The sequence below is a fragment of the Megalops cyprinoides genome, chromosome 4, assembly GCF_013368585.1.
Source record: "Megalops cyprinoides isolate fMegCyp1 chromosome 4, fMegCyp1.pri, whole genome shotgun sequence".
NCBI lineage: Eukaryota > Metazoa > Chordata > Actinopteri > Elopiformes > Megalopidae > Megalops > Megalops cyprinoides.
The window spans coordinates 30,213,979-30,502,336 of record NC_050586.1 but is presented as its reverse complement, the minus strand read 5'-3'; the positions used below and the strand labels follow the sequence as shown (position 1 = coordinate 30,502,336).

The window sequence follows — 288,358 nt, the reverse complement described above, 5'->3', positions numbered from 1 at the left end:
AGTTACAACAGTGATGGCGAAGAAAGGTGCCAGCCAGTTACTATGTGACTATAATACATTAAGAAAACATAAGATAACTCAACTGATATCATATTTGTCTTTTGGCTATCAAACAGATCAGACACTCAAAATGCTGCTTCAAGTGAAGAACGATAAGGTTAGATGTCAAGTCAATTTGAATAGCATGGTGAACCACATCCATAACCACCACCTCCCCAGCCCCTCCCACATCTAACTTTGTATCCTGTGACTAATACATTTCTAACAACCCACCACCCCACCCCCACCAACCCCACATTTACAGAACAGGAAGGCTGTCTAGTTTGATAGATTTGATGTAGTGACACAGGCATTTTACAGACAAAACACAAGTCATATATTGTTAAACTGTTTACAGATTCTTGCAGAGAGACACATAAAGAATTACTTTTCCTTACACATTCCTTGACTGTTACAGCTTTAGTGGAATCGACACTATCCAACATAACTGTGTACCACAACAAAAGCACAATTAGCAACCATTACAATCAATGGTAGGTCAAGCTGGCTTTGGTTCTTAGTAGGCTTTAAACCCATGTAACTATGGTTAATGGAAGGTCAATTCATTTTAGAAGGAATATTCACTCTTTTAGACTTCATTTCTGCAGAACCCTTCAATAAAGCAGCATAAACTCTGTTAATACACTAGCGAGCAGCAATGCCCTTCTATCATGAACCATGCAAATAAGGTCATTATTAGCAGTAGACAAGTAAGACTTCTGCTCGACAAGCATGGAAGATCTCTCGGATAGTCTGTATGGGAGCAAAGATGACACCACAGATTCAGTTTGAATTGCAATGTCTGGCTCCATACAAGAGTTGATCTTTCTTTACAGTCGGCCAGCCTACATTGGTTTGTTGAGGTCTCTTTTACATAATTTTCTGCTAAAATTCAATTCAAGGGATTCAAGTTTGCCTCCTTGTTTGGGTAGCACATTACACTTGCCACTTGCAGGAGCAGTGGGAATGAACCTGAAAGTGATTATCTAGTTGGTTGTGTGAAAGCTGCTCATTTTTTCATACTTGCATCCCTACACAGTTCAGTTTCTTCCCTTACACAATTTTCACGATATTTCAGCCTGCTCTTGAATATGTGGTCACCATTTAAAGCCACACAGAGAGTGAGCAATAATTCTGACGTTAACGTGAATATGTATACAGGACTTAAAGCATATGTCTCCAAGGATTTTCAAGTTCAACACCGTTTACACAGCAGTGCACAGCACGTATTACTCGCCGGCTGCAGCACACTGCGTTGTCCGTGTGTCGGTAGAGGGTGTGACTGTCTATAAAAGGAACAGCCAGTTGTTGAAAATCCTTCTCGGGCGGTTTCAAATTCCCCCTTGCGCTGGGGGAGGAGAGGCGAGCGAGAGCAGGGAGGGAGGGTGTGTGAGAGAGAGAGAAAGAGAAGGAGAGAGAGAGACTTGTGTATGTGTATCTGTGCTCGGGAAAAGAGAGCTCGCAGGCGGCGCGCGTTCCCAACAAGCCTAACCAAGGCGGGCGGCATGAAAGACAGAGCGAAGACGGGAGAGGGGGGCAGTGGGGGGTGTGTTGCAGTAGGGGGGTTGTTAGGAAGGGCGGAGCGAACCGGCTGTCGATCATGGCGGTTACCACGGCGAATGGGCGTTCTCTGTCAGCGGGACACCCAATGGAAAGTGACGCTCCTTGTGTCGCTATGGTGACGGGGTTGTGCCCGGGGAGGCTGTGATGGGTTGACAGGTGCGTGACAATCGGAGCTCTCTGCAAGCATGTACGCCAAAGGCAAGAGTAACAACGTACCGTCCGACAGCCAAGCCAGGGAAAAGTAAGTTTTATTTATGGGGGGGAAATCGCTATAATGAAGAGAGTGCACCAACTGCGGGGCGGCCAGACGCGTAGCTGCAGCGGGAAGGCGAGGTGCTGTTACAGCAGCAGCAGCGGAGGGACTGGACTGCCTTTGAAAAGTTGTTATTGTCAGTTGCCAGCACAGGGCAAAAGAGAAACTTAACACGCTCGATATGAACTTTATGAGATATATTGTGCCGGAGAGCCGAGGGAGAAGAGACAGCTAGTCAGTGTTGTAGCTTGCGAGCTGTATATTAAAATTTCACTGGTAATCGGCATTTTAGCAGCAATACTTACGGACGTATTCGCTTGTTTGATAGTTAGCTATACCTCAGCTGTCTGGTCCAAAACAACACATTAAGGGGTTTTTCTTGGTAGTTATGTACAAGTTGCATGTATTTAATGGATAATACTCCGTGATTGTAATTTTTATAGGTAGTTGATGTTGCTGCTGTCTTGGAGGCGCGATTCGCTGAGAGCACGAACTTTGCCTTGCAAGCCTTTTTCGTTTGCATACTTTATGTTGTTGTGATCTGGCAAACTGGTTAAAATATCTCGCTACATAGGGTTTTCGCTGGCTAGATATCTCTGAAAGCTACGTTTATGTTAGCTGTCGGCGAGGTAGTTCGTTAAGGAGCTGTACACATGCAGGGTGGACGGCAGAGGTATGGTTTGAAAGCGTATGCCATTCTTATTTTACTGAATTCAGAGATGCGACCATGCACGAGTCGTTTCGGTGAGGCTGAAGTTGGGTGTTGTGCATTTTGAATGTTAAGATTCCGATTATAATGTACAAACGGTGTAAGGGAGTTAACGATGTATTGTTTGAAGTCAGTAAACTAAAGGTGGGTGTTTAGGGTTAGCTGGCTGGTTTGCTTTGTATTGCAAGGTTTTCAGCGTCTCAGACATGTAGCTTTAAATTGCCCTGTCATGGAAATTGGTTGACTCATAGCGAGATGCATTCTTGTTTTTATTTGACTGTGTAGGCTATTACCAGGTATGTAGTGGCTCACCGTTTACACTTACGACCGTGGACATGCAAGGAGAAAGTTCACTCTGCGTTAACCATGCGATTTTTTCAGTGATATAAAAGGCACAGTTCTGATTTATAGTATTAACAAAACTCTTGTTTGCACTGGTGTATTTTAAGACACGGGTCTACACGGGTCAGACAAGCGTACATACACCGAGGCACCTTCACTCACGGCGCATCAAACACTATAGCCCTGCGGCATGTGTGAAAGATGTAAAAAAAAAAAAAAATGCCGTCGCGGTTTAGATCAGTATATTGTCTGTTGTCACGGTTCAGAAATGTCTTGAGAAATACGTCTTGTTTGGAAAATCTGTGGTGGCTCTGAAAGTGTGTCAGAACTATCCGTCTACTTATCCTGAACGTCTGTTCCTGATCATTGCTCCTCTGTACTGTACCTTGACACATGTGCTAGCAGACTACTGTGGGTTTAAGACTGCATGGCCAAAAAACATTCTGATGAAAGGGGGGGTGGAAACGCCAGAAACCGCTGATCGTGAACATCTGTGTGGATTTTTTGTCCAGTCCACACAGCGACCCGCATTTTAATCGAGATCGATTCCAGGCTGCAGCTCTCTCAGACACTAGTTTTGCATAATGACGTCTGTGGAGTTACGGCTAGTCTGAAGGCAGTACACATGGACTGACATTCGTATACAGATGTGCTACACATGCAGATATTTTGAGCTAAATATAATAATGTTTTTGTTTAATGTATTCAAAGTGTATGGAGGATTTAAGTAAGTTGAATGCAACTAATAAAAAAGGACATTTAGCGCGAATAACAGCGTAAGGAATATGCGTTGTAGTTATCTGAATCAAATCCAGAATTTGGCAGTGTTGAACAAATAATAAAAATATATTCCATAACATAGCCTTAATAGTTTGTGTAGGTATATGTGAAATATGTGGTATGTGTGAAAATGTCGATGTCCACGTGGCAGTTGTAGTTAATGTAAACAGTAATATCACTTTATCACTATACTGTTGTGCGCAGAGTAAAAAGTTTAATCGCTGAACTCGACTACTTTCTGCAGTGCTGTTTATGTTCAAACAGGTGCGCAGGGTGCACTAGGTGTGCGTAACTGGCACGCACCTATCCTGTTTGAGGCTCTGACTGATCTAAAATCGACAGAACCCATAATGTGCCACGGATAGGAATCTAGCCCAAGCCTTGTGGCTCAATCTGTACAAGTTCACAGAATGTTTTCGACCAACGACATGAAATGTCATTGCTCTTTGTTGAGAAATTGGGGAAAGGCAAACAGGTACTCAGCTACTGAGAAGAGCAACAGACTATCACAATGTTCTCAATTAAATGATTGCGCTAAACAAAGTTGCGCTAGTTATTGGTGTAAAGGATGAACGGCTTGTTGCTTAGAAAGGACTCCATGCGAACGGAAACAAACACATGCAAATGTGACATGTTTGACAGGCACGCTGTTGTATGAACAAGAAGCAGTTTTTTTTTTTTTTTTTTATTAAACTATAGTTTTTCTTAAGTTTTTTTTTTTTTTTTGCTTGATGCAATGTCTGCAAATTATTTTTTAAATGATTTTTGAAAATCTATTGGTAGAGTTAGCATGCTGTATTCATTGCCAAATAGAGACGGTGTTTTTAGTTGTGTCATGTTGTAAGCTCAACGTTTTCATTTAGTGTAATGAACAGAAGCTTGAACTGGATTCCAGACATTAATGTCCATACCACCAAGCACTATAAGAGGTGAGGGGTAGCAAGCAAATAGCTAGCTAGCTGTCTTTGTAGCATCCAAATTGTCTGAGTCTCAATGTAGAGCTATCAAAATACCTAGAAAGTAACAGTTAAGCAAGTCTGTGTATAACGTTACAAGCACCTCAAAGTTTAACTTTAAAAAAAGCTTTACTGAGGCATTGCGTGGGGATGTACAACTCTTCCTGTGTAGGCCGTGTCACTGTTGATACACAGACATAGAACTTTGTTTTGTTGTCATATCCATTCTACTGCAATCCTCAGAATATTGCATAGACAAAGGGGATCAGCCACAGACAGCAGCTTGCAGGTGTTTAACTAGATTTCACTGGTTTTAGATGGGGTAAAAACCATTATTCTGCTCCTCTTTATGGTCACAACTGAGTATGGGATGGCGCCTCTTAGGAACAAAATGTGGATAATGTAGCTTTGAAATTGTTTGCTGAACTGTCTCCTATCATGAGCATTTTTCTAATGACATGTGTAAGCTTTAAACCAGAAGGAATTAGGCTGAAATATCATTCGAAATCCCCTAGATTCACCTGGAATTAACACTGAACAGGAGACCTATTGTCAAACTTGCGCTATGGAGAGGGTGGAACATGCGCTTGACAGTCATGCTATTTCTTTATCATCAGGTATACAACCCGCAGGTTCACTTCCAGCCCTATAGGAAAAAGAAGCACTTTATAGTTGTTTAGCTTTGAATTTAGATCCTTGTTCACAAGGTGTTAAATGCCACCGGGTTTGAGGATACCCTGGTCAGGAAGACATCTATGCATTACCTGGACAGGTTGTCCCGTCATGGGACCCTGTGACAAAAAGTGCAGCGCTTGTAATGCTGCCAGCGTGAAGATTAACAGGCCGTGAGCCCCTTTCCGTCCCGGTCGTCATGGTTTCATCTCTGCCAGGCCTTCACTAAGCGGACACGACGAGGGAGGCAAAGAGATTAGAGGAAAACGCCTGACTCTGGTCACTTTGGCGTCTCCTCTGCTCCACCAAAACAACAACATTGAATTAAAAGGTGCGCTGATGATGCAACGATGGGGTGGAGAAGACAGACAATACCATTAAATGAATGGGAGAAAAGACGTTTTATTTTCACAGAAATATTCCCCATGCTGTTTTTTTAATCAGTGTGAACAGAGTGTCCCCCAGGGAAAACATTTGAATAGGGATATTTGAAAAAATAATAATATGATGGTTATCAAAAGGATACCAAGCACTCCACAGTGCTCCTTCACTCACTGAGAGATGCAGAGTATTCTCACATGCCACTAATCCTCTTGGTGATGTCATAAAAGATTTCTGCAGTTTTGGTTGAATTGTGGGTTAAAAATGTCAGGGAGTAGTAAGAATCAAATCCAGGGGAGGTGTTTGGATGTAAATGCCAGTTAGGTAGAAATCTAACTAATAAATAGAAATAATTTCAAGCCGATATGTAAAGGAATTTACTGATAATTTTTGGAAGGAGCAGCCCTTGGTACCCATTATGACTGCATATTGTGCAGTGGGAGGGTGAGATCCCATGACTTGCACTGATAATGTATGGAGTTTCCATATGCTGTCGACTTCTTATTCATATGAACCAATTAAAGACTTTGCTGTCCATAGCAAAACAGTACAATAACATATCAGTCACTGTTAAACATGACAACTCCACCCATTTTGGGGTTGTTAAGCCTTACTGTCACTAGTACCACGGCCTGAAGTGCTGTGGAGAAATGAAGTTGTTGCTCTGTTCTGCAAAACACCTTATGACTACTGTGTAAATAGTTTACAAAGTAAGGAAGACATGGACATAGAATTGCTGATAAAATGCCCAAGTTGTGGGTAGTAATGCTGTCATCGGTAATAGATGTGCATTTTTATAAAGAAAACATAAGATCCATATGTGCAGTGGTTAAATAGGAAAAAGGTGTGTGCATTGCAGTTGCTACTCAACAGACTAATAAAACTGAGTAACTTGCATTACCTGATCTGGAGTTGACTGCATAGTTCAAATGGGGAGAAAGTGTTCCAGTCCTTTTTTGCTTCTTATATTAAACATTCCGGTTTTTAATCTTTTCCAGTTTTAAAGAGACACTAAACATGATGCATTTGAAAGGAACGAAAGAAAAGTTTTGACTGTGAGAACTACAAATGAGAGTATCAGGGCACGGTGTTGGTGTCCATCTTATCTTGGACATCCTGATGCGCATTTCCAAGATCTATATTAGTTATACCAGTTTTTTGTCGTTTCATTTGTTGTTTTTTTTTCTGATTCACAACGGGGCCCCTCATGGTAGAGGGAGAAAAAAGTCGCAGACTCGTTAATTTGCAGTGTTCATGGTTTTGACCTCCAGGCGGTCGCCCCACTGAGGCTTGTGTTCTGACACTGTGCCTGTGCAGAAGTCTATTGTGATGTTTGCCTGCGCATGGCCTCCCACACAGCACGGAGCCAGAGGAAGCCCTCGTTTGAAGCTCAGAGATGAAACACGCACACAACAAGTGTTTATTCTCGAGCGTGGGCCCATGGCCTGGTGCTCTTTGATTTTACCGAAGCCAAAGACCGCTGTCTGTATTGGTCTTTAACTCACGTCAAACAAGCAGGTGTTAACTGAACATGTTCTTTCAAGTCTCACATTTAGATCAGTTGTCATTGTTTCTGTGTCTTTTTTTAACTCTTTATTACTTGTACGTCTTATGTGCTGTTGTATAGAAGATTGTTCTCGTTTAATGCTGCCTCCTTATTCTTTTTGCATCAAAATACACAAAGCGCACAGTTCTGGGAGACTGGATGACTTGAATGAATTCTTGAACTTGAACCAGAAAGAATGAATTCTCTATGTGTGAGCTTCAGGATGGGCTGCAGAGAACTCTGTTTGACAGCAATTCTCAACCTGTTTGTGGTCGTTTTGCGTGATTAACTAGCATGCCAATGTAAATAAGGGTCATCCATTAGCGTTCAATTGATTCCTTTTCACTCGATTGAATCTTAATGAGATAACATTACCATTACATTACATTTGCTCAGAAGACGCCCTTATCCATTGTGACTCCCATAGCTTACAATTTTTACACATTATCCATTTATAGAGCTGGATATTCACTAAGGCAATTTGGGTTAAGCCCCTTACCTTAGGGTACCACTGCAATGGCCTATCTAGGAATCAAACCAGAGACCTTAAAGTTACGAGCCCTCTTCCTTCCCTCTTCACCGCACACCACAGGAAAACATTTAGGTTAAAAGAAACAAAAAAGTGGTTGGTTATGAGTTAAACCTGATAGCCAATCTCTGACAGTCAAAGAATTAATGTAACACAGTTCCTTTGTTGTAATTGTAACTACATATGAAATGCACAAAGGCAAGTGCTGCAAATTTTGAGACATTTGCCTGTAAAGGGATGGGCTGATGGGTGGTCCTTCCTGAAACTGACAAGCTCATTAATCATGAAGAAGATGCCCAGACAGGTTGAGGACAGTTATCAGTTTAAAGTTCGCGACCTTGCCTGTTTCTTTCCCATGGACTGCCCCTGCCGGCCGAGCTGAGCGGAGCGCTGGACGCAGACGCAGTGTGACCATTAACCAGCGCAGAGCACAATTGGCAGGTCCACCTGGTGGATGGACTGTTTGCACGCTATTCATTCCACGCGAGAAAAAGAGAGAGGTTCAGGTGTTCTTAGTGTTCTCAGAGGCTGGGCACTGCATTTCTGAGAATGATGGGAACACCGATGTGGCTCCCCTCCTCTGTTGCATTCCGAACTGGCCCCACATTGCCTCCCCCTCTCAGCAGCTCCAATCCCAGTCTGGGGCGTGGCAGGGCTGCTCTTCGCCTGTCACTCAGAGCATATGGGTGCCGGAGTAAGCAAGCTGGGACAGAAGGAGTGGTTTGGAATTTGACCCGTGTTCCAAGGCGACAGGGGTTATTGGAAGCAAAAGCCAGAGAGAAAAAGCGAAATACCATTAGGCCATGATTGGTTCAGAGTAAGGTTTGGGACCCAGATGAGGGGGATAGTTTCAGTGAAATGGAGCACTGCTGCTAGAACAATACTTCTGAATTCATATTCACCCAGAAATATTATACACTGTTCAAAAATGTTGTTGGTTCATGGGTGCAGGGATGTGTGTTTAAATGACAGTCTTACATTCAGATGCATTGAAGGTGGTGGTGTGTGGGGCATCTAGAGTTAGTCCTCTGTATAATGCAGCCCACTTGCAGTGCATCGTGGGCAGGTTATTCCTCCTGCAGCCAACTCTACCAGGGCTTCCTCCATCCTCTCTACAAGACCTAGCTGCGCCACTCTCATGTTCGCTGTGGTTGCCATGTTCCCAATCTGCCCCCCGTTTCGTGACACAAACGGATGGCGGCAGCTCTCCTGGACAGATTGCTGCACGCAGCTCAATTACGACGAAGAGACACTCAGCAGCTCGAAAGAGTCCGGAAAATCTGTGATTCCAGCGCGAGTGGCGGAACTCCCGCTGGGCGCCGATCGGGCCGCAGTATGTTCCCTTCTGCGGTACACAGTCACGCTCGCGGTGGGAAGGAGATTTGGGTAAACACACAGATGCTGCAAGGAGGGCGTCTCAGGAGCAAGATGGCAAACAAGCACCGTGAGGTGAACTGGAGTTGCGGCTACCGTTTTATTTAGGTGATTGTTCCTCTTTTCAGACACGTCTGTACACGTCCAAGTCTCTGCAGTGAACCTGTTCCTGTCATGCCATTAACAGCAGTGAAGAGATTCCTGCACATTCCCCTCAGTCTCACCTTAAGGAGCGTTTCCCCCTCACAACCTCAAAGCAAAGCCTGGATATGAAGAACTGACCCCTGCGAATCCTCGGTAAACCGTGTCCAGCTCATAGTCTCAGTGTAACTTATTCCAGGCATTGTGGTGTGAAGGACCCTGATGTACGGGTCAGACCAACACAGGGCTGCTCCTCCAATCCGTGTCCATTTGACTGAGCGCCAGACGAAGACGCGGCGACTCAGAAAGGGAGCACAAGGCCGATGAATTGGTTTTCCTGTTGGCTTTAGGCACAGACATTGCTGTAGGATTCATACTCTCACAGAGCTGTAAGTGACTCCTGGTCTCTGCCCTGTTTCGCCTGGTCCTCTGCTGTCCTGTAGCAGCTCAGCTCTGTGTGCCTCGCCTGCCCTGTGATCTGGGCAGTGATTTTGCACCTGCAAACCCCTCATCAATGAGCGTGCGCTCAGCCTCCATCTGTGTGTTGCTAATTAGGGACCAAGGGGCTGCCTTACATGGCCGGAGTTGAGTCAGGAGCAGGGATCTGGTCGGCCAAAGCCGGGCCAGTTAGGACCCACTGAAGGCTTGGCAGCTGTTTGGCAGTCTGCCCTGCTTGTTCGGGACCCGCTAAGTTGGGCTTTGTTTGTTCTGGAAACCAGACGGTACACTTGTATCAGATTTGCATGTGGTGTTCTTCTGAGTGTAGAAGGGGACCCACAAGCCCTTATGCATTCACACACACACACATTCACAGGCATGCACAGGCACGCACACACACACACACATGTTCACACAATGTTCAGGAGACATTTCAGGCTTCATGTTATATGTACCCTGTCAGTCGGGGCTGGGCTAGTACTCTGTTGCTAACAGTGAATTAAGACCTTTGATCAAAAAATCAGGAGTGCTTCTGAACATTCTGTCATGTTAAGAGGCTCATTATTTACATTTACATTACATTTATTCATTTAGCAGACGCTTTTATCCAAAGCGACGTACATAGATTACAGTTCTTTACAATGTTATCCATTTATACAGCTGGATATTTACTGAGGCATTTGTGGGTTAAGTACCTTGCCCAAGGGTACAGCAGCAGTGTACCAGCGGGGATCGAACCGGCAACCTTTCGGTTACGAGTCCTGCTCCTTAACCACTATGCTACACTGCTGCCCATTATGAAGTCTGATGTAAAGTTTATTAATATAGCTCTTGAAAAAATTATTACTGTATGTCCACAGAGCACAGACAGTCACTGATGGCTGCAGGTATTGGCTGGAAAATTGGAGAGGCAGTTTCAGGATAACAATCCATACTCACAAGAATGTGTTGCAACCAGTGTTTCAATATTTACATAAAACTTCTACGGAGAGTGTAGAGTATCAGTTCATTCATTGTTCACACGAGTCAGACTGAATTGACAATCACAGTGCGATTATCTTACATAAGTGGTGGTTTATATAAGTGATATAACACTTACATGTAAGAGTAGTAAAGAAGAGGCACTTTGACCTTTGCTGTCACCACTTAAACAGGGATAAAAGCACAGTCTGTTGAGCATTTCTCTAGTCTAGACTCAATCCAGGCATTTCTCAAACCCCGATTAGCACTAATCTTGGATTACCTCCTTTTTAATTCCTGCACGTAAAAGAAGAAATTTACAAAATTTCAGCATGTAACATTGTGTAAAATCGCAGCACTCTTGTGCTGACAACATGACAGCTTAGAAAAAGAGAGGACGATTGTATGGCACCAGAGTGGTCGCTCAAAAGTCAGCGTACATCTAAGGAATTAATTTGTCACCTCTTTGTTGCCGAGAGGATGTACCACTGAGGCAGCGCAGTGTTAAATTCTTAAGGAGGATCTGGACCTGTGTGATAGAGAGAAGAGCTGAGCACTGTGGATTTTCACAGAAGGCCTCAGGTCAGGCTGTCTTGCGGGAGCCCGGAACATGACAAAAGCACCCCTGCAGTATCAGATAACATGAATGGAGGGGGAAGAAAAGGAGCAGGAGCAGATGAGACAGGAGTAAGACAGGAGTGTAGAGGCTGAGAGACTGCCAAGAGGGCGCGGAGCCCTCCGCTCCCTTCAGTCAGGGATGGTTCTGCCTTCTCTGTTCCTGGCTCCCTCAGAACCACTACCTCAGTCATCCAGAATCCATGCCTCTCCACTCCTCTGCCGTGCTGACTTCTAAAAGCCCGACTTTCACCTCTGCCTGGTTCGCGGTCCCTCCATCTCAGCATCCGTCTACAGCTTCCAGTCACACTCACAGCCTCCAGCTGTCCACCCTGCACACATCCCTACACCCATGAACCAACAAAACATTTTTGAACAGTGTGTAATGTTTTGGGATAAATTTGGATTCAGAAGTATTGTTCTTAAGGGTAAACTGTCATTGCCAACATGAGGCAGAATGCCGTATGGGGTTAATATCTCCTTACCTTGTTACCTGGTTGCTTTTCATCCATATACATCTGATGCTGATTGAATCCACTGTTGCATGTCTTTCAGTGGTCGGGTTATAGGTCCAGGATCTCTGCAAATCATTGTGATCAGCAGTAAATGCTTTTGTGGGTTATAGTATAAAGTCAAACTGTGACACAAGGCATAGGTCATGGAATGGTACTCATTGATGGACATTAGCTTGTTAGAAAAGGCAAAAAATGGGCCGTGCTTTTTAGAAATTGTAGTGTTTGGCCTGACTCAGGTGGGTGTGGATTGTGGATTTTGTTCTTAGCCATACTAGAATTAGTAGAATATGTGGACACAGAGTTCATGGCCGATTGGGTTGTGAATCAGTCCTAATGTGATTTAAGTTGCTTCTGTCATGCAGCACTCCTACAGATTGCACTTCATCTCCAGTCCCCTCAAAGATGCAGAAGGGTCTGAGGCTCTGTGGAAGCATGTGCCTCTTATCATGCCTGCACATCTGACTTCCCAGCAGATGTTTGCAGCAGAGCTGCGTCTGATTCACATTCGCGGATTGCAAAATATTCACGGACTGTTCTGCCCAACGTCAGGCCAAGCTCAGGTCAAGACTGTGTGCACCAGTGTCTTCACCTCGAGCGTAGTGCTATTCCAAAGGCGTTGGACATATTCAGAACATGTCAAACACCCCCCCCCCCCTTTCAAGTAAGCAAACATCAACAGGAGCTTTACAATGTTCAAGTGCATGTTGCCAGATATAGGAACATGGAACAGGTAAATGTCCAGCCTTAAACATGGCCTCAGACAAATGTCCCTTAGAAACCATGTAACAGTCATTAAAACTGAGGTGTTTCCATTCGTCGTGTCCTGAGCGCTGGCAGCAGGCACTGGCTGTCCTGGTTGTGGCAGGAAGTGTGGCCTTGCCCACAGTGACACCCGACACCCAGAGAGGAGCCGAGCACGTAGCACTCCGGCAGGGATGTTTCCTGTAACTGAAGTGTGGACTAAATATGAACACTTTGGTGAAAATGTACACCAAACAGTGGGCCGGTGTAGGGAACCCCTGAGGAAATGACAGCTTTTTGCAGAAGTAGTTATTCATCGGTCTGTTCATTATACGTCACATTTTAAAAGCTGTTCCAAGAGTGAACAAAATGCATACAACACCTGCTTTTTCAACACACACACACACACACACACACACACACACATACACATATGTACAGTATGTGTGTATGTGCATATACATGTGTATATAGTTTACAATATATTTTTAGCTCACTCAATATATTGAAAGCATGTAAATTGGTATATTGCAATATTTTTCTTTGTTGTATTAATATGTTGTAAATGTGTTTACGATATATTCTTGGGCAGAACAACATATTTCTCAGCATATTAATACATTAAATTACATTATCATGTGGGTCTGCTACAGTTGTTTATAGTATTCTTTGAAAACATCTATTACTAAATTATGTTAAAAAATTAAAATGGTCTTAATGTGTAGTTTATGTGTGTGTGTGCTTGGATATATGTATGAATTTGTGGAAATGTCTGTTTCTGTCTTTGTCTCTGTATGTGTGTGTTTGTGTGTGTGTATCCCTGTGCTGGAGCTCTACTCTCTGCTCACCCCTGCAGCGGCTTGGGGGGGGGGGGGGGGGGGGCTGGTCTGTCTTCATATTTTGCTGCATTGATATGCAAGTGGCACGGTCCAGGCGGCAGTGCAAGGTTAAGCAAGCATGACGGGGAAGCTCAGACACTGCTGGAGAAAACCGCTCTGTCCCTCCCGGTCCCTGATATCAGGCGTGTCACTGAGGTCTCTGTTTTAATTGGCATAAACTTTACCCCTAGCACTCTGCCACCGTTGGACATTGGAACAAAGGATATATCTGATCCACATAAATAACTCTGACAGCCCCCCCCCCCCCCTCCTTCTCTCTATACCACAGACTCATAGGCACTGGCTGTTTTTCAGTCTTTGTGCTTTGTGGCATATAACACTCACTGGGTATTTCAGGTCCACTTAATGTTATTTTTTTTTAATAGGACAGGGATGGCATCAGGGCCTTCTTGATGCAGTGCTATCCACTGGTGGTTAACTGGTGGTTAGAATAGGCCATCAAAGGCCATTGTCCTGAACTCGGCTCCTAAACAGGCTGGCTGTCACTCTTGTCTGCATTTTAGGGAAGTGTGTGAAGTATGCTACTCATAGCCTTTTGTTTCTTATGTAGGCATAAATATGGATCGCAAAGAAACACACATACACACGCTCTCTTCCTCACACACGCACGCAGACAGCATGACGTTATATGTGCATTTTCCCCGTCATGAATATTGATTATACTGAAGGACTCGCAAAACTCTCCGAGCTCGTAGCTTTTGATGAAATCGAAAATTCTTATAGGTCTCATTTTCTGCCTCAGGGAAGGTTTATCATATATCATGATTTCCCATACACATCCTGCCAAAAATATTAATAACTCGCCCACCTACTAGACGCCTGTATCCAGGGGGACTGTATTACGTTTTAACCATTACCCATTATGTTGAAATTTACAGAGGTAGCTTAGGATAAGTCCTTTCTTCAAGAGGGTGCTCTTTGGGGATTTGAGCCTATAACATTGTGGTTGTAGCTCTGGTTCGTTAATGACTCCTGCACCATGCATCTGCTCCTGCAGATTGAAAGCCTAATTGGGAGGGGGAAGCCGCATTGATGTTGTACCTGACAGAGGCTTGAATCACACCTGTTTGAAGAGTATTCATGGAACCTAACTGACTTTGACCCTGATTTCTGGGGTCAAGTTCACTGGGTCACAGACGGAGTCGTTTGCACACGCAAGGGATCATAATGATGATAATGTCTCATATGCATATATCTCACAGCAGTTTATAAAACGTGGCCTAATCATATTCAGAGTGACTCATTCTTTCTCTGTAAATTCCCCAGACACCGCAGTGCATCCTTCTCGTTCAGGGTAAGAGATTACAATAACCTCAAGGGTGAGGCTTTGATTTGCACCGCTTCTCTGGTGACCTTGGGAGAAACGTTGCATTGTAGAAACTCTGTGCAGGGAGTGTTGTGGCAATGGTTTGGTTTTCAGAGTTACCCGCCAGCCAAACTCCTGGTTCTAACTTCAGAGACACAAAGGCCCCGGTCGAGGTCAGACCAAAGATGTCCATAAATATCCAGGACTTTGGGCTTGTAACACAAAGATGAGAGGCAGAGAGGAGATAGCAGGTCTGTATACAGATTTAAGGGTGGATTCAATCTAACCATTTGGACACCCTGCACTAAACTTCGATTATCAAATGTATATAGTCCAGCGCCTATAATTGTATATTGGTTGACTGTATGCTCTTATTTACTTCATAGTATGCAGCTGGTCCTATTTTAACCACATTTACTTTCAGGGCTTGAATTTCAGTGCGAGATTGCGGGTATTGCGCATAATTTCATTGATTCCCACAAATCTAGCACATGTACGTTTCTCATACAGCAGCCTTGAAAAGAAAGTGTGAGGCCGATTCAGCAAAGAGTGTGATGGTTAATGCTGTTGAAGTTGCACAGTTGCAGTGTGAGGAGGAAACGAAGGGGCTTCTCAAAACTGCCTACTTCATAGCAGAAAACTATTTGGCTAATTCAAAATTTGGTCATCTGGTTAAATTCATGAAAGAGATGGAGTGTCCTTCTTTCAAACAGCTGAACACAGACCCATCAAGTTAAGGAAGCTACCTTAATGAGAAAGGTCTGTCAGAAATGCACCAAGCTATTGCAAGTACACTTGTGGAGGATGTTGACAAGGCTGTGCTAAAAAGTCCTGTGTTTTCCTTAATACACAGACATAAATAGACATAAGTAGTCCACAGACATAAGTAACAGGATGTGACTCATTACATATGTAAGGTACATCAAGACAACAAGATTAAAACAAAATTGTTATTACAGCAATGTATATAGCTCAGAGAATCCCTTAAGTTGGAGGAGAGCGATGAAATGCAATCTGAGGTAAGAATAGGACAGCGTAAAACCTGTAGTTAAGCTCACAAGTTGTATCCCCCCTATTTTGAAAAATGAATTTCAGGCCCTGATGCATGTTGCTGTTATATGCATACTCTGGTTAACTGCATGTCACAGCAGCTGCCAGCACATGCAATTATCAGGTGTTGAGTTTATTCTTTTTTTGCTCATTACATGTCATGTGTTATCCCATGACCACACATGTCCTAACAGCAAATTAAAGAGCAACTCTTTGAATCCTTCCTCAGTCCAAACTGAGACTTCTCTTGTAGTCTCCCAGCAGACCCCGTAAAGCTGTCAGCAGACAGTGGAGAAGGAGCAGAAATTAATGGTGGCATTCATTCTGGAGAGTAAGTGCTGTAGCTTTTCTTGATTAGAGTGTCACCAGATTTGAGTGTTAAGACATTATCACTTTTCAGTATGATTTTATTACATTTATTTCTATATTTGAGGAGTCATAGCTAGTCATAAACAGTGTTTGTGAGTTTGCTTGCTTGTGTGTGTGTGTTTCTTATCAATTTCAATGTCATCAAGAATTTATAGCATGTCAGGTGTAAATCTCAATGTTGTAAACTGTCTTAAACTATAAAAAGTGTCCAGTGGTGTTTGCTTGAAGATGGTGTAGCTTGGTAAATTGAAGATATGGTTTGTAGTTGACATGTTGTGCCACTCTTGATGCATGGATTTGCCAGAGGCAGACATCTGTCCAAATCTCTACAGGTTTGGGAGGCAGCTATTCTACAGACAAGTGAGAGGCATAGGATAATCATTTATTTTCTTAGCAGACACTCTTTCCCAGTCTGACTTAACTTGGACATCGATACCCATTTATATGCCTGGATCAGGAAGCGATTCAGGTTAAAGCCATTTGCTCCAGGGTACAGCTACAAATCCCTACCCAAGATTTGAACCTGAAACCCTCTGGTTATGAATGCAGTCCCATGAACAAAACACTGCGTAATTCCAGCTGTTTGCTTTTCTGCATATGATTAACTGTAATAATCACAACAGACTCAAATAAACTAACAAACCCGCAAACAAACAGATGATGAAAAGGATTATGTTCTTTGGACTGTTAATGGTAAAATGAACTCCCTAGAAAAAGATCATCTTGACAGTCTAAGCAAAGCATCGAAGCCGGAGTCAGACAGACCGTCATTTGGACGTGTTGTCCTGTGTTTGCTTGTCTGTTTGTCGTTTGTTGCTTTGTTTGTTTGCTAGTTTCATCTTGAAGTGCCGCTGCTGCGGCATATAGCCAAGAAACGCTTTTCCTCTTGTCACAGAGCCAGTGGGCCCAGCTTGCGGTAATTCCCCCTTTAGTTTTTCATCGGAGATTCGGCTCCTCCTCTCGCTGTTTGATAAGCTGGTGGCATTTCCTGTTATCCCAGCGAAGAGCGCTGCTGTCCCCGCTTGTTTCGCCGGGCTGCTCCGAACGCCGGATTTGGAACTTCTCATCGCTGTTCATTTGTGTGCCGCGGTCATGTCTGGTTCATGAGGGGTGCTGCTGTTTTTTAATCACAGCTTTGGGGGGATTTATTTTAATTCCCTTTATGGAGGACAGTCTCATGGTCCGACGCTAAAACTGAGAGCGCTCTCCTTTTGATCAGGCTCATATAACAACACCTGCCCAACAAGTTGCAGTGTGTCAGTGCTTGATTGATCGTCCTTGTTGATTGGTCCCATTTAAAAGGTGCCGACTCCCGATTGGCTCTAAAATGGGTCCTGAACGAATCGTAAACAGATGGCACATGTGCAACATTGGAGAGAACGTGTGCTTTGGGAACTTTTACAAAAAGAAAAAGACTGAGACAAATGTACTGTTTTGATGAACAGGTAACACAGTTCTCTGAAAGATCTTCAGTGGTTTTCCTTTCCACAACATTTTGTTACAGATAGCTTATTTGGAATTTGAGATTACATTTAAGATCTCTGGAATAACTAAAAAAAGTCAAAGGTCACCCTAAGGAAATGTTTTGTGGGATGTATCATGAACACACCAATCAGTGGATCTGATAAGGCTGATGTACGAGTGCATGATAGTCTACATGTTGTTATTTATTTAAATCTCACCAGCAGATGCCTTTATGTGGGTTGACTTCACATGTAGTCTCACAATTTCACATGTAATCCCTACAGCTGGCCACTTGCAAATTCAGTTCTGGTTAAGTCCCATGCTCAAGGGTACAGGGCAAATGCCTGTTGTGGTTAATGAACCCTTGACGGTTTCACAAGAGTAGCTCCATACCCATGCCAACCAAGCTCCTCCTCTGGTTTTGTCTTTTTTGGCCTGGTTATATGAGGTGCCCGTTAAGTATGGATGTTAATGGTTATGTGGGTGTTCAGTTAAGAATCATTGGCTGTCTTACAAGTAACATTTAAATGATCAAGAAATATCACAGGTTATACAGTACCAGTCAAAAGTTTGGACAAACCTACTACTAGAAGCGTTGTTTTTTTTTTACTGTTACATGCCATTTTTTACTATTTTCCACATTTTAGAATAATAGTAAAGACATCAAAACTATGAAATGACGCAAATGGAATTATGCAGTGACCAAAAAAGTCTTAAACAAATCAAAACTGTTTTATATTTTAGATTTTTAAAATATGTTTTAAAAGAGTTTTTTTGGCATCAACTTTGCAATTTATATATTTATATTATTTATATTAAGAAACAAATTTTGAACATTTAAGCATAAGTCTTTAGATCAAAATGTATTTGAATACATGTTTCCCAGGATCTTAATCAGGTGTGTCCAAACTTTTGACTGTTACTGTATGTCAAAATATATGTTAGTCTGAGATATCCATCACACTGGTAACATAACATGCTTCCCTATGAAGGGTCTGTGTTTTCTGTTTGGTCTGGAGGGGGGAGTGAGGCAATAGGTTTTCATATGCTGTAACCAGAATCCAAACACCAAGAGATTACAGTTACTGCTAATTAGTATTAGTAGTAGTAGTACTAGAAGAGTTCTAAGCTCAGAACTGTGGTGAATCATGGACCCATGTCAAATTCTTTAGTTATGTTACATTAAGTTGCATAGCAGATGCTGTGAAACAGAGCAACTTACGTAGGTTACAGGTTTTGCAGTGATGCAAGAAAAATTTCAAACTTGTCTGACAATAAAGTATCATCATCATCATCATTTTACTTGTCCATTTATAGAGCTGGATTTTTACTGAGGCAATTCTTGGTTAAGTACATTGCCTAAGGTTACAACATCAGTGTTCCAGTAGGGAGATTGAACCAGCAACCCCAGGGTCATGAGCCCTGCTCCTTACCACTACAAATCTGATTGATGATGCCGGTGGTTATTTAGGGGACCCATTTCACTGGGTCAAGAGCAATGTTACTTGTACAGGAAGCATACACTGGACAGACCGTCAGGAGGAAAACTGAGGTAGAGACTAGACATGAATAGAGAAAGTAAGGTTAATCTGGCTTTTCTTTTATTATTTTTGGTTTAGTCATTGCACAGTTTGTGTAAACAGGGGCCTCCAGAGGAAAATAAAATCATTTTCAAGCAATAAACCCTGTTTTTCTGTTCATTCCCTCATTTCCATTCTTCTAAGGACCCTGCAACTCTACGATGTTTTCATTGCCACACTTCTGATAACGTAAATTGTCTGCATATTCACAGAGACCCAATTATCTGAATGAACTTTTAAGCAAATTGTGTTTGGAGTGATGAATTTACCCAGTACAAGGCTGCACAGTTGCTTTTGACATAGTTTGATATAAGAAAGGTTATACTTATCACAAGAAGCATACCAGCACCTGTTGTCTGAAAGAGGCCTGGCTGAGACAGATCTTTCAGTAATCCAAAGCACAAAGCCATCAAAAGGCAAGTGGAAGGGGTGAGACATGAAGGGAACTTGAATATTGTTATTATATTATCCTGTATGCATGTTATATGTAAAATTGACAAATAGTGAATAACATATTGATTGCCAAAGAGGAGGAAGGAGAGTGGAAAATCAGAAAATTCATGAAACAGTTAAGTCAAAAACAAGAATATGTGTAGAAAATTTAATCTGCATTTTGATTTTTCTTATATATTGTCCTCCCCTGAGGAGATCCTATAGCAGGTCTCTCTGAATGGCAACTGTGCATGAACTTTGGCCAGAGTTGGACTCACCCCAGGCCCACGATCAGGGAATTAGAATTAATTAAAGGCAAACATTAGGTCCTCAGAGGTACGCCAAAGAATACTGCCCTTGCTCCTGGGAGCAGGATATGAACTTTATCCCTGTCCTTACCTCGCAGTGCTTAACATTTCTCGCAGACTTTTTTTCATTAGGAAATACTTAACTTTAACTAGAGTGGCCTTGAAGCAGTTGAACAGGGTTATGTTTTTGGTGGTTTGTTATTAATGATCCTGCCAATCAGAAAATTGGACTACCCCGCACAGACAAGTGTACACCCTGTTCTATACCAGTGGGGTAGGACACCAGACGGCAGTGCCAGTGCCAGATAGCTGCTCGAGGTTTAAACATGTTTACGGAGAGCATTAGTGATGAACCGTAATGCAAACATTTACAGAGGAGAACACAAAAAGATGCAGAAACAAGTGACACAGGGAGGAACACTGCTTACGAATCACTATTAATTTTACCACATTTCCCTGTCCTTGAGCACAGTTTTATTACTAAAATATTGCCATGTGAATTATGCGTTCATAATTTTTACGTTGTACTTCCCTTTGCTTTTATTCTTACATTTTAAAGCCCAAGGCTGAACTGAAATGTAAAACTGTAACAATGTATAAAAAGTATGGAAGAGTAAAAGGTCTCTAAAGCAGTTCCCTTAAAACCAGGGCTCACATTATATGAAAACCTTGACCCACAACAGCAGTCACAAATCCCCAGCGGAGCTCCGTTGGCAGGTTCCTCTGCTTGCGGAGAGAGTACTCTCTGGCGGTGAAAAAAAGGCCATGGTATTCACAGGTAGCAGATTTATATCTTTACGTATTTTTGTTTGCATGTTTGCCTCAGAGGTTCACCTCCAGCTGAACCTCTCAGAAAAAAATGCACAGGGATACAGGTGGGTAATGAAAAATAAATAAAAGCACATGGGCACGTGACTTGCGGAAAACGGCCCAATCAAAAACGCATCAAGAGATGAGGCTGCGGCCAATTCTGACATTAGACACGTACCGAGAGCGGGGGAAGACTGGCGGAAGTTCCCAAGCGGCGGGGTAGTTTGTGGTTTTTATGTAGCGGGATAAGGATAGATTTTCCATTTCTAATTTTTTTTACTTTCTTCTCTTGCCTATGCTGGATATTTATGGCCTGCCTTTGCATCTGTTAAAACTCTGCTCCTGAAAGCAGCACTGGCTCATGGGAATGATTTACACATGTTTATTTGAAAGCTGCAGGTTACCAGCAAAGTATTACCCAGAGTGCTCTGCTGGCATTGTGTTTCTTTGCCCCCTGTGTGAAACCCAGCAAGATGAAGGTGGTGTTAGGGAGATGGCTGAATCTGAGTAAAACAAATTAATGTTTGACCATTACAATAACAGAACCACAGACTATTAATATATGGACGAGACAGTAAGTTTGGTGTGTGTCTCATTGAAAATTCTGTCTCTGCCATTGTTGAAGCTGCAAATGTTTTGAGCTTGGGTGATTATGAACATTTATGAACTTTTTTCATGGGGCTTGGTCTAAAACAACCAAATTTACAATGATGGCAGCACTAGATCTTCCTGTTACTAGCTGGAACCTCCTAGCCAGAGGACAGAAGGAAAACAAGCGAAAAATATCTCATGTTCATATCTCATCCCATTCCTCCTACAACATTTTCTGTCCCTGGGTGTTACTCTTCTTTGTGGTTGTGCTCATTATTTCTAATGGAGCCATCATGGTCCAAGGTGAACAGCTTAATGTGGTGGTGTGCTTGGTCCACACTGAGTGCGCTGTCTCTGCTGTGGTCTTCATCCAAGCGGAACACCGTGGCTGACCGCTTCAGTCCTCTGCCATTAACACGCCGTGCTCAGCAGTCTGTTCAACTGATATAGTCCTATCTTGGATCTACCCTGTGGCCCTATAAGGCTTAGATTGCCAAGCTAAAGACATAGCGCCCTGGAAGAAGAGAGCCTTCAGGTTCTTCTCTTCGTTCCGGAGGGTGGCGGTGTGGAGCACTGTTGCATCAACTCTGAGGTCATCTGCTCTTGGTCCTGCTCTGTGCCCTCTTGCATATGTGCGTTTATCTCACCGAGCTTGAAACAGGACACACTTGTGTCCCACTTCTCAAGTGCAGTGCTGAATCCAGGCTAGCATGAGGTGGTGCCAGTGCTGGCTGGCCAGGTGCAATAGGATTGCGCTGCCCTTGCATCACCAACAGCCAGAGCTATAGAACATGATGTCACAATGACTGCTGATATTTGACAAGTCTGGGACAACTGAAAACCTGTGAAAAAGAAGAAAGCAATAAAAACTAGACTTTGTATGAATTCTGTCAACCTATGGTTGTGTTCTGTAGCAGGAGCATTCGGTGTAACGAGATGCCTCACTTTCAGCTGTGGGTGTTTTTGGATCATGGATCATGAAAAACCACATAGAACCTGAACCTTAAGTGGGCCAGTCTGGCCCCAGCTCCACAGTGGAAAAGGAATATAATGACTTTGCCTTGCTCCAGCTCTGTAGTGTAAAATGAGTATAATGAGCCAGCCTGGCTCCTGTGTTGCAGTGGAAAAGGGCTATAATGAGCCAGCATGGTTCCTGCATTACAGTGGAAAACGGCTATAATGAGCCAGCCTGGCTCCTGTCTTGTGGAGGAATAGGGATATTAGAGTCAGTCTATTACCCTCGTCTTCATCTGGTTGACATGAAGACTCCCGCAGCATCCTTTGACTGTTGTAGGGCAGTTTTCTTCAGCTATTGTTTTTTTTTGTTTATTTATTTAAGAAATGCTTGGGGTCACTCGGAGCATAGCTGTATTTCTTTCCTTCCTTTTTGCTGCTCTCTCTCTTTTTTGGAGTGCTGAGCTGGCATCGTCCTCAGCCGCTCTCCCCTGCGCTGTGCGCCCGTGGGGCATGGAGGCTTCACCACCCCCCAACCCTCAACATAATGTGCCCCCTCCCCCATCCTCTGCCTCTGCTGACTGGCACAGCCGAATCTCTCCAGCAGGCTGCTGATTAAAACAATGGGAGCTAAGCGGAGCTTGTCCCGATCTGCACAAGTCTGCACAAAACCCTCCCCGACACACACACACACACCCCCACACACACACACATTTTCCTGATTACCTGGGGAGGATAGATCAGACACCAGTGAGCCTAGCGTCTCAATGGAGCAGACTGTGGTGTTGGTGATCATGTGCTGCTCCATGCATGTTATGAAGGTGATTTTTCTCTGTGATGTACTGTCTGTAGACTCACAAGTTCAGGGTTGTTAGGGTTTTTTTTGGTTTGCTTTGAAAGGACCCCTGTGTTTTCCTCCGAGCCATGCCCATGGGGGTGGCCTCCCGGAGCAGAACATAGCCCCAGGGGACAGAGCGGGACTGCTGGCATAAGGTCTTTTGAAATAAGACAAAGCTAATCCTCAGAAATATAGAAGAATACAACATTAAACATTACAAAGACCTAATGGATGTTTCAGAAGGTATAACTGCGGACTTCCTGGCTCCAGGTTAAGTCTGCACATGCATACTTACCTGGTGGCGGGATGTCAAGCAGCCAGGGTGCGTTTGAGTGCATTTGACCCGCCTGCCCCAGTACGTGGGTGGGTGACTGAGATGTAGAGGGCCTTTGGCGCAGCCAGCTGACGCACATCAGGAAGATCTGTCGGAGTAGGGGTGCGGTTTAGAGCGCTCTCTCAAAAGGCCATCGTTTTTTTTTTCTTCTTTTCCCAAGTCCCTCTGCACACCAGCTACCTAACGATTCCTTTCATCCTTCACCCTAATCTCGCTCGTCCGCATCGGCAGCCCTTCTTTTATCAATCATTTATGTTCCTTCATCTTTCTCACTCTTTTTCTCTCTTACCAACCCCCCTCCCCGTCACACTTTCTCGCTCTCTCTCTCGCTCGCTCTCTCTCTCTCTCTCTCTCTCTCGCTCACTCTGTTGTTTTATGTCTGGTCTCTAAGATAACAAGGTAGATCTATATGAAGACAGTTTCAGAGGTAATTCTCGCTAACGGGGTGAAGTTGGACGGGGTAGAGCTAGTTAGCCAGGCATCGGGTGTTTGTTTGTTTGCTGTTTACCTGACCGCGGCATACCCTGTGAGCGCCTTATTAAGATGTGTCTGCTCTCTGCTGAGAAGACGAACGTGCTAATCACATGAAAGCAGCGTCTTGTTGAGGGGTTTCTTGCAGTCTTCTTGTCCCACTTCCTTTTCTTTCTCAAGTGATTGTATATGAGAACCAGCCCGAATCTTATTTTATGATTGCACCCATTATATATTCATAGGTGTACGGGCCTGTGTTTACTGTGTTTGAGTGTCTTTCTTGTCTGTCTAGCTCAGTAAGAAGAGTAAGTCGTAAAGCAGGTCAGTGAGACTTCTACAGGAAGAATTTCTGCATGTCTTGGTCAATGCACTTCAGGTCACAGAGTTGCCCTTTCTCTGTATTCTTCATTATTAGATCAGCTTAACAAAGGGAAAGCCTGCTGACAGTACACACCATGGGCTGCCCTTGGCCCTGCCTTGAAGAGCTGTCCAGTCCGAGCGTAACGTTTCAACCTCACTGACATAAACCAGTATGATGTGCAATCTGAACTCCTCATTTTTTTGTTGCATACAAGAGGCTGAATTAGGAGACAAGGAAATAGTGATACAGAACCTAGTGTTCCATTTGGGCTCCAAATTCCAAAAGCTAGACTCTGCCTAATCCAGAAAGCCCTGGCACAAAGCTAGCGGGAGCCCCAAGTAAAACTGCATTAAGGTTTTTGTTTTTGTCTTTGTGGTATTTTTTAATGAAAACCCCTCTTCAAGGGCACCCGCTTGTCGGCCTCAATGACGAGTTAAAAGAGCTTTACCAGAGCATGCATTTTGAAGTGCTTTGTCCATCCTCGCAATGGGCCAGGCGTGTCAACTGCGGGTCCCAGATCTCTGGAAATGATGAGCGGGGAGTCACAGGGGAATTGTTTCTCTGACAGCACGGCACCCGGAGATAACAACTCATTTGTGTCTGTCACTTTGCTTTTAGCCTGTTGTGGAAGGAGGCGCTATTCCATGATATAGAAAACACTGCCTGATGTCGATGACAAATTAATCAATAACCCATAATGATAGTTGTCTTCTGTATGCATGCAGTGGATTTCTCTGTGTGAAAGAGTTAGGCCTGAAACAAGCTACAAAAACTTCTAATGTTTTTTATAATATTCCTCATAACACTGTTAATGAGATGTTTTCCTCTGAAATGTGACCGCTTTCACAATATAAACCAACACTGAAGTGTGCTCATAATATGTCTTGCCATTGTAACTACCAAATATGATATATATTTTCCAAAAAAATGTTATGTTATGAACAGCATAGATTTTAGTCTAACAGACAGTCAAGGCTGAACATCAGTGCATTTTAATTATAGTGTTTAGTCACCAAGTGTGTCAAAAAAGCAAGTTTTTAGTTGGCTCTGTGTTTGATGTAACAGCACTCTCTCATGTGTATAAGTGCATGTTTTTTACACTACTGACGCAACAGCACCACTCTACCCATGAGTAAATTCTAAATCCATTATTAATAAAATTGGATCGCGTTTATTTTTCGCCTTTAAGTTTAATAACCAAGGTATGTACAGTAGATCTAAAGAACCTCAGTAGCTGTAGTTCTCAAACATCCACGCTCAATATTTTGTAGTAACGATGAGAGCAAAGATTCACATGTTTCTGAGTGTGGCCTTCATCTAGCGGATCATCAATAGCACCATTTCAATGATGAACAAAATACCCCCAGAGTGTTTGCATCTTCTGTGCATTAGAGAACTCTGAGTGCTGATCCGTTGTGAATGTAGCAATATTTGAAATTCACTGAAAGTGAGGCATGTTCTGTCAGCATCCCTGGTTACTAGTCACAGCCTTTCCGGTGCACCGTACTGTTGTGCCACCTCTCAGATGCTCTATAGAGTGTGTGTTTTTGTCCTTGGCTGAGTGCGAGTCCCTGGCAGGGCACCTTGAGCGGTGCGTGTCCTGCATGCTGTTGTGAAGGGAGCATTTTTCATGCACTCTGTGCACTGTGCTCTGTGCTCTGTCGAGGACCCACTGGAACCCCGTTGCTCATAATCCCCCGATGGAGTGGTCTTTTCCTGTTGATCATGATGATAGTGATGAACATGATGGTAGTAATGATAAAGATGATAGTGATGGTGATGACAATGATGATGATGATGGTGATGATGGCGGTGATGATGGTGACTGTCATAGCCCCGGTCTCCTACAGTAGCTTTTAGTTGATACAAACATAAACATAAAATGACTTACTTTTGGTCGATTATCGCAAAAAAGGTAATTTTTTTGTATGTATTCAGTGTCATCAGAATTTTGGGAAAAGGTGTGGGAAACAGTGACATTCAAGGGCGTCACAGTTCAGGTATGAACTTGGTCGAGTGCCAGTGAAATGCTGGCCATAGCACCACGCCACTTTGTCTGGGGTCTGTATAGAGAGAAGAATGTTAGCTCGTTATTAGCTACGCTTTAAGGTGGTGAATTATGCACGAAGGGGGCGGAGCGCGGAGTAATGTGTGGAGTAAAATTTTTGTTTGTATTACTTGAGGAAGGGAAACCTTTGTAATTAGTGACGGGCATTGTTTTAATGCCAAGGAGGAGGAGCGCTTGTACCGGAATACACTGGCAGCATCAGGACGAGTTTAAATTTCCCCCTTCCTGTAGTCGTGCCCAAGCTGGGGGGAAAGAGGAAGGTTTACTGGCACGGCGTTTTGGGGGGAAAGATTCTAGAATTATTCCAGCGGTAGCCTAGTTTCCTGCCAATTCCAGCCTGGGTTTGTGCAGATTTGTGGAACGAGGGCACAGTGGGGGGGCACCGTGCCGGCTGTGCCTGTTCTGTCAGATCTGACAACATTAGAATATGAAAGTTCCCAGACCTCTGGAGTATTAATTGTCACTCCCCCCACCCCGCTAACCCCCCTCAACATACCAACACCCCCCCCCACCCCCCAAACACTTTCATCTTGGGTACAATTCTCTTAAAGATCAACTGTCATTATTTCCACTGTTCAGTGTCACTGTGTTTAGTCCTCTCGTTCCAGCAGTTTTTTCTCTCTCTCTCTCTCTCTGTCTGTTATTCTCTTTCTGTGTGTCTGTCTCTCACCAGAGAGAGAGAGAGAGAGAGAGAGACATTCTACATATGGTTATCCGTATCTCATGGTTGAGCAAGAGAGAAATGCAGGTCACTTTGGAGATCTGCAGGAATGCGACATTTTGAATAGTATTGTTTTGGCTCCTTGGTGCATTGTTGTCTAAACTCATGCAGTTTCTCTTTGTGCTGAAAAAAGACTGTGGAGTGCTGGATTGCAGATGAATAACTTTGGCCTGCAGTGTGCTGAATCTCACTTTCTGGATTGTATAGGCAAACCCATTTACTCCATTTCTTTCTCACGTGTAAGCAAAATACATCATTAATAATAAAATAATAAAACATTTTGAATTGCGCGTGTCATTCGTTTGGCTCTCTCTTTGTGTGCTGCGTAGCTCCTGTGTGCTGGGTGTGATAATGGCATCTGAGTGCTTCAGCTGTCACCGGTGGCCCAGGTGTCATTGTTTGAAATAGTTCCGTTCGGTTCTTTCCAGGTCACCAGAAACAGAGCCGTTCCTCCAGCCCACCTTCACAGATGTGCCTTGAAGGCTGCTAAATTCATAACAGACTGCCCGCCATTCAAAAATATCTTCCTGTATTAGGGTCAAAAGAGAATGATTTCATTTCGGCACATATCCACTGAATGAATGCAAGTAGATTTGACAGAGGGGAAGGTGGTATGAGTTGAAGGGAGTGCTGTGCCTACACATCATGCATGCACACACATGCATGCACGTGCACACACACACACACACACACACACACCCACCCACAAACACACACACACCTTTTCACACACTTTTCATGAATGCGCTGAGCTTGATGAATTGAAAGCAGACATCATTTGTCACACAGATTTCCTAAGGTACATTAGGCTATCAGCAGACCAGAGTCAGTGGAGGTTTTCAGACCTCCAAAAAAATCACTACAAAGGCTACTGCATTATTTTGGCAACAAGGACAAATACTTTTGAGGAAAAAAATTTGAACAGGACCTAGAGAGGCGAGTGTTAGGTTAGAGTGATTTGACGTGGTAGAGTGGGCTGTTTTTTATTATTTCGTCTTGCCATTTCAAACAACTTTTATTCAAAAAAGGAAAAAAGAAACACAGTCTGTGGTTGATGTAAGGGTCGAGAGCTTATTCATTCCTGGGATTGAGTCAGAACCATTATGTACACTGTCAAGTGAAAGTTGAGACATTTGAAGCAGAATTTCTCTACCACACACGGCAAACTGTTCAGAGGTCCTAAATCTATATTTACTGTCCAACTTGAAGATTTATCTCAACATGGCTTTCCCTTTTCAGACAAAAGTTGAGGTCTGACTGTAAAACAGAAAATGCATGTGTATGCTCTGGTGGATATTATAAAGACAGCTGCACATATCTAAAATAAAAAGTGGAATGTGGCAATGAAGGAAAAAATACTTGCACACTAATGTGTAGCTCTGAGAATTTGTAATTTCATTGTCAGCAAGCCCAATATTTTGACCAGTCTTATCTTCATGTGACGAAGATCACTGAGTGACAGTTCTATATTTGGAGCCATTCTTCAGTGTAGAGGTTTTTTCCCCTTTATTACCTGCATGAGCTGCACTGCCAGATTGGAGTTAATGTAAGGGTCAAGTCTGGGATGTGAAAGCATTGTTTTGAGTGCTGGCAATACACGTGGAGCTTTGCAGTGTGCTGTTGATACGAGTCTAAACCGGAATAAGGTTTGCTTCTGCCTTACTGAGGGCTGGGGCACTTTCCCTCTGGGAGGGTGTGGGCAAATAGAGATGTGGAGAGTGGGTGGGTTTTGAAAAAAGGAGAGGTCACTGAAATGAGAGCAGAGAGCTTCATCTGGCCTCTCAACCTGTCTGACTCGCACAGGGAAACCCTCTGTTTCAGCCGGGCGAATTCTACTCGGGATTATCAAGCATCCGTCACATTCAATGGGCATAAAAGACTTTCTGCGATGTGATTGGCCCCTGCCTCACATCCTAAATCAGCCCACCCTCATTTCTTTCCCCCAGCGGTGGTTTTCCCTACACCAGGCCAGACCCCTGTTTGTCAGCTGTGCAGAGAAACAGCGATCAGATCACCGCACAGCAGTTAAAAATCAATGCTTTTGACACCCAAACCTAGGTGTCTCAAGATAGCGGCAGGTCTGTATTGTGTAACAGCAATGAACTGTGCATTGGGGCTCGAGCTAACATAAGGATTGAGAGGACGTGCACGGGGGTCATGTCCCGTGCATACTGTACATTCTTTCGTGGGAAGCAAGTGGCCAGATACCTATAAACAGATCTGACGTATTTCCTCCACTCTGAGCTCAGAGTGCAGCGCTCCTGCAAACAGCAAATAAAGCAGTGAGCAGTGCCCATGCAGTGGTGCCACTTGCTGTTATTAGCTGGTGGTGATCATGTTGTTGTTGTTGCCTGTAGTTGATGATGATCAACCTTTTGTTTGTAGTTGACTACGATCATGTTGTTGTTTGCAGTTGATCTTGCTGTTTGTAGTCACTTTTTCAGTTGATGTGATCATCCTGTTCTTGTTTGTAGTGTTTTGATCACTCTGTCTGTTTGTAGTTGATGGTGATCATGTTGTCATTTGTAGTTGATGGTGATCGTGTTGCTGTTTGTAGTTTATGGTGATGAGTGACTGTGTTGCTGTTTGTAGGTTTTGGTAATCACTCTGTTGCTCTGACAGTGGCGGAGGTTATGAAACCACAATATGCGTGTGATCTCACTGTACCGTCCGCTAGCCAGCAGGTCCCACAGGAGCTGGTTTGAACCGGATGGGTAGCGCATGCCTCCTTGACCCGGTTGTACAGCAGACCTTGCATGCTTCTCAGAAGCTCTGTCCTCAGAACACACTCACACACGCACATACACACATGTATTGGCAATCTGGTGGGAAGAAAATTAACGCAGTCCTGGGCAGAGATCTGCAACGCAGTTAACTTTAAACAATGCCTGTGGCGACATCTTTAACTGTGCTCTAATCTGAGAGTAACAACAGCAGTAAGATAATAAGTGTGATTGATCTCTATCTATACAGATTTCCCCAGTGCATTTAGAGCCCCTCTATCCAGTACTTTAGCTCTCTAACCACTCTCACAGAGAATAGTAAGCAAACCAAATAGAATAACTCACTATGGGCATTTGAGCTGGGGTGGATGACGTTCCACGTCCTCTACAGGACAATTCAAGAAGCCTCTACCAGAGAGCTATAGCAGTCATGGGCCCATTAACAGAATAATTGAAAACAATTAGTGTTTATTTATTTATGTTGTGAAGTGCTTGACATGCACTAATATCCAGTGAAAATTTCATTCATGTACATTTTGTACATATGTTTACTTCATCAGCCCAGGTTAGGTTCCTTCCTCAAAGGAGTAACACCTGTGCCCCAACCTGAGGGTTAACCCTGAAACCCCCAGGTCCCATGTCCTGTATTTAAACACGTATGCCACCCCGCCACCAGCTAAACAGCAGCTCTGTACCTTGTCACCAGCATCAGGGGATCGCTTGGTGAACTTGACCCCTCTCAGACAGGGTCAGAGGGAGCTGTGTTCACGGCTCTGTAACAGGCAGCGATGCACACCTCCCACTCTCTGGGATCAAGGTCCTCTCTGTTCTCAGAGGCCCGTCCAGTCATAGCCGAGCTCTTGTTGGCACTGCGCATTCCTGTTTCTTTGTGAAATATGTCGGGTGAGTTAGGGGCTGAACCAGCCTTGTGGCAGACTAGTGACAGACTGTAAGGGGCTGCAGCATCCTGCATCATCAGAAGGAGACATCACAAACCCCACTGTCAATAAGAAATGTTTGTGAAATAATAAAAATTGTATTTAATTACATACGCTTCTCATGATGTGGTACTCTTATAAGGATGCCCTCAGTTGACTGTGTGTGTGTGCGTGTGTGTGTGTGTGGTTGTGTGAGAGTATACCGCATGACAAGTCTGGTCAAAAGTTGAACTTCTGTCTGTGCCGAGCTGGGGAGGACAGGGAGAGGAGGGGAGGGGGGTGTCTGGGCACTGGCGGGGTCAGACGCAGCCCCGCTGAGCCAGACAAGAGTACGGCTACGAGAGTGCCGTTCCCCTCTTTGCCCACCCCCCCGCCCGGCAGCACGACCAGCCGGTCACCGAGGACAGGGGGCCTGAGGAGGAGATCTGGAGAGCGAGTGGACAGGAGAGGGGCTGGGGTGGGAACAGCTGGCAGGAGACAGAGAGATGGAGAGAGAGAGGCAGAGGGAGAGAAAGAGAGAGGCCGCAAAATATGCTTGGAGAGGGAGGAGGGCAGAGCCTGCGTACAAGAACAAGGGATGATTTATTCATGCTCTGTCCTCGAGGTGTCAAGAGTTTTGTCAAGTTTCCAACTGTTAGGTTAACCTTGCCGTCGTGGCGGCTTTGAAGCCGCTCTTCGCTAAACGGTGGAGCGGTGGCGATTTGTTTTCTCCCTCGCTTTGTTGGTGTTACTCTTTTATCATCAGATGTAAGATGCTTCCGACAACAGAACAAGAGAGAGGGATACCTGTGGGAAGGGGTTTTGAGCGTAGCACTAGGAAGCAGTTTGAAGTTTTGCCTTACAGGAGGACGAGCATTTGGACAGACGGATGGAAGAGGCGGATCCTGAATTCAGCCACTAGCAGACTTTTATCCCCCCCCCCGATAGGCTAGCTGAAGATCAGAGAAGAAACAAACAGCCGCGGTTTTAACACTCTAGCACTCAGAATACACTAAAACACATCCATTAGCCTGTTTCGACCCGGGTCCATTTAATACTGTTGAAAAGCTCCTTCTTTGCTGGATGCCAGAATGCAGCTGGCACTCTGACAAGCATCTAGGCGCCTGTCATAAACTATGAGCTGAAGGCAGGAGCTGCTCTCATTCCTCCTGCTCTGCTGCGGAATCTCCTTTCCACAAGGGTTCCAGCCTGACAAAAACATCACAGGAAAAAGAACAGGGACACAGGGAAAAATGGCAAAACGCAGTGGCCTCCGTGTGTATTCATATCCCTGACTGAAAAGAAACAAAAAAAACTTTAAATGGAAGAAATGTACATGTTGTATATTTTGTATATTTTCTGCCTAAAATTATTTAAAATATTTTGCCTTAATCTTAATTGCACTGCATAGAACAAAGTCATATTATTAACAAATAATGGGTTTTATTCCAGAAAACTGAAAGGTCAGAGTTCAGGACATCTGTGTGGTTAGTATTTTGTCAGCCTTTTTCCTTGCAGTCAAGCTTTGAATGCAGTATTCATGTATGCCAGTTTGAATGGTTCTTTTTGACACACTGTAACCTGAGGTTGCCAGTTTGTTTAGGGGATCTCTAACCGCTGCCTCTGGAGTTACGATTGTCTCTTGAGCTGCTTGTTTCCCACATTGGCAAGATAGACACACATCCTCCTCCTGCCAGGGCTTCCACAAAACCAGTAGCTTAAACATTTCTTAATAATGGACATTAGAGTGGAAAGTTGTGGATTCAGCTTTTTGTGAATTCCTGTGTAGCAATCTTACCTGCATGCTACTGATGAATCTCTTCAGTGTGTTACCTTGTTTTAGACCACAGAAAAACAGGAAGCCTTTAGACACCTACACATAATTCCAGAATCTTCCACTGAAGTCACAATTAGCAAATTGTTAGTGTATGTTTTGTTTTGTCAGATTTCTTGAAGATTACTTGAAGGTGTGAATAAGTATTTCCTGCATGTTTCTTTTTTCTTTCTGGAGTGAAATTTGTTATTTGTGAACAGCCTGACTTTTCTCTGTGCACAGCTATTAAAATTAAAGTACCTTTGAATTTTGAGCAAACCCCCACCACCACCTGCATCAGCAGCAGTAGTCCTACCTATATGAACGAATGTACTACAGTGTGTTATGCCTTTAAAGGTCAGATAAACAAGCAAAGAAGCCGAATCTGAGCAGGAAAGGACAATGTCTCACTTGGCCGTCGACACCCTGGTGTACACCACAGTACACAGTGACCCGCCCCGGAATAAACAGAGCAAACAGATCCCGAAACGGTCTCTCCGGCTGGCTGTGTAGAGCACTTCACAGCTCCAGCTCTCGGCTCCAACCCCAAGATGTTTTTCTGATTAAATTTTCATCAGGGCCGTTCAGTTCTGGCCTGCACTGTTTATTCGGAGAGAGACGGGTGCAAAAAAAGTATAGAAGATTCGTCTGAATTTTTAGGGATGCGAAGGTGTGGGGGGGGGGGGGGGGGATTGGTGTCTGAGAGGGGAAGGGGGAAGAGGGGAAGGGGGAAGAGTGGAGGGGGGATGGGGGCTCTTGCAGATGTTCTGAGCCTGGTGCAGCTACCAAATTCTGCCGGGTGAACAACAACCTGAGGTGAACCCTGCTATCTGTTCAGATTTCATTGTTCTGTTACTACTCTAACAAAGTAGAACAAAATAAAGCAAAAACGCTTTTGCCCAGTTAAAGCAGCCTTCTCCACAGCGGACCACGTGTCACCTTCTGTTTGTCAGTGAGCTTTAACAAGCCTTCAGTGCAGGGGTCGATGTTCAAAGAGTAGAAATGGCTGCTGGATTTTGTCTTAAACCCATTTTCCATCTTATTTCTACATTCTTATATCAGATATTGTAGGTTGTATTGTAGGTTGCACATTCCTGTTTAGCAGATACCTATGTAATTCAGTTGACACCTGTGTGCAGACGCATTCCTCTGAAGCAGTTTAAGTGCCTTGATCAGTGATCCAACAGTGTCACAGCAAATGTTCCTCCTGGGATTTGAACTCATATGCCTCAGGTCTCAAGTCCACTTCTGTAAATGATGTATAGCCCATGAGAAACAGGAGTAATATAGAGAGTAGATTGTTGATATAAATGGTTTCTTAATGTTTTGCTGAAAACCATTCAGTCTTTAACATACTGTAGTAGGAGTTTATGGCATCAAACATATAACTGCAGCAGCATTTTCGCTGGCCTGTCTTATCTGTTCATCTGCCATACCCAAAGTGAGCTGTAGTCCTTACCAGGGCAAAGGGATAAAGGCCAACATCCCAAGAGAGGATAGAAGGTTACCACAGAGGATAAACGAAGTAGGTGTGCCTATGGCTTAATTTATGAAATGCAGAATGTTTCTTCAGTAATACTTACGGTACCCCCAGCTAGGTGGCAAGATTTTATTCATACAGTGGGTAGATCAGTCTGGATCATTGACAAACCTTTGCCTCCAGTGCCATATGGTGAGTCTGCAAGTCTGCAAAAAATTGATTGTCACAATTTTTTTATTGTGTCACCAAAGCCGAGATTAAGAAAACCACAAGCATGAGGATTTCTATCTCTGTCGTAACCTAGTGGAACAAAGTGTCATACAGTGTATAGCCCCCCTGATTTGTTTAAGAGCTAACGCAATATTGAGGGATGTAGGCAGTTCTGAAAGGTTGTGACGCCAGTGACCAGATTCCAGGGTTAGCAGGTGCGACTCGTTTTCGGTTCATTTGAGCCTCGGGTGACCGCACAGGGCCACACTGGAACAGCACTAACACAGTCAAGGTGGATCAGTGGAAACACCTCTCACGTCTCTTCAGGGGAGGGATGTCTTGATAAACAGAGGGAGAGAGAGAGGGAGGCAGGGAGAGAGAGAGGGAGAGAAGGAGAGGAGACTCTGTGATGTGCCATGTTTTTTACACTGGATACTCTGCTCCTGTGGCGAGGAGCAGCTGGATCTGGCTTTGGTCTGTTCCTCTTCCTGCCAGTTTGCCGCTCACAGCTTGAGTCCTGAGCTACTGCGAGAGGAGAACATTAATGACACATGGACAGATTTACAAAAGGAGTTGCACACTGCAACAAGTTCTGATGAGGGAAAAAAGCTGTAAAAAAAGGAATTCAAATGTGCACTTCTGGAAAGCCTACCAGCACAGTGGTCTAGACTGTTTCATTACGTCATCACAAAATACAGTGAACATAATTGCCGTGACTATATTTTAGTCGATCTCTGAAAAAAAAAAAATCTTTGAAAAAAAAAAAAACTCTTTGTAGTGACTGTCAGTGTGTGGCCTGGCTCTTGAAATGAAATGTTTATTCATCACTCAGGGATGTGGATTGTAACATGGACCCAATTCGAGCAATCTAGTGCAGCAAGCCTGCAGTGTGTTGCAAGGCAGAAAAGCAGTGTTACTGCTGAACTGTTGTGAATTCTTCTCGGCACTACCGACAAAATGAATGATCAAGTATTGATTCGAGGCTGGGTGCCTTGTGTTTGCGATGGGAGATCCCTTCTTCAACTAATTGGAACTAAGAGAAAAATACAAGGAGAGCGCTGATTAATTAATTGCGCCCTTAATTAATTCTCCTCGTGATACGACTTGGGTGGAAAGAGAAGCCTGAGGAAAAATTCCGGAACATCTTCCTCGGGTGCATACTACTGTGCAAACTGTTTGTATGAGTAGTCATTGTGTGTATTTGGGTTTAGCATAATTTCACGAAGGCAAAGGGAAAATGTACGCTCCCTTTCTATGTGTCCTACTGGCTCTGTTGGCATTCGGTTATGAGCAAGCCTGCAGGGGTTTGCCACCGTGAATGTACCATAGGTTGGAGGATAGACTGAGAGGGTGGGGCACAGTAAATATCATACAGATGCGATAAGGCTGACCCCCTGTGGCCCCCATTGGTGGCTTTGTAAGGTCTCTCCAGTAAAGGTGTTGCTGACTGTCAGTGCTTTAAGCATGAAAGTATGATTTGCACCACCCCCCCCCCCCCCCACAACTGCACACAAGAGGATAAGTGTGATTTGTGTCCCCTCTAACCACACACAAGAGGACAAGTGGATAAGCGTTAAACTGTGATTTGTGGCCCCCCTAACCGCGCACAAGAGGACACGTGTTAAGCTGTGATTTGTTGGCCCCCGAGCCTCAATGCCGCAAAGCCTACACTGATGACATCTGTGGGGAAATAAGGGGATACTGCGACAGGTATTATGCAGCATCACACCTATCTACTCTGTGACGCTTGGCATTCTGGGTAAATGGAAAAAGAGCTAGGTAGCCCCCAGGAGAGCAGTATTCACCTGCTAGTCCTTCAACATAAAGGAACAATAAACTCATGACATCTATTAGTACTTGTCATACACTTAAGCACATCCCACTGTTGATATGTAGCCTATGTATGAAATATTAATGTTTGTGGATTCACCCCATGGTTTTACTACATCTGAAGCTATGCAGGTCCATATTTTCATGCTACATGAACATGCCTTGTACCCTGTGCTCAGGATGAAGGCAGATGTAGTTTCCTCCTGGCATTACAGAGTATCCATAGGTTCCTCTGTATCTACTGCTGTTACACTCCTTTTTGTCTCTCCCGTTCTCTCTCTCTGCAGGTTAGCGCTCTACGTGTATGAATATTTGCTGCATGTAGGGGCCCAGAAGTCAGCACAGACCTTCCTGTCAGAGGTAAGCCAGAGAGTTTTATTTATGGCCCTGGGGGTGGGGGAAGGGGGTGGCCAGGGGGTGGCCGTGCCGCAAGCGCATGCCACGGCCAGCACTCCGGGACCCGCCGCTAATTGAATTACACACAGACGTAATGCTGAGCTGGCCGGACGCATCTCTCATTTACTGTCCATCTAATGGGATTGGATGGGAGTTGGAGCACAGCGATGCTTTGCAGTAAAAAAAAAAAAAAACAGCAAGCCGAAGAAGCATTTTCAGCAAAATTCTTGTTGTCAGACGGTAGAAAATTCTGGGTCTTCGAAGTTCCGTGGTGTGTTTGCATCCACGCCTGCGGTTTGAATGACACAGTAGTTCCTTTCCTATTGTTGTAATCTGTGATATGCCTGGCCGTCAAATTGAGGCTTGTAACAGAGGAAAATGGATAAAGCCACTTTGCTTCAGATGCCTTGCTCCTCCCCCCAGTAGTCAGTAGCAGCGACCATTTGACTTTTGACTCTGATGACGTGCAAGGAAATTGCCTCATGCATCACGCTATGTCAGTTCTCAAGTCCAGTGTTGCGTTTGTACTTGTGAACAATATGAGGTAAACCTCCACACCTTGGCCTTCTCTTCAGAATCCGACAGGGGCTGTAGGTTTTATATGCGCTTAGCACGCCCTCAGGTTTTCGGACTGAGCCCCCGCTTGCCTTTGGGGCTTTGAGCAGCGGGCGTGTTGAGACAGCAGCCCTGGGGCGTGTGGAGGCTGTGGGCGAGGTGATAAGTGGGTGTGATGTCACCCTCGGCGCGCCGCACGCCAGCCACTGCACCTGAGGGAGGGCTCTCTTCTCGCTGTAAACACTCCACTGGTCTAAGGTCTTGGAGCACGGCACTGCCTCCTGTGTAGTGTTGTTGCAGGTGGAGGAAGGAAGGAAGGAAGGCTTCAGTAAGAGTGTCTGACTTCCACCCATCTCCCCTGACTACCGTGGGTCGCTCTGAAAACCACCATCTCACTATCACTACTATAACCACATCCACTGGTAACAAACATTACTGTCATTTTTCATCGTATTGCTGTCATGTAGCTGATGCTCTTATCCAGAGCAACTTACATAGGTTACTATTATACCCATTTATACAGCTGGGTATTTTGTGAGACACTTGTGGGTTAAGTATCTTGCCCAAGGATACAACAGCAATGTCCCAGCAGGGAATCGAGCCAGCAACCTTTCAGTTATGGACCCTGCTTCATACTACTGCACCTTACTGCTGCCCCTCACAATATGCCTGGCTCACAAACACAATATGGTCAGCTCCACTTCACCTCCAGTGTATTAACTTCTTTTGATTCTTTATTAGTTTTGGCTGAGACTGGAGGAAGCAGCCCAGGATACAATAATTTCACTCACTCTCTCCCCCACCAACTCACTCACTCATTCATTCACTCACTCACTGACTAACTCTCTGACTAAGTGACTGACCAACTCAGCAGGGCCCACAGTCAAAATTTTATTGAAAGAGACTACCAGGCCAGAAGAAGAAACCTAGCCATTCAGCAATGCCTGTGCAGTTCTGTTTTTTAATTCCCACATTGTGAAGCATAAGGTAATCTATACACAGAGTGATATGCCTTTAAATGGGAACACGGAGTGCACGGCTGTGCTGATTCCCCTGGCTCTGCGCGGCTGGCTCCACAGGGGTATTTAAAGTGTAACATCAGCACGGAGCGTAAGTGGAGGTTAACGCTCTCACTTTGCAGGAGATCAGGAGATGAAAGTGAGACGGGCCCGTGTTTGTGTTCAGAGCACATTAGCCCAAAGCCGCAGCGTAAACACTGACGCACGTTAAGAATTAAAACGAGAATAAATAGTTCCATTCCGATTGAGCGTGCGGGGAAGGGGGTGGAGGGATGGGAGGGGAGCAGTGAAAAATGGCGTTTTAAGACTTTTATGTACTTTAACTGTACTTCTGGTGGAGATCTGTTTCCACTTCATGGCAAAAAAATGCACCCTCGAAGCAACAAAGTAAGACAAAGACAAAGCTTTATTTAAACATTAAAGATTCCAGCGGTGCAACTGTATAATTGACTTTGTTCTTTCTGAGCAAATAGACGTAACTGAGACAATGCAGACAAATAAAGGCAGGGGTGCTCCAAAACACCTGGTGAAGTGCAGGCTGTTTTTGTTCTTTCTCTGGCTGCCAAAACCAATTTCCTCTTCTTTTCTTGAGAGAAAGAAGAGCAATGAAGCCCAAAGTTACGTCACTTCAGCATTAGGAGACAGAAGACTTTGGGAGAAACGGCTACAGATTTAGTGGGCACAGTTCACCAGTTGTTCACCTCTGCTCAGACTGGTCACGTGACTCGAAAATGTGACATACCCTTTTGGTACAGTCAATGTTCAGAATGCTTCGAAATATGATGAAACCTCTGCGAAGGGGCCTACCAGAACAATGCGTGTTTTCTTCGGGATGAAGGTCGACACGCCCTTGTTATTTGCCTGCGGTGCTGATTTGATGGGGGGGGTTCGTGAATCAGGTTTACATAGTGAACAATATCTGGTGACCTCACTGTTTGCTCGTGAGTCACACCTTCTGCGAAGTTGAAAAACAGACAATATTCCAAGATTAAAAAAAGGAAGCAAGGTAATGGATGACAGGCCACAGACAGTTCAGACTGCTTATATAGAAGGCCTAAAGGTTTACAAGCAGATACTCATCAGAGAGGCCACGGACAAAATTAGCGGAGAAGGGATTTCATGGCATTATAAACTCACAATGGTCAGGATAAACCCGAATAGACTGTGTTGACATCACACGTGCCAGTGTGATGAAACCATAATCATAATTTATAAGTAATTTACTAGTTACTGATTTTTTTTTACAATATTCAGAAATGCCTTACATAATGAATAAAAGCCTTCAGACCAACAAAAAATGTGTATAAAATATCCCTAGACATTGAATTATAGTTGTAAAAAAAAAAACCAAACATCTATGTACACTTTAGAGAATGAGAGTATACAGACCGAGAGAGGAGAGTCATTGTAGCACCAGAGTTGTTGATGTAAGTGGCACTTAATTGAGATGTATTACATTCCCTCTCACACATTCATGTTCAGGAGAGCAGGTGACTAATTCAGTGTTAATGTTACATTATATACACACAGTGTGCAGGCAGGTCACTCCAAATAAATCAATGCGGTTAAAAGAACAAATGTATTTAATAGGCGTCTGGAGGAGCTCCAGTATCCTACTGTAGGGGTTTTTGTCCTGCCTCCTTATAATTGCCTTTCTAATTACGCCTCATTAAAGCAAATTGATCTCCCTGAATTTGCTCTCTTAACCATGAGTGAACACAAAGTGCAAAGAGGCACTGACTGCCATTTGAATAGGACTTCTTTTTTTCTTTTTCTTTCTCTTTTTCAAAAGCTATCGTAGTAGCTTAAGGTAATGCTGGACTGACTCAGTAGACATGTCTGGGGCCAGCGGTGTAGCACAGGTGTTGTGCTCTGGAGGTTGAATGTTCAAATCCCAGCTAAGTTATTGTACCATAGTACCCCTGAGTGAGGTATTTAACCTGAATTGATTCCTTAAATCTCCAGCCATATAACTGGGTAATTGAGAGAAAGTGAGCTTTGGGTAAGCACATAAACAGGCATGTGGTGCATTGCTATGTACTCACTTTATGAACACGCTTACATGCAGAGCTATGAAATAACTTAACATTATCATGGTTTTACGTTTGTTAGAAAATATTTTTCCACTCCGGCAGTTATCCCAGCACTGAGTAGTTTACCAGTATTCACAGCGGACCAGAGATCTTTGGAGTGTTCAAGACCAGGCTTGACACAGTGCTGAATAAGCTGCAGACCATAGGCAAAATGACAAGCCTAGTTAGGCATGTTCTTAATACTAAATGTCATGTGTTCTTATGTCCTTTTTTCACCTTTCCCATGCCCCACAAGGGAATCAAACCTGCAACCCTTAAGATCACTTGGTCAAGATATTGGTCATGAGCTTAAGTGAGCCACATAGCTAAAACTATGTTCCTTTCCCCATCCCCACCCCTCGATGCTCCCAATCATCCCACTGTGTGCAGCTGTGTGACGTAGTGGTAAAGAGCAGGGCTCATAACCCGAAAGCTGTCAGTCTGATTTGCAGGTGAGACCCTGCAGTTGTACACCAACTGCCTTAGTAAGTCTCTAGCTGTGTAAAAAAGATAACATGTTATAATTGTGAGCGATGTAAGTCACTCCAGATAAGAGTGTCTGCTAAGCAAAATGTAAAGTTATCTGTATCCATTCATATTCCACAGAGCTGAACCGTTTTCCATTCACCCCCACTGGCTTCACATCACATCAAAAAATCATGAAACCGCAGTCTTTCTTCTCCTCACTCTCTATTCTCTCTCCTGCTAAGATCCGATGGGAGAAGAACATCACGTTAGGGGAACCTCCGGGATTCCTTCACTCGTGGTGGTGGTGAGTGATTTTTTTTCTTTTTTTTTTTACTTTCCTTTTCATGGAGGAAAAAAGCAAACAGCAAATAGTGAGAGGGAAAAAAAACAACTTTTTCTGTTTGTGTGTTTTAGTGAAACTTGATCTCCCTCAAACAAAGGCAGAAATGCTTCCAAACGGGCATGGTTATGGGATTGTAATTAAGCTGCTCGTCAGTGGATTAGAGGCTTTCTGCATCCTCACATGTAGCTTTGTGTTTCGCATCATATCTGTAAGGGGACGACGCAGCAGTCAGGTAAAACGACAGCTGTGTGCAGAGAAACAGTAATTATTAATCATGTGTTAGCTATGAATCCAAAGGCGCTATGTCGTTTCACTGCCCCCTGAGCCTGCCTCTGATACTCATGCTTTCAGATCAACAGGTGCCGGCTCAGTGCTCAATAAACCAAGGAGTGTCTGTTTACCACTAGGGTATTCAGTGTTTACATTTACATTTATTCATTTGGCAGACGCTTTTATCCAAAGCGACTTACGTAGGTTACAGTTCTTTACAATGTTATGCATTTATACAGCTGGATATCTACTGAGGCAATTGTGGGTTAAGTACCTTGCCCAAGGGTACAGCAGCAGTGTTCATTAAAGGTAAAAACAACCAGTAGAATCATTCCCCAGCAGGTGGTGTCTGTCTGACTGGAGAGCTGTGCGCCTTTCCTTCCACCTGTGTGCTCACTCGTCCTCCTGTGTGTTTGCAGTGTATTCTGGGATCTGTACTGCGCGGCTCCTGAGAGGAGAGAGACATGCGAGCACTCCAGCGAAGCCAAGGCCTTCCACGACTACGTGAGTGACTTCTTTTTACAGTGGTCGAAAGGAGGGAGGGGGCCGGGGGCAGACATTGGCCCGTAGTTATTTGCAGATGTCTTGTTGGGTGAGTTTCATAGATAGTCATGACAAAGGAGCTTGTTAAGGATGAATGCTTTCGTTTTTGTAGTTGGGTGGTCACATTCTCAACAGTGAGTGTGGTCTAAGAGGAGAATGCTTGTACTGCTTGAGATTTTAGTGATATGGTTTGGAAAGGCTCTAATATCAAGACACAAAGCTGGACAGATCTGTTAATTAGCAGATTGGGGTCGACAGACATGTGAATGTGAAAATGGCTGGAGCTCAGCCTGTTCAGAATCGTGAAGTTGTGAATGGCAGGACTTGGGGCTTGATAAAGAGTGTGAACATGTTGATGGTACAGGGTTGGGATCGGACGGAGTTGTGAACATGTGACTGGCACGGATTAGCTCAGGACAGAGCGTGTGAATGTGTGAATGGACAGAGTTTTGAATGTGTGAATGATATTGCTTCATTTTTGATAGAGTTGTGAACTTATGAACGATACAGGGTTATTACGATATGGGGTTTGTTGTAGATAGAGTTGTGAATGTGTGAATGATGCAGGTTTATTGTGGACAGATTTGTGAATGTGTGAATGATACGAGTTGGCTCTGGACAGAGTTGTGAACATATGAATGATATTGGTTCAGTCACATTACTCCACATTAGGCTGCTCCATTTCACGCTGCACTGTGGCAGTCCAGTGAGTCTACAATGGCTACTCCTCCAAGATGATCCAGGATCAGTGAGGCCAAGCATGGGCCCAGCCTGTGTACTTCCGCTTGAAACCACACAAGAACTGGATCTTCTCTCTTGGGACCATACAGATCCCATTTTAGTTCTTAATGGACTCTGTGGCTTTGCTTCATCTATCAGGGGCTACATCAGTCCGGACAGTTTATGCTCTGTAAGGTCTTTGGGTTGCTCTCTTTTTAACTCCTTAAACAAAAAGTGGCATTGCTCAGCAGTGTAAGTGATGGACCAACCACTGTAATAAGCTGAAGGCTGTGCTTTAAGGTAGTAAATTCATTTTTTGTAATGTATTTATTGTATGACTGACTTTTAACCTCCTCCAAAATGTCTTCTTTTTTTCTTTTGCTTGGCTTGGTATACTAACAGTGGATACAATGCCCAGCCTTGGATATATACTTTCAAAAGGGCGGTCTGTTGGGCGATCTGTTTGTCTTGACCTGATTGGTGCAATTGCTGTGTTTTGGGAAACCTGGAAAAATCCGTTAGATATCCTCACGTTGTCCTACGTGAGTTAGACCCACCCCTGCGCTGCATAAATTTGACCCAACCCCCCCCCCCCCCCCCTTAAGATGAACTACACTACAGCAAGGTGTGATTTAATCCCCCATAGTAGTCGCAGCTGCCTCCTTGAGCAGGAGGGCGCCGCGGCCTCTATGTGCTGTGAAATACCGCGGCGGAACTGGCTGAGTGACACTGCGTGTCACCATGCGGTTCCGCGTCTGTGCCGATGAGGGGTGCAGGAGAGAAACCCCCTCGGTCCTCGCTGGGGAGACACAGATTGGTTTCTCCCACTCTCTGCATCCTCACATCTTAATAAACAATTACACAGGCACACTGGTGGGGCTGTCTCCAGGGCAAAAGGTGAAAATACTAAGAACACTTAGTGCCTGTTCTGTACTTTGGGCACTGCTAATGCTACGATTCACTGCTACCCCTGCCACAACCGCTGCTCATAATATTACAACTGTTACTACTACTGCTGCTGCTACAGGTACCACTGCTACAACCATTAGTACCACTGATACTACTGTAGCTGGTACTACTACAGTATTGTTACTACAGCAGGCACTTCTACAGTTACAACTACTACTAATACTGCATGTAATAATCCATTCATTAATCAATGACAGAAACACCCATATTCACAGGTTGTGAAAGCTGCATTTATACTCTTAATTCTTCATTCTATTCGAAGGAGTGTAATCTGCTAGTTCTAATTAGACCCTGGGTCAGTTCAAATTTAAAATAATAATTTGGGCATCGTTTTGTGATTTAATCACAATTCCACTGATATTTTCCACTTAATTAAAAGTGATGAGGGTACGATTATAGCCAATGTTAAAAAAGAATGAGCACATGAAATGGAATATTAATGATGTCGTTAGGTATGCAATATCTACATTGAATTTTGAATCAGTTTGGGCTTTACGTGAATGTAACTTGGTAATGATGAATTCATTCCTGTAAATCCTAATTATTAGCACCATAACTAATTATTACTAACCTCAGGAGGGTTCACTCTTTATCATATATCCATTATCTGTATTTAACTGTCTCATTGGAAGGACACCAGCTCTCTTAAACGGTCATGTTGCAGTCTTTTGGCCTCTGCTTTTGGGCCCACACACTGTCTGCTCCCTAGGGACCGAGTGCATTGTGGACTTACACATGGTAAATTCATACCCATACACAGGACTCACATAGACAGATCAGAGCTATTTCTGACCACCTCCACAACCAGGAGTCGATAAGAAATAAGCACCCTTGCTGTTACATCACAATGGATCCATTACTAAATGAAATTTGCTTAGTTGGATGATTGACTGGGTGATTGGCTAATGGGTTGTTTGAGATCACAATCCAGATTGCTAAACATACATACATACATACGCACAGAACCTGTCAAAAGTTTGGAAAGTTTGGAAGTTTGGACACCTGTTAAGATAATGGGAAAAATTAATTCAGAGACATGTTGATGTAAAGACTTATGATTAAATGCTTGAATTGTGTTTTGTAGACAAACATAAATAGTGAAGTTAATGCCTATGTATGCATTTCTTTCCAAACCAAATTAATTTAAAAAACATTTTTGGCTGTTTTGAAGCATCCAAAATATAAGATATTTTTGATTAGTTCATAACACTTTTTTGGTCACTAAAACATTCAGTTTGTGTTATTTCATAGCTTTGACGTCTACTATTATTCAAAAGTGTAGAAAATAGTAAAAATAAAGAAAGAAAGGTGTGTCCAAAGTTTTGACTGGTACTGTAATATATATATATACATATATGTATAACACACACACACACATTCACAGACAAGCATTCCTGGAGTTGCAGGTTTTTGCACTCTTAAGACTGACTCACTTCCTACATACTGGGAATAACAGCAGATGGGGAGGAGGTCGGTGACGGCAGTGATGTGTTCCTGTCACTGTTACTGGAGAAGGCTTTCCAGGAACACCGGGGCACAGGCTGAATGGGATCGGCAAACAGGCCAGCCCTGCCTTACGAACCTACCGTAAAAAATTGTGCCGTATTGATTTTCCTCACCCTGCCTTCTGAGGGTTTTCAGTCGGGGAATATCCCTTAACGTTCCGTAAGTGCTCTTTTAATGTGTTCTCAGTGCTGGCCCAAAGCATTCCACTTAAGCAGAGACGAGAAGTCATAAACAGTGACTATTTTTATATTCATCTGAGGCGACTTCGGCTAATGCGCAGTCAGACAATAACCAGGAGGATATTGCTTTCCTGTCCTTTAAGAAAAACACTGCATGAACTTAACCTGGAAGTGAATAAAACAGCCGAAATCAAAATTTAATCCGGGGCACTGATTTATTGTATTAACTGGCTGTGGTGTTGAAGTTAGTGATGAGGTGGTCGGGGGGTGCTGGGTGAGGGTGTATGAGGGTTTAGGTAAAAGGGGTTGGGTAGGGGGGTGGGGGGTGATATCAGGCTGATATTGCAATGTAGTCGAACAGAACAACAGATAATGCATGCATTCGGCAGTGAAGAGAAAGCTCTATTTCTGAAGGGCCAGAGATCATATCTCCTCACCAGGGCCATGTGGTTTGGCCCTGAGCTGTTCTTTTTCCATTGCCAATTAGCTGCATTTCCTCAGAGAGCGACAAGACTGGAGCAGAATGGGACTAATTATAGACTAAAGGCACAAATTAGAAATTTTCAGTCCCAGAGATTCTCTCTAATGCGCACTTCTAATTTGTTCAGCCTACAGTGCAAGGGCCGAGGATGGATAATTCAGCGCTGGCAGTGAATTCAGTAAGCACATGCGAGAGATTTATCTAAGAACCGCGTTCGTCGTCATTGCAATTATGCTGTGATTGGCTCAAAACTGTTTTTTTTTTTCCAACATACATTTGGTTTGTTCCTAATTAGCACATTACAGAAATGAATAGAAACACCAGCAGATTTATGCAAGAAACTTGTTGCAACAACTGAGAAACATAGAGGTTCTTTTAATGAATAGGCACACCGCTTTGTTTGTAATCTTTGCACGCTGAGACTGAGGACCACGAAAGGTTTGTGTGTCTATTTGCAGGTTGCCTTCATTCGCATTTCCATTCAAAACACAATCATTGCAATTCATATAATAACTGTTATTGTGTGTCGAACACAGAGTTCTCTTTCCTTGTTTTCCATCCTAAACAAATCTGTTTGAGCAAAATTTACTTTAAATACAATATGCAAACCACGTGCAAGTATTTCAGTTGGATTTGGAATTTGCCTCTTCAGAGCACCAGGAAAGTACTTCTTGTGTTAAACAAAGACTGAATGGTGGTTTATTTCATTGTATTTAAGCAAGTAATAATAAACTGCAATTATAATAAACATGTGTTTATTAATGTGTGTAACTTTAAAGTAGTACATAGGATTGAATAAAATAAAAAGACAAAAAATTGGAAAGTCCAGTCTCTTGTTTTTGTTGTTTTCATCCAAGCTGTGTAGGATCAGGTACAGTCTCGTCTCACTCTGGTCCTAGCGAGGTGTCGTGGGTCAGTCCAGTGACAATGTCACTGGCTGTAGTGACCCTGCAGACAGATTGCAAGCAACAGATAGAAACTGCCCATTGCTGTTCCATCCTCATTCTCAGAGCCCCAGAGTGAGAGATTATGAAGTAGACACACACACACACACACACACACACACACACATACACACACGCACGCACAGAGCAGATTGTATCACAGGGTCACGGCTATCTCCTCAGACCAGCACTATCTCCTCCCTGCCTCAATTATGTGAGATCCACTACAGACGTGCCCCGAGTAGCACCAGTCACTCACCAGCATTCTGTTTTCAGCTGATGATATAGTCAACATTGCTGTTCTCCCTGAACTAAGATACTGTAAACCACTGCTGTTCTCAGCTTGTCCTTGAAAATAAAACTGCTGAGCGGAGATGGGAGGTTTCCAAAGTTAAAACCATGGCTTTCAACAATGACTCTGAATGTTGTTCGTTCCGAATAGCAACCCGCCACATCCATTGCAGACTGTGTCTTGTCTTCTTCTCTGTGACGGGGCAAGCGATGTGGTTTTGATTAAGAGGAAAAGAAAGAGCTTTACTTTGTAAAGGAGCACTGCATATATTTTTACAAGTTAGCATTCTTTCTTTATTTAAATCTGTCCATCTGTTTTAGCTGCTTATGTACATTGGTTTTTAACTCTCTTGCCGTTCAGGGAGGACCTCAGCCTGTCACCCTTTGCTTTTAGTTGTGATTAGAGAAAACACACAACCGTCAAAGGAGATGAAAAATATTACTGCTGTCACTCAAGACTTTGCCATTACCCATCACATCTGTTATCTGTTCTAGCTGAACAATTAAAAAGGGTTTGTTTGAAGTAATGGATGATCTTAGCGCTGATAAGACAAGCTCCACAGTGATATTTTCCTCCCTCTGTTCCTCATCTGATGTCCTTTGTGAATCACTTCACAGTTTTCTGTACCTAAATATCCTCTTTCACAATTCGCAACCGCGTCAACAACTGAGCATGAATAAAAGAAAATGAAGATGGTCAGGAAAGGTTAAGCCAGCTCCCACTTGAGTAGTTCTCGATAATAGACTGCATGATTGTTATTCCAGGAAGGCGGCGGGGAGCGATAGTTCATGAAGACAGCTCTGGAACGTGCATTTGAAGGCCCTCTCATCCGCAGAGCAGGCAGAGCAAGGAGGGGGCAAGGGGCCGTTGACCTCGTTTGACAGAGCTGTGGTTAAAAACTCTATTCATCAAAAGGCTTACATAGAGGGTTAGGGGTTCAAGTCACTGCAAATCACACTAGAGAGCCCGAGGATCAATACTTCTCTTTCTCCGCAATCCCATGATTCATTACTCTGAGTCTGTAAGGAAGTGACGCTATGAAACATGGATTAGCTCTCTAATGAGTGGGGTTGAAATGTCACAAACGGACATATGCTTAAATGCACGCACGTATGTGTTTGTGTATTTGTGTGGGTATACAGTACAAGACATAGATTTGGACACACCTACTCATAGAAGGATTTTTCTTTATTTTTACTATTTTCCACATTATAGAATATGTGTTTACGCATGTTTCCCAGTTTTCATGTTTCACAGTATCTTGGTACTATAAGTCCATTATGTTTTTTTTTTTTTTTCCTTTTGAGGCCATTGTATGTAATGTGTACCCAGTTTTGGCTTTTGTTTTGGCTTCTCTGTCCCTTACCCCTAAAAGAAGTAAAAACAAAACAAATTTTAAGTTTCATCACACAGGACAAGTCTGTTCCTCATTTGGTTACGTGAATTAGCTCATTGTGGGGACAGCATTTTCTTGGAGCTCAAGAGAGACATGCCGTTAGATTTCTGCACTTCACAAACTGCAGCCTTGGACTTTTTCGATTCCTGTTCCTCCTTAGCCCAGACACATCTCAAAGACACAGTTAGTACATCACATTTTGGAGACCACATCTTCAGTCACCTGCAGTTCCTGTTCCTTCTTTAAACCAGACAGCTCTTATGGCCTTTCACAGAGAGATGGGATAAAAAAGAGTTTAACACAAGCATAAGCAAATGAAATAGCACATGAGCATGAAAACCAGTTTAGGCACTTTAGGGGATGTCAACAAAGTATCCATTTGTGGATTTGAGTTTTCATGTTTATCAGCCTCTCTAAAGACAAAGTGGTTACCGGTGGTCAGACTCACCCTGTTAGTATCCAGTTGCTGTGTCTACAAGGTAGGGAGGAAGAAGAAAGGCGTTTGGTCTTTTATTCACTTTTCACAGATGCTGGTGTCTCTGTGCATCAGAGGATTTCAGTGAGTACATAAGGCTGTGGGTGTATTTTCTTTGCACTCTGTGTGTTCCAATAGTCTTCACAGCACCGCTGGATCAATAGTGTTTGTCTGCGGTTGTGTGGTGTGGGGTTTCACTGAACAGCAGGCCCAGGCTCTACAGGTCTTTGGAGAAACTTGGGATGGGACTGAATGCCATAAAAATCATGCTCTGCTATCTGTTAGCTGTGTGCAGTTGCAATCTGACTGTTGCTTTTCCCTCTTAAATTCATGTTTCATATCTGCTGTTTCTAAATTTGTGAAGTCGGCAATATCGGGGCATCTTTTTTGGCAAGCCCGTATTTTGTTTGCTTTTTTTGTTTGTGCTTTTGGAGGACAAAATCACATGGATATAAATGGCAAGGAGGAAATAGAAAGAGAGCGCCCCAAGGGCCATGTTTTTGACACCGCAAACGATCCCCTTGGAAGTGTCAGGGTGCTCTGCGAACCTTCATTTCTTCCTGGAAGCAATCGCAGGCCTGCTACAGGCAGCTTGCATCCCCTGGCTGTTTCGCTGAACGGAACTCCACTGACATGTCAGTCCGCGTTAGATGACATGCAGAAATCTGCAACTTTCGCACATTGACAAGCTCCTAAAACCGGCTGCTGTTTACGATATGTGCCAGAGGATCGTTGCTCTCACAGCAGCAAGGATATGTCATTGTTTATAATGTGTGACACATGGGTGGGGTCCGTCCAGTCCTGATTTAAAATGGTAATTTATTCCAAGAAGCCAAAATTAATGAAGTCAAATCTTTTATTGCTCTTCTTTCTGAGCGTCAGGATTTTTGGCAAGATGTTTTATTTGTCTGGTCACAATGCCGTGAACAATGAACCTCTGTAAAAACTTTAGCAGGGCGTAGGACACCACTTCGGCAGTGCTGGGTCAGCAAAAATTTGCCATGTTGTCATATCGTGGTCCTGTGGTGCAGGCAGCTGATGTCTGCATCAACAGACTTTTGGAATGGAACAGACCCTGTGGACGATTGAAGTGTGTGCTTTTGCTCAAATGCCTGTGAATCCCTGTCTCAGGCCTTCGCTGTGGATTAGGCTCGGGTCTCTGTTGACGATTTTCTGGGAGTTCTTTGCAGCAGACCCTTCTGAGCGATGCGCAGCAGTTTAAAGCTGTAGCCCTAAGGCCATGTTTTCTTTTCTCTTTGGTACACAAACAGCATGGGGTGGTGTTTTCCTCCTCTGAGATCCGGTCCTTGTGAATACTCCTGCCCACTGTGGTAACACTAATCTGCGGGCAGGAGGGCTCCAGAGCAGTGGAGCTGCTCCTCTGTGCTAATAACACCCTATCGAAGGAACAGAAGGGAAACCATCATATACTTTGCACAGCATACGAGGGGTCTGCATTGTTTGGAATCACTTTGAGTCTGATCTGAGATCCTTTCTCCAGATAAGCTTGTGCTCTTCCTCTCTCTCTCTCTCTCTCTCTCTCTCTCTCTCTCTCTCTGTTTTCTCTCTCTCATTTGCCATCTTCTTTAACGGACTTAAAGCATATTTGTGGCACAGCATTTTTGTGTGGTAGAAGAGGATGACAAAGGCTGGGAGGGTGTGAGGGATGGAGATTGTGAAGTCACAGAGCACTCAGTGATGTGTTGGTGTGTGTGTGTGTGTGTGTGTGTGTGCATGCGTGCGTGAGAGACATTAAAAGATGAGGAGGCAAACAAACAAATTTCAAATGGAGACATACAGCTCAAGTCATTCTGATCAGTATCGCAAAGATCGGGAACAACTACATTTTCAGCAAATTGCACTCTTTGTATATCTTTGAGAGAAGGCCACCTATTTTTCTTGGTGCCTCTGTTTCTCATCAGTTAAATTGCTAGCCACCTACATGAGTGATTCACTCTAGAAAAGACTCCACCATGTGCCTGTCACTCTCAGGTCATGGCAACAGCTGGTTGCATAACATGTACAGAGTGAGCCTCAAGGTGGATCAAGGACATTGGTAAAATGGAGGACGAGTGCAGAGTGTGTTATAAGGTGTCATAGTGCAGTTGCTAGGATCGTCTGCAGTAGTAGTGTGGACAATTAACTTGTGTAACTTGTGATTTCAGTACGCAATGAGCAGGGTAAAAATGGAAAAAAAATCTAACCTGTGCCTTTAAGAACTTCTGCTCTTTGTATCATGAATATAAATGGGATGTTCTTCCTTTTTAAACTGATTTACAGTTTTCCTGCTGTCGTTTGGAATGACAGTGTAATGAGCAATAGAAATAAGCTCCTTCCTCTGACCTCTATCAAAAAGTTTTGAGGACAATAAGAACATTTTCCTCTTGTACATATGAATTGCTCAAGCTATGGGACATGTATTGTAATCAGCAGGTTTGCACTGCTGATATATTTGTTTCTGTGAAGGGATGGCTGTATCCCTTGTGGGATATATCGATAGATAATGTAAGCGCATTGTCTGTAAGAAACCAAAAATCAGGCTGGCGCAAAAAGAGGCAAACACATGGCTGGCATCCTGAAGTCTAAAAGAATGATAAATTTGACTGAGAGACAGGCAGACAGATAGACAGACAAATAGACAGACTAACAGATATGGAGACAGGAAAACAAACAGAGCCAGAGACTGAAAGAGACAGAGTGTGAGAGAGGGTGAAAGGAAGACAGAGATGGACAGAGGGAGGAGGAACAGGATGGTACGGAATGGTAGAGGGGAGGGCGGTGCATGAGAGGGAACGGGAGAGGGAGACGCATGAGTGAAGTCCTCAGAGAATGAGAGGGAGGGAGTGAAAAGAAAGAGAGGAAGATGGGAGGGGAGAAAGAGAGAGAGAGAATAAATCAGAGGGAAATGCCACTTTGGAGTCTGGTCATATGGCTGAGTAGAGACTGCAATTGCTGCAGTTTTTTCTCGTTTATTTTGCTGGATTATTTATCCGTCTTGGGTACAGTGCAGGCAGGCCCAAGAACTCCACGGTAGTGCTTAAAAAATCATATGTATATTGTACATAGAATTACAATTCAGATTATTATGACAATTATTATTTATTATGACAGCAATTATTATTATTATTATTACTATTATTATTTGCTGAGTGCCCCCCCCCCAAGGGGCACACAGCAAATAGCCACACAGATTTAGAAACCCATCTATCTGTCTGTCTAGTAGAGAGGAAGAAAGCATGGGAGGTGTTGAACAGGCAGTAGGTACAGGTCTGCACCCAGCTGGCTCCTCAACCACCTAGCCCCCCTGACAGAGAGAGGAAAGGGTTAATGAGGTAACAGGAGTGGGATGGGGACTGGGTGAGGGCGGAGCCGGGGCTGGGGCGGTAAATGATTAATGAGCAGGGAGTGAGCGCACTCAGGAGCGGGGAGGTAGGCCTGACGTTCCTCCATAATGCAGGAGCCTCTGCCGAGAGGAGCAGCCGTACTGGGACCGGGGAGATGCAGGTGGTCGTTTTCATATTCTCTCTCTTTCGCTCTCTCTTTTTCTCTCTGCCCCTCCCTCTGTGAGAATTCATTTTTTATAGGTAGCTAGCCGAGAAACTCCCTCCATCTCTCTCTCTCTTCCTCTCTCCTTCTCTCTATCCCTCTCCATCTCCGTCTCTCACCCTGTCTCCCTTTTTCACTCTTTCTCCTTGTCTGTCTGTCTCTCTCTCCCTGTCTCCTTCATGAAGTGTGGAGAACCTGCCTTCTCTGCTCCACTGAAGTGAGTTGGTTAAAAAAAACAAAGTCAGCATTTGCCACATCCCCCTGTTATTGCAGCTTCTCCAAATATTACCATAGTAAAAGTTCTGATGAGGTTGAAAATGGGAATAAAGGCCATTGCTCCACTTTCTGCTTCAGCACTATGGTTCAGATCATTAGTAACAATATCCAAACATACCTTTTCAGGTGTGACACAGTCTATAACTTTGATCCACTAATTTATGAACTTTATTCATTTCAGACAAGGGCACCACCATAACCATATATCTGATACTTTGAGATCAGCTAGATGACATCATCACTATTCTGGTGCCTTGCTTGTACTGCTTGTAAGTAGTAAGTAGTGTGTAAAGCACTGTTTTAATGACTGAAAAAAATTGGTTTCAAGGAAGTGCAGAACACTGTCGGGAGGCTGTGTATACGTTAGTGCTTCATGGCAGCCACCCCGTAGTGAACTCTGCATGAGACTTCCCCCAAACGGTGTGTCTGGAGCTAGGCGCGTCTTCGGCGGGCTCCGCTGAATTAATCAGCCATCCAATTAGTGTAAATCTGCATATTCATCAGGGAGAGATTTGACACTCGCCAGATTTTTTAATGATGTAGATGATGATTATTGTAATGACGATGATGAGGAGGATGATGATGTTGATGTTGACAGTTGTGATACTGTTGCTGTTACTACTGTGGTTCATACCTCCCTTTCTCCCTCTCTCCCTGTCTAACATGTGAACCAGATTGATTTATGAAGCTGAGGTATATAATTTAATATAGTGTATTATTTATTTATTTGTGTATCTGTCTTGACCAGAATCACAATTTATGCAAATTCAAGAGGTGGTTCTACCTAGAATGGGACTATGTTTCTGGAAATATTATCATTTTCTGTTGCACAGAATATAACCCCAAGACCACTGAGTCAACTGACTTGTACATAATGTTTGCAAATGAAATGTGTCTGTTAAACACTGAGGTTCTTGTACTAGTTCATGTCATAAAATGAGGTGCGACTAATATTGGTAGAGGTGTGTGAGAGGGATTGTGTTTGTCATTGAGTGAAGAGATGGGCCAATTGAAGGGTTCTGGGATAAGCCTTTTTCTGGTGCTGTAGAGCAGATTGTGGATTCTGATTGTAGGGCTGTAGAATAGGCCTGCTCCTGCTGCTGTAGACCAGGGTCTAGTTCTGATTGTAGGGTTCTGGGATAAGGCGGTTCCTGGTGCTGTAGAGCAGATTGTGGATTCTGATTGTAGGGCTGTAGAATAGGCCTGTTCCTGGTGCTGCAGACCAGGTTCTGGTTCTGATTGTAGGGTTCTGGGATAAGGCGGTTCCTGGTGCTGTAGAGCAGATTGTGGATTCTGATTGTAGGGCTGTAGAACAGGCCTGTTCCTGGTGCTGTTGCGGTGGGGATGTGGTGTCAGCAGTCCGGGGACGGTGTGGGGATAGCTGCAGCTGGTGTCTGCGCGTCTGTGCTTGTGCTGCACCGCACTCCATTTACCCCCATCCTCCCTCATCCTGGAGAGTTCATCTGAGTGCCCAGAGTGCTCCTTCACACTCTTCACAAGGCCAGATGTGTGTGTGTGTGTGTGTGTGTGTTTTTGTGTATACCTACGTTGGTTGGGTGTGTTTCTTTGTGCAAAGTGTTCTTTGTGTGTGTGCACATATATGTGTGTATGTGTACATTGAGCCCCAGAGGGCTCCTTCACACTCTTCACAAGGCCAGTTGTGTGTATGTGTGCATATATGTGTGTGTGTGTGTGTGTGCGCGCGTGCGTGCGTGCGTGTGTGTGTGCGTGTGTGTGTGTGTACACATGCACGCACCTGTATGTGTGTGTGCATGGGCATGTATGTGTTTGTGTTTGTATGTTCCTGCGGAGGTTCACATGCGTGACTCTGTGTATTCAGACCCATCCCTCCGGTAATGTCACCCCTTCCCAGCCGCTGAAAGCCCTTGCACTGCACTGTCTGGTCATTAATTAAGATGTTCTGAGAGGGTTATGATCAGCTTTGTCCCTGGGGGGGGGAGGGGGGGGGGGGTTTGAGCAGGGGAAGGAGGAGCGATGATGCTGAATTTTCCAGGCTGACTTCTTATTGATAAATCACCTTGTGCCTGTGTGAAAGCCGCAAAAACAAAGCCGGGCCCAACAACAGCAACAACAACAACAGAAAAACAATGCGCGACCCTTCGTGTCTCATGGCCTCCCAGAACTTAATGTTCTCTGTCACCTCTGTGCTCTATGTATATTATGACTTTACCCTGTGGGACAAACTTGCAGAGACAACTGAGACAACTCGCAAGGAGAAAAAGTGATTAAGTGTGTGTTATTTGAATGGTTTAGCTTTGTTTTTAGATATGTTTGGGACCCATGATGTAGCAAATTAAGTCAAAATGTCCCTCTGCATTCATCTACACTTATAGCTCCATGCAATTAATTACACTTAATTGATTGTTCTAACTGTGTTTAACTAATTAAAATTGTTTGATGACATCAGTTTCTAATCTTCATGAATTAATTTATTATCTGCTGTATCAAATTTGTAATGCCATGATGGATTCATAAATACAGAACCAAACATTAATAAGTATTAAGATTTGATCAAAATCCTTTACTATCAATTAGGTTGTATGTTTTAAAATGTTCAGTAAATATGATGTAATCCTCAGTTGGTAAGTACTTAGGCATCCTGTATCCAGATGTAACTCCAAGTTCATTTTTTTCTCAGAAGAGGTCCTAGAAATGAAGCAATAGATGTGTATGATCTGATATATTGGAGTCCATATTAGAGAGAACACTCAGATGTACAGTCAGTGTCAAATGTATCCAATGGGCTGTGTCCAGAATAGAAGTCAAATTTACTTCACCCAGAACTATCAGGAATATATTCAATGAAATATATTCAGAATATTCAGGAATATTCAATGAAATCATACAAATACATGTGACACACCTAGAATTGTGCACACATTTTTCTCTCTATGTTGAGAAGGGTACATTGGGCGGACACCTAAAGAGCACACCCATTTAAGCAAGCATAATAGCCCAATTAAGCATGGAGACATTACGTCACTGGGAGCAAAACATTTCATGGAAAAAGATCATTGAATCCAAGAAATGGAGAGCACTAGAGTAGAAACAGTGTGTCAAAACAAAAAAGGGGAGGTAGGTGTTGATAAGGGATTACTAAAGCATGAATCATGCTAGATTTTTAGGTGAAAAACTCTTTTCCCATATGGATTAAATAAAGAATCTGATTTAGTGCCTGAACTTTCCAAAGAAGCTTCCATCTCATTTGACTTCAAGGTTGTTTGTACAAGTCAGTATGCATTCTGAGCCCTGTTTTGTGCAAAATATACATAACAAAATGTATTGATTGTAAGATACAAAAATGGGCATGGTTTGCAGTATCAAATGACCCAAAAATTAAGCACAGTATTTGGGTAAGGATTTTGAACCCCTGTTTGGACTTCATGCATAGGAAAAGAAAAAGGAGGATATGAGATGTTGGAGGAATGCCGTGAGCAGCTGACATAAAAAGGAAGTGGTTTGGTGTTATATGCTAGAATATATATGAAGAATTTGTTACTTGCGTAGGGATTGTCTAGAAATGCTCCCCTCAAATCTTTGTTTGGAGCGTCACCAATACGCCTTACGAGAGTTGTCAAAACAGGAAATTATCAGCATGGGCCATTGTCGCCGGTGTGTTTCAAGAGGTTGAGAACCAGGTGTCTGATATTTGAATCATTATAGCCAAATGACAACTGTTTTTGCAATGAGGAAGACATGTCATAAGCAACATAGCCAAAGAAACACACACACACACATACACACACAGTTGGATCTTAATCCAGGGTAACAACAGCTTAGTCCATTGCCCTCAGCCCTGATCAGATTTATGTTGTCTTGGAGGCCGGGGGCATGACCCTCGCCAGCCCCTTCCTCTGCCCGGTTCTGCCCTCGCAGCCTCTCTACTCAGTCCTAGTAGGCAAACGAGCGCCTACCCACTGTGACAAGTGAAAGCAGGGTTTCCTTAATAGTCTCTGCCTTTTGACCCTTTGTCCAGGAACAACCTGGCGATGGCCACTCAGGTAGGAGTAGGCTATACCTGTTGGGGGTGAGCTCTCCAGCAGCAGCTTCATTCACTGGCTCCTGTGCCACCCTTTATTAGTCCCTCTGGAAAATCTCAGTGAACCTTCAGTTCTGTCCCTTACAGTTGTGTTCTGTACTCCCAGATGCCAGTTTTCCTTTAGCTAAAGACACCATTGGTTGAGCGAGAGTATGTCAAACACTGTAAGGTGCTCTCACTGAGGCACTTCATACAGTAAGTTGTGAGCTGAGTTTGGGTCATGAGGTGAGGTTTCCACGTGTCAGACCGATGTCCTTCCTGTATGGCATGACCTTGGGAGACAGCAGGAGGTTCGCCGGTCTCCAAATCAGTGGTGTCACCTGTTAACAGATGCTTGCACAAGGACTGATCGGTCTGCCCTTCATTTTGGGCGAGGACCTGCCAAACAGCAAGATCTCAGCTGTCTCCTTTACAGATGCTTTTAACATAAGCCAATATACCTTTCACCTTTCAAATGCAAATTTCACTTTTTATACCTTTTTAAGTTCATCCAACCGGATTAACTCTCTCTGTCATCTCTTTGGCAGGTCATGGTGTTGTAAAGCAGATCTTTTTTTGGCCTCTTCAGTTAAGACCCTTTCCAAAGGATTCTCTTCATATTTAACATGCAAGCTCCCCGCTCATGGTTGGCTGTTTCTCACTGGCCATTTTCACTCCCTTGGTTGTACGTTTACAAATGTCTGCCTGAAACTTAGTGACGGACGTTTAAATTAATTGTGGCACTTTATTGATTAACATAATTATTATTGTTGAAAAATATGCCACAGTCATGAGAATACATCACATTTCTCTTTCATTAGCGGGCACAAAAGTGCTCTTTGATAAATCTGCCCTCAAGAATCATATTTATGTATGAGGTGCTTGTGTTACCCGCATATCTTTGTGGGATACCAGGGCTACCTGACCCTGTTCCTCTCCAAGAAAGGTTTTTTTAGTCACACTTAATTATAAAGTGTGTATAATTATATGTTTATGCTGTTAGGAAACAGTGCATTGCTGCCTATTAATCAAGAATGACTTAAAAATGAATAAATAAGATAAATGTTGAATATATAGTAAACACATTGTAGATGGGCAAGAAACTGGATTAGAGAGCATTTTATGGATTTAGAAATCATTGCTTTAATATGTGCTTGTATGTTTCATGCTGTGTGTTATATGTTATTTATGAAAAGCAGTGTTAGGTTCTAACATTTATGTTTGGTAATTACAGTTTAATGCAGTTTAGGCAGGCTGTATCAAAAGTGCCATGGCAACAGCAAATCTTATTGTCTTTATTACCTGCTCAATATTTGTTTGTTAACTGCTTTGAAAATAAGTAATGGAAATATTAAGCACAAACATAATAATGTGTTCTAAAAGTATCAACAGGCTATTAAATTGTCATCATTTTTCAGTGTTTGACAAGACAAGGAATTGTGGGTAAATTGTTTTGTGCTGGTGATGATATAGGCAGAGATATTGGATGCACTTCTATGACGTAATAAATGGTACAGGGCATTATGATGCTAAAAATGGTACTAGAATTGAATAGTTGTGTAAAAATGGCACTGGGAGATGATGTATAATGTAATAAATTATGCTGGAATTGTGGCTGTATGACATAATAAATAGTACTTTAGTTTTTGGACACCTGGAAAATAAAACTTGGCTTTGTATCCTGGGTTTGAAATTTTATTTGGAGGCTGCAATTCATAAGGAAAATATGGAAGACACATAAAAATAGCAAAAGCATACAGGGTTTGAAAATTATGAAAGTCATTTATTTAATTATTGCTATTGTGTAAAAAAAAATAAGCAATTAAAATATTAGAAAGGTGGGTAATGTTTTTAATCATAGTTCAACCCCCGCTGCTTTAACATAATTGAATGCATTTGATTAATTAAATTTCACTGCAGTCAGTTACCTTGGTGTGAAGTGTTTAGGGTCACAGTTGCTTTGTGCACGCATTTGTGTGTGTGTGTGTGTGTGTTCACAATGCCTGGTTGTAATATAATATTTAGCCTTTTCTTGAGAGCTATTGGAGTGTTTGAGTGTGGAGTGTTGGAGTGTTTTTGTATGTGTAATAGTTGGTGATGGGTCTGGTTGATGTCTTGTACTTGTGCATGAAAAGGGGTTTTGGAAACATCATGACCTTGAAGTATAACAGATGGACGATGTATTAAAAATGGCAGCTGAAATTCAGTGGGTACAGGGGTAGATTTGTGTCCCTTTAGCCGAAATGTTTTGAAAATATCAAAGTGAGTAGATTGCTAGAGCTATTGACTGAGTTTTGGAAGTCTAGAGAGTCTAGATAATAACTGCATATGCATAATCATGTTACACTATTCCAATATTTATTTGGTTAACAGGTGCACATTTCTAGTGCCACTTACATAACTTGCATTTTACACATTACATTTTTTTTGCAACCATACATCTTTCTTGCAGGATGTCTTGCAGCAGTTCAGGTTAAGTATGTCATTCACGGTTATGACAGCAGCTTACTGCAAGGAGCTAAACTTTTGACCATCTGGCTACGATCCAAATTCAATATCTACCACTCCACACCACCACCACAGTCATCCAGCTTATCATTTCTCTCATAATTAACTGCCACCCAATTTACAGAATCCTAGGTCTTTGCATTCACTTCAGCATCGAACCATAGACATTAGACACTTAATTCTCTAACTTGTGTCAATTGATACATTATAATTGATAAGTACTAATTGGTCAAGGCGTCAAGCAACTAACCATTCAGTTCCCCAGGTGGGACACTGATATTATACCCAGAAGTAAGTCTGAATTACTTCAGTCAATATTCAGAAGTGGATTACATAAATACATAATGCATAAAATACATAAATGACAATATCCATTGCATTAGCATTATCTATTATCTGATGATACAAAGGCTTCAGTTTTCTACAGTAATTTAAGGTAAATTAATATCAATGGGATAACACCAGGAAAATTTTGATATGTACATTATAAAACATATGAAGGAAAGGACTACCAAAAGCACACAGACTGCGATTCTCAGGACGTGTGTGGAGAGCTCGCTGGCAAAGCAGCCCACCTTCAGACCGAGGCAGATCCTGCATGCTGGGGGGGATGGGGGGTGGGGGGGGGATCCTATGGATCTGGGGTAGGCAGTAAAGTGTCTTTATCGCTCGGAGAATAATGGTTCAGAGCCTAATTCTATTCCGGTGTAATACTGCAGAGCTCAAGGGAGCCTGCAAAAGCACTCGATCTGTTTCCACGGCAACGGATTTCCTTCCCATTCTTATTTATTTAGTTATTTATTTATTTATTTCCCTCAGTACAGCTGTGAAAATGGGTGGGGGGGGGCGCTGAACAATGCTTTGCAGGCACCGGCACCCGAAACCGCCCTGCAGCACAGTGCTGGAGAGGGTACTGGCTCGTCAGTTATGGGGGTCCGTCGTCTCTTTTTTTCGTGATTTTTTGCTTGGCAGATGCATAGCTCATGTATTTACATATCATCCGATTATACGGTTGGATATTTGCTGAGGTGCAAGAGCAGTGCCCCACGTGAGAGTCGAACCTCTAGCCTTGTGTAAGCTGAATTTCACCCAGGCTGTGTCTAGGCAGCGTTCTGTTTTTATAACAGGTGCCTGTTCTCTTTTTAAGTAGGTTGGTTTTAAAAATGTCATTTCTTTGTCCCTCTTTCTTTCTCTCTCTGTCATAACATTTGTGTGTGTGTGTGTGTGTGTGCGCACATGCTTGTGTGTGCTTGCATGAGCATGTGTGTGATTTCAACTGATAATAGCATTGAAGCACATTCTTGTGAGTATTTCTGGACAGACTATAACTTCTTTGCATACACCTGCCACCTTTGCATGAGCTCCCTCTCCTGAATGAAGAGCAGCAGATGAACTGCGTGTGACCCGCGTCTGTCTGTATGGACATAAATACAGCCACTTCTCCTTTCTGTATAATATTATCTCATGCCTGCTGTTCACACTCTCTGCTTCCTTCCTCTGCTGCATCTCTGGTTTCTAGGAATTCAGTTCCACATTGTCTCTGTGGCTGTCACTCCCTGTGACAACGTGACCGATGGCATTTGTCACTTTGCTCCGGACTGACCCAAGAGACTCATAGGACCCCATGCACCTGCTGGTCAAAAGTTGATGAGCCTAACGGTGTTTCTCAGAAGGTTGTGAACCTGGCCAAAGCCCCATCTCCACAATCTTTTTCTCACTTAGCAGTTAACACCATATGCAAAAAAAATGGTATCACATGACAGCCCGTTCATTTTGAAATGAACCTTTACTTTTTTGTGATTACAGCAGCAGAATTACCACTGTAACTATGACAACTTCTATTTCTGCTGATAGGCCCACTCCCATTTCTAATATTAGCATACAGCTGCTACTACAACTGTCACAACTGCCATGATCGGTGGGACAAATAATAACAGCAGAGACTGGGACAATGCTGCTGTTATTGTTGCTGCTGCTATAGCTGCCGGTGCCGGTGAAATTTGGACAATTAGCGATGCTGATTGAAACCTCACTGGGTTATGAAACAAGTGGAGGTCAGTCATTGCTTCTGTCTGGTTTGCTGCCGGACATTGGGTCAGAAGAGGGTCTGATTTACATTTAAATCCCTTGAAACACCGCAGCCTGCCCAGGCCTGCCGAGCTGGGTGCTCCGGGGTTAACCACCACAAATGGATTAAAAGGAAAGTTTGCTGTCATCCAGCCATCTGTGAAAGTTTGGAGAGATACAGAGGAGAGAGAGAGGGAGAGGGAGACCGAGTAAGTGGTTGTTCACCAGCTCCAAGACAAATGATCCTGAAACAATAAAATCAAGCTGTTCCTCGTTTTATGGAGAGCCTGGCGGAGCCCTTGTCCTCTGTCACAGCACACAAACTCACGCGATAAATATTTACTCCGAACCCCAGCTGCCCTTTGGCCAGAGCCTCTGCCGGATATTTCAGCTAAATGACGCGCATCTTTGACTTATAAATAAACCCCTCTTTCCGCCACAACTTGTGCTTGTTTGCCCCTCTGCTTGGTTTGTTTGGGGCATACATATACAGCTACTTTGCCATTAATGTAAAAAAACTTTTTGTCATTGCACCATTCTGCTAAAACATCTATGAATGTGATGCATGCTTGCTCTTACTAGGAAACACTATTTTTTTTTAATCTATTTTTCAGAGATGTGAATACCGTAAGCCGGGTTAAGCCTTTCAACTTAAAAGAGGAAAAAAAAACAACCATATTAAATAGCTGTAAAGTGTAATGGTAAAATTCCCCACTGTTACAATAAATTGCGACATTCCATGAACAAACAAGGATGATTTCTGAGTTCCTTTCCATGGACATATGTAATGCCACTACTGACATGATCTCTCTATTGCCCTAAACTTGGTTTTTGTTGTCATTTCCATTTACTTCAGTATTGTTTCTGACTGTGTTAACAGCATGACCTTACCAGGTCAGTGCCAGCCTCATTGCGTCTTGTCTAAGCCCGACTGCCAATGACAGCAGAAGTCTGTATGTGCTGAAGAGAGATGGTGCACCCCGAAAAGACTACAGGTATCTGCCTTATGTGGCAAGGAGACAGAAAGAGAGGGTCTTAATTCGTTTTTTTTTTTCCTTTTATCATGGTACTCTGTGTCCCTCTTCAGAATAATGAGATGTACCGTGGAGGCAGTCTGCCAGGTGTAGCTCCTCCACTCACCCTTATAATTAGGGAGTGGTTTAAAGGTGTGTTTTGCATGATGGGGGTCTCAGCGGTGAGCCGCGGAGGGGTGCAGTGAGGCACAGCCAGGCCCGACACGACCCTCACACGCCACGTCTCTCCGCCTAGATGCGGAGGCGGGCGTCGGGCCCACCACCCGGGGCGACCTCCCTGCACCCACCCCTGGGGGCGTCCTTCACGTCTCATCGAGGCTCGGTTGCATTCATCGGTTTTGAATATGGCTTCCTCTGCAGGGCCACGCAGACGGTTGAGAGCTTTACTACCCTCTTCACACAGTAAATAAAATGGTAACTCTGGTGCCCAGCCAGTCTTGACTGGATTTCAGTTGAAGTGAGGTCAGCGGGAGTGAGGTCACCATAGTAATGGCTGACTCGGTGACGTTGAGATAGGGACCGCTGACACAGGCATGGAGGAGGAGTTTGTGTGTGTGCGTGTATATGGATGTGTTTGTGTGCGTGTGTGTGTGCGTTTGTATGTGTGTTGTGAGTGTGTGTGTGTGTGTGTATGTGGGGGGGGGGGGGGGGGGGGGGGTGTGGGTGCACACACGCGCGTGTATGTCTTTGTGCCCTTTGTGCGTGAACGTGTGTGCGTGCGTGCACGTATCTCTGAACGTGCCTGTGTGTCTTCCTGCGAGTGTTTTCATCTTTGATTACCATCTCAAAAGTGAAAAGGGGAAATAGCATTTCTTTCCCAGCCCATTCGCATGGTGTCTCAAACACAATCAAGAAAAGTCTGAGAAGCCAATGTGAGAAGAAGTTCACAGAAGCCACTTTTTAAACCATTGTTATCAGTGTGATCTGTAGAGTCAAAAAAGAACACTGTTTAAGTTGTACCTTGAGATATAAGAGACTGTGTACAGTTCCAGTAGCTGTTCTTGGTGGATGGATGAGCATGCCTCTGCCTTAAGATATTCCTCCATACAGTATGTAGTCCTACAAACAGGCAGGTATTTTCACATTGATAAAAAAGAGAATTTTTCTTATTTTTGGCCATCAAGTAGATTTGTCTTCCTACACAGAAGCCAGTTGGTCCTGTATTAGCACCTCACAGACATCTGAGTGGCTGACCCCCAGGACACATGCACACACACTACTTTCACACTCACATGCACACACAAACACACACACCCAGTCACAGTGGCGGGAGTCACCAGGCAGCAGATCTTTCTGAGCAGCAAGGGATCCAGAGGGTCACAGCTGTTTTCCTCAAAGTTGCCTCCCGCTGGCTGAGCACATGCACACACACACACACACACACACACACACACACACACACACAAACACAGTGTACCATTGACCCCTGGAGTGCTCAGAAGGCCATGGTGTTGTTGGCCCCATCCGGTGTAAAAGGGTCAGGCACATGGTGGATCCACTGCTATCACGGAGGCATGTTGGCCATGCACCAGAATGATATGATGAGCTCACAGCTAAGCACAGGGTCAGCAATAGCTGAGCATTGTAAGCTGGACATAGGAAGGACTGGAAATGCGTATATATGTGCCCTCAGCACCTATGGAATGTGAGTATCAACCTGCACTTCTATTTTAATTCAGGTTGATGGCTAATAAGACAACACAGGTCATGTGTTTTGAATCAAAATAAATAAACCAGTTTTTTTGCACCCCGCCCCATGGTTTCCTTTTTCAAAGCAACATAGAGGAGGGAATGTTTTTCCAAAAGAAAGGCACATTTTCTCTGTTTCCTCTGAACATTCAGGCTCCTGGATTATTCAGGAAATCGTCTAATGGCATTTGGAGGATGGGGGGTAGTGCGGGGGGGGAGCGTCTGTGGTGGGTGTTTGTTAGCGGAGGGGAGCAGTTATTAAGTTCCTTCCTGTGCAGTGTCATTTGAATTTCCTGTTGCAACCATGGCCTTGAAGAGTAGAAAAAAGCTAGTACACCAGTCCATCTCGCACCGCTGAAGGAGGCTGAAATGACTATCGATCGATTGGCTGCCTCCTCAGCGCAGTGAACTTCGTCTTCCCTTTACACGCAGAGCGAGGGCCTTCAGATCCTTTGCAAGAAGAGCAACGTAATTGCATTATGGTTATACACAGTGAAACGATTAGGAGACACAAGAGAGAATCCCTTACCAAAAAGGGCAGAGCACACCAATGGCTCTTTTCACTTTTGCATTCATGAAGAAGGAAGTTTGTAAACCTGAAAGAGTTTGCATGCAGCAGTAGACTTGTGCTATTTATTTTGTTCTTTGTAAAGACAGCAACACGCTTCCCTATTCTCCTCTTCTATCTGTCATCATACCGAGAACTGAGGAAACTCAACCGGCTTTTCCTACATCAGGGCACATCACTCACACATTTCTGTGCCAGCAATCCTGAACGCGCACTCCACTGTAGGCCTCTGGCTCCTTCTCTCCTTACTGCAGTCTAGACGAGGCAGGACTTAAAATTCCGCCCACATTTCACTAAGAGTTCTCTTTTTTTTCTAATGAGAATTGAGAATAATTTCCCCCTGCTCGCGTCTCCTGGGGCCGGCGAGCGGGGAGTGATGAACGGCCACCTTGAGAATGCCAGGGAGCTGTACAGAGTGTGCCAGTAAATGGACAGATACAGTGATAAATAAATAAATCTAAATTCCGATCAGAGAAGGGGGGATGATGTAAGCGGAGCGCAGACAGTGCAAGCGCAGACCACTGCATCCTCTTCCTCCGTCAGGCTCCCAAGGCTTTGATTTAAGGGCTTTAAGAGGGAAGTCTGGGCAGAAATTCCTCTTCAGTCACATCGGTAGTAAATAAGACGGATTTTGACAGGTGAACGACATTTACACAAAGGAACTGGGCTTTGAATGGCATCACTTGTCATGTTCTTCAGGTTCGGTTTTTTTAAGTGACGTGAAATACTATAAAAGCTAAGCAGCAGTGTGCTTAAGGCTGTTCCACTTGCTGATGTTGGCTTATTCATGGAAAAAGATGTGCCAGTCTCTTAGTAGAGATGGTTAGCATGTTGGTCCATGGTTAAAATGCTCTGCTCCAGACAGGATAGTTTTGGGGTTGAATCCCAGATGAGAGGGGTTGTTTTGGCGATACTCTGCCCTAGGTGCTTTCTGACACTGTTGTTTTACCCTTGTTTCACCGAGTCCAGCTGAGAAAGTGGGTAAACTATATACAAAAATACTGTATTGAGAATATATTTTAGAAAATATATATTTGTAGCTCAATCAGTATATTGAAAATATGTCAATTATTGCCATTTTGGCGTATTGCAATATCTTTGCAATTAATATATTTTAAATGTATTTCCAATCTATTATTGGGCTGAATGTCATCTTTCTTAATATGTTACAATATATTTCATTTTGTATGGGATAGCATTGTCTTTCAGTGAAGAAGTAATCAAGACAAACTAAACAGACAGAAACAAATACAAGCATATCCACTGAAGACTCCAGAAGTGACACTGTCCAAGGAAGGCTGGAGTTTGACAGAGGTCATGACCCTTTGTATGCTCCTTCACTTGAATATTAGGGTTTGGCACAGGTGCATCATGAAGTATCGATATCCAACCAGATTAGCATTCAGAGGTTCAGATTTACTCTTAATGATTTATGTGTGTCAGTGATGCTGTGGTCAGACATGTATTTTTCCTGTTTTGTGACTCCTGTTTCAGGAGATTGAATCAGATTGATTTCCAATAATGTCACACACAAGGGATTTTTGTGTGTTGCTAGTGAAATTGAAAGGGGCATTACTATTTCTTCTAGGGTTGCATGTGCACTCTTCTGTGGCTCTGTCCAACAAATGTTGCATCTTGTTTCAGACTCTGAAGATGCTCAAATATGAGCTCAAGATCCACATACAGTATATGGACCAGCATTTTATTTTAAGAATTGGAACTGCCAGCTGCACATTAGGTTTGGGAAAGGTGGGAGTGGGACAAATGCACTCAAAACGAGCACCTTGCTGACCATGCCACCTGGGACCTGGGCCGACATTTGAACTCATGCTTGTGGAGTGCCTTGAGGTGCAGCAGCAGGAAGGCACTACGTCAATCTAATTAAGTGCTTTGGTGTGGAAACAGGCCTTCTAGAGTCATGGAGCCAACATGTAGATGGGCAGGGCCTAATGGAACAGACTGTGCCTGGGTGTATAGTCTGATGGGGTCAGATACAGTCCAAACGACAGCTGCAAGTTTCCTTTAAGTGACAAGGGGCATTACTTGTCAGTTCATGTTAACACACTTGTTTACACACTCATTCACCCACACACACACCCACACACATGCACACACACACACACAAACACACACAGTGAGGAAACAAAGCTCACCTGGCCGGTGAATGATTGACAGCCCTGGCAGAGTGCAAACAGCGGGGTTTTGTGTTGGCTTGGCAAGCACCTGGCACCGATGGACATGTTTGTCCGGGGTCCTGTTTGCGTGGAGACAAGCCTCTGAGCACACAGCTTGGAAGTGCGGTCTGACAGGGGAGCGACTTCTGTTAAATAAACCACATCCCGGCTGTCCTGTCAGTTCTCCACTCAGTCTGAGCTGAAAAATAGCTGTGAGCTGGCAAATTATTCCAACCCTGTGACCTGCGGTCCCTGATAACAAATGGTAAGACACCTGTCTTCGTCAACACAGATGCTGAAACATTTGCACCGGTAGCTGCTTTAGTTGTATCACAAGTCCTAATTATTAACCTGTAGAATTAATCACTCAGGCCATTAATGGCTTCTCACAGAGTGACTCTATTGAATAATGTCAACCAGACTGGCTGCCGTTCATCTCCCTTGTTTTTCCTTCTCTGTCAAAATAAATAGCTCTGAATTTTTTATGCACTAAAGATATGCATCACAAGTAGTTCTCTGATCAGAAGTATCTGCAGTGTTTGCTGGGTATGTGTCAGTGGCAGTGTTGGCTGTAGCAGGGCAGCGCTAGCCTCCTGTTAGCGAGTGTGGAAGGGCCAGTGTTGTGCTCTTTAAATCAGACGTTCAGTTGTGAAGACGCTGGGGATTTGAAGCGGGGTTGTTTTGCACTTCTCTGTGTTTGAAAAGTTGCTTTGTCAGCGGCTCAGGTAGCTTCCATGTACTTGCGCACAAGCACGCGCACAGACACACACAAACAGGCACACACACACTCACACACAAACAGACACAGACACACACACACACAGGCTCACAGGGTGAGCCTGCAGGCCTGTAGGGGGAGGGGGGAGAGGGGGCCTTGTCTAAAGCGGGAAGTGGGAGAGGAGGAGCTAATGGTTATATGTACACAGAAAGAACATCAGCACACAGTATACTGCAGACGTGCCCGTTTCCCAAATAACACAGGCCCTTCTGGCTCTCCATCTCCTCTGCCCTTACTCTGAGACTTGTCAGCAGGTGTGAGCATAACAGCATAACAAGATGGTGCTCTATGCGAAAGCTGAGGAGAAACACAGAGTTTTCATGTAGAAATACATGTATTCATTATAGATCAGGAGAAAGAGGTTTGAGTGTGTCCTCAGGCTACCTGGGAGAAAAAGCACACAATGTAATTCTCTCTCTTAAACAGACTCGCAGGTGCTGGAAAGATATTAAAGAAAAATGAAGAGGGGAGAGAGAAAAGATCAGGCCTCCGTGGAGGAAAAGAGTTCTGGCGGGGGGGGGGGGGGGGGGGGGGGGGGTTTGTTTGTGGCCCTCTTGGCTCTGATTTGGAAAGCATGCTCCCGACCTAAAAATCTAACCAGTGGAAACTCCAGAAGAATTGAGCTCCTTTGTGCAGACTGCATGAGTTATTTGTTCAGGGAATGAGTGAGAGAGAGAGAGAGAGAGAAAGACAAATTGTGAGAGAAAGAAAAGCAGACATCATATGATTCCTCAGTGAAGTAATAGCCTAGCGTTACCACACACCTTGAGTACATACTGTCACACTGCGCACTTTATTACAATACAGCTGGCTTATTATTACCGGGAGTGGCTGGTGATGACGATGACGACTTTCAAATGCCAGATCCATGGAATGCACTTATTATAAATAGATACCCTGCATGCTGGTTGCCTTGTCGTGGGTGGCCATCAATAGGGAGATGCCGGTTTTCAGAATGGCTACTGCCGAGCCTCTCTCCCTCCCCCCACCCTGTGATAACCGTTGTGTTTTGTCTGCGTGGGGGAGAACGGCGTGCCGCTGACGAGGAATGCGGGCCGAGAGGAAGGGTGGGGGCCGCCAGTCGCTCACCAGCGCATTTGGAGAGGCCCCAGCGCCCAGCACCCCTACCATCCTGTCACCCCCCTAGCGCTCCCCCCTTTCCGGTCTTTACTCCAGGTGCCCATCCCTCCCTGTGCCACATTATTGGCTATATTTAGATCCATCAAAGCAGGCAGTGCTTGTCGAATCTAAGTGGAGGGCTTGTCTGTAGGGTTGGATACAATGCACCAGGAAACTGCCCAAAAAGTGACCAAACCCGCTTGGCTCAATGTTATGTTAAACAAAAAATCCATAACATAACAAGAGCAAGCAAGCAAGTAATCAGCAAGGATGCAGCAGTTGGGGCAGCAGATGAAGTCGGAGTGGCCAGGGGGTTGGTCTTGGAGGCGGGGTTATGAAATCATGACAGGTCCTTGGGACGGTGAACCTTCAGAGACTGTGATGGAATGTTGGTCCTTTGTAAAAAGTCTGTCTAAGTGTTTGGTCTGGGTTTGTTGATATACATGGTCATTGCCTCAGAAATGGGTCACCTGACATTCTAGGGATTTGAATATGTGTGAATGTGTCCAGTAGACCAGCAGCACCTAGGTAATGTGCTGATTCTCTGACATTTATTTATTATTTTCATGTATTTCTGTCTGTCTGAATGGTTTTGATTTAAAAAAAATGTCCCTCTGCTTGTCTCCCTGAGAACAGCTCCCAGTTCAGCTCAAAGTAAAATAGAGTGGGGGGGGGTTGGGTTAACCGGTTAATCACATGGAACAAGTAGAGGAAAGTATAAAGAAGCTGTTTCTTTCACACACACACACACACACACACACACACACACACATACACCCGGGAAGCCTCTCCTCTGGCAGAGTGTGAAAGAGAGTGTGGCCCTGGGGATGCGGTGTGGCAGGAGTGTGGGACAGCTCTCTGCCTGTGGCCCTCTCCGACGGCAGGTTTCGTCAGTCTGAGCAGCTCTCAGGAGGGGCGGGGAGGGATTGGAAATCCGCGATTAAACGTCCCTTTTCATCCTGTCGCCCCCTTGATCATGTCGCCGGAGGTATTAAGCGCCTCCGATATCCCCGGGAATCTGAGCGCTTACGCAGAAAAGGCGCACCGTGGTCCCAGTGGCGCGGTAACGCGACTCCTGAAATCGCTCCCCTGGCCCCGCGCGGCCCGCTTGCGTGGCCTCTCAGCCGTGTGCCACAGTTATTTTCGAATGCCTCCACTCCCGTGTTCTGTGCTCCTCGCGTGCTTATTCTCATGGCTTTGCATAGCGGCCCCTGCAGTGTTTTCATTTACATTTTTCAAACCTCGACAGCAGGCTTCTCCGTTACCAGAGCAGCTGAGGTGATTTGCTGAGGCTAAAGTCACAGTGACAGCACTCAACTGGGATTTGAACCCGCAATCCTCAGGTTTATGCCCAGTGGAAGTGAGTGCAATGCTGTGTTCTGAGTTAACGTGGTCAGTTGGAGTGAATACGTTAAACAGAGTTCTGCCGGTGTGAACGACGGGTTCAGCAGCCGTTGTTTTCTTCCATTCTTTTCAAGCCGTGGTTTGATAGGTATGTTGTTGTTTACTGCCAGCAGTACATGCGAGGAGAAATGCTTTGTCCTGGTGTGTCTTTGAGCTGTGTGCTGAGTGAAATATCTGCACCCTCCCAGCCAGCAGCTGCAGGCTTCATAGCTTCCTCTAGGCCTGTTTACCAGAGAGAACAGCCTGTCTCTGTGGGATTGCATCATGTCCACACTCTCTCTTTCCCTCTCTCCACTCTCTCTCCCCCCTCTCACTCTCTTTCCTCCTCTCGCTCTCTATGAGACAGGAAGGCTGCTGGAAAGGGGGGGGGGGGGGGGCAGAAAGAGAGAATGAGACAGGAGAAGAGAGGGAGGGGGCCAGAGTGTAAGAGGAAGAAGGGATGTAGTGTGGGATAGAAGCAGGACTGAGACCATGGGTTTTCTGTTTGTGTGCTACATAGTGGAGTAATTACTTTGAAAGCATGCACTACTTGCACTGAACTACACAGAGCCAGCAGCCATTCTGCCTGATAGCCCTATTCTGTGAAGTATTACAAACTAAGCATGACTGAGCTTGGTCAGGACTTGAAGTGGAGGTAACCAGGAAAAATCAGGTTGCTGCAGCAGGGCCGTTGAGGCAGCAATGGAGGGCACTCTTCCCTTCTGGCCTGAGTACCAATACAGTGATGGGGATACTGTGTTGTAGGAGGAGGTGTTTTGTTTCTTTTGTATGAGGCATGAAACAGAGCTCCAGCTGACTCACAGTTGTCATAAAGTATCACAGCACTTGTGAAAGATTTTTTGCGTCAGCTCTGGTTTCTGTGATTGTTTTGTGATGGTTCTGTTCACAATTCTTCTTTCCTACAACATTCGCCTACAACATTCGCCTAGTAGTTAACATCCCCTATAAGTGATGTCTGTAAAGGCTGCCATCCCAGCCCTGACACCCGAGGTCATCCGTGCGGAAGAGAGACACGTTCCCAGCCGACCTACCTGATTGGATAAGGGAGAACAAATTAAAAATGATTGTGCTATCCTGCCGATGATACATACAGACAACCTCAGAGCAGCCGAACAGGACGGAACGTTTTCATGAAATGGAGTGAGCTGCTCTGTGAGATGTATTTAATTTTAGTCATCTGTTCCTCTTCTGACCTCTGCCAGGCAAGATTTCTGCTTCAGAGATATTCATGCATTCTCATCATGAATGCTGATTGAATCATTTCATAACACAAAATGAGATGGAGACAGACTGTGAATTCACTCTATCCTTGTAGCTACACAGACTTGAAGAAGCATGCCCACCAATCACCTTTAAATAATTATCTGAGTGCAAAAAAAACTTTCTGTTTCATCAAGAGGGCATTGCGGCAATAGGACAGTCCTGCATGCCATTTCATACTGTTGTAACTGGAGTGCATAAGAACAGTCTGTAGGATTAGATGATATCTGTGGAAATCACTGATGAAACTAGTCCAATCTTATTATTTTTATTTTTATTTTTTCCTGGAATCTTTTCTCAAAGGTGACACAAAATCATATGTTATTGACTGCGTTTTAGCAAGAGGGTGTTGGCAGGCAGTGAGAGTGTATAGCCAGGTGTGTGTTTGTGTTTGAGAGTCTTTGTGTACGTGTGTGCATGTGTGTATGTGTGCATGTGAGCATGCGTGTGTGTGTGCAAGTGTGTGTGTGTGTGTATGCGTGTATGTATATATGTATGAGTATGTGTGAGTGTGTGTGAGTGTGTATGTGTGTGATTCTCACCGTGAGTGTTTTTTCCTCTTCCCCCAGAGTGCGGCTGCTGCACCCAGCCCTGTCCTCGGTAACATTCCCCCTGGAGATGGGATGCCAGTGGGGCCTGTTCCCCCGGGATTCTTTCAGGTACCGCCGACACCAACACCTGCTCCAGCTGCAGGCCTGCACACATGCACACACACGCACATCACACACGTACACATGTGCAAACACACCTGTATGCACACACACATGCACACACTAACCCACACACACACCGTAATGCACACATGCATACATACATGCACATACACAAACACACACATGCACACACCTGCACTTAACCACATGTACATACCCATATACGCATACATACACACAGATTCGCTCACAAACACACACGTAGACACATGCACATACACACACACATGCAGGCACACAAACACACATACACACTCATATACACACATGCACATACACAAACACACATGCACACACACTGCACATACACACATGGAAGGGTATTTCCTTACTCACATGCCCTACACACTCTCTCTCACACACAACAAACATACACACATATGCCAATACTGTCACTGAGATTTGAGAAAACCACACTGTGTGGGCAGGGATGTGTACTCAAACACCCACATGGACACAGACACACTAAAGGTGGTCACATGTCATTGTGGTTGGCATAGTGTAGCCACAGCTAAGAGCTATTCAAGGTGTAGTATGAAAGTCACAGTGAGGTCAAAGTGAAGGCCGAAGCTTGTTTGTTTAAAGGAAGAATGGAAGGGGATGTTTTGTGGGGAGGGGTTTTGTGGAGGAAATTGGTGCTTCCTGGATACCAACCTCAACCTGCTGTAGACCTGAACCTTGCACCCCTGAACCTGACCTGGGGGGGGGGGGGGGGGGCAGGGTGCAGTTCAGCCATTCCTGAGTGGGGCAGCAACAGGTATGGAGCGCTGAAGTGCAAGCTGAGTGAGCGATGCCAGGGGAGCTATGTTCCAATCACTGAGAGATTCTTGACAGTTTGGGACTAGGTCACCCTGTCCCCTTTTCTTAGTCATGTGGTTCCGTTGCTCATGGAGATTGTGTGGTTTTGAGATTGCGTTTGGTCGACAAACTGTCTAGTTTTGATGTGCGTATTTATTTGGTATCCTCGCCCTAGTTTTTCACAAGGATCGATATACCTCATCCTCAGCTCAGCTCACGTCATTCGAACTAAAATAAAGCATGCTTAATAATTGTAGTGAATAGTGCCGAAAGATTAACAGTGTTTTCCTCTGTGGTGTTAAAGAAACCGTGCGCTCCCACTTACGATGGCTATGAAATGTAAATAATGTCTGACGCAAGGAGATGGATGTGTTACAGAGGGAGGCCTTGCATTGCCTGTGTGAGGTCAGGCCGCACGTCCTTTCAGTCCTGCCTGGAGAAAGGCAACAGAGGCGATTACATCATGCTTCGAGAGAGAGAGAGAGAGACAGAGGGGGCGGGAGAGCGAGAGCGGGGCTGAGAGAGGGAGAGGGGAGACAAATGGAGGCAGGTATAAAAAGTGAGAGATGGAAGGACTGGGGAAGAGAGAGATGGAGGGAGGAAGAGGAGCAACAAAAAGCTGAAGGAGAAATTTATTACAAGGGAGGGGGATGGAAGCAGGAAGTGGAAAAAAGGATGGAGAGGTGGAAAGAAGGTAAAAGAGGGAAGGAGATGGAGAAGGTGTAAGGGAGAGATATTTCTAGTTACAGTGAGAACAGTTATACTTGGTTGTTCATTAGAGTGTGTTCTTTAATAGGAATGATTGATGTGAAATAGCATTAATGATGCTGATGGTGACCAGCAGAGGCGTATAGCTGTGGGGACAGACTGATGTCCCGTTATTGGTGGAGTTTGGTCAGTGAGCACTCCCTTTAAACATGACAGACATGCACCTCATGAGGTCCACCACCCCCCCCCCCCCCCATCTTATGCAGTCGGACGACCGTAACCACCGCTCCCACACAGCAGATCTTCCTTGGTACCAGGTGCCCGATTCATACTGGACCAGGAACTGAACAGGACATTTGATTAACACAACAGGAAGGAGCGTTCGTTAGCGTCTATCAGGAGGAAGCAGGGAGCGGAAGCAAATTAGCGTGCCACCTTGTCGCTCAGTCAAGTCGAAGGTGCTTGCGTGACATGTCCGCTCTGCCTGTGCCCTCCTTTATCTTTCGGCTGTGTAATCGAAGCCGGACATCAGTTTTATCGCTAGGACCCAGTGTGCAGTAAAAACAAAGCGGACTCTCACAAGCAGACCACCGCGGCCGCTGGCTGTGTCACAGTGAATGACATGTACAGGAGTCATCCTCTGAAGGGCCAATAGCTGGAGACCACTGATTACCTCAAGTGCTTTCATCGTAAACCTCTACATCCTGTTGTTCTGAGGTTTAGGATGGGGGACCCACCAAATAAAACAATTTCTTTGACAATGTTTGTTTACAGATATGCTATGTCTAAAGATTTGCTGAAATATCTGATCAAACTCTAGTAGAGATACATATGGAGCATGTACCGTATCAATGTGGGTAAGTGTCATTGGAAAGTAACACTGAAATGAAGAAAATATCACATTGTGGAAAAAGCAAGCCAAGCCTTTCTGTAGAACAGAGGTGTCCCCCTCATTGTGCGCCATTGGCTCCTTACTCAGACGGCAGTAGTAGTGCTTACCGCACATCGCCAATACAAGCGTGTGCAAACGTGATGCCCAAACAGACAGGGGGCGAGGGGGGCCTGGCGAGGCCCGAAATGCACCGGTGTATGTAATTCACACCGGGAGCTCCTCTCCTCGGCCGCCGTTAGAATCCCGAGATTCCGCCGCGCCGCATTTGCATTCCAGGCCGAGGGCGAGGCCCTGTCTTTTCTTTCAGAGAGCACCGAGGCGTGTAATGTCATTGAGCTCACGACGGAGTCACCTGGGACAGTAACACCCCCCCACCCCCCACCCCGCGCCACCACATCACACTGCAGGAGGAGGCTGGAGTCACTCTGTTTCCTCTCGGCCCCTCCCTCATCACCTTCATTTGTAGCGCGGTCGGGGGCTTGTTTCTTCATGTCTGTCTTCCTAATGGAGAGTTTAGGGAGGGAAACACTTTGAGGTGCTTTGAGAGTAGGGTTTTCTGAGAGACAGCTTGGTCTCCTTGTTCGCCCTGGAGACAAGCCTTTGCTAAAAGGTAAATGTAATTGTGATTTATGATGTAGGGGCGGGACTCTGGCGTGGAAAGTCAGGGCATTTTCTAAATGGGGACGACACTTGCAAGCAGTCATTGAGGCAGCTGTGTGATGTAACTTCCTGCTGTGGTTTGGCTTCCGGTGGGAGTGGGAGGACCCTGGGGGCGCGTGAAGTGTACCTGAGATCAGTGTGGCTCTTTTGTGAATTCGAAAACAAGCAGCAGCTGGTTAAATTGATCGGCCGTCGTTAGCAGCCCAGCATAGCTCTTCGAGTCGGAGGCCCCCCGATCGATAGAATTCGCAGAGATTTTCCGCTGCGCTCTCAGAAAGTCCGGCCTGCAGTCGGCGCGGTCCATCCTCTGCCCAGAATTGATTGTTGCCTTTTTTTCCGAAAGGTCTTTGAAGGATGATATCATACCAAGCGTGCCTGTGTGTGTGATTGACAAAGACTGGAGAATCTGCTGCTGGTTACACTGTGAGACCTTCACAGCAGCCCGGCTCCGTACGGACCGTGTGGAGCCTTGCGTAACAGCAGAGCGTCTGCCAGTCGTCCGGGAATCCTTTCACTTCAACGCCTCCTTTCATAGCGGAGCGTCCAATTAGAAGAGGCATCGGGCAATTCTGTCAAGTTGGCGTAGGCCGCTGAGGGGAGCAACTGGTCTCCGCTTTGCAAACCCGTAACGTGAAGCCTGGCTGCCTCCACCGAAGCCTCTGTGACCAACCCCGCCCCCCAGGGCTCCTGTATTTTCATACTGATATTCATATTTATGTCCTGGTCCAGTGTGTCTCGCTTGTTGGCTCTCCATGCTTTGTAGTGCTTCTGCTTGCAGACCCTGGCCCCTCGTGTCCTGGAGCCATTGGAGCTGCTCTCTCGGCCTCACACACTCCGAAGCTGTGTACTGATACTACGCTGGATCGTAACTCCCTGCACTGCTCTGCTCTGTGCAGTGAAAATGCTTCCAGTGGTAAAAGCAGCGTGTGGTGTCATGCCCTGAGGTGATAAAAAGAGCCCGATCAGTCCTCGTTGTGGGGGTCTGGATCCGATTCACACTCAGACCCCAATGGTTGCGAGTCCAGGTCGGACTTAAGCCACTGAAGCAGAAGGGATGTAAGACTTTGGTCAGTGAAGTTTCTTTCTTGGTTTTTGGTGGTCGTCAGTAAGAGTACCTGTCCTTAGTCAAATCTGGGCTGGTGGGAATGTCAGCAGAGTTTTTGTGGGAGCCTTGGTGAGACATTGATCATGTGACACAGGGGTTAGCAGGGTGTGAACACAGTGGAGTTTCTGTGGAACTCAGGCAAAGCTTGTGATTGGCTGAGGATGCCTTAAGACAGCACCCGTGTTATTTTGTATGTATTATAGGTCTGCAGGCAAACACAGAAAACTCTGTCTCACTGTGTGCGTGTGTGATTGTATGTGTGCATGCGCACGTGTGTGTGCGTGTGCTTGTGTTTGTGTGTGTGTGTGTGCGTGTGTTTGTGTGTGTGTGTGTGTATGTGTGTGTTTGTGTGTATAACAGTATGTGCAAATCTTGTCTTGCTTTATTATTTTCTCTCTCTGTTTCGGCATGACAGCAGAAGCACTCAGGCTGCCTTTTCCTCAGCGAGTCTGCTCTATATCATTCTGATGTCGAGCAGCCGTGCATTAGTCTGAACGTTTGTTTGCTCTGCGCATATCGCCCTATCTGTCCTGGGCAGCTGTGCTGTCACTGCGCTGCGAAGGCCGGGCACCCACGAACGTACAGGATGCATGAATAACTGTCACCATGCCTGTCTCTGCCAGACGCACTTACAGCAAAAGTTTGTAATTCAATTACTATAAATAGTCCTCCCTGGTTGGCTCAATAGCTGGGCCTGGGCCGTTCAGTAGCCCTGGCCCTGTCCACTCTTAAATCACCTGAGCAACGATACTAGTCTCTGGAGACTTCTCAGTTTTGTGCTGCAAAATAGCTTTAGTAGTGGAAAAAAACATTAAATGGTTTACAAGAGGAGATTTCCCTGCAACTCCTTAGCATATAATACGTGTTTGAAGTGAGTTAGAATGTTTTATTTGTCTTATCTCTCAGAAAGGAGATGTTGCTGCCATGAAGTCTTTTCTGTCCTGTGAATCCAACACATCAAATACATCTCTGTAGCAAACGGATATCCTGTCCAAATGAATACTGCAACCTTGTCAATCTGGCAGTATTTGACTGGAGTTTGTTCTGTTTTTCCTTTCAAATGCAGTTGTATTGGTATGAGAATTCTTGAAATTCAGGTCTTCTGTGTTGTATTGTGATATTGTACCATTGTTTGTTAGACCGTTTCTGAATTTAGTTTGTGTGCCTTCAAAAACAACAAAAAAAATAGGGAGACCATAGAGAGGAGGTTAAGAGAGGAGGTGAATGGCAAAAGTAGTGAAACACTGCCATCTACTGGCATGATCCACACAGAACAGGTAACGGCACACCCTGAAGTTTAATGCTGCTCAGGGAGTTTACCGTGTGTTTACTGAAAGACGACCAGATGCTGATTTTCACATGGTCCTCTCGGGTACGCCGTGTTACTTAGGTTTCTATTGTGTTTTTATTACTACTCTCAAACTTAAAATAGAACATGTAAAAAACCAGCTTTAGTTCTTCATCTGCTCTGGTTGGCTTTGATTTGCTGGACCCACTTCTAATGTGTAACACCTATCTTGGTAATGGATGGAGGCTGTTTTGCATCCAAATGCTGACCATATACATCACTTGATGTGAAGAGGCAAGGATTTATTGAACCAATAAAACTGGGAGATGATTAGATGGCCACACTTGGAATTTGGCCAGGACACTAGGGAACCCCCCCCCCCCCCCCCCCCCCCCCCCCTACTTGAGATAAGTGCCACAGGATCTTTAATGACCACTGTGAGCCAGGGCTTGAATCTGATGTCTCATCTGAAACATGATGTTTCCTGCAGTACAGTTTCTCAGTGACTGCACTGTGGTTCTGGCTTTCTGCTTTTGACTAAAAAGAAGACTGCCCCCTACAGGCCCGTAGTGCCGTCTCATGCAGGAACGTATCTGTTCCAAGCAGTAATCAAGCCTTGCCCCACTTAGCGTCAGCCATTTGACAGGAGAGGGCCAAGGCTTGGCTTGACTGCTGGCAAACTCGCAGTGGTCATAGCTATGAGATTAACCAGTCTGAACTGTATGGGTTATCCGGAGTCATAACTCAGACTCCTCCTTGTTGTAGATTCACAAGCAGCCTGGCAGAAGTAGTCAAAAACATTGCGAAAAACACAAAATGTTGAAGCCGTGATGTACGCACTTGGTAGGCTGCCCATACTAATTTAGTCATTTGCATTTTGAAATACTTTCACTGAATTGTCCTTTGTGCTCTAGAGTTCTGATTTTGCGGCAATATCTTTTTGTCACAAAACAATTCGGTTGCTGCGATATACTGGATGTTCACCCCATTAAGACAACAACATTGTGGTGCTCACAATAGACCAATTGTTTACATCATCAACATCATTTCTTCTGGTATGTACTCACCATATAAATGTAAAACATCAAATGCATGCATATATATGCATACTACACATACACACATATACACGTACATATACAAGCCTTTGTTTTCAAGCTAACAGTAAATGCTATTTAATTCTTATATTTACATTCTGTAGATCCATTGTCCATTATGGAGGATGATTCAAATAAAATTCAGAGCAGTTTGACCTCAACTTTCAACAAGGAATTGACTGAACATATGTTTATCTTGATACGAAACAATTAAAAATGTATTTTTAATTGTAAGATATAACAAAAGTGTGCCCACTAAAGTGAATCCCAAACCATTTTGCACATTATCAGCATGGTGTGTTTCACCGTGGGGGCGACTGTACTGTGGTTAAGCAACAGTGCCACCTGCGGACCAGAAAACAGAAGTGCGGCCAGCTGTGTGACAAGTTTTGCGTGCGAAACTACGGGAGTGTGAACGGAAGAATGAACAGACAAACGTGCCAACACAGCAAAAAGGAAGCTCTTTAGATGAGGATGCTCACTGTTCCCGGAGAATGAAGATTACATGAGCAGTGATTCCCGTGGTCTGTCACCCCAAAGGACGTGGGGGAGTGGGGGGTGGAACGGCCACTGGTGGGTTGTGGGAGCAGGAGAGGCTGAGTCACTGAACGGCTGTGGATTACACCTCCACACAAATCCACCCAGTGTGGAGGTGTCATCTAAACAGCCAGATGGTGATGAATCTCAGGCTGTTTTTTGCGCTAGGCTTGAAGTCTCACTCTGCAGTCACATTTATTTACCTGTCAGGTGTCTTCTGTCAGAGCTGACTTGCTGACCGATAATATGCCTAGATGCCTTTCTTGAAGCAAGTGCGGTTAAGTGTTTTGCTCAAGGATACAATAGCAGAGCAGCGCCTGGGATTGAACCTGCCTACTGGTTTCAAACTCAGGTTCCTGAACCACCGCAACACACTGCCTCCTCTACCACTGAGCCACCGCAACACACTGCCTCCTCTACCACTGAACCACCACAACACACTGCCTCCTCTACCACTGAACCACCACAACACACTGCCTCCTCTACCACTGAACCACCTCAACACACTGCCTCCTCTACCACTGAACCACCACAACACACTGCCTCCTCTACCACTGAACCACCACAACACACTGCCTCCTCTACCACTGAACCACCTCAACACACTGCCTCCTCTACCACTGAACCACTGCAACACACTGCCTCCTCTACCACTGAACCACTGCAACACACTGCCTCCTCTACCACTGAACCACCACAACACACTGCCTCCTCTACCACTGAACCACCACAACACACTGCCTCCTCTACCACTGAACCACCACAACACACTGCCTCCTCTACCACTGAACCACCACAACACACTGCCTCCTCTACTGCTGTTGTTGAGGAAAGGGGAGCTGGAACAAACAGGAAGTTGAGTCAGTAAGGGATTCCTTGTTGCAGGAAGTATTGGCATGTTTGGGGGTGTCAAAGGTGTCCGTGCCGTTTTGAAGTTATTTGTCTGTCCTTTGAAACAGGTTTGCAAGCAAGGAGGAGGTAAAAATCTCTAAATCTTGTGCACATACTTCCCTCAGGTTTAGATGATTATGCTGAAGAATCATTGCTTTTCCCAGCACGAGCCTGCTTCTGCAGTTACCTGGTCAGAAATAAGAAGTTCTCTACCCTTGGTCCATAAAAGGTTGAAGACACAGACTGGATGTCAGTGATACTTGACATTTGATCCTCCGAAATGCAGTGGCAGTGGAGTATTATGGTCTGGCTTCAGTGGAGATGATGTTTGGTCGATTAAGACTCGCTGCGTGGCTTTGCAAGGGAACACTAAGTGGCGGTCATATTTTTAGCGTGATCCTGGCATAATGGCTGTCAGCTGGTCAAGGCAAAGGGACACACCCATCCAATACATCACCAACCAGCTTGAGGCCCTCAGTTTGTGTTATCATTGTTCTAAAATGGTTTCAAAATATTGGTTGATGGATAGATTGATAGTTTGCTTTTGAAAGCTAGCTGACAATATGCTCAGCTTGATCATCTCTGTCTCAACTGGTGAATCTATGTGTGTGCCCCTCCATCTCTCTTTCTCCCTCTCTCTCCCTCTCTCTACTTGTGCCTGTGTGCTTACACTGTACTATTTTGAGCCAGTCAGACAATCCGCTGCTCCCAAAAGGAAGGTGTGGGCTTCCAGAGAGAGAGTAGAGAGAGAAGGAGAGAGGGGGAAGAGAGAAAGAGAGAAAGACAAGAACAAGAGATGGATAGAAGGAAATGGGAAAGAGATGTTGCGGAGAGATAGAAAAGAGTGAAAGAAGGAAGGGATATGGAGGCGAATGAGAGAGAGAGGTGTGGGAGGGAGGAAATAGAAATAGAAAGGGGTAGAGGGAGGGAGAGAGAAAGAGACAGGATAGAGAGAAGGGGAGGAGTAAAGAGGGAGAGAAAAGAGGTGAGACAGAGAGGCAGAAATGACAATAAAGAGAGGATGAGGAGAGAGTTATAGGATGGGGAAGAGAAAAATACAGGCATAAGCGAAGTGGTGAGAGAGAAAGACAGAGACAGAGAAATGGAGAGAAGGAAAGAGCATGAGAGGGAAGGAGAGAGCTTGAGAGAGAGAGCTGTGGGAGCGTGCCAGATTGTGCTGACGTTAGTGCTGATACAGTCAGTGAAGTTGTGCTGTTGAGTGCAGGGTTGACGGAGGGCCTGTTGCGTTCTGTCAGCATTTAACCAGCGGACATGCGTGGGGTAACAGTGTGGTGGAGAGATCAGGTCCCAGGAACCGAGACATGGTCAGGTTCCCTCCATGTTTCAGTCAACCTCACCCGCAACAATGAGTCAGTCAATTGTGTAATAATTGTAACATGTGAAATTGTAAGCATCATAGGTTGTTCTTTATAAGAGCATACAATCACACACACACACACACGTACAAACACAAAAACACAACCACACACATACACGCATACTTATTCTGTTGGCGAGGTGTCCAGTAATCTTGGTGCTTGTTTAATCATGCAATTCCAGAACGGTGAATGCTGATTTTAAAAGCAGTAATGGGCCATTGGAGTAAACAAGAGAACCTGCCTTTTAGGAGTGGAACACTGGCTCATGCAGAGAGAGTGAATGCAGACTGTTCTCTCCAAAACATAGTGTACGTTACTGGCAGGATGTTCAGCACAAAATTTGCACATACACACTGCGTACCTCCCGCAACACCCAGAGGTTTCATACAGGCTCCAAACTCTTTGATATGCTTATTCCAGGCACAGGGGATTGCAGGGAGGGCACAACGGTGCTTGCTCTCGCCCTGCAAAAGATCTGAGATTTTGCTGCCGCCGCCGCGTTTGCTGCACGGGGCATTTGTTTTGCGGCGTCTCACGGCTCGTAAGGGCCCCCGCTCCGAACTGAGCGCTTTCCATTTTAAAGCTGTGGGATTTGGGTCTTATTTCCTCGACGTTCAAGGGGGCTCTGTAATTCACATCAGTGTAAACCGGGGGAAAAGACGGTCAAGGCTCATGTCAGAAAAATAAGCGCCGTCTTGAGATGGCATGACAGCAGCAGGAGCCCAGGCTGTCGGTGGAGAGCCGCAGTCTTATAATGGGCTGCTACAGTGAGCTGTGCTGGATGGCGATGGGGGCACAGGGGTTTAATTAATCTTTTACTGCATGGGCCGCTGTGAGTTACTCGCACGGTTATTTTTTTTTTTAGGAAACTTTTTTTTTTACCTCACTGTCTCCGTTCTGCATAAAAGTCTAGTGTGTGTGTGTTTTTCTAGAAGCTCGCGGAATGATAAATTACCCCTTTTTCAGTACATTCTTTTAAATCAGTCTCTTCAGCGTGAAAAGTTTAAAGTGCCTCTGCGGAGGTTTATGTCCCTCTTGGGGACCGGTAATGAAACAGCTGTCACGTCTGGCTCCTCAGCACTTTTTCGGAGGCGAGGGCACGGCGGAGGGCGTCTCGCCCCGGACGGGAGGACGGGCTCTCAGCTCTTCCGAACATTCGACTCCCGACACACCGAGAGTTTGCAGTCTGCCTTTGAAGGGCCATTCACTTGACTTTACTGGACTGAGGGGCGTGCATCTCGTCCTCAGTTACAGATCAAAACTGACTTAGCCTTCTCACTCAGACTATTGTACAGCAATTGTTAAAGGGGCGGTTGCTTGTGACACTGTGAGGACTGTTAAACTGTTGCAGGGATGGGAGGCTGTTGTGCCAGAATATTTGGATAAACTGAGGATTGCTGGTTTGTGGCATTGTGAATTGTGCTGCAGGTGGCTTTGTCTCTGGATGGTTCTGTGCCCTCTGTACCCAGATGTGCTTCTGTCTTGCAGGAGGGGCACACATGGGTCTCACAGGCATCAAAAAAGGACTCCCATGTGTTCCCTGTTCACAGTTTGGCAACATGGGACAGAAAGCCTGAATGGGACCACAGAGCGAAGAGTCTGTGCTGGGTGGCTGCCATGACGCCTGGCGGTGGAAGTGCTGTCATGTTCTGATTCTGAGATTTATTAATCTTCCGCATTGGGGACGAACCTGACTGGAAACAGTTTACAAAGCACATTAGCAAACTCAACAAGGTTACCCCAAGCAAAACATCTCGCACAAGCCGGGGTCTGTCTGGCTTCCAGCTGTCATAGCAGGGAATGGGGTTACGAGGAGTGTGAGCTGAGCTGTGATGGATGCATCTGTCTAACCCGAGGTTAACACACACGGACGCATGTGCACACTTGCATCGTTTGCTCTTGCAAAGGCTGTTACAGCAGTGGGAATTTGTTCTGTGCATTTTGAAAAATGAAGGGAGCACTTTGTCTACCCGAGAAATGTATGCAGGTCATTGTGCATTCATTCATTCATTCATTCATTCATTCAATCAGTCATTCATTCATTCATCCATTCATTTATTCAGTCATATTCATTCACTCTCCACACCTCTTCTGATATTGATTCCTGCTCCTCAAACACTGGATTTCTTCACTGCAGATCAATAACAAAGGTCTTTGTGAAATAACAAAGAGGTGGCCACGTGAACCACAAGCTGACAAAAATTGTCTTTTTTGTGTGATTGCCTATCTTTCTGAGGGCTGAGAGGTACTCTTGTCGTTGAAACTAAAGGCTGTCATCCTCTCGATCTCTCCCTTTTTCTATCTCTCTGTCTCTCACTGCCTTCTTTCTCTCCCTCCCTCTCTCTTCCCCTATCTTTCTATCAGTCCCTGCACTCTATGTCTCTGTCTCACTTTGCCATCTTTCTTTCTTTCCCTCTCTATCTTCTCTATCTCCTGTTCTCTTCCTTTCTCTCCCTCTCTCAACCCCTCTCTCTCTTTCTCTCTGTGCTCTTTCTCTCTCTCTGCCCCTCTTTCTCACTCTCTCCTCCCCTCTCTTTCTGTCTCTCCCTGCCCTGTATCTGTCTCTCCCTGCCCTATCTCTCTCTCTCTTTCCCCTCTCTCTCTCTCTCTCCCCGCCTCCCGTTCCCAGTACCATTTGTTAGTAATGTGTGGATTTGCTTTTTTCTCCATAGGGCCCTCCCGGTTCACAGCCATCTCCCCACGCACAGCCTCCACCTCACAATCCCAGCCACCCCATGATGGGCCCCCACACACAGGTACTGTAACACTGAACAGAGACAGCCACTGTAACTCTGAACACAGAGACAGCAGTGTCCGCTGTAACACTGAGCACAGAAACAGCAGTGTTCACTGTAATACTGAACACCGAGACAGCTGCTGTAACACTGAACACGGAGACAGTATTGTCTGCTGCAACATGGGGCACAGAAACAGCAGTGTCCACTGTAACACTCTGAGTGCAGAAACCACCACTGTATCACGGAGCACAGAAGACAGTGTCTTACCGTAACACAGAGCACAGAGGCAGGACAGAGAGACAGGCACAGTGAACAAAGAAAAAGCATATTGTCCCTATAAAAAGCATATTGTCCCTATGACACTAAGCACAGAGCACAACTGTACTTCATCTTCCCGTATACCCCATAATGGACCAATACCCTCCTATTCCCCTTGTTCCCCTCCACACACACCCGCAAGCACACACAATACTGCCTCTCCTTGTCCACTGCAGATAAAGATGGCGCGTGGCTACTTGTGGAGTCTGACATTCAGATGTGCAGTGACACAGACTCTCAGAATCACATGGTTCCCTTCATATTCCCAGGCTTCTGTATGGAAACCCCCCCACATCTTCCCAGTCACCTAAACCCATCTCTCTCTCTCTGACTTCAGAAACCATCTGTCTGTGTAGACGTCTGCATCCTGTGTGTGAGCGCATGCCTACATGCATGTGTATGTATGTATGTGTGGCCTACTCTTCTGCTGCAAAGTTAAAGAAAGGATGAGAGAGAAGGAGAGAGAAGCTGTAATGTAAGAGAAAATGTTAATTTGGCATATCGGCCATCCAAGCTCCTACGATTACGTACCTCACCGAGAGCAGATGGGGAAGAGGATGTTGGTGGGAAAGGGAACTTTAAGAATGGAAAGTAACTTTAACTGGGAATGGCACATTAATGTGGAACAGAAACATGAACAGGAGGAATATATGGAGGGGGAAAGGAACATGAAGGGGGACAGGGGCATAAGACAGACGGAGACATGGAAGGATTAAGAGGGAAGAGGACATTGACTATAAAGGTGATATTACACTTTGCACATACGTGGAGCCATCAGGGGCTTTCTTTCCCAGTGGCAGACAGATATGTTTAACGATCGTCCAGTTCCACCCCCCCCCCCCCCCCCCCCAATAACTGATAGTGAGAGAGTGTAGTGTCCTGACGTCAGCTTGTGTGTCTCAGTGGCGTGAATGGTCCATGGAGCTCAGTGAGAGGAAACAGAGGGGTCAGAAGGTCCCTCCCACTGCGAATCGGGGTCTCTCCGCTGTGGCCTTGGACACGACGGCCGTCCTCACGCCAGCAGCGCGCGCCTGGGTGGCTCTCTGTAGCATTTGCGTCATGGAGACTCTCACAGTGCTGTGAAATGACCCTCCAAGCTCTTAATCAAAAATGAACTGGTGTTTTTGTACAGTGCATCTATCTGCAAGAATGGGACTTTTCTTCTCTCCTCTGAGAAATGGTTTCTACCTCTGAGCCAGCCTTTTCATAAAGCTTCCTTGAAAACAGACAACTGTTAAGAAATGAGTAACTATTTAATTAATTTAAACAAATACTTTTGCTGAAAATCAGGTTTTGTTTTTGTCCACAATGACTTGCAAGGGCTTTTTTCCACATCTACAAATTAACAGGTAGAGTACCTCTGGAACACATAGATTTACATTTGATGTGATTAGGTTATCTAACTTATTTGAAACACCCTGGTCTTGGCAGCACCCATAATCTGGAGTTAACTAACCAGAACGTTACCTCTAACTCTTATATCATATTTAATTCTACAATTTGTGTTACAATCTGTAGATGTAAGGTAATTACACCACATTTCCTTGCCATTACATACAGTTTACCTGCAATTACACTGTACCAACCTACATAATTGTGCTGTGATGACTTGTAAATTGCTTACTTAAATGTACATTTGCCTAATGGTCCAAAACAATTAGGCAGAAAATGGTCTTCTGCTGTAAGGTGTCCTTTAGTCATGGGGAAGTGGATGTAGAATTCATGGATAACCTCATACCTGAATGTGCAATCATAAATATGATGTTGGGGAAGTGGATGTAGAATTCATGGATAACCTCATACCTGAATGTGCAATCATAAATATGATGTTGGGGAAGTGGATGTAGAATTCATGGATAACCTCATACCTGAATGTGCAATCATAAATATGATGTTATGTGACTTGCATACAGTACGTTAAAGAAACATAAATCCCCTCTCTGGGATACCAGGTCTCTGTGGATGTGAGCTGTGAGCGTTCACATCCATCCGTGAACGGAGATGTGATGGCATGTTGAGGATGGCTGCAATTGGTCACCTACATAATGTGAAATACAAAATTGTTAATGCCGCTAGCTGATGTAGCCTTTTGACCAAAGAAGATGGTGCAAATTACGTAACATTGCACAAATGAAAAATGGTAGAGTGATTCAGTGAGAACATGTGAGCGGACTCTTACGTGACATTGACACATTACACTGTGGTAATGTTCTGGACACATTGTGCAAAGGTGGAACATAAGTCCCTTCATTATGTCACTTGAATGCATTGTGGCACTGGCGGTGAACATGGTTTTCACAGCAATGCTTTTTGCAACCTGTGACCAAGGCGCAGCTTCTTTTGGTGATAATGGCCGCCTGTCGATCAGGAGCCTGGCTTTTGCTCCCAGGCTGTTCGCCTCCATGGACGTGTCTGATGTGAAATGTGAAGCTTCACAGTGCATTTTGATCTCTCCCCACAGCCGTTCATGTCTCCTCGCTACCCCGGTGGGCCACGGCCTCCTCTCAGAATACCCAATCAGGTACAGCCTTCAGCGAGTCCCCCAGGTGCCACTGGGAAATCGCCTTGTGTTCTGCTGAAGCACCAAACACATTTCTGAGGGCTCGCTTCCAGCATCTTTCACGGGCATAGATCATACATGAACTTTATGGTTCCTACATTCAGAACAACAGACTTTGGCCATAAAATATACTTGAGATAATTCCCGCTGTCCCCCAAAACTGTCATCCGGGGGTCTGCTGGAATCACATTTCCAAAGTATAGCTTTTTCTTCCTGACTTCTAACCCTTTGGGCTCATGCTAAGTCACGCTACACTTTAATCGCTAACGCAGCTATTCGCTCTGTGTTTTCTCCAGACGCTCTCGGGGAGGCAGTGTTTTCTGACTGTCCTGAGTTCTGTTTCCAGATTCTGTTTCTGCTCACGACAACACTGAAAGACAGGCCCAAGAGAAAGATTAATGCGGAAGACATCACTTCTGCTGCTGTTCATTTGAGTCAAGCATATATCTCACCAGCTGGATTTGTCCTATTAAGAAAAGGTGTTTGGTGTTTCAGTGTTTTCTTAAATCCCTTATTTTGCTGAAACATTTTTACCAGAGTGAAACTGTGCTGCACTTTGCATCGCTTGTGTAGCTTCCTCTGCTGTTTTCGTGTACCTAAAAACAAGTGACCTCCAGTTTAACAATCGATTTAATTGTATCTACATCTATGTACAGTGTTTCTCATTTGTGCACCTTTTTTCAAACTGTCAAACCAATAATCAGTACTCTGTTCCTTAATCGTTAATCAAACTGTGGTACAACTGTCTTCACTGCAAACTAAGATAGCCTTTTCCTGCTGTTTCTTCAGTAAGCAGTACATGTTATTGTACTGTTTAATTGTACGTAGTGTATAGTACATTATTTTTGTTTTAAACAAATCATATTGCACGCTGAGTTGGGGTCAATTCCATTCCAATTCAGTGAATTCAGGGAGTGAAATAAACATAAATTCATGAATTGAAAATCATCCATCATTTTCTGTGAAGATATTTGAATTAATGAATTTGATTTAAGTTCATCTCTTGAATTCTGTGAATTGAAATGAAAGTAACCCCAACTCTGATTGCACATTTTAGTTTTTTTAACCAAACCGTAGTGCAGGACACATTATTTTATTGCTATTATTTGTTGATGGTAATACTCAGTCTACTCTTCACTCTTCCTACCCACTTTGTTTTGCCTTGTCAAATGTACTACACTCATATGTCCTCTGAGCCTTCACTTTGGCGCCCCCTGGAGGTTGCCAGCTGCTATCATTAATTCTCTGGTCTGTGTAGGCACTAGGGGGAGTCCCAGGCAACCAGCCATTGCTGCCCAGTGGAATGGACCCCACAAGACAGCAAGGTCCGTGACACCCTGACTCTGATTCTGTTTCACCCTATCACACTAGACAGTCACTGACACCGTGCATAGAAGAGCTGGATTTTTGGTGGTCACAGGATACGTTACCAAAGCTTATGTACAAGGACCACCTTGGGGATATTTGAGTCTCTGTACATGGACAAAATGGAAGATAATGTAGGATTTATATGAGGATTTATTTTGTTGTTGTAATTTCTTTTGGATCTATTCATTGTTTTTTCTTAAATATGCTGTCAGTTTTAGAACTAGTCCCAGTCTTCTTGAATTTAAAATGAACCTATAAAACCACACATGGTAATTTAATCGTTTAAACCCTTTGCTTGCAAACTCCATAGACTGCACCTATGAACCATTCATCCTGGAAAGAATCTGATATACAGACTGACAACAATAATTGTCTGATTTTATTTCCTTCTTAGGGCATCCAAACATGGGCGGGGCATTGCAACGGATGACCCCTCCCCGGGGGATGGTCCCACTTGGGCCGCAGGTACAAGATTGACCAGTAGGAAAGAGGACATAGGACCTCATAGGATGTCCTTTTACAGAGCTCTTACTTTGTGGAGTTCCCCAGTGGAAGGTGGAGGCCTTGTCGTGCGTCTGGGCCTCCATCTCCCAAATCGCTCTGATCTTTACCTGGCTGTTGTTTTTTCAGAGTTACGGAGGAGGCATGCGACCCCCCCTCAATGCTCTGGGCGGTCCAGGAATGCCTGGCATGAACATGTAAGTATTAAACGTGCACCCGCCCCTCACCCCCATCACCCAAAGAAAACATTTCATCTAAATACCTTCTTTTACTCTTATAAGAACTTCACATGCAACTTTTTTTGTGCCAAAAGTTACCAGTGGAGTAACAGATGGAAGTGAATAATGCGGAAACATCAATGGATTTTTTTGTATTGCTGACTGGTCGTGGGTGTTGCCATAGGTTATATTTGATTAAGTGTTGGGTTATAGTCTTGATGCAGTCGAGCAGTGTTGTGGAGCTTGATGTAGACAGTATGTGTCTGCTATAGACAGTTACACCGTCCTCTTGAGTCAGTGTCAGGGCTGGTTTTGTCCCCCTGTACAACTGGCCCTGGAGCTTTTTCCCAGTAAGCTGATGGTACCTCCTTTTGGGAGCTGTGCCTTGTTGCTGTGAAGGTGGCCCATTCGATCACCATTCAAAGTGCACCAGCCCTGCTACATTTACCTGCAAGCGAGCCTAATCCAGAAATCAGGATCAGGCTTTGTTGTAATCTGTGTCAAAGCCGCTACATATTCCCTGATGTGTAAGCAGTTTGTTACGTGCTTGTCTTTCAGCCCATCGCGCACGTTGTGTACTTGTTAGAGCCGGCAAAAGCAGACACAAGAATGCGGGAGCATTTGGGAGAGACACGCAGGGCTTTGAGCTTGTTTTCATTGTCTGAAATCGACATTCTTTAGGGATGGAAACAAATGAGTCTGTCTGATGTTCCTCCTGCTCTGGCGTCTTGACTGACGGAGAGATTTGAAAAACAGGGCCGCGCTCGCCCTCTGGGAGTTAGCCCTTTTTTCCTGACTCGAACACTAGCTGGGAAGGAGCCAGCGCTGCGGAACGAAACTAAACCAAACCATCTGACTGTTTGAAAATGAACCCCCCCTCCTTTTCTGTGTTTTACAGGGGTCCAGGTGGGGGGAGACCCTGGCCTAACCCTCCCAACGCCAATTCGGTGAGTCACCCCAAGGACAGACATGAATCCCGCATCCCGTCCTGTAGTTGCTTGTGCTGACATTATTGCTGGAACACATCACCTCATGCTCTTGGGGATGTATGTGGTTTTTGAATGTTAGCAGTCATGTCGTTTATCAGTTCTGACACAGTAAAGCAAAATGTGTAAAAGTAAAGACAACACATTTCCACCAATCCAACTAAAAAACAGGAGCTCAATTATATTGGCATACAAAGAACAAGGAAGTAAGTTCATGAGCGGAGAAATATAGACAGAGTGCATGCGAGACAGATATACCATATGTTTATCTGATGTTTTCTCATTTCATTTTCCCTCTCTCTCCCTCTTCATGGTTCTGTTCCTTTCCCTCCTTCTTTCTGTCCCTCTCTCTCTCTCCGTCTCCAGATCCCTTACTCCTCCGCGTCTCCAGGGAGTTACGCGGTAGGTGACACCTTGGTGGCATCGGTAGCAGCGTGTGTGAGATTTTGGGAAAGGGAGGGCCTCTCACTCCCACATGCATAGGCTATGATGCTCACAGTAATGCTGTGCTGTGGTACAGATGACAACAGAGACCACAAAAAGAGCACAGCCTATCATGTGGGGCGACCCCAAAGTATCCACCAGCTCCCCAGCACCGCCTGCCCCTCTCACCCCCCTGACTAAAATGTCACTGTGGAGTAACAAGTTAGATTCATCATTTGTCCAGTATTTAGTTCCATGAATTTGATTCTTAAACTTTTTTATTAGGACACAGATACTGTGCCAGGAAGGCCTTTTCGATTGCTCCTATCCTCTGTTGACCTGTGCCGGCCTGCGTGCACTCTCTGCTGGGATCTAACCACTGCATTTCTTGATTCTTTCCCAGGGACCACCTGGTGGAGGGGGCCCACCCGGAACTCCCATAATGCCTAGCCCAGCAGGTAGGTGACACTGCCGTCCCTTATTGTCACCTGCAGAAAAGTGTTATCTTGTGTCTCAGTGTGTTGAGCTGTGCTGCGTTGCACTGCAATACACTGCAGAGATGATGTGCATTGTCCTGTTTTCGAGAAACAGCTCTCATTAGTTCATTCCTTCAAGTGCTTTGATATACCTCTCCTTGGATTTTCTACTGGCTTAATTACAGCTTAATGTGATCATGTTCACTTCTGTGAAAAACCAAATCTTAAGTCAAAAAATACAGTGATTGTGTTCATTTCTGTAATGGCTGTAAACATTTGACTGTAATGACTGTGGTGACTGTAAGTTTTCTACTGATGTGTATACAAGCCACACCATTGTGTATCATAGTGTATATAGTGATAACTTTAAATATAAAATATCAAGTATTAAATATATATAATATAAAATATAAAATATTAATATTAATATTAAATGTAATAAGAACTTGCTCATTGTTCATTATGCGTTAATTTGTGATTCCAAAGAGCCTGCAGAGTCCTTGAACGTGTGCGCCTTGCCTTTTTGTTTTCTAAATCAATTTTTGACTTCTCTTTCAGACTCCACAAACTCCGGAGATAACATGTACACCATGATCAACGCAGCGCCCCCCGGTGGAAACAGGCCTAACGTAAGACACTTTACCATCAAAAGCCAAAGAAATCCCTATGAATAACAACTGAAAGGAGAAAACTTGCTTTTAGTGAAGTACCTGAAAAATGGCTTCTTTACGTGATTGTTTTTTATTTGTAGACATGATCTGAATCCAGCAGGAATGGAAATTCGATGCTTGTGTGCATGCAGTAGAATAGTTGCATATCAGATGAAGTTCCACATACCGTCCAGTGCAGTCAGTACAGCTCTGCATGTTCTACAACAAGGGCCAAATATTTTGTGTGTATCCTGCTTTAGAAGGAGACCCATTGTGGTAAAGGACTGAATAAAACTAAGTTTCTGGCTGTGTTGCTGCAGTATATTCTAGAACACCTGTATTGCACACACTAGTGGAAAATGGTCTACCATGTTCCTGTTAAACATCAGCAGTTGGTAAAGTGATGACATTTTGACTGATGTCTGTACTGGAGTATATTCCCTCTGTCATTCATGCTTACACTTTGCAGGGGATGTCCTGTTTTGTCTTTTGGTTGCCAAGTCCTCCAGACCTGCGTGGATTATTGTATTTCCATGATAGAAGCCTCATTCCTAGGAAATCCACAAGGAGCCCTTTGGATTTTAATGCTGCGCACTGATGTTTCGGTGGAATGCGTTACAGACAGAGGGGGATTATCTCCCCCCGCGTAGCTAATATCTAAAACTTAAGCGTGGAGTGCATACTTTCACAGAGAGAGGGGTAAAGAGTGAGAGAGAGAAAAAAGAATTCTGAAAGAGAGAGAGGAAGAGAGCTTGTACCCAAACTGTAGCAGTTGGACCCAACCCCTCCTGATACCAGCTCCGGGCTGTCTTGGCACTCATTTTCCCCAGAATCCTCTGCTGTGTGACCTCTGACAGTGGCGTCCTGTCTGTGTGTCTTTGATCAACAGTTCCCGATGGGCCCGGGAGCAGACGGCCCCATGGGAGGGATGGCCGGTATGGAACCGCACCACATGAACGGGTCGCTAGGTGAGGTGCTGGGAATGGGGGAGTCCCACACACTTTGGGGCCACATGCTTCTGCAATGACTGAGTGTCTTTGTCAGTGTGGGCATCCTCCTCTCTGCACAACACCGTACAGGAGTAACTGGTGCTGCTCTAAAGCCTGTGCTTTGAGTCTTCACCATCATGCTGTTGACTCTCTCAGATCCCAGCATGCATCACTCAGGCAGCACGTGTTGCTCAGGCCCGTTTTTCATCTGTCAGTCATAGGATATCTCTCAGCTCGCTAACATTACAGCGGCACTTCAATCAGAGCGCGCATTGTGAAATTATGTTTAATGAAGCACCCGGTCATTACAATCTGTCACTCTTCTCCCTCTAACATATGTAATGATGATTGGCAGGGGCTCTTTTTTTACCAAGTGCTGGTTAATAAAAGAAAAACAGTACATGCTGAATGGAATTAATCATAGATCATAGCCCATCAAAGCCATTCAACCAGTTAATTCTTCAAAACAGTTTTAATATTTTCATTATTTTTAATGCCTTGTATTTCTTAGATGTGCACTTTAATAATCAGTCTATGAAATGTTCTTTAAACCATTGATGTGCTTATGTATAGTTTAGGCTTGTCGGAAAAAGAACATTTCAAACTTTTGCTATCAAATTCATTATAAATTTGAAATGTGCATGTAGTGCAGGCACGTTTCCATTTCAATCGGCTTAATAGTGGATATCAGGCGCCCTCTTGTGGTCATTTTCCAGTCCTGCACAAATATCTCACCAGTTGACTTTCACTGGAGAACTTGAAGCAAAGATCAGGTCAGCTATAGAAGTGGTGCGTAATTTCAACGGTCTAACAATGGCATTGGTGGCTGAATATAATTTCAGCCACCAATTGAACTACTGTAGTTGAACTACTGCGTTCTCAAGTTTTAAACTCTCCCCCTCCTTTACCCTGCAGGGTCAGGGGACATGGACAGCATCCCTAAGGTAAGACACCGTGGGTCAGGCTCCTTCTAGCCGGCCGCCATCTTTGTGACATCATATGCTCATTATGCTGTCAGCGAGACTGGGGCCGCTTGTTTCTGTGCTCACAGCAGCCATGTTTGGTTTAGCATGGGCTTCCTTCATTTGTGTGAGGTGCCCTGCCGTCCTGGCATGACTCTCAAACTAGCCACCTAATCCTCTTCCCTAAGCAGTTTACGTAATCCCTTACTTTTTACTCGTATCCTCAGGTCATCACTGCAAATGAAAAATGTACAGTTCTCAGATGACCTTCCTGGAAAGATAAAGGGCAATATGTAAATAAATGATGGCAACACAGGTTGCGTAATCTTGGTATCGAGGATTAATGTCAGGCTATGTTGGCCGGGTCTGTCCTGTGTAACAACCATGTCTGAAATATGAGCATGGATCACTTCACAGCCAGACAGTCTTTTCTAGTGAGAACTGCAGCTGGGATGTCTGTTGCTGTTCATTGTGGGATGGTATTCTCAAGCGAGCCCACCCTATGACAGTGATCCAAACAGAAAATGTTTTTGACCCGCCTGTTCGACCTTCAAGGATTTATGCCTCTGAAAATGTTCCCTCAACCTGGTGCGTGTTAAAGCAGTGTAAACAGTACATGGCCAGCCCCAGACAGGGCTCTGATTACCAGCAATGCGCTCTACAAACAGACAAATACATAGAGCAGCTCTGTACCAAGCAAACATGAGTGCACTGGCGTGACCCTGTCCCTGTTGTTCACTGAGTTTCTCACCCTGACCTGGCCTGGCCTTTGTCTTGCGCAGTGTCTCAGTCTGTCTCTTAGCCTAACCTCACCCTGTCCTTCACCCTGTGTCTAACCATAATTCTCATTCTCTGTCACTCTAACTTCACCCTGTTTATAACCGTCTCTAATCTTGTCTGTCAAGCTGTGACCCACCTTGTCTTTCTCATCCTGTTTCCCACCCTCTCTCACATTCTCTTTGTGACATTCTCTTGTCTCTCACCATGTCTCCCCCTTTCTCTCACAATGACCTCACATCTCTCAGTGACTCTCCTGTCCACTGCCTTTTAGTCAGACGGACCATTCTGTGCTCACACCAAGTGTAGCTCAACATCCAACATCTGTTGCAGAATTAGCTACTTTGTTATCACAGGAGTATAATGAGAGCATTATTGTTTCATCTGTATTGGCTTTTGACAGACTGATCAGCTCACATCCACACATCAGTGTTCAGGAAGGGAAAACACTTGTGAGGCTGCTTCCTCGTCCTTTTGGAAGTAGTTGGTTGTGGGCTTACATTGAAAAGAACTGATTCTTACCCCAGGCCTCGTAATGTCCTCGAGAGAGAACGCGGGGTAACTTCAAAGCTACTGAGCTCTCATTATCAAAGTCCTGATAGTTCCCACAGCAACCCGTCGACCTGACACAGAAAGACAAGCCTCTACACAGTGCTCCAGACCCCATGGGAAATCTGAAGTGCACTGTTTTTTGGGAACACGTACATTGAATGTCTAATTGCCACATTAAATGTAGTAACACTTAAGCAAACATTAGCCGTACATTGTTATATACTGTATGTTGCTATTATTGCAGTAAATTCCAGTTCATAATGTATAAGCCTGATTTTTAATGTGAGGTTATGGCCTTCAAATGCACCCTTCTCAGCTGAAATAGCTTCGGGCCTTACTGGCTGATCATAGGTGAGGTTCACATCCCCTAAAGTATATATACCATTCCCCACTAGAACACCCAATACTACAGTTGTATTGCACAACTCCATTTCCCATGATCTTCCTTGTTGTGCTGTGTCTTGTATAAAACAGAACTCTCCTGGAAACATGAGCATGAGCAACCAGCCAGGCACCCCCCGAGATGATGGCGAGATGGGCGGGAACTTCCTCAACCCCTTTCAGAACGAGAGTGTGCGTGACTTTCATACAGTATGCACTGGTGACTCTGTGTGTGTATGTGTATTTGCATGTGCATGGGTTTGTGTGTGTGCCAGTGAATTTGTTCACTGTTGTATGTCAGGGATCTGAGAGAAGGATCCAGACGTAGACCAGACCAATGAAAAGTTTATGTTTAATGGCAGTTCAGAGCCAAAAATTGAGGTCACAAAACAGTCGAGGGTATAAAGCCAAGAGGGTCAGAACACACACGATCAATCCAAAAAACGTGAGGCAAAATCAGAATCCTTGTACAGACGGACTTCATCAACAGGCGAATCATATAGGCAGACAGGAACAAAGGCTCAAACCGAACAGCCGAAAACACTGAGACGATCTGACAAAGATCTGGGAAAACAGGGAGGTTTAAATGCAAGATTAATGATGACAAGACAGGAAACAGGTGAATGGAATGAGCTTCAGGTGGTGGGTGTGGCAGGAGGGCAGACCGGCAGGACAGGAGGCGGTATGGCGGAACACATGGCATCTGTAAACAAAAGCATGTGCAAGACGCCAACAAAAACAAAAACAAAGACACACCCTCAAAGACGGAAAACACATAGGACAGGAGGGCCTCAGATGGAGGTCCTGACATTGTAATGTTCTGATAACGTACTGTATATGTTGTATGTTTAAACCTTTATTGAAACTTTTTTTAGGTTTACGTGGAATAATGTGATTTGATGTATAACATAACGTCTCACCTCCCCATCCCTCTGTCTCTCTCCTGGCAGTATTCTCCAAACATGACCATGAGTGTGTGAATGGTGAAGAGAGGAGCACAGGCAGATAAACGAGGGATTTGCCGAGGCCCAGCTTTTCATCCTCACCTACTCTGTGAAGAGAGTGGCTCCAAGTCTCCCATTTAATTTAGTGTTATTGTCCCTTTCCATCATACACACTTCATTAAAGACTGAAAGACTGAACCACATTTTGAGAATCACAGAGGGATATGAAGACAGCATCAACAGCGAATCTCTGTATGTATATATTTGTGTATATATGTGGCGGTGTAAACTCAGATACATGTGCATGTATATACAAATAGATACTTTTGTTTTTGACCATCACATCGAGTGGGGAGAATTGGACAACCTGCAAGAGAGGAAAAAACAAGAATTGACTTTTATTTTTTGGGGTTCTGTGTAATACTCTCTCCACGTTTACATGCTTTCACGACTCGTGGGCTTTGTTTTTTGCCTTGTTCGTTTGTCCTCCGCTTGGCCATTTGTCCGATGAAACATGTCCCACTGACAGATGGTGTTTTTTTTACGGGAAGCAGATGGTTTGGAATTGGAAGATTGTTGTTGGGACGCGTAGAAACAGCTGAGAGATGGAACTCAGTTGGTTAAATGTATAGGCAGTGTGAATCCTCTACTGAGCAGCCAAGCCTACAGTCCCACTCCAAAGTTTGCTCTCAAAGCAAAACATGGTTTGAATACATTATGAGGATGTGTCAGATCTTCAGTGCAAGGTTTTGCCATTTGTTGATTTGAATTTAAAATGTGTTTTTGTATTATAAATTGTGTTTAAAAAAAAATGCAAATTAATTAGATTCAGTCAAAGAAAAGGTTTTTGGTTAAGCTCGAATGTACTGTATCGTGTTGACTTTTTCCTTTTTTTTTTTTGAGTGTGCAATCTAGAAGCATGTTTAATGGTTACAGAAACAGTCGTTTCCACTTCCCTCAGAGAGCCCCCTCCACAGCTCTCGTCTCTGAGTAGCTCAGACCGCGTCCAGTGTCCCTATGACAACATCCTCGGAGCTCAACACGTGACACTGTGTTTCGTCCACAACCCAATAGCGTTCTCTACCTCTGCCCCAGGTATCAGCTGAGCACTCGTGAAGACAAACCCACGCGTGCGCACACACACACCTGCCACCTGCTCTCACTCAAATAAACATCTCCTTTTCCACTAGGGTATCATTGACAGAACTCGCGCAGGGCACTTGTAGACAAGGACAGTTACTGGTTCGGGTGTAAGAGGTGACGGAGACAGACAGAGGTGATGACAGCAGAGTGACAGTACCTGAAAGCCCTTTGTCCTTCGGCAGGCCGGAGACAGCGCTGTAAATGTCCAACCAAAATCCTTTGACGGGCAGAGCTCCAGTACTCCTTCTTTTCTGACCAGTCAGTTTGACCATTGTAAATCTCAGAGTGAAAATGTCAATGTTATCAATGTTATAATATGTTTTAATGTAAACAGTCAGTGGTCCCTTACACTGATATATATATTAGTCTGAGAAATTAAATCATCCAAATTCTTTGAATTTTGCTGGGGTTTTTTGCCTTCAATTTGAAGTTTCACCCCTTTGATAAACATTAGAATAGTCATTTTATGTATATTGGAATTTATTGGTTAATTGACTTGGCCCTACACCTCTGTCTCCTAGGAGAGTGAACATCTTGATTGTTTGATACAAGTCACCCAACACGTATCACCATGGAAGGGGAGATCACACACGTCCCTGAGAAAAAGAGTTTGCCTTTATGAAAGAGATGGTTTTCAGTTTATCATAAGATGCAGAATACCACAGCAAAGGTGACAGATATCAAACAATATGCTTGTGATCTGTCATACAACAGCATAAGGGTGAGCCTTTTGGAAGCATGACAAAGCAAATACTGATTTTTAACATGAACGCTGTGTGTTTGTTTGTGTGTGTGGGTGTGGGTGTGTATGTTTTGGGGCTAAAGGGGAGGGGGTGGGGATCTCATATTTTGAGCTGTGGGGTCCACAAAAATAATTAGCAAAATTGGATGCAAAAGTGAAAGAGTACCAAAAGTGGAAATGTAGAGGAATCTGTTAATGTGGGAATGGCAGTGCAGTCTCTCCCAGTCAAAGCCATTCTCTTTATTTAAGGTTTTGTCATCCGGACAAACTGTGATTTCTTTTCTTACACTTATAAATATACCTTTTTTGTGTGGGGGATGGATAAGCATGGCATCATTTTATTGCTTACCTTACAGCATTGCCCATCGGCCCATTATTATTATTATTATTATTATTATTATTATTGTTATTATTATGAAGCTCAAGACTTTTGTGAATTTTCTTGTCCTCTCCAAACTTTTTATGCAGCAGTGTGTAATTTTATAGCTTGGAAATCCAACTCATCTGTGTTTTTTGTGAATTATTTAAGAAATGTTCAGAGAGATGCTGGCCTTTTTAGCATTGCCACCATTGTAATGGTATCTACCCTTTAATTTGTAATGTCTGAGGGAATCTTGAGGGAGCTACTTTTGTAAATTGAAGATTTGCCACATTTTTTTTGCTTTGTTTTGTTTGTTTTCATTTGTGATGTGTTTATTTTTTACCTTGGGTTGAGTTTTTGTAAATACACTGAGAAGTACAATATGGTTTTGAATATACTGATATAAAGCTTCTCTTCCCTGATAATATGATTGCGTCTCCTGTGTGTGTGTGTGCGTGTGTGTGTGTGTGTGTGCGTGTTTCTGTGTGTGCATACTTAAATAGAAAAACGTTTCCCATTGTTAATACATGTAATCTGATTTGTTCTCTTGCATTTTTGTAATTGCTCTTATTCTTGAAGTACATGGAAGTTTCCTCATGTAGCACTTTGTTCTGATCTGTTTATTGGTTGAGTTTAGTGAAAATGATTTAGGCAATAAGGCGTATAACGTTTGTAGCTTCAGTTTTCAGCAGTGGATCCCTCCTCTGTGTACTGTAGGGTTTTATTCTCAGTGTAGCTGCACAGGGACGGTAAGTGTCCCTCTGACAGCATAACAAGGAGCGAATCCAAACGCAGAGGTGACTCAGAACAAGAAAACTTTTTTTTTTTTTTGAAGGCTCAAGAAGCCAAAAAAAGGCTTGGTACAGAAGTGCATACACAACACATGGCAACTCAAGGCTGAGAAACAAGCAAGTGTAAAGGCAGGGCTTAAATAACAGAAAACGCAGCTGGCTAACTCGACACAGGCGGGACACATTAACTAAATGAGACAGGGAGCAAAGAGGAAGCGAGGACATCCGGTGGTTGTCTCAGGAAGCAGCAGCCAGGAACCCTGACAGGAAGTTATGAGGCTGCCTGCTGGTCATCCCGGGAAGTAGCAGCAGCTGAAACCCTGGCAGAAGGAAAAGCGGGGTGGAGATCCTGCTGCTTTCAGACGGATGGGTATGCATGTTTCCATGAATCCTTATTTATGCCTGTTTCTTCCTAGCTTGTGTAAAACTTGCTGGATTACTGACCATGTTTACATGCAAGTTAATAATGCAATTTTAATGTGATTAAGACACTACACCAAATTAGACAAAAGTCACATAAACATCTTACTTTGGTTATTTTACATTATTACATTATATTATTTTCATTTAGCAGATGGTCTTATGCAGAGCAACTTACATAGGTTACTGTTTTATCCCTTTTTACAGATGAATATTTACAGAGGCAGTTGTGGGTTAAATACCTTGCCCAAGGGTGTAACAGCAGTGCCCCGGCAAGGAATCAAACCAGCAACCTTTAGTTTACAAGCTGTACTCCTTACCGCTATGCCACACTGTAGAAGACATGTGGAGTCCTCCAATCTTGGTTGCATTACTCTAGGATTATTGGAGCAAGTAAACACCATAATCGCACTTCTTGGTTTGCATTGAAACTGTGTATGTCTGACTGAAAAAGTGAAACCATATTAAGTCACAACATGGTAGTCTAGGTACCACGAGTGATACTCTGTGTTAATTAGTTTGGCATTAATTGCAAACGCACTTATCTGTTACTGGAATTAAGGCTTGTTGTAGCCATTTATAAGAGAGTCTGCTCTCCTCAGTTGAATAGTCTTGATAGTGCAAAGCCTGCAGCTTGATGTCTGACTTGTTCCCTTCACTTTTTTATTCCTACCTATTTGTGTAAAGGTGACTGCACCAGGACTGAGATGTTTTCTCTGAGTGTGTTCTGCTCACTGTAGGATCACATCGAATGTGTCCCTGTACAGCAGCAAGCACCATCAATCAATTGTGTCATGTATGTCACTGTCAGGGGGTTCATTAAATCAACTGGTAGTCTGCAATGCCAACCACAGCATCACACATGTGTACCCTTAAATATCCTGAATCAGCTCCACGCCTTTTCCCTTAAACAGTAATCAGTACAAATTCCTTTAAAATCTGTTACCCATTACCGTTTATCAGCTGATACTACTTCACTCTTAATACAAAAAGTTTGGTGTTATTCTGATTTCTAAAAATATTTATTTCAGTTCCTCAATGTGATGGTTAAGTGCACTTACTGGACTGCCCATACAGTGCTACACTGAGTCCAATGTTTCAGAAACTGCCGTCTGTGTTTGTGTGTGTGTATGTGTGTGTGTGTGAGGGAGTGTGACTGTTTGAGGTTGCTTATGCATGTCTGTGGTAATTGTAACCCTACAACAAAAAATACAGACCAATCTTTCTCCTCCCATCTAAAACCCTCAAAGGAGCTGTTTTCACCCAGGTTTCTGCTTTCCTCTCCCAGAATGATCTATTGGATACCAACCAATCTGCCTTCAAAACCGGCCACTCAGCTGAGACAGCCCTCCTGTCCATTGTTGACACCCTGCAGGAGGTGAGAGCTGCCTCCAGGTCGTCGGCCCTCATCCTACTAGACCGATCCGCTGCCTTTGACACAGTGAATCACCAGATCCTTCTGTTCACCCCAGCTGAACTGGGCATCACCAGCACTGCACTTCACTGGTTTGAATGCTACCTCACAGGCAGATCCTTCAAGGTATCTTGGAGGGGTGAGGACTCTAAGACCTATTGGCTAACCACTGGGGTACCTCAGGGATCAGTGCTTGGCCCCCTCCTCTTCTCACCATACAAAACCACACTGGACCCAATCATTCAGGCGCCTGGCTTCTCTTACCACTGTTATGCGGATGACACCCAGCTCTACCTCTTGTTCCAACCTGATGACCCCACGGTCTCAGGTCTGCAAGGAACCAACTAAAATTTACCAACCACATTGTGTTGACTGCCATATCATGCAGATTTGTGCTGTACAACATCAGGAAAATCAGGGCCTACCTATCTGAGTATGCTGCACAGTTCTTGTCATCACAAGACTGGACTACTGCAATGCTCTCTTGGCTGGCCTACCTGCATGCACAGCTAAACCTCTGTAGTTGCCACAGAATGCAGCTGTACGTCTGGCTGTCAGCCAGCCAAAGAGGGCCCATTGTCTCACTGCACTGGCTCCCTGTAGCTGCCCACATCAAGTTCAAGGCCTTGATGCTTGTGTTCAGGACGATCGACAAAACTGCACCTACCTACCTGAACTCATTAATACAAGCCTATGTCCCCTCCCAGCCACTATGCTCTGCTACTGAACAGCATCTGGTGGTCGCTTTGGATAAAAGCGTCTGCCAAATCAATAACTGCAATAATTGATCTGTAAATGTAAATTTTTGACCTTGTTTCATTTGAACTAGAGCTTGACTCTAATCAAGAACAAGCTCATTTATGTGGTCTGCAATGCCTTCTTTTTATCAAAACAAGTGAAAGTTACCAGAGGAATCAAAATCTCCATATTAAGTTGTTTTTTTTTTCCAAACATATACCAATATAGCATTCTAAGCATATACCAATAAATATATATATATATTATTATTTATTACTTATATATATATTATTTATATATATATATATATATATATATATATATATATGTGTGTATATATATATATATATATATATATATATATATATATATATATATATATATATATAAATACTAATTGTACTTACGTATATGTACAAATTTCACATTACACATATTCAAAAGCACACTATCTGGAGGTTTGTTAGGAAGGTTTTTTTTTAAGCATTTCAGCTTTCATTCATAAACAGGTGTGACAGGACACCACAGAAGGTTGACAGAATTCAGAATTGTTTGTTTTTACACTCTGTCTGCAAACCATATTGAAGGCACTGGCATCGGATCCCGGCGCCTGTGTTTCTGAAACCCCATTTGTTTTATTTGCACAATCTGTTTCCTGTGTTTCTTATCTGTTCATCTTTTCTCCTTTAATTCCTGTTACTTGTGCATTCCAGTGACTTCTGAAGTTATGTTTTAATTTCCGTCAAGACAGTAGTAACCTCTGCCTCGTTCTGGTTTTCCACTGTACTACACTGTGAATAACTTGGCCCATTTCTTTCTTTTCAGTTTTCACTTCACCGTTTCACATTTCTTAAGAATATTTCTCCTCATAAATTTCTCTCATTGCTGCAGGTGTTGCATATCTCTGATTGGGTTCGTGGAAGATATGCACAATTTGTGGTCTAATGTTCCTAATTTCTCACTAAATCAGTATATTTAGTGTACATGTGTGGACTAATGTATCATGACTACGCAGTCTTTGTCCCTGAATCTTTAAGGAGGTATCGATAATGGCACACGATGAGGAAAAAATCATTAGTTGCTGGTCTAAAAATTAACAGCATAGAAGCTACCGTAACACATAATTGAAGAATAGAATTCTTAAAATTTGGAGTTTTCATAGTAGAGTTTTATAGTGGAGTTTTCATATTAGTTAATACAACAACTTCAGGAGACAACTGTTGCATACAACTACAATTTTGCAATCATTGTAATTATCTTCATCACAAATATCAGTTATAACATCTAGTTTCACCCATTGCTTAGTACCTACATTCTGAGGCTGACAAGCATAAACTTTCAAATAAGACAGGTCTGTGTGTAATCTCTTGAAATGGCTGGAGCAGGCGGCCATTCACACAGGTGACTAAGGCAGAGCTTGCAGCACTTTATTATTATTTATTATAATAAACTTTATTTTTGGCAGATGAGAAGTCAATTGTATAAGAAATATAAAAGCCTAATAACAATTACTATAGCCTATAATATTTATATTACATCAAGGATCTAGCTCGCAAAGAATCCTAAATTATGTCATTAAGTGGCATTTTTGTTAACTTGATGTTCTGGCAGAGAATATCTATACAGATGGGCTCTGGTTCTGCGTAGATCTCCAACTTCCGGTTTCCAGACAGTTTAACTGCGAATCAGCTGAACCCGTGCGTGTTGTTACACAGCGATCACGTTTAGCTTAACACACAGCTGCGAGTTAAACTCGTGATACTTCTGGTTTAAGTAGTACAGTTCTAATGCGCGGCAAAGCTAGCTGACAGAGCAATTGCCCCTATTAGTCTGTGTATAAATACCCCTCTGTTTGCTTTGTCCTCTGCCAGTTTGTCTCAGTGTGTTGGCTCAGTAGTTTCATGGCTGTTTATGGGTGTGTCCTCTGGTGTTTGACTACTGCTTTGCCTCTTGGATTACTCTTTTTCCCTGCTGTTTTGGAATAATTATCTGCCTGTTTAGTTTGAATTCTCTGCCTGTATTTTTGGATTTGTTCTTGCCTTGTGATTTTGGATATTCTGCCTGTTTTTTGTGGGTCTTGTGTTGATTTGGACAGCGTTCAACTACTGTTTTGTGGCTTGCCGTCTAAATAATACCCAAGTTTGGCATTCTGGTCTGCACCTGGGTTCTTCCACCTGGAAGCCTGGCAAGTTTGTCAATTAAAATGCCCCCACTGAAATCTGTAGCTTTTTTCACATATAGCTTCATCCTCAGTAGTCAGGTTGTGTGACTGAGAGCTGCTGCTGCCTCCTTTTTAAGACAGTTAAAAGAAGATGTCATACTGAATCTCACTTCAAAGTTTAAAACTGATCTTATGTACCAAACTCAATGTGTAGTTTCCACTAGGGGGAGTGTCATACAGGAAGTGTTAAATGACAGAAGTCTAATTATATAAAAAGCAAAGCATTCTGTTCTCCAGATACACACGCATACATGCACGACAAAGTCTCAGCTATAGAGGAAAAAATTCTGTGGTCTTTCTGCTGCTTTGTCAACAAAGGGGTTCTACAAATATTTTTGTAGACCTTTCAAGTATTCCAGTGAGTTAATACTTGCATGTTACACGGTTTTTGTTTTCATTTAAGTACGAAGTTGAAAACAAGCTGATGCAATTTTGTGACGGCTCTACTTTCTTTGAAAAAACACATATTTTAATCTTGTTTATCAGTGGTAATGATTCTTGATTAATACAGATATTCTGGCCAACTACTGAAACTTTATTAAGATGAGGAATTTGCCTGAAAGGAGAGGACGTTAAATTTGTAGAGTCACCTTACTGAGTAATCAAGACAACACGTTTCATAAACACAAACATTAACATTTACAAAAAAATATGGAAGCAGTAGTGTGGTGAATAGGTGTTAAACACAAATTCATTGAGAGTTTTGCAGATTGAAAACTCATAATCAGTCTTTGTTTCCTACATGACTTTAAATGAAGAAAATGAGATTGGATTTTAAATCAGACCAAACCTGCTATTTATTTGGCCCAAAACCAGGGTTGTAGAAATCAGTTTCTTCCGCCCTTGTATAAGAAACTAGTAGCTTACTGGTAGCATTGACAGGACATAGGGAACTTAAAAAAGCTGCTCTGTTCTCAAATGGTAAGCATTTACAATACTAATCAAACTGTCAGGTTACAATGGATAAGGAGTAGAATTACATTACATTATATTATGAAGACATTTTGTGGTCAGATGAAGAGCTGGATCCTGTGCTACTGTCCTTTTTGTCCATGGTGGAAGGGTGTTTTTCCTTACCATTGTCACCCTGATCTTGCTTGCTGTGTATATTAAGTGTGTCATCGTGTATGGGAAAATATTAATGCAAATTTGTTAAATGTGTTTTCAATTGTATGCAATAAGATTATATTACACAGCCCACCAAGCCAAAACCGTTTTACATACAGTCTTCTGATTCACAGTAACAAAGCTTTCAAGCTAGAAGAGTCTGCGTGTGATCTCTGCAAATGGTACGCAGAACAATACACACGTTACGTTGGTGCAACCTAAGAAATTTGTTTCCATATCAGGCTGGATCAGGTACCCAGTGGTCCTGGAGCAGGCGACCATTCACACAGGGGACTGAGGCAGAGCTTGCGACAGAGCTATCAGTGGAAGAGAGCGATGAAGGCCAGAGACACCAGCAGGAGGAACACGCTTTGTCCAACATGGTGAGCATCGTTGCACAGGTCTTCTTCACAGCATGAGACTCGGGGTACATTACACACAACTGCCGCCATGCATAATTTTGAGATGGATGACTCTATTGACCAAATGCAAAAATTTCAGACAAGAGCAACTTACATCAGCATATTACATTAAAGTTCTTTAAAGTATCCTTATGGGCAATAACATGGCAACTAGTAGAATACCTGTTTTATTCTGAGATGTGTGCTCCATACAAAGTCTTCCTTGTTTAGAGCTGGGCTTTAAAATTAAATAAAATGCCCCCTGGTAATGCCAAGACCAGAAAAGCTTACATTTCCAAATGCAGGTAAATATATATTTAGTTTGATATATTGTCAATTAGTGCAAACTCACCACTGTATTCAATTGTAGCACATCTGTCAGTTCCACTTGGACATGTTATCTTTTCTGTACAGAAACTTGGGTTTGTTTTAACACAAGAATGACACCTCAGTCCGTATGCTGAATTAAAACAAAGATAAAACAGAAAAATCATTTTGGGTGAAGTATTTGTCAGAGGAGTAATTTGAGTGTGCTTGTCTCGCTCTAGTACATTCACCAAGATGTACGTTTCTGAATTGTAATTTTTTCCTAATTGTTTTTTTTTTCATGAAACCATTTGAGAGAGAATTGTAATACACAAAAGCATAAAATGTAACAATAGTTGTGATATCCATTCACCTTTTTTAAAAAAACAAATCTAAGTTTACATAAGTTTATAATGTATAGTGTCTCACTGAAATTTCACTTTTTTTAGATCTGACTGAAAATATTTGCATTAATATGGACATTTTGCCCAGTGTTGATGATTAGGAAAGGATTCTGTACCTGCAGAAAACAGCATGCAGATGACAGGAAGGCTCACGTGCAGCTTCATCTTCAGTGGTCAGGTGGAGTGACTGAGAGCCGCTGCTGCTACCTCCTTTTAAAGACACACGGAAGGGGTTGTCCCAGTGATGCAGTTCGATTCAAACTGCATCGCATCAGCTTTGTGCAACACTGCGAGACTGAGAGCAGAATTAACCTGGACTGAACGACTCCTTCTCAGAGCAGTGCAGGTTGACGGACAGAAAGTCTGTCTAATGTCTTTTCTGAAAAGAAGAACATCTGTTCTGTACGTAAAATTGTATGTGTTCATATGCTTGCATACTTATGCATACCCCCCAAAACACACACACACACACACACACACACTCTCACACGCACACACACCTACTTTGTGTCATTCATGCCATCTTGCCAGTTAAATCCCTGAGAGCTGGTGTGCCACCATAAACAGTTTAACTCTGGTCTTCTTAGAGATTGATAGGAAAGGTGCGTGCAGACCTTTAGAGCATGCTCCTGCCACGTCTTTTCCCCATGAGAAAGTTAATCACCCGCTTACTCCTCTTTGGCTACTTCCTGTTTGGTTTTCTGATGTTTCATGGTCCTCTACCCCAAATCCCTCCTCTTTATGGATACTCCTTCATACAGTTCACCATGGGACTTCTGACAACTGGCTCAGTGCCTGAAACCCATATTTTTTTTTTTTTTTTTTTTTTTTTTTAAGAGTTTTCTAAGTAATCACAAGAAAAAAACCAAAAGTATCTTGTCTTCAGTATGATGGTTTAAATCCATTTAGCAGCATGTGCAGGAGTATTATCATCTTGGAATATGGGCACATCCTGAGGAAATGTTTTCTGGGTGCAGCTGGTCATTAAAATGGCGATAATTGTACTATGCAGAGTGATAATTGCACCCAGTGACCCCCACGGGATGACTGCCCATACCATAACAGATCCACCACCATGTTTAACAGTTGCGTGGGTTGAAGGCTTCCTTTGGCTGTCTCTAAGCATAAACCCATTCGGATATAGGAAAAAGAATAAAAGACAACTCATCACACGATATTCCTTTCTTCCACTGCCAGATGTCCAGGGTTTGGATTCATTATGCCAGGAAATTTGTGCTCATTGGCCTTGGTTACAAGTGGGTTCTAAAGACTGAGGTGGTGCCCAGCCAGCAGCAAGGACACAGATTGGCAGCCCTAATGTAAATGCCAGCTTTGTTTGTCTTACAGCATACAGTTTTTGAGACTGGGTCACAGAAATGTTGTTTCAGTTCTGTGGTCATTTTCAGGCCATTGTTTTGTGGGTTCGTAGTGTCCATCCATCCCTGTCAGTGAGCTTCAATTTGCTACCACAGTTCTTCTACCCTGATGCAGTCTTGCCTTGTTTGATGGTTGCCATTATTATTTTAGACACTATTACCCTTGACACATTAAAGTGATTTTACCATTCTGTGAAATTCACATATCAAAGTGTTGAAAGATGCAAATTAGTCCCACTTAGCAAGCATCGTCATGCAGGTTTGTATTGCAGCATGTAATCAGGTGGATTACAAGTCATTGCTGACATGCAGAATTTCATGACAAATGACTCTATGAACAGAGTGCCAAAATGTCAGCCAGAGCACCTCACATGAGCACAATACATTAATGTTCATTAAAGTTCCTATATGGATCATAACATAATGCCTGCTGAAAATGATGTCTGCCTTGTTTAGAGCTGAAGTTTAAAATGAAATATAATGCTAATAAGAGAATGTCAAGGCCAGAAAAGTAGATATTTAAAATATTCTATTAGTACAAACTCACCATCACGTTTAGTTGTAGCACATCTCTAGCACATCAGACGTGTCATCTATTCTGTGCAACAGAAAACAGCACAAACAGAATAATTGTAATTACAACCACCTTGAATGTGTTTTCCTCTGTTATTTGATGTATAATCCAAAGTATAGATTTTGAGAGTAACTGTAATATTGTTGCTCATTGATCCTCATGAAGCAATAGTGATAATATCCAAAGTAATGCTTATGACCAGCTGTAACAGAGCTGGCCAATGCTCTGCACATAAATTAGCAGAAGGAGTGAAACTTTACAAAAAACACAATTTATTTAAAAAAAAAAACACTCACAAACACAGGAGAACCAGTTTAAAACCTCCAGCACAGCAAAATGGCTTGCAGCAATCTCTGAACCTGGCCACACACCTGTAAATAACAAGCCTTAATTAGTGCAGGTGTGTCCAGTTAACTGGATCTCAAAGACAAACAAAACAATGAAACAATCATTAAATCAAGAAACATAAAACCAGTCCCAGTTGTAATTGATTGAATGAAGCGCTTATTTTACAAGATGGAAAGTAGACAATGAGGATCCTCAATTTAACCAATTAAACAATTAACAAACATTTAACCTGTTGGGGGTGAAGTGAAGGGCTACTCCTTCACACCAGCATTTAACAGCCTATCAAGACAATGCAAATTCAGAAAACAAATTAGAGCATGTTCAAGCCACCCTTTGCCCTGTGAGAAAGTTAATCATCTACTTACTCCTCCTTGGCTACCCCCTATGTTTTTTTTCAGTCTCATTTTCTTTCTCTACCCCAAATCCCAAATTCCTCTTATTTATGGATTCTTGTCCTTACAGAACACCATGGGTCATGGGTCCCCTGACAAATGGCCTTGCACCTTGCATCCATCTTTCTTAGAGTTTTCAAGTAATTACAAGAAAAGGCAGAATCAGTTTGTCTTCAGTATGATGTCAGCTGAAGGTAAATAGGTTAGCAGGTTGGTCATTATAACCTCCAAACCAAAGGGAAAAAAATCCCAAAGGAAAGGAGTGTTTGGATGTAAGAAGCATTCATCAGTCTGTCCTGATTGGCCTGAAAGTGGGGAGTGGTGATATTTTCCTGCATTTCCTTACATTTCAATGATGGAGACCGACTCTGATAGGTAATTTGTTAGTAAGCTCTGGACATGAAAAATCTACTGTATGGTTACCCTGATCAGGTGCTCACACATACAATTGAGTTATTTTGACAATGTCAAAATACTGGTTTGACTCCACTTCATTTTGTTTTAACAGAATTTATTGGAAAGTAACCATTACACCACCAGAGGGCGACTTAATACTTCCAAGCAAACAGTTCAGTGGCACTATTGCACTGCATGTAGGACATAAATCACTTGGAAAAATGGATAATTCTTGTCTGTTAGGATTCTTTTTAATTGCATTTGCAGATCATTGTTTTAGATACAACTGTACAATAGCACTGATCATAAATCAAGAAGAGACCATTACATGGAATTAATGAATTGGTGTCGCTGTATGTAAGGGGAACTTGTATGGGTAAAGGAACTGAACACAGAGCAAGGTCAATTTATTATAATTCAAGTGGCTGTGAGTATATGTATATTAACAATACAGAGGGACAGCTGTTGAAGTATTTGTATTCTTAAATGGGCATGGATTATGTACTGTATGATTATGTTTTCCTCAAGGGCAATCTGAATTAACAAAGGAATCTGTATGGAACAGTGTTTAGTCAAAGTATGTGAGGTAATGTGGGAACATTTGTTATTTTTAAGTTGGTGCTATAATGACATCAATACTTTGAGCTGTAGAGCAAGCTTTCAGAAATGTGTATATATTGCCATATGGGGAATATATAGCCTGTACCTATAATTATTTTGCTGTGTCCCTGAAAGTGTCGAAAATGCAAAGAACAAGTCGAGAGTAAGCTTGTGTGCCTCTGTTCTGTGTTAATGCACATTGTTTTATCACAGTTTGAGGGCTGGCCCTTGATGAGGTTGATATGAATGGAATTATACACAGGCTACTGTGACCTCACGGGAGTCGCATGTCCTGTAATCATCGTGCTCCACCGTGCGGTCATAACAAAATGTCACCATCAACCAGTGAGAAGGCAGTACATGAAAGCTATACTGATTTAGGGGTGCTCGTGGAGGAGTTGACTCTCATGTTGTACTGAGGCATGCACCTTCATAATTGCACAGTAAAGGACAGGTGTGTGAAATTCAGGTCCTACGGTTTTGCTGTATAGGTTGGCTTTTGCTCCTCTATCCCAACTCTTAACTTCTAGCTCCTGCAAGTCATTCACAGTACTTAGTTTGCCATTGTTTTGAGAATGTGACACTTTACATCTGAAGCCCTAAACTGTATTTGTTCTGACAAGTGGCCCAGTGCTTTACACCCACCTTTCTCAGAGTTTGCAAGTAATCACAAGAATAGAAAATGTACACTGAAATCAAGTTCATGTGGTAATACTACCAAAACTGTCTTACCTGCAGACGTTCTGAAATATGAACTTACATGTGAGTTTTCCGAATTCTTTGGGAGGTAGGTCAGTACAACAGTCAACATATGCCATCTGGTGGAGAAAATGCACTGTGCTCAAACATTTCTTTACAGGGCATTTTAGTGTTGATTTGAACAGCTAATTCAGTTATTTTGACCAGTCGAGACATAATGATTAGTGGCAACAAAGACAAGCATACACATTTGCCCTGCATGTGGAACTGAGTCTGACACCCCCTGGTGTAGGACATTGTTTCCATTGTCTAGTATGTTCCTCTGCATTAATCTGCCCCTGTCATACCCCACTCAGAAGCACATCCTTCACATCAAAACTGAAATAACACAAATGGAATTATGCAGTGACCAAAAAAGTGTTAAACAAACATATTTTAGATTCTTCAGATTAACCAGAAATAAGTTAAAACCAAAGAAATTCATACAGAGGCAGTAATTTTGCTGTCTATACTTGTCTAAGAAACAAATTTCAGCCATTTAAGCATAAGTCTTTAGATCAAAATGTCTTTGAGTGCATGTTTCCCATTATCTTAATCAGTTGACTGATATAGTACCATGACTGGTACTATATGTTTTTTTCAAAATAATATTGGTTATCAATAGTAATAATAATCATTATTATGATTGATAATAAAATCAAAATAAAATTATTAGTAATTTTCAGTAGTGTAAAATGTACACACGTGTACATAACTGCGCACACACACACAGAGTTATATTTTGATGGAGATAATTATCAATTACCATTAATTATGGAATATTCTTATTTCAGTTTCGTGGTCAAGTTGGTTTATGTAAGCATTTTTATATTGCATCAGTGTGAACACCGGTTTAGGGCTCAGCACACCTGAGAGGATCGAAGGCTGTGAAATGAATGGAACACGCTGAGAGAGGAGCTCCTAAAAGTAACCTCCTACCCAATTTTTTCGGTGCCATTCTAACTCTCATGATCTGACCGGCGCTGCTTCACACTAAGGTTTTTCCCACGGCAGCCAACTGATTCAGCACACGGTGCGCCGAACCTGTTTCGTGACTAGTCCGTTGCCTACGGTTATGACACCTGCTTGAAATATGGGCTTGGTATTTCGGCCAAGCGTTAATGACAGCTGTGGATGCTCGTCACCTCATCTGGTCTGAGCATGGTGGTAAAACGATTACGCTTAGCAGAGCACATCACTTGCACCGCTGGGAGCAACAGGCTGACATCCAGCGCGGTTTTTACCCACAGTTTCGGAACGGGTGGCCGTGTTGCACAACCTTGGACTCGCACCGTTCAAACTGCAGTTACACTTTCGTCTCATTCAGTCCCGCCGGCTTCGGCACGCTATAGCGGCTGCATGTGGCTCTCCGCTATAAATAATCACCTGAATACCTAACGGGGAATCAAAGAATCTGAGCTGAACCACGCCACCGAGAGTCCCTCCTTCTGTGTCCCGTGTCCCGTCACCCTTACCTGAGCCCCATCCTTCCTCCCGCACCCACGCGCACAACCAGACCCAGACCCACACCCACGCAGTCATTAAGTATAGAACACTAATAGCATTATTAGATACACGTCATTAATCTGATTTCACCGAATAAATTAACCTCGGGAAGAGTCTGCGCTCTCCAACGATGCGAGCTGACAGGCAGCCAAAGGTGCACTCGCACTAAAGAGGACCCCGAGGTCAGAGACCCAGACGAGCTCAAGGAGATCCACACGTTATCAGGCATATTCACACACACACATAGAGATGTATTTCAAAAGAGGAGGAAAAAAATATTAGGAACACAATGTCTTCGCTGTCAAAGTGATTTATATTATAGCTGCTTAGCAAACATTCTTATCCAGAGCAATGTACATAGCTTACAATTTTTACATGTCATCCACTTATACATTGAGATATTTATTGAGGCAACTCAGATTAAGTACTTTGTCCAAGGGTACAACAGCAGTACCCCACCAGAGATTCTAAGATCTGTGTCTGTTCCTTATCACTCTACCACATTTTCCCCAAAGGTATATATTGAAATATTGTGTGTATTCCATACAGATTTCAGAGGGTTCACTATAAGCATCAGTTTCCATGGGGAGGTAGTGACCTATAAAGCTATTTTCATGTTTCCCAGGGTCCATAGCTTGTTTTTTGGATTTACCTATTCGTCTTAACTAATGCGCCTCTTCCTTAGGGCCGCCATGAGACACCCCAAAAGCTCATTCATATTTCCCTTACCGCTCATTCTTGAAAGACCCAGTGATACAAAACACTTTCTCTCAGAACACTGTGACCTGTTTGATTGACACCCTCTGGAATGGCGCTGTCATACATTTAATGCTTAGGTTAAGAGAACTGGACAAAGTCACTTAGAGTGAGCAAACTATTCTGAGGTCAGTGCTTAGCAGATCCAAATAACAACTCATGTCAGCATATGTCATATCAGTGCAATGTGTTGTATGGCACAATTCCATGATCTAGATTGAAGTGACAAATCAGTGTGATTTTGTTTCAGGGCAGAGAGTTCAGACACCAGAATCTTTGTACCAGGCTGTTTCTGAGCGTGGCTGCCAGTTGCTTTTACAAACATACATGTCCACAAACGGCTGAATGTCATTCTATTTCTTAGTCATCTATCTCCCTGACTCATTTGTTGCTTTTGCCCTGTATGTGTAGAAAGAAATGCATTGCTTGGTGCTAAAAGCAAGGGGCTAACAAGCATTTGCATATCCAATTAGTGCAGTGTGTTCCATTTCTGAGGGTTAGGGCAGTTTGAGCCCCTGTCTTTTGGTTCTAAAGTGCCCTTTCCTGCCATCGCTACCATTGCTAAGCCATGCTGGACCCTGCCCTCCAAAAGTTTGTGCATGGCTCTGTCCCACACTGGAACTGTGGAGCACCTTGACCAATCACAGAAGGATCTGTTGCAGTCCACTGCACTTTCAGTTTCACATATCATATGATACAAATTAACCTTTCAGCAACTGCTCTCCAGTATGCCTTTAAGAGGGATATGACATCAGTTTAATAGGGATATGTGAAAGCACTGAAAGTCTTGTTTTGGTTTGTGTTTGCTAGGAAACACCAGGAAACCACTGAAATAGGCTAAGCCCCAAAGGCAGTTTCTATAAAGGGGAGGCACTATTTTATCATGTTTCAATGAAAAGTTAAATTCTTCTCTAAGATCCTTTATGAAATGCCCAATCTTGTGTCTGGATCATGTTTGCTAGTCCTGTTGGCTGACTGTTGGGTGATTCATGCAACACTAAGCTGTTTTAATTTGGCTGTTGGTAGTCTGTATTATTTTAGTCATTTCAGCAAGTGAGAGCTTCAGAGGGCTTTTATGTTTGTTCTTCATTTTCCAATCATTCAGTACATACACATCTGAGGAGATAGAACAAGCATTAGACTTTTATTTTCAAAACAGAAACTTTAAAAATATTTGCAGCAAAAATGAGATCAGATCAGAGTAAATTTAATTTTAAAAATCCTTTGTTTTCATTTGCATATGTTATGTTGGTAATTTTGAGTTATTGCTGCATTATAAGCATCAGATAGCGGTCTCAGGACAGTGCAGGCAGAGCTGAGGGTGAATTCTGCGGTGTGTCTGGTGAGCTTGGCCTGGTTTCAGCCATTAAATCTCTTATGAACTGTAAGCAGTGGGTTAATTATGAGTAGCACCTACCTGTAGGGGGATATTAAGGTGACAAATAAGACCCCAGTGATAGAGGGTAAGTCAACAAAGAGTGCCATGTCAAAAACTTTGAGGGAAATCAAGTTTTGACAGGTTTTATCTTCCTGTCTTTGCTGTGATGGTTTTCAAGCCAGAAATGGCCAGAATGGCCAAAAGGTTATTGCATACTGTTTGAAAGCCTTTAGTTTTAGTCCAGTTTTTTGTCTTCATTTTTTCTACATATAACTCTTGACAGCATTGTCCACTTCAGTTCAATTCAATTATAATTAACTTAGTACCAGTACATTCCATGTATGTGTATAAAATTGAAGGGTTTTCATGTTTCATTAAGTTTCTGCAGTTAGCAGACATGTGTTGTGGTGTTTCCCACAAACTGTTTGCCACCTCTCTTAGCACCTGGCCACATCTAGCCAAGTCTAAACTGATCACAAAAAATTTTGTAAAGTCATTTACCATTTATGAATGACTTACTTTCAGAAATCACAGCATTGCCATACCTTATTTGGCATAGTTTGGCTAATACTGTTTAGGTGTGTGTACAATACTTTTTAAGTCATAAGCCTCATCTCAATATGGCTGCTAGGTGTGGGTTTTTTTCTTGTTTGGTTGATGGTGTCCAGATGTGCTCCTTACCATGAATGAGCATTACCAGCCATATGGTTTGAAAGCCATGTGGTGGCTTTCAACCACTGCTTTTTTTCTTGGTTTGTTTCTTCCTACTTATATAGGAAATGACTGGAAATGGACTATTTTAGCACCCCAAATCCCATCCATGAAAAAAAACTTATAGAGAATGAACTCTTAATAACTCTTTTCTAACATTTCAGAGCATTTCATCATGACAGCCTCCAAGATGCCAGATAAACCGGGCTGTTTTGAAGTCAAGCGTGCACTCTTTATTTTGCCCACCTCGAGCCTGTCTCTATACAGGAGCATACCAGCTGACTGTCTTTGAGCCCTGTCACTCTGAAACAGAACCGAGGCTGGGGCTCAGCAACTCTCCATACCCAACGGAATTCCTTCGATAAAAGCAGGCGGGACACAGGGTGACTTATCAGACTGGTTTATTGAGGCTAGAGTACGTGTAAGACCTTCAGTATTACAGCAAGCAGAAGGAGTGTCCGCCCGTGTCCCGGCAACAGGTGGTCCCATCACCCTCATGAGAAAGTGGGGGGATCACTTTTTGAACTGGGGGATGGGGGCTGGAATCTTGATGTCCTGGCCTATTTCCAGTTTCTTCTCACAATCAATGAGGTAGTTGACCCCATCAATCACCAGCTGGACCAGCTCCACCTGGAAAAAGCACATCATTATGTAAAACATAAAAATGTATAAGAAGAATTTATACCTATGAAAGTTTTTTTTTTCTCTTTTTGCATGTGTAGCTTTAATCTAATTTTAATTGTATGCCATTTCTACATATGGCATAAAATCAAAACTGTCTGTAATTTTGTAAAATACATTTGAATTAATCTGTGATCATACAGGTATTCAATAACACATTCAGCCAGATAGTAACAGGTGAATAGCTGTATGCATTACCGGTGCAGTTGAAAAAAAAAACAGATGTTCCAACCCTGGTGATGAAAGAGAAAAAAATGGAAAAACCCCAAAAAGCACAATTTGTGCTGTGATTGGAAGACGCCGTCTGACCAGCTAAATCTTCCTGCACAGGGCCTTACCTCGGATTTGCCCAGACGGTCATTGTTGGAAATGTCAAAGATGTCGCCCACGGCAGCAGTGTCCACACCCCCAGTACCCCTTTTCTGAAGGCGTAGGTTGTTGAGGATCTTGGGGAAGCGGGGGTCCTGCAGAAGGAAGAGTGTGCCACGCGGTTACTGGGAGAGCCCATTTTTGGGAGAGGGTTAAGAGGGATCAGTGGTGGTGGGGAGGTAGGATGCTGTACCTTGCTGAGGTTGGGCAGGCGCACGTGAACGCCGGCCCTCAGACCTGTGCCCAGATTGGAGGGGCAGGTCAGGATGTAGCCCAGGTGCTCATTCCACATGAACTCCCAGCCCCGCTCCTTAATCAGCCGCTCCACCTGAACACACACATACACACACACACGCACACACACAGGGCCATCAGACTGGGGTACATACGCATACTATACACCCCAAACACACACGCACACATACCTCCTTTACATGCACACTCATACACAGACAGAGGGTTGTCAGACAAGATTACACACATACACTCATGTGGGTTCTTTAAGCACACACACGTACACATACACACAGGACCATCAAACAGGAGTACACACACACACTCACACACGTATACCCAGGACCGCCAGCCAGGAGTACACACACATAGTGTCCCCACACAGACACACATACTGTAAACACACATGCAATTACACAAACACACACACACACACAAAATACAAATCTGCTGCACACGGAAACTGTCTCCTTAATGAACAACAAATACGTACATATACGTATACATACACTTCCTTTTTAATACAAATGCATACAAGTGTACTAGCTACATGCACACACTCTCCACACACAGACACACAAATACACACACTCATTCATGAACCCACAATTCACACATTTGCAAAAAACTACTAGATAAGCATATCAGATTCATACACAGTGCAAAACCCAATGTCAACATGTAGCATCAATACAGCATCAAATATTCATTGCTTTCCTCTTCATAGCTCTTGTCTGTGTGAGCAATCTTCACAAACACCTTCAGTATTAGTAAGACTATACATAAGGTTATTGGTATAGGCAACAGGCCAAGGCAGTCGGTACACTTTCATCTAGTGTGTGTGACATTTGAAATCAGTTCACCGTTCTCATGCCAGTATCCAGTAGCCTCCTGGGTATTTTGGGCTTGAGTGAGTACCAACTGTACAGGCAACTGGAAGCTCTAGCATTGCTGTTCAACAACATTCTTTTTATCCCTGTCCACAGAGTGAATCATGTCTATCAGGTGTGACAAACCAGTGTCCAGGTAAAATAAATTCATTTTGTGACAGATGATCTTGGCTGTACCTCTAAAAGCCCCCGGCAGAACCTCTCAAACACCCTCTTCATGTTTCCCCCTTTCTCCATAGAGATGACGCGGGTGTGGTCCTCCTCGTTGATCCATATCAAGAATGTCTTCTCGTTGTTGTGCCTGCAGGTTGGGAGAGTGGGATGAGACGGGAAAAAAAGCCACAAGCACCTGGGCCAACACTGGGGGCCAAAAATGCCAAGACAAGGTCGCATGCTGTTAGGTGGGTCCACGCCAAAGAGAGGAACCACTGCATTCGACATGCAATAATACTGTAGTAGCCAATCAGCTGTGAGAGCACCTGATATTCTACTGTCAAACATGTCTTATTTGGCCTTGGCCGCTAATTGGATTGTGACATATGCTGTTTGACCCCCATTGCCACCAAAACTCCCTATTATTTCAGCTCAGACTGAAAAGACAGTCATTTTACATTGTATGCCAATTCAGACGCAACTGCTCTCTGTCAGCACTGAGGGCACTGTTCCTTTTTTAAAAAGCCCAGAAGTGTGGGACCCGGAAGTGAGGTGCTACACAAATTATAGATGAAACTGTGACAAATAGTTTCCCCTTTTTGAGTGTCTTGTGATGTGACAGTGTCCTGTGAAAGTGTCATGCCAGCATGCAGTATAAACGAAGCATAGGTCTCATGGCGATGCATGCCTCACACGCCGTACCAGATTCCCCTGCCATCTGGCCAATCGCGGGCCATCCCTGCACATGTCAGCAAGGGGGAGACAGGCTTGTCAAAGAGGAAGTGGTCCTGCAGTGAGCGGGCCATCAGGAGGCGGCAGAGAGGCAAGAGGAGAGGGTGAGGAAAGGATCAAAGGGATACAATGTTCTGCTCGAAAGGGACACCAGACCAATGCACTAAGCTGTCATCTAATTTGCCCAAGCTCCTATAAAGCCAGTAGAGGGTATTGGTTTTTATCCAGGCATCTATCATGGAATTAAAAAATAATATGTGCTTCAGTATTCTGGACTCAAGTCTGTAGACTGTAGTTGTATGTTTATCAAGTATTTTATATTAAGTTACATTGCAGTTTTATCAAGTAAAGCTGTTTTTTTACCTATGTTGCTCCAGTATAACTACATTGTGTAAATGGATTCCAGAGAGTATCAAATGAGAAGCTGATCTGAATAAAGGCACCTGCCAAGCAAATGATTTATTAAAATAATTATGGCCCAAACCCAAGAAACAAAAACTCAGAGGAAGTTAAATAGCAAGGTCAAGGGTAAGTTATTCCTTTTAAGCGTCCCCATGGGACCAGATACTGGACACAGGAAAAGGGGGATTCACTACTGCTGGAAAGGGGCAGGGTTGTCCAGGTACATCAAGAAGTGAAAGTTATTCCTTTTAAGAGTCCCCATGGGACCAGATACTGGACACAGGAAAAGGAGGATTCACTACTGCTGGAAAGGGGCAGGGTTGTCCAGGTACATCAGGAAGTGAAAGTTATTCCTTTTAAGAGTCCCCATGGGACCAGATACTGGACACAGGAAAAGGGGGATTCACTACCGCTGGAAAGGGGCAGGGTTGTCCAGGTACATCAGAAAGTGAAAGTTATTCCTTTTAAGAGTCCCCATGGGACCAGATACTGGACACAGGAAAAGGGGGATTAACTACCGCTGGAAAGGTACGTCAGGAAGTTGACTATATCTTTGGTCTTACCAAATTCCTCGAGCATCTGGCCAGTCTCTGGCCATCCCAGCTGCAGTTAGCAGAGGAGAGACTGGCTTATCAAACAGGAAGTGTTCCTGAAGGGTGCCAGCATTGGAGGGACAGAGTGACCAGGTCAAAGGTCTAAATTTACCCACAACACATATCTTATCTGTTTAATTTTATATGTATGTGTGTGTGTGTGTGTGTGTGTGTGTTATAATTACATTGTATGTCTCTGTGTCAGTGTGAATTACACTGCTGTGAATGAACTGCCTAAGTGATAGGTATGCAAGGAAGTAGGAGTGACTCCTTGCTGTGACTTCATATTTCACTGTGCTGGTTGTTAATCAGAGACAGGAGTGACTGTCTCTTTTGTTTGTGTGTGAATAGGACTGGGGGTTTTGGCTTTGGATAAGAATTAGGGAGAGAGTGATGGTTTCTCTGGTGGGCATGAATTATCTAAGAAGGGACAGAATATCAGTGTTGCCTGTGAATTAAATAGGAAGTGAATGTTTCTGTGTTTGCTTGTTAATTGCACTATGAGTGACTGTTGTCGCTGCTGGTTATGAATAGAAGGGTGTGACTTTGTCTGTAGTGAATGCAAGGTGAGCAAAATTGTCTCTAGTGTTGAGTATGAGCTGGCCATTGACTGTCTCTCTTGTGGGTGTGAGTATAGCTGGGAGCGGATGAGTGTAGTGGCTGTGAGTATAGCTGGGAGTGGCTGAACATAGTGGGTGTGAGTATAGCTGGGAGTGACTGAGCGTAGTGGCTGTGAGTATAGCTGGGAGTGGCTGAGTGTAGTGGGTGTGAGTATAGCTGGGAGTGGCTGAGTGTAGTGAGTGTGAGTATAGCTGGGAGTGGCTGAGCGTAGTGGGTGTGAGTATAGCTGGGAGTGGCTGAACGTAGTGGGTGTGAGTATAGGTGGGAGTGGCTAAAAGTAGTGGGTGTGAATATAGCTGGGAGTAGCAGGCCACAGAGCAGACAGTCAGTCTCTTACATCGATGAGCCGCTGCTGCTCCTCCTCGGTCATCTCCCCCAGGCTGTAGTAGCGGCCGGTGAGGTCTTCCTTCAGGCCGGACAGGGCCTGCACCACCACGCGCTCCACCTCCCGCCTCTCGGAGCGGCTGCAGGCAGGGGGCAGGCTCAGCCCCCGAATGCTACGGCCAGTGCGCACACGGGAGGACAGCACGTAGTTCTCATCAAACATCCCAGAGGTGATCTAACAGGGAGAGGGAGGCTCGTGGCTCTGGTGTCCTGTGTCTGACTTCTGCATACCTGCATAGTTACTACTGTGTACATAAATATTGTGTAATTAAACTATAGTGAGATTACATTACATTATATCATTGGAATTTATCAGACAGTCCTATCCAAAATGACTTACAGAGGTTACTGTTTTTACATGTTATCTATTTATATAGCTGGATATTTACAGAGGCCGTTCTGAGTTAAGTACCTTACCCAAGGGTATAGCAGTGGTGTCCCAGTGGGGAATTGAACCAGCAACCTTTTGGTTACAAGACCTGATCCTTACCAGTAAGTTAAACTGCAGATGGTAATATCAAATGTCATAACAAAAGCTACAAACAGATTTTAAAAATAGGTTTTAAAAAAATATTAATATAAGTGCTAAGTAACTATGAGTGAGTACGCAGAAGTTACACTGTACCTAAGTACGAAGAGTGGCAAGTAGTTTGCATAAATAGGAGCTGGGTACATGACCCAGTGGTTGCTGAGTCAGTATCCTTGTTGGGAACTCCTGCTGTACCCTTGAGCACGGCACTTTTCCAAAATTGTTTCAGTGAAGCATCAAGCTGTACACATGGGCAATATGTAATAATGTCAGCTATGGAGGGCATTCTGGATAGCATGTAATGCATGTTATGTTATGTAATGTAACCAATTACAGTACACTGAGATAGAGGGGGCAGGGGGTAGAGGGGGAGGGGTGTGTTTCCAGTCCATACCTTTGAGCTGTCCAGGTCAGTGGGGTGCTTCATGGTTTTGGGGTCATACCCATTGTGCCTGTCCTTGATGACTGGGTCAAATATCTCAGCAAACACCTACAGTCATATCATGACAAAGGCACTCATCACAATGGATATTAATGTGTAGGCATGGGAGAGGTTGCATGAAACTAATATGATTTGTAAGAATTCCAAAAAAAAAAAACAGGGGAGTGTTCTTTTCCCGTATTTCTCTTTTCCAGTCTAGATAAATTGAAAGACAATGGATAGGTTGGAAAACAGTGGTAAAACAGAAAATAAGAACCAAAATGGAGGCATTCTGGATTTTATGCCCTCTTCTTCCTTGTCCTGTCCTAATGCTGACTCCCTGGTCTTCTACCCCCAACCCTGCTCCCTTTGCAGTACCTCATAGCTCTCCTCGTCCCCAGCCACCATGCCCACGGTCTTGATGAAGGGGTGCCCAGGGTTGTCCACGCCCGTCTGGATGCACTGGTCAAGGGTCCAGTCGTTGGGTGTGGCCTTGTCCCTCAGGTGGGCGTAGATGGCCGGGGTCAGCGCCGACGCCATGCAGTTGTTATGTTTGCGCAGATCAGGGTAGTCGGCACTGGTGGGAGACAGGGAGCAATAAGTGGACAGAACTGCTGCTCCTGCATCTCAACCAGCTGCACGAAACTGGGCTGTCGTGGTACTCTGTAGAGACAGTGCGGAATGTACAATGGAAAGGGAACTGCACCAGAGGGTTGCAGTTTCAAATCTCTGCTGGGGCACAGCTGTCATAAAGATCCTGATGAAAAGTAGCAACTATTCAGCTGTGTCAATGGATTAAAAAAGTAACTTAGACAATTTCCCAGTAATGTCTGTCGTCTGCTGTTTACATATACAGGTATAGCTAAAGGGTAGCTAAATGATGCTTGTCATTAGACCTACATGTTGTGCACAATGTGTTTTAATCATATCCCCGTTGGTATGCAAGCTACATTAAGAGCTCTCTCTAATCCAATGAATACACACATGCTATATACAGTTTAAAACTACTGCAGACGGCATGCATTCAGACTGCAGCCCCGCTAAACTAATCCTTATGGACATTCAGCTCTGGGACTGTAACAGTGAACAGGGTTGAGATTTTGCTTTGGTGGGGTGTGGGGTTAGGTAATCTCATTATCCATATGTTGCTGAGGTTGGGCCGAATGAGACAGGTCCAGAACGCGTTCAGTTGAGTGATTTAAAACGGGCCTCTTCTCGAGCCCAGTGTGTCAGATGCCATTAGGTGAAACTGCTGCTGGGGCCTTTCTACTCGAGGGTGGCTTCTCAAATTTCACTCTCTCCCTCTTAGCCTTTCACTCAGATCCACGGAGCACCCTGTCATAAGATATCATTTGCCATGACTAGGGTAGCAATCATCAAAGGGGCATGGCAATGTGATTCAGAACACATGTTCCGAGTGTGTGTGTGTGTGTGGGGACACCTAAACAGGTCAGACAGTGCTGTGCAGTAAAAACCAAAACAGAGGCATGCAAATACACTGCTTCATGTTACGGAACAGCTAGTTCTCTCTCTGTCCCGTCAGCACAGTGCAGTATGTGCTCCCTTTAACATTTACCCCCACTCCACTCCGTGGACCTCGTGTGTGGCTAAGCGCCATGCTAATCTGGTCAGACGGCCAGACCCCGGGATTAACCTGACAGAGAATGAGAGGCGACGGGCCTCCCACAGTGCAGCCATGGTCCCCGCCTGTGTGCTCCAAAGTCCTGAAACCTCTTTCTCTGCACAGGTCTAGATATCAGGGGCCCTTCAGTGTGAAAATGGAGGGACAGCAGTTTGACAGAAATTTTCCCCAGTTCCCCGCCCCGCCATCCCTTCATTCGGAGCAGTCCAAAAAATGTGCAAGACCTGTTGGTCCCGAATCCCTTTGGCACCTTTCACATCTTGCAATACGTTCGTATTGCAGTGTCCCTGATACACTGAGTCTCTGGAAGGGGTGAAATGGCAGTTTCAGGGAGCACGTGGAGTCCAGGGAGTTGAACTCAAAGGGATCCGCCACCCACTCACCTGGGAGGGTAGAGCTTCTTCCTTTCAGCAGCGGCCACGCCCTCTTTGACAGAGTCACTCAGCAGGTAGCCAGATGCCAGCGTCCCAGCGCCAACACTGGCCAGCACCATCGCTGTGTTGCGACCAGACAGAATTCGAGTGAACGAGCTCGCCATCCTGGTCAGTCAGTCCTTCCAGAGTCAGGTCAACTGTTTGCAGAAGAGGAGGAGAGCACCGGTTAGGGAATTCGATTTATAACTGGACGTTTGCAGGTTCAGGTCCTTGGTGTAAGTTTTCACTTGCACCCTTGAGTATGGAATGAACCTATAATAAGTTCTTCAGGTCTAGGGCAGCAGTGTGGCGTAGTGTTATGGTGCAAGCTCGTAACCAAAAAGTTGCTGGTTTGATTGTTGTGGGCTTACTTAACCCACAATTGCCACAGCAAATTATCCAGCTGTATGGATGAAACTGTAAGTTGCTCTGGATAAGAGCATCTACTAAATGACAATAATGTAAAAGTCATATTATTCATATTAATTGGAAATTTAAATAATGCAATGTTTAGCTATGAAATTCATATGTTCCTATTGGACTTTGTGTCCATCTGTGTCCTTGTGAACCATGAGCAACCTTCATGTTTTCCACAAGACTTTAGGTTCTGCCAGCATTAGACCGTAGAGGGATACAATAACAGTTTACCATTAGGGGTCAATGCTGAATCACATGGATGAGGGTCTGCAATCCAATTGCACTGGATCTTTATTTCCACCCACTAAATGGGACAAGGCCACCTTTGAATTTCTCTGAAAGGATAATCTTAAATCTAGTGCCAGTTATTGCATTTAGGATTAATTGCTGTACTTGTGGATGTCTACTACTGGTGATAAGCACGTGTGATTAATAAGTTCATTCTTGTTCTTACTTCAGGTGAGAAGTTTCAAGAACGCCGTGTGTATCAGGAGTCAAGCTAACACCTGTCTTGGTAGATGTGAACAATGGTCCCATGAGCTGCGCTTCCCTGTGCCCAAAAGGACAGTGTCCTCTTTCAATAGTGAGAGAAATCAAGAACACTCCACTCACACAGCTAATCCTGTCAGAGCGGAAACAATAAGACTGCAAAAATAGAGACCAGCGATGCAACGCAAGCGTAGCACTGGTTGTAATGATCTGGTCCTTTATTCTTCCAGCCGGCACGCAGACAGCTATTTTTACTGATTCTGAGAGGGCTGAAGCTATACAGGAGCCCTGCGGGCTGCAGACAGGGAGAGCTGTATTATTAGAAGCACGACTCGATTAAGCTTTACTGCCAAGTCTATACTGGAATAGATCCCCGCATGATCCAGCATGACAGCTCCCTCCATCAGAGGGTCTCCCAGAGGACGTAGGACAGGACGGGGATCCAGAGGTGAGAGGGCGAGAGAAAGACCACTCCCTCCCCATCTCCAATATTCAACTGACATCAAGGCATTATGAATGGTGGCTGTGTAAGTGTATTCAGTTAACGTTGCCCCAGTTAACGGCTTGGGAGCAAGAGAGGATTACCTGTCTATCTAATTTGGGATTACTTTTAGCAGACAGTAATACAGGATGCTATCGCTAGGAGTAACTGATACAAAATGAAGTGCTGGTTTTGCTGGAAAAAGTTCATAACTTGCAGAGGGTCATGACAAGGTAAGTCAGGCAAATGTAGACATGCTGCTAAGGGCAGGAACTGAAAACTGGTTGAAAACAAAGTCTTGTCATTGTGTGTTACATTTTGCAGTATAAAAAAATGATCTTTTCTTAAAGTCCCTGAAGTCTAAAATAACCTGAGCTGTTCAGATGTTCAGTCCGCTAATTCTATTCAAACAATATAACCTAGATAATCAAATATTACAAAACATTTTGATCCATGTCTCTGTGTTAATGCATAAATACAAAAAAATACAAAAAAATTCCAATCCCTAAGTGTCTCCTCAGTCTTTGGGGTTCAGTCACTTTGTCCTCATCCCAGGTTTTCTTACTCTAACTTGCATCTTGTACAATAATACACTCAAAGACAGCCTGAAATTATATTCTGAAAATAAGTATAAAATACAAAGACACCCCACCCTCACCATAGCGGACATTTGCAGGTTAATGAAAAAAAAATTACATTAATCGCAAGAGTACAACGTGATGATCAGAGTTAAAAAAAAACATCCGCAGGTTATCCGCAAGTGTGCCAGGGTAGCTCAAAAGAAGTGAGAAGTAGACCCTAGCTCTGTGGAGAGCAGAGAGGAGCTCCACCTGTATCGTTACCTGTGTGAAGGCTTGAGTGGGTCCCTGCTGTACTCTCCGGGAGACACGCGTAGTGAGGAATGAGCCAGCGCACAGACCTGGCGCAGGATTAGAGCCTGACGCTCTGGCCAATCCTATTTCTACTGTCAGCATGTCAGGATTCTACGTCTGCCGTCCCCCGAGAAGTGTCCTTGAGCTCTCATTCACAGGGTCAACCCTTTCACGGCTCGCCACGGAATTTGTCCCTCTGTCACCCCTGTTCCATCCCGTCCCATCCTGTCCTGTCCCCCTCTCCACACATACTCATGACACTCCGCACGCCACACTAAAAGCAGCCCCAAGAGAGTGCGGGGGATTCTTACAGTAACTGCTGCTCTGAGAAGGCTGTCAGTTGCCTTTGCTCCCTCTACACACAGAAATGTACTATTTGTTGCTGCGCACAATGAAAAGGTGTGAAGATGTATCAGAACTAGAAATGAACTATAGAGGAGTACTATAACATGATCTATAGAACTATAATCTGGTGATAAAGGCTCATTTAAAATGTACTGTAATCCACTGTATGAGTCTAAATTGAGAAAATAAAACTCCAGTTAGACAATCTTGTGAGGTTAATTTGGGGTGTGCTTTCTATATCTGAATAGAGTTACTTGATAAATGCAACTTTTTTCAGATAACAGCTCATTTCAAGCTCTAATTACATGTTGACTTAAAATGGTGGTTGTTCAGTAGACTAATGACATTTTGGAAAGCAGCTCCAGGATTCCCTTTTAAATAATTTACTCCCCTGAAGAACATTTTTGATGTTGTTTTTAGATATCCAGAAAGTATTTGCACTTTTACCAAGTTGTTTTAACTAATAGAGAAATATTTGCCGGAATTCAAAGCATTGTTGTAGACTAAAGTTGTTTGCTGTTTGAAGGTGTATCGTATTAGTTGCCCTATTGTACGCTGTTATTGTACAAATCTGATAGTACTGTGTTCTCAAACAGACCTTGCTCTCAGCTGAGAACTGTCTCATTGTGGAACTGTACACATCCTGTCCCCGTACTGTCGCTATACTTACTGTATGCACGTTTGTAAGTCGCTTTGGATAAAAGCGTCTGCTAAATAAATAAATGTAAATGTGCTAAAGGTCAGCTGACTTTGGTCAGGTAAAAGCAGGCGACTTTGATTTATGAAAGGTGATCACTGCTGCTTTTCATAGCAGTCGCGTGTATGAAGCAGCGGTATCATGATCCCGCTGAAGGTGACAGTGGTACTGTGCCGGTGTCATTTACAGTCATCGCAGAAACCCGAGCTCTGTGGGCTGATCACGCTAATACCAAAGCCCCTGGTGGGAGGGGCGAACACTCAGGCCAGCCCACACACTTCCTGCATGGATTAAGAGATGTGTGTGTTTGTTTGCGTGAGTACGAAGTCTCCTGTTACTCTCAGGGGGCCAGAAAACAGGAGACGAATGAAAACAGTCGAAGTGTGAAAGTAGTGAATAACTCTGAATACCCCTATAGTAAATTACATAACACAATCTATTGTATAACGCCAACATCTACTGACAAGCAAGGACAATTGAAATCATACTCTGATAATTGCCTGGGATTGATGTGCTGTGTGTCATCAATCTATTCTTCCCAGGCAAGGATTTCAACTAGATTTACCAATGCAGGTCAGATACAAAGCTCTGCAAGTGTGATGTGTTTCACTGTTTACCTCTCAGCCACAACATGTTTTGTGGCTTACCTTGTCATTTACATTACATTACATTACAGTAGCAGACAATCTTATCCAGAACAACTTACACAGGTTACAATTTACTGGGGCAATTCTGGGTTAAGTACCTTTCCCAAGGGTAGAACAGCAGTGCACCAGCGGGGAATCGAACTGGCAACCTTTAGGTTACATGTCCTGCTCCTTACCACTATGCTACACTGCCATAACTTGCACTTGATGAATGCTGATGTTAAAGTTTCATGCCAAGGTCACAAACTCCTAAAAGACATGAACAGTGTTTATTGTTTGTTCAAATTCAAATGAGTCTGGCTGCTGCTTATCCTAGTCTTCAATGTCAGATGGGCATGTGAACAGAACAGCAGGTTTGACCATGACATTTTCTAAGATGGGTGCTACATAAAATTTCATAAACACTACATAAACATTCATAAATCCTAATGCCAAACACCATAGACTGTCATAGTGTTTTATATATCGTTGTTCATGTCAAAAGTTACTCCTGAGTGATTCAGTGTGCAAGGCACTGTCCTTGAGTGTAGGCAGAGACCTATGGCCTAGGTTCAAAAGCAGACATGTCATTTTCTGACAATGAACACAGCTGTTACCTTGTATGCAAATGTATTGGAGGATTTCATTTTTCTTCAGCGCTCTTCTCAAGAGGTTGTCAAGGTGAGATGAGCCTAATGACAATTTCAAAAAAGCGTTGTGTAAAGTCAAAAAACATTAATACGAGATATTACTATGGCATTTTGACATCTCATCGTAAAATCATATTTTACAAGGAGACACTCTCTATGACAGCCCGTAGTGATTGGTGTGTTCTTGAATGCATATGCAGTGCCTAAGAGGGTGTTATGAAGTTGTGAATGCTTTATATAGGGCACCAAACAAAGTGCTGAGATTCTTTAATCAAAACTAGATGAGAACTAAGAAGTCTGAGCAGCTGAAACATGCGGCTAGAGGTCCAATCTTGTCATCTTGTCACTCTGACTGCTCCCATTGAAATGAACTCGCTCGACTTCAGGGTTCTTTGGAAAACGTGAGGCCAGCCTGATGTGTGACCTTGGCTTCAGTGTCCCCCACAGCTCAGTTCACACACTCACACGTGCATCTGCTGTGGCTCAGGTAGCAGAGAGCAGCGGGAGCTCAGCCAAGGAGAGGCACACGCTGTCACAGGGCAGGGTTTCGTCACAGCCAGGCAACGTGAACATCAGAAGGACACTCTTCCGGGACAAATACTGTGTTGTCATTATTTCAAAGTGGCTCATATCCAGTATCACTGTGAACAGCTCTCTGTAATGAAATGTCCAGCATGAACATATAAACAAGAGCAAAAGGCGTCATGTCTGTCTAGTCATACAGAATTATAACAATGAGGGTATCCTGTTGCATGCAGCTTGAGATAAACATTATTTGGACCATGATTCTGAGCATGCACACACAGGTCTCATGCAAGTTGCATGGCTAGATACTCAATTTTTTTTCCACTCATTTAAGTGGTCCAAATCAGAACTAAAAAGATGCAACTTAATGTATTATTTTGAAGTTTACACTGTTCTAAAAACATCTGAAGTGAGTGAAAAAATCAGTATTTGGACACTTTTAGCTGCAGTCTGAACGTAGCTTCATATACCTGGGTTTCTGCAAAGGGAAACTGGCTCTTGATTAACCAAAATATTTTTACTGTTTTGGCTGTGAAAATGGAAGGAAGCTATATACTACCTCTGTGATTCTCACCCCTTAAAGCATTCTAATGGCATACAATGGGAGTTTCACATGTCTTTCTACACAAACAGTACCACCTAGTGGTGACTTTGACATTCAATTAATCTTTGATGTTCAACTAGTAATTTTCTTTCTCAGTTTTCCATCAAAATACCAAAAGTGATGACTTTGGCTAATATGAAGTCATTTTTAATTTTAATTGTAGCATACAAAATATTGTACCCTTTACATTTAATGTTCATTTTCCCAACAAACAAACCCCACCCACACACACACACACACACACACACACACACACACACACACACACACACTCAATTTCTCTCATGCTTTCAATCACACACGACCTATACAAATAAACACAACTTTGAAAGAAACTGTTCGATGTTTAAAAGACTTTTTTATTTTACATACAGGCATGGAATAGAAGTAGCTGTACATTCTTCATAAGAGTCAATGGGCAAAAAAAAAGAAAGACAGAAAAAAGGAATATTATACAATAATGTACAAAGCAGCCATCCAGGTCAGAAAATTCATTCTGGAACATGCACAACATGCAGGCCTGTGCAGCTCTGCCCAGCTCTGCAATTACCTGCTTTCGCCTGCAGGTTGCACTCGCCATTTACAACAGACTAATGAAAAATAAACTAATGAAAAAAGGTTTCTTATGAACTTGCTACATTTTTTTCTTCACTGTTTTTGCAAACATCAAAAAAGTCTACGGTAGCTTGTGAAAGATCCAAAAAAAAAAAAAACTGTGATAACAATAATAAAAATAATTTGGGAAAGAAATGTTTCACAGCAGAACAATTGAAAATATTCTAATCATACTCCTATACAATACACTTACATGGCACGCTATATACAGAAAAGGGTCAAATAAATATAGTCTGAAATAAATACTACATTAAACACAAAGATCTTGTCACGCAAGCAAAGCTACATTTCTGAGAGTACAACTCCCTTTTCCTCTTCCAGCACCCTTCTATCTATTGTCCTTTTAACCACACCATTATATCAGTGCATTTATAAAGTTGCATTTATTCTACGCAGGAGAGCATTTTTTTAAGCAAAGTCCTGGCTGCATTCTTCATCCTAGACTTGTGTCATGCCTTCTGCAATGATTTGCAATAAATATTGATTCAGTAATTAGAAAAACCAAACACCCTTTTAGGAGGGTACATTTTTCCAGTCCGATTCAAAGTTTAGTTCTCAGAAGTGGCTTGTTAGACTGACTTGGATGAAACATAATAAATGGGTATCCACAATCTGACTTCAAGGACACAAGATAGTTTTATACTATGATGTTAGGTCACCCAATGTACCTTAACTGTGGCTTTTTTTACACATGGTACTGTCTTTCACATGCAAACGTTTAAGTTATTCATGCACTATATGTAATAAAGTACCCGGCCACCATTTTGCCAATCTCTTTGTTAGACACCACAACAGCTACTTAAGATGAAGGAAAAGAATGTTTTATGTCAGTGTGTGACCTGTAATCACTTCCTGTGAAGTGCAAAGAGAAGAGAGAATAATAACATACACATTGAAAGCAGCAAAGTAACAAAAAAGACTCAGTGGAAAAAATATCTATCAATCTACAAGCAGCATAAATAAATTATCCATTGCTACATGCATTTCATAAATAGATATTCAAATAGAAATTAAATATTCTCTGTCATCTGTTCTCTTTTCATTGGTACTGGTGTAATTGTAAAACGTGTAATGTAAAAGTGCATTGTGATGGGAGACTAAAGACGTTAGATCTGACCAATGGGATGCTGACTGTTGGGACTGTTATCCGTAGCTAATCCCCACATTCGGCTGTAACAGATGGCTAGAAGTGCCTTTAGACACAGAACACAGCTAATTTACTGTTGCAGTGGAGAGGTAAAGATTAACCCCTGCTGCCTTATGACCTATTCCTCACATAAAGTAACAATGTTGTATTGTTATTGACATGCTAGATGCCTTGTATTCAAAAGTCTGATAGTCAGAACCCTAGAAGTCATAAGGATTCACTTTTATTTCCTAACTTTCTTCCAGCAGGGGGAGCTGTTGTGTCAATTTCTAGCCCCTTTCTGTGCACTCACCGGTAGCGCTACCCCATAGAAGGCCAAGTTTATCTCAGCCTTTGATCAGTAACCAACAGTGACCTAGTAACCACACCCCAACACCTTCATTTCAGCCCTGAAATGTAGTAAAATAAGATTTCAGAGCATATCAGATTGGATTCTAAAACACAGGCAAGACTTCAGTGGGTCACCTCCTCTATCAGGCAAGTTATCTTTCTCAGCAGGCAGGAATCCTGGGGCTTTTCTGTGCGCAGTGCTGCAGTGCAAACGACCTTGTTCCCAGCACAAACTTCTGTGAATCTTTTCATTCCGAAGGAACCCAGCACCTGCTCCCTCGCGCACTGCGCCAGTCTAAAATCCATTCCCTTCGAAGCGATAGAGTTGAAATGAGAAATCTGTTTAACAGAACTCATTGCGGCATAAATTGTCCATTAAAGGACGTGGCTCCGCCGGGATCACCGGTCCGCCAGCCGGCAGAAATGGAGCGAGACGGAGAGACGAGAGCCTCGTTAGTTCAATCCAGGAATTCATCAGCTCTTAATTTGTAATGTGTGCCCCTCTGCGCACACAGAAAGGTTACTCAAATGCCTTCCTGCGTACATCCGCCGGCAGGAAACAGGCCCTGGGTTACCGTGTGACGTCTTAGCATTTGAGAAAGGGCAGGATTGCTAAATGCCACCTTGCTGCCCTTGCGCTGGGCACATCACAACTGCAAATAACTCTGCTCACTGATTACTAAGTGACCACTTACTCCTAACACTCAAATGAAGCATTGACGTCATCTTAAAGCTCCTGATTATCGTTTTATTCATATTTATATATACTGTACATAAAAATCTTTGCTCCTTCATTTCTAGTTTAGAATAGTGTATGCCACTTTATGACCATTCTGAAACTTACTAATAAGCATTTATGCAATATTTAGAAAATATTCATAAAAGGCACCATAGCAGTGTTGGAAAAAAAACACCTACTTCTCATTCTTGCTGATCGGAATTGGCAAATGCTTAAACATATGAGATTCATCTATTCTGGCATTGATATTAGCATTCAAATTGATTTAATAAAATAATAGAATTTTTTGTCATAACAAAGTGACTAACGTTCTGCAGGCATGCTGAATTGCAAATTTACTCATCCAATGATGCGAAACAGCCAGGTCAGTTTGGTTTTGTGTCGTACGGACACGTGCCAGCTCACAAACCAATCTGCAGAGCAATGAGTGGAACACGAGTTCATGCCGTGTAGCGAAACAGACACCGCGCACACCAACCTCTCTCCTGTCACACTACACTGTGGTTGAAATAGGAATCAGAATTTAAAAAAAAAAAAGAAAAGAGAAAAAAAGATCAGGTTCATGCAGTCAAAATCATCACCGTCTGAGAGAGCATGAGTCAGATGCTCCAGCCCTCCATGTGAAAGACCAGGACTTTAGATTAGATAGCTGGAGAGAAAAGCCAAAAGCACTATGAACTATTTGTTGTTTCTGTACATGCTACATTTCTTTTGTTTTTTTTTTTTTTACACTGTCCTTCTGACCTGTCCACTTTAGAGAGCAGCGACATACCTTCTTCCCACCACCTGCATGCCGTCTAATGTGAGACCCCATCGCTTAACCTTTGACCTTTGACCTGGAATGTAGCAGTCACACTTCAACCTCGCTTACCAAACGCCTGGACTGCCAGCACCTTAACATCATCCTTTGAAATGTAGGATTCCGGAGGGAATCATCTACACGTTCTCTTCCTCTCTATTACTCTACCTCCTGCTTGAATGACAGCACTCTCTCCCTCCCCTCCCCCCTGCCCCGTGCTTTGCAAAATGTCAGACGCGCATGTGCCACGCCCCTCTTCTCCCTAGCACCTCCACATGGGCAGGGTGGGAAATTGCCAGTCGCAGCGGTCGCTCAAGCTGGGAGTCTGGGTTCAATCTTGAGAGAGAGCTCGTACAGGGTGTCTTCGTCCATGATGAGAGTTTTATCCAACAGGTACTGAGTGACCTGCAAGAGGAGAGCAAGGCCTTCAGGAATGCCTGAACCACTTGAACCAAATGAATAAACCAGAGATAACCTCAGCAAAACGTTACAAGACAATACAATGCAACACAATATGATTTTACACCTCCACCTCCATGCAAACATCCCATAACTTTTTAAACAAGAATAAACATGAAATATAAATCAACCAAAAGCCCAACAAAGAAGAAAAAGCATGTGAGAACAGGTACAATTTTTAAAAAGTCCTCATAACAATCATTTATTGCTCATTTAAAATAATCGTAAGTTCATACATGGAAAAAGACAGCGCATGCTTGTTTTCACGATTAGATTGGCATCTCAAAATGATTCCCGGGTTTATTGTTGGACAAAACAGACACACATCATTTCAGTGACTGTTTACACATGCTTGTTAAGCTCCGCCACTTGTCCAGATTTTAAAACGTGCGCAGCCTGACTATAAATGTGAAAAGGGTTGAGGAAAGACCCCTGATGACCACTACCCATGATGCACCACAGGTTTACCTTGGGTTGGTGCTCTATCCTGTACGGGGTCTGCTGAAACTGTCGGATCTCGCGGATGATGTGGGATATCTGCAAGGGAAGGACAGACAGATGAGCAGAAAGACACTACAATAAAATGGCCACGCAATGCGCCTGGTGAAAAAAAAAGATCCACACCCAATCACACAGACACAGTAAAATGATCATCATGATGATCTGTGCAATCATCTGTGAATTTCTACCTGCTCTTGATGAATAAGCAGTAACATCTTTATTCATTGTTTGTTAGCAACATGTATAGAGCAAGAACTAAATATAAATTGTGTCCTAGGGAAATGGAAGTGAGATAAGAGATGGCAGGCACAGTTCTGAGTTTAAGTGTGACACAGAGAACACTGTGGGAGGTGACTGCGCCGGGACTCTGGGTCTTTACCATCCGCATCTTGGAAAAGTTTACCAGGCCCTCCTCCGTGAAGTTGGGCGTCCCCTCCTCGATGAAGGCCAGGTCCGTCAGGTACATCCCCAGGTAGGGCACACAGGGTGGGTTACAGCTGTAAGGGGAGAGGAGCACACAGAGGATACCCTACTTAGACGCACCTCCGACCCAAACAGCGAGAGACAGAGCAGCATGCTGTGCGGTGGGGAGGGGTGAATGAGCTCCTACTTTTTCAGCGTTTCCCGCAGGTTCTTAAACCTCCCTTCAGACGACACTGTCTTCTGCAGCTTGTCCATCAGTGCTTTAGTCTGCCAGAAATCATAAGCAAAAATACACCATCAATGATAAGAACACATAAATAATACAAATTTACAGGACAACTTTTATGAATCCAAAGTACTGAAGAGCATGAAATCACAACAACCAGAATCTAAAATATGGCATTCACATATTAAATATAAAAATAAAATTTTCTAGTTAAATGATAGAAGGTGATACAAGAATATTTCAAAGAAAGTAGAAAGAGGAATAAGAAGAAGTGCATGTAAGGAGAAAGATTATTTAAAATAGGTTTTGAGATATGTTTTAGGTCAATCCACAAAGACAGAAAATAAAGATCCATTTTTTGTGGGGTGCAGTGCTTTTGCTGGTTGTTATGACAGCAGACCAACCTCCCTCCTTGAAAACAGGTAGTAGAATCAATGATACTAGCACTCTAATGTGCTGTGTTTGGGTCTTGCACTCACCTGTTTGCACACCTTAGCCCATGTCTTCTTCAGCCTGTAGATGGCGCTGCGGTTGAGGGCAGAGGTGATCTCCAGTACACCATTGTAGTTGTTGAGACAGCGGCAGATGTCAGCGACTGCCACCCACTTCTCAATGGAGTTGGCCCTGGAGCCCACGTCAGTGTGGGACATTATCTGAGAGGCTACGAGGTTACTCATCTGGGGAGAGAAACAATGTGTGTGTGTGTGTGTGTGTGTGTGTGTGTGTGTGTGTGTGTGTGTGTGTGTGTGTGTGTGAGGGAGACAGAGTCAGTATACGGTATGTAGACAGCGAAACAGAGGGAGACAGAGGCAGTGAGAGAGGTTGAGTATGCCAGAGAGCAGGCCACAGAGAGACAGAGAGGGAGACAGGAACAGAGTTTAAAAAGATGAGGCATGGTGACACTGCATGAATCACACCCTACCACTGTATTAGTTCTTGTGACACACCTAACACCACACAGACAGCAGAATATGAGAGCATGCAGAGACGGACAGCACAAGGTCTCTGCCGCACGACTTACATCATTGAAGTGCTGGCTGGTCTTCATGATGTAAGGAGTCCGCTCAGTTTTGTCCACCTTCATCCAGCCCTGGCCGAGAAACTCCCTGCAGAGACATGGCCATGCTAAACCCACCAGACACTGCACTTCCATTTAACATTTTGTATCTACATTTACCGTCTTTGTACCTTAACTTCACTGTCATGAATGAATGTTGGATTCCTGTTTATGTTCATTTTGTCCTTCTCTCTCAATAAGTATCTGTGCACTCTCGTATGGCTTCACTGTGACTGACAGTCAGGCTTCAGTTCAAACTAGCCACAATGCACTTTATCCTCAACTTCAAGTGAATTTCTATTTTTAAATATTTTACACATTACTTATCAGGTGGCCATGGTTGCAGCCTCCATGTCAGGGATAAGGACAATCATGCATCATTGTGATTGACACATACTCATAGCAATGACATCACTGTGATTAATGCTTCCTTATAGGGGATGACATCACTATGATTGGCACTTACTCATAGGGGATGCTTCTGAAGACAATGTGGTCCAGCAAGGTGATCTGCTCCGCCAACTCCATGGCCGACAATGATTCGAAGCACTCGGTCTTGGGACACTCAGCCTGGGAGACACACACACATACAAACACACACACAAAGTAAGCACACTGGCTGCCTTCCAACACATCAGGGAAGACCTCACACTGAAGGAAATTCCATTCAGTATGATCACCAATTACCATCTCATCTATGCACCTCTCTGAGCAGTAGTGGAAACAACAATAGCTTCTGTTTCAATACAATTTGGCACGTAGGGCCATCTCTAACAGACAGAGGAAGGAGCCTGGGCCCCAGCCTGCTAATGAGTTCAAACATGGGGTCTAGGCAAAGCCACGTCTGCCGGAACCAAAAGAACTGGTAATAAAGGTGGGCCAATTAGCACTGCCTGCCCTAGAGGCAGATCCTCACTAAGCAATACACTATTTTTCAATCAACACAAAGGGTGAGAAATGTTAATTAAAAAAGCACTCTGATGTGCTGCTCACTGCAGTGCTCAGTGAGGACTGTACTGCTACTGCCAAATTTTACTGTTACTCTCAGACACACACACACACTCACATACACTCACACACACACACACACAAACACACACATACTCACACACACACACACACACACACACACACACACTCACATACACACACACACACACACACACACACACACACACACATACACACACACACACCGTGAAATCACGGTACTGCTGGTGTATCTGTATGTGTCCAATTAGAGCTGTGTGTGTCTAATTAGTCTAAACACTTTGTGACACAGAGAATATTGAGGCAATCTTTTATCTTTATTACACAGACATATTGAACCTTTGAGTTCAGCTTGAGAGTACCCTCAAACTAATGTGCTGTTTGTCTGTTTTACATGACAAAGCTATTCTTCTAACCAATTACACATGAAACATACGATGCAATTCCTCATCCAAGATGTCAAATCCCGTTCAGAGAGGTGTGTTTTGAAAAGCCACAACACAGTCACTGTGAAACTCAAAAAGCTCCTTGCTGGCTTCAGCAGTAGGGCTTTTAATTGCGTTGAAGAAAGAACGCCTCCGATGGCACAAAGCCCCTCCCCTGTGACTGTGATCAGGCTCTGGAGAAGACACAAACAGTCCTTGAACATACCGGAATCAAAGGCCTATCCTTCTGGGGACGGAATTGAGATTTGCTCAGTTGCATCTCCGCCTTCTTTCAGAAAGGACATTCTGGTTTTGTTGTGCAGTTGGCGGTTGTGAGGGGGCTCCTCAAAGACTGCGAGACGTTGCTGAGATGATGCTGAGCTTAGAGACACTGCTTTTTTACTTCATACTGAAGAGTAGATACGACTCTAAGACTATGGAATCTGCTGACCAGCAACCCTCACGTGTTAATAGACGTGAACTCCCTACCTGTTTTTAGTAATCCCGGACCTCCCCACCCATGAGAGCTGTCAAGTGGTGTGATTCTCAATGTCATCGCAATTGAACACTCCAGTTCAAAACACTGACGTTACTTTGTATCCACCCAAGAAAACAGAAATCATGGCTTAGCATGCACAGCGACTCCCTATAAGGCAAAGAAGCCATTTTGCACCACAGTCTGTCCAATGCAACTGTGCGCGAGGCCTATCCCGACCTGCTCAGCACATGGCTAGAACCCCCATAGTGGTACTACTGGAACCGTTCGCAGTACTCTTTCCGATGACACCCTTTCTTTGCTTGTACTCTCTGGAGCGGCCCCCCTTCCCCTGCTACTGATAGCTAGTCCCTTTTTAGTAACTTCCACAATCCACAAAAATAATTTCCCCTTTCAACTTCAATATTACTCCATCCCTCATCGCTGTCTTTTCATTCTTGATGTTTTGCTGTCGACCTGCAAATTACCTCAGCTTATAATATGACACATTACATTACAGTTTTCTTTGCACATGCTCACTTTCCAGAGTGAGTTACACGTTATATAGCATGTGTTGTGAGAAATTGCCATTGATTTAATGTTGTGACTTTGTGACTAAGATCTCACCTCTTTCACAAGCTTGGGTTGTTTTAGGTATAATCAGACACTACTGATGGTTCTATGCTTTTGTTTATTAATAAATTAATCATTAATTGATGTTTTCTTGCATGTTGAAATTGCAGAACCAATTAAATTGCTTTAGTTCCTAAACACACCTACAGGGGGCACTTGAAGATTGGAATACCAAGGCCCATAGGCTTGACCCAATGAATGAGGAGAAGGCTGCAAAATAATGATCAGGCTACAACAGGAGAAACATTATGCTTAAAGTTCGCATGTAGGCGTTAGCATTGATTCAATTTGACAGCAGCTGCATGAAAAAAAGAGATTCCTACTGATAAACACACCCTCAAGGCATAGAATAATAGCTTGCGGTTGTGCAACCTTGAAACCGGTAATTGTGTTGTATTTTACTATTCCGGTACTTTCTACACTCAGATGAATCACAACACTAATCAACAACATGATGTTTGACCTTTGACCCAGAGTAGCTCTTAGAATGTTTCTCCTTTAGATGAAAATAAAGATTACACATTTCCTATACTGCCACTGAAGATTTTGAGATAATCGCTGTAACCGGATTCATTCAGTCTCATATACGAGTGGCGTTTTAAAACTGGATGCAAGATTTGAAAACAAAGCATTTAGTCTGAAGCTGTTGCCCAGGAAGTACATTGTTTGCTAAACAAATAACATAACTGTGGATTATGAAAGACTACCAGACTAATATCCTGACATACAGAGGATCGTGCCTCACACAGAGAATGGGAATTCTCTTTAATTAAAGTCCTTCCTTTAAGTGAATCTCTTAGACAATGGAGTCGATTCTCCCAGTCCATGTGCATTACAGGCACTGAACACCACATGCTCTGAGCACACTGCACACCTCCTGTTGCTTCTGTTTTGCTGTCCAAAAGGGAACAGTCATGAAAGGTGGCAGCAACGCTAGAGAACGATCCCTTTAGCCTTTAGCACAAATTAGCCTGAGTACATTCAGTCTAGATACCAATGCACATCTCTGACTCAGAGCTAAAGCACTTGATCAGGAATCTGCTGACCAGCCGAAACAATGAAGGTAAACTGAGGAGGAACTACAACCCTGCAGTTTCCCTGCGGGGGTGAGCTGAGGAGCGATCCTTACCAAAAAGAACATGCAGCAGAGGGCAGCTTCTCTGACAAATCAAATACAGGGTTGGTTGGGTACTAAAAGGGGGTAACAGGTTTCATTTTCTTCAAATGTGACCTTGGCTGCTCCAAAACAAGCGGAGGAACACAGGAATTCTGGGAACCAAGTTCAGACCCAGTCAGGCCATCGCCTCATAGGGCGAGTTGTGTCATAGCCAGTACCTACAACATTCATCTCACTGCATGTGGTAAGTTTTAGTGAAGCTGCTTTTAACACCCTCCCATCATTTTTTTAATCTGCGAACAAAGGGAGAGTGAGCTTTCATGAACCCCCTCATGGGAGGACCTACCATGTGCTGCCAGTCCCCAACTTGTTAAAACAAATCAGGAGACTTTAATGTCCATGACAAAACACTGGGATGGGTTGGGGTCACTCTGAACACATGATTGCCCCCCTCATTTCAGGGTTCACGAGCCCTCTCTCTCCAATCACGACCGTCAGCAGATGTGCGCAGAGTGACGTCAAACCGCTGATCACGATTCAACTCAACAGCTAAATCAGAGCTATCTAATTAAGTGCTCAGCTGGTGTAAAAGCCAGAATATACTGTGTGCCCTCGGGACCACAGCTGAGAAAATGTGCGAAGAATTTTCCCTCAAAGTGTGGAGGAAATATCAATTTGCAAGTGCAGTTGGGAGAGTGCTGCACCAGAAGTGGCAAATTTGCAAACCCTGTGCTATAACGATGTGCAACGGTCTCTTAACAATTACAACATAATCGGATTATTTTAAAGGGTTTCTCTGCTGTATTTACGTCTTATGATAACTTCGCAAACACAACCGATTTCAGCAAATTTTCTGAATTTCATTTCTCATGCTAACGCAATGATCATAACCGACTTCAACACAAAATGAAACCATAACCAGAGACCCACGCTGTACATATCCAGTGTGTTGTAAGATGGCATATAATGCCTGTTGTTTCTATGGTTACCAGGGTAAATGTACTCACCATCTGCAGGATGTCCTCGATCCTGAGCTGTGCATCGTCCTGGTCATCTTGCGAGAGTGCGCTGTGAGAGAAATGAAACCCTCAACGTCAACTATGCAATCACTGCATCCACTTCACCTATAATGCAATGGGCAGGTCCATTTTTAAGCAGCATACAGAAAGCATCACTAGTTTTGGCAGCAGTGTTGTAAATCTGCAGTTGGGTCTATGTTTTCACTGACTGTAACTCCAGCCCAGATGACCACCTGCAGAACCGTGAACCATGATGCTCAGTGTCATTAAATTGGTCCTAACTGGAACTCAGGCTCCATCCACTGGCCTCTGTTAAAGACTCCAGCTGCCATCATGCTTTACATACCCTGCTTCATTTTGCTGTGGGTTATATCTAGTGATGCGAGCGTGAGGATTCATGGACCACATAATGTAGGGGGCTTCCCTGTCCATCATCAACCAATCAATAGACTTTGCTCCCCATATTACCATGCTGTGATTTATGTGTAGGACATGATGGCTGCAGTCATTTTAAGCTTTTCAAAGCCTCTTTCTTCACATACCACTAGCAGATGTCTGTGGTGCAACATCAAAACTAGACCATCGCCCAATTCAACAGTTAAATCATACTTGTCTAATTAAGAGTTCAAACGGAAGGAAAGTCTGATGAAGCTTCACTGTGACATCACCAGTGACACCCCGACCACCACCAACAGGGAAACCTCAGTGTTATACCTCAGTATGTTCGCTGTGGCTTTCCTCTCCTGGGGCAACAGATCCGGGTCCCTCAGAACCTCCTCCAGCAGGCAGATCACGCCCATCTTCAGCTCCCCGTTCATCTCAAAGTCCTACGGAACGCGGTAGCACACCGTGAGGTTGCGAGATGGCAGTGGCCTAACTTTCACCATGTCCCTGGCTTATGTCATGTGTTAAACCTGACACCAGTAGGTTGTGGGTTTAAATCCCCAGAGCTGAACCATGCCAATAGGGTTTCCAAAGAGATATCCCCTGCCTCTCTATTTGGCTGTCATTGTTATGGAGACCGTTCCAGGCCTCGTGATGGAGCGGAGGTCCCACAGACCACGCCACGGTCGGGGGGAATGGTGAGGTTGACCCACGGTGACGTTGCGTGCGCCTAATTACCCACGTGACGGACGTGGGAGCTCAGTGGAAGAGATGCCGAGGTGCTCCTCCAGTGACACCCCATCAGACCTCATTACAGACTCCTGCCCATTATCTCGCAAGGGTTCGCCATGCGTTCAGACCCAGTTAAGTCACGGTCATTGGTGGTTTTATCCTCCCCCATGCCCTGGAGGGGTGAAACCCCGCGGAAGATCTCCAGGTCCTGCTTGGCTAGGCTCCCAGCCTCTTCGGCACTCAACAGCCACATCTCGATGAGAACGACCCCGTAAAAACTCAAGCATTACCAGGCTCACCTGCCAAACCTTCCCTCTCCCATTTAAACCTTGGACCTGCCTCTTCTGCCTGGCTTTCTCCTTGCCAGCTTCCCCTGTCTGGTTCTGACTCATTCCCATCTTATGCTCGACCCAGCGCTTCAAGCCTTTCCCATCCATAAAACAAACATAACTATTATTTGTAGCTATGAGCAAGTACATGAAAGTGTACTTTGGCACAATGATGTGCTTTTCGCTTGAAATGAAGAAACAGCCACGCAAACCGAGTCTAGGACCTGCACAAAGAGCACCCTCTGACCCGCCTCTGCAGACACGCGCCGCACAAACGAATTTGCGTTCGCCAGTCGGCACAGGGGTGGGATGTGGGCCACAGCACACGTGTAATTAGAGAAACTCGTCGCCCTCCTAAAAGCATCGGGACGACGCGCCGGCTTCCGAGGCCATGCATTAGGGGCTTCAGTTTGAACGCGTGGCATTCAAACATTAGGCAGGGGGAGGGGGGAAGAAGGGTGGGAGAGCGGGAGATGACACCAAACTGTGCTGTATGAGGGCCAGTGGAGCATGCAGAGCTCCTGAAAGACAGAAGGAGACAGGAGCGAGGAAACGGTGTTGACCACCAGGGATCAAAGCAATCCAGCACTCTCCCCGCGCTCTATTAATCCTCCCCCCAACATACACACACACACACACACACACACACACATGCACATACTCCACAACCCACCACATCAACCTGCAACATTACAGAGAGAAACACCGAAGAAACTGCCAGGACCCTGCAGGGTTGGAGGAAGGCGGAGGCCTCTGATTGGTCGTTTTTACAGCGTTTTCCCTATCATTGGCTGCTGATAATGACAGAGAAATGAGGTGATGGGGTGTCTCAGGTGCTAATTATGTACATGGTCAAGGCTGTGCAGCCTGGTAGGGCCCACCACTCAGCAAGTCCCCGAGGAGCACCCTGTCAGAGGCTGGAGTGCTGGAGGTCCCTCATTAAGGAGAGCAGCTATGCTCACAGAGGCACGCATGCCACTATTAAACCAAAGAGCAATGTCACACAAAAGGGGGCACGTTTGAAATGGTGATTTTTTCCCCTTCTCCTCTTCCACACCCTTTGTATTCTGCTTTATTCTCCCTTCCCTTATTTATTCATTTTTGCCCCCTTCCCCTCCACAATGCCTTTTGGACTTGGCTAGCGCGGCATAGCTGTAAGTGTAGTGTTATGGATCAGAGGTTCATCAGGTTCAAATCCCACCCGAGACACTACTGCAGTGCACCAGAGTGAGGTACTTCACTTCCATATTATTCCACCAGTCATACTTGCGCTGTGTAACACAGTTACACTCTGTGTACGGGGTGTAAAATTACACATTTTTTAAGTTTCCCTGGACAAGGTTGTGTGCTAGGCAAATAAACAACACTAATGCTGCAATATAAACCCAGAATGTTCTCAGGAGCTAATCCATGCTACTGTGCTGTGTCTTCATTTGAGCAATTACTGAATTATTTAAAAATGCCCCTTCCTACATATAACATTTAAAGGGTAGTAACCTCTTGACTGCACTATTAAGAAATATTTCTTAAAGGCGTGAATGTAGATTTGGGGTTGGTGCTATTCATAACACAAGGAATAGAGCTCTCTCCTGTCTAGAGATAAAGCAAGTGCTAACAGGTTGTGCACAACGCCTCCGTTAACAAATTGTTATCAGGCCCTTGGCATTTCAGCTCTCACATTTTCAGGCCACACATAATTACAGCTGTGATGCAGGAAATAAAGTTTAATAGAGAGAGGATTGTACGGTGCAGATGCTGGTTGGGAAGCCACTCTTTCTCAGATCACTCAAAAGAGGAGCTGTACTTATTCCTCTCAGTGTTTCCAGTCAATGAGTACTGGCCCCACCCTTCCTGCCTCAGTCTTTCATAATTCCTGTACCTTTCCCTCACTCCTCCACTTGTCCCTCCAGACCTCTAATCCCAATCCTCTCCTCTCTCCTCTGCACTTCTGCCTTTCCTTCCCTCCCTTCCCTCCCTCCTTCTTCCCTGCTCCAGAGCTCATTCATTAAAGTGAACTCTGCCTGCTCCTCCTGGCCGTGGTTAAATAGGTCAGTTTTAACAAGCTCTCACTCCCCTTGCCGGGCGTTCACAGAGAGGGCACTCCGTTTGGAATCTGCGAATCCAGGCCTGGTGGATCGATTCAATTATCCCTCAGAGGAAGGCGGAAAGCTAGGCTTTGTTTATTTGCGCATGCATGAAGACCAAATGACCACATGACTACATCACAATGTGCGCGTGAAATGTGTGTTTGTGTGTGTGTGTGTGTATGTGTGGCAGAGGGTAAGGGGGAGGGCAGCCAAGGGGTTGTAGTTAAATTGAGGGGGCAGAGAGCTTCATTTGGAGTTAGAGCGGCTTAATTTGCCGCAGCGAATACGGGGTGACGGGACGGCGGCGTGTCAGAGTGGGAAAGAGCAGACAGATTTCGAAGAGGGAGATGCTTTAATGAGGCACAGGATCGATAGCGCAGACACTGCCGGCGCCGCACACTTGGACAATGGACGGGGACAAAGGGACGGGAAAACACTGTACTCTAAGAAAGCCCTCTTTTTACTCCGGGGACGTTTGGCCACCCATCTGCACTCCCACTTTCATTACAACTCTGTGTCAGGTTTTTTTTTTTTTCATGTTCGTGTATCTATTAACTTGGGGGATGCTAGATGCAGGCGCTCTTTGAGGCACGCTGCTTGGGGGCAGACTATAAAGACCACTGCACTCCAAAGGGTGCATTGGATCCTTTTGTTGCTCCGGCTCGGCACAGAGATCGGAGCTAAGTGTGCGGGGCCCCGGGGGCAATGGGTGACATCTCACATCACGTCACGCAGGCATACAGTAACAACACAGCCATAAAGAGGGCAGGACAAGCACTCTGTGCTGGGAATATTCCCTCCTTCTCACAGCCTTCCCCACTCTCTCCCTTACCAGGTCACTGTGTCTAATCTGGCCGGCACAGACGGGAGCTACGTGCACACCCCAAATTCAAACCATCTTTCTGGCTGTGTGTTTGGCGTGGTTATCACTGATATACCCCAAAAGGTACCTTACTGGTATGGATTTTTGTTTTCAATTGTGCTTTCACATCCAATCCCTCATCAATGATCCTTCTGACTAGCACCGTCTCCCTTGGGCCTTCTACTTCCTTGTTCTCCTTTCCACTCACATTAGTGATTGGCTGATCTCGTCCTGCTTTGCTGTCAGTCAGCAGAGCCGGCCCCCTTTTATGTGTTCCATTCAAAACATTGTGCTGTTTTGCCTTGAAGACATTGTTTTGTCTTTGTTTTTTGTTAGGTTTTTTTGTGGGGGGAGGTGAATTCTCTCAAAACAGTGACCCTGTATGAACAACAGCTCACACCTTTATGTTCATATCAGGATCCACCCAGCTCTGTAAACTGGGGGGCACAAGTTCAACACTACAATCTGAAACCTCCTGGCCCATCTTCCTGAGCATACAGTTATAACTCAGACCCTTCGGTTTCTGCTCGGACCCGTTAACAGACAAGGTAGGAAAAGAGATTACGGGAGCCAGTGACGAGAGCTCCACTTGGACCACTTCCTCGCCCTCCAAGTCTCAGCACTGGCTGCACCACGGTCCCCACGGTGAACTTCCACTGAGCGGCGGGAGTGGAGAGGAGGTCATTTAGGAAAGCGGCCAATGAAAACCTCACTATTGGCCAGCTCCGTATCCTTTTCAATTTTTACCGTTCCAGCTCGGCAGGCCAGATGGAATGAGCTGAACTTCCCTTCTCTGAGAGCGGCTCAGAGGTCCAGCTCATGAAAGTTCCTTACCAACTGGCTGTGGATCTTTAGGATCTTTAATCAGTGAACAGAGTCACACTGGAACAGAGCTCATGTCATCAAGGGTTAAACTCAAGCCAGGACGCTGATAGGATTTAGCAGTTTCAGTGGCTTTGCTGAATTACTCACAAAAATTAAGCAAAGATGACTGGACAGGCTTGACTGGCCCTTCACTCTCATATTCAGGCGCATTTATTTATAGGCATTTATTAATACTTCTGATTGTAAACCATACATGACTAAAGATATTTTTAAATTTTTAAATTTAATTTTATTTTACTTAATGTAAACTGCAATTTACTGTTCGTCCACATCAAATCATTTTTATTACGGTTATAGTGCCAGTGGGAATTTGGAGAGGTAGGAACAGCAGGCAGTGGAGTGCGAGGGGGAAGCTAATGAGGGTTGCACAGACCTGTGAATGCTTGGACACCCAGTGACGCAGCACGTTGAGAACTCTGTTGGTGGCCGCCCTGCGAATGATGAACTCCTTGTCACACGTCCTCTCTGAGTTGTTAAACCCTGGAGGTGAGAGAAGAGAGCAAGAACTGAGTCCAAGTATCCATCGGTTTCAGAACAGCAGGCCCACACACCACAGGCTTCACCAATCTTTCAATACTCTGATCCAAGATGCAAAGTTATCCCAGTTATGTCTTCAGATAACCTGTTCATAACACATTTAGAGCTCTGTAAACTGTACTCCAAAGTTCTTACGGGTCATTGTTAGGCTTCACATGCATCACGCTGTGATGTATGGTGTAGGCATGTTGCTCATAGGGATATTTGTTCTGCGCTACCTGTGTGCAAACACAGCTGTTGTGTACATATTTGTGCACAGTGCTTCAGCTGGAGGTTCAGTCACTGTGTTACTGGCTGTTATGTATCTATGTTATTAACTTTTCTGTTTTCTCTATGAATTTTTCTCTGTGTATTTAATGGATCTTGACACAATGGCATTATAAGTTATTGGGTAAGTGTCTAGTGCTCTGATGGAGCATCAGAAAAATAAACAAATAAATAACACACTTTCATCTACCTTTTACATTATAATATTGTCATTTAGCAGACGGTCTTATCCAGAGCGACTTATTTATTTTTACAGGTTAGTCATTTATACAGCTGGATATTTACTTGCAGCAGTTCCCCAGTGGGGAATCAAACTGGCAACTTTTTGGTTACAAGCCCTGCACCTTATCACACCTTATATGTAAAAGGTGGCGGCTTTTACATATAATCATTGTTTATATTATTATTACTAGTAGCAGCTGCCATAATAGTAGTAGTAGTGGTAGAAGTAGCATTATATGTCAGATATATCCTTCATCCAGGTCGACTGTAACTTTTAATTACATGTTATCCATTTCTCCAGACGGGTATTCACACATGCACCCCTCAGCACTGTGGGAGGGAGGGCTGGAGTAGGGTATTCGCTCAGACTGCACCTGGAAGAGCAGAGCTCACCTGGCGGGCTGCTGTGACCAGCTGCTGCTGTGGCGATGGCGAACGCCGAGGCGGGGGACACCGAGCAGCGGGAGTTCTCGGCCGACTGGACTGCAGAGGAAGACACAAGAGGGCAGGGCGCTCGTTACCATGGCAACGACAGAGTAACGATACCGCAACTCCGAGCGTGCAGCAGTTTGAGCTGTCCTGGGTTTTGTAGGAAGATGGGTCAGTGGACTGACTGTATAATGCCTGCTATGCTATTTCACCTCAATTCTCAATACATACACAATTTAAGTCAAGAGTCTTCAAAAGGCCCCCTTTTAAGAAAATAATTGCCATAATGTAGAAAAAATATGATCAGTGATATGTGGAAAGCACACAGGTGTAACCTGAAGCAGGCAGAGACGGCTTCCCTTTGATCTCAGAATGCAAGCCCTTGGCACATGGAGCTACGCGTACCTTAAACCTACAGCATGAAGCACTCCAACAGCACCTGGCTTTGAAGTGCGATGAGGCAACTCAGAACATACAGCTTACGAGCTAAAAGCAGCCCAGGAGTTTACATTCTGGAGACGGACAACAGGAACTCGCTGGGACAGCGGAACAGAACCGGCGTCTTTTTTTGGCCAGTTCGACAAACTCCCGTCAATTACCAGTACGTGTCGTGGAAATAAAACAAATATTATCTCACCTCGCGTCAACTTTTTTCCTATTTTTGGTTCCCTCTAATGCCATCCAAACACATTATTTGACTGACTTGGGCCCAAGAAAAATTTGGGCTGCGTGACACGAAAAGCACAGTGCCGCCATTTATTAGCAGAACTGGGTTCTCCTTTCAGCCCCTTTGCTGTGACCCTGGGCAGAGAGAGCGATGCTGAATGGGGGGAATCTGACATCCTGGCCCCCGGACCACCCTCTTCCCGGCCTCAGCAGAGGATGCCGACGAGGCCAGCGCTAAGCTCATTAGGGGCCTGCGAGCATGGGAGCTCAAACTCCCGTATGTGACATCGGTTAGCCCTGTCTTGCGTGAGTCATGCAGAAACAATCTCACGCCTTGGATTTTGGCCGGGCGAAACACAGATCTGCAGAAGTGTGCGGAACAGGCTCATAACGGCTGGTTTTATATCCGTGCTCTGAGGCTGATTAAACAGCCGCTGTGGCGGACGGATTTAAAAAAAAAACCCAGTGAACGTTTTAGGCGCAGCAGTCGGTGCATGATGATTGAATTCTTGAGGCAAATCCACAGAGGTGATGATTTTCCCAGCTCGACCACAGTTTTGGCCAGCGCCAATGTGCCAAACATAAAGCCACTAGCTCTGTGGTATTCACAAAAAAATCCACCTCTCAATCAGTTGATAACTGCTGTTACACACGGAATGGCAATGACTAATCCAGCTCTGGTACCCTAAGCAATCAGTGCTGTTACACACAGCGTGATAATGAAGACGAGTTCATTTTCAACACCACAGTAAATCAGTGCTGTTACTCTCAGGGCAGTAATAATGTCTAATTCATCTCCGACACCCACATTGATCAACACCGCTTTACACACTCATCTGCTTTTCCAGCAATCCAATGAGCATCCAGCAGCTCTGTGATCAGCGGCTGCCCAGCCAGTCACGAGCCCGGGTGAAGGAGGTAGGCGCTTACCTCCCGCCTGCCGGTAGCGGAGGTGTCGGGGCGTGGAGGGCGAGCGGCACGGGGACACCTCGCCCGATTCGCTGCCCTGGCCCGTCTCCGGAATGAACTTGTCCAGAGACACGGACTCCAAGACGGCTGTGAAAAGCAAGCAAAGCGGAGTGTTACAGCAGGGATACAGACTCCTAACAGCCACCTGACAACACATGGCTAATCATCAGATCCTGAGACTTTTCTGTTTTTAATTTAGCTAATCCTAACATCATTCAGCGTCATACTACACAGCAGGTTGAGAGACAAAATCCAGGACCGACTATACTGTGGAAACAGATCTAATCAACACTTCCAGCCATCCACTGACAGTGCTGAAGACAGTCTGGCAGCAAGTCTGGTACCTTCCGACAACAGCTATTCTTCTCAATCTGTTTTAATGTGATCTGACATCGCACCTGCTTGCACCTGAAATGACATATCTGTGGAGTGAGAAACGCATCAGATCCAGCTCCTGTACTAATGCCTTATCTCCCAAGGGCACCCGGCCTGAGAATCCATTATAAGGATGAAACAAGGCTACTTTCGCCAAAAGATCCACACTGCCACTGACCCAGGCGAGCAAGCTCCACCCGAAACACCTCAGGCAGGAAGTGGCCAGACCAGCCTTTGGGTGCTGGTGGCGGTGGTGGTAGGGGGTGCCTGTATTTTCATGGCACTCTGCTACATGTTTCCTCCAGTTTGCCCGAGTGTTAATGAAAGTGTGCCTGCGGCCCGTGCTGTCATTAGTGTCAGGCTTTTTTTTTTCTCCTCTCCCACACTCTTTTTTTTATGCTGTCGTTTTTACACACAGACTGCTGAGGGGCTCAATTACAGAGGCCATTAAATGGGATGATCAGAAGACACTTAACGCTTCCACCCTTGGGATCGGCCACGAATCAGTGGTGGTTTAAGCGCCGCTGTCAGGGATGGGGGTGTGGGGGGTGAGGGAGGTGGAGGAGGAGACGCTGGGATTTCCTGCTGGTAACTGCTGCTTGTTTCTGAGTGCTCCCTGTTCGTGCCAGAAGAACCGACTGCCCTGGGTGCTTTACATCTCACGCTTTTTTTTGCTGAGGATCAACACTGGAGCTGTGTGCTGTAATCTAGGACTTGCAGATCTTTTTGTTATTATCATTACTCCAACCCCCGGTGGTGTGAAACATCTGTCTGGTTGTTGACTGGGTGTCTGAGGCTCCTGAGCTTTTCACGACCACCGGCAGAATAAACACACTAGGCCAATTACATTGCGCAGCCAGAAATTCGTTGCACATCGACACGCCAGGGAAATTCCCTCTCAATGTTATCAGCAGCCACCAGTGACACTAAAGAGCAGGCGAAAGCTACTGATGGGCATTTTAACCCATTTAATACTTTGCCCCCAGCTCCCCCTGTCTCTGGGGGTGTCCCCTCCCCCTGGAACCACATGTTTACCACATGGCCATGATCTGTAGCCTAGACAACTGGTTACCAAATGAATGAATGAATGAATGAATGAATGAATGAATGAATGACAGTTATATGGCACCTTTCATTCTCTTTCAAACTAATTAACAATGGAGGGGTGGGGTCTATACTGCGCATAATGTGCATGCCCTCCCCTCTCTGGGAGATGCACAAAGAATGCTCACCAGAAAGCTAACCACACCTCAGCTGGGGGGGAGAGAAAGGGATTTAGTCCGACAGTTAAACACGGGGATGCTTATACTGTCTGTCTGAGAGAGAGCCAGATTGGGAGTTTGGCCAGACCTCCAGGTTACCCCCTGTTTGGGAGGGCAGATGTGCTAGGGTAGTGGGGCTGGAATCAACAGCAGGGAAAATGCAAAATAGAGCCACAAAAATATACACACACATGCACATACAGACAAATCCATACACACACACACACACGTGTCACAGATTGACTGTAACTATAAAAACAAAAGCCTGGCCCTGGCCTAATCAGCCAATGAGGCTGGCTGCGAGTGTGTCACTGTTTCAGCCAAACAGCACTGCAACCCTTTGCTTTGCATTGGCTGTGTACAGAGTGAGACCAAGTTTACATGTTATTTGTTTATGTTTCATGTAGGAGAGTGATTGTTGGCCAGGCATATAAAAACCGTCTTTGTGTCTACCCCCTGCCTGTCTGAATATATCAGCAGCTAAAACAAATGACAGGAAGAGGGTGGTGGAGCTTACCAATCTCCACTCTCTTTGCCAAAACTTTGATCTGGGTGCCAAACAAAACTCAAACAACTCTGTTTCATCTGAAGCCTTTTTTTGGTTTGCTTTGAACCTGAAACCCCTATTTTGACAGGTTTCGTCCTTTTTGATTACTGCAGGGAGGGTGCAGCAAAGTGGTAATTGAACCAGGACTTGATTGGATGCAGCAAAAGCAGTGAGTTATGTTTGCCTTCCTCCTGATCGTTTCCTGACTCTCGGACCTTTGAAGGGGTACAGGGGGAAAGTTAAGGGTTGACTTACCCCTCCGGATGCTCCTCCGTAGCTTTCCGCAGAACGCGTCGATGCGCGGCATCTCGCCCCCCTCCTCCACGGCCCCGGGGCTCTGCTCAGGCGAGGAGGGGCCCCGGCTCAGGTCGAGGGGGGCCTTGGTGTTGGCCGGCGGGGGGGACATGGTGGGGTTGTAGGTGGAGGTGGGGCTGCTGGCGGCAGAGGAGGACGAGGTGATGGACAGGTCGAGGGCCCCCACCTTGGAGCCCACAGGCGAGTTGAGGGAGAGCTTGCGGGTACGGACGGGTGAGGAGGTGCGAGAGGGGATGGAGAGCGGGGGTGGGGATGAGAACTTGCGGCACAGGCGGGGCGACTTGTCGTTCATGTGCTCGCCGCTGCGGTTGTTCTGATTGGTGGCAAAGAACAGTTCCAGAGACCTGAGGGGAGGGAGCCATCCACAGAAATGTACCAATAATTAATATGAATAAAATATGAACAAAATATTGATAATAAACCTTAATAAAACAGGGAAAGAGACAAGCAGGGCCAGGCAGGTACACAGACAAACTAAGAGACATACAGATAGATAATTAGATAGCTAGATAGATGGATGGATAAACTGAAACATAGCTTTGATATATTCCAATAATTTGGCAATTTAGGATGTGCCACCCTCATATACCCATATATAGTGCTGCTATACAGAACTGGACAGAACATAGATAGATAGATAGATACATAGATTGATAGATAGATAGATTCTGTAGATAAATGGTGGTTAATCTGACAGCATGCTTTTCCAGAGGATAGCATTGTCAGATGCAGAGTATGTGTTTCAGTCTGTCAAAGACAACAAGATAACAGAGTCTGTAGTCAGTGGCAGGATACAGCATATATAACATTGCCTGTAGAAGCATGTAGATGAATAGAGGAGATGCATAGACTCGCTGACAGGAATATGTGAAAGTGGAAGGTTGACAGAATGAAATGATTGAGGGGAGATGAAGGTTATGTTTCCCAGCAAGCCATGCCAGGGCTCACATTCGTGTGAATCCACAGAAGCAAACCCTTCTCCGTGCTTTGATGATGTTCAAACATTTTATTTTATGATCACACCGAATCATCTGTGCAGCCTGTGGGCTTGTAGAATATGCCCTTTGTCAAAGTTTGGCTTTGATGGAAGACTGACAGATCAATACTTCAGTGTTTCAGAAGGCATGTGGGCTGGTAGGGGTGGGGGGGGGGGTTCACAGATATTTAGTGGAGCTGATTATCATGGGGGCCTCTACTGTAGTACCAGAAGGAGGGAGATGAAAAGAGAGAGAAAGAGAAAGATATAGAGAGAGAGAGAGAGTTACTTTGACTGGTCCAAGGCTAGCTTCCTGATCTTCAGGCTGTAGTCTGGACAGATGGAGGTGATGGACAAGCGGTCAAATGAGTGATACTGGACCCTGTGTGACAGTGTGGGGGGAAGGGGGGGGCATGAAAGGTAGGTGAGTGACACCACACATGATGACATCACAGTGATGAAAAAAAACTCAAAAGCCAATGCTGCACACCACAGAGGATGCTTTCAAATAACTTGAAATGGCAAAAGATTCCAGACAGCCCTGCCGTCACACTTGCTTGCAAGGAATAAAACGAAACACATTTAAAGGCACCAGTGGCATAGAGGACATCTGCTCTTTAAGGAAATGAAAGGTGTCCTTACGCCTCACGTCTGATCCCTCTGTTTCTGTTACTAATCAAATGAGGGGGGCACTCTGGAGGGGCTGGAATGTAATTACACTGCCAGCAGAGGAAACCTCCTTGATGTGAGAGCACAGGGATCAAATGAAGACAGAGAGAGTGATGTTTCATTCATGACAGCTGGACTTTTGGAGATAGCGCTGCATTATTTCTGATTGTGTCATTTGTGCCCCTTCATGCATAAATCACTGTAGCATTTCCAAGTGTCCACAAAACAAGAAATTATGCTCAACACATCAGAGTGCTTTGCGAGAGATACCATTATGAGTTTTCCAGTCACCTGCTGTGAAATGTGTAGTGATTCCTTGACTCTGACACAGATATAATAATTTAACCTTGTCAGGCCACCAAGAGCACACGCAAACACACACACGCACATGTTCATACATATGCACGCACGTGTACTCACAGATATACTTGTGCAGATGCACACATACACAAACACACGCACCTGCATAAAAATATTTTCAGTTGGTTGAGACCATACCACTCCCAGTATATCTCAGGAGCTAAAAGTAAGCAGTTACACATTTTAGAAGTTAAAAAAAGCACCTCCACAGGCATTCACACACACACACACACACACATCAACCCCTCGTGTGGGGTCTGCGCAGCACCCCGACGCCGGCCTGCTCTTCGGGGACGCTAACCTGACGGGGATGGAGGTGAAGGGCTTCTTGTAGATGTCGGCCAGCTTGTCCATGACGATGGTGGCAGAGGTGAAGATGCGGTAGGTGTGCAAGAAGGTGTTGAGGAAGTCGATAGAGAGGAAGCGCAGGTCCGTCAGCCTCTCCAGCAGCCGCTCCACACTGGCGTAGCGGATCTGCGGCACCTTGCACGAGTTGAGCGTCTTGCTGAAGCATATGTCAACGTCATCTTTGTGGAGGCGCGCATCGGACCTAGTGGGGGGAAGGGAGAATGTGGGGGCAACCGAGCCACTGGTTAACGAGACCTACAGGTCCTCATCTTAATGTGTGTGTGTGTGTGTGTGTGTGTGTGCATGTATTTTCTACATATACACAGTAGGGAAGTGGGAGAGAGTGGGGAGTGGGGCAGAGCTACAGTATCAATCAAAAGTTTGGACCTCCTCATGGAAGGGTTTTTCTTTATTTTTACTATTTTCACATTTTAATAATACAACAGACATCAAACAAATCAAAACTATCTTATATTTTAGATTCTTCAAAATAGCCAACAATTGTTGCTAAAATTAATTTTTTTTGGAAAGAAATTCATACATAGGCATCAACTTCACTACTTATATTTGTCTAAGAAACAAATTTAAAATGTTTAAGCATAAGTCTAGATCAAAATGTCCCATTATCTCAATCAGGTGTGTCCAGATCTAGACCCACTCTGAGTTAAACTATGGCTGAAAAGGTGTGAGCAGGAGCAGGTGTGCCCCGACTCATGCAGAACTGCTTGAGATCCTAACACAGGTGCTAACACAGTGCAGTTTACACATTCTGCCCAGAGAGAATCGAGTGTGCAACCCACTCAAGCCATGACCCTCGCTGTGTGAAAGCTCAGTGCTGAGAATGGGCTATGTGATTGGCAGGTGGATCAGGGTTTTCGAAGAAGACGGCTGACATTACACAGGCAGAACTTCCTCTTTATCCGAGGCACAGAGACATAATACCCGACGGCAGCTTCTGAATCACAGCAGCATAATGCCGATATGAGGGGGGATATGTGTGAACACGGGGAGCGAAGGCGCCGGGATGCTGCCCTGCGGAGCCGTCTGGACTCACTTGATCATGTGAGGCACGGTGACTTTGGAGTTCTCCTCGAACACGCTGGTCATGAGGCCATTACAGCGGATGTTATCGATACACTGAGAACAAAGAGAGAGAGACAAAATGAGAGAGGGAGATCAAAAGAAAGGGGAGGGGGAATAGAGAGGAATAAAAAGTCAGAAAAATGAGATTGAGAAAGGCATGTTTTTCAGTTGAAAAGTTCTTTACTGAAAATCTGTCAAAAATAAATAAATTAGGAGAACAGCATAAAAAGATATTTTTTAATTTTCAAAGTAACCCAACAAAATTAAAACAGCACAATCAAGCAGAAGAGATCCTCTTGTACACACCCTCACACTAACAGAACCCTGATAATGTCACAACCAAGAACGACCTTATTAACCTGACACAATACCCCAAGACAGAGAGAGAGGGAGAAGGGGTGGGGGCATCGCTCCAGATCCCTCCAGCCACACAGGGCACAATGACGTAATATGGTGTCCCTGTTTCAGGAGTAGGGGGAGGGTCCATGTGTGAGTTCACCAGAAGTCTTGAGCCCCAGGCTCAGGGGGGCACAGAGAGGGGTGTGGTCACGTGTCACAGAGCACTAAATCATCCTCCAGGGCGATGGCAGTCTCCCTGAGGGGGGCGCTGTGACTATAAGCTGGGCCCCAGGGACCCACTTGTCTGTTACCTGTTTAATGAGAGTGGAGGCTCATGGGATAGCGGCCTTACAGACATGCTCCAGGGTAACAGTGATTGTTTATTATTTTGTTGGCTCTTGCTGCAATACTGTGAAATTTTTAAAGAGTGATATTTGTGTGTGTGTGTGTGTGTGTGTGTGTGTGTGTGCGTGTGTGCACGCGTGTCTGTGTACATACGTGTTTGTTTGTGAGAGTGGGTGTTTTTATGAGTGTGAATGTGTGTGTGTGTCTGTGTGTGCGTGTGTGCGTGTGTGTGTGTGTGTGTGTGTGTGTGTGTGTGGGTGTGTGTGTCTGTGTGAGTGTGTGTGTGTGTGTGTGTGTCTGTGCGCGCATGTGTCTCTCTATGCTCCTGGGCTGATTCCCAGCTGGTTTTATCCAATGTGACCCTCGGGAGAAGTCTCGAAAACAGCCATGTTTCAAATAAATAACAAAATCAGAAAATATCCCAGCCCTGACAGGGAAAGCAGATGCTGTCTGTACTTTGGCTACCCCCCCCCCCCCCCCCAACAACTCCCCACCGCCTCCATGCACACAGAAGTATTCTGATTTGTGTCATAAGAGGCATACTCCAATAAACAAAATGCCTGTGTGTATGCCTTCTTCTTCAGCGCTAACAAAGCGCCCATTTACGATCCTGTCAAAAATGGCCTCCCCTGCCATGTCGTCTGTCTGCCCAGCACAGCTGCGCTGGCCGCCGAGAACTTTTCCGACAAGCTGTCCTCCACGTGCACTTCCTCTCCCCGACGCCACAGCCTGTTTATCTACTCATTTCTCCAGTGGGGGGGACAGTACAACAGTGATAGAGAGGAGCTGCTCTGTCAGTGGGTGCACTGTAACATGCAGCTGATGGAGCTCACTGACACAGAGGTGGCCTTACACAGGTGTACATTACAGCATTGCCACATTTTCACAATAACACGTGAATTCTACTCCTCTGCAAAGCTAATGCACTGTGACATCACACCTGAGCTGTGACATCATCCCACGGATCTGCTGGCCGTTCACTTGGCCCATGTCACTGGTCCTTCACATTCACAGACTCCTAAATGAATTAGCTCTCCTTTCCGTGGCAGCATTAAACTGCTAATGAACCAAGACGGCATGTCTCTTGCGAGCTTGCTGGCCGCTCACCTGGCTGATGTCGCTGGTCCAGGCCGCCTTCTCCTGGCGAGAGGGGGCCAGCAGCACCACCGTGAAGGAAGGGGCATCCGAGGGCTCCACCACGATCTTGAAGTCCAGGTGGCCGAACACCTGTCCCGTGGTCTTGGCTGACGGGGGGCAGAAAGGGGACACATGGAGTCGGACGACTTTTGGCAGGGCTCCTCGGACAGACGCTGGTTGCAGGTGTGCGTGTGTGCGTGTGACTAACCAAGCGACTCCCCCCCTCTCTACCTCCCTCCTTCTCCCTCCTCTGTTAGGCTAATCATACGTGCAACATCTTCAGCCATCGGAGAGCTGAGAATTGGAGCCCTGCTCTGGACAGATGGACGAGGCGCTTCACAAGCAGCGAAAGCAGAGACCGGCTCCTGATGCGTCATCGCTGAAGCACGAAGCCCTCACTTTCCCAGGCAACGAGCTGCCGCAGAGAATACTGCTGCCTCAACAGGTTATTAGAATTTGTTATAAACTGCTTTAGAAACATGTTGGCCAATGGACAAAGCAATAAGAATAACAGCTTGGCACAATTACTTCAAAGGTCAAGGGGACCCAAGATAAAAAGTAAGAAGCAACGCGCTGGTCATTACCGCTACGCGCTAAAGGCCCATTCAAAGGCCAGCCCAAGGTAACCAACCGCTCTCGCTGGCGCTCTGAGGGCTAATTGATCGATGACATCAGCAGAGGTGGCATTTAGAGAAAGCTGCTTTGCACTCTCTCTTTGGCCCTGGTCTTTGACAGGTAATTAACCTGCATCGTAAAAGAGAGGGGGCTCCAGTGGTTTGGACCTGCGTGCAGCGCTCGTGTAAATCTAGACAGATGTGACGGGTGAGAGGTGACGGGTGGTGGGCGTCAGAGAGAAACGGAATCGGTTCACACTCACACTCCTCGTCACTGGCATCTGGCTCCTCGATGAGGGTGCATTCAATAAGGGACAGGACCCCTCCTTGCTGTGGGGGTGCGGGTTTGGGGGGGTGCAAGAGAGAGAGAAAGAGGGCAGATTGAGGTTAAGAGCCATCACAACAAGCATTCATCTCTGCTGTTTGTATACTACTGATGGCAGACAGCTTTACCAGGTCAACTCAGTGTTTTATGCGCTATGCATTTATACAGCTGGATAATTACAGATGGGGTTCAGTCCAAGTGCTTTGCTCTTACATACAACAGCAGTGAACCAATCTGAACTCGAATCAGCAAACAGTCACAATTCCCCTTCCCTACCCACTGCATCAAATCTCACGACACATATTCTATATTTTGACCAGATATGTGCTCTGTGTGCTTCACATTGAAACTTCTGTTTCAGTAAATGTTCTAATTTGCTGGCTCACTATGAATATTTCTGCAGAAGTGCAGTCTAAAACAGAGCATCCATAGCTGGTATAGCAGAGAAGCACAGTAGCCTCCTTTTACCAACCCGAACCTCTAAGTCAAGTAGGACGGAAAGAGAGCGGGAGCCCTACGTCTAGTCATAATGTAGAATATCTGTGATCTCAGACTCTGTTTCTATCCTGTCATGTTTGGATTGCGCAGAATGACAGCAAGAGGGCAGTTGCTTGCAGAACGCAATCTTACATGGTGTCAGTGGATACAGACAGGAAAGACCAGTTCCCGACCAGTCCCCATCCTCCCACAAAATGACCTGTTTCTGTTGAACCCCCGACATGGGCCAAAACAAATGCCGGCAGGCCCCATGTTAAACTTGCCCTTTGAACATTGCCAGTTTCATTTCACAAATATGCTGCTTTGAGAAAAAAAGAGGTACTCTGGAGAACAGTTGCTTTTTTTTCACCGTGTGTTTTTACATGAATTTGAAATGCTCCAGTGTCCAGAGAGCTCGTTAGTAGCTTCCAGCGATCAGGGAAATATGCTTTCTCACGGAGCAGGATGCCATCAGAGGCAGCGAAAATTCTTCTCAGATGCTCTTCTCTTTCGCTGTTTTTTTCCACTCGTTTAAAAAAAAAAAAGAGAGAGAGAGACTTTTGCTTCAAAGCCAAACAAACTGCATTCGAAAGCCCCTGTGGTCTCGGGCAGAGTCAGTTTTCTCTCAATTGCAGCGCTAAGCCCGGAGAAGAATTCTGAGTGGGGTGGGGCGTGGACCGGAACGCATTTTTTAAGAGGGCCAGATGGAGAGGGGGCGGCAGCTTAAATCCAAACGGGAGAGAGCTACAGCAGGTGATAAAAGAACAGGCCTGGAAAAGGCCTGTTTCACAGCACCAGCACCGGCACCGGCCATCCCCCGGCCAGGGAAAGGGGCTTCACTCTGGCCTCGCCTGGCGCTTTTAGACACGAGGGAAACCGTTTGTCTCCCAGGCCCCCAGGAGAGGTTCCTCACACCATCGGGTGTACCATATCCAAGGAAGAGAGCTGTTACAGCCAAGCCTCCTCCACATAAAAACAGCTCCCCAACTGATGCCTGCCTGCAAAAATTCATTTACAAACGTCCAAGATGGGTGTATTGACTGTCTACTGACTGTCTACTGACTGAATCAGAGAGTGTAAGCAATTTTAGGGCAAGATCATGGGTTGGTCCATTAGTACTGAATGGGTGTGTAACTTTTCAGGGTAGAAATCAAACCAAGCTGCATGACTTTGTAGCAGACGGCCACCCACATGGTGACAGCTTCTTTTATATGGAAGACATCCACTGACTGTAACTGAATGAAACCTGTTTATTCTAAACATCCAGTGAAAAACTTTCGTCAGGGTTGTTAGCACCTTGGGTTCAAATTACTTAACCCAAACTGTCCAGCTTTGTAAACGGGTAGCCCCGTTTTAGGTGTGAAATCAAACACCAGCAAGCAGGTGATTGATAGGTGGTGACAAGTCTATCAGGACATATTAAATGTGAAGGTTTCCCCAACACCACAGTCAAACAAGACATTCAAACCCGTTGATCTGATGTGACCAATGTGTGTCTGCTTAAGGCTGCCATCAGTAAATGAAGCATTTCTCACATTTTGCAGCCAGTTAATTGTAAATCACCCATAAACAGGAGTTTTCTGAGAAAGTATAGAATAATAAATAAGAAGTAACAGGAAGCCTTGCAAACTTAGGGGAGGGACTGTGTGGTAGTGCTTCCGCTGCCGTTATAACGGTACGCTTCATTCAGCAGGCCACTCACTTTAAGCAGGTGCAGCTTGCCCCCAGAGCTGCGCGTGCAGATGAGGAAGTGCTTGGTGAAGAGGAAACACTGGCGCTCCCCCTCCTTCTTCAGAGACAGAGAGCCCAACCGCACCTTACTGAGCTTCCCCCGCTCTACCGACGGCAGCTGGATCAGAGAGCCTGGAGAGAGGGAGAGGCAGAGGGAGAGAGAGGGATAAAGAGAGCAGGGGAGAGAGGGTGAGAGAGAGGGAGAGAGAGAGAAATAGGGGGTTAGAAGGAGAGACAGGAGTGTGAGGGAGACAGAACAGGAGAGAGGCAGAGGGGAGAGAGGATGAGAGAGAGGGAAAGAGAGCAGGAGAGAGAAATAGGGGGAGAGAAAGAGAGATAGGAGTGTGAGGGAGAGAGAGCAAGAGAGAAAAATAGGGGAGAGAGGAAGAGGGAATGGAAGGGAGAGGCAGGGCGAAAGCGAATAGAAGGGAGAGATAGGAGTATGAGAGAGTAAGAGCAAGGCAGAGGGAGGGAGGAAGGGAGAGGGAGAAAGATAGAAAGAGATAGAGAAAGGAAGGGAGAGGGAAAAACAGAGGGGGGAGAGTAGGAGAGAAGCAGAGAGTGAGAGGGAAAGACAAATAGTGGGAGAGATGGAGAGCAGAACAGAAAGAGAAAAAGGAAGGAAAAGAGAGAGAATTGATCACCTCAGAGATAAACACGTATCCTCCTTCTATAACCTGGGGGACATTCGGTAAACAAAACGAGCAAATGTTATGCTGACAAAGCTCCACTTTCACTTGAATTTGAATCAGAATCTGAGAAACAGAGATTGAGAGAATAAGAGAGAGAGGAGATAGAGAGAAAATGAGGAAAAAGTGAGAGAGATGGAGAGAGACAGGCAGAAAAGGACAGAGATGAACAGAGATTGATGCAAAGAAAGACTGTTTATGACACAATGAAGAACAGAACTCAGACCTCTCAAAAATAAGTTTTATATTCATTTGTCTTTTTTTCAGTGTTTGCTGATAACATTTCTTGTTATTGTTGGCATGTGGGGGTGGTATTAATATCTATTTTTGTGGTACCTTTTTCTTATACCCTTCTTTTCATTGTTCCTTTATTTTTATTTATTTTGCATTTATTGTCTGTTTCACTCTCTAAGAGGGGGGAGATGGATGGTTGATCCTATATGTGCACGTCCTAAATGCTTTAGCAATCCTGGATAACTCCTGTCATGCTAAGAAAGCCGTTTTGAATGCTCTTAATTCCCAAGAGACGGACAGACACACACAGAGAGGGAAAGACAGTGAAAGGTATTGGAAGATTTTGGCAGGAACACATACAGACAGATACAGGGCTAAAACAGGAAGTGAAAAACAGTGAGAGAATGAACCAGGCAGACAAAAAGGCCAATAGACAGAGACAAACCGAGAGGGTGACAAAGAGAAATGAAGACAGTGCACTAGTCAGAAACACATGGACTGAATAATAAATATCCATGAGGTCATGTCTCCCCTCTGCTGCACAGTAATGGGATCTTTCTTCATTTGCAAGAGTTACTGACTCATGCCGTTGATGATAATGCAGAATATAATTCAAATGTAATGTCAACATAGTCTCTTCACAAAATTGCTCTTCTTATAGTCATGATTCCCACAATGGAGGAGCTTTAGAGTGAATGTAAGACATTCGTTTCCCCTGCAATCCAGACTAAAACAGAGCAGAGGGTCGTTCCTCCAGCTCCGTCCTCTTCTGTCTTCGAAATAACAAGTCATTGAACCCAAACTTCAACAGCGAAAAGAAAAATATCATTTGCTGGAAAAAAAAACATATATAATCCATCATCCAAAAAGACTGACCATCAAGCAAGTTCATTTTTAAAAGCTCTGTTTTTTCCAAGAGTGCATCTCTTCAGGATTCTGGGGAAAGCAGGCAGACGGAGCCGCTCACCTTGGCGCACGAAAGTCTGGCTGGTGTCCAGCAGGATGTCACAGCCCTCCACGATCATGCGCTCGATGGCCAAGTTCTTTCGGATGTTCTCCGTGTCGCTCACCTCATCGTGCATGACCCTGTGAGGATGGTGACACATTGACATCAAGGGCCCCTGGCGCTGCCTTCCTCACAAGGAGAGTCTCACATCTCCTCTGACAGCTACAGTCTTGTCCCTGTCTCAACCCACCTTCAAAACACTCATTTGCTCTGACCCGCTGACTACCCCCTGACTGTTTTACACTCTGTAAACACCTTGACCGTACCACAACCATACACGGTAATCCTCACATATGTCCATACTACTGTGGCAGTCTCAAACTCAAGGTCACGTTGTGTGATCATGCCATCAATTCCATACACAAACCCAGTCATCTCTCACAAACCTAAATACCTTCATCATTTCACTTGTCCTGACCACTCTACATACTCCACCTCTGACTGATGTAACTACTCCATACACCCCAACTGCCCTAATCATACCTCACTCCCTGACCATCCAAACCATTCCACACCCTCAGATCACCCCAACAGTCATATGCACACACTGACCGCTCTAACCATTCCCAGTCCCTAACATTCCCCTCTCCCCCTAGTGCTCCACACCCCTGACTGCTCTCACCATCTCGCACACCCTGATCTTCCCTTCTCCCCCTAATGTTGATCGGACCCTGACCACCCCACCTGGACAGCTCCTCCAGCTTGGACTTGGCAAACTCCAGGCTCTTGCGCTCCACGTGCTCGTGCGGCGTGTGGGCCAGGAGCTCGTGCAGGGTAATGATGTAGCGGGGGATCTGTCACAGAGGGACACAGACAGAGAGAGGGACGAGGGTTACGAGCAGCACACAGCGGACAGCTAAGGCCTTACCGAGAAGCTCACCAAGCTGGGCCTCAACGCTTTTGCTGAAACAACAAATTGCAAAAGGTATGCTTTGCAAGTTTGAGGTTTTAAAATGGACTGAGAGCTAATAAATAACCCACGGCTTTGTTAGGGAGTTGGGTTATTGCTTTAGGTGAAGTTCAAGGGCGCAGGCGTGAGAATGGAGGTGTAGAATTTGCGGTACAATTGCACGCCCACTTCCCACTTCAGAAACCTGGGGCCGTACAGGATCACTTAGTACATAGAGTGCGAAATGGGTGTGCCTGTTGGGGGGGGGGGGGGGGTAGCCTGGGGAGAAGGGCCGCACCTGGAACATAGGGTAGGTGAGGAAGGTCTCCAGCATGCGGCCCTCGCAAGCGGCGTTGGCCTCGTACTGCTTCAGCAGCTTGTCGAAGTCCCGGTTCTGCTTGCAGTTGGCCAGCACCTGCAGGCTGTACTGGTGGTTCCGCACAAACTCCTGGTAGATGTTCAGCATGGGCAGCAGGATGTCGAACAGGTCGGCTACAGGAAAAAGGGGACGTCAGAGGAGAAAGCAAACTTACCCTTTACCTGACCTCCTCGTCAGCGCTGCAGATGCGTGGGCTTTTCTGTTTTTGTTGTTGTTTAAGCAAACCAACATTCACGGGTAGCCAGGGAAACGCTTATCTGTTCCGCACCTAGTGTAGACAGAGTGCTCTCTGAAACTGAATTATGGGTGGCTTTGTTCCATAGGCTATTGTTGGCAGGCTGTGCGATCTCCCCTTTTGTGTCTGGGGGCACAGAGATAGGCAGGAGAAAGACATCAATAGCCTTGTGTTGTGAGACATTTGTACATCAGTGGAGGGAGAATCTGTCTCTGCCGGTGAACAAGGAGCAGCTGAGGGCTCTGTTTAGGATGTGTGTGTGGCTAATAGCAGCTTAGACCTGGTTGCTGAATGCAGTGGCTTGCTCACCTAAGACTAATGTGGGCCAGTTGGCTATCCTCGCTTTCAGGCCTTGGTGGAATATTTCATGGAGAAACATTATAGTCTCACTGGAAAAGATCAAAACAAACAAAAAGAAGTCTTAACAATGACTGGAAATCAAGGTGTTACAACATTGCACACATCCACATACATGCACACACACACACACAGCTACCCACAAGCAAACACACAACCACAAATAAACCAACACATATACAATATAGATCCATGCCTGCACACACACATGCACATGGGCACACACCAGCACATACACCAGCATACATGTGCACACACATACATGTTCACACACACACACACAGAACACCTGTACGTGTCTTACCTGTTGAGGAAGATGCTGCTGACATCGTCATGACTGATGGGCGGTTTCTTGGAGCTGGCGGCCATGCGGAGTGGCCGCAGGAAACAGTTGACCAGGATAGAGAGCTGGTGGACATACTCGGTCTCAGCCTCCACCATGTTGAAGACGATCTGGTTCCTCTTCCTCATGCTCTCTGCGTGGGGAGAGCAGATATAGTCCTGAACAATGATCTTCCACTTCCGTCTGCAGAGCCAGCCGCGCATGAAGCTCTGGACCTGCATGGAGACAGCACAGGAACAGCCCGCTGCTGCAGTTACATCCACAGGCAGCAGCTCTGCGAGCACACAGGCCCCTCAGACTAGAGGGACAGACGGCATCTGCGCAGACACAGACTCTAAGCATTGAACGACAGTCAGCGTCTATGCACACACAAAACCTGAGAGCTGAAGAATAACCAGCATGTACGCACTTGCAGACCCCTCAGAACTGAAGAACTTTCTGCATCTGCGCAGATGCAAACCCTAAGAACTGAATGACAGCCTACATCTGCGCAGACAGAGACTGCTCAGAACTGCAGGACAGCCAGCACCTTTGCACATGCAGAGGCTACGCATATGCTTACAGCAGTATCCACTAAAGGACCTGTGACAGAGCAGAACTCCATGGCCATCGAGCGTCTTCATTTATGAATCATGATACATTCCATAAGTTTAACTGCAGAAGTATGACACGAGTGCACGATTCTAATAATGATTATAATATCATGGTGATGCACATGATGGGAGAGGTCTACTTTGAAATCATGTGGCAAAAGTTGAAAAGAATGAAAAACTATTTTCGAAAATTGCCTGCATTCATTCTCAATGCAATGTGCTTTGCCCTCTGTGAAGTAGCCAGCCATAGCTCATCACACTAAAAAGTTTTTCAAAGGCCGAGATCTGCAGTATCTTGCAAAAGTTGTTTATTTGAAAAGGTACAGCATAAGGTTCAATTTCTCCCCTACACAGGGGTTTTAAATTCCCGTCTGAGTGAGTGAAGACTGGAACAGAATATGAATACAATAACACACAGGTAAACAAGGGACCAAATATTAGGTTGTCAATGGTAATAATTGTTTCTGGCAACCCTGGCTGTAACTTCAGAAAGAGCGCTTTCAGCTCTGACGGCGCCCTGGTGCTTTGTACTGCTGTGAGGGTTGGTGTGTTAATTGTAGCCCACCACAGACACATCAATCATGAGTCACCATACCTTTTTAATCTTTTTAATGTCCGGGTCTTCCTCCTCCTGGTTTACATGGTAGGGCCGCATCCTCTCCTTGGTTTTATTGAGGGCTATGATCTGAGGGAGAAATAGGATACACACACGCACACATACAAATTTTACTGCATGTCCAAGCCATCCCTTCTGTGTACAAATACCCCTGTCTCTCCATTTGACGATCTGAGTCACGTTGCATCTAAAATACTCATTTGTCATGGAGATATATGTCTGAGCTCCATTATAAATGGAGAGGCAAATGCAATTTATGTACTTCCTTTCCTATATCATTTGGCCCAGGAATGCATCTGTCATGGCACATCCACACACTCACTGGACCCCTGGACAGAGTAGCCAATCAGGTGATATCAACAGCCATCCATCTTCTGCTAAAGAGGAAAACTCAGCTGCCAGCCATAGCTCAGGGAGACTTCTCAGGGATTAAATACTCCTGTGAAATCTGCTGGATGTACTGATATCCTATTTTTCTCCCCCAGACACGTATCAGTTTAATTTAGAGGGAAAGGCTGAAACCAACAGATAGCAAGGAAATGAAACCTTAAAAACCTGTCAAATGAAAACGATGCGGCTGACGTAAGCAATGCATCAATAGGCAGACAATTATAGATCAATGTGTGCTCAGCTAATAAAAGTGACATTTCATCACCCTCGGAATGTCACACATATTCCCTAAAACCACACCCCCCCCCCTTCCGCTTATAAAGATAAGGAAAAAAATCTGCATTTATCCCCAATCCCCAATAACCATTATGGTTTTGCTGCCTTGACTTGTTTCATAACTGAACTGGCTTTTACTTGAAATTCTGCAATTCTGTTTTTATCAATTAGTATTGTAAAACTATACAAATGTATGGCAGTATGCTGTTTCAGGTTTGTTGGATATTGTTCACTTCTGACACAATGAATTTAACCATTTTCCTTTATTATAACAAAAGTGATACTCTTGCATGGTGTATTGTAGTTAGAAACGCATATGTATATATACAAGATACCCTACAGTAATGTGGAGACAACACACGTAAGGGGAAAGATATGTTGGGAAAACACTGAGAAAGATGGGCTGCACACAGATACACACACACACACACACACACACACATCCACACTCATTCGCTAGTTAGCGCGCACCCTTTCAGTGGGTTCACAGGCACACACTCAGCTACACTGACACGCCGGCAGCATGCAGAGTGCTTGTAAACGATGCCAGGCATACAAAGATTTGAATCAATGATAACAGCGGAGTGAGCTGAGTGGGGCATTGTCAGGACTTCCATGTTAGATAACAATCTCGCTTCCTCCCCGCCGACAATCTCTTCCCTCCCCTCTCCGCATGACAGCTTCCACAGACGGCTGTGAGACAATGCCCCGCAGAGCTATTAAAGGTGTGTAGGCAAATGACGGCTCTCATGTACTTGAGGTCTCTCCAGCAGAACAAAAGTGGCGTTCCACACGCACAGGCGCAGCCCATCTCAGAGGACGGCTTAAACTCAATTGACTTTTCCAGCCAGCCGTGCCGCGCTTTCCTTCACCACGAACTTTTTTGTGTCCATGGGGGTGTTTACTATTTTTTTTTTTCTCAAGGCTTGTTCTGGGAAAAAAAAACACATTTCGACAAGCACAAAGAAGATGTTTCTCTTCAGGAAGTCGATAAAAAGAACCCTTGCTACTCCAATGAACTTCAACAGCTAGCAATGGCACGCGGTGCAAAAATCAACTATTTCTTGTGTGCTCTTGCTGGAGCCAGGCAAATCCGCACCTCACAATGGGAGATCGTGTTTATTCTTGATGGGAGATCAAGAGTAAACACGATGGATTCGGTCACGCTCATGATCTCCCAGCGAGTGTTTCCTTTTAATAATGCGTTACATCGCCACCCTGGGAAAGATAAACACAGCAGACACATAAGAAGAACAAATAAATATGTAAAAAATAAAAAATAAAAAATGAAAACCCCTTTCATAGTAGGGTGAATCACTGTCCCACGATCCCAGAGAACAGAATGGCTCTTTGGCGTCGCAGTCAAAGTCGCATGGTTGGTACCCTGTAGACCCGGGTTTGAAGCCGGGTGGGGTGACTGCTTTCACCCTTCGCTATAGTGAGGCATGAAGGCCAAAAGATTAAGTCATGATCCATCTTAGAACGCAATCCATCTATTGCGATGGAAGTGGCTCTGGATAAAAGCATCTGCTAAATGCATGTAATGTAATAAAAACCCACAACCACCTGTTAGAAGAAAACGACTAATATTTGCTTTGCCATGCTTTTATCAGTGCTATGCACACTTACTATGCTACATTGCTATATCAACAGGAGCAAACAACATTCTCAAAAACTGCTCTGCCATTAACTGATATTTCAGATTGTACACAGTATGTAGTTGCAGTTCTACGTCAGTACGCAGTTGTGAAATGATTCATTAAGACATAATTTCAAGGAACTGAAATTAAAAAATAGTGCAAATTCCACATGCAAAAGCTTGTCATATTTGGTCTGAGTAACAAGGATTTGCTGGTGCTAGAATATTTCATGGGTACACGTGTGTATGCACATCATGTGAATCACTCCAGACTGAAAGATCCATTGATTTATTCCAAATGTCTGCTGATATTCATGAAAACAAATGTGCATTTATGGATTTGGAGCTACAGCGGCAATGCACTTTATGCTCTCAGAGATGTTTCACAAAGGATACCGATAAAAAGCTTTTTCCCCTTCCTAAGTCGTCGGTAATGGATTATTGATGGACAGTATTTCTGTTGCGTGATTTTCCTTTCAGCAACCAAAAGGAATTAAAAGCCTTTTACTGGGTCATTTCGGGTGCGTTGTTGGACTCGTAAAGAATATTTCACACGGACTTCATCCCAGGTGTACGGCCAGAGTTGCAGCTCAGTCGTTTACACTAACATATGGAGGCTTAGCCAGGAGAAAGATGTGGATGTCATTTTAAAAGGGTCTTTATTTTCATAGAGAATGTCACAAGTAAATACTTCACCAAAACATTGAAAGGGTAGGCAAGTGGATAGGGTAGGGTACAGGAAGAAAATTGATAGGGTACTGCATAGGGTACCCTGGATAAGGTACAGTTTTTTTTCTGTTTTTTTAAGATTTTTTTTCACTTAACAGCTCCTCCACATGAAACAAATGTCTCAAAAGCCTAGAAACATGCCATTCACACCATGAATGAAAAAGAATCTCTGAGTCATGGAGAGGCAAAATACAAAACCACCATTCTTAGACAACTACCTCGGCAAAAAAAAAAACAGGTTGCGCGCGGTGCTTATTGTGTTTAATCCAGCACACTTCACACTGCAACATAATTTGATTCTGGGGTTGCATTTATCATACCAGGAATTCCATCTCTATATGGGTCTATGCCTAGAACAAAGGCAAGCACAGCTGTAGAGAAGCATGTTTTTTGCTTTATCCAAAATGACCTGTCACATGTTAAAATTATGCTGGATGTCAATCACAGGGTATTTGATATCAAATCAAAAGACCACAAAGTAGTTTTTAAGTCCGGCATAAGTGTGGTCCAGTCATCCTCCATGACTTTGGACACACAACCTCCATGAGTTTTGTCACCTGCTGAGATGGCCTGGGGAGGAAAAGTGACTAGATCAGCCTGAAATCCCTGAGAGAAAAGAAGCTCGGTTGGTTCTCTCCCTCTTGTTTTACATAGATAAACAAAACATTACATATTTGCAATGGCGTATCACAGCGCTAAGAATGCAGCTTTTCACAAGGGTGAATAGCACTGCATTAATATTTTTGCTCAAAATGATTAAAGTTGTTAATGTGATTACTGGCACCTATAACAGCTGCATGAGAGCGAGCAGATGTCAGAATGTCTGAACATAGCCAGCCATAGTGGCATTGTGTAATTAGTGCTCGCCACCAGACGTACGTTCAAACCATTGGGGGACTGAGGAGCATAGTGACCATGTTACCAAGGAGCCATCGATGGGTGCACGCCTACAGTACGGCACTGAGAGCGTGCGCTGATGTTGGCTGAAAGGATTAATTGGCGCGTGCTATTTAGCTGACTTAACATGTGGTACCCATGGAGACAGATGCAGGATCAGAAGAAGAAGAGCTGATATTTCATTAATGACGAGATAGAGAGGACAACAGTAGAATCACGATGAGAGGTGAAGGAGTCAAGAAGGACATGTAGTGAGATGCTGGTTTCTGGTGAGCCTAAAAAAGGTTAGATCAATAGGTCTCAGATGAAAGAGAACCATTTGCTTTGGTTCAGAACACTAACTACTTCTGTTTTGATTGGAGATTTAAAATGATCCTAAATGTTCAGGCCAATTGATCACAAGTCCCACATGCATAGAGAATACATTTTAACACATCTGAAACAGGGCACTGGATGAATCTCACAATGGTAGGTGTTATGCAAAAGAAATAACATCTATGGAAAAGTGTGGTGTCCTATACATGTGAACAGTAGAGTGTGTGATGCAGCTGTGTGTGTGTGTGTGTGTGTGTGTGTGTGTGTGTGTTTGTGTGTGTGTGTGTTACCCACATAATGTACCTCAGCCTTAAGCCTCTCGATCTCGGTGTCCTGGTCCTCCAGCTGGGTGCGGAGCTGGTTGGCCGCCACCTTCTCGGTCTCCACGATCTGCACCAGGTGGATGTACTTCTGCATCAGCACCTCGCGCTCAATGATGATGTCAGAGTAGCTGTGGGGGCAGGGAGGGGGGAAGGAGACCTGAGCACGTACAGGTGTGGCATGGTGTCACGGTAATGGTTGGGCTGAGGGTGAAGGAGGTACTGGGTCTCTTGGCCCTGTGTTGCTGGAGTTCCGAGAATCCACCTTCACTGCATTAAGAGCTTCACTGATCGCAAATTCGTTAGCTGTACTCATTCACTGTGCCACTTCAACTTCTATTGACTGCTCCCTTTTAATCACAGATGGATCCTTCAGAAGATCAATTGGCTTTAAGTACACCAGGACACCTCTGATCAGAAGGCAAGCAACAGACCCATAATTCCACTGGACCTCAGGGGTGATGCAAGTAATCAAAGCCCTAACCCTGAAGTCCCACTGGAAGACCCAGACTGGAATGCAAACTGCCGACAGTAAGCAGTGAACGTTACGTGACGGTGTATTTACAAACAGGAGTAGCCACGTGCACCAGACCGCGCCTGCCTTGCAACGATGGCAAACGAGAAGGGATTCCAGCTTGACAGGAAATAGCTGTGTCCCTACCTCTGTAACACATCACCCTAATATTGTGGCCACACAATCAATTTTCTGCAACATTGCTGTAACATCTGACAGCATCTTAGGTGTTAGCTCTCCACACACAGGATCCTGCGAGGGCAATTACACCCAATTATTATTGTTATGACATTGCCACAACATTTCAGAGACACTGACAGAACGTTCTTTGCTGCACTGTAATTACCGTCAGTGCTCTGAGCGCATGTAATTGCACTCACCGCTGTTGGCTACCTTGGTGACTTCTGTAAAAACGGGCTGATTTAGAGTGTGATCAGACTGTGCGAGGGGGTTGGAAGAGCGGCCCTGTGCTCCAATGAGATGGGCGGACGGAACAGCAGAGCCGCCCCCCTCTCACACACAACGCCTCGCTAGGTTGATTCTCTCAATGGCAGTTTCAGATTGCAGCTGCCAGGGGGACGGCACTGCGAGCGGCAAGGCTTTTGAGACAGCACTTCCTTTTCACGCTTCAGGGGGGCTGAAGAACAAACAAATTCTCTGTTTAAAAAGGGTTGGTTTTCAATTTCTGAATGCAGGGTATTGAAAACCGTGCTGTCAGAATCAATCAAGATGTCTTTGGATGCAGCGCTGGCTCGCAGAGACTGGAGTTAATCCACACAGCGCTGTGCACCCGCATCACTAAACAGCACTTTTCTAGTAAGAAGCAGAAATGCGTAATGCGATGTCTGCTGCTTTACTTCAGGCTAAAACAATGAAATCGCATTCACTGCACTGTTTAAAATATTTACACAGAGCATAAATGCTTTCAACATCACACTCCTTCTTTGGCTCAGCGTAAATAAACAAAACAACATTTTCAATCTCATAGTCTATCCATTACAACCCAGTTCAGCTGAGCCACAGAGATGGCCAGTCACCTTGAGGGGGTGTGTGGGGAGCAAACAACATAATAGGCTTGACAGTGCCTTGGGAGGGGGCAGAGTTGTCATGTAATGTGTTCTGCGAACAAGGATTCCACAACTTAATGCACATAGTAACCACACAAACACACACTCACACACACACACACACACATGCAAACACACACTCACACACATGCACATGCCCACAGAAACCCACACGGACACATTCACACACAAACACCCATGCGCACAGAAACACACAAAGGTGGGCCCCGTGTACCTGGCCTGCTGGATGGCCTCCACCCACTCATCGCACTCCGACTCCTCCTCCATCCGCAGCTCCAGCGGTTTCTGACCGTCATGGCCGAAGACAATGAGGAAGTAGTGCTGGAGGGAGAAAGAAACCACACACGGTCAGACCGCTTCACTCAAGACAGAACTGCAAACAACTCACTTAACCAGCCTGAACGCTAGGAATCACCAACTCTCAGCCATAACTGTGTAAATTGCTTGCTGTATTCAGGAGACAGGGCAAATTGTGGCTTGCGAAAAGACAGCAATTTCTGTGTGCGTTCGGTAACTTTCGGTCAGAAAAACAATGCCTACGCATTCCTTTGACAAATCATTGTCCCAATATTGTCACCGCAATTTTCTTTGCACTCTTGAGCAAGGTACTTTAACTCAATTGCTTCAGTAAAAAACCAGGAAAAAATGGGTTCAGGCTGTGATCGTTCAAGAGAATGACAAGCCCTACAGACCATAAGTTGCAGTGTATAAGGGTGCCAGAGAAGCAACAAACAGCGAACTGGAATGGAGGGTGATGGAACGGAATGGAGGTAAATGAAACAAAACAAAATGAAATTAAACTGACTGAGTGGAAGAGAATGGATGGGAATGGATTTACATTCCAGGTGAAGTGGATGGATGGAACGGAATGGATCACAGGTCCAGGGCAGATTGAATCCACAATATATACAATGTACAGTAGGCTGAATTCTAAGTTAATCATGTCTATGTGGACATGAATGATGTGCTAACAGAATTGCTTTCAGAAATGTATAAAAGAAATTATGAATATGGAATATGGTGGTTGGAAGTTCCTGCTTGTTCCAGCACAACAGTTTGTAACTGTTGTATGACTCAAACGGAAATATAATATTTTCCCATTATTTATAGGCCAAGACGAGAGATTATTAGTGATGAACACTAATAATCAGATCAGATTACTCACTTTTTATAGTTTATCAGAACTAGTCATAAAGGGGCTGGTTTATAATTCCTAATAGCTGTTTCTTCTTCTATGCCCTATCACACATACTATCATAAACTACTACAATACTAAAATATACATACTATTATACCACATCTGAAACAATGATAGATTAGATAGAAGGAACAGATATCTGCATAACAGAACCCTTGCACCTCTCCCCACCTTCCTGTCTCCAAACAAACTGTAAGACTTGTGTTCATCAAACAGGAAGCGTAATGGTGGTTTGGACAGGAAGCCCAGGCACTCTTCTCATTTTCATCCACCGTCCACAGGTAACACTCCCCTCCGCCCTCTCACCACCAAACACTGCCACCAGGCTCCGAAAGGAAGGACAGGAGGCGAGGCCCCGGAGCTATCCCGCTCGCCATCTGATAATGCCCCATTGTGCCACGCCCGGGAGAGAGGGCAGGAGGGGAGAGATATCACGCTTTGAATACCGTAAATGAAAGACACAGTCTACCTTCTGCAACCTCGGCCCTTCGGGGTAAATAAAAAAACTGACACATGCAAAGCAACACCCCCCCCCCCCCCCCCCCCGGTGTTGGTAAGCGGTTTCTGTAGAAACCTCAGACTGCTCACGGTTGGAGTTTTAATAACGTGTTCATTTTTTTTTTTTTTTGGTGTCCCTCTGAACATCCCATTATAGGTAAGAGTGCAGAAGGTTTCAAGTTCGAGCTGCAGAGTAATAGAAGTTGACCATCAAAGGGACTTTTTTTTTCAATATAGTGTAATGACATTGCAGCGTCACCACGGGTGACCATGATGGGGGACCGAACGCGGCCCTTTCAGACCAGCATCAGGACCACCACTGCTAAGCTAATACGCTCGACGCCCCTTAACGGCGCATGAGATAGAGGATGCAGACTGTGCAGCTCCAGTGACTCGTCAGTCACTCCAGGCTGGCTCCTGCGCACGCTTTGGAGTCTCATAGGTATCTCTGCACCAATACCTGTCACCAGAAGCTGCCAGAGGTGCAATTATATCTCCCAAGACAGGGAGTCATCCCGTCAGAAGCCTCTGTAATGACGAGCACTTTTTAACACTGGAAATAAACTAGCATTAATGCCCTGGTGAGCCTCGCAAAACCGTAATGTGAAAGACCAGCACTGACACAGACACAGATACACATCTCTGCTGCTAAAAGGGAGGAGTGATTGGAGATCTCCTGTTTCAAGGCTGTGGACAATGCACACAAATTTTGCAATGGACTGATCTCAGACCAGTAAGAGAGGAAAAGGCTGCCTAATATAATGAAGAAATGAGAGAAGGTAGACCCACTGCACTGAGGATGGTAAACATTTAATTAGGCACAAGAGAGTCTAAGGAAGAGTCAGGCTCCCTCGGTAAAGATCAGAGATCACAGGCAGAGCAGTTAGCGATTAGTAAAGATGGCTCTGAGCTCTACTCTCAGCATACCCGCAACACATTTTGCCCCGGGCAGTGTTTCTCATGGAGCTTGTTCAGTTCAGCCAGTCCTGGACTGGTAAGAAAAACAGTGTACATAAACAGATCCTGCCAGGACTGTTTCTGAGGCCTCAGCCTCTCTCTGATGCCTGGCACGCTAATGTGAAACTCCCAGTGATGTGACGATGGTCGTTGCTGAGTTGCCTGACCTCAAGTGACCCAACCTTCCCCCCCAGCATGATACTAGATTCCTGGTGGAAAGTGACGGACAGGGCTGTCGTTTCTACAAAATTTTCTGCAATTCCGTGGGTTCCCTAGATAACCAGCCCTCCCCTACAGGCTACAACAAGCACATGCTGCTGGCTTCACATTCACACAAGCACACACGCATCCGCTTTCGCACACGCATGCATACATGTTACAACAAAGCAGGGATTAACAACAACTCTGCTCTGTTGCTCCGCATGCTGAGCCAGCTGACACATCCAGGCACTGGAGCTGCTCAGGGGTCAAAGGTCGAGCTGGCTGCTCCTGCTCATCGCACTTGAACGGGTGGATCTGTGTGCGGCGGAGCAGAAAAAAACCCATCCCCCACGAGAGGTGCATCTGTGTGCGTGTGTGTATGTGTGTGTGCGTATGTGTGTGCGCACACGGTGGAGGCCAGGCTTAAGGGATTTTTCGTGCTCTCCTTCTGCACGACAGCACGGGCTTACATAACTCCTCTCACTGGGTCTGTTTACATTCTCTTAATCTGGTTCTCTGGTGTTCCCTGGTACTGTCCTCGTTTCGGCGGGGAGATAACCTCCGGGGCGAGGGTGAGAGCGAGGGCGAGGGCATGGCCCTGCACAGAGGCCTGAATTCCTCCTCTCTCCCCTGTCTTTCCTCCACTGTGCTCTCACTCTTACTGTACACCAGCATTTTCAATCATAGAGCCACAGGAGAGATGCACTGCATGGTGCCGCTGCATGTTTTTCATAATTATGAGGTTTGTGTACTGCGTATATATAATAGTAAAGACATAAAAAATATGAAATAACACAACTGGAATTGTGCAGTGACCTCAAAAAGTGTTAAGCAAATCAAAACTATCTTATATTTTAGATTCTGTAAATATAAATATTTTAGATTTTAGAATGTAGGCAAAATAATTTTTTTGGAAAGAAATTCATGCATAGGCATCAACTTCTCTATTTATATTTATCCATCAAAACAAATTTCAATCATTTAAGGCATAAGTCTTCAGATCAAAATGTCTTCAGAATGCATCTTTCCCATTGTCTTAATCAGGTGTGTCCAAACTTTTGACTGGTACTGTGTGTATATGCATGCCTAGAGTGTAAATTCCACTTCATTTTGTATTTGGCATGTCCCTTGTCAGCCCTCAGGGTCGCAGCAGCAGGGTGCAGAGATATGCAAACAGGATGTGACTAATTCGGCCCGCCATGGGACATGGTGAAAACCAAGGCTTTCGGCGCACAGAGCCCCAGTTAAATGAATCAACAGGCCGCGTGTCTCTGTTTACCCAGGCCGTGCCGGGCACCCCCCCAGGAGCGCTCCTCCAGCGGCCGCGCCTCTGTGAGGAACAGACACATTCAGGCGCCGTCAAAGCGGCAGCGATCGCAGGTGGCGCCGCACAGAAATGTCACCGCGCTGCATCTGCAGGGTGCATCTCCGCCTCGCAAACAGGCCTTAAGGAGTCAAGGATCACACACACACACACACACACACACATACTGCCTTTCCCATCATCCTCAGCTCACATCTCGACACCTTAAGGCACGTCCTGGGAGGGGCAACGGCCAAGATGCATGTGACTCCAGTGCCAAATAACACCCCAAAAGCTGTCTTCATGCAATGCGCTGAAGTTTTCTAGTAAGCTGTCAGTAGTTTATGTTAGCATTAGTTGCGTTAAACATGCATTTATGTAGTCAGAGCTTCAGTTTAATTTGTCCATTTATATTCCTCAGGATGTGAAAATACATTTTATCTCAGTGAAATCAAGGTACAGTCTTTCACAACATTTGCCATAAATGTCCCACCCCTACCCCTAACCCTAATCCTAAATTGAAGTTGACAGCTGTTTTGAGGCCAAACAAAAGCTTTCCCTGGACTGGAGTTACCCCATTTGCCTTTCAGTAATTGGGTACTACAGTCATCACAGCATCCCCCTCTGCCTTCACCTCCAACTAATTTTACTGTGTTAGCCTCCTTAACCCATTTCATATTTTTCCATGGACACACACACACACACACACACACTTACACACTTTACACAGTGCCAGACGATGAGGCTTTTATTCAAATAGCTGTGCCCGGGGGCAGCTCATGACCAGAAGAGCTGCTATTCTTAGCAGAGCGGTAAAGGGAAGGCTCAGCCGCGTGGCGTACATGCCCACCCCAGTACCCCCTCCTCTGACACAGCGCGCATGCGAGAGAGCTGAAGCATGACATCGCCAAGCCCAGAGGCTCGGGGCCACACAGCCATCAGACGGGAGAGCCAGGGCGCGGCTCAACCTACACACCACGGGGGTTAAACCTCTCCCCCCCTTTGTTTGATTTTGTATACCCCAGTTTTGCTTTAATGCTTTTATCCATTTGTCTTTAGCTTTATTCACTTCACTGCTATTGTTGCTTTATTTATTTTTTAAATGGCTGTGTCTCTCCACCGACACTAATTCATGCAGTCATTCCATCAGCCAAGTTCGCTGAAGAGGGGCGGGGGGGAAAAATCTCTTGCATAACATTTCTTAACAAGTGCTGCGTGTATTTTTAAACTGTGTCACTTCACCTAACAAATCCCGTTTCCATGGCAACGCGTTCCTCAGCTCTCCGGCTGTGTTTAACTGTATGGGCTTTCTTTTTTTCTCTTTGCGTATATACCTTTCTCTCCTCTTTGCTTTTCTTTTTATTCATCTGATGCTGAAAGAGGAAGATCTCAGCCGCTGTGTAAAAAAGCAAAGATCTAACTGGAATTATCCAAGGTCTAACGGCCACTTTCTTTCAGAGCCACCTACGGTACCGTCGACTAAAACTGTGTGTGTGTGTATGTGTGTGTGCACGTCTGTGTGTGGGAGCATGTCAGACACTGTGTGAGTACACATGTGGGTGTATGTGAGTTTGTGTGCGTGTGTGTGTATGAGCACATATATATGTGTGTATATAAATATAGAAATATATTATGTATATGTGTATGTGTGCATATATACATTATATATACATATAATATATATACATATATATGTATATAAATGTGTGCGTGTGTGTGTGTGTTTGTGTGTGTGTACATCAGAATAAAGCCCTGCCACTGTAAAGACTGGTTGGCTGAAATATAAGGTCTAGCCTGTTGTGTGCTCATCCTCTCTCCCACACATGTTGTATCTTCAATAGCGCCTGTGCACTAAGCGACTCCCGCCATCACCAACACCCTGGCCCTGTGAAGACACAGCACCGGCCATTAGCCTCCCAGGGGCTGTTCTTTTATAACGAGCCCCGTCTCCAATGGTACTTTTGTACACATGGCCGGAAGAACACAGGGAAGGAGAGAGGGATCCAACAGGGGCTGCATATTTATGCCAGAGGCTTCATCTGTGAGAGTAAAATAACATCAGACAGCTGTCACACACAGAGTATGGAACCGACTCCTCGAGCGAAACAGGGTGTGGAACTGATTTACAGGGAGCCATGCACATCCTTAACCATTATTTGCACAATTAACCACAAAGACATGAGCCCCACCTGTGTGTCGCACCAAAAAAAAAAACCTAGTTTAGCAGTCAATGACCAAAAAAGTAGTTATATGCACCAGCTCGGGGAAGTAAATTGTATAAAGGGAACGTAAAAATAATAATGAGTGGAACATCTGAGAATTAAATACTTAATCTTGTAATACCAGTTCCCCACACAAGCCAGCACTAAGGCATTACAGGATGCGGAACAAACTGAAACTGTTATGGCTAGCTCCGCCTTCCACGCCGTTTGATTGACAGCATCTGAATGCCCGGTCCCTTGGGAACCCTAAAATCCCGCTTTATGGAACACTATTCTCCATTACCCTATTTATATTAAACACAGAGTCCTCCCCCGGGAGGCAGCCTGAGCAGGGGTATCGGCCCCCTCTGACAGCCCAGCGCCGAGTGGCCAAATTTAAAACCGAAGATTCTACAAAGGCTCCCCAAAGACTGACGACCCCCACAGCCCCTCCAAATGGTTATGAGACACCATGCGCCCGCCTTGAGGGGGTCACTTTGGGTACTGCAGCACTGCAGCGATGCTCCACAGTGGGATCTTCAACATCTCTGCGTTGCTCATTCCCCTGGCAGACAGCACCGCTCAGGTGGCTTTCAATGCTAAAAATGTAACATATTCCACGGACAATTTATTCAGCCGCATTTTCACCGGAGTGAGCCGAGGTTGAGAACCTCGTTCTGAGGGAACAGCATGTTCTCTAATTGGACCCCAATGCCCACCCAGAGCCCTAACCCCTCGCCACAGCGCCGCGCAGGTGCCGCTAAGCCTTAAGGTGCGCGCGGTCGAAACAGTCATTCTGGTGATTCACTGCCTGAAGTGGCTCCTTTATTGGAATTCATCATTTTAAATTTACGCACTGCTCAATATCTCTCTGCTGGCAGCAGATTTATCTGACGAGGCCGTGCTTTACAGCTGCAGAGAGGAAAAAGGCCTTTTTTTCCAAAGGCTGTTTCCCCTTGATCTCGGTGGGAGATCTGCCTGTCCAACATCAATTCAGCAATGACATAATCAGTTCTCTGCAGAAGACAAACAGCCCGGTTGTGACTTTGTCCAGGACCTTGCGCCTTAATGACAGTGACCAAAATGACACCCTAAATGTTTTCCCCGAACAAAGGGGACCATTAGTGCCTGGTAAGTGACTCTGGTGATGAATATGGGGTCTTTTTCCAAGATTAGTGCCACGCACAGATGTCTCTGGGATGGCCCTCCACCTGACGCACTGTGGGTCGTGTCTTTGGGTGAGCTGCACAGGGGTGGTTGATGGATGGACGCCTACGATCGATCGGGAAGAAGACCTGCCACAGATCTACAGGGGCGTGGGAAGGCAAGCTAATCACCCTCTGTCTGGAATGGCACAGAGCACGGCCTCACAGACAAGCCATATGAACCCCATGGCAAGCATCTCAGTCAAACAAATTACACGCGGGCTGACACTTACTGACACTCAGAGTTTATCAGCTCTCCCTCCCGACAAAGACTCAAAAACAGCCCCCCACACACACACACATACACACACACACACACAGTATATATACTTATGCACGCACATGTACACGTATAGCACGTATTGTTGCTGTTTTCACATTCCTCTCCATAACTGTATTATAGCTGTAGCATTAACAAACAAAGCGCGTTTCCAATGTGGTTTACACACCCACAGCCGGTGGATACGAGCGAATTCACGCTGAACGATTCAGCTAAAAGTTGAAGATCGTTCCGTCTGATTTCAGCGCCCGAACTGGCGGCGGCGGTGATCAGTCGTGCGCAAAAATAAGACGAAGATACGATCGGGGCCTCACTCCATGTTTGAAAAGTTTGCGTTAATCACTGTCACTAAAACGTGGAACACAAGCAGAAACGCGCTTCAGAGAAACAGCAACGTAGGCTGCTCGCGCTGACAGGGGGTGATGGAGGGATGAGCCGTCGCGCGTGGCTGCGAGACTGCGGAGAACGCGGTGAATGAGTGAAGGCTTGTTTCAGCCTGCGCCGGAGCATCGGGGCATGGCAAACGCTAAAGCACTTAATGAGGGGGAGAAATGAATGTGTAAAACTGAGTAAGAGCCCTCTAATCTGCGCGCCGGAGGAGGAGACAGAACACTTTAATTGCTGTCAACGTGAAATCAATTTCGACTTTCTGCCTACACTGACATTGCAGGTACCAGAGAAAGGCTGAATTTTAATATCGCAGCTTTCGTTCCACAACCGCCCCGGTTTCAACATTACAATGAAACATTTTATCATTTCCACATATAATAAGCATGGGGAGACATATTGAAGTTAGGGAATAAAGGAATACAGACTACGGTATGAAATATCTTTTGTTCCATAAAATCTGTTAGTGAATCATTAATCACACTCTCCGTAAGAGTTGGGATGAAAAGAATTGGATTCTACAGAATGACAGAAATAACAATATGCTATCAATGCTGGTCACAATGCTGGTGGCATAGTATATACCGTAGGATTACAAAGTGCATAAATGAGATGGCCATAATTTCAGATTCACTTTGTCTGATAAAATATGCCAGACACCGGAATCAAAGGCATTCATAGATTCGTAGAACAAAAGGGATTACTGCCTCTCCAGAAATAGCAGCCTTTATCAATATTTAAAGCCGGTGGAAGTTCAATCTCCGCAGCCGTCGTCAGAATGCATATCCGTCGTTACTATCGCGGGTCGAAATGACTTTCTGCAGCGAGTCACAGAGCCGTTGTGTGCTTTCCACCTGCTCACCATCTTCTGGCTCTGCTCTCAGGTGTTCCAGAATGATAATCACAAACAAAAGCTTCCTTTGCGGCAAACCTCTAACATTCCCAAATATTCTTGTAATACTGCAGAATGTTGCAGCAATATTCTAGCAATATTAGCTGTGAACCTCTGCATTCCAATATGCAGTTAGCAAGGCAGTAACTTTTCCTCCCACCAGAATATTGGCATCTCAACAGACAGATGTTTGTGTGTGTGTGAGTGTGCCTGTGTCAGCATTTGTGTTAGTGACTGTGTATAGGAGCATGTGTCTGTGTATGTTTTTGTCAGTTATTAGTATGTATGCTTAGTCTGTTTAACAACAGGTAAGAAATCCTGCATATCTTATTGCCGCACCTGTTCTGCGGCACATCCACAGTCACTGATCCAACAGTCTGAATGAATTTATTCGAACAGCAAGGTGAGAGGAAATTAGGCCTGTGCAGACCGAGATGTTCATTCTGAGGTGCCTCCAGACAGCGTGGGCTTGTGAGTACTGTGGGAGTGGGGTCAGACGCATGTCACCTGTATTGATACAGGGAGGGACTCTGGGGTGGAGTCTGGCTGACTGAGGGGCCCTGGGGTGCCAGGTGAAGTGACCCAAGAGGCAGGTGAGGTGGCCATAGAAGAACAAGATCTGATTATTAAGACTGCTTGGTTAAAGAAAATCAGAATGTTGGAATGCTGCAGTCTCTCTTGATGTGGAATGGCTTAATGGCAGTGTATGGCATGCAGAAAGCTCCACTTTTCCTAGTTTTCCCTGTCTGGTCCCCTTGGGAATGAAATGATGGGTGCCTGCACACATTAAGGCTGCCAATAAATTAAAGCTATGTTCCACAGGGCCATCTCTGGTCTCCATCCTGAATACAGAAGCCTAAAGAGTAAAGACAGCACACACTTTAAATAATCATATATGCTGTCTGAGATAAGACACTTGTCTTAAAAACACATCGCACTGGTCTATATTTACATCACTTCATGGGTATGAAATCATTACAATGTGTAGCCTTCAGTCTGCTCATTCTTAGGAGAATGGCATCTATGATATTCATCCTTTCCTTACAATTTTACTAAATTACTTAAGAAAATTGGACATACGGACACATGACATACTGCATCAAAATGTTTGCTGTTGTTGTTGATTTGTTGTTGTTGTTTTTTTTTAACTCAGCAGGATATGGGACAAATCACAAGGTGGAATCCATCACATGTTCGTCATTAAATCCGATTACTGGCAAAATAAGCCAACCCATCCCACCACACAGAAAAAAGCAGCGTGTAGCAGCATTGTGCAAGCAGAGTGTAGTGACTACATCGTAGTCAGACTGCACCACACACTGCGCCCTTGGTGAATGCAAAAACACTTCCTCTTTTCGCTGTTAGCCCTGCTGTAGCTGTGACTTTAACTCTTGTGAAACTACACAAACAACACCCTTCTAAATACGCCCAGCTTCATAATGGACAAAAAGGGAGAGACACTGCCATTCACATTTGAAGAGGACAGCACTGAGGTTGGACCCCAAAACTGCTGTCTCTCAACCTCCCAAATGAAACAGTTTTTCTGGTTTGTGCAGCTGTAGCTCACAAGTTAAATCAGAAAAGCATCTGGCTTTGATGTTTGAATCACACACAACAATCACAAAACCACAGGCTCTCCACAAGCTCTCCTCTGCTGCCCAAAACTATGAGAGTGTGTAATGCAATTTGTGTCAAGTGGGAAATGGCACACCGAATTATGCAGGTGGAATTATTGGTCTGTATTTATACCGGAAATTCGATAAGAAGCAATTTAACAGTCCAGAGACATTACTGTGCAAACAGTACATCACAAACATACACCACACAAAGACCCGACTGATCACATGATCACATTTCCTGCTATCTGTCTGTCTAACATGGTGGGCTCCTGTTTTCACGGTGATGGAGCCCAAGAGGAAATGCAATAGAACATGTGACCTTCTTCAGCTTTAAGAGAGAGAGGGAGAGAGGGAGGGGGGTATGTTTGGGGGCTTAGCTAAGAATGACACAGCACAACAGAGAAGCAAGCTGACATGCCAGTGTTCAAGTGCTTAATCATTTATGTCCTAGTGCCACAAAAAACAAGAAAACTGAGCACACTGATTGTATTAATAATAGAACACAGAAAACCAGTAATGAGTTTACAGTTAATCTTCTTCCATAATAAATATGAAAAAGGGAGACATTGAAAGAGAAAGGTTACAATTTTGATCAATGTCAATTCCAGCTGAGGCATACATTCACCTTTTCTGTTCCTGTGTCTCATGTCCTGTCCTCTGAGTGGAAGTGAGAGAGCACTTGGGATTCAATGATGGGGCAAACTATTACCCACATACACCACTGTCCTCTCTCTCTGAGGTAAGTTTGCCCCTGCTCATAAATTGTGAATTTTACATGGTTACATGGGAACTTCTCTTTTTTATTATCTTTTTATTATCTTTTTTATTATAAGCATAACACTGGAAACCCAATTTTGCGCAGTCAGATATGATTTCCATCAACATCCTCATGCCACCTTCACAATCAACACATTATAATGATTCAGACCGACAATAACTGTGGCATTTTAATGTATGCGTTTACATTTTTCATTTCTAGTGTTACCTGCTGTCAAGACCCATGTTTTTCCACAGAAGAATAATGGTATGTGCTTCATTGTTTTGAGATTATTCATCTTTATTGTCCCAATCCGCAATATAAAAAATATTATTGTCCATTATCAGGACCAAAGCAGGGCTACCAAAACAACAACAGTGGGTTGTGGCCGTAACTGATTGGGAGATTAAATGGTCGGGGGGGGGGGGGGGGTTCCCTTTTCCGACACATTGATAAAACAAGGCCCCTGCTGTTATAGAGGGGTGGAGGTTCGCATTCTCTCTTTTTTCCAAGATGGAGGAGGTCGAGTTCCTGGTTGTTTTGAAGAGAGCCGAGCTGTTTGCTCTCCACCACACTCTGATCCAGAGTGGTATTATAAAACCAAGTCTCTGCAAATAGTAAAACTGTCTGCCTCTCTGGAGGCATAAGCTGGTGGTTACCCCGTACCTTGGAATGTCTGCGGTTTTCCCCCAAATTTATAGCAAGCCTTGGCATGAGGCATTCGGGTTTGGGTTTTTTCGGGGGTTTTTTTGGTTTTGGTTTTGTCTTTGTAGCCCAAAACTCAAACAACAGGCGGTGATTTCATTACGAGACGTCACTGTCATTCTTTCTGCAAATGCGTGTTTACTAAACTGTTTGGAAACCCTACCCAAGCCAGCTCCAGCTACAGTCTGAGTTAGGCAATACTATGAAGGGCAGATGTGTGTGATGGCAAGCCTCTGCAGACACTGTTTACACGAACTTCATTAGTATACAAACTTAAAAGGCTTGAAAGAAAAGACGTTCCATTTTAAATCGGTTTTTCATTTCCTGTGTAGTTGACTGCAGGGAGGTATTTACATCTTTCCTTTGGTCTCTGCTGTCAGAATTACTAGAGGCGATATCTGCTAAGCATTATTTCTGAAGAAAGCCGTCTATTGTTTCAAACAGTGTGGAGAGTAAATACAGCTGAAAATAAGCTGCCAGCCAAAGTCTGGCAAAGGGGGCCACACACAAACATACACACACACACACACACACACACACAAACATACATACACCCACATGTACACCCACACACAAACATAGACACACATACACCCACATGTGCACCCACACACACAAACACATGCAGACACAGCATACATGCGTGTACACATGCATGTACAAACATATGGACTCCCACACAGACGACTGAGGACAAGATTACATCACACATACACACACACACAAACACACACACACACACACACACACACACATGCAGCAGTGTATACCCTGGGAGTGTGTTTAGATGCAGGAGCACACAGTCTCACACTGGGACTCTCTCACTGTGGTGGCCCTCCCTCCACCTTTACCAGGGCCCAGGGAAGCAGGCAGCCTGCTCTCATTAGCACTTTACCCCCTTCCTGGGACACCGCAGGGCCCCCAGACCTCTGGATCCTCTGGCTCCTCTCTGACGTCCCGCGGCACTGCTTGCCAACGCCTCGCTACACAACAGCAGCATTTCTTGGGAGAAAAAAAACTCGAACGAGCGGCAATGCTTATAAAGCTGGGAAACTTGAGAAGTTAAGGAGATTTAGACTTAGAGAAACGGTGTCCAAAAAACACTTTTCTTTAAGAAAAGTATCAGCCTAATAAACAGCGTCTGCCTGCAAACATGCAAAAATTTCAGGGAACATGTTCTTCCTCAGCGACAATCCGAGCGTGTCATCTCTCTAATCTTTCTAATTTCTTGATCGGAGGGGAGGCAATAATCTCTTTAGTGTGTGCATGACTGGTGTAGCGTACTGCTCGTTTGGTGCTGCCTGATTGGTAATTGCCCACTTCCCAGTCATACCATTCAATCTGCTGCCTTCCGTGGAGCCTACAGAAGTGAGCACTCTCTCTCAAGTCAACATGCTTAGGAGCCAAACTTCTTGATCCCCCATTTAGTCGGGCCCCTGTCTGGCTCAAAGTATCACAGCGTCTCAGAACCAGGACATAGCGTACTGAGACTCCTGTGCCTCCCTGCTTCAGTAGGATTACCTCTGTTTATCTCTCTCTCTCGGATTACCCATTCTCCATCTCACCTTTACCCCCCCCCCCCACACACACACACAACCTCCACCCCCCTCCGTGGGACAAATGTGCTTTAGACCTTTACGGTGCCACTGTGCCAGAGAGTGATGCCAGCGTGGTGGTGCAGCATACGGTGCACATTCGTATCGCGTTTGGAGAGCTTTCGGATGACGCCCTGTACCGAGCAGAGAGCCAGAGCAATGTCGGACTGGATCCTGTAACCCACTGTTTTCAGTTCCATCGCCAAAACCTGCACTCCAGAATGCGCAACACGAAAGAAAAAAAAAAAAGAAAACACCCTTACGATTCAATTTACATCAGGAACATACGCACTGGCGATGACACTTTTAATTTAAGCTGATGCTGTTGTGTTCTTGTGTTTATCTGCAGGGGATCAGCACAGCCCTCCATTCTCTAAACCGTGTTAAGAGGAGCAACGGGAAGGTGTCAGCATATGGATCATCCTTGTGCTATTGCCAGTCACGAAACCACTCACTGTCGCTGTCTCTGTCACCTCCTTCACAGAGCTACAGGGGGGTGGCGAATGCCATCTGCAGGGTGGTGAAAATTTTTGGTAATTTTTTTCTCACCCTTCTGCCCTTTTTCCACACACTGTATACCCACCCACTCACACAAACATATAAAAATGAAAAAATGTTTCACTGTAATTTATATCCCTCATTACTTTTCTTAACTGCTGACCAAAAATGACTGAGGCCCTAAACAAGATGTCGCCCTGCTAAGGTCACTGGCCTTTAGCGTTATGGTAGCTTCATTTTGCAACTTGGCTAGTAGGCAGGGAGACAGACTCAAGTTCATCTCGAACTGAAACCGTGCAGTGTTTGGAAAAATAAAAAGCACTGAAGAGGAACAGCCAGCGTTCAACGTGTTCAGCTCAGCCATGACTTCAGGCGGGTTTCAGAGGAAAGAGCAGACAAAACAGAATGCTGAGCCTAATGAATTATAAATCAGCTGCTCAGTTGTGACAACTGCTGTAGGTGCACGGCATGAGGGCCAGAGTAAATTTCCATGCAGAACCATCACCAAACACAGACACCATGGCATTGCAGTTACATTAAACACCACAGACAATGCAGACCTTAGATAAATGAGGATCTGGCAAAAAAGGGTATTGTGTCTTGGGGTGGCAGTGTGGGGTAGTGGTAATGAGTAGAGCTTGTAACTGAAAGGTTGCTGGTTCAATTCCCCACTGAGGCACTGCCGTTATACCCTTGGGCAAGGTACTTAAGCCAAAATTGCCTAAGTAAATATCCAGCTGTATACATGCATGTGGTGTAAAACAGCAACCTATCTAAGCTGCTCTGGATGTTTGCTAAATGACAATAATGTAATGGGTCTTTGCTACAGTGGTTAGCAGGACTAGTCTGATGAACTCCAACCACAGGCCAGTAGGATGGGGCTAAAATCTGAACGAAACACAGCAGTCCCATTGCAGTCATGGGGTGACAACACACTCGCATCATCCAGGTCAGAAAATGCTGGCAATAACCTGGTTAATTGCTAGCATATAGTGTGCAACGTCCTGCACCACGAAAGCATCATAAAAGTGGCCTACCAAAGTATGGCAAATCCGCTCACGAAGCGGATCGTCTCAAGATCATCGAGCAGTTTACTCTGCTGTCGGTACCACCCTGCATAATCTGCTCGTTTTCAGCCTCATTACACCGAGTCATAGTGATTCAGCACCTTCCCCTTATCATCAATCAAAAAGTTAACAGAAAAAGTGTCATGTAATATGATACATTATCACCAAAATACAAAACGAAAGTTTCTCTCAAAGTTTCAGAAGGAGAGGAGAACAGAGTTTCTCCTCATCATGTCCAAACTCCAGACTCTGACTACAATATACAACTGTGCCCTGAGATATCCTTATAAAGGAGTCTTCCAGAGCTGGAATAGAGATGGTTGTGTAGCTAGCAGATGTCAGAGCAGCAATACTGAAAACACTCTTTGGGATCCTATTTGGCTCCATGCAGAAGTCCTTTATCAGTATGCCTTTGATTGTGGCCCCACAAAAAGATATAAATATATTTTTATATGTATGTCATCATGACTTTAGGGTGTATCTTATAGGAACACAGGGCTAGTGTTAAAATGTGGTGGGTAGTGTGCACCACTATCAGAGATCAGGCTCAGCTTTTTGACCCCCTGAGCTGCAGGTTTAATGGACACAAGCATTTCCCACTGTCAGTTATACTAACCCACCTTGCCTGCACACATCCAGCTAGAATTCTGAAATGGTACCTTGGGCACATAATCCTGGCTGAACGACCCCCGCAGGGATTCAAAGAGAGAGAACACGAAGCGCGGAGCACGGCGATAAATGCCAGATCGCTCCAGCCAGGCTTTTAAAAGGGAAGTGGGAGGATGCTAATTTATGGATGCTTCACTAGAATGTTGATTCTACCGCTGGAGAACCAGGCTGCAAAGTCATTATTACCACCGTTAGTATTGTTACAATCCCTGCCGCTATATTACCAGCAGCAGTGGCCGCATTGGTGTGAGCAGAACTGTTTCAGGTACAGGAGGGACACACAAGTATATTCTCATAATGTAACAGACTTGAAACCAGACTTATCACTAAAGAAACAAGCAATCAAAGGTCCTCCTCAATCTGGCCCTGTTCTAATTAAGGCATTCAGTCACTTTAAGGGCAATTGTTTCAGTATTCCAGGTTTGTGGTTGACATATACCTTCACCCCCCCACCCCCCCACCCCCCAAAAAAGAGCACACATAGAATATCCCAACAAATGGCAAAAGGACAATCCACACTGGCACAAATCTGGAGACCCTGCAGATCTGCACCACTAAGTGCCAGTGTATGCTCTAACATACTGTAAGCCATAGTGTTCAATCCCTGGCCCAGTAACACAGGAACAGTTTTTAATGGTATCTTGTTAGCATTCATCATTACAGGGATGGACTATGGTAATGGCCTAGCAATGAACTGACATTTGATCAGCCTCCATTCTGCCACAGTCACCAGGGCAAGACCTTCCCTCATCATTAATTTGGATTCAGAAACAGACCCCATTCCATCTTTTAGACTCAGGACTCCATGGATAGGGTCTAACATTCTTTATACGTACCTCGCTACCTATTTTGACCTCTCTCACAGGTTCCAAAGCACAGTTTGGGAGCTACTATTCTACACCAAGGCCCAGCTGTGCTGCTCCAATCTGGGCATGCACCACTGCAGTATCTGCAGGCCTCTTCCCCTAATCACTGCTCGTCCGTGTTTCACAATGGTCCTAATTAATCCATAACTCTTAAAGCAGCAGTTGAGAGTTCAGCCCTTGTGGACTGCGGAGGAGGAGCTGAGAAATTGGCCTGACTGAGCAGTGTCAAAACCCAGCTGGGGTCTGCGATCCATGACCCTGGGAGGTGCGGACCTATAGCTTCTGCAGACCTCAGAACCGTGGTGGGGGCAGGGGGGGATTGGGGGGGGGGGGGGGGCGTTAAACTGGTGATGAATGGACACAGACGGGCCAGTGATCTGGTAAGATGAGCCGTTGCTGCATTGTAGATCAACAGGACCATGCTTGGGTCTCCACTGTTTCACAAAGACCATACAGTAGTAATGTCACACAGCCAACAGCCTCTATTCATTCTAACTGCAATACCCTTGGTCATTAAGGTAATTAAGCAGTTAGGTGTTGCATTTTCTGACTTTAAGGCAATATTTTACTTTAACTTCTGCAACCACCAAACTCACTTGCAGAAAAATAGCACTTTCTTCAATGTGTTCCCCAAAGTTAAAAACAAAGTGCACTGTGTTTAGATTGCATTAAATTCTACATGTCATCCCTCTAAACCTGTGCTTTTTGAACAGGGGCATGTGTTCCCTCCAAGCTACCTTAAAAGTCGGGGGGGGGGGGGGGTGTACCTGGGACCGCAGCAAATAATCAGAGAAACTAATGAAAATGAGGGGGAAAGACAGTGGTACTAAAACCCCAGAGCAAGAAGGATGCAGCTCCTGAATAATCCCTGAGATTTGTCTTTAACTTTGGGGAACAAATTGAGCCACTTTTCACTCTGGCCTAATCTGAGTCCCAGGAAGCACTGCCTTCAACAGGGGCTTTTTTCAAGCCATCTGAATGGGAAGTGATAGAGAAAACCAGTCTGTCTGCACTGTGTAATACAAAACAACAAAAAAAAAACTGGTGAATCCTTTCCGTTCCATTTTCAGCAAGATTCCAATCCATTCTTTGCGGTCACTGTGGAAACCATTCAGACCTGACTGCAGTTCGTCTGGGAAGAATTGCGTGTAAAGAGCTTTCTACCTCTTTTTTTATAAATATATGTTTTTTTCTTCACCCGACCAGCACCGTGTTGGTTCAGGGAGCGTGTGGGCGTGCGTGGGTGTGTGATTGAGAACAGGCTGCTGTCTACCACAATGATCTCCTAGACGTGGGAGGGCAAGGTGGGAGGGTAGGGCTGGACTGCTGGAGTGCCGGATGAAACCCGCCTGCAGTATTTCAGAGCCCATCCATCAGATGTTCCAAGCGCTGCACAATTGGCCAAGTATCATACATTTCATCAATGCTAGGATATATAACTGACTGACCAAAGACCTCTGAAATATTCTCACCCACCCACACACACACACACACACACACACGCACACACACACGCACACACACACACCCTGCCAACAATTATTACATGATGACTTGACAAAGCAGCTTTGAGAACACCACATACAGTGAATGCACAATTTCATATGTCTGGAACGCAGCTGAATACTTTTGGGTAATGCTTCTTTGACAAGCTAATTTAAATGTCCCTTACAGATGGTTTATACCCTCTTTAATTGATTTGAGATCATTTTCCTACACTCCCCCTGTGCAATTAAGCCTTTACAGAGGACGTTCGCCTTCATCAACAAAAAGATGAACAAACTTGATTCTGCACACATCGACACAGACCAGTCAGTGGGAGAATCAGCTATCAGTAATCTTTGGGAAATGATAAAAATGCATGCACTGTTAACATGAATATAATCATCCAGCTGGCTTCATTAATATGATGGATAGTAATCTCTTTCAGGCTGCAATCCTCACAAAGCAGCTACTGACAGTCAGAAATCCTTATGGTTAGCTGAGAGCTTCGACTGAACATTAAACTTAAATACTATGAAGGTTTTGGACATTGACAATATCGGCTCCCTGCTCCAACACCACAGAGTTGCACTGAACAGAGAGTTTAGCTAACCCAGCTCTTCTGTTCTTAGAATCACTTTGCAGACATACAAATACATGTGCTTTGACATACTCACATGCACACACACAAAGACCCTTGCAAACATACAAAGACACATATGTACACAAATGTACAGATGCTGAGACATACACGAACACACACACACACACACACACACACACACATTCCCCACATCTTAAAATTAGCAGCATAAAAAGTGTTTAATAATTCCTCGCTAGAGGTGGTGAATGAACATCCATTCCTCATGTTCATTAATTAGTTTTTTCTATCAGAGAGACACACTAACATGAATTGTTGAGGTGCTTGGCATGTGTTAGATAATTCTTGAGGTAACATGGAGACAAACTGTGGTCACGTTGCATTGACTGCAGAACTGGCAATACCTCTTTCATTCCATACTCAAGCACGTCGTGTCTGCAAGGTCATTCCATGCAGACAAAGCTTCAGTGAGTAATTGTCTGACACCTTCATCAACACCATCATCACCATCATCACTACAGAGCGAAACCAGGATCCTATCAGAGTCACTGCCAACCAACAAATTGGAACACAATAGAACAGAGGTAACACCATAGATCTGAGAGCATTTTCCTAAGCAGAGACTGAGTGGGTTCTGAGCAGGCAAAGTGTACTTTCTCCTAGAGAGCAGAGTATTTTCCACAGAATTTCTTTACCATCACACACCTCATGTATATTTTCACAAAATGTAATAAAATGTATGATAGTCCTAAATTGTGGTTATCATTAAAATTGGAAACAGATCTTTGTAAAGTATCTTTTACTAGTTCTAAAGCTGTACAATCCCACATATCCCATTGTTGCTGCCTCACTTACTTCACCATGACAGAGGGAACAAATACACCCAGACTGATAATGTAAAAATGAACAGAGCTGAGTACTTAAGGCCACAATTAAAATTGCACAACATAATCTCTAATTAGAGCAATTAATCCATAAAAGCCGTGCATACGCCTCACAAAAGGCGCATGTAGCTCCTTTCCTATAACAAGTCGAAACTGTTAACAATGCATTGCAAAATTAGCAACATATGCAGTAGGAATGGTCTGCATGGTTGTCTAAATAGTCACTAATGTGTGGGTTACATTTGTGGATTCAAGTAATTTAACTGCACAGACTAAAAGTAAGGGGATGGAATCCTTGGTGAGATTAATTTGTAGAGATACTCCATATCTATTGGCATATTTTAAAATGTATTATTATTATTATTATTATTATTATTATTAATTACCCTGAGATATATGTATGCCATCTATGTTCGAGGGAAGGGGGGCAGATACACGGTCATAAAGAATGGATGAGAAAATCCCTGACGTTTGACTAATGTTCTGCTACTGGGCACTGTAGTCATGAGCAAGGTTCATATCACCAAAGATCATACTAACAATAAAAATACCTCCCACTGGCTTTTATCACACAAAGCTGATTCCGAGACCCATCTCTCAGTAACTTCACAATGCAAATAAAATACAACAGGTTTGCGCCTTACGAATTTAGGATGGATGGACGTGTGCCATTGCGGAAACTGCGTAAAATACGCCGAGTGAAACGAGAGACAAGTGATCAATTCGCAAAATCGGCGTGAACGCAGACAATCTCACAATTAAAAAAAATGGGCTTTGTATGTGTGCATTTATTTGTATGCTGTTACAGGTATGTTCTTACTCATAGGGTGTATGCAACCACGAGACGTTTCAGGTGAAATATTCTTCAACATACACAGGCGCGAGGTAGTGTTAACTTTAAGAATGTCGCTGATAGATACATGCGGCTATTTGGGCTCACTTCCAGTGAAGCACCACTGACAGCGCGGTGCACGCGCTCAAAACGTGTGTGTCACTTCGTAGTAGCGCGTTCTAGATGCTCGGAGCAGAAAACTTCACTCAGATGCTTTAAAGGGAGGATGACACGCTCGCTGCTCCTGCCAGCGTAGGGATGAACTACCACCAACGCAACCAAAATGTTCTGATCTTCGGCGCGATACCTCTGCTCTGATGGTGTGAAATAGTGGCTACTAAACAATTTTACCGCAGGAAGCCACTTAACACTGCAATCCTTAAAACGTTGGGCTGAATACAAAAAGCGACCACAACAACTATATCGTGACAGCTATGCAAGTATAAATCTGATATTTACGTATTGAGCGTGTTATGTAATATCTCGCTTCAAATACTCAGAACCAACTTTAATTCCAACAAATCCAGAAGCTGGTGATGGCGCTTGCACATGTGCATATATCACTGTGTATTCATTCTATTCTCGTGCGCCTTCTGGGTGTTATCCCGGTAGCCTGGCGCACAGATCTCTGGCTGCACCAGCTAATCGTACTTGCCTTACCTATCCAGGCAAGTGTATACGGTTGAGTGTCAAAATGCCCAGACAGTGTAGCTCACCTGCTTGTCCAGAGTTTCTTTGCCCATCGTGGACACTTTCGGCGCTGGGACCCTCTCGCATGTGCACCCTTCTAACAAATAAATCCCAGACGGTCGCGCGCTCTGGTCGTTTTCGAAATAAAATAACACATTTTGATAAAGGGCGAAGTACTTCTCGTGCCATCGGCTGTTCTCTGTGGTCTTTTTGCTGAGATAGCCGCGCTTGGTTCCTTCTTTGCGCGCGACTACGGAGAGATACAGTGCGTGCCCCTCATTGTATCGCACACTTTTCTGCATTTTCCGTCTCGGTTTAAACTGGATTTATTGACCCGACACCATATCCGTGAACTCTGCTCCCTTTGCAGGTAATGTAGAAAGGAACTTTGCTGATGAAAAGACAAAAGCAAGGACTACGGACGCGCGCGGAAAAGTTGGTTAGCTGCTCGGGCGTGTTGTGCAGCGCAACCCATATCCAAACGAACCCAAAAGGCGACTTATCCAAACGAGTAACGCAACCAATCCATGTTGGCATAAGTGTAACTTTTTAATATAAATAAAAATATATATATTTAAAAAATAAATTCACACCGGAAACAACTGGAGAAATCGTATCGTACTCGTAGCAGACTAAAAAGAAAACAGATCCAGGGAACAGACGGTAAAACCGAATCACGCCTGAGATCAGCTCTAATCGGCTTTGACACCAACTTAAAGAGACAGTTCTCCCCAATGTACTGCCTGGGTTATCTTGAGTGGATCTCAGTTTTAAGGAGCTGGCAGTGCGATTTAACAGAGCAGATTTGCATTGCTAGAAATAAAGGCGGAGCGTAGCGACACGATCGGTCTATTTAAATGCCCAATGTTTTCATCAGGAAGACTGCCCGTTAATAATCTGGTTGGTGCCCCAGAGTAGACGCGTTCTTAGTCTATGCCTACGTAATCAGAGTTGCCGATTAGCATTTATAATACACCGCTTTCGCTATTTGCTTTCGCAACTTAGTTGATGATATAGGGAAATGAATGCTAACATTTTACTCTTATCATTTAGCCATGCTGTGACTGCGTAAGCAATATTGGATCAACCGGATTACCTTGAAAACTACAATAGCTGACTTTTAACTCCGGGAAAAAGAATAAAAATCATTACGAGGTTAAGTTTCTTTTTTTTTTCTACTGAAACCGACTGGGAAGATACGGTAGCCACCCAACAAATATGCAATACCCGTTTGAGGTTTTATTTAATAAAAGAAAAGCTTGAACAAAAAACTTTTGTAACTAGAGGTGTAAACGTATGTACACATCGTAGACCCCGCCACTAAATACAACAATGATTTTGTCGTCAGTGGTTACTGAGCTCGGTAAAGATGACGCATTTTAAGACTGTGATTAACAGATGATGCTATAGCTCTGAGAAGATAGACATTGTTTTATGGTTTTTAACGGGACGCAAAATAGTTTTGGTGGGACAAAAAGAGAAACCTGTTGCATGTTTATAGACTGCATTGAAATGTTATTTGCAATAGAAAGATCTTGGTAACAGCGAATATTAAACAACGAACTGTTTTAAATTATCAAAGAGATTCCGAACGTATGTTGTGAAGAGAGTAACTTTATGCTTGCCATACTCAAAAATGCAAAGGTGTTTGTGTGGCCTCGTATTCATTTGTGGCAAACATTACGTAGCCAGTAGTAGCTGGAATCCTAGAGGTTCTTGTGTCTTTAGTCGGTAACTCAGACACATGGCGTGTCTTTTGATTTAGCAAGTGCGTCCCGCATCCTTAGTGTGGCGATGATAAAGGCACGTCTTAACGATTGCGTTCGTGAAACAGAGCGTCTTCAGAAACAGAGCGTCTTCGTCTTCGAAGTGCACAAACTACTAATCTGTTACCACTTTTTTCCTGGATTGCATTGAGGTTTTCACAGCACGGTTTTGTTCCAGACACAGGTGGTTAGTATGTGATCCTACTGTTTTATCTTTAGACGGCGCCATTGCCGCACGCGATGCCTAACAGCATACAGTGTAGACTACGTCGATAATGCCTGCCACTCTGTGATGGCGAATAATACATTTGTTGTTCCGTCTATTCAAACATCTTGTCAGAGCAGAGCCACACCTATCAATGTAGCGCCAGCCTCTCTCCGTTTAGCACGTCTGCACCGACCGCTACCACTAAGTGCCAATTGCCTTATGTGTAGTGGCGTGATGATTACTACTTTCATGATGATGGAAAAAGATTGTGTTTTACACATTCCATCACGAGAGAACAAATCGAATAATTGGATTGGTATTGATTGAAATGCTTGTTAAAAAAAATCTTTCTTATAAATATTAATGAAGAACAGTCTTGAGAACTGTGCATACATGACGACTCAGAATTCATTGATATTAATTTTAGTGCCTGAACGTGAGTGAATGGATATTTCTGCAGTGAGTCATTATTTACACAGAACTGGAGTTTCATAAGGTGTAATGTCCTGTCCACTCAACTGTAGTACATCTTTTTTTCTGTAAAGAACCTGCTGTCAGCACAATTAATACTAACCCCCAGACACACTGTCCGAGACCATGTGACATCATTACTGGTAGAGTGGGGTTAAAGGTTAGATATTCCTGCTCCACAGATGTATATTCACCGGGGAGAGGACTGCAGCATGGAGACTAAATCAATGTGTAAGGTTGCCAAGTATTACCAACCTTGTCAAGAGCTCCTTGAAATGTATGGGGCAACCCAATCCCTGAGAAGGACTGCAGAGCCCGGAGGATCATGGCCACCTTACGCTCATGACACACAGTGCTGGCTTTTCACTCTCATAGGGTTCTGAATACTTCTCTGCACACTTAAAAGAACAGCACTTGGTGGTCTCTGATTATTCTGTAGTTCATTCTGTACAACTCTACACCTCTTTGATTACAACATGGAATCAACTGTGTATTGCAGCTGCTATACAGATTTTCCACCTCTGCAATTAAGCAACAAACCACCAACCCCCACACAATTATTTATATGTGTATACAGAGATAAACAGTAAAAATCATCATAAGAACAAAAAGGTCTGGAAAGAGTACAGAAGTCATGAGGAGCCATGAACGCAGCCCCTCAGTCCCAGAGGAGCCCTGACCCTAAGCATGCGAGAGAGAAAGCAGGTCTGGCTGTTCTCCATGGCCACGCGCTGACAGCTGGAGCAGCCATGCTGGTGCAGCAAGCACAGCGCACAGAGGATGAACCAGCGCTGGGAGCTCACAGCCCCCTTCACCCAGAGGGAGGTAGAGAGAGAGAGAGGTGAGGAAAGGAGGAGAGAGTGCAAGGTAGGGGGACAGGGAGAAGGGGGGGGGGGGGGGGGTGATGAAGAGCAGGTGAGAGAGAGAGAGAGAGAGAGAGAGAGGTAGATGGAGAAGGAGGGAAAGTGAGGGACCGAAAAAGACAGTAAGAGCAGACAGAGGGAGGGTGAATGGTACAATATGCAGCAGTTCAGAAAACAACATAACATGCTACTCTATCTCATGGAATTTGGAGCTTCTATGCAGTAACTCTGAGACGGCAGTCAGGTGTGTGCAAGAAAGTGAGAGACTGAGTGAGTGAGTGACAGACCGAGAGGGAGCTACTAAGAGAGACTGGGACATTGGGACAGACTGAGAAAGACACAGACAGTGCCCTCTGACCGAGGTCCACCTTTCCTTCAGATGGTATCTCCTTCAAGGATCAACCTTGTAAGATTCAACCTGCATTCTGCACACTAAACACACACACACACACTCAAGCTCTCACCCATGTCCTCATGCACATACTTTGACACAGACACACACACACACTTAATCTGACACCAGTACTCAAAGTCTGGGTGCGAAGTGCACAGTCTGTCCCTGTCTCACCTCTCCCTTGTTATCATCCGCCCTCTCTTACCCCCTCTCACCTTTCCCAGCTCTTACCGTACCTTTTGCCCACTCCACCACATCCCAGACACCTTCTGGATCACTTACACACCTGTTAATTCACTGCCTCAAATTCCGATTAATGTGGTGCCTCTGTACAATAAACAGTTCAACACTATGTGCTACTCAGTCAGCGCACAGCCAGGTCCAGGTCCCCTTATCAATATACTCCATATCCTAGCACACCTCATAACCCTGTGCATCTCTGCTTTATTGGCATTACGCTGGCATGTGTGTGGTGACTGATTATGTTCATTTCACACCGTTAACTCAATATACAAAAAGGGCTCCATTTCCTCTGCTTGGAGTTTGGCGATTAAAAGGATGAGAGGAGAGGCTTTGCTAGCGGGAAAAACATTGATTTTTGATTTTGGACGTGACAGACAATTTTATCACGCATTGAAGACCCAAATACCAAGTGCTCAACAAGAACCCTGTCCATGACGTTTATTCATTATGCATTGAACTACATCAGAGAACAAACATCCACGTAAATCTTCTGTTGTCTGAAACCATCCGGTGAGGAGCTGCAGAGATTCACAGTGTAAGCTGACATTCCCAACTTGAACCTGCTACAGCAGGCTGGTCTCGCTGTGTACAGTTTTGATCTCTACTTCCACAGGAAGACACAGGACGAACACAGACAATATAGGTGATTCAATCTCCCAGCCCAGGTTAATGATCAAGGTGGAAAGAGGTCATAACTCTGGCCAAATCAAAACCTTGAACCAGAAGCACTAATGAAGACACACCAGCCCTGTCCTACAGTGCCTTCTGTTTTCATCTAAGGTTTAATCAGGGTTTTTTGCCTGCTGCTAATAAAGCCATCTGTGATCACCTTCCCAGCTATAATGAGCTTGATCTGAACAGCTTGAAAATGTTCGTCATCTATAAAAAAATGCAAAATATTAATTAATGTTGTTAATTTTTCCAAAGTGCTGCGGTCAAGCAGACTCCAATAAGAAGTGATGTTCTGATTTCTCTTTTCTTCAAAAACTAAGTTCAGAGGGAAAAAAATCCCAGATCATGCCGTACTCTTGAGACATGTGCATGCGTGCATGCACACACACACACACTCACAGGCAATCTGACAGGTAACTATCCTATTTATGGCATTAACCCCTTTTCAAGCACTGAGGAGGAGCACAGAGGCCAAACCACGAGGAGAGTGAGATTTCAGTCAGGAATTTATCTGCATCCAGTCCAGTAATGTCTTTCTGTCTGCGATCTCCCAGGCTTCAGAAAACTGCTTCTTAGTTTTCCTAGAAAAAAAGAAAAAACACTGCATGTACCATCATTTAGCAAGGGACAATTAGACAAAATGGAGTCAGATGGCACACAGTATCAAATACAAGTATGAAAAGGAGGGAGGCCACCCCATTGTAACAAGTCTTCACAGAAAAAGAACATTAACAAAATATTCGGCCTCTTAGCAAGACAAATCAGCAGCTTCCTTTCCCACAGTGATAGAGGAACGTCGGCGCTGGGGAGGGGTTTTCAGGGAAGGCAATTCGTCGGGAGCTTTGTGAGGGTCCACTAAAGCCGTGCTGATAACGCAGACGGCTCTGGGGAGAGGAGCCTGCAGGCCCAGGCAAACATTTCATAAGGAAGAGATTTAGAGTAGCTGCTGCCGCTACTCTCCCATAAGGCATCGCTCGATACGCAGAAAGATTACTCCTCTTCCACCGGAGGACGTACTAAATATCCAGAGCCGCAGACAGGGCAGGAACACGGAAGGATGGTAATTAATGTCTGAAATTATGTCAAAGGTGAAAAAAGTATGATACCCAGATAATTAGCACACGGTGACAGGAAATGATTCTACTACAGACAGCACTGTGTATCTTCTCCTCCATCCTGCTACCTCTGGGGCACCGGCCGAGAATAATGAAAACTGCTCACAAATGCTGTTTGTTTTAATCAAACTTTAACATTCTGTCGGAAAAGGGACAAGGCTGTAACAAGCCTGAACAGAGTACAGCTAGCTGATTAAGTGAATGAACAGCCTTTTGTAGCAGCAGTCAAGGAGCTGAAAGTGCGAAGATTTCATGTTCAAATCAAAGACAAGGCACTGCTGTTGTAGCCTGGAGCAAGCTGAACCTTTAAAGAAAACATTCTCCCAATTGTACAAATTGATATGATGTAAACTGTAAGCACTGCTCGTGCCCCTTGACAAAGGGGGCTTGCTTTGCGAATAATATCATACACAAGCAGGCTGAAAAGTTGACAAACCTGCATTGCATAAATACACCGCGTGTGAGGAATAGAGGAGACAGGATTAGAAGCCTTTCTGACAGCGGTTTCACGTACAGCAGGTGTGAATGAAAGCTCTTCCCCGTAGCGCACCAACGGAGTGTGAGTAAACACACTGACGCGGCTGCATCCAGACATTACTATGTTCACGCACGGAGTTCAGTGTCTTTTGGTTTTTCCGAATTATTTTCCGATTATCTTGAGGGAGGCAAGATAAAGGTGCCAAAGACAAACAGATTGGCTTACGGTTCAAACAAGGCCCTGGGCGTACCGGGGGGATGGGGACACAATGACCCCATTATTTTAGGTGCTGTGTCCCATAGGAGAGGGCGCGTCGCTGACGTCTTTCTCCCGGAGAGTACAACAGCTTGTGTCAGGCATTTCTCGGGTCACTAACAAACCATACCATGTCTTTTCTGGGCCCTGATGTGTCTTTTTGATAATGTTTCTCTTCAAAATAAGTCAGCTTTCTGATGTCTCAGAACTGTCTGTGTGGGCCTGCTTTATTATGATTATGATTTGATTTATTTGATTAAGACACCCCTACCCAGGGCTGTGCAGACTTACTATATAAATGATTCACTTATACAGCTGGATATATTACTAAAGCAAGTGAAAAATCGAGATAAATATTTTGCTGAAAGATACAACAGCAGTGCTCCATCAGGTACCCAATCCAGCACCTTCTCCGTACCACTACACCATGCTACTGCTCCATACTGCTGCTCCTTACCACTATGCCACACTGCTGCCCTGCTCCTAACCACATAGCTGCTCCTTACTGCTACACTACAATGCTGCTTCTTATCGCTACACCACACTGCTGCTCCTTATCGGTACACCACACTCCTGCTCCTTATTGCTACAACACACTGCTGTTTCTTATCACTACGCCACACTGCTGTTCCTTACCGCTTACCCACACTGCCGCTCCTTACCTCTACGCCACACTGCTGTTCTTTACCACTACATCACACTGCTGCTTCTTACCGCTACACCATACTGCTGCTCCTTACCACTATGCCACACTGATGCTCCTTACCTGCGAGCATTGACCACAGCCTCCAGTTCTTTGGACTTGAGCGCAGCAGTTCTGATGATGGCTTCTGGGATCTCCGCCAGCCGGGCTACGTTCAGCCCGTAGCTCCTGGCAGCCGCGCCCTCTGTTACTTGGTACAGGAAGGTGATGAACTCGGGCTGCAGTTCCTCGTCTAGACCTGGGAGAAGAACACAGCCACGGCATGTGTCAAACCCTCTGACAAAAACACTCCTCCCCAGCACAAGCATTCAGACACACAGGCAAGGAACAGACCCTGTCTGGAAGGCGGCAATCTACAGGTCAAATGCTCTACTACAAACCCACGCATGCTCAAAACTGAATGTGGTTATGGTTGTGTGTTTGATTGTTTTTTCAAATGTCAAAGTCAGGGATGGAGATGAAACTGAACAAACTGCTCGTGGTTGGAAGAAGCAACTCCATGTCTGAATGCCCCCGACACCCCAGGCTCCAGGCGTCGACAAGGGTCCTCTTTGTCTCGAGTCCAGCTCGTTCGGCTATGATGCAACATTAAACACAGATGGTTTAACCCCGGTTTTCATGCACACGTCTAATTTACTGCATAATGAGCCAGACGGCAGTCGATACAGCGCTTGGCCATCGATAAAACGTGTCTGAGAAGTTTTAATTGATTTTGTCTTTTTCCAAAGCGGGCCATGCATATCGGCAAAGGGCCTCTTCCCTGGCCAGGAGGGCTAGATTAACAGCTTGTATCCCGCCAATGATCCAATCGTATTCTTGACCCCGGCCAGTTCCAAACTGGCTTTCACGTTGCGTTGTTGACTCCAGTGGACACTTTTACGATGCAATGAATCCTTCTGTGACAAGCAGCCAATCACCGACTTCCCCAGAAACCCAAGTTTCTTGGGATGTTCTTTGAAAAAACAATCGGCACTTAAACTTACTACTACAATTGAACCTATGACATATGCCTTTGGAATTTGAACTTGGAGCAGAAGTTTTCTTTTTGTAGCTTCTGAAAATCAGTCCCATAGAAAGTGTTTGGACACACCAAGCACACAGCAGGCAGATGAATGTAAGCAGACTTTTCCCCCAAGCGCTGACCTTGGATCAGTATCCAGTTTTTACAAAACAACTGGTTTGAGTTTGGATTATTGATGGACGAGATGATCTTGGGTCAGTTGATGGGAGTAGAACACACCTAGAATGAAACAGATGGCTATTCCTGCGCTGATGGATCTATCATGTTTCTCTTTCTGAGAAAAATCCAAGCTGTCCCTTTAAGCCGAGGGTTCAGAGCTCGGCTACTCTGTGTTTACTCCAGCTACCCCACGTTTAACAGGGTCGCCAGGAACTCAAAATCACACTTAAGATATACCGGTTTCCACACTTGCCTCACCAGTGTTTACCAGGGGAATTAAGCTGTCATTTTGGATTGGCAACGGGGGGAGGCTTCCTTTATGCAACAGGCATACAGCTGGCATGCTTTGCCCAGATGTTAGATAACCATCCCTGACCTTACAGGTCATGCAATTCAGGAAGGTTCAGCTTAGGTCCTATGCTCCACCTGACCTGGTGCTGGAGGAGTCCAAACTGTACTTCACTATGATTGGTCACTTTTAATCCTCTAGAGCGGCCCAACTGGGCTAGAGGCACTCGTCCAATTTGAATGGTTAAGCCCATCAATGTTCAGCCAGCTAAGTCAAACCTCTCCCACATACCTACAGCAACCTCACTATTATCAAGTCCTTTAACTTCTCTACATCCACAAATCGTTCAATCAAGCTGTGGTCAAACATAAATATGTTACATGAAAATTATAAATAAATGAAAAATTGTGATTCAGAAAACAGCAACAGATGGTCTTTAAAGTTCAGCTTATGCAGGAAAGCTGCTTTATGTACCTGGTGTAATTTTCTTCAGTCACTGTGGACACTGAAGTAAACAGTTTTCAGGCTGACCAGCCAGTTTCAATTTAAGGTATCTGTAATGTGCCTTTTGGGTAATTTTCTCTGAGCAAACTTACAAATTACAGACCATAACACAACACAAGAGTCCATCTTCACAATAGCAGTGTAGTAGTCCTGTAATCACAAAGGAAACCGCTATAACACAGGGCCTTCAAAGTGTATTCAACATAAACGGAGAAAACCTCAGAAAGTCTTCCTGATGAACGTCGATTAGTGTGCTTCGCCTATTAAGATGAAGGCATTTTACATATTTTCTTGTGCTGAGTGCTCTGTTTTTAGGATCTTTCTTGCCATGTGGGACTGTACTCCTTTTGCGGTCTTTCATCCCTATTCTTGTCTTTTCTACCACATAAAGTTTATCAGAATACAATGAGTATACACTATATACAGACACTCTAAAACTACACAGAGACGTAACTATCCTCGCACAATGGTGATGAATTCAACCACGGAGGAGTGAAGGCTGGAGGGAGGGTGGAGGGCATCACTGGGCATGGCCAGTTTAGCTGGAAGCTGAGTACTGTACCATCATCTTGTCCGTCAGGCTCGTTCAGCAGGAAGGCCATGTGGTAGTTACCCACGTGCTGTGGGAAGACTTTCTCCAGCTCACACAGAGGAGGGTAGTGAGTGACGAACAGAGTCAGGGACTTCACCTGCAAGTGGGAAAGACAGGAGGGGACGCGGTCAACGGGACACACAAGCGAACAAAGCATACACACACACACACACACGCACAAGATCCCAACACTATGCACCAGCCAAAAAAAGAGAGAGAACGAGACTGAAAATGACTAATTTTGTTTGCTCATGCAAATAACATGGACAGTTTTGTTCCCAATGGATCTACCTCAGGGCCTGACACAGACAGCTGGAATGAGCTCTCCTCATACTCACAACTGGGCAATGAGATGCCTTGTGAAGTGTTCAGATTGAGCCCTCCTCTAAGAGCAACAGTGGTCACCGAAATAATAAGTTTTAAGCTCTAAGCAGCCAGTGGCATGTGTGCACAACACTGTGTAAGTGTATGGTGTGGCACTCTGTGAATTGCGGCGAGTTGCAAACGCGTGTGGTAACAGAGAACACAGTTTAAAGCTGGTTATTGCCCATAGCGGTCGGGTCAATAAGACAGGACATTTTAACACCCTGTATTGATGAACTGAGAGCAAGGGTGAAAGAAGGGAGCGAGAGAGAAATGGCTCCTGCTTTGTCCTTCTCGGAGGAGAGAGGATTTCAGGATGATACACCAGGGCTGGGCGCTTTTCACCAAACATGAACTGAGGTGCACTCAATTACCCAAATTTCCCCCAACAACTGCAGTCTTTAATCTTACAGAAAAAACAGGGTTAAAGAGGACTGTGCATGTGCGTGTGTGTGTGTATGCGTGCCTGTGTGTATTTAGAGTTTACGCCCATGTCCAAGCATGTGTCAATCTGCGAATGTAGTAGGTTTGCATGCGAGAGAGAGCATCTGAATATGTTTGTGTGTACGTGCATGTGAGAGTGTGAGACTGGGAGTGCGTGTGTGAGTGTGTATGTGAGACAGAGAGTGTATGAGAGTGTATGTGTATGTGTGTGTGTGTGTGTGTGTGTGTGTGTGTGTGTGTGTGTGTGCGCATGTGGATGTGTGTGTGTGTGTGTGTGTGTGTGTGTGTGTGTGTGTGCGCATGTGGATGTGTGTGTGGAGAGAGTATACGAGAGTGTACATGTATGTGAGAGTGTGAGTGTGCGTGAGCATCCCTGGCAGCACAGTCAGAGTCCTGCTCCCTCGTCCCCACAGAGATCCGCTCTCTCTCCAGCTGTCTCTCAGGTTATTATCGGGCCCCTGTGATCCCTCTTAACTGCTCCTGTGAGGGAAATGTTCTCTCTCTTTTTTATCACCGTGTTCTTTCCTTCAGACTGAGTCATGGGCGACAGCCTCTCTCCCTCTCTCTACAATGGTCTTGGAGCAAACAGAACCAACAACAGTAGGATAGGACTACATACTGCGCCAAGATAAACTACAAACCTCTACGACGAACTACAAACTTCTGGGGCAAACTTAATTTTCCAGGTGCAGCTTACTGTCACAGTGCTTCTCAGTTGACACTGTTCTATGACTTCTGTCAGATTTTCCATGTCTTACATTCCTAAAGGATCCCCTCATTAGGTTGAAGCCAGGCTTCATGACATTTTTCACTTTTGGCAAATGCATTTTAAACATTGTCTTAAATGCCACACAGCTAACCCAGGCCTTGTGTTATTTGTGTGAAGATGACAGAAAACTGATGATTTTCACCCTCTCCTTCAGACAGCTCTTTTCTGGGATATCCCAGATTTTCGGGCTGGTTCTTGATCAGATGGTGCTGTATAATGTTCAACAGGCTTCATCCCTGTATGTACCACAGAACTACACCTTAGCATAGAGGTTGCTTCAAATGTCTCAAAACATCCATCATGTTTAGGAATTTATCATCTTGAGGAGGCGTTTCTGATGTTTGCAGAAAATATTTTTATTATGAGATGTGTATAATGAGCTATTAAAGGCTCACAAACACAGCTCTCTATCTCCTTTCCATAGCCTGCATTTTGATTAGTATTCATACAGACAGGTGCTTACTGAAGCCGCTCAGGGGCAGCGCCTCACACAGAGGTACCACGGCAGGGCTTTTGTTTCGAGGTTACGGCAGAAGCCTGATAAAGCTGCTTTTCAGGGTTTCAAACGGTAGTGTGGAGGCTCGTCGGCAGAACCGCTGCGCGCTGCGCTTCACACACGGTTTAAACGCTTTGCTATGGCAACGGGCATCTCTCCCCCTAACCAGCGGAAATAAGAAAGCGCCTCATCAAGGCTGTCCACGGCACGGAACACTCAGTAGTTACACAACACGCGCGTTTCCATTCTTAAATGCGGCTGCCCGAGCTCTCTGCTGACCGTGAGAGTCAAGCAGAGAGAGACTGTGTGCTGTGGGGACTGCTTACTGGAATTCATTCTGGAAAGAAAGAGTACATTGACATGAACTGAGAGGATTTTAAAAAAAAGGATCATTTAAAAAAAAAAAAAAGGAGAGAATTGAAAGAAATGCTCTGAGTTCATATGCCTAATGATAAATGAGAAATACCTCCACCATTAGCGAAAAAGCACTTCATTACTATTCCAGAAGGATCTCTGGACAGATACATTTTATTAATGACCACTTACATTTGTCACTTGGCAGATGCTTTTATCTAGAGCGACATACAAGATAAGAACATTTAATGTTGCATTTACAACCAGTGGACACACTTATCCTCAGCAACGTACATGATGTGAGCACATTTAACATTGGATTTACATTTTTGACATCCAGCAGATGACATCAAGCATTTGGCTTGGTTTTGGTATCATAAATACAGGCTGCCGCAGCAGCGCTCCACCCTACTGCAGCCTGGCTTTGCACTGCCTGTGCTTCGGGAGCAGTACTCACAGGCCCACTCCAATTAGGCCCTGCCGCAGAGGGCCTGGGCGCGGAGCTGCACCGGGGGGCCCATCACCACGGTCTCCTGCTGCACCGGGGGGCCCTGCGCCACTCAGACAAAACAACATGCGGCCGCCAGGTCCACTCCCTCGCCACCTCAGAGCCGAGTAATGGCAAACAAGGACCCCCAGCCTCCTCTCCTCCAGGGCCGAGGGAAATCAGACCAGGAGACACCGCGGCAAGGCCACTGCACCGTCGCCACGGAGACATGCAATAGCGTGCAATACCCCTGGTGCCACCGTCAACACTCTCTGACCTCATGTGACTTGCTGCTTGCCCTGCTACTCTCACGGCCCCCAGATGAAAGCTGAAACATCAGCTCCCACAAGAAAACCTGCTTTAATCCCTTACTTACCGCGGACGCCTCTCGTTTGCTCTAGGCAGCATGGTATGCTGAACTGATTACACCCCCTAAAGGGGAGAATAGAGGTTCCCGCCCCTTTTAATAACAACCTGGCAATCAATAGCACTGCGACTAACACCTAAACCACATTTAAACCATCGTTGTGTTTTTCTTTGTTTACTTCCTGACACCCCTGTCTTATTGCTGGAATTAACCAATCAAAGAGGGTGAAAAATGGAAGAGCAGGACAGGTAAATAGCCCCCTGAGCTACAGCACAGCGCACTGCGAGCAATCTGTCTGAATCTGCCATTAGCCCTCATTCAAGTCCCATTATGCTATGGGGTCAATGACAAATAAAGCTTCTAAAAAGGTATTTTTAAAAAGTCTTTTCAAAATGGATGCAATGCATATTTTTGAGTCTAGAACAATGTGTTTAAACAAGTCTCATTTGTTAAATATTTTCCTACTATTTATTCTAAGTGAAATCTTTGGCAAGTATCCCTTAGAGTGTTTACAGTGCCTAACACATTATTATTTTGTGGTTGTATTCTGTATTTATAATAACTTAAGATTACTGCATTCTAGTGGCCAAGTATTTAGTATCTTTAGCGTCCGATTTTACTTTTAAAAACAGAAAAATAATTATACAAATACACAAACAAATGCATAGCTATTGACATCATAGTTATCAACCATTTGTTCACTTTAACTTATTATTTATTGGTTTAAATATTTTACCTGGTCGCACCACCTGATGATTATCAGTTGTGCCACCTGACAACATTAGTAATGACAGGAAATATGCTGAATAATTGCATTCCTATTTCAAATACAAAAAAGTGTTTTAGTCAACAGTCTTGAAGTAAAAGTAGTAAATTGATCAAAAACAGGATACATCACATGAGATCACATTCGGTACATAGCAACTGGAATAGGCTACAGTGTGATAGATTGATTAGATACACTATAATGGACTGTGAGTCATGAGTTTGATACACTTAAAAAGAAACATCAGCTTAATAAACTGGCATATATTTAAAAATCTGAAAGGTCTGACTACTGTATAAAAGTAATAACTTGAATTTATTATCATTAAAATACGATTTTTAGTAGTTTTCTTAGTCTGTTCGTCTCCACGGACGGTTGCGCCGCCTGACATTTTGGGCATTTGAGATGCCAAAACACAAAAGAATATATATTATTTGAATGTACTGAAAATGTATTAAAACTAAATAGGTTTTATAGAATAAAGTGATACATGTCATGAATTGATTCAATTATTTTATAAGGAAATAATGCACTCGGACACAAAAATATGCATGTCATGTCATTGACCCTATGAAGGTATATTCAGTCTAACAGGGAAAGAATGAAAATAGAGCATTTAAATATTTCAAATGTTGGGAATAGGACAAAGACACTCTAAATGCATTACACCAAGTGCGCTATGACATATTCACCTGAACACAAACATATCTGCAAATCACTGTTTCCAAAGCCTGTCTCGAAAAGCCAAGCTTGCCTGCAACACTTCCTTTATGATCAGTACAACTGTCGCAAGGTCTCTCTGTACCAGAACTGCTTAGCGCAATGTGGAGGCGTGTCTGTAGGCTGAGCTGCTAAGCTCCTCACGGATTCCTACCCCGGTGGGGTAGAAAGCGACTGCCAAGCGACGCTGCAGAAAGCGTGCCGGGCTGGGAGGTGGTGCACCAGGGAAAACGCGGTGCTGGTGTACAAGGGCCTAAGAGCATAAGAGACTGACAAATGTGGAGGGTGGCCATTTCGGCGATGAACAAATAAACAATGCACCAGCTTCTATCCCCGTAATCAAGGGGTTACTGCGGGAGAGCAAACATCTTCGAGAGAAGATTATCCTCCGTTTGCCTTTGTGGGGTTTTTAGGTCTATAAAAACGGTGACATTATGGCACGGATCAATAAATATTGATGCAACAATGAAATCATCTCTCGCAGCGCGGAGCCCAAACCACCCAAACACTAACAAGCAGGTTTATCATATTTGCAGAGCAGACCCATTCTTCCTCCAATTAGACTCTTTTTTTATAATGACCGTCTGCTTAAAGCCGGACTCTTGGGTTTACTTTGTGTCTGCATAACAAATGACTGTGGCGATGTCCATGGCATCTTTATTGGAAGCAATAACTGGTTACTTGTGTTCTTCCCTCTTGGGACCCTTGGAGTTGTTGGGCAGGCACAAACACAAATACACACACACACACCTTCAAACAGTGTGATAAACAGGCACACACACCCACACTTACAACTCCCCATGGGAACGCAAGCGCGCACATACACACCTTCACAAAAACACCCTGATAAACACAAACGTGCACACACATATCCACACTCATACACTCACATATACACACACATACATACAAGCGTGCATTCAAGCACACAAGAACTGTGACAAACACACACACGCACACGCACACACACACACACACGCACACACATCAGACCATGCACAGGAGGGCTACTCTGTCACTGTTGTGTGTCTGTGAATATTTCATGACTCTCTCTCCACCACCCGCTGCTGTGACACATTCCTCCTCCTGGACAGAGACTGTCAATTAAGCCACGATCAGGCTCCCTCCACCGTGGTGTCACACTGCTCACCTATTTGAACACATGGCCCCTGTTCAGGGGGACGTGTTTTTCCAGTGACAACGGACCACAAGTGATTAGCTGTGACAATGACAAAACACAAGGGGATCCCACAGATAGCCATGAGTGAAGACTTGCAGAAATCTTGGAGTACATTACTTTATCCCACTGTAACATGGTGAGAGAGTTTTTTGTGGAGTTGGAGTACATTACTATACTCTATCCCACCATAACACTGCAAATGATAATTTGTGGAGTTGGAGTACATTACTATACTCTATCCCACTGTAAGACTGTAAGACGAGTGTATGGTACTAGAGTGTATCACAGTCATGAAAAATATGCAAAAACTACAAAGTATAGCTCTAAAGCATGTGATTTGCGATCAGTGATGATGGCCTTTTGCAAGGGACTGAAACCTGCTTTGGCACACTTCAGTCCTCAGTAAGGTTCACTCAGGTGCAGCTAGAGGACGACAGTGTGGCCTCTCGGGTGACCGGGACATGTGGCACTGCCTGAGGTGGGGATAAGCACTCACGTCTCTGACGAAGTACTCCAGGGTGGCGTAGGCGATAGCGATGCCGTCGTGGGTGCTGGTGCCTCGCCCCAGCTCGTCCAGAATGACCAGGGAGCGCGATGTTGCTCGCGACACTATCTCCGATGCCTCCAACAGCTCCTCCATGAACGTGCTTCTGCCTCGTGATAGGTTGTCTGAGGCGCCCATCCTGCCATGTAACCAATCATGGAGAGGATAAGAAAAAGTGGGGCGAAAGGGGAGAGTCAATAAAAAAAACAAAAAAAAGGTAATTGCAAGTAGACATTTGGATCAAAAAGAAGTCCAATACTGTGGAAAACAATAGAACTTAATAGAATACAGATGAACAGAACAGAAAATAGAAGAACACAACAGAATGAAACTGACTAGAAGAGAATAGATTAGAATAAAAGTTCAGACTAGAATACATTAGAATGGAGCAGAGAATAATACTTTACAGCAGAATAAAATGATATAATCTTTCACAGAATACAATACAATACAAGAGGATATGTTTCAAAAGAACAGACTGGAATATACAAGAATAGTAAAACAGCATACAGTAGAAAAACATGGAACAGACTTAAAAAGAGCAGAGAACAGCAAAGAACAGAGCATCTAGAGAGAGAGGCAGGGAAAGCAGGTAAAAACTTAACTCAGAGGCTGGGGTAATAAACAGTACCTCTGACACTCTAATCTTTAATTAAATCATTTAATGGGAATGCTAGAAAAACAAACTGTCTGTAAATTATTTCGTGTTCCAGCACAACAATCTTGTGTCGCTCCCATCAGTAAGAAGCGTTCAGCTCATTTTGGACGCTGCAAGCAATTATTTTGTCAAGATACAACAGCTGGTCAAGAACACACTGCACACTGCACGGACACACACACATACACACACACAGTGCAACTATTATGACAGGAGTCCAACACCTTCGCTACAAACACAACCAGCTCCACGAAGCCTATTACACTGTCATATCCACAGCTCATCAGCAATCAGACCCATTCACACGTCTTGGTGGAAGTGCTGAGCATTATGGATATTCGCACGAAAATCGCAAGGGAGCAATATTTTGGGTGCAGAGCTGCGTTCTGGCTGCTCCAGCGCTGTAGGTGGGAGAGAATGCCTGGCGGAACTCTTTGTGTGTTCTAAATGTGGCAGCAGGAGTGGGAGAGGGTGTTCTCTCTCCTCACCCACACCGCTTTCAAACCCCCGCTCGGAACAGAGCACGACGAACACCTACAGGACTCCCACACGGCCCGCGTCCCAGAACACTGACTCCTCAACCAGCCAACTTCAGACTGCAACTTCAAACGCGGTCCAGAGAGGAAACGCAATGCTGCTGAAAAAAGAAGAAACTTGTGAATTATGAATGCTGCTCGCTGGACATATCTGCAGCACCATATGTCAGATTTAACTGGTGCTTGGCTCTTGCGTCCACTGTGTGTGTATGTGTGTGTGTGTGTGTGTGTGTGTGTGTGTGTGTGTATGCGCGCAGCAAGGTCTCTTAAATCTGTATGCATCGTACATGTCAGCTGAAGGGCTTAGCCCACATGCACCATACTGTGCTGTGAAACATAACGTGCTTTGTGTTGATGGAAAATTGAACACAAATTAAAAAAAGCAGATGTTACATAAAACCCAAATGCCACTCACACACTCACACTCACCCGACACAAATGTCACCAGAGAACATAAACCTGCTTGCTTTTTTCTGTATAAACCCAAATAAAGCAGAATTTTGGTGGCTCAGTATCTGTGAAATCACAGCAAATAACATAAAACAGCAAGCAAACCTAGGTCAAAGGAGGGCCCAGAACAGATGGTGCTGCTTTGCCCTTTGTTACTTCTGTTCCTGAGACAACCGCACAGGGCTAGGGCCGAGGGCATGGACACCCAGGTCACTATCAGGCCATGTGACATCAGCAGCTATAACCCCATGCACTCCACTTCGGCCACACTGAGATACGGTGGGAAAGCCTGTAGGTAACAAGCAGCACTGCTCCAATAGTGTAATTACTATATAACAGAATTTAATCAGAATTGTGGAAAAAAAACAGCTAGAGACAATGACCAGGACACAGGCACATGCAAATTGCTCAGATGACATCAGTGGAGTAGGACTTATTGTCCAACTGGCCCCCCACTTCACTGTGGTGCACTGTGGGAAATGTAGTGTGAAAAACTGTCACTGGCATGCATGCAGGTGCACCAGAGGATTGTGATCGACTTGCACTTTTCAAGTTCCAGTCAATTATTGCTCATCCAGGAAGAAATGAAATGAATTTAAGAGCAAGTCTGAATGTACATACTGCAGCCCCACACAGTCCATCCACAGATAAAGGACATTTCGCCACTACACTTGCTTGCAGTGGAGGTACACCACACACATAGTGGGAGAGAGATTATTTTGTGGTAATCAGCCAAAATGTAAACAGTAGATTAAATAAATCAGTTACATTACGGTTATTCTCTCTATCAATGCAGCGTAATTACATTCGCAGAATTGCAAAAGATTATCATCTTCAGACAAGAATGAGAATGAATTCCCCAAATCTCATACTCTAGGTGATGGGCTGCTCCCAGGCCAGGCAGACTGCAGCGTGCCAGAACTCTTTTCCAAGTGTATTCCAAGTAACATGGACCCCAAACGTAGAGGAGAGGGGTCTGGAAGGGAACACATGTGGAATTTTATTTTGTCTTATTCATGTGCACAATTACAATGGGTTTAAAGCAGCTCTGAATGAGCTAGATTATGGCCAGAAGTCACAAAAAAGCCTTTTCTCTAATCTTGTTTTTTTTTTTCTTTTAAACATAAATTGCCTGCGGTGCCCTTTTAGAGCTGAAAGAAAAGCAATGATGGTTTTCCATGATTTTTATTCATGGTGTTGTGAGCGCAGGCAGTGGTGAAAAGGATCTTAGACATTTGGATGTAACAAAGCGGTGTTTTGGAGCCAGGAATATGTCTGCTCGTAAGTGCTGCAAATCAAGAGATTACAATTTACTGGGAAAATTAATCTCTTTCAGAGGAGATTTGAGCTCACAGCTGGAACCCACTGCGCGCTGAATAACAACAATATTCAGCGCGATGCAGAATCCTGGCATATCCTGATGATCTGCATCTGCTCAGCGGGGCGGATTCACACTACTCGTAGAAACTCGTACAAAAGTCGCAGTTACTGCACTTGATTGGCCATGCAGCTGCGGGCAGGGTTTAGGGACACCTGTTGAATGCAAGCACTGTGGGTGCGTGCATGTGTTATGCATTTACCTGCGGACTGACATTACACCTGTGCAGTGCGACAAAAAGCAAAATCAAAGCTGCTAATGCGTCTGCACAGGGCGTCGGCAGGAACCGGAGTTGATGAATACGTGAACTCCACGAAGAGGAGGAAGTGCGCTCGGCGGGCCCCGCGTTTGCTTTGTCGCCGACGTGATAAGGACGCCATTAAAATTTTAATAATGACAGTTTAATACCACACAGGGCCGGCGCGAGGATAAAGACCGGCCTTCCTCTTTGTTTACACTGCGGCATAAAATCAACAATGAGCGCGGCAGATAATCCCTCTGACGGAGTCTGAAAGCCACTCTCAGCCAGGCCAAATTTCACCGCCGCTCTGTCGTCAAAAGTGACATTAAACTGTTTTGACAGCCCCTCAAAAGACAAACGGCGCAAATAAAGTGGCTGTTTATTTAAAACAAATGCAAATGTGGTTTCTTCGCTGTGGGGCAGAGACGGAATTAATAGAGGGTCCCGAATGAGACGAGGCTGACAGTACAACGCCTCAACACACACCGAAAATGCAGCTCAGAAAAACTACGGTAATATATTACAGATACGATTACTGTATGTTCAGTTTACCAAAAGTAATCATGTCCACAATACGCTAAATTATTATGTCCTCTTCTTCCTGTACTACAGGCTTGGCATGAGGCATGAATGGCTGAGTGCATAAATATTATGGCCACATTAAGTTATTAATATGCTGGCCTGGTGTAACCTCATTTGTAGCACATTAAAGTATTATCGCAAACATTATCGTAATTGCAGTTATTTACGCCAAAGATGCAGTAATGATTATGATACAGCTGATGACAACTAAGCCTCTCTCATGCACACATACAGTAAGTGAGCGCTCTCTCTAGCACACGCGCACACACACACACAAACACACAAACACACACACACGCATGCACTCAACCTCAGGGTGCAGCAGTCTCAATGAGGCATTGCCGTTTTCTGGCTGCGGGGGTAGCTTAGCAACTCTTTTCCTCTCTGCCGAAACTGCACCTCGCTGCACGTCGCCAGTGACAACAGCGGAATGCGCTCGCTCCGAGCATGTTACAGAAATAAATCATCAGGTATTACATGCACACAAACACACAGACTATGACATTAACACACCACGCATACAGGTAACCAATCAGAGAATAGAGAGAAAGGTAGAGTCCCTTATGGCTACAGTTTCCCGTGATACAGGGAATTGCTGAACTGTTCTAATGTTCAATTTCGAACAAGTAATGGTCACCTGGCATTGTAGAATTATAGCAGATCTAAGAACTGAACTGATAGCAAATGGTACTGCAATAAATCTGAATTACTCATCGGTTCATAAAGTGGTTTGTCAATGATAACTGGCAGTGTTTCACTTCTTTGAAATAGTGGTATTGGTCAGGACGAGATTGTGACCAGAATTTTTTAAGTCTGCACTGTTTTGTAAGGAGATGAGTTGATATGCGTTCTGTTGATCTCATCTGGTCGATTTCTTTGCCGTGGCAACAGATTGAACACTTGATTAATCATGGCCTTTAGCCATCAAAAGGCTTATATCTACATTGATTACAGACTGTAAGCATATGCTGTTCAATCAGTCAAGGAAAGTGATTACAGGATGATGTGACATGGATCTATTGGTAATCGTTTGGGTCGGTTTCAAGAAAATCATCATTACTGAGAAAAACCTGTAACTATTACCCCTTAGTGTAAGCAAAATCACTCTAGTCCAATGTGGTCGATCCAGGCCTGCAATCAATCCACAGTAATTCCCAATTGGCAAGCGTAAGTGTAATCATTCTAAATCTACATTCTACACGTGGCTTCCATCTCACCATGAATCCCTGTACAGAAATGTCTCAGCAGCTGAGTTCAGTGGAACAAGCACCTTGATCAAGGCCATGATAGCAGTGTCCCATCCAGGATTCAAACCAGTAACCTTCTGGTTATAGGCTTGGTTCCCTAATCACTTATTACAATGCTGTGTTACAATGCTGTGCTCTTCTACTGAATAAATCTGAACAAATTAATTTCCATAGGTCTGGATTGGGTCAAGGACATTTTGATCAAACATTTTTTTTTTAATTAAGAAAAGGCAACAAATGGAAAAATCTTCTGACTTACTTGGCTGCACTGTTACAAATAAATATACCAGTCAAAACATCAGAGCCAAAATGACTGAAATTTGACACATAAAAAACAAAAAAAAGATCACCATTTTAAACACATTACATTCATTTTCAATTTTAAACCTCAGCCATACACCATCCATGAAGATGCCCACACACACACACCCTTTTCATTAGCGGGAAATACAAACCGCCGGTGTCCATGACGGGCATACCCGTGCATGTCAGACGCCTATTAGCAGGGGCGAGGGTGGGTGTTCGGGGTGGACTGGCGGGGGGGGGTTCCACCGCAGCATTGAGGAGGTCCCTCTCTCTTAATCTCCCCCTGCATCTGAGCTCTGCTGAGGAAATTACCACAGTCTCCACTGGATACAGATGGAGCCCACCACCGTAAAGCCTTTCATAAAAAGCAGGATTGTGATATTTAGCAATTTTACGGACCACCGGGAGAGGAGAGGGAGACCACCGCAAAACTGTAAACCCTATGAAAAAACTGAGAAAAAAGTACTAACATCAGTCCTGCACCTTCTGTTGTACTCAGTGTCTCCCAAACCCAAGTTACCCTTGATAATAATAATAATAATAATAATAATAATTATTATTATTATTATTATTATTGTTATTATAATTATTATTATGTGTAATACAAAAGAACAAAAGTGACCCTTTCAAAATAAATATAAGTCTGAAAAAAAGGATAAAATTCGTTGTGTGGTTAGACGAGAAGCAGCTGAGTGAATTGAGTGAATTCATTAACTACTGAAGCTCACTCCCTCATCCACCAGCTGTATGCACCATCAGCCACCCACCCGTGATGGCTGCACGTTTCAGAAAGGGAATGTGGAGCTCAGAGCTCGGAGTCCTGGAGAGGACCAGCAGACCAGATATCATACACTTCATCCGGTTATGTAACCACAGGGCAAAGGATGGAAAACCCTGCCGGGGAGGGGATCTCCATCTGCTCAGGGCGCAAATCTTTACTCCGCTGTCCACAGAGACAGATGCCGTGACCTCCAGCCATCATGGAGAAGCTCGCTGGGTTGGCGTCATGCATGTCACATGGCCACGCCGTTACTGTCAGCGGCCGGCGAGCCACCCCTGAGATCGTCACACCTGCCCCCTTCCCAGAACACCTTCCTCCTTTATAAATGACAGGGAAATCACAGACAGCCCCACTCCCCGCACATGAAAGGGTTTAGGCACATGATTGTCAGTTCTGCATCTGGGACCTGGTTGCCATGTGAACCGATTTGACTGACACCGATGTCAATTCCGTCACTAAACAGAAAGACATCTCTGAATGGACCACAGTGCACATTTTTTTGAGACTGCTTTTTTGCTACCTGCACAGTGCACACATGGCCGCCTAGAAAACCCACAGGATGTAAAATCCATTCAGCCACAGCTCTGCCTCCCTCCTCTGCCTTCTGAATATCAACAGTATCTGAGAGCTGAGGCTTGTGTCCTTATCTGCCCCGCTGTTGCCTGACAACTTTGTGAGCCTTATATGGACGTGAAAGAGCTCAAACAGCCCAGACAAGCAGCACCATGAAAGAAAGACTGAATGAATGAATGAATGAAAGACAGAACAAATGAATGAACAAATAAATCAACAAAATAAATAAAATGAATGAATCAATGGACGAATGAGCTTGTGAGGGTCGAGCGCACTGTGCGCCCACCTCCACACGATCAAGGACCCATCGGTTGGTCTGCTCTCTCCCGGGGGGCTGCTGCCAGCTTATGTCAGGGAGCTGACAGTGGCATATGGACATGAAAGGGAGCGCAGCATGGGGGCCAACAGCACTCCACACTGGCTCAGTTACACCAGTTCTACCGCACAGCCATGACAGCCCGCTTCCCAATTTACATACCTGTTCAGGGCAATTAGCTGCCATCTTCAAGGGCGCCTTGCCCTGTATATATGTCAGTATAGAAAGTTTTCTCAAAAATGTTGGTAGGCATTCTGGGGTGGTGGGAGGGGAGCACCCCCTGGGGGACGTGTTTAGCATAACAAACCACACACACATTAAGTCAATGACTCTAAGGGCAGGATGAAAAATCATTTGTAGGTCATATCACACTTGGCCAAGGTTAATTTTCTCCTACAGTCATGCAGAGTGTCTATTACCATTTTTTTATATTTCTGGATTACATTTTTAGGGCTGCAAAAAAAAAAAAAAACATGTTTTTCCACAATGCAGTTGCGGTGAGGAGTTCTGCAGCCGGCAAATCCGAAACAACCGCTGTGATGTCACAATAGGATGACACTCCTATTCACTTGTAGCAAGAATCAGTGATGTCCCAACAACACAGTAGTCCAGTCACAAAATGGAGCAGGACACCACCCTTCAAGAGCAGGGGTCACTCTTTAAAATGCATTCCTTTCTGTATCTCCGAAACCCATCTCTGCCGGGCGTCATTTAAGCGGGGGCTCAGGGGAGAGGGCGAATTGTCAGTTGGTTTCTTAACCTTGTAAATATTGCGGCCTTTGAGCGTGCTTTATCACCCACCTTCCAGTGCGCTCCAAGATGAAGCTCAATAAAAGAGACAGTGCGGGGGGCGCGGGGGGGCTGCGGCAGCTGAGGCCGCTTCTGCGCGGTTCATTCCAGGCCACGCGCAGCATCCAGCCCTCCTGATCGCGAAATTAGCCACCGCCGGGCACGGACACTCGCACGCACATCTCACCCACATACAACTTCTTTGAGATTTCCATCTGTTTGCAAAGAAGATCTCTTCCAGTCCTTTCCTTTGTTGTCATTAACTCACCTCTTCATTTGTAATTGCTCATTTAAATTGCTTGATTAGACAACCTGGAAATCAGTTTGGGATGAACCCACCATAGAGCTGGCCGAGGTTTAAGGACCTGATGGTTGCCAGATGAGCCAGAAAACTCCATCTGGGCTGAGGAATCATTATCACCACTTCAAAGGCACATAGAGCTGTTCCCTAGAAAACACAACAGAAATAGAACCCAGGGAAAGCGTTTGGTTGGACATGCTGATGTTTATCCATCAACACTAAGTGCACTGTTTGTGTCCGATACATCCAACAAAATATTTAACCTTGATTTGATCTTTGAATATTTGTTATGATTTTCCAGAGGACTCAGAATAAATGAAGATATATACTTATATATATATATGTAGATATATAGTTCTGACACTATAATAGCTATGATACCTATAGCTTTTTGTTGGAAAACACCCCATGGCTTCCTTGAAATGTAGATTTTATCATACAGTAGTAGTCATGATTCTTTTTTCAAGTTAAAGTAGTCTGTAGTAGTAATGAAATGTTGATGACTTTCCCCTGCCAGGCTGCACAAGAATAAATGCACCAGAACCTTTTAAACTGTACAAACGTCACTAAAGCTCCTAAAGCTCTTGGGCTACAAACTTCCAACAGCAACAGATTATCTTGCCATGCACAAGCTAAACAATATGTAGCTGCATATATAGGTAGATAGATAAAATCGTGAGTAAACAACCTGAGTCTAAGATAAAAAACATCTTCTGGGTAATCTGATTTGATAGGTTTTTATATCTCAATTTTGCCTCGCACACCCAGAGACCTATGAATCATAGTAATTAAATCAAAGCAAAGGTTATAAAATGAATACTTATTTCCCCAAAGTTTCATCTCTTTGAAATGAGAAAGGGATAAGGTATTCACTGGAAAAGATGAATGCTGCATTAAAGCACATACTGGGTTGCAGAAAAGCACATCTACTGTCAGGACAATACAAACTGCCCCTTTTTCAGTTAACCAGGCTTGACTGTACCTCATACTTGTTGATTATGGTCCCCACCATAGGTACTGCAAGGTGATGAGGAGAAGCAGAAGTTTGGGAGGCAGTGGGTATACAGCTCCACACTTTTTTTCCCACACCTCATTTCCTCCAGTGTTGGAGAGAGACAGAAGTCGGCTTCCAAGAAACCATGGCAACAGACTCGCTTCCACTACCTTTGGCTTGGCCTACAATGCCTCACAAAGTTTGTAACTACTTTGTTCGTGTTTAACAAACAGTGCTCTTATAAGAGTCAAGAGACAAGGCAGATGTGCCGTAATGTCTTCCTCCAGGAGTGCGATAAATATGTAGTCATTTGTCTTGTTCTATACTAGGGCTTCTCTGGCTCTGGGGTCACACTGTGTAAGTGGGCTTTGGTTCCAGACTATAACAACAGTATTATGGGTAAACTGCTCCTTACTTCACCCCTTTATCTCTGCTGATAAAACAGCAAATGGCGTTTGAGAGTTTAAGTTTTCTCTTCTGTCTGCATTCACTACAGTATCACTCTGGAACAATAAAAAATGGAGTTACCAAATGTACTGCTTCGACCATTCCCACATGTTTTGCATTTGTTTATAAAGGTAACAAAATAAAAGAAACTGATTTAACCTGTAAATGCTACACTACAGTGACATACAGCTGAATCCAATCGAGAGTAAACGCCCTAAAATTTTAACTTTACAAAGAGCAAAATAATCTCTGACATTTACACTGTATGCGGGTCAATGACAAATAAGGCTTCTAAAAAGGTATTTTAAAAATGGATGTAATGCATATTTTTGAGTCTGCGTTTAAACAAGTCTCATTTGTTAAATAACATTTCAAAGTGTTTAGATTCATTTTTTGACTGTATTTTTAACTTCACCACCCAAAAAAAGTCAGGTGGCACAACCAAATATTTGTAAATATATATTCCTACTATTTATTCTAAGTGAAATCTTTGGCAAGTATCCCTTAGAGTGTCTACAGTGCCTAACACATTATTATTTTGTGGTTGTGTTTTGTATTTACAATAATTTAAGATTACTGCATTCTAGTGGCCAGTTATTTAGTATCTTTAGCATCCGATTTTACATTTAAAGACAGAAAAATAATTATACAAATAATACAAATGTATGCATTCAGTACAATAGCTACTCACATCATAGTTATCAACCATTTGTTCACTTTAACTTATTATTTATTGGTTTAAATGAATATTGTACCTGGTCGCACCACCTGACAACATTAGTAATGACAGGAAATATGCTGAACAATTGCATTCTTATTTCAAATACAAAAAAGTGTTTTAGTCAACAATCTCTGTTGAAGTAAAAGGCGTAAATTGATCAAAAACAGGATACATCATATGAGATCACATTCGGTACACAGCAACTGGAAAAGGCTACAGCGCAATAGATTGATTAGATACACTGTAATGGACTGTGACGGACAACAACAAAGTCATGTTTTAGTTTGATACACTTAAAAAGAAATTAAAAATTTAAAAATCTGAAAGGTCTGACTACTGTATAAAAGTAATAACCGCAAAATAAACTGTTATCCAGACTTGCATTATACACTATATGGCAAAAAGTATGTGGACACCTGACCACCACAACCATATGAGCTTATTGGACATCCCATTCCAAAACCATGGGCATTAATATGGAGTTGCCCCTTCCCCCCTTTGCAGCTATAACAGCCTCCACTCTTCTGGGAAGGCTTTCCACAAGATTTTGGAGTGTGTCTGTGGGAATTTGTGCCCACTCAACCAAAAGGGCATTCGTGAGCTCAGGCACTGATGTTGGACGAGAAGGCCTGGCTCGCAATCAGCATTCTAATTCATCCCAAAGGTGTTCAATAGGGTTGAGGTCAGGGCTCTGTGCAGGCCACTGGAGTTCCTCCATACCAAACTCATCAGACTATGTCTTTATGGATGTTGCTTTGTGCACTGGGGCACAGTAATGCTGCAACAGGAAAGGGCCTTCCCCAAACTGTTGCCACAAAGTTGTAAGCATACAATTGTCTAAAATGTCTTTGTATGCTGTAGCATTAATGTTACCCTTCACTGGAACTAAGGTGCCTAGCCCAAACCCTGAAAAACAGCCCCACACCATTATCCCTCTTCCACCAAACTTTGTGGCTGAGCTGTTGCTCCTAGATGCTTCCATTTGATAATAATAGCACTTACAGTTGATCAGGGCAGATCTAGCAGGGCAGATATTTCGCAAACTGACTTGTGGCAAAGATGGCATCTTATGACAGTGCTACGTTTAAAGTCACTGAGCTCTCCAGTATGACCCATTCCAACTTACAAGACTTCCAAGGTTTGACTATGGAGATTGCATGGCTATGTGCTTGATTTTATGCACCTGTTAACAATCGGTGTGGCTGAAACACCTGAACTCAATAATTAGGAGTGGTGTCCACATACTTTTGGCCATATAGTGTAGTTTATCAATATGTATTACCTCTCTTTCTTTTTTGCAAGATATGCTTCTCTTGCAGCCGGATCATTTTTAATGCACTCCCTGTGTCGTGCTGATTTTTCTTTACTTGATAGTGGCATCTAAAATTATCAAAAATTATAATCATGAAGAAGGTTTGAAAGTGTATAACATCTTTAACTTAAAACTAACAAACATTTAGAAATGTAATAGACAGTGGTGTAGTCTAGTTTGCAGTAGTGGGTATACTGTGGTGCTTCCCCCCACCCCCTTCCTCCACGCACACACACAATGCCCGTGACATCAGGTGGGGTTTACGCCACAGTGCAGAAGTCTAAATTATTCCCAACTGAAGGAGTATTTTGTCCTGTCCCTGGGTCTGTGTTTCTGAACCTGTGGGTGCAATGAAAACAATGGGACACAATGTAACTGTTCCTGTGCCTTCTTTGCTGCCCTTTTTGCCCTTGAGTGCCTCTAGTGGTAAAATCTTGTTACTGCAATAGCTGATCTCTTGACATGGCAGTAAAGCCAGTGAATCAATCAGTCAGTCAGTCGGTCAGTCAATCAGTTAGTCAATCAGCCAGTCAGTCAGTGCAGGACAGTTATCTTTCTAGGGCTGCTTCTTCCAAGTAGAGCCAACATGACCATTAGTGTCTGGAATAATATGAAAAAATATCAGATGACCAATCAACTGCCTGCCCTGTATATGGAACAGGTGATGCAAATGCTTCCCGGACCCAAACGCACAGTGGGATCTTCTGGTGGATCAGCCACACTCTCCACAAGCAATTACTGAAATGTATTCAAAGTGCACTGAGGCGCACTAACAGCATTTCATTTCCATTCACAAGGTTTAATGAGTCGTATTTCATTAGGAAAAAAAAAATTATTGGCTTGCTAATTTTGCTGTGACAATAACGCTGTGATCATCTGAAGCTGTCTGAATGAAGACGGTATCAGATGCGGCACGCATCTTCAGAGGCCGCGGCCTCGTCCCCTCGGTCCCCTGAGGAGAGCTCAGCCGCATTAGATCTGGGCCATAAATGACAGCCTGAGAGGAGAGCACAGCACTCCAGAACTGGGCCAACTGATGGCAGTCACAAAGACAGGAGTGTTCCTTTTTTATCAATACCACAATTTTGGTGCTCTGTTTCTTTGAGACACTCTGCCCTAATCATGGAGGCTGTGAACCCATGCAAGCCATCTGCTTCAGCCTGAAGGGGGCACTCTGCTCTAGGTGGCCCATAACTGCTCCCCTTACCTTCCAGGGGCAGAGAGTAAAAATCCCTCCGCTTGGTGCTGAAAAACAGCTGCCTCCTGGACAGAATCGGGCATGCTGGCGGGAAATGGTCCTTGCTCCACAGAGACGGGATTAATAAACCACAGCTGGAGGGGGGAGGGGGAGCGGCAGTGGTGCTGCAGTCAGTATTTCAAAACTGCCAATGCTTCTGTCCCTCACAAAAAAGTAGGTATATTTAAACATTCAAAATCCTCAATAAGGAGCGGACATTTTTTACTATATCTAACAATTTACATGATTAAGAAAATTTGTAAAAATGTATGCATTTTTTGCCTCCTTCAGGTATCATAGAATAGAACACTGAACACCCCATACATTTACATATATTCTACATATATTCTTAAAAAATGTACATGAAAAAACTCACACGCATACGGTGATCTATTTTGATGTGCCATATACACGATCTATACTGAAACATCTTCCTTTGGGCATTTTTAGGTAAATATTTCTCCATATATCAGCACACATTGCTTTTTAATAGTGGGGGTGGAGCTGCATTCCATTTTCCCTTTCTCTGTGAGCTTCTTTTTCTTATTTAGGTTAATATCTTGTGCTTTTTGGGACCACGGCCGAGCTGTAAATATATTTATGGGAATTTTTGGAGCCTGGTTTTCCACTGCGGGAAGGGTGCCCATCGCAAGTCATTTGCTTTGGAAGCGGGAGTTTGTACCCCGAGCAGAGTCTTTGGACCCTTTACACCTGGAACCGATCGAATAAATAAATAAATAAATCAACACATAAAACCCGGTCCTTGCACTCAGCGTGACAGAACTTCTCTAACCCGCTACTAAGATGTGCCCCATTCCTGCTTTGTTTTCTAACGCAGCTGTGTTCTTCAGTTCGCCGGGGACCGCAAGTTCAGCATTGAATGAGCCGTGCTCAGCATCGCAAGCCAAAGGAGGGAAAAAATACTGGCTGTGCAACAGGTACAGTACGTACCGAGTGTTTGCAACAGCATAAGGAACAACCGCGGCGTCTGCCACAATGCTTCACTGGCAACAGTCTGAGGCACTCACATTCAGCCAAATATAATCTGATGATGTGACGTTAACCGAGGAGTTCTGATTGGCTGTCTTCAAGTACCTCTACTCAACACAAACTCCCCTTTAGTCTCCTCCAGCCTGACTCATACCTCAATATCCTCATGCAGAATTTGGAGAGGTAAGTCTGGGTCCAGGGATAGGTTTTTTTCAACCCTTACAGAATAATTTTGGAAAAAAGGATAAACTGAACACGACAAGACCGAGAGAAGGACAGCGACAAGATGGAGCGGCGGTTTTCGAACGCGATTGATGACGCAACGCAATCAAATTACTGAAATCTCAGCTTAGTGGCCTTTTGGTAAATATTCCTGCATTCCACCTCATTTCCTGTTTCCATAACAACCCGAGGAAGGGGGAAAATGGCTCTGTAACCTTGTTCAGAATCCAAAAACACAAACAAAAAAACATCAGCAATGAATAGCCAACAATTGGCAGCCGCGGATGGATCGAATTGCTGAGGTGAACTTTCAGAAGGCGAGAATATCCCACGTCATCCCTGGGCCTGAAATAGCTTTGTATCTAGGTGCTAATGTGTGAGAATAAGACCAAGCAGGTCGTGACAACACACACACACACACACACACAGATGTACCAATTCTCTCAATTTTTTTTCAAGCGCTTTCCTATGAAGAAAACACTTGTAGAATACATACATTTGTTCACAACCAAACCTGGATAGCTCATTCATTGTTATAGCTACTACTTTTGCATTACATTATTCAATTTTGATAACACATTAGATCACCTTTTGTTTAAATGAAGGCTTGGATTCAATCAGCCTTTTATTCATAACACTGACAATATGCAAGTATTACTTTTAATCAGCAACAATAAAAATCAAACTGAAGGAAAACTCTCGATCGAATCCAGGCCTAAATGCTGAAAACAGAATTTCTGAGAAACAAACCGCCTCAACCGTACACCCAGCAACATCAACATCCAACTTCAAGACATGACTACAGAAAACCTTTCAGCCATATTCTCAGCCACATCACAGATATTTCAACAGGTGGAAAAGACGCGTGATTTCACGATCGCTGTGTGTTTCACAAAATGAAGTAAGGCCACCGATTGACCCCCACCACTACATTAATGCAATTAGAGTGCTTCCAGTCCACCACCCCCCCCCCCCCCCCCCCCCCCGCCCTTTCTATCAGTGGTGAACCAATGGGAGATGCAGCAGGGTTCAAGTTTGCCTTTAATTGCCTCTCGTTATTGCTTCATCTTTACCCCTTAATTAGGAGTAACCAACGCAGCTCACGGGATGGAAAGCAATTAACATCTGACACAAACAGCGGATGAATACTGCGTCTGGACAGAGGGAGGGATGGTGGGAGCAACGGTAAAGGCACTTCCCCTCATTCCACCCTGCCTCTTCCCTCTCCTCATCATCTCTCATCATCTCATCACACGAGCGTGACTGGCAGACATGGTGGATGTTACTCAAGTGTCCACTCAGCAGGCAAAAATCACATACTCTGTTTCTGCTTGGGACATGGAAAGCGGGTGACCGACCGCAATGTAATTACACATAGCATTACAATACGCTGCCTGATTTTCCCTAACTGCTCTCGTGCAGAATGAATTAGCAGGAATGGGGAGGCCCCATCCAATGGGTGTGCGCTAGACATAGCGAGGCTTCACTCACCCCCACCGACGCCAGCGCAACAAAATTGCCAAATTGTGCTGATCGGTGCCTTACTCTACATCAAAGGCACAAAAACATGCTTAAAAAAATGTAAAAGAAAGCACTAAACAGCAGCTGTTTGCAATTAGCGAAAATGCAGTGTGTAAGCATGTTGTTACATGGCGCATACATTGCGCTCGCATGTAGTCAGCAGTAAAATCAGCGCAATAAAATCAGCGCCACTGAATCGCATAAAACAAAGCTGTTATACTGTGAGAATGAACGCCGTTTATGGGGAAAAAAAAATAAAACATTATTATGCTTCATGACTACAGGATCATTAACCAAACTACTAAACTATAGTATGGTAGTAAAGGAGAAAAATTATTATGGGAATTATACTGTTATTAGAGAATATGACAGGGCTACATAATATCCATTTCAATAACAATATCTGAAAAAATGAATGTATTTGTTTGCACTGTAAAAAAATATATATATTGCACTGCACTTGAATCGAACGCACTTATGTTTGTACGCACTAGCTATCACAAAACTGTGAGGGGCTGTCACATTACAAACACTTGTGTCCTGTATGTACCATCTTTCACAACACTTTGTTAAACATACTCTGTACCTGGTCTTTGTAAGTTGCTCTGTGACTCTGCCCTGTGACAAAACACGTTATATGTAAATGTAAATTCTGTTGAACAGAAAAACAAGGTTGAGTAATGTTTGAGTAAACGCTGAAGAGTCAGAGCGAGGACAGGGCAGACAGAAAGACAGGCGGTATACACAACACAGTATGTAATCAGCAAATGCTCCAGCCCTCCCCTTCCCTGCCCTCCCCTCCCCTCCCCGCCTCAGGAAGGGAACACTGTTAAACGGTAAAAGCACATTATTTAAGAACACAATCAAACATGATACAAAAAAAACACCATAATGGCGCCTGTGGAAATGACTTTATCATGGCCCTTTCTTATGGCCATAGAGGCCACACAAAGGGATTATGGGAAGGAGATTAGCGTGTCTGTCACTCCTAAAAATAGTCGCCCACTCAACCCTTAAGTCTGTAAAAAGGACCTCATTGGATGAGCCTGCCAATCTGTTTGTTGTGTTTATTGTTGTTTTTTTTAATCTACGTATCTCTCCACACAGGAACAAAGTGAGCGGGCCGAGTAAACGGAAAAAGGCGACCGGCGCACGGTAGCGAGAGTTTGGCAGGTGGGAGCGCGGTGAGAGGAGTGACGGGCTGGCCGGTGCATGCGAGATACTGACTCACTGGAGAATCCTCGGCTCGGCGCCGCGTGGGCCGTGGCGAGGGAAGACCACCGACACCTCTTGGAAAATGGCAGAGCTCAACTGTCACTATGATTCCCACCCCGCACTCTATGGCGCCTCACACAAGGTGGGGACGGAAACAGCACTGCTGATCCAAAGCTGTCAGGGCCATCCTGGGTCTTATTTACAGCTGCTTAGCTCGCAGTGTAGTAGCCACTGATAGGCAGCCTCCAATCAGCAAGTTAACCTTATTGCAATAACAACCATGGCTCACACTGCTATATGTTGGCCACACTATTTAAAATTCAACAGTATAGTACATTACATTACATTATTGTCATTGAGCACACACTCTTATCCAGACTTGCATAGATTACAATTGTAGCCATTTATACAGCTGGATATTTACTGAGGCAATTGTGGGTTAAGTGCCTTGCCAAAGGGTACGATAGCAGTGCTCCAGCAGGGAATTGAACCCAGAGGTACCATGGCCCCTGTGTGTGGGACAACTTCCCCCCCACGCTGGGGCGTGGTTAACCTTAATCAAGCACTACCATTAAAGCGCCGGCTCGACGCCATGCTCCGGGGAGGGAGGGCTGGGGAGGAGAACAGCTGACAGGCTTCACAGTCATGTCAGGCCCCTGAGACAAAACAGAGCGCTTCTCAAGGCAGCGCCACTGCCAGGAGCCGCGATAATCCGACACTCGTCTACAGCGATGTCCAGCCTTGACAAACCATACCTTGGAGGAGGCAGACTGCTCACCGCGCAGCGTTATAAAACACTTCAGCCTTAATGTGTCATCATGCTTTGGACTTCATTAAATGCACTTCTGCGCCCTTGTTTTGTAAGTCGCTGTGAGTAAGAACATCGGCTAAGTGCCGACCTGTAAATGCTAATATCATAAATTAAAGGCCAATCGAAGAACCCCGTTCTTTCTGATTAATTACTGTGGCTTCAGCAGAGTGCTGTTTGAATATTTATCCTTCCTCTTTGTAAAAGGTTTTGCCTTGCATAAAAACTACTCTGAAACACGTAAGCACATATTTTGCTTTGATACACATGAAATATTACCTTTGTGTGAGTTTTAGATTCCAGCTCTGTTAATCACAGTCTGATCATGATTTTTAACTGCACTTTAGGTATTGGCTTTTTTGCTCATTCTCTAAGAGAAAGCTCATTCTCTAAAGACGAAGTGGCCGCACTGAAACGGCCACGCGGTTTGAAAGTAAACAGGTCAGCTTGGCGCGGCTCCACCCAGTGGATTGACATGTTGTGTCTCGGGTGCTATTGCACAGCATGATCCAAGAGGATCCTCAGCCAGATCAGAGCACCTGCGTTTAGCTCCGTGCCAAGGAGGAAACCCGCCCTTTCCAGGGGTTTGTTTTATTGCAGGGGACAGACAGCTTAAACTCGTGACCTCCCCTGAACGTTGCGCGGTTTTGGAAGGAACGACCAAACGTAAAAGCCCTGGCGACGGCATAGCAGTCCGACACAGCAGCAGGTGTCGCATCCACAGATCCCTGATCAGTGATAATTAGTTACTACTCCTATACGTTCCCACACTCTTCTGTGTCTGATTTCTGTTTCTGTGGCGTTTCAAACACCCCGCCCCACAGGGAACTGGTGAAAAGTGCATTGTTGTTTTTGTTTTTTTTTTTTGCTCGAACACACTGATGAAAAGTAGTAGCACCCCCTTGTGGGATATGCCCAAACGGCCAACCCAAGATGACGAACGCTGAGAGATTACTTCGTGTCAGAGAGGCATAACTGTGGCGATGGATTTATCGGCCTTTTCCTCCTCCTCTGTCCTCCCCTGAAGGGACTGCGAAAGCCTGCTGCGTTTCCACGGTGTTGTCATGGTCACAGTTCTCCTGACCCCAGCCATCTTTTGTCTAGCAATGCGCCGCCGCCGCGGGGACAATTGCCAGGAGGAGTCTGAGGCGATCGTCTGGAAAGTGAGAGGAGTTCATCTCCACACGCCCACTCCATCGCCCTTTACCCAGAATCCCCGGTTTACCTGCTGTGCGTAATCGCAATCACTTGCCATCCTGCCACAGGCGACGGAGAGGAGAAGAGGTTTGCCAAGTGACGGAAATCAAAGAAGGACCAGACAGACAAAATACACTCTGACGTTTTTTCCCCACTCCAACCATATCACAACCGATCACAGTCTGACCACTTCCAGAACACCTTCTAAGGAACTTTTAGTTACAGAACCTCAAAAGAGGCACGGTTAAGCTGAGGTCACCAACTACCTCCCTAGGTCATGTGACATGAAAACAAGGCTGTATATGACACACAGAGGGAGCAAAGCCGCACAGTACCTGGTGTAGATGCCGTCCACGATGCCCACCATGGCCTCTTGCGCGGGGACGAAGGACCCCAGCTGGGCCATGACCGCCACCAGCGCCACCTGTCGGATGTAGGAGCTCTTCCCGCCCATGTTGGGCCCGGTGATGATCATGGCTCGCTTGCCGTCTCCCTGCGTAGTAGGAATAGGGATAGAGAAGATGGTGGCGGGTCAAGACGCGAGAGGAAACTGCTTCCAAAACCCAGCCGTAGAGCTTCTTCTTAGCCCTAACAGTTTCACTGGACACTTTTTAGCACCCACAGTCTGGGCTGGTTCACAGCAATCGAGGGCAGCAGGCTGGAGACCCAGGGGGGAGGCTCACTGGGGGACAGAAATGACTCAATTGTTAATTTTTGTTTTTGGAAAATATTTGAACTGTTAAGTTGTTCATTTCCAAATAAACACATCCTCGGGGGGTGGGGGGTGGGGGGTGGAGGGGAAAAAAGACTGTATTCTGTCTCTCACACTAACTCTTCCCAGCACAAACGCATGGATCATGTAGTTTATGAGGCTTTTCTTGTAATACTGGTCTATGCCCTTTGAGCCTTTTGTTGTTAGCTTACTCAGGCTTCCTTGTCTGTGTACCTCCTCATACATCTCTTTACTGCAGCACCTTGGTCATCTCAGCTGAGTTATGCGCTGTAGACTACTCATATACACTAATGTCCCTGACGCTGGAAGTCATTCAGAAGAAGAGAGGCGCCCTATTGAGTAAATGTAAGAGTAAAAGGTGCTTTACTTTGATCGGACAGGCCCGAGGTTGGCTGGATCAAAGGAAATGTAGGCCATGACTCCTGGCTGAGCGTGTGCCACATTACCGCATAGGACACACTAACGCACCCAAATGTTTGGCAGTCATACACACATTAACTGACTGGAATGGTTTGCTGCACTTGCCAAATGCTGGGTGCTCTTAAATTCCAGAACCATTTTATTAGCACACAGACAACACACTGCCAAATGCCTCAGCAAACTAATGTTACAACAAAAGGCCAATAAAATTTCATCAAGTCAATTTGGATCCTGCAATATGTGTTTTAAATCATATCAATGTCTGGGATTATCATGCTGCCTCCATTAATTATGCATGCACAGACCCTAGAGAACCACAATGAAAGAGCTCAGACACACAGTCATTATCCCCTCTGGAAGCAATGAATATCAGAAACATAGGTTCAACTACAAAGAAAAGCTATGCCTAGTTTCTGTCTGAGCTATTGAATCTACATCTTGCAAATGTCCTTTTGGTGGGGTGGGGTGCAGTGTGTTACGTGCTAAACAAAAATAGCTAAAGCGAGACATTATCCACCTATGACATAAGTAGGACTTTGGGCACAAAGAAAGGAGACGCACACACTTCATCCCAGTCCATGCAAAAAGGAGAGAAAAAGAGGTGACAAGAAATTATGTAACAAGATTCAGGCCCAGGGGATATTAAGTCAATGAGCAGTGACAAGAGAGACCACAAAAAGAGAGGAAGTTCCCAGCAGCCTTAAAAGAAGGATACCAAAACCACCCAGCATGCAAAGCTGCAGCAGAAAGGGGTGTGACAGGATGGCAGCCCCGCTGGTTCATCAACAAAGGAGGCTCCATGAAGGAGAAAAGATCCAGAGCAAGCGTCTGTTTAGAGAGGCCAGCTGAAACAGCCCTGTAAGGCCCACTGACTTTGTGTGTGCTGGAAGCGTCACACTTAACGCTTTCCTTGCATGGGGAAATTTTGTGGAGATAATGAATGACTTCCTCCTGTAAACATGACATACATACTTAATGATAACTCTACACTTCATTTGTTTTTTCATATATTGGTTCCCTAAACGCTCTTTAAGTTTGATGTGTGCTCTTCATAATGATGGAAGAAGAGCTGCAGGGGGGGAATGTTTAAGCTCCTCCTATAGCGGCGGAGTCCGGGAGGCCGTCTGCCCATACGGGCACGCAGTGCTGAGAGATGCCCCTGCCTGGCTGTATCTGAGCCTACCCTACAGCTCCACACCTGCATGGAAAGAGTGCGACTGTGGAATAATGTACCTGGGCAGATGCTTGCATCAGTGGGTGTCTGTTTGGAAGGTATCTGTATTTGTGTGTGTGTGTGAGTGCGCATTACATTCTTTGCTTATTAGATTCTTATCCAGAGTTACCTGGTTTACATGCTTACATATAATCCATTTGTACAGCTGGATATTTTGCTGAAACAATGGGGGTTAAGTGCCTGGCTCACAGGTATAAATGCAATTGCCTTCCTGAAAATGGAATGAAGCCCTGATCCTTATCTTTGTGCCACACTGCTGGCCACTGCTGTCCTATGTTTGTTTCTGTGTGTGTGCGCGTGTGCGTGTGTGTATGTGAGAGTGGATCTATGCCTGTTTGTGTTTACATGAGGGTCTTTCGGTGTTTTTATGTGTGTATATGTGACTCCTAGTGTGTGAGTGAGTGAGTACGTGAGTGAGTGTGTGTGTGTGTGTGTGTGTGTGTGTGTGTGTGTACACATGCACTTGCAGCATACGAAACCATCCTACCACTGGATGGCTCTTAATGACCAGACTACTCCTGTCAAATACAACCAGTGCTGCAGACAGGTGGGAGTGGCAGACACATAAATTCCTCTCCTGTCCATGTTCCACAGCAGCATGGTAATTTAGTCCCGAATGGCATCATCCAAGATGAGCCGTGAATAAACGCTCAGCACCGGGGCAGTTTAAACGGCCAATCACACGTCGAGGTGCCACAGGAGAAGCCTCCGAAGGGGGGATAATCTTTCAGTCATAAACACTTGATGAAATTGAAGGCGACGGTTGACAGAGGATAATAATTACAATATAAAGACGTCACCCCAGAGAGGCCAAAGTGGATTATTGGAGTGCTAATTCAGCCATTGTTGTGGACAACACAGACCAACTGTGTGACCCAAATTAAGTCCGGGGTACTGTAGCTACACACCTCTGGACAGAAAAAATAATGTAGTCTTCCTGTGGCTTTTAGTACAACAGAATCTACATTCATTTCCATAAATTTGAATTCTGCATTTAATTAACTGCTGAGTTCTCTTTTTCTATTCCACCTAACTAGAAATCGCTGAGGGAGTGACCTTTCAGCACTTTTTGGGGACAGATGTGAGGGGACAATAAAGGCTTTGAGCATTATGTCTCAGGGGAAGTGGCACAAGTTAACTCTGTGTGTGCATGGCTGCTGTACTGAAATGAAGTCAGCCTTGATTTCGTGTCTCACAGCTTTGGACAGAGGTTGTCTTCCCTGTTGCAACAGTGGCAATCCCACATGAGATAACGCACGAGCTGAGGTTGGGAAGAGCGAGTCATCGGGAGTCTGTCTGTCAGCCCTGCAGCGCGTCAAAGCAGCAGTGAGCAGAACACGGTGCTCTGCCTGGCAGAGAGGAAGAAAGGAGCGCTGAGAAGCACATGCGAACCGCCACGGCAGTGGAGTGGGTAGGCGGCACAAAACGCTGGCCAACGTTTCCATCGCATTTTCAGGGAAAGTTAAAAAAAAAAAAAAAAGATTAACCTGCTACAAAAACCACAAGAGTCTCTGGCATCAACACCTACTCCCACAGATTCCTTCCCCCCCCCCCCCCCCCCCCCCACACACACACACACACACACATACACACACACACACACACACACACAGAAGGCCAGCTCATTTAAAGAATCCGGTTTTGCAATTTAAACTCTTATTAGCAAAGTGTGGGCAAAGCTGTCTAAAGCATTTAGATGAATATGAACACACACAGCAGTGGGAAGAGAGGGAGACTAAACTTGCAGGTGAACAGGGGGGAGGAGCTTCCGCATGGGCGGGGCTGCTGAGGTTGGCCGTGTCTCACCTGCAAGTCTGTGTCGTTGGGAACGTACTGGTCCTGCTCCCCCATCAGCAGGTCGATGGCGGGGTGTCGACCTTCCCGGATCACGATCTGCATCTCCCCCTCCAGCACCTGCGGCCTGAGGGAAGTCACAGACCAGGGCGCATCGTCAGAAAATGGCATTTTCACCAGCCACGCACCAGGAGCTTCCAGCGCCTGAAGGAACTACTCAGAGCAACCAGGGAGGCCTGGTCCCCCTCCTGCTAATTTCCTGCAACTGCCTGGAGTCAACGAGGAAAGCGGCCAACCGCAGAGAGCCGCCGATGACTCAGGCAGACCACACTCGGTTTAAAGAGTGTGCAGAAATAGACGGCGTGAAGCACGGTCACTAAAAAGGCATAATCACCGCAAGTGTGATGGAGAGTGTGGAGACTGCTGCCTGCTCAGCTTTCACAGAAAATGTCTGACATGGCAGCAAGAAAGAAAAATACACTACCTACATCTATTTTTAAAGAATGTGGGGAAGTGGATGACACAAGGTTGATGGTGAATTAGAAGAAACACTGAGGGTTGTGTTAATGTGCTGAAACTACAGACAGGGCCCTGGGGAGGCATCAAGAACAGGCATTCTCACACAGGCTTACAAACACAGGCCCCAAAACATAATCACAGTCATAATCACAGAGCCTCAATCACAGAATCTCAGTTATATCTTCTTAATCATAACTTCTCAAGCACAGGCACTCTCACACAGGCTCACGAACACAGGCCCCAAAACACGGTCTTAATGACAGCATCTTAATGACAGAGTTTCAGTCACAGAGTCTCAATCACAGAACTCAATGACAGAGTTTCAGTCACAGAGTCTCAATCACAGAACTCAATGACAGAGTCTCGGGCACAGCTCATAGCTTCTCAGACAGAGGCGCGAAAGCACAGGTTCTCACTTACCCAGGAGCACACCTCCACCCGCACGCCCCTCACTGACAGACAGCAGGAGAGAGCGGGGGAGGCCCTCTTTCAGAACCAAACTGGAAGTGCTGAGAAGGAACATGAGGCGAGGACTTCTACTCGGTCCAACAGGAGGGTGGGGGTGTGTGTGTGTGCATGCGCGCTGGGGGAGGGGGGAATGTTGGCGTAAACCTCAGTCTTCGAGTCGAATCAACTCCTCCACACAGAATGTTGAGAGGAGCTGCTTACATAAGCGGCTGGATCCTCCTGTTGTTGTGAGCGCCGAGGAGCTGACAGGTCCAGAGCGGAGCCTCGCTCTCCAGGGCTCACAGCACCGCTTCCTCAGCTCCTCTCATCACTCCTGTTCTATTCTTTTTTTTTTTTTTTTACATCATAACTTCAGGCTCCCAAATGAGCTAGCCGTCCTAAGTGGAACAAGGAAGCAAATCCACGCTGACCAATTTATTCCTTTACCGCCCATCCTCTCCACCTCGTCTCTGGAGCCCGGTAAAGATACGCTTTCGTTTTCAGCTAACGGTGAGATTTTGCGCGGCTGACTGTTGATTTCCTTCCACGAAATGCGGCACTCCATCAGACTGTTGTACTTGACTGGGACACATCAACCTTGTCACTGTGCCGAGCCGTCTTTAGAAGAGCGAGGCTTGAGGCAATTTAATGATAACAGCGCAAAGTGCCGCTGCTGTGTTTTTCGGCCATCTGGCCGAGCGAGGAATAACAAATGTGACATTGTTAATGTCATTAGTACCCTTCAGGGTTCGTAATTAGCTTAAAAACAACATGAACTTTTCTGCTGGAGCAGAGAGGTTTATTTTTGCACTCCACACCCTCCAGGTCAGTGGTCATGGCCTGTGCATTCTGAGCAGCTCCAAAATGAAACACCACCACTCAGAATACCGCTACCTGCCAAGGGGTCATGTCCTAATAACTGCTACCTGCCATGAGGTTACATCCTCACTGCTGATTGGCTCCACCTGCTGTCACTCACAAATTCTCCCAGCCCTTCAGACAACCAGAGCAAGAATATGTACTCAAAGCTCCACCTCCTACAGAACCCAGCATTATTCACAAAGTGGGTTGCTGAGTGGCTGCCACTCAAGCGGTGTCCCTTGGAGTCAGAATGTGATTTACTCAAAGCTCCGCCCCCTTCATAACCCAACATTACTCACAAAAGTGGGCAACAAAATACTGCAGCTGGACTCGACTAATGACCTCAATACTATGCAGACAAAACCTGGGGTTTTAAACAGGCCATGTGCATACTGTGCGCATTGACCAACCTGTGACCTTCAGCGAACAGACTGAGACCGGGCGGTGACCAGGATGATTTGAATTTATACCTCATGCTGCTTTTTTTTTAGTTCATAGAGTCAGCCCGTTACTTTCTAACGATTCGACATCTGTGTATTTGCGGGACCTGGCATCGCGTGTGTGCGCTACCTAGTGCTGTGTGCATTCAGGGTCACCTCAGTGCAGAGGGACTCCGCTAGCAGGAAGGGAATGCGTTGTGCCATAGGTAACAGTCCACCACACATTCACCAGCTTCTGCAGGAACCTGCACATCGGTGGAAGCATCAGGAACACAGCTACTGCTAAGGCTGCACTATAACAATACGCTTTTAACAAACTCTGGAAGACGGATATCACGTCCCAAGTGTGGTGAATGAGCTAGCAAACTGACCGGCTAACGAAGGCAGAATAAAAGACAGAATTAATTACCTTACCTGCAGTAACTGCCTTGTTTAGCAACATCGGCCAATGAGAAGAGGCAGTCCAGTGTTGCTAGGTGACAAACAGCCTTCTTCATGATGTGGTAATGTTCCCCAAACTGCCTGAGAGGGAAAGGAGACATACTGTGAGTATGACTTGGTCGGCTGAGGCAAAACGCTTTTAAAGCTTTTCAGCATCTCTTGTTGCTAAACTGAGTTTGGACCAACGTGTGGACCACATGCCCAGAACTATACCAGAATTGGGAAAAAACCTGTGTGGGTTTAGAATCAGTCAGAAAAAACATACTAGATGAGTGAGCTCTCAGATGTGATACTTTCCCTATATATTTCCACATGAAAACTGGACACTTCAGTATTTTCTCTGAAAATAACCACATCTAAGTTTCTCTTCATGGGTTTACCCCATCAATGCCTGGATTTAAACTACACTTCCAGAGAGCGCACAGCAAAACAAGCTAAACAAGTGAGACCATGACATAGCGGACGTCTCAAGCAGTAACAGAAAAAAAAAATCTGTTGGGGCAAAACGGGAAAATGACACAGCAAGTCAAGTGGAGTTCAGCAAAGGTCTCGGTTTTAAACACTGGTGGCTCTTTTAGAATGGAGGCAAGGAAGCTACTGCCCTGGGCACGGCGCCTGTGCGCACATGAATCTCTCCCAAAGGGTGTGTGGGATACATACTGCAGGAAGTTGATCCACTCGCGACCGCAGTCAATGACCAGCTGCTCCCGGAGCTGCAGCAGCTGCCTGTATCTCTCCACAATAAAGGGAGTGTGATAGCGACCAACCACCTTCGTGCTGCAGGGAAAAGAGAGGGAGGGAGAGAAGAGAGAGAGAGAGTTAGAGAGAGGGAGAGAGAGACAGACAGAGGGTATATAAAATGTATCTCATAGGGAGAACAAAATAGCCAGTTCTGCAGTCTGCCTTCTCTTTCTCCCTGGTGCCAGCTCCCTTCCACTGACGGCCTTGAGTAAAATGAATACGAAGGAGAAAGGGAAACAAACGACAGGAAAGAAAAAGCAGCAATCCCATTCACCAACCATTCAGCTTCCAGAAGAACTGCTAGAGAAAAAAACACGTAAATGTATATGTATATACGGTAGAACTTCTATTAGATGCAAGGTCTCTTACAAGCACTGGTCACTTTTAGTGGCCAGGTATAAAAGGGCATTTCAGTGCATAAGCACCAGCCTGTAATAGTAGCCATGTATCCCCTTTTAATAATACTTTGCTTGAAAGGTTTGACAATTTTTCATTTAACTGTCTGATATTGAAATTGTTAACTCTTACAGTTGCATTCCCATTTAGCAACAGCCTATACAACAAGTATTGGTAGCGATGATTAATCACTTGATGTTATGACAGAGCTTTTTAAAAAGCCACTGTCCTCTGAGAAGTGATCATTTTAGCTTTCCCTTAAGTCCCTGGACATATTGTTGCAAAACGCAGAGGACAAGCTGTTTGCTCAAACATGTAACATCGAATTGGATTCAAAGCCCCTCAAAAGCAGAGTGAAATATTAGACAATAGACATAGTACATATGCACCAGGAAAAGCGAAGCACTCGCATTGAGGAGAAAATGGCCTCAGTCTGACAGCTGAAACATGACACTCTAATAACAAAAATGTCATGATTTCTTTTCAGCAAAAGACAGTCCTACTAGCATTATAGCCATCACAATTTTTCTATTCTATTCGTAAGTCCCCCCCAATATTTTAATGCAAGAAACCTTAATGCTCAGGTTAATAATAGACATTTTCCAGTGTATATATAAATTAACACCTATACTACCATTCACTAGATTACAATTTTTCCCAATAGATCCCTTTAAAAATCATTTGTTTGGAATTTCCAGTCAGTTGTTTAGTGTGTTACTTTAATGTTAATCAAACCCTAAAAATGTTTCTAATAAACTGTAAATCATATGTAATACTGCCTCTTGGCTGTGATTTGAGTGGGGCTCCCACACCGCCTCCCCTGACCCCCTTAGGTACAGCGGGGGTGGTACGTCCCGGATCTCCCCGGTGTTCCACACCCACCTGTTGATTTTCACCCAGTCAGGAGGGACCGTGGAGGACATGCTGTTTTTCACCTCAATCAGGAACTGTTAAAGGGAAGGACAGAGAAAGAACAGATTTTTCTTTCTTAAAATCTGAAAAGAGAAAAAACTCTCACACCTCCTCTAATATCATTTGAAGTTCCACTGGAGAAAAAGTGGACTTCCTCTTCTTCTGTTCACTGCGTCATTACAATGTAATTATAAAACTGATGGAGAGACTAATGGCCTTGTTGCGGGAAGAGAGGATGCTGGTGTTGTACAGCAGTATGCTGACATTTATCAGTCGATGTTAAACAAATCCAAGCCCAGTTCCCAGAAGCAAATTTAGCAGTGCTTAAACGACTGAACTGCAGAAACCTTATGTCCCCAATTATGTGGGATGTGGCATTTGACTGCTCTTTAAATGTCCCCCCAACAACAAATGTATTCAAATGTATCCCTGCCGGGGAGGGGGGTGGGCGAAGCGGTCGTGACTGTGCCCGGTCCCGGCCCCAGACGGTATAAATGACAGGGACTTTAAATCAGGAACGCGGGGACAGAGACGGAGGTGTTCTAATTAAAAGGTAACACAATCTCTGACAGGCAGAAAACAAAGGGGTAAATCAGATTGCGGCACTATGACTCATGGCCCCCCCTCCACTGCAAATTAGCAACCTGTCTTCCCAGGGACTGCCTCTCCGCCTGCCATCCAGGGGCCTTCCTCGTCGCACATAAAGTGGCCCGGAGCGCTGCATTGTGGGTGATTTGTGGCGAGCGGAAAGGTCAGGGCTTTCATTTGGCGTGGGCCGCCGTGACTCAGGCGCATCCGAGTGGCGGGGAAGAGGCACGGCAGACACGGCAATCAGCCGAATGGTCGCGGAACAGCCGGTGCATCACGGCGGCGTTGGGGGAGCCACAGGTGAGGGAAGGGACCCAACCTGCTCCACCTCTTCATAAGCAAAAGGCCAGAGTATCCGTAAAAGAGCAGAGAAGGGCCAGGGTACCGAGGCTCATACAAGAGAAGAGATATACGGCCCTGGACTGATGAGAGGAGCCATTCTCTCATCTTCTTCTATCACTCCACTCCCTGCCCCATTGCCAGCTTGATTATACCCAGAAAGTCCTGCTTTTATCAGCCTGCCCACCCCAAGCCGGCATTATCTCCATCACACTTGAGATGTGGAGAACTATAAAAACAACCATTACTGTCTCCTTTTTCTCTCCTGCTCTCGTTTCAAAGAGAAATGAAATGAGAATTGCAGACACACGGTCACACCAAAGCATAACCTTAGGAAAAACACTGTACAGAGCTCGATGAGGCGTACATTTAGCACTCCTGTAACTGACTGCATGGTACATGTTTCACATTTCCACAGCGAAATTATTTTCCAGGTGAAATGATTGTCCTATTCAAATTCAAATTCAAAAATCCTCCAGCGTCCAGTAATTGGTACATTAGGTGGATTTATTTCTACAGCATGCATTATGACTCAGCATAAAATCATACAGCCTTGTGCAAACAGGAATAAAACATAATGGATGTATCTACAGCATATATCTTTCAGAAGTGTGAGCTCTGATCCCTGACAGAGAGGCAGACTGGACACTAAACCCCTGTAATGGAGGTCTGACGGGGCTTTGTGGAAAAACAGCAGGGAGTTATGAGCAGCCCGCAGCCTGCTTTCTGGGATGATCCAGCTGTGTCCTGTGTCTCACCTCTTGGCCCGAAACGGTCACGTAGTCCAGCGAGGGGTTCCTCAGCACCAGCCGGACCTCTCTGCGGTGCTCCTGGATGTCGCATATGACCGACTGGATCTGCTCCTTCCTCTCCCGGATCACAGGGAACTCGGTCAGGTCAGCAAACAGCTGCGTCTTATCCCCGGCCCTGAGGACCGGTCACAGACGTAGGCGAAATCAGTGGAGTCAGAAACTCAAGAGCCAAAGGCCAAGCATCAGATCAACCAGAGAATCGAGCTTACAATGCACTGCTCATTTTACTTAGCAGATGTTACATGATTACTCCATTAATAGATTTGTCAGAAAGGGGGACTTACACACAAGCATAGTTTGCATACAGTATAATCCATTTTACGGAGCTGGACTTTTACTAATGCAATTCGTATGAAGCAATCTATTCTTCACCACTACACCACATCCCCACCTGGACACCAGCAAACTGTGACACACCAGTTCCACAACACCTTGGAGCTGAGTATTGGAATGATTTCAGTTCAGACTTTTGTGCATCCAAGCAAACACCTCCTCTGGGTTTATTATTTCAGACAACAACCCTTAGAATCCTTAAACATGGTGTCAGTGACACGTGCACACAGTACAACTAACACACATACGCACTCAACCATGAACATGCTATCAGACTTTGACATCTATGATTTAGTATTATCTCTGCTCTTGGCCCAGCTAAGATCTTATTATGCACTTTTGTAAGTCGCTCTGGATAAGAGCATCGGCTAAATGACTAAATGTAATGTAAACACAGTCATACAATCATGTAATCAATGATACACACAAACAAGTACACATGCATGCACACACGCGCTCACACATACACACCCACACACACGTATGTGTGTGCACACACTCACTTGGCTGCTTTTTCATTGAGCACATTCAGAAAGTCCTGAACAGATGCCAGAAGCTGGGGCAAGGCCAGGACGAGGTCCTTCAAGAGGGCGGAGCTCAGATGCGATTGGATGGTGGGAACCAGGGCCTGGAGCTCCATCCCCAATCGTGACAGAGTGCTGCTGATGAGGTAGAACTCCTGAGTGGAACACTGTTAACAAGGAAAGAGCAAGAGAGAGCGTGACACATCGGACCACACATGCAAAACCATAAACACATCAGCACGCTGCGTGCCATAAACATATCCTGGACCACACATTAGAACCTAAACGAAAAACACACAACCGTACTGCCTTCTATAAGCATGAAAAACCAGACCACACATCAAAGATTTGGTCAAAAACACATCAACGGTATACGTATGCATACCACATGTATGCACACACAACAGTATAAGTGTCATGTAAACATGGAATGCTTGGCCACAGATGAAAATTCAATTACGACACATAAACACTCAGATTTTGCGAAATGCATTTGTGGTTTGGAGATTTTCATTGTGATTACAGTTCAGCATCTGTGCCTCAATCACGCAGAGAACTGCAGAGGACTTCATCACCATGTATGCGCTATTTGCATGCGGAACACATGGTTATTACTATGATGTTACATTATCAGCAAAACCGCTGACGCCAAACCAAGCAAGCAGATGTGGAAAAAAAGCACAAAAGCACATTGTTTGAATAAATGCCCTTGTCTGTGACTGCATCATAAAAACGTCCTTCGGCTTCAGGGAGGATGTGCACAAGGCCATGCCCCATTGTTTTCCCAATACGTTCACGACTATATGCTACCCTGCATGTAAAACTCTCACAGAGAGCTGTTCGGCACACAGTTACCAAATACTTTCACAGGGCAAAGCGCCTTTAATTTCCCTTTCCCAGTGCTCTGATAACAAATCAGAATCTGGAGATAACAGCAATCACCATCTCTGCTCATTAATATGAATGGGTCAGGCGATACTTCCGGAATGCTGTTTCTGCAGACAGGGCAACAATCTGCAGAAATGCTTTGTCCTCTCCCCTGAGAGGGGCATGACACTGTCAAACTGAGGTTGCACCACATCTTAAAACTGTGAGAAATCAGCAGAATCCTCAGACTCACAGCCACAACTGTGAATTACTGCTTTCTTATTTGTACTTCTCTCCGCTAATCCGATATGCATCAAAGCTCGGCAGTAATCAGCTACTTTATGCATAACCGAACAATAAAAAATAAAAAAAAACACAATGGATAAACAGGATCCCGAGGCATTAACGGGATTAGGTTAATATACTGGCATGTGTAGAAACCTGCCAGTCAAACAAACTTTGGCCAAACAAATGTGGGAATGGATTATTTTAATCTGTCAGAGAGATTCCCGCTGTTATTCCAAAGATGGCAAAGCAGGGTGAAGAGTATGGGGGGAAGGCCTCCTATCGTGTCTCAGTGTGGGACTCCCTTTACATATCCATCAAATAATACCTGTATTCTGAATACTACACGAGTAGTGTAAGTTAGTGGATTTGGTTAGCGCTACAGAACTTGGCAGCAGAATGCTGTGGGCTTGAGTCCCTTTGGGAATACTGATGTTGTTCCTAAACTCAAGAAATAGTCCAGATGAAAGCCCCAGCTGTCTAAACTCATAGTCTCATAGTATCTAATCATAATGTACAGTCTTCTTAGGCTGTGGAACAATGGGTAATTCACACTTTCAAGAGTAACGTACAAAAACACCAATATCACAGGTCATCAGAGGCCTTTGGTGTTGTTCAATAACGTACAATGGGCATTTCCAAAATTAGCAACTATGCCACTGAACATCTCTGACAACTGCTTTCCGCTCTCCCCTCTGCAATGTGTAACCTGATTAACAAATAAACATGTGACCACTGAATACAATTCCTGCAGTCTCTTCTCTGAAATAGTTTAATATCATCAGCTGCATTGAGATACGGAGTTTAAACCCGTCGACCCATCATACGGTTAGCCTGACGCAATAAACCAGCTCATCTTCTCACAGCACCCTCTGATATATAGATACGCCTGTGTCGTCCTGTCGCGCATCCCAGATTACGTCCCTCAGGCAGACAAATACCCAAGGACTCTGATTCTGAGGTACATCTTTCCTCCGCCTCACATCACCCTGACGGATCCAAACCCAGCAAACAGGAAACCTTTACAACTGACATTTGAAAGATCGGCCTTCAGAAACAAAGCCAGGGCGAACGGTGCTCCGGGGTACAAAAAAAAAAAGTTTCCTTTAATCAAGACTCCTGGCTGTGTCCATCCTCTGCAACAGGGATGATCAGAGAAACAGCCAAGGCCGTGACCTCTCAAGCTGAAAGACCTTCCTCGTCAAGACAGGACTTCAAACAACTGATTCTGCCTCTGTCAATATGACTTAAAAGGAATCCTGGTTTCCTGCATGTGAACAGAAGCTGTTACTCAATGACCCTGGCCACCTGGCAGTTAATCTGTTAATGTGTATTTCCAGAAAAATATATATGATTATAATACTTGTAAATTTAGCCATCAAATGTATTTATAAATAAGGGTGATGCCCATTACAATTATATGGAAAAGACTAAAACTGATATCGGAGATATCCAGAGAAATTAAATCGGGTGATATCTTTGCTTTATTGCTACACCCAGTGTGGTCCCCACATGTTGCAGCTTCCATTGGAATCTCCATGTGTTGCTGTGTCTAGTGGAGTTTCCACATGTTCCTGCCTCCAACAGTCTCCATGTGCTGTCGTGAAACATTTCTTTGTTGTTTAGTGGTTTGTTCTAACGCTGTGACCGAGTTAAGCGTGCGCTCTGTGTATCGGGGCGCGCTAACGCTACCTTCTTGTGGTAGATGCTGCAGATGCCCCTCTCCAGGTCAGGCAGCCGGCTGAGCAGAGCGCGTAGGGAGGGCAGGGCGCTGGATTTGGAGGAGAGGATTTCGGCGACTGCGTCCTGCCGCGCCTGGATCTCCCTGGGGTAGAGAGAGAGAGCCCCGTCGAGACACACAGGCGGTAAACACACCAAAGACACACAGGCGGTAAACACACCAAAGACACAAGAGGTATATGAACCTAACCTTTAACTATGTGGGCCAAACAATAAAAGGTTGATAACAGACATTTTATTAATAATTATTAAAATCGTGGATGTTTACAGTACTTATCCCAACAATGTCAGTAGAACTGACTATATTCTGGATGAATGAGAACGGCTTACTTCATGATGTGAGCATTCTGACTGAGGGTAATCTGAGGCAGAAAGTTATCCGAGCATAATGAACTGAAAGTTGGTCGACTCCACAAATCCTGACTTTATTTCACAAGAGACCAGGGACTTCACCATTTCCTCATGAAAACTAACTCCGTGCATGTGCCAGGGGTCTCTGCCATCTCCACAGGACTGGAAACTCCACTGAAAGTACAACTACTTGGGGATGTTCCTGCTAAAGAATCTCTGGGTCAGCTCTGCTGCCCTGCTTCCACCACAGCAGCCATCTTTAAACACAGCATCAGACACGAGCAGAGGAAAAACTCGATCAGCAACATGATCCAAAATCAAAATTTAACAGAACATTCTGGACTCCTCGCAGAGATAAATATGGCCCTAAGGAAAAAAAAGTACACGTTTGAAAAAGAGGAGCGGTTGAATCCCCAGCAGTGCATCTCAGACACAGATGTATTTTTTCAAGTGCCTATGGTGAGAAACTGCTCATGGAGTCAGATGGAGCGCCCAGGTGAGAATGGCGGTCAAACAGGGCCTCGGGGAGACAGAGGGATTTTAATGAGGGAGCCGCTGTGCCTGAATCCTCTCGCTGTGCCTGAATCCTGCACAGACGTCACCACAGCGTCAGCAAAAGACATAAAGTACTCCAATCTCATTAAAACATCAGAAGGGAGATGGTGTGACAGTCACTGTTCAGGGACTTCAAAGCCCCAAAGAGAGTCCTGATAAACTGACTCAGATAAATTTTTATATATATATATATATATATATATATATATATATATATATATATAATTTATTTTCCTCATGCCACTCATGTCATTACAACTTCCTGACAGCTAAGGAAAGGGAGAGAGAGAGAGTGAGAGAGTGAGAGAGTGAAAGAGAGAAGAGGGTCATTGTGCAACAGAAAATCCCTTTGATCACTTGGGCACCGCGCTGTCAAAACACAAAAGGTTCTACAATGTGGGATTTTTCTGTAAATTTTAACCCCAAATGGGTTAAGCCAGGCTTTACTCTTGTTCACATATGGCCCTGCCTTCCCATAATCCCGCTCCAGTGAAGGCAGAGTTCTAATCCAGGAGTCGGTTCCACAAGAGGGCAGTCTGGAGTCGTGGGGAGTCCCCTTGAGACCCGCCCCCCTGCACATGGGTGCCAGGTCTTTATGACCAAAACAGCCAAACGTATCAGAGAGCCAAATACACACTGCTGCCGTCTGAGCACGCACTCCTGTGTGCCAGCCAATGAGGGGCATGTCACTTGAGTATGTACAGGAGGGAAAACTGCACTGCCACACAACCTTGGATCTTGAGGTGACTAATTTTCATTTAAAATACTGCTGTAATTATTACATTAGGTGCGTAAAAGCTCAAGCTGCTCAATGAAAAGAGAGCCCACAGCGGCATTTAAAGAGAAGACTGACAGGGAAGGAAAACCACGGAACCCAACACTGACTGAGACCACAGCCCCGGCAAGACTAACAATCTGGCCATGTGCAGGTGTGTGCATTTGGATTTAGACTTATTTTCAACATATATTTAACACTTGGCATAAATATATTATCAGAACATGAAAGGATGCCTCTTCCTGATAATATATTGAGGACAATCAAGATAACAGGGTTTGACAATACTGACAATACTTGACAATACTTATTTTTAAATACCTACACTCCATAGCGGCAGTGTAGCTTAGTGGTTAAGGAGTAGGGTTCAATCCCTGCTGGGACACTGCTGCTGTACCCTTGGGCAAGGTACTTAACCCACAACTGCCTCAGTAAATATCCAGCTGTATAAATGGATAACATTGTAAAGAGCTGTAACCTATGTAAGTCGCTTTGGATAAAAGCGTCTGCCAAATGAATAAATGCAAATGTAAATATCTATAAATTCCACATCAATAATAACTAGCAGTTATCCATAAATTCATTAACTTTCTTAAGTTCAGACTTAGTCATACCCATTCAGTTAGTTTCATTTCTGCGACTTTCAGCACAGTTAAAGCAGTTGAGACTCACACGTGCCTCAGCCTGTTCCCAGTGCAGTAACAGTAGTTCAGACTCACGTGGCAGACTTCAGGGGCTGAGATACCCACTTCTTCATCAGCCGGCTTCCAAATGGGGTCTGGGTGTGGTCAAGCACCCACAGCAAGCTGCCCTTCACCTTACGGTCCGTCTATGGACATATGGTCATCCCCAATCATCATCTCAGACAAACATATATATTTATATCCACACACACACATATATATACACAGGAGGAGAATGGACCCCACTACCATCCCATATCAGTCTCAGTGGATTTAAATGGTAGCTGTAGCAGTGCTTCAATGTGTCCCCCCAGCGTGGGTTGATTCACCTGGTTGCACAGGATCTCCAGGTTCCTCATGGTGGTGGCACTGAGGATCATGCAGTCTGCCTCACAGGACAGCTGTTTGAAGGAGCTGCAACAGAGAAATGGGTGTGGGTTGTCTTGTTTATTCAGCAAGGCGGCCGGCAGAACACTGTTAGGCCCCCCATTAGTGAATTAGTTCTCTATTATAGCTGTTTTCCTTGGAAAAATCGGGTTTCATCTCTGTGCAATAAGTGATAATTAAAACTGTCTGAAAACCTGCCAGGTTAAATTGTTATTGACTTTCAATGTAGCGGTTCAAGAAATTGTAATTATGGCTTGTTACAAACTGTTCCTATCTCAGCGAAATACAGCAGTAATGTATCAATCATGGCTAATCAGGTGCTAAAGCCCCACCCCCTGGGGCTGTCAACACTGAGGATAAAACGCTCCCTCTGTGTTAATCAAAATTAGTGACATTTTTACAAATGGGCCATGAGACACCCCCAGACAGGCAAATAAAACGCATAAAGACTCAGCAGTCATTTGTCTTTTCTTTTTAATGCTGTTATTGCAGTGGAAATCAACCCACGAGAGCTGGGCCTACTGTCCTCTGCAGAACAATATGAAATAATGACAGCAGTAATTTCAAATACCAAAGTGGAAAAAGCTGAAAGTCTGTGAATACATTGTTCCAATGTTCTTTGAATGTTCTCGCAGTGGTACAGCCCCATACAGACACTGCTGGCCATCAGGTGGGCGGCCTGTCGGGCAGGAAAATGGAATCCAGCAGTGACACATGCACAGGTACAGTACCTGGTACAAAGCAGGACTCTCTCCAAGTTAAATTCAATCAGGTACTCGATCACAGGGCCAAGACAGCAGATCACTGGAGAGTCCAAGGAGATTATGCTGGAGAGGGTACCTGGGCACGGGGCGCACACACACACACACACACACACACACACACACACACACACACAAAGCACACACAAACGAAGAACAACCACATACAGTATAAGAACCACACAACATATTCAGGTCATAATCCTACCAGTTCAAAAACACTCCACTAAAAACCAAACAGTCAAAATAATGTGATCTACGGAAAAATATATTCAAATAAATGAAATGCTTGATTATACTGACTGACTCATGTGCACAGTTCAGAGCTGCCTGGCAGTACCGGCAGCACCCGGGAATGCTCTGCACTGAGGGTTCTGAATGGACAAAGGAGCGCAGCGAATGTGAAAGAGCACGCTCTTCACCGCGCCGGGAGGGGCTGAAACGACACACCGTGCTGTGCGGCATGGTGAAGGCCTCGCATTCTTCTCCCACAGAGCGACGTCGGCAGGGTCCTCTCTGAACGCGGCGCCTGAGAGGAGTCTGACGGCGACTGAAACGTCCCCCCCCCGGTGAGACGCAGGCTGAGCCGCAGACAAAACTCAATTATGCCACCGGATGTGTCATGAGCCGGGGACCGACGTTCACAGACACGTGTTACATTAGATAGTGAACCTCTGGGTCGGAGTGGGCTGAGGGTGGTGGTGTGTGTGTGTGTGTGTGTGGGGGGGGGGGGGGTACCAACGTGTTCTAGCATCACTGATGCCATTTGGCAGGAGCCAGACTCATCTGAAATCATTCACTGTAGCGCTCCCTGTGACGCGGTGAGGCTCGTTTATGTGAGCTGAGTGAGAAAGCTCTGACGTGGCGTCTCCTTTGAGAGAAGGGACAATGAAAGCAGGTGATTGCACGATAGCAGCTTTAGCACTTTAAGAGAGAGTTACTGTTCATTTAGACCTGCAGTCACACCTCACCAGGGCACTGGCGTGAAAGTGTGTGTGTGGGAGTAAGTGAGTGTGCCTGGGTGGTTGCATGGGAGTGAGTGTAACTGTGTGTGTGCATGTGTGTGCGTGTGGGAGTGAGTGTGTGTGCGGCTATGTGTGTGTAAGCAGGACCTGAACCTATCCTCACTATAGTAGGACCATGCTCGTTTTGGCAGACCCTGTCATTCTCTTGGCATACACAGTGCCCCTCTGGCTGCTGGACCCACCTCACAGCAAACCAAATAAGGACAAAAAACATTGCAACAAATGTCCGTTCCTCGCTCTTCATAGTGTTTTTGCAGCAGACTGCAGTGCAAGTTTTCTGTCTAATAAAGGTGGAGGGTCTGAAATGGCTGGTGCACCAGAAGAGCATCAAATGCTGCTCTTCTGAAGCAAAAGCTGAAATATTGATCTCCTCACATAAGTAAGAATTGTTCATGACAAAAGCATCTGCTTGGGTAACTGCATCCAGAGTCAAAGGCTTTTCTTGTATTTTTCATGTGATTTTTTTTCATGGTGTAGTATGCTTTAAGAAACTGTCAATGTGCAAGAAAGCATCACCACTCTCACTCACTCTCTCACTGAGCATCTGTCTTCCTGTCAATCACATACCCCTAGGGCCAGGTGTGACATTGGATTCATTTCCAGTAGAATCAGGGATAAGCCTATAAATGTCTGTCTAGTGACAGACATGCAGTGGGTCGCCATAAGAGTACTCAACACTAGTAGTACTTGCAATAGTAATATCAAAAGTAACAGAAACAGTAGCACTTATAGAAAAAGTAACAACTTTAACAGTGGTAGTAGCAGGAATAGTAGTAGTAGTAGCAGCCAAAGCACTTTTAGCAGCTGTAGTAGTAGCAGTCATAGTAGTAGCAGCAGTTGCACCTATAGTAGTAGTAACAGCAGTGGCACTTGTAGTAGCAGCAGTAGCAGCAGTACCACTTTAAGCAGCAGAAATAGTAGTACTAACAGTAGTAGTAGTAGCAGCAGTTACCAGGCATAGCGGCAACAGCAGTACTAAGAGCAGTGGTAACAGAAATAGTGGTGGCATCTTCCTTAATCTCCACAATGTGCTCACTACAGATTCTGTACCCCAATGGCCACGATGGGAGATGTTCGAAACAGAGGACCCTGCAGGTTCCCCATGTCACGTCAAACTGACATTTTAACAACGTTGTCCAAACGCCCTGCCACCAGCTCTTCACGCCCCTGATCCTGGATGTGCAAGATGCCATGGAGATGGCGGCAGTGACGAGACGACACCCGGTGTACCTGGATCGGACACTCCTGACTTCTGGCGGGACGTGTCCGAGTAAAAGCGAGTGACAGTCTGCATGGCGGCGGCGAATTCAAACTGCGAACTGTCCCGTCTCTCAATGCGAATGCGGTCATCGGCCTGTGTGCTGCAATGGGGGAAAGAGAGGGGGGGCATGTCAATTAAAGCAAAGCTGCTCAGCCAATGGCACTGTTTCTCACTCCTGCCACACTTCCTAACTCATCTAAACCCATTCTGACACAAGCCTAGATAAAGGCTATGATCACACTACCTGTTCACACCCAGATCGATAACCTCAGCTTTCCTCTGAAAATGGTGAAAACTGCACTTTAGTTTAGATTTTCATTTTTGTATTAGGAACTTGAGTTCATGGCGGGACCAAAGGGATAAATAAAAGGGCATACAAACAGAAATACAAAAAATGACCAATGGCAATGCTCACACATACACATACACACACGCACACACGCGCGCACGCACACACACACACACACACACACACACACACACACACACACACACACACACACACACACATCCTGTCTTTCTCTCCATCCTTTCATCCTCTGCTGCCACCCTCTTTCACCATTCCAGCACCAACATCTCCTCAAGGACTCCTGGCGGCTTTGTCGTCTGTCTGCGGTTGCTGGGGAGACTGTGGTAGGCACGTGGCTCATGGGAAAGCACTACCCCTTTCCCACCAATCAGACGCACAAATGTACATGCGCACAAACACGCACGCTGGTACGCATACGCACGCACATGCAATGCATGCTCACGCAGACAAGCACACGGTTGCATCCACAAGAGGGCGAGTTGCCACTCCCCAACGCACCTCTGTAGAGACAAGCATTCTAGCATGAAGTCGCAGGTGAGCAGCACCCAATCACAGACACACACACACACATGCATACAGAAGTTATAGTGGCCTAGTCATACACATACACATACACACACACACACACACACACACACAGAGACTTGGAATCAGCCATGGCACATCAGAAGTTACAGTGGCGTTAGTAAACCATGCCCCCGAAGCTAAACCATGATCCCGCCCAGTACACTCCTCCTGCTGCAAAAGCCATTTCATCTCATCATTTCCACTTAATTTAGAGTCGGCGCCTGGCGGCAAACTCCCCAGGCACCCCCCTTCGGAAACGCACCCCGACACAATTCATTCCTTTTAATCATATTTCATTACCAAGCGGCAGCAGCGCTCTCTGTTGTTCCAAATCTCCGCAGGGCTCTTAGGGACCATAACAAAGTTTTTGCGGTAAAGCAATATGTGATGAAGAAGTGCACAGATTCCCAGGTTGGACACGAGCAGTCAATCAGAGACGGATAGGGATGCCTTCACCGCCCGCCCGCGGTCTTCGCTGCGAGATAAATCGCCCTCATCAAATGCAGCGCACTCTCCCACAGTCAGGGGTGTGCTTCTGGCTGATCGCTGTACCGCCAGCTCTCTCCTGAATTACCACTTTCTCATTCCTTACAATCCGTTTGACTGAACAAATACAGAAGTTCAGCTGCGTCAACGGCCATATAATTTCAGGATCATCGGACTTCTCGAGACACGCAAAACAGCAATGTATTCTGCCCATCACTCCCAGAAGGTAAAAGCGATGGGAAAAGAACTTTCTCTCAAACTGAGGTAATGCCACACTACATATGTAGCACAATCACTCCTGCTGGGGTCTGAAATTAGCTACAGACAATTGTCACTCCACACCTTCACATAACTACTTTTTTTATCTGCTTAGAATTTCAGTTCCCAATGTGTTTCCCGATGTGGGAAAAAATTGGATATCTTGCCAATTGTGGAATTCAGCATGTTTAACACGGCCCAAGTGATATTCTTACTTCACTCTGCATATGACAGGTTACCCACATCTTTACAATTCTGCGTGACTAAACAACCTTGACATATTTTGTTGTTTATATGTGCATGCAGGACATTTCAACATGGAGATCTGCTCACCCTGATGTGGAATACAGGCCTCTTTGAAAAATTAATATGAACGGTCAGACAAAAGTAAAATAAAAAACAGACTTGAGCAACAATTTGGAACTGAGCATTAAGGCCTGCAGTCTGAATGCGGCATAACTGTCTGGAACAGGTTATTGTAGTTCATTCAAGGAAAAATTGCATGAGTAACTGGGCATCTCCTTTGTGTCATTACAACACAATCAACCTGCTAGAGTGTTACAGAACATTACAGAATGTAATACTGCGAATGACAGTTTGGTTGACTATAACAGGACATCTGAAAGACATTCTGACAATTCGGAGCTACAGTAGGCCAAGGCTGAACCATCTCCCTAAACTCCATCATTTTTGTGACTATTCTCCATCATCAACACTTGCCTTTAGGAGGCAATTGCTTTCCGATCGCAATGATGCTGTTGAGATTCGCAGCTGGAAGAGCGAACACCTGGGACCCTGCATCTTATTTCTGAAGTGCTCTTTGTCTGCAGGCCCACTAATTTGTTTCAGGTGAGATTTCCTCGGCGGCATACAGTTGCAGATAAGGCTTCTTCAGGGGATCATCAATTAGCCTTCCACTGCAATGTTCTGCACGCAAACAAATCTAACACGACATAAGAGACCGCATTTAATTTATACTTAAAATTCAAACTCATACAGGCAGGCTTAACCACTGTGGCAGGTGAAACGCTGAATTGAGGGAATTAAAAGACTTTTCAAATGTAATTTCTAATAAATGACAATAATAATAATCATTTTTAATCACGAAATGAATAGGCTCAATGTGTCACTAGGGGAGCAGCTCATGATAAAAAAGGAACCTAAAAAACAACAGGGCTGCACAGCGGACCCTTTTTGGATCGGGGTGGATTATACCACAGCCATGGCAGCGAACACTCTCCTGAGACAGTTTATGGAATATCCAAAAATATTCTATTTACTGTGACCAGATAGTCAACCCTGTGTGCTTCACACTGAAAGATGTGCCTCTGCCACTTCTGAAGCTACATTTGATCTGATTTGCTGGTTTGTGAAGTCAGCACAGGAACAGCATAGGAACAGACAGCACCAGAGCCTCCAGTTGCTAACTAGAAGCTCCTAGATGGAGGATGGAAGGACTGCAAGAGCTAAATACATGGCTGTAATAGAATGTCTAAGGTATTATGGTAACACAATATCTATGGCAGACAGTTTTTTTCTCACTGGGCCAGAATGGGGTGGAACCATGACGGTGCTGTGGACACCACTGAAACAAAGGCACCTTACCTGCCTGGATAAAGGACACCCACTGGAGCCCTTTGAGGAGCCAATTACCAGCCAGCCTAGCAACCGCACCGAGTCTGTCGCTAGGAGGCCCTTTAAGGTGCCTACCTGTGAGCGCTGACGCAGGTCCGCAGACACCCGACAGCAGCCCGTCTGTTCCCGCCTGCTAGAAGACCTCCCAGACGGCCCGATACGGCCACACACAGATCTTCAGCAGCAGCGCACAGTGTCCCTGTTTCTCCCCAAACCCCACATCACACACACATACACACACACACACATACACACACACACACACACACACATACACACATACACACACACCACACACACATACACACACACACACACACACACACACACGCACACGCACACAGACACAGACAAACACACACATGTGTGCTGTGCAAACACAACGCCAAAGGTGCCTAAACCGCCACAAAGAATACACCACACAGCATCTTCGCCATACACAAACTGCCTGATCGTTACCACAACCACACTGAGTGCACCTGACACAGCTGTTTCAAACATATCAAGCCACAGTGATACCCTGATGATCATGCAGCACTTGTTGCATACAAGAAAGGCTCACTGACACAACTTATAAACTTTCCCTCACAGCAATCCCATTTAATAAATCACTCTGTTCCCATTATACAACTACCAGCTCTGGTTCATATGAAAAATTCTGTTTTTCCCCACACAACTGAGAATCACTCCCCATGCAGCAACACAGACTGATACACTATGGTGCTTGTTTTTTCTTTAGTGAAGCTAATAGTCTGTTCTGTCTAGGGGTTAGGGGAACCTTGCTTTGGGTACAAGTAGTCCCATGTTCAATCCCGGATGAGCCCCCATTTGTTACTACCAGCTTCCATGGCTCAAAAACACACAATGGAAGGTGGCTGCAAAGGGAACTGCTAGCCAAATCTATTTGAGTGTTGTGTGAGTGTATGAAAAAAGACAAACCAAGCACTGGTAGACCTCCAAATCCTAACACTGCACTGACAAAGAAGCACGTATTCAACTCCTCCATTTGAATCCCTATTCAAACAAAAACAGTTAACAGTTATGTTTATCATGTTAATGCCATGTCGTTACTCACAAGCATTCAAACATGAGTAAAATTTTGCAAAAGGTGGGGGACTTTTAATCTTAAAGGAACAACAGGAGAAAAACTGAATTTTCATTCTGGAAAAAAAATGCCTTCACAGGATACACAGTGGTTATACAGGAGGGCAAACAAACATGAACAAAAACAGATCACAGAGGTAAACATTTATTTACTTGAACCACCACGGTTCCCCTTTTTCCAAATACCAAACCCAGGACCTGCCACCTTTCTCACATTCTCGCTCTCGTTCTGCAGCTCCGGTCTCAATTAAAACAATGAGAACGGCCACAGTATGCGGCCAAGTCACTCAAGGTAAGCACAGCAGGCCTGGGGCAAAAGGGGGGGGGGGGGGGGGGGGCAGGAAGAACACATTTCAAAAGCATCTGTCTCAAGGTGTTCTGGCCATGCACCTGGAATTTAGCAGGATAGAACAGAAGGTTCCCAAATGACCCAAACTGAATAACATAGCTGTACATTTCGGTTTTGAACAGACGACCAGGGAAAAGTCCCCAAAGTCCCCATCCCTGGTTACATGCGCAGGTTTCTGCCTTTGCATGATATAGATATGTGCTGTTGACATTGAGACGGAAGTCATTTGCACGTGTGCGTCTCTCTGTGTGTGCTGGTCTTTGTATGTGTTTTACTTCATATGTTTTTATTTGAATGCATGCATTTTGAATTGTGCCTCCCTTTGTGCGTTTGTGTGTTTTTGTGTGATATTGCATGTTAATGCCTGTCTCTTTGTGTGTTTTTTTGTGTGTGTGTGTGTGTGTGTGAAGTGTAGCATCAGACGTGTGGGAAACAGACTTGGTGAGAGACGAGAAATCACCAGAGACAAACATCCACACTGAGCAACAGAGAGGAGGAGAGAACAGAAGGACAGAGAGAAGGAGATGAAAGAGATGAAAAAAGACTGGTGAAGGTCAGAAATTGAGAAAGAGACAAATGGAGGATGGAAGGATGGATGAGGGGAAAAGGGCAAAGACAGGAGAGAGGAGAGAGACAGATGGAGAGAAGTGTGAACTGAGGAGAGGAGAGAGGTAATTGCAGGACATCGGTAGTCTTTTCTCATCACTCTTCAGAGCTGAACAGCCAATCAGCAACCCCTCCACTGGCTAAGTGAAGCGTACTGGTGCTTCAGTAGGGGTTGAGGTGCTGCCTCGCTCCCTGACTGTGCATGGCCACGAATGGCAAGCTCACAGCAGAGGTGATCATAAGAAACTAGCAATCTTTCACGCATCAACGTTTGTCATTGCTATCACCCAGGCAGTCCGCCCCACACACACACACACACACAGTCTTGCACAAACTCACACATACACATGTACCCACAAAGACACAAACACACATGCACACACACACCAACACACAAAGACATGCATGCATGTGCAAACACACACATGCACACACATGCACACACAGAAACACAAACACATGCACATACACATGCATGCACACACAAGTGCGCACACACACGTACACACAATCTCAAGCTCAAACACACACACAGTCCCTACTGACACAATTAAGACTAATATAAATGCTGTCCCTCTCCTTCATCAGACCTTGCTCCTGTGTACTCTGAGAGTTTGCACGGGAATACAGAATACTCATTTCAGTATTACTGAGGAAAGAGGCAAGGTCACAGACAGACACGCAGCAAGCTCAAAAACCACGCACCTTCTAAACTATGACGTCAAGTCAATCAAGGTAAAGGGGAACTAAGTTCAAATTAGATCAAAGAACCAACAAACAACACTGCATCACTTTATACTCATATTATCAAAATGCCTGTTACTAGAATCAATTGCTAAAGTGTGCCCCAAAAAAATTTAAAAAGATTCAAAATTAAAAGGGGGCACAATTTTCCTCCACAGTCTTGGGAGAAATAAACTGGTGAGAATAAAGAGGCGAATGTCACTTTTACAACAACAACAATTATCCTCCCACTTTTAATCCCCCTGTCAGGCCCCCTCTCACTCCAGGACACAAAGCAAATTAAAGTCCAAGTCCCGCTTCCAGAAGTACGGCAGCGACTTTCTCTTAATTAAAAGCAGCCTGCTCGCTCCCTGGAGCCACGTGTCGGGGATCTGCACAGAGCGTATTAACCTCCTCTGAACCGAGGCTATCAGGCTGTCCGAATGCGCTCCGCGCTCGGCCACTGACTGCAGCGGAGCAGGCAACACGCGCAGCAGGATCTCCGAAGTGAAGAAAGTGGGACCCCTGGGCAATCGCCGCGGATCTGACTCGAGCGTTACCTTACATTACATTAGCGTCATTTAGCAGACACTCTTGTGTGGGCTGACTTACCGGTGTGAGTACACTATGTGTCTTATAAATTGCCATGTAGAGGTGTACAAACAGAGTCAAACACAGTGCTGAGGTAGTGTTGGAGGCTTACAAGAAGAACAACGTGGTGCCCATGTCATTTTCAGAACAGGCTGCGTACGGGTCATGGCTAAGAGAGGGGTGTGAGCCCAGACTCGGGATGGGGCTCTATGCAAGACTCAGGGATGCATATAGATTGGGCAAGGGGGGGAAGGAGCCTGCACTGACCTTATCAGTACAGCCAACACCGCACAACCAGGTAAAAGAAAACAAAGAACTCCCTCCATAGTCACAGCTTCTACATTCTATGCAAGAGGACTTCATTCATTTTCATTCAGATTTCTCTGAGGGTTAAAGGTCACCTAGCACTGTTCTCTCACAAAGTTTAAATGCTGGAGAATGTTTTGTTCAACTTAATAAGGATTTGGAAATTAGCCTCACCAAGGCCGTCTACTTTGTGCTTGCTTTGTGAGTCCAACCAAACACTTCCCCAGGGTTTCCTTTTGTAATAAACTGAACTTTCAAAATAACTACAATCTCCTACTTAGACATGAAGGCAAAATAATAACAGCGCAGTGAGCCGGTGATCGTTTTCCACAAGAATACCACAGGGTGCACTTTAAACATGCGTTAAGCACTTACTGTCGGTTCATTCTTGTCTCTTCTTAGTGAAGGAGCGCACAACCGAGAATGCAAATCATTCAACTTTCACACAACATTAAATTCAATAGAAGATTCTTTTATCCCCAACAGAGAGCACAGGGGCAAAGTTGTCGAAATAACACTTGTGTGCATTTAATGTCATATTGTTGATGCGATGTTCATGGAGTCAGGGCTCCAGCACTCATTAGAGCAATGTAAATCAAAATGACACATTTCCCTACTCACCTCTCCCATATCAATATTGAGGATCAAAGCCACACAGCGCACCACTGACTTTGTCTTCATGATCACACCGGAGAAAATGACAGAGCAAAAAGCACTTCAGACTAACTTAACACATCCAATTATCAATATACACCATGACAAAGTTAATATCTGGAAAGATAACCCTTAATTTAACACCTGCTCTACCTGTGAATTAGCCTTGACAGTGAGCTGACAGCACATCACCACTGCTGTGCTCTTATAGAGCCTTGTTCGCCCTGAGCAGTTCTTTCTACTCTGTGCCACAGCATGCTGCCAAGTGAAAGAACAGGAGGGATAACTATCTTTCCCACTCTTCAGTCAATACAGGTTCGCACCCATTTCCACTCACAAGATTTAAAAACTTTTCCATGAGTTTTCAGTGACCTTTAATGAAATTTCCATGACCGTTCACTACCTACAAGTACACAAAATTGCGTACTTTACTCCACAGGTTGGGCCTAATCATCAAATGACAATTAAACAGCAGTAAATTGCTAGCATTTACGGTCAGTCACGTTATCAGACAAATCCAGAGAAGGCTTTGGCCACTGATGTTTTTGATAGAATACGCCCGCCCTGTAGAAATAGAACAATTTGATCACCATGATGTCTGACAACCCAAATTAGATTTCCTATTCATTTACACTACTGAGGACGTGGTGAATGATTTGGAAGGCGGAGCTCAGACTGAAGCTTCACGGAGAACGAAACGAGACTGGATAAAATGTGTTTTCTCCCCTCACTCTCTGTTACCACACTGTTTGATGGGAGTAGGAAGCGATCTGATTTTGTGATTCGCATTAATCCATAAAATATACAATAAGATATACTTTATCTCCTACGCCCCTGGTATGACAAAATCAAATTTCATGACTTTTCCAAAACTTTAAATGAATTTACTGACTTCCATGACTTCTCCAGGTCTGGAAAATGGGGTATTAAAATTCCATGTCTTTTCCAGGATTTCCATGACCGTGGGAACCCTGTCAATAGTTTCCTGTGTATTATTTCTCACCTCCTGCTGAAAGTCATGTGAAACACAATGTCCTGAAAAAAAAAATCATGATCGAAATTTGACAATCTGCTCCAAAGTGCAATGCTTTGTCCTGTACGTTCCCCTCCTGTCCCAAAATCCAACAGCCAACAACAACACAAGGAGAGGATGATGACCGAATGATTAATCAAAAAAACTATAAGCAAATCAATAAATACACCTACAGCACTTCACCAGTGAATCACAAATACGATAGTAAATCACGCTACGAGTCTGGCTAGCCGCAGATTCAAATACGTGTATTGCGAATGAAATGGTTACGATAAGGAGCTGCTCATCTGTCATTATTTAAACAGCCTGTCCGGACGCCTCAGTGGCCATGACTGTGTGACGCACTGAGACACAGAAGGGGAGTCTGTCGTGCGTAGCAACCGCCAGAGTACAGAATCATACACCACAGGAATTCCACAGCCCGATCTCTATTTCTCCCTACACGCCTGAAGGAGGAGGAGGAAGAGGCTACTTGCCCAGTTCAAATCACCTGCAAACATGACAGCACCTGCCCACCTAACACAGAGTCTTAGTTCAGATGCACAGAAGACCACGCATGTAAATGGACACGATTCTGTTATTTTGTGCTGGAAGTCACTCTGGGTAAAAGCGTCTGCTAAATGGTGGTGTTATAATGTAATGTAATGTAATGTAGTATAAAATACACTGCACATTGAGGCTTCTCAGTCTCATTTATCTGCCGAGCTTTCACTCAAAGGTCCTTCACCGGGGCGTTTATTGTATCATTAGATTTTGCTGCCATGGGAGTGAGTGGCAAGGACAAAGCAAGACCTTCTCTTCAACAAGTGGTCTGCATTCATGCTGTGCACATTGCATCTCACGTGCCATTGCATGAGCATAAGAATAGTTCCAGCAACATTTAAGTGCTTCATGCAATGAGCACTTGAACATGAAAAGCTCTGGCAAAAAATGTAATGCAATACATGTATCATATTCTGACCAACAAATATTGTCAACTACTGACATCTAGTGGCTATCCTTATAACTTTCATACTAAACCATTACAAAAGTGAGGAAAAGCCTGACTTACTGACATCAGCATAAGGTACATTGCTGAGGTAGACATTGAGTCACTGCCATCAATGAGATGCCTTTTTCAAATCTGATAAAAAACTGTTAGAATGAAGGTTCCCACAAAGGAAGCCGAGTACCTTGCTGGAAGTCACATGACCGACAGACATGACAGTTTGCCTGCACTCAAGTCTCTAACACCTAGTTGCCATGACAACAGTCAAATCCTTTTACAAATGTGTACAAACATGGTACATAATATTTAGTTGTATGACATTGTACAGCTGCACACTCTGATCTAGCCTGCCACAATCAAATGGTGTGAACATTATGCAACAAACTGTTAAATGCAAGTTGACAGGTATGTTACTTTCTCACGATAAACACTGAGTGAATTCTGACAGCAGGACCAATTCCTATTGTGGACTTACAGGCTATGAAATAAAAGATACATCAGCAAGAGGTAAGATGAAGTTGAAGACAGGTGGTCGTCGGGAGGTTTACCTGGCAGAGGCAATGCTCTGCAGGAGGCGCTCCGTGGTTTGGGAGAGGTCAGAGGGCACCAGGATCTCCACCGGCTGCACTCGCATAACACGCGTCTCCAGTTCTGAGCGGGACGGTCCATCCTTGAAACAGTCCAGCAGTACATCGCCTGTGCTAGGCTGAACCGCCTGGGCCCAAAAGAACATGCACAGACACACACAGACAGACAAACACATAAGACAAATACATTTATTAAATACATTTTTTAAGTCATTTTTTAAATGACTTTTGGTGGAGAATTCAAGCCAGCAAGCTAGCCAGTTTGTTCACAGTACCAGCATGCTGTCAATATCCAACATTGCCACACTCAATGGTAAAAAAACATCAAGCTGGACAGATAGAAAGACAGAGTCACGTGTTTAATTCACTGTGAAAACATATTCAGGAATTCCCAAGGGGTGTGGAAACCATGAATGGAGCGCTCACCACAAGGCCTACGGTCAGCTCCTTGGCCTGGCCATCCCAACTCTCGTACACACACATCAGGTAGTTGTTTGGAGCATCCAGGACCACGTCCTCAGCCTCCTCCAAGTCACCCAGCTTCAGCAGAGGGTTCACATCTGAGGTGAGGTGTCAAGGGTTCAAGCACGCTTTCCAGGGTTACATTAGCCGCCCTCTCTCCCTCCCTCCTTCTCCCTCTCTCCCTCCCTCCTTCTCCCTCTCTCCATCCCTCTCCCTCTCCCTCTCCCTTTCCCTCTCCCTCTTCTTGTCTGTGATTGACCAGTCGCCTTCATCACCTCAATGTCCAATTAAGCAACATTGATTACAATCCATCCATGGCTGCCCACATCAAGCATCCTAATAGCCAAACCCCACTCCTCACACACTGCATGAAACTCCACTTCAGTGCAAACAATGACTTCTGCACTCACTTTTGAGTATTTGATTACTATCTCACTATTTTCCTTCATGAATATTGCAAGAGAAAGAATTTTTCTCTATTAAACTAACAAGTGAATATTGGACAAAGTACTAATTAGTGATCTCATAGATGGATATTCAAACAATTAAATTTTCAAGCAGACCCTGAGCCTATTTCTGAGTTAATGTAATTGTATAAGCAGATGTACTGTATATGTGCACTGTTATTGAATTATAAAGAAGACAAAAACATAAGTGTTATAGCATAGATGTGTGTGGCTGCAGATGATGTGCTGTGAGCACTGATTCGCATCTTTATTCAGACTTGGACAAACGGTTTCCTTGTTATGTGCAGGGGGGAAAGAAAGGATACCTTCCCCCACCAGGGTGGACTTGGTATAGAGCGCGCTCAGCTGGCGGGTGAAGAGGGCGCTCTTGTTGGCACCTGAGGCCTTCAGAGCCGTGGTCTCCGTCTGCTTCACCACGCCCACCTGGGGGAGGAGCCCAACCAATTTTTTGTAATCCCCTCTGACACCAGTTTTTGTAGGAAATAAAAAAATAAATGATTACACAAAAAACAGACAATCCACTGGCTGTATTTATATTATTATTAAATTATTAAATGATCACAAAAGGGATACAACCCATAAGTCAGGTTTATATTATCAATCAGTTCACATAAAAGTGTCTATGACTTGCATTCACAGGAACAGGTGGCATGGTCCAGTGGGCGGGTGAGAAGGGGCCCCCTGGACAGGTGTGAGCCACTGACCTTGTAACCCTGGGAGACCAAGCGCCGGACGTGGACAAACAGGCGGTGGGTGGGGATGCTGGCGGTCATGAAGTTGTGATCCATGTGACAGAAAATGTTCAGCTCCCTCGCTGCTATCTGCAGGGGTTAACACAATGCCACATCAACACACACATACGCACTCTCATGAACACAGTGGTCACTTTAATCGAACCAGACAAGGTGGTCTTTTCTCAGTTCTTGCACCTATTTATGTTAGGACCAGGAGACCAAGAATGCATAGAACACTGGTGCTGATTTCTTGATCAGTTAAATTTTGTTTAATTTGTCACAGAACACCACAATAAAGCAATCAATGCACCATTTCTAGCATGAAAAATGACAAATGACAATTTATTATTATATACATACAATAAACACTAAGACCACCACTTCAGCAACAGGAACAGTACTGCTAGTGCTCCTCTATGTCTGTCTACCATATCATTACCATATGTAATTACATTACAAACTCATGACTGACTACACCTGAAAGGTAGAATACCCTGTTCAAATGAAGGGTACACCTGCTATGCCCCCCAACCCCCCCCCCCCCCAGCTTTCCAAGCCACTCCTCAACTGATACATAACAAATCAAGTAAAAACTTTTCATATGGAATCCTTCACTTCTCAGAAAACACAGTATCTGTCCAATGCTAATACAAAAGAACATTAAGGGGTGGGAGTCGAACCCGAGCTCCCCTGCCCAGCTCTCACCTCGGCGTCCTCCCCGAAGAACCTGAACTTGTACCCACACTCCACACAGAGCAGGGTGTCTTTGTGCTTCTCCTTAATCTCCATGAACTGCAGCTCCAGGGGGGTGTAGATGCTCTTGGTTCTCCTGTTGGGGGCGCTGGTGTCTGCGGGACTCTTTTTAGCAGGGCCAGCTCCACCCGCGTTACCCGAGTTAACTGTGCCGCCGCCACCACCACCACCTGGCTTGGCAAACTGGCTCAAACTGAAACCCTGAATTCGCCCGAAAGAAGAAAAGGTTTCACTATTACAAAGCGACATGCTGAAGTGCAGCATCCTCATTTTCATAAAGTGAACAAACCAACACTTGGCTTGCTATCCATATCCTGTCTACTTTTTCATGTAGATTCTCATGCTGCAGTTCTCTGTTGTATGCTGCAAATAAAAAGGTGCGGTTTCCATTGAGACATGTGTTTGTGTCCACTTCCTCCAACCTGTTCTTTAGCTGGGACCCGGGGACTCTCCTCCTCTCTGTCCTCCGATTCGCTGTCCCCTGTTGCGTCGCATGGGTCCCTGCTGTGGTCCCTAGCTCCGTTGCCTTGCTCTGGGGGGACAGTGTCCCGGTTCACTGAGTTTCCTTGGCAGCTGAAGCCTTTCAGTCTTTCCAGAGTAGAAGAGGACAGTCTGGGTCTGGAGGAGGCCGTCCCTGCACCTGCATTCAGTGAAATCACACAGCACAGAGCCTGTCAGTCACTGCCCTCTGCCTTTGCACACTCATTGTTAGAACCGGCAGAATTCGCACCTGGAATCCAAGAAGGTTAGCTAGCTAGCTACATGACATGCATTAATTTTTGGCAGCAACAACCAAGTTTATGGCATTTACAGTATGAACTAGTCCCCACCTGTAACCCTGTTGCTGCAGACGAAGACGCAGTCCTTGTCTTCCTCGTCTCCGTCCTGTGCCAGCTTTGCTCGTTTGTTTCTGGGCTCATCTTCATTGGCAGAGAGCTGCTTCTTCGTCCCAGGAGACAGAATCCGATCAGAAACTGTTAACTAGGTGGCTAAACCAGCAAATTCAGATAAATGTGTGTCCAAGTCTCATGCAAGTGTGCGTTTCAGAGAATGTTGGATCAGAAACAAAAATGATGTTCCTCTAAAGGTTACGTAGTAGACCAACTGCCCACACAACCGTGCACACCTAAAGTGTACAATGAACAAAATACGAGGTACTAGGTACCAATAATCAATGAGGAGATTTAGGTCTTTTGGAGTGCAGGGAGCACTACTAAGGACCTTTTTTGACTCTGTGGTGGTATCAGCCATTTTCTACAGAGTGGTTTGCTGGGGCAGTAGCATTTCGACTGCTGACAGGGAGAGACTTAACAGACTGGTTAAGATGGCCAGCTCTGTCCTGGGATGCCCCCTCGACCCAGTGGAGGTGGTGGGAGAAAGGAGAATGATGGCTAAGCTATCTTCCCTGTTAGAGAACAAGTCCCACCCCTTGCAGGATATTCTGGCAGCACTGGGCACCTCCTTCAGTGACAGGCTGCTTCACCCGAGGTGTGTGAAGGAGAGATACCGTAGGATGGTAGGTCCTTTCTTCCTACTGCTGTCAGACTTTACAATCAGATTTTACAATCAACACTGCTCCCAGTGGACCACTCACATCAAAATTTTACTGTTTTAATGTCTATAACTACTTCATGTGCAATATTACTGTTCATGTGCAATATTACTATTTTAATATCTACTGTTTAATGTCTACTAAACTGTGTACTGTCTGTTTTTATTTATTTACTATTTACTATTTTTCTTGTTTGATCTTATCTTATGTTATCTTAAATTCGCTGAATGCTTTATACACTTAACATCTACGTGTTCTGTCATTCTGGAAACATTTGCTTCCATTCTTTAATTGCCCGTCCATACCAGCTAACAGAACGGAACCTTGGTAAATGGTTACACCAGGCTAATTAAGTACAATGTATTTGCAAGAGGTTTCTTCAGTTGTGAGCTAGTCGTACTTGGCTATCATTCTAGTTAGCTATAAAACCTAGTGAGTGTTGTTAGCAAGCTTGCTATATCTGGATATATTAGTCAGCGATGGAGTCCTATTTCAAATAACTGTTCGCTGCAGCTTCAAAGCACACGACCTCTTACCTTGCCCCCAAGACCTGAGTGCCCAGCGCCGCGATCTGCAGACTTAATCCCACACTGACTGCTGCTGTCATTTGCCTGCCTGTTAAATCCACTGAAGAATCTGCTGATGGACGTCTGCGTGCACGACTTCTTGTTTGATTTTGGCATTATTTACGCGAACGATTTTATTCATTTAGTAAACTCTTTGATCATGCAAAGCTGCTGATTCCAAGCAGCTTCAGTGTTTACCTAAAAGGATATGCCCTGCATTACAGCATGAAAAGGAGTGCAGTGTACTCCTTTGCGCCGAAGTGTGTCCGGCGAACTTCTTGGCGCCTGAGTGACGTTTGGGGTTGCTAGACATGCGCAACTGGAAAGCGTCTGCTCCGTTTCCCGAAGGTTGGGATTAATCGATGTTCAAAATGAATGACCACTTCTTTTGTCAGATCTATGCATGCTTTTTACAACGTGTCATTCGTCTTGATTAATCGAAGAGACATTTAGCTAACCAACGCAACTAGCACTGTAAAAGTTAGCCAACGTCTGGGCTGAGATTTATTCGGAACAACTTTTGAATCTATAAATATTTGCAGTGAAGTACGTTTATCGCACATTTTAAAATTCTACACCTATATGGTATCTGTTGCAAATAATTTTCAAAATTTTTTGCATGGTAGCTGGGTACCCCCTCCACTCACTGACAGCTCCACGCTTTGTTTGGGTTTTTGTAGGCGGTGTGTTTTGATGAGATCATTTCCGCTCTTTCTACGCGTATTTGTGCTTGCTCGTTAATCAGCCAACTCCAGTAGCTGGAAGTGTTTTTAATAATTTGCCTTTGTTAAATTTACGTGATTACGGAGCAAACGGGCAATGTCTCGCTTGCTGAACTGCATCGTTGCAGTTTGTCCAGATATGGGAATCGGGAATAATGGAAATCTTCCATGGCACCCGAAAAGACTCAGGTGAGTAATAAAGCAGTGTGCGTTACTAAATATTTGAACGACTGAGAATCGAGATGGTTATAGCTATCTGTTGTAGAAAATACTTTTGAATAGAGTTTAAGTTAAGTAGAAATGTCGAAAATGAGACACTACTATATTTTAAATAAGAAGAAAACACATGTATGTGTGCAACTCGTGACTATGGTTCAAAGTCCAGCATAATGCACTCTTCCCAGCAGGAATGATGATTTCTGTGTTAACCTCAATACGTAATCTCACACTAAAATTAGGCAATTTGACCGGTACTTCGGTAGTTTAGGTCTTAGCTACAAATGTTGAATTAGGTCAAAAATTGACATTTTATATTGTTCATTCAATCTCTTTCCTTTTTTCATGTAAAGTGCTGTTTCATTTTCAGTGATGAAATGAAATATTTCCAGAAGATGACAATGACACCTACGGTGGAAGGTATAAAAAACAGTACGTTTGATTAAACTGATATCTAGCTATGTGTATAAACACGTTGAACTTCAAGTTTAAGTCGCATGTAGCCGCAAGGTGGAAGTGTTTCACCACATTTCGAAAACTGCCTGGCGTTACAAATGTTTCCATTGCTTCAGTAGTCTCACTCTCACATTATGCTTTAATATACTTTGTGTCCAGCACATTATAACATTATTGCATGACTGCAGCTAAAATTCACTCATGATATAACAGTATTCATAGCGCATACAGATAAATTACATATTTAGACTATTGCTTATTAGTTGTGTGGTTTCACTTCCACACATTTGACCACATTTGACATGTAGTGCTGATTAATATTTTAATTTGCATTGGTGCCTTTCATCAGATGAGGGAGCACTGTGTCTTTTTAATACAAAGGGATGCAGAATGTTGTGATTATGGGAAGGAAGACCTGGTTCTCCATTCCCGCTCAGAACAGACCCTTAAAGGACCGGATCAACATTGTGCTCAGCAGGCAAATGAAGTAGGTACATCTGAATCCATCTCTCTCTATGGCCTGAATGATGAAATTAAGAATTCAGTATTTGAAAAGGAAGGAATTTTGAACACATCCTTTTAGGAGTTCCGTTTATTTGTCAGCATAGTTTTGACACATACAATAACTACAACTACAAATACAGTTCTTATAGTCTATAGTGGGACTATAGTGTCAATAAGGGAACAGTAAGGTTGCAATAACGGTGCCGTGACGTGGTTGTGCGCAGGGAGCCCCCAGCAGGAGCACACTACCTGGCCTCTGACCTGAGGTCAGCGCTCAGCCTGCTGGACAACGCCGAAATAGCAGCGCGAGCCGACCAAGTGTGGGTGATCGGAGGCAGCTCAGTTTACAAGGTGAGCAACGTCAGTACATTTATCAGGGCTGTCACTCATGAAGAGGGATTGTGACATTGGTTTGGTCCTTGAGTATTTCTTTCATGTCCGAGGGACTAATGTCAGAGAGCTGTTCACATGCAGCTTAACCTTATCAACACACACACACACACACACACACACACACACACACACAATCGCAAGTACATAACACAGATTTTTCCTTTCTAGAAATTAAACCTATCGGAGAAATGTGCTGAGATTTGAAATTGCTCTTTTTGCAATTAAGCAACGGTCCGGTAAAGCCCTATTTTTGGCCACCATGGGTGAGGCCTTTTTTTTTTTGTTAAAAGGATGGTGGGTCAGGATTGATTTTATTGTTCTAACGACATGAAAGCGACTCCAGTTACGATTGCCGCCTGCTTGGGTTCATTTGTGCTCCTGTCGTTATTGTGATGGTTATTTTATGTATGCAGTAAAAGGCTTTATTCCTGTGATCCCAAGGGCCATCTGTATGAGCAGTATTTTGATCGGCTCTTTGTGCCTCACTTGCTATTGAAACACCCAGGTGGGTTATTTCCATACAAGCGCCCAGTCTGAAAGGCATTGCAGTTTATTCATATATGCATTTATGTAGTTGTGTGTGTGTGTGTGTGTTTACCTGTAGAAGGAGGACCTCAGTAGATGGGTTGTGGAGATGCTAACTGGACATCTACACTTATGGTGTTCCTGCAGGTGTGTGGGAAGATTACACAATAACCACCTGGAAATTGCATTGTCCAATAAAAAAAGAAAGATGAAGGGTGTCTGTTAATAACCCGGTTTGCCCATCCTTTTATTCATTCCTCTCCCATCTCCCACATGCAGCATGCCACCTGTTGGGTCGGTGAAGGGAGGGGCACTGTCGGTTGGTGAAAGGGGCGGGGTTTTGCCCTTGAACACTTCTGTCCCTTAAAAAGCATGTGTGATGAATGAGGCTTCCTCAAAAGGTCTTGGGGGTGAGGGGTGGGGACTGTATGAGTACAGTGGTGAGTATGCATATAGCATTGTGACGGCCCAGGATGCTGTGTTTCCTGGTCTCTGCCTGGCTCTTTCCTTGTTCTGTGTGTCTGAAGCCAAAGCTGCCAGTGCTGCCAAGCCAAACTGGACTCCAGGCAAGCGCTGAGAGTGCTGCTCTTGCACTGAATGAATAGAGAGGGGAGGAGAGGAGGGCTGCTTCCTGCCTGCTTTCTCAGACTAATGACTGACTCCTCTTCGTCTCTCTCCCTCTTTCTCTGCATTTTTTATTCCTCTGCACTATTATCAGATGAAAGAGGACCCCCTTGGGATGGGTTAAGGTCAGTGGGGCCTTTGATCTATCAGGATTTAAATTGGGGGGTCGAGGTGTAGTGTGGCGCTGCGCGGGCGTTCAACCACTGGACCCCGGAGTGCCCTTTGAAAGGGGTGGTCTGGCCATTTTCCGCGAGGGCCAGTTAGCACCTCTGCTTCTCTTGACCACCCACCTTCTTTTTTTTATTAAGATGTGACTCATAGGCACAGTGAGCACATCGATTCGGAGCTTCTGACCATGTCAGACCATGGTTTTGCTTTACTTCCGTGAATATTCACCTTCCCCACACATAGAGTAAGAAACAGGGAAGGACAGATGCACCATATCACCCAACTAGGCTCATGTAGAGCCTATAGCCTGTAATGGGTCTATAGAGTCAACCCTGGTCCTCAAAGGCTCCCACTGTGAGTCATGGTAAACTGTTCCATGCGTTAATAAATTTCTAAGTAGGGAAAAAGTACCTCCTAGCGTCAGTCTGGAATTTACCTTTATTTAATATCCACCAATGCCCTCATTTTCTGCTGACAGAACTCTGCTTGAAATGGCCTCTGTGGTCTGCTTTTTTATGATGATTAAAACCATCATTTGAAATCCCCAGAGTGTCCTTCTGCTGAAGCTAAAGAGAATGAGTGTCTTCAGCCTCTCTTCATAAATTACATGTTTAGCGTCAGGAATATTCTTGTTCCTCTTCTCACAGTCTGCCCCTGCCCATACACACACACACGCTTACACACTAATAATACATTCATCTGTGTATCTACTTCATGTATAATAAATTATTACACAATGTATTATACAAGAACATTCATTCTGTTTCCAAACTCTCATCCTAGTGCCTCAGAGATCAGGTGATCAGGTGGTTAAGAAGTCTGAATTTTAGACCGTGCTTGTCCGAGTGGAAAAAGAGGGAGTTCAGGATGACAGGGCCAGCGGCTGTCAGGAGTATCAGGCTATCAGACCAGGAACGCTGGGCTGAAATAGTCAAACCTTACTTTCAACAGCGTGTCCTCCAGACCTCTGCGTTTGACCATCTTGTTGTTGGAGAGAATAGGGCCAGAATGGATGGAATGCCTAAAGCATCAAAGATAAAGTGGAACGACTTATATTATATATGGATACGGTTAATCCTTTCTTGCTTGCAAACATAAGTAACAGTAACGGTCGTTAGCAGTTTCCACACATCCATGGAAATGAACCTCTATTCCTTTCTTTAGTCTGAGGAACATGCCCAGACCATGTGAGTGAAGGCCTCTGATCACTTCAGTCTATTTAAGCAGCCTTGAGACCTGCTGCTCTCTCACTCTTTCTCACTTTCTCATTCTCTGTCTCTTTCCTAAAATGCCCCTCACTGCTTCTCCGACAGATCAGCTTATACATTATACCATTATAAGGCCTTTGAATATGTTTGCTTGTTAAATTAGTGGTTAAATTCTACCCTTGTTCACACTCACTCACACACACACACACACGCACGCGCACACACACCGACCCATACACACCTGACCCTGGACTAACTTTCCCGCCCCACAGAGCTGATTGTCCTAATTGTCTGCTCTGAGTGGCACACATGGGTCAGTACAAAACAGACAACAGCACATTATGGCCTGAAAAAGTGGAACTAACAGAGAGAATTGAGCCAACAGGGTGAGCTCGGAGCCTGCAGCACACTACGGCATGCTAAGTATTGTTATTCAGACATCCTATGTAGCTTTGGTGCTTCAGTGTTTATACTGGAGTCAAGGTAAATTGAAAGTTTAACAATTTTTATGTGAAGCCTTGGTGCTCTGTTGCACCTCCAACCCCCCCCCCCCCCCACACACACCTCACCCGTCATCCTGTAACTCTGCATGGCATTGTGCGCAACAGAAACGCAGCAAGTGCGTATCTTCTCATCCTGGCTGCTCGTTGTCATGGAGACCTCATTGCTCAAGGATGCACTCAGGCAGTGCGCCGCCTCTCTCCTCCACTTACCTTTTCTTCAGATCTTTGGTGAAAATAGGGGACAGCGTGTGTTACCCATTTTCTTGTGTTTGTGTTTGTTAGTTTCGTAATGTCAGCCGGGCTGAGCTCAAGGTGATGCCCCCCCCCACTTCCCCCCGTCACCCCTGTCTTCCTGTTGGCTCCACAGGAAGTGATGGAGAGCCCGAGCAGGCAACGCCTGTTTGTGACCCGGATCCTGCAGCAGTTTGACTGCGACACATTTCTGCCCCGGATCAGTCCAGAAAAGTTCCGGCTCTTGTCCGAGTGAGTGTACACCATATAGACTGTCCTCCTCTCCCTCCTCTTCGGTTTTTGTCCATATCCTGTCTCTCTCTGCATCTTCCATTTCACTTTCTTTCTTTCCATTTCTTTCTGTGAATCACTCCTTCTCTCTGCCTCTCTGTCCCTTCTCCCATTTTTGTTTCCTTCCTCTTGTTTGCCTTTTTGTCCTACACTTTGTCCTTTCCCTCTCTTTTATGGGAGTGTTTTTTACTGGTGTGTGTGTGTGTGTGTGTGTGTGTGTGTGTGTGTGTGTGTGTGTGTGTGTGTGTTGCATGTGCATTTCATGTGTTTGTTGTGTGCAATTTCATCATTTCTGCAGGTATGAGACCATAGTCCCCTGATTATGGTAGCAGAATTGTCAACCCAATTGTATGGTTTCTTCATACCAGTTCACTCATTGGTGAGGTGTATGTCTCTCCATTGCTACCAAGTCACAAAATCGCTTACCTGGGAAACATTTGATGGCAGTGAAAGGGTACTTTCCTGTAACTGAATGCTGGCAGTAAGATGCATTTTATGGCAATCACCACTTTCTTGCGTGTATAACCATAGACATTGGAGTCGAATTAATGTTTGTCCGGCTCATTTGCCAGAGAGCAGGTACCGGTCACAGTGCCCCAGTTAATTACTGCCCGCTGCTGTTAAAAGCAAGAAACTGGGTTAATGAAAGGTTAATGGCTGCATTTAGATGTGCGTATCTCTCCCAGACTGTCTGATAATGTGTTTTCGATCTTTTTTTCTGCAGGTTTCCAGACGTACCAAAGGCAATGCAGGAGGAAGACGGGATTCAGTACAAATATGAAGTGTATGAAAGTGTGGAAATATGATCTTAAATTTAAGATCAGTCTCTACCTCGAACGCATTGACACACACTGATGCATACGTGCGTTTAAGCACAAACGCACTGCCTAGACTTTCTTTGATCTTCAAGACACTGGAATAGAATGGCCTCAGCATTCCGCTGTTGGAGAAAATCTTGTCCATTCTCCCTGTTGTGTTAAGTCCATTTCTAAAAGAATAAAGGGAAATCAATTTCACTTTTTCAGTAAGGGCTTGAGCTGTATAAAGAATGGTATGGAGAACTTGAAGGTCGCTGCTGCAGAGGACTCGGGTGTGTGTGTCCTCAGCATCACCTCGCAATGAGGTGCATCTGACCTCAAGAAAGCAAGAGGCTGTGGAGCAAGGACCAAGGGTAGATGGGTAAAAATGCACCCACACACACATGAAAGCACACTCACACCCATAAACCAATGCCTGTATGCTTATGCACTCACACAGGTACATGAGCACACAAACACAGAGACGCACACGGGCCCTCTCACACGCACAGCAGTTCTGCCCAACACACTCCACATGTAGTATTTCAGTTCCACCAGTCTGTGTCACATCTAACTGACCATTCTGACATCAAACTCATTCCGAACATTCCTGTTAGTTATAAGCAAGGCAGTGGCAGTTGTGTAGAAAAGGAATTTTGTGGGTATGGAACAGGAGCAAAAAGAGTCCAAACAAGCTATCACAGCCACAAGGACCTTTTTTTAAAAAAAAAAAAAGGCAGCTCTAATTTTACACAAGGCTCTCTGTTGAAGGCTGCTGACGTATTTTGGACGCAAGCCCTCAGTGCTGGTTGAGAGGAAATGGATACTTGCACCGGAACTTTGTCTTCAGCGAATCTTCCTTTTCTTTTGGTCTGTTGCTAGCACATGCATCCTCAGAGCCGAGCATGGAATATTCATCCTTCCACTCAGCCAGCCAACCTGTGGCCGTGACTGATTCCATTCCAGAAATAAACTGACATGCATGTTTCTGCAGGGCCTGGCGTGCCATTTGGCCAGTGTTGCTTACCACACTGTAACAATCTGGGAATGGTTTCAGGATATAGTGGGCCAACCTGTCTGCCTGTCAGTCTGTGTGTCTGTCATTCCTGCCCTGTCGGGTTGGCAATGCTTTCTACAAGTGCAGCCTTTTGGTTGATTAATTTATCCCCCCCCCCCTTCCCCACACCCCCTCCCTGCCGAGGTCTTTGAAATGCATCTGAGCGGTTCGACCGCCACTGTTCATACCGTGAGTGGCAATTTTGGTTCATTTCAGGTGGGTTCATTATCCAGAGATTACAGCCGGAGCTCCTCTAAACCTGCATTAATCACGGAGGGGACATTAGCATTTGGGATGATGCGCCCGGGGCCGTTATTAGCTGGCTTACAGATGCAAACACCTGGTGAATACACTACGGGTGCCTGCGCCGCTCCACTTCAGCCGCGGCCGAGGCACAGGGGTCTGTATTCGGTTATGTTAACGGATGCCTGGTGCTCCGGGGCCACCTTTCATTCGAGAAGCGTGGCTTGATCAGAGGCATGGTGTTACTGTGCATTTGCATGTTGTTGTGTACAAAATGTACGTTGTTATTACTTATCAGTCAGTAGACGCCTTTGTCCGGGGCAGCCATGGTTTGTATGGATGGATATTTCCTGAAATTATTCAGGTGGAGCACTCTGTTGAAAGGTATACCATGCAGCTGTGTGGTTCAGTTTTTGTTGTTTTTGTTGGTCAGTTTTGAATTCACTGCACACACATTGACAGGGTATGTCCAGCCATTTATTGCTTCATTCAGTAGTTATGAATTTTAATACATTAAGAGCCGTTGCTATCAATGAGGGTGTAGGGGTACAGTTCTTTGGCTTGGAGTCAGAGGAAGGAGCTGCACCCTGCTGTGGAATGAGGTTGTTGACCGCCCCAATGGACATCTTAGATACGAATAGAAAAAAGAGTGGAATGGGGTGGCAGGGGGATGCCGTGAACAGTTGACAGGAAAATTAAGTGGTGAGTGGGTTTCTTAAACTTGAGGATGGGGTGGGTTTGTTGATTACATAGGGACTGTCTAAAAATTCTCCTCCCCTCTCATTTGGAACTTAAGTTAGCAAAATGACATTTAGTGGTCAATCAACACTATCTTGACATAGGTCAGTTTCATCCATGCTACATGGCCCTGTTGAGGCCATCGCATAAAAAATAAACCTTTTTTGTATGTGGTTTCCTCTCTTAGTGCCCATTAATGACTGCTCATTAATGACCTCTGATGGCAAAACCTCCATCTATCTGGTCAGAGAACAGTGATGGCATAAAAGAAGGTTTTTATGTGTTGCTGAGGGTTATTAAGAAATCATCACAATTCACAGCATTTCACAATTGATATACAACAGCTGCAGGTACAACAGCTTTCAGTATGTTTATAATTCACATAACATCACTGAAAGCATGTAAGGTAATTCTGTTCTGCACAAAAAATACTATGAAATACTAATGCCTCAATACACAGATGACTTTCATATAATTTTTTTCATAAAAAGTAACATTTAAAAGTATTATTTTAGCAATCATGAAAAGGCCAATTACACAGCAGAATGGTCATTAACACACTTCTTCCACGTCAGGGAGAATGTAACCTGCGTACGCACACATCCCCAGAATAATGGAAGCATGGGAACTCAGATGAGATTGATGGAATTATTTGACGTTAATGACATTACCAGAATGGTCATACTGTGCAGATAGAGAACAAGGCAGTGAAAAGAAGAGGAAAACAACCACTTGTGCACAAAGTCTTTCTAAGAGCACAGCAACCTCACACCTCATGTTGACAGAGTGGGCCTTGAAAGCACCTCTCCTATTGGCTCTTTTCTGTCACTCTGTGGAGAGGCCACATCCTCACAGCCTGATTCTTGTCACTCTACCCAGCGGTGACTGCCCCCCTCCCTCTCGGCTCCCTCCTGCCTCTGTTTTTCTCTCCGTTCCTCTTCCTCTCTCTCTCCCCCTCTCACTCTCACTCTCTCTCTCTTCTCTCCCTCTCGTTCTCAGAGCGGTTGGCTGCATTCAGACCTGAGAATCCAGACACCTGTCCTGTTCTTGCATCACAGTCTGTCCGTCCGCCTCAGCTCAGTCAGTGTTCATACATACATGCACGCACACGCACACACACAGAGACCTCTTAATCTCAGTACCCCCCTCTTAAATGTATTTATGTTCTTCATCGCTGGGACATTTAACCTAAATATCTGAACAGAAGTGTCTTAGTTTCACACGCTGGATTATCCAAGCCTTCACCAAGATGTAACACACCCAGAGAAAGTGTCCAGGGCTTATAAAGCTTCATGACGAAGATCTACAGGTAAGTAGATTCCTGTGCATCTCATACATATTTTACAACTTCAATGCAACCTATGTACCCGATGTACACTGAGCTTTTGTGAGGATTTGGAGATTTGAAGAGGACTTATATTTAGAGGTAGAACTATGTAAAGATAAATATTTGTAGCTGCCGAATACTTACTTTTTTGCCCACTGTCTTCCTTTGACCAACTTTTGTCCATTCGCCAAATTAGTCCTGAGAACCTTTTTTTGTGAAGGCTGTTGATGAGAACCAGAGCTTTTTCACCAGGTTTCTTGTTTTTTTCTCCCTGCTTTCGGTGAATGGCTGTGGCAGGAATGATTTTTTTAGGGGCCACTTCTCTTGGCGTGTTTTGTGTGGGTTTGCCTCTCTGCTCTCCACTCTCGTTAGCCTCTCTGCATTAGAGTGCTCCCTGCATTTGAAGAGGTCCCTAAGGCTGACAGGGACGGAAGTGTGTGACACACTTGTGCTTTCTGCTGGCTTTAATGCTTTGATGGAAAGTGGAAGAATAGAAAAGGGGCTAATGAGCCTCATTTTAGAGGAAGCAAGATTGTTTTCTTCTTTATTGCTTCAGCATTCGGTGATACACCTACAACTATGAGGACAGTAGATGGTTGGACTGCCTGTGGTGAAAATTCCCAGGAGTTTTACATGCTTTTACTTGCTTTCAGGTTAGTTTTTAACTGTCAGAGAGGGAATTGCATTTCTCTTGTGAAAGAGCACAGTTAATGTAGATGGGAAGAATTTCACCTTAAAAAGACAGAAGTCATTAAATCCCAGCCCCTTATTTTGAGAGGAAAATTACTAACTCTAGCTATAAACGTCAGAATGTCTTTATGGGGGCAAATAACTATGCTGTGCACAGCGCTTTGACTGTAATTCACCCTGTTTAGAAGCATATTTGTTTTGAATATCTAAACCATGACCTCAGTTATGTCTCTGGCATGGCTGGGTGCAAATTATGCAAAACATTCATTTAAAACACACTTCCAAAGCTGCAATTTTACGAAATCACACCCCAAACACTACACACAACTTGCAATTGTTGATAACAGCTGACAAGGAGTATTGAGTGGGATGGCAAAACAATCAAGTAAAAGAAAGAGAAAATTATTTATTAAATGAGAGAGCAAGTCCAGAGGAAAAAAAGAGTGAAAAATTCTCACCATTATTTTGTTTTGTAAGAGATTATCCAAAACAATTAGACTTATCTAATGACACGCTGGCTTTAAAACATCCAACATTTTGTTCATAGGAGATGCAACAGTGGAGTCTATTCCAGGCATTTTCATTACCAATTTTGATTTGGAATGAGGACCCTGCTACCCAGCAGAGAGACCACAGAGACACAAACCACAGCCCTCAGGTCCACTTGTAAGAGATCTTAATTCAGAATCCAGAACTAATCACTGCATTAAAAAAATCAATGCATGCCAACCACTGTGAGTGAAGTGCTCTGATGTCTTTGAACAGAGCATGCAACTTGAAAAAATAATCTTTCACATGGTGGATGAACGAACAGTCTTAACAGAGGACTGTACAGTAATGAAAATGGTGCCCAGAAATAATGACAAACTTAAACAGATTTAAACAAGCCGTTTTGATTCCTGGCTGAACTCCTAACATAACTAGGACCTTAGGGTGGAGGACAACACCAACCTGTGGAGAGGACATGTGAAACGGCAGTTGTGACTGTTGTTAATAATTTACCACTGGAATAATGCAGAACAAGAGCTCCTATTGGCTGGCATGATACTTTCCGCCTCTAGCAACTGCTCCTGGATCAGAATCAAAATTCTAAATGTAAAAATGTTGAGGTGTGGATGGGTGCGGTGGGCAAGCTGGTCTTAGATCTGTTGTCAAGAACAGGAAATAGGGAGAGCGTGTACGACAAGGCCAGCTGGGATGCAGCCTTCAGAGGAAATAATCTGGTTCCCGTTTTATGGTTTTGCTTTACACACAAATCCCAGAGACTATGTTCTCAAGATAACCAGGTGGTTGGTGTTTATTTTCCTCTGATTCAAAACCAATACAACGGGCTCTTTGAACTAACGATGTTGGCAGTCAGATAACGCAATTTGCTTAGTGCTTTGAAACATTGATGGCTGCCTTTTTTTGTGATTATCAACTAATCGTGTGCTCATGTGAAGATGTAGGTCTTATTCATGCATTCCTGGTGGAGAGGACCAGAGAGATTACACGCAGATGAAATTACAAATTACTTTGTTTAAGATTAAAGGCATAAAGTGGTTTGACCTCTTACCTGAAAGCATACCTGGTTCTCACGATTAAATCAACTCCCCACCACCACCACCCCCACCCCCACCCCCACCCCCACTCCCATCCCTCTGCCTTTGCAGCTGGTAAATCAGACAATGATAGCTCACTTAATCAGAACACTCCCTGATGGAAGAAAAAACAACTGTCCACACGCTTGTTTCGATTAGTCAATAGCCGATTCAGTGTCTAGACCAACACAACCTAAAAATCTGAATTTGTAAACGATGTGATGTGATCACCAAATATTACGGTTGTTTCTACAATGACCTTGCAAAGGCCTCTAAGGAATACTTATGGCTTAACATTTATTTGATTTCCTCAGCAGTGTGACAGAGGCTCCTGCTCAGAATCAGATCTCATTAGGAGCAGGCTTTGGTAAAGTCTTGTTTAAGAGCAATCTTGGGTGGGATGGCAATCTGTCATGCTGGTTAGAGAACCCTGATTGCATCTGGATGGTCGCAGTTAAACACCAGGTAGCACACTGCTGTTGTACCCTTGAGTAAGATGCTTGAGTCGTTTGTGGCAATATCCAGCTGTAGGAACAGATTAAATGTAAGGTGCCAGGGACAGAAGCACCTGCAGATCAGATGGATAATAATAAGTGCATTCAACTGTGAATAAGCTCAGAAACTATGAGCCACTGGCTGGGGCATATGCCTGGCAACTTACATGGGCCCTGACAATCTGTTCACTCAAGGATTGCAGTGCTGTTGAAGCTTTTATTTATTATTTTTTTAATTTTTTTTTGAAATACCACGCCCTCAGTCTCACAATACCCCCAGACGTAAACGCCGACCTGAAAGATCCTAGTTTGTTGTGCTTCTCTCCGAGGGAGTGGGCAGTCATTATGAATTCTCTCTGTTCGTGGGAGCTTCAAGGCCACAGACAGACAGAGAGCTGTGCAGGCAACAGTTTAAATGCCATCCTGTGTGGCTGTCAGATACCAGGCACCCATGATAGGAAATAAAAATGTCTCACGATTGATATGTGAACCAATCCTGCGTAAAAGAGGTAGCCAGCTCACCAAACCCAAACTACACTCCTGGTACAGTCTGATTTTGTATAAAACCCCAGCACAGACAGTAGCTTAGTTGCTTGTGCTAGGGGTAAATGAGGGAGCATCTTGTTGAGCATCTAGTTTAGTTTCAAGATGAAAAGAAATCACTGAATGCTAATTGTCCATTTACTGTGGGATGTATAAATATTCATTCAAGCTAATGGCTCTTCAGTGTTTTTTTCCCTGGTTCTCGTTCACAAAATGAATGAAACCTTGGAGATGTTAAATGGACATTTCTGTCTGTCGCAACTCACAGTCTTGTCTGTAAATCAGAATGCTGATGAGCTGGTTTGCATTGCACATTTGCATATGGACCAATTGTGGGAGGCTCCCTACAATATCAGCTGTTTCTGGCTTTTACTTCTACTTAGGTGTGGCACAGCCTTTGATGACCAGCATTGCTCTCTGGACTGGACAGTTATGACAGCCAATCCCCTGTCGCCACATCCTTGAGCAAGGTACCTATCAATATCACATGACCAACAAACCATACAGGTTTGTGAGATATGAAATACACATTGTTTATACTATTGTTATTATTATTATTATGGCAATTCATGGCAGACTTTTCAGTGTCAGAATACATCAGCTGAGATGTAGAGGGAGGGACCTGTTTAGGCAACACAGCACCTGTTACACACTCATAGAACACAGTAAACACAGTTGATCACAGTAGATACTCAAGAAACTGAAAAGCTTTGATGGTGGTCTGTCCATGTGTGTTAGCCCCTGCCTTCCATGGACACCCCTTGTGCCCTGCAGAGATGTTAGCCCTGCTGATTTTCCAGTGACGTTCTCCTTCATTCAAGGGCTCTCCCTTTTTAACCTTCCCAGTGTTCCCAGCATTCCTAACCTTGTGATAGTCTATTTCGTTTGAAAAAAAAAGAGATTTAAAAAAAGTACTGAAATGCTGCTTCTTTTTTTAAAAAAACCTCATCATGTCTTGTTGTTCACCTCCCACACAGACTGTACCTGCGCAAGCCGGTCCGCTACCATTCGCACTCTTCACTTTCCCTTTCTGTTTGCTACATAGACAAATTCAACACACACACACGCACACGCACACTCACACACACGCACACTCACACACACACACACACGCACACACACACACACACACACACACACACACACACACACACACACACACAGACACACACACACACACACACACACACACACACACACACTCTCTGTCTCCTAGTCTGAGACAGCCATGACATTCTGTAAGTCTATAGACAAGCTCTGAGAGCTGCAGAGGCAAGGCCAGCTTGACAAAAGGAGATTGAAGTGTTTCGTTGTCCTCCGCAGAGAGGGAGTTCGAGCGCTGCGCCCTTTTCAAACTCGCCTGAAAGGAACCTTCGCAATGACAGACGCTGTCTGACGATGTTGGGGAACAATGAAACCAAGGTTATTCCAGCCCCATTCTGGTTTCCATCGATAAAGTACAGCGGGGCGGGACGGGCACAAATCGGCCGAAAGTCGAGGGGTAGAAAGATAACGGCCAGTAATGTTGCACAGTTTGCACTGCTGAATAATTACCCCGGTGAGAAGAATGCTTTGTTCCAGCACATTTCCAAGAGGGTACTTTACATAATTGCAATTAAATAAAGGCATAAAACATTGTCTTTCAAGGTTGTGGTGAAAAATACCTTTCAAAGAACAATGGGCCAACTACAAAGATCTGCAGAATTGTCACATCCCCCTGAAAGAATGAAAAGTTAATACAACAGAACAAATGTGAGGGGAAAAAAGCGGCCCTGCATTTGCAGCCATTTTTGTGTTGAAATACAGAGTAATTCATTTCTATGCTTGCATGTTACCTGTAGCTTCTGTCAACATAAACATGCTGTTTTTTCTCTTCTTTTGTTCTGTCAGCCTTACAGCAGGTACTGTCAAATCATACTTCGAACTGTGTGGTCTGACAAACGGTCCTAAATAATGAATGAATGTATGCACTGTAAATGAGTACCAAGGTAACTGAAAGTTTTCTGGTTCTTCCTCCGCAGGTTGTAAGAGAGCAACGCCACCAGCTCCCATGATGTGGACAGCCTAGCAGGGATGGAGGACGTGATGGAGGTGCGCACGGACGGCAACTCCCTCCTGAAGGCCGTCTACCTGTGCCGCCTTCGGCTGACCCGCCTCCTGCTGGAGGGCGGGGCCTACATCAACGAGAGCAACGAGCGCGGGGAGACGCCACTTATGGTCGCCTGCAAGACCAAGCACGCCGACCAGCAGAGTGTGCCAAAGGCCAAGATGGTCAAGTACCTGCTGGAGAACGGTGCCGACCCCAACATCCAGGACAAGTCCGGGAAGACTGCCCTGATGCATGCCTGCCTGGAGCGGGCCGGCGTGGAGGTGGTGTCCCTGCTGCTGACCAGCGGGGCCGACCCCAGCCTGGAGGACCACTCCAGCTCCTCCGCCCTGGTCTACGCAGTCAACGCCAATGACAAGGACACCCTGAAGGTGCTGCTGGATGCCTGCAAGGCCAAGGGGAAGGAGGTTATCATCATCACCACGGACAAGCTGCCCTCCGGCCGGCAGATGACCAAGCAGTACCTCAACGTGCCCCCGCCTCCCGACCTGGAGGACCGTCTCCACTATTCCCCCCTGGCCTGCATGTCTCCCTCTGAAATTGAGTTCCGCACCTCGCCCCTGGCCACCACCTCCCAGGGGGATAAACGCATTTTCAGCTTCAAGGACTGCCAGGGGGGTCCCGGCAGCGCCACCTCCTCCCAGCCCGGGTCACCGACGCGCGACCTGAACCCGATGCACAGTGGCGTGGCCAAGCTCCTGCATCTGCAGAGGCTGCACTCCGAGCCTTGGCTGAAGATCCCCCCGACCCTGCTCCTGCAGCAGAACAAGGCCTGCTCTCTAACGGAGGACCTGCTGGACATCACCCCCGAGGAGGAGCTCTCCTTCAGGATCAATGGGCTGACCTTCCCCAAGGCGCCTATCACCCGCCACCAGAGCATCGACGTCAAAGACGCCACAGGCCTGAGCAGGGCCCTGGAGCAGGCCGGTGCCAACGGGGGCCGGGGGAAAGGAGCAGGAGGCCTGGGCCGCAAGATGTCGTACGACGATATCTCCTCCTCGCACTCCGCCTCGCACCCGGACCTCCACCGCAACAGCGCCGGTGCCGCCCCCGTCCCCGTGGACAAGGACCCCGACTGCCTCCCCAACCTGGCCGTGTCCAGCCTGCGCAACATCGTCCAGCGGCGCAATATCGGGATGGACCACTACAGCTCCGACTCCCAGCTGCCCCAGTTCAGCAGCCACCCGCTGGAGGACTGCAGGGGCGCAGCGGAGAAGAGGAAGCTGGTGTCCACGCGCTCCTCCACGCTGTGTGGCTCCCGGGAATCCCTGGAGAGCATGTCACGGAGGAGTGCCGGCGCGCTGGAGCGCCGCGGCTCAGGGGCCCTGCTCCTGGATCACATCTCCCAGACCAGGCCTGGGTACCTGCCTCCACTGAACCCGCACACGCCCATCCCTGACATTGGAGTCAACGCCGCCGGCACCTCCGGGGCTCCCGGTGGCAGCAGCGGCGGCGGCCTGGTGAAGCCCGTACCTGGGGGCTCCGTCACTCCGGGGCCCAAACCCCTGATCCCCTGTGCCCCCAGCTTCCCTCGGGATCTCAAGGCCAAGAAGATGCTGCTGAGACGTCATTCCATGCAGACGGAGCAGATCAAACAGCTGGCTAATTTCGAGGAGATCTTCGGCCACTGATCCCGCGGTCCCAGGCCACCCCCAGAAACAACGCTGTGATCGCATCACTGTATTCGTGCTGTAGCTCTGGTTCACTGCCCGTGGTACTCTATCGCAAACCCATCTCTCTTAGTGTCTGTATCGTGTTCAAACAAACCATTCAAATGATATCCACCAGCAATATGGGATACTTTTGAGGTGGTTCTACTTCATCAAAATGACTGTATCGTTACTTGAGATTCGTTCAAGTACAGGAAAACAGAGGAAAAGTGTTGATCTGGCGAGACACTTTAAATAGGAGATGTGTTTTGTGGTCCTGAGAAGGTCATTGCACAGTCATAACCTATCAAAGGCTATTTGCTGTCATTAGCAAAATTAGCTGTCTTAGACTGGAGAAAGATGTTGTGATCATCATTCTACAGAGAAAACGTGAAGACACATTTGTTGTAAAGTTTGTTCATACCAACAAAACCAATGAGTGAGATTCAGTCACTGGATTACAGTATTGAAAGCTGGGCATCTATGGTACAGTAAGATACAAAATAGACATCTTCTGTCATAAACACAGGCTCCTGTAGTTTTATCACTACACTTGTATTGTGGTAAATGGTGGGTTTGACAGTAAGGAATTGAAATCTTATTTCCAGTCAGCAAATAAGCTTTCATGGACTCTCAGGGAAAGCACGGCTAACTGTCAAAACAGAAGATAAAGTAGGCTTAAGTGCATGTCAATTAGCACCGCAAACAAATGAGGTGGAAGTTAAAATCACTGTTTTAACACACGCTTGTCAACAAACACAGGGTTGTAAAAGTTCAAATCAAGGACTAATACATTAATACAAGAAAAACTGTGTACAACCTCCTATTGAAATTGAAATTTCTCAGAATATACAGCTGTTAGCATATATACAGGTGTTCACATCTTGTTAAGAAATGTCACATCTATTTAAAATAAATTTTCCTGACAATATCTGACCGATACCCAACATTAGGACTATTCTGTTTAATGACAAAGAAATGTCTGAGAGTTTATTTCTATGTCTCTTGTGTGATGACAAAATTAATCGACCTAAAAAAATAAATCAAGGACAGTCCCGTGTTGGCACTGTATCAGGGCACACGTCCGGAAACTTAGTATTTAGACATTTCCTGTTTCCAGAGCAGAGTGACTGTCCACACGTTACCTGCCTTTCAGGGGTGTAATTATGTATTCATTCACACATATCAGCCCTTGTTATTCTGTCGCTGACCATAAGAGGCAGCTTGTGCATTATGTAAGCCTGTGACAGCAACGTGCGTGGTGGGTGGGAGCACGGCATAGTCACACAGGAGTGAGGGAACAAGGAAGCACTCCGTTCCGCCATTTCAGAGACGATCAAAACATGCTGTCATCCACTGCAAATAATAAAAAACTGCATTGCTGAATCAGTGTTTCCGCTCGCTCATTTCCCTGCTCTCAGTCTCTTCTGTTTGTTCTTGAAACTACCAATTCAGTCTTACAAAAAGATTCAGACTCAACTCTGAGATGTTTATCTTGTATCAGCTGTAGGATGTTTAGCTTGTATTTCAAACAGGGTAACAGGAAATACAATTCTTGATCTCACATAGACCGCATCAGAAACACAGAAAATCTTGACCGGTAATGCAACAACGGATATTATTACAATCAGTGTTACATGAAATGTTGCCCAGAAAGGGAGGGAGAAGTATTATCAGTTCTTATATCCAAAGAGAGTGAAACCCCAACAAAGTTATTCATCAGTTTTTGCAAGTCTTCAAAATGAAAACATCAAGACAAACCAGATAACTCATTAACACCCCATTAGTGATCCTCTGGTCTTCCTGGGTCACGCACCACATCCTCTGATGTCACAGATCCTGAAAAGGCACTCGGCCTGTGATCCAAAGAGGTGTCTGCTACCCACCCACACACAAAGTCACAGTACAAACATGACGCGTGTTAAGAGTGCTTCTTATTTACACTGACCATGGAAACGTGGAACATCACACACTGCTGTGACGTGTTGTGGAATCATTTCCACTGAGGAGACGGCACAATGGCACATTCCAAGGCTTCTACAGAACAAGAGTAGCACTGAAAACCCTGATTCAGGAAGCAAGGGAGGAGTCAGGTCCAGAATGGCTCCTTTCAAAAATACTCCTCAGCACAGGTGACATGTTTCTGCTAAGAGGGTCAAGGCTGTCACCACCTTTTATACAATAAAGGAAGGTTTTTAACAGCACTGTGCTTTTTTGCGCAAATATTTCACTGAAACCAAACAAATATGTTCAACTACTTCCCAGAATTAATACTATGCTTGATATTGCAAACATCACTGATGACTGTTACGGGAACACTTGTCATTCCATCATCGCGGCTGGCTCGAACAGGACAGGTCCTGGAGTGCACCGGTTCGAGCAGCATGAGTAACCATCTTGTGGAGATGTGAAGTGGGTTCCCTTCTGCTCCATTCGTGAGTCAGACCGAACCGTGGGCTCCAAGCAGCTCCACTGGCTCTCGTAATTAACACATTTAGGCTTTTAATTATAAAAACGTTATGAAACGCGCTCCATCCCTGCAATAACAAGCAGACTGAAGCACATGCACGCTAATGTAGACAAAGGGTCCATTAAGGCATACATATCAATGACTGTGGTCTTAAATCAAAGTTCCTCGTAGTTCTAAATTGTCTGGGTGACAATGAATCAAGTCAAACAAGGGTCAAGAACAGGCACAGTTCAAGAACCACATCTCATTTTGTGGATCCCACTTATTAGCTCCTTTTAGTGATCGAGATGCAAAACAAAGGGACAGACATTGCAGTAGGGCAGCACTCACTAAGTAAGCCAGCAACTGAATACGAGACAGTAGGGTTTCTAGGGCTGAATTGCCACAGTCAAAATGAAATTGTTGTGAAAGATGCATTTTTCTTTCTAGGTCTAATCATCACAGGATGTCAGAACCTACATCAGGGGTAAACCAATAGTTGATCAGGTGCTGCAAATGAATACCCTGAGCTCCTCCAGCACACAGGGAACTGCATTGGTTCAGCTTAATACTGAAACCATTTCTGCAATGAAGGCTTTGGATGAAACCAAAACCAGAGGCATCCCATCAAGTCCAGGGACCCCAAACATGCACTTTTTGTGTTTTTCTTCAAGTCAGCCAGCACCTCTGAACTTTCCTTTTTATTTTGTCCAACATATAGTTAGGATGAGTCAAGATGTAATGAAACACAAGCACATTTTGTGTAAACAGCCAGACACACATATGCAGGGAGACGTGCAGTTGTCATCACAAGCTTGCAAACACAGAGCGAAACGAGCAACACACATACACCGCTCTTCAGAAGCACAGCAACACGACAGTCAGTTCACCCAGGTACGGCTCACTTCGAAACGCTCCGCGGGCACGAGTCTCATCATGGCCCTTTATTGACCCGTGCAATCAGCGAGGTGAGGTGCGATTTGTTTGTTCATCACAGAGATTTACCGCCCTCTCAGACAGTCGATACCCACTGGGCTATTAATGACAGGTACTCGTCACAGTCCAGCGCGTTCATTCAGGGCTCTCACCTGAATGAGCTGATGAACCGCACATGATTGCCATGGTAATAACAGTAATCTCCACTTTGAAATGATTGAACGCATGAAAAGTGTGCAATTTCTGCCGCATCTCCTGTGCAAACAAAATCAGGCTGTGGCCACACATGTACACCACACTGAAAGACACACACCGTCCAGTGTTTTTAAAATACTTTATTATACAACTCCATAACCTTCTATTTCCCCAGTATTCAAAATATCATACAACCTGTTGTGGGTTTTTTCCACTACACAAAGAGATATGGCGAAAGGACAGGCTATACCCATTTCTAAGGTAACCCCTAATCCTTATGTGTAGTGCAAAGCAAAAACAACAAAGAAAATATAGTGAAATAAAGAACAGTTGAAAAATATTTTTAATTATGGCTTAACATGATTTGTTACTGAGACATAATAGAAGCTATGAAATATTTCTAAACTTGAGGTAGATCCAGAGGGTTTTTCCTTGTGGAATTTAGTGGACTAGAATTCAAACGGATGTTAACTACTTCCTGTTATTTATGTCTACTACTACTTAACAGTGAATGTAGTCCTAATGTTAAACTGTTTAAAAGGGTAACTGAGCCTTATTAAAAAAGCCTTATTATAACAGGGTAAGATTCAGCCTTATTCTGTTAAGCCATCAGTAAAATGACACTTATTAGGGAAATCTGAGCAGGGAAAGGTTTACGCATTTTATTCTTCTTTCTGGACCGTTCATTTGTTCCCTTTAACCAGAAGTGGGCCCACATTACTGCACAAATGCAGATGGTCTCCTCTTGCTTTTTTCAGATGGACTTCCATTGCCCTTTTAACAGTAGGCAGGAAGTTTCCGAAATGTGCTACTCTGGGATTCCAGAAGGTAATAGCAGACTGTGCTCTTGTCCGTGGCCAATCCATGTACTGTTCAGACAGAAGTCCTTGGCGTTTTAAGAGTAACCTGGGAGATTCCTGAAAGTGTTACTCTGGGATTCCAGAAGGTCATAGTAGACCCTGCTCTTGTCTACCTTCTGTCTATAGACCAGGAGGTCCTCCATCACCAGCCTGTCACTCTGACCTGTCCACACAGTCAGGCTGTACCTGTGAGAGGTCAGTAAGCAAGACTTTATGTTAAGATAATTTTTTTCTGTGGTGAGATGCAGCTCATCCTATGAGAGCTTAGAAAGTGAGACCCAAAGCCCCAAACAACTTTTTGTTTCAGTTTCATTGTTTAAGACATCATGAACTCTGGGTCCATTTTGTCCTGTTTGCAAGGCGGTCGTCTAACTGCTCACGTCACAGGAAAATCGAAATGAATTAGGAGGCATTTTTATTCACTGACCAACGGTGAGTGCTTTAGAAAATGTCATGTCGGTGCACTATTAAAAATGGAATAAAAAGTAAATAAATGAGAAAAAAGGTCACCTAAATACCAAACTGCACAACTGCCACTCAAAACGTATCTCTGGGGAGGTCGGCTGCAGGACTCGTGTTCCTGTCTGAATCGCTCACTTGGAGAAGTCAGGCTGAAGGAGCCATTAACTTGCAGGATCACATCCTTAGCAGGGGAAAAGTGGAGAGCAGATGGGCGAGGCTCCTTCAGCTTCGGTAAGGAGATTAAATCATTACCGCTCCTTCTTCCACTCACCCAGAATGCACCGCTTCCCACCCTGCCGAAGCACTCTGCCAGGGAGTGTGCTGAGCCCAATCTCCGGCCTTGCGGGCGCACATTAAAACTCGCAGCTTGATGATCATCAGAGTACGCCACTAAATCAACCCTGCACCATCTTAACACCTGGGTGTCCCGAGCTCCCACCATCCCATACAGGCTTACACTTCCACTGTCTGTCCCCTACCAGCCACTTTTCAAGACACACTTCTCAAAACAGATGGCCATGTTTTCCTGTCCAGGTCCTGAAGTATCATTGTGTCTGCTGGTTTATACTCTAGTCAAGCAGCAAAACATTGCACTTGACTGCATCCTTGCTTTGTTTTCCCTGGCACCAACTGGTTACAAAGGCCCAAATCAGTGAAGAGAGCTTTCCAGACAAGCCAGCTGTCGCACTGGAACAAAACCCAGCAGACTGAGCAGACATTCTGGGACTGTTGTGGGAAATGCTGTTTTGGTGCAGGACGCAAACAAGCATTGAGTGGCATTGATCATTCCCTCCTTATCGCAGACCCATTGGGAGACTGTGAATGTTACCTGAGGTACACCCACGCTGGAGCTTACCTGTCAGACTGCTGAAGGAGCCACTGGAGCTGAGGGAAGGACTGGGGTAGAAGAGCTGCACGGACAGGGAAGGTGACCGGCTGCTTCAGGGCCCCGCACACCTCCTCCATCTCCCGCACCATCTCCCAGCTGTAGCCTGACAGTGCAGTCAGGGTGAGTGAACCAGAGACATACATCACCACTATACCCTCATTTAGACTATTCACGCACTCATTCTTAAGGCTCAAAGGTTACCCACTGAGGCATGCCTACCCTCAGCTATGAAGTAATCCCCTATTAACCTGTTGACCCTGCTTCTGTCTCTGTCTCAACTGGCTTGTCAACAAGGCAGCAACAATAAGTAAAACCCACAGGAGAGCTGAGAGTTGGTCATTCCAAGTGAAAGCGATACCACCTCTCATGTTTTTTTTTTGTTTTTTGAAAGTAAACAGCTTTCACGGATCCACTTTCACTTTATATGTGTTGTTGTTGTTGTTTTCGAATTTAACCTGCATTTTAGAACAGGTCCCACATAGAAAGCCGAGGGAGACAGTGACTGTTTCACAGCAACATTTCAGTGATGTGTGAAGCGCTGGTGGAAGCCAGCTTACCTGGGTTGTCTGCATCCGGGCTCCAGCCTGTGGTCCAGCCGAGTGACAGGACGTCCCCAGGATGCAGAGGGCCCACTGCCTCCAGGAAGGCCCGGGCCTCCAGCGGCGTGGCCTTCCCCCCAGGGCCAGGGAGGACGTCTGCATTTATCCACACAGGGCCACGCAACTGCCCTCGCACTTCCTCCAACAGATCCATAGAGGGCGCCACTGCTTGAGGGCTGTATTTTAGAGACAGATTATGACATGCATCAAGGTACCTATGGCCAACATTTAATAACTCAAACATAAATTCAAATACACCAAAATTTTCTTACATTTACAAGGCTATCTGACTAATTAACCCGTTTGTGGTACAAGAACATTATGACATCACTTCTAGAAACATGGAATGGAGTCAGTGTTATGATATGTTCTAAGGCATTGTAAGCCATTCTAAAACACATAATGTAACTTTGCACTGTAATAATACTTTAATATAACAGTTATATACCAAGCAGTACCTTTTGAAGTCTAACTTTATTCCCTTGTCAGATGTCACCACCTCCTTGAGCCATTCACGCAGGCTGATGTCACTGTCAGTCTCAGGAGGATGGGCCATAACTGGCTCCTTGGGATCATTACCCCTCAGAAGAATGTCAGCCTCTATCATGTGGGCAGAGCCTTGGGGAGAAGCAAAGTGGATCACCAAACTGGTGCAATGTAGATGTACAATTAATATCCAAGTTCCTAACAGCTAAGGTGTTTTAATCAATGCTACTTCAATGTTTTTATACTCTCTAGATGGCTCATCCCATTTATTGAACCCACTGTATTGGCAGACTTACATATTATAAATACTAGTGAATCCTTGCAGAATCTAAACCTAAACCCAAAACCTTTGCAAGACCAGAGGGCTGTATCTCATAAACAAGCAGGTACAACTTGTACAGCAGGGTTAAAGCGACAGATGTACATCTCGGGTGATGCAAATTCCTATCTTGAATACCAGAACATAGCCTTTACCACTAGGCTCGACAAACGGCATCGTAAAGAAACTGGGGCATAATTCTGTCAGGATTCGATGTCGATCGGCTGTACAGGGTCACGTCAATGTGTGACTTACTTGCAAGCGCCTCGGCGATTTTGGACTTGCTGTTGGCAGCATGGTACCACGCGATATTTGCTGCGTCTCGCTCTTTAATTTGCCTTTTGCTGATAAAGTAGTCCAAGGTCTGTTCACTCATCCTGCCTAAAAACAGATTCTCTCATGACCGCATGGAGCGCACATGGAGAAGAGCACCGAGCAATGATTAAATACATACCTACCCAGCAATACTGTCAACTCACTCATCAGGGTGGCATGCTATTGGCGCCACCTAGTGTGTGCGCAATCAAACCGAAACACAATTTGTTGCTACCTAGTTTGCTATCTTATATTACCCAACATACCAAGGTAGTTCAAGAAGAAAAGCCATTACAGAGATGAATTTTCTTCAGTAAAGCGATTATGGTTATAAATGTAGCCAGGGACCTACTCAGCTAGACTGCTGTGAGTTAGCTCGCATGCAAGACAGATTTTTACCAGAAGACGACAGCCAGTGATAACAACAGATCACTGTTCAGTTTTAGATTAAGACCTGCCTGTAGCTAGCTGGTTGGATCACGTTATTCGCTCAAAAGCAAACCCCTCGAAAGCTGGCGATCTAGCTAGTTATGGGAAGTATCGCGTCAATATTATCAACATCTGGACAAAGCCTGTCAATGCTAGCCAGTCAGCTAAGTCGCCTGTCAGCAAGTAAAAAGATACACATGATAGGCTTTATTCTGTACATACTGCAGCTACTCGCTAGTCTACATTCAACATTTCTAATCAGCGCATTACTAAGTAGATAAGTTAATGGCTAAGACTTCAGTTAATTGCTGGCAAAATATGTGCAGACCTGTAGAATTGGAGGAAGTCAGTGTCTTTGATTCCAAGTTCAAAATGGTCAGTGCTGCAAGAATAATCAAAAATAGCGTGATAAAATACACACGACATCGCCCGCTACAAATGTGAAACCTTGCGCCCATTAACTGCAACGCGAAATTTGAGTCGAGGTTGTGTTACAAAGTAGTCCTGGATCAGAATTAAAACTTAGAGGAAAGAGAGTGATGATTGCAGCAGGGCAAGCCAGGCTGAGATCTGTCGTCCGGTAGCAGAGAGCACTTCCGCTACATTGACTCCTGGGAGATGTAGTACGTGTCGTAATTAAGTAAGTAAATAGGTAAATAAATAAGTGTTTAAATTCATGTTTTATTTAACAGGCACCACACATGAAAATGTTTCATGGCCAAGAAACTTTCAGATATGCTTCCAGAAATCGAACAGAACTGCTGGTTTTAATCGTAAATGCATATACAATTCACGAAATTTAACTAAATTTAATCTGAGAGGTCTCTAAATATAATAGAAATAATAATTTTTAAAACATTTCCAAACCTATAATAAAACGTCCATGAATAGCCTGATTTCATTTTCAACAGTGAGGGAAAATGATCGACAAAAACCATTCACAGTAACTAAAGACTAAATACAGACGGTCAAAACCTTTTTGACAGATTTTCCACACTGAAAATACGTCTATCATTCATACGAATTCATACAAATGAAACATTTTACCAGCACACACTTTTCTTTTGTTGCACAATCCCTGCATTACTATACGTGCATGACAGGCCTTACAAATTGCTTTATATATTAGGCACATAGCACTGGATACACATTAGCAAATGGCAGCAGCACATTAAGTAATGATGTTACTTATTAAATGTGACAGTATAGCATAAAGACAGAATTTAATTGTGCTGTGTGTTACAACAGAACAATGAGAATGAAGGTCACATCATAAAAACGAAGAATGTTTCACATTATAGTTTTGTGCAAATTCATCCATTTTAACAGTCAATCGTGTGTGTGTGTTTAAACGTTTTTAGTCGTTGTGTTTAAACGTTTTTAGTCTGGCTTCTGATATTACATAAAACTACTAGAAGGAAACAATTGAGGAGGTCAAGATATAGATGCAAATCTAGTGGATCTCCAAAGAACAATACACAAAAGTAACCTGGTGTCACTGATCCACTGCAGACTGGATTTTTTTCTGATTAAGAACACAATAATATATGAAA

General features: G+C 44.6%; 7 protein-coding genes across 16 annotated transcripts; 3 read left to right on the top strand and 4 right to left on the bottom strand.

Moving 5' to 3' along the window:
* Positions 1–1,739: 1,739 nt before the first annotated feature.
* Positions 1,740–98,612, top strand: si:ch211-130m23.3 (uncharacterized protein LOC558547 homolog). Of its 2 annotated transcripts, XM_036526248.1 has the most exons (18): positions 1,740–1,843; positions 36,371–36,443; positions 40,836–40,897; positions 41,626–41,710; positions 71,743–71,832; positions 83,914–83,997; positions 86,759–86,818; positions 88,116–88,182; positions 88,620–88,690; positions 88,856–88,923; positions 89,843–89,891; positions 90,297–90,332; positions 90,757–90,811; positions 91,388–91,458; positions 92,369–92,447; positions 93,384–93,412; positions 95,234–95,332; positions 96,091–98,612. In XM_036526248.1, exons 1-18 carry the CDS (start codon positions 1,788–1,790, stop codon positions 96,118–96,120), a joined length of 1,164 nt encoding a protein of 387 aa, XP_036382141.1. In that variant the 5' UTR covers positions 1,740–1,787; the 3' UTR covers positions 96,121–98,612. The 2 variants fall into 2 exon arrangements, with proteins under 2 accessions (XP_036382141.1, XP_036382142.1); XM_036526249.1 differs by lacking the exon at positions 83,914–83,997 and having other exon boundaries at positions 1,788–1,843; positions 96,091–96,120.
* A 16,711-nt stretch (positions 98,613–115,323) lies between these two features.
* Positions 115,324–125,272, bottom strand: LOC118776214 (creatine kinase S-type, mitochondrial-like). The gene is made up of 10 exons (XM_036526333.1): positions 125,201–125,272; positions 122,942–123,129; positions 121,295–121,493; positions 120,890–120,985; positions 119,920–120,141; positions 117,937–118,022; positions 117,259–117,382; positions 116,151–116,285; positions 115,927–116,052; positions 115,324–115,537 (listed from the first exon to the last, which is right to left on the bottom strand). The coding sequence occupies exons 2-10, from the start codon at positions 123,094–123,096 to the stop codon at positions 115,421–115,423; spliced, it is 1,260 nt and encodes a 419-aa protein (XP_036382226.1). The 5' UTR covers positions 123,097–123,129; positions 125,201–125,272; the 3' UTR covers positions 115,324–115,420.
* A 4,997-nt stretch (positions 125,273–130,269) lies between these two features.
* rasgrf2b (Ras protein-specific guanine nucleotide-releasing factor 2b) lies at positions 130,270–192,548 on the bottom strand. Of its 2 annotated transcripts, XM_036526310.1 has the most exons (28): positions 191,827–192,548; positions 170,628–170,734; positions 168,795–168,942; positions 164,225–164,314; positions 162,998–163,251; positions 162,646–162,725; positions 162,021–162,214; positions 161,518–161,627; positions 160,795–160,913; positions 158,876–159,036; positions 156,635–156,701; positions 155,728–155,864; positions 153,908–153,990; positions 152,807–153,055; positions 151,766–151,858; positions 150,441–150,844; positions 147,963–148,088; positions 146,331–146,420; positions 145,285–145,391; positions 140,347–140,459; positions 139,621–139,681; positions 135,440–135,543; positions 134,938–135,022; positions 134,396–134,593; positions 133,878–133,957; positions 133,647–133,764; positions 133,235–133,303; positions 130,270–132,712 (listed from the first exon to the last, which is right to left on the bottom strand). In XM_036526310.1, the coding sequence occupies exons 1-28, from the start codon at positions 192,100–192,102 to the stop codon at positions 132,620–132,622; spliced, it is 3,816 nt and encodes a 1,271-aa protein (XP_036382203.1). In that variant the 5' UTR covers positions 192,103–192,548; the 3' UTR covers positions 130,270–132,619. The 2 variants fall into 2 exon arrangements, with proteins under 2 accessions (XP_036382203.1, XP_036382204.1); XM_036526311.1 differs by lacking the exon at positions 151,766–151,858 and having other exon boundaries at positions 130,271–132,712.
* A 6,479-nt stretch (positions 192,549–199,027) lies between these two features.
* Positions 199,028–262,202, bottom strand: msh3 (mutS homolog 3 (E. coli)). Its single transcript, XM_036526812.1, has 23 exons — positions 261,771–262,202; positions 260,513–260,624; positions 260,105–260,322; positions 259,635–259,883; positions 258,900–259,016; positions 258,501–258,618; positions 257,693–257,826; positions 257,228–257,394; positions 247,039–247,169; positions 244,754–244,862; positions 243,965–244,049; positions 243,672–243,781; positions 241,224–241,356; positions 238,359–238,546; positions 237,469–237,637; positions 235,754–235,818; positions 234,395–234,511; positions 233,708–233,815; positions 231,039–231,153; positions 227,181–227,338; positions 207,976–208,162; positions 201,504–201,630; positions 199,028–199,206 (listed from the first exon to the last, which is right to left on the bottom strand). The coding sequence occupies exons 1-23, from the start codon at positions 261,915–261,917 to the stop codon at positions 199,028–199,030; spliced, it is 3,243 nt and encodes a 1,080-aa protein (XP_036382705.1). The 5' UTR covers positions 261,918–262,202.
* A 331-nt stretch (positions 262,203–262,533) lies between these two features.
* On the top strand, positions 262,534–268,637 carry dhfr (dihydrofolate reductase). Of its 7 annotated transcripts, none has more exons than XM_036528033.1 (6): positions 262,534–262,711; positions 263,109–263,158; positions 263,576–263,681; positions 263,923–264,049; positions 267,487–267,602; positions 268,366–268,637. In XM_036528033.1, exons 1-6 carry the CDS (start codon positions 262,620–262,622, stop codon positions 268,445–268,447), a joined length of 573 nt encoding a protein of 190 aa, XP_036383926.1. In that variant the 5' UTR covers positions 262,534–262,619; the 3' UTR covers positions 268,448–268,637. The 7 variants fall into 7 exon arrangements, with proteins under 7 accessions (XP_036383926.1, XP_036383925.1, XP_036383928.1 ...); XM_036528032.1 differs by having other exon boundaries at positions 263,109–263,170; XM_036528035.1 differs by having other exon boundaries at positions 262,601–262,711; positions 263,092–263,158.
* An 8,546-nt stretch (positions 268,638–277,183) lies between these two features.
* On the top strand, positions 277,184–278,848 carry ankrd34bb (ankyrin repeat domain 34Bb). The gene has a single exon (XM_036528057.1). The coding sequence runs from the start codon at positions 277,184–277,186 to the stop codon at positions 278,846–278,848; it is 1,665 nt and encodes a 554-aa protein (XP_036383950.1).
* Positions 278,849–283,204: 4,356 nt separating this feature from the next.
* Positions 283,205–287,390, bottom strand: fam151b (family with sequence similarity 151 member B). 2 transcript variants are annotated; one of them, XM_036526459.1, is made up of 6 exons: positions 287,134–287,390; positions 286,317–286,442; positions 285,715–285,874; positions 285,215–285,432; positions 284,625–284,760; positions 283,205–283,492 (listed from the first exon to the last, which is right to left on the bottom strand). In XM_036526459.1, the coding sequence occupies exons 1-6, from the start codon at positions 287,261–287,263 to the stop codon at positions 283,342–283,344; spliced, it is 921 nt and encodes a 306-aa protein (XP_036382352.1). In that variant the 5' UTR covers positions 287,264–287,390; the 3' UTR covers positions 283,205–283,341. The 2 variants fall into 2 exon arrangements, with proteins under 2 accessions (XP_036382352.1, XP_036382353.1); XM_036526460.1 differs by lacking the exon at positions 287,134–287,390 and having other exon boundaries at positions 286,317–286,534.
* Between the last annotated feature and the right edge of the window lie 968 nt (positions 287,391–288,358).

What these genes read in the sequence shown, in the direction of transcription:
- dhfr (XM_036528032.1), top strand. Translation starts at nt 262,620, where the DNA reads ATGTCTCGCTTGCTGAACTGCATCGTTGCAGTTTGTCCAGATATGGGA. An exon ending in TGGCACCCGAAAAGACTCAG is followed by an intron (nt 262,712 to 263,108) that starts GTGAGTAATAAA and finishes TTTCATTTTCAG; the next exon opens with TGATGAAATGAAATATTTCC. An exon ending in GTGCTCAGCAGGCAAATGAA is followed by an intron (nt 263,682 to 263,922) that starts GTAGGTACATCT and finishes GGTTGTGCGCAG; the next exon opens with GGAGCCCCCAGCAGGAGCAC.
- msh3 (XM_036526812.1), bottom strand. Translation starts at nt 261,917, where the DNA reads ATGCCAAAATCAAACAAGAAGTCGTGCACGCAGACGTCCATCAGCAGA. An exon ending in GGGTCCCAGCTAAAGAACAG is followed by an intron (nt 259,884 to 260,104) that starts GTTGGAGGAAGT and finishes GGGCGAATTCAG; the next exon opens with GGTTTCAGTTTGAGCCAGTT. An exon ending in TGACCGTTTCGGGCCAAGAG is followed by an intron (nt 235,819 to 237,468) that starts GTGAGACACAGG and finishes TCCCTTTAACAG; the next exon opens with TTCCTGATTGAGGTGAAAAA.
- rasgrf2b (XM_036526310.1), bottom strand. Translation starts at nt 192,102, where the DNA reads ATGCAGAAAAGTGTGCGATACAATGAGGGGCACGCACTGTATCTCTCC. An exon ending in TCACCTACCCTATGTTCCAG is followed by an intron (nt 161,628 to 162,020) that starts GTGCGGCCCTTC and finishes CCTCTGTGACAG; the next exon opens with ATCCCCCGCTACATCATTAC. An exon ending in GGATAGAGCACCAACCCAAG is followed by an intron (nt 132,713 to 133,234) that starts GTAAACCTGTGG and finishes CTCCTCTTGCAG; the next exon opens with GTCACTCAGTACCTGTTGGA.
- LOC118776214 (XM_036526333.1), bottom strand. Translation starts at nt 123,096, where the DNA reads ATGGCGAGCTCGTTCACTCGAATTCTGTCTGGTCGCAACACAGCGATG. An exon ending in CCAGATGGCAGGGGAATCTG is followed by an intron (nt 117,383 to 117,936) that starts GTACGGCGTGTG and finishes CCCAACCTGCAG; the next exon opens with GCACAACAACGAGAAGACAT. An exon ending in GCCTGCCCAACCTCAGCAAG is followed by an intron (nt 116,053 to 116,150) that starts GTACAGCATCCT and finishes TTCCTTCTGCAG; the next exon opens with GACCCCCGCTTCCCCAAGAT.
- si:ch211-130m23.3 (XM_036526248.1), top strand. Translation starts at nt 1,788, where the DNA reads ATGTACGCCAAAGGCAAGAGTAACAACGTACCGTCCGACAGCCAAGCC. An exon ending in CTCTCAGAATACCCAATCAG is followed by an intron (nt 86,819 to 88,115) that starts GTACAGCCTTCA and finishes TGGTCTGTGTAG; the next exon opens with GCACTAGGGGGAGTCCCAGG. An exon ending in CATAATGCCTAGCCCAGCAG is followed by an intron (nt 90,812 to 91,387) that starts GTAGGTGACACT and finishes CTTCTCTTTCAG; the next exon opens with ACTCCACAAACTCCGGAGAT.
- ankrd34bb (XM_036528057.1), top strand. Translation starts at nt 277,184, where the DNA reads ATGGAGGACGTGATGGAGGTGCGCACGGACGGCAACTCCCTCCTGAAG.
- fam151b (XM_036526459.1), bottom strand. Translation starts at nt 287,263, where the DNA reads ATGGGCGCAAGGTTTCACATTTGTAGCGGGCGATGTCGTGTGTATTTT. An exon ending in AATCGCCGAGGCGCTTGCAA is followed by an intron (nt 285,875 to 286,316) that starts GTAAGTCACACA and finishes CTTCTCCCCAAG; the next exon opens with GCTCTGCCCACATGATAGAG. An exon ending in CCCGGATGCAGACAACCCAG is followed by an intron (nt 284,761 to 285,214) that starts GTAAGCTGGCTT and finishes CTGCACTGTCAG; the next exon opens with GCTACAGCTGGGAGATGGTG.